This window comes from Oncorhynchus clarkii, chromosome 2 (assembly GCF_045791955.1).
Source record: "Oncorhynchus clarkii lewisi isolate Uvic-CL-2024 chromosome 2, UVic_Ocla_1.0, whole genome shotgun sequence".
NCBI classification, from domain to species: domain Eukaryota; kingdom Metazoa; phylum Chordata; class Actinopteri; order Salmoniformes; family Salmonidae; genus Oncorhynchus; species Oncorhynchus clarkii.
Window position 1 is genome coordinate 50,536,989 of NC_092148.1, and position 219,509 is coordinate 50,756,497.

General features: G+C 42.7%; 11 protein-coding genes across 20 annotated transcripts; all 11 read left to right on the forward strand.

The window, feature by feature from the left end:
• The first annotated feature begins 2,135 nt into the window (after positions 1-2,135).
• LOC139369215 (switch-associated protein 70-like) lies at positions 2,136-26,191 on the forward strand. Of its 2 annotated transcripts, XM_071108626.1 has the most exons (12): positions 2,136-2,439; positions 6,479-6,619; positions 10,523-10,696; positions 13,080-13,307; positions 13,687-13,833; positions 13,987-14,095; positions 14,536-14,717; positions 20,793-20,900; positions 21,758-21,924; positions 22,438-22,636; positions 23,010-23,106; positions 23,322-26,191. In XM_071108626.1, the coding sequence occupies exons 1-12, from the start codon at positions 2,344-2,346 to the stop codon at positions 23,438-23,440; spliced, it is 1,767 nt and encodes a 588-aa protein (XP_070964727.1). In that variant the 5' UTR covers positions 2,136-2,343; the 3' UTR covers positions 23,441-26,191. The 2 variants fall into 2 exon arrangements, with proteins under 2 accessions (XP_070964727.1, XP_070964728.1); XM_071108627.1 differs by lacking the exon at positions 20,793-20,900 and having other exon boundaries at positions 2,329-2,439; positions 23,322-24,307.
• Positions 26,192-61,840: 35,649 nt separating this feature from the next.
• On the forward strand, positions 61,841-62,754 carry LOC139377494 (pro-adrenomedullin-like). The gene is made up of 3 exons (XM_071120530.1): positions 61,841-61,944; positions 62,092-62,214; positions 62,385-62,754. Exons 1-3 carry the CDS (start codon positions 61,841-61,843, stop codon positions 62,752-62,754), a joined length of 597 nt encoding a protein of 198 aa, XP_070976631.1.
• Positions 62,755-71,589: 8,835 nt separating this feature from the next.
• On the forward strand, positions 71,590-80,017 carry LOC139369241 (palmitoyltransferase ZDHHC7-like). Of its 6 annotated transcripts, none has more exons than XM_071108629.1 (9): positions 71,590-71,723; positions 72,592-72,701; positions 72,856-73,156; positions 73,477-73,601; positions 73,872-73,968; positions 74,475-74,556; positions 77,160-77,290; positions 77,510-77,533; positions 77,965-80,017. In XM_071108629.1, exons 2-9 carry the CDS (start codon positions 72,640-72,642, stop codon positions 78,142-78,144), a joined length of 1,002 nt encoding a protein of 333 aa, XP_070964730.1. In that variant the 5' UTR covers positions 71,590-71,723; positions 72,592-72,639; the 3' UTR covers positions 78,145-80,017. The 6 variants fall into 6 exon arrangements, with proteins under 6 accessions (XP_070964730.1, XP_070964732.1, XP_070964734.1 ...); XM_071108632.1 differs by having other exon boundaries at positions 71,606-71,723; positions 72,851-73,156; XM_071108630.1 differs by having other exon boundaries at positions 71,615-71,723; positions 72,596-72,701.
• A 627-nt stretch (positions 80,018-80,644) lies between these two features.
• Positions 80,645-84,785, forward strand: LOC139381435 (transmembrane emp24 domain-containing protein 6-like). The gene is made up of 4 exons (XM_071124954.1): positions 80,645-80,839; positions 81,115-81,241; positions 81,357-81,523; positions 84,149-84,785. The coding sequence occupies exons 1-4, from the start codon at positions 80,645-80,647 to the stop codon at positions 84,383-84,385; spliced, it is 726 nt and encodes a 241-aa protein (XP_070981055.1). The 3' UTR covers positions 84,386-84,785.
• A 361-nt stretch (positions 84,786-85,146) lies between these two features.
• LOC139381443 (transmembrane emp24 domain-containing protein 6-like) lies at positions 85,147-87,006 on the forward strand. The gene is made up of 4 exons (XM_071124968.1): positions 85,147-85,368; positions 86,121-86,247; positions 86,339-86,493; positions 86,785-87,006. Exons 1-4 carry the CDS (start codon positions 85,147-85,149, stop codon positions 87,004-87,006), a joined length of 726 nt encoding a protein of 241 aa, XP_070981069.1.
• A 6,972-nt stretch (positions 87,007-93,978) lies between these two features.
• Positions 93,979-152,032, forward strand: LOC139369307 (DENN domain-containing protein 5B-like). 2 transcript variants are annotated; one of them, XM_071108635.1, is made up of 21 exons: positions 93,979-94,277; positions 112,968-113,077; positions 114,233-114,941; positions 115,071-115,258; positions 120,970-121,470; positions 121,649-121,880; positions 123,597-123,747; positions 123,890-123,977; positions 124,239-124,358; positions 124,850-125,002; positions 125,104-125,188; positions 125,441-125,516; positions 125,626-125,754; positions 129,416-129,537; positions 130,428-130,573; positions 130,840-130,958; positions 131,313-131,500; positions 131,792-131,874; positions 143,489-143,615; positions 144,018-144,180; positions 148,241-152,032. In XM_071108635.1, the coding sequence occupies exons 1-21, from the start codon at positions 94,166-94,168 to the stop codon at positions 148,422-148,424; spliced, it is 3,786 nt and encodes a 1,261-aa protein (XP_070964736.1). In that variant the 5' UTR covers positions 93,979-94,165; the 3' UTR covers positions 148,425-152,032. The 2 variants fall into 2 exon arrangements, with proteins under 2 accessions (XP_070964736.1, XP_070964737.1); XM_071108636.1 differs by having other exon boundaries at positions 124,242-124,358.
• A 10,100-nt stretch (positions 152,033-162,132) lies between these two features.
• On the forward strand, positions 162,133-169,610 carry LOC139369333 (SIN3-HDAC complex-associated factor-like). Its single transcript, XM_071108637.1, has 6 exons — positions 162,133-162,380; positions 164,692-164,819; positions 165,267-165,366; positions 165,510-165,633; positions 165,956-166,106; positions 166,380-169,610. Exons 2-6 carry the CDS (start codon positions 164,692-164,694, stop codon positions 166,669-166,671), a joined length of 795 nt encoding a protein of 264 aa, XP_070964738.1. The 5' UTR covers positions 162,133-162,380; the 3' UTR covers positions 166,672-169,610.
• Positions 169,611-174,226: 4,616 nt separating this feature from the next.
• Positions 174,227-179,286, forward strand: LOC139369364 (kxDL motif-containing protein 1-like). 2 transcript variants are annotated; one of them, XR_011627043.1, is made up of 6 exons: positions 174,240-174,434; positions 175,973-176,071; positions 176,602-176,754; positions 177,295-177,341; positions 177,729-178,545; positions 178,835-179,286. XR_011627043.1 is itself a non-coding variant. In XM_071108650.1 (5 exons), exons 2-5 carry the CDS (start codon positions 175,977-175,979, stop codon positions 177,989-177,991), a joined length of 558 nt encoding a protein of 185 aa, XP_070964751.1. In that variant the 5' UTR covers positions 174,227-174,434; positions 175,973-175,976; the 3' UTR covers positions 177,992-178,686. The 2 variants fall into 2 exon arrangements, 1 of the variants encoding a protein (XP_070964751.1); XM_071108650.1 differs by lacking the exon at positions 178,835-179,286 and having other exon boundaries at positions 174,227-174,434; positions 177,729-178,686.
• A 133-nt stretch (positions 179,287-179,419) lies between these two features.
• Positions 179,420-184,102, forward strand: LOC139369348 (tripartite motif-containing protein 16-like). 2 transcript variants are annotated; one of them, XM_071108640.1, is made up of 6 exons: positions 179,420-180,966; positions 181,738-181,833; positions 181,942-182,175; positions 182,293-182,440; positions 182,620-182,679; positions 183,167-184,102. In XM_071108640.1, exons 1-6 carry the CDS (start codon positions 180,385-180,387, stop codon positions 183,715-183,717), a joined length of 1,671 nt encoding a protein of 556 aa, XP_070964741.1. In that variant the 5' UTR covers positions 179,420-180,384; the 3' UTR covers positions 183,718-184,102. The 2 variants fall into 2 exon arrangements, with proteins under 2 accessions (XP_070964741.1, XP_070964748.1); XM_071108647.1 differs by lacking the exon at positions 181,738-181,833 and having other exon boundaries at positions 180,333-180,966.
• A 15,777-nt stretch (positions 184,103-199,879) lies between these two features.
• Positions 199,880-205,406, forward strand: LOC139369378 (coiled-coil domain-containing protein 34-like). The gene is made up of 7 exons (XM_071108662.1): positions 199,880-199,961; positions 202,331-202,595; positions 202,874-203,015; positions 203,201-203,308; positions 203,450-203,608; positions 203,992-204,118; positions 204,307-205,406. The coding sequence occupies exons 2-7, from the start codon at positions 202,339-202,341 to the stop codon at positions 204,513-204,515; spliced, it is 1,002 nt and encodes a 333-aa protein (XP_070964763.1). The 5' UTR covers positions 199,880-199,961; positions 202,331-202,338; the 3' UTR covers positions 204,516-205,406.
• A 329-nt stretch (positions 205,407-205,735) lies between these two features.
• Positions 205,736-209,610, forward strand: LOC139369387 (ras-related protein Rab-19-like). Its single transcript, XM_071108669.1, has 5 exons — positions 205,736-205,937; positions 206,339-206,425; positions 207,195-207,383; positions 208,102-208,285; positions 208,516-209,610. Exons 1-5 carry the CDS (start codon positions 205,926-205,928, stop codon positions 208,779-208,781), a joined length of 738 nt encoding a protein of 245 aa, XP_070964770.1. The 5' UTR covers positions 205,736-205,925; the 3' UTR covers positions 208,782-209,610.
• Positions 209,611-219,509: the final 9,899 nt, after the last annotated feature.

The following is a 219,509-nucleotide window of genomic DNA, read 5'->3' on the forward strand; positions in this document are numbered from 1 at the left end:
GTGGTATATTGGCCCTATACCATAAACGACTGAGGTGCCTTATTGCTATTATAAACTGGTTACCAACGCAATTAGAAGATTACAAATACATGTTTTATCATAACTTTAGTCAGTGGTGAAAGTAAGGAATGGTATGGTCTGGTACAGATTCCTGGCAAAATAAGTAGTGGGGGTATGCGGTACCGGTGTTGTGTGTCCCCCCCCCCCCGTAGCGTTAACGCGCACGTGCTCAATTCTTCATAGCTGCGACTTGCTTGCTAATTGAGATTTCTGATCACGTTAGGCTGTGTTTCATTTTCTTTTTTGTTGGTTTGACTCCGGGGGAGGCACTAGTAATGTCTGCAGTTTATGGTTTGGCTATTTGTTTAAAGTGTATTAGACTATAAATAAATCGCTGCCATAATTCGTCATCTCCCATGTCTTATTCGACTAGTAGTTCTGAAATGTTTATTGCTTGCCTACATTTTACTCCCTCCCCTATATTTAATATAACACAAATACATTAAATATAAATTTTGGTTGCCTGACGTGACGTTTGTTCTATAGAAAGTATAGAAAGAACACTGGCATTTTGCCAAGGCTGAGATGAGCGGCTGAAACAGACGCGAGCAGGCAGCAGTGGATGCATTAATTCTGGCCTAATGACAATCGCCAAATGTCTTTACACTTTTTTGGTGTTTTGTGTAACAGATGTCTGTTTTCTTTCACCACTTTGTTTGGAGGCTTGCAGTGCAGTATGTTGTGAATGGATGAACGTGTGCGGGTAGCCTAGTAAAGGAGCCCTCTGAAGTGATTGTTTGACAATCAGATGAAAACATGGAGTGTTAAAGGACAAATATTTATGATTAGGCCCAATGAGATACTATTGAATTAATAGGGATTCTAAATATAATTATATGATTAGGGCCATTAGGCAGGATTGGGCAGCCTGCTAGAGTGGCAGTTTGACGAGGGCGGCATTTCCCGAGCTAAACTGTCCAAGACGCATCTCCAACAAAACCCAGTGGCATTAGGACTATAGATGAGCGCTGATGCGGCCCTATGATAAGCAGTGCACAAAATATTTTGCTTGTCCATGGCCAGCGTGCCTCTCCAATTGGTATTTTGGAGAGACCCAACGCTGCGGCTCGCCATCAACGCTCCATCCAATTAATTTAATATAAATGATGTAGCCTACGGTAATAAGAGTAATGCCTTATGTGTGCCCATAGACCAAATATATTACAATGTCAAAGAGACATACACTTTTTTTAAAGCATTATCTTATTAATTGGGCGGCAGGTAGCCTAGCGGTTAGAGCGTTGGGTCAGTAACCGAAAGCTGCTAGATCGACTCCCCGAGCTGACAAGGTGAACATCTGTCCTTCTGCCCCTGAACAAGGCAGTTAACCCACTGTTCCTTGGCCGTCATTGAAAATAAGAATGTGTTCGTAACTGACTTGCCTAGTTAAATAAAGATTCAATAAAATTAATGTGGAGAGAGAGTGCAAGAGAAACTCGACTGAAAAGGCCAACGGGCAGACACCAGCTTTGGAACGGCTGCGGCGTAATCAAAATGGCCCTGAAAGTAATTCATTTCAACAATTGTCTTAATTATTATTTGACTTCACTAACAAGAGGGAGCGTATTTCTTCATGTGAAAAAAAAGAGGTAGGCATACCTGTTTAACAGACGCAATTATGTTATCCATATAGATTTAATTGTCAGCATAGCCAGTATATGTCAGTATAGCCAAATCCTCCAATACTGTCACCATGCAGTCTTTATAGCTTGGTTAAAACCAGGGCTCAAATTGAGTGAGGGTATGCCATACCCTTTCTTAAATAAAAGGAAAAATGGTTAGCATTACTTTTTAATAATTAAGTATCCAGATAATATGAAGCGTTTTATAACAATTAATCCTTAACTCCGTGATGCCTAATACTAGAAACAAACTTTAAAATGCCCGCAAAAGACCCGACTCTGATACATATGCTGGGCTGGGCTGGATAGGGTTATTAAAGTAGTGAAGTAAGGTGTTGCGATTTAATGAGAGTCGGGTTAATTCGTTATATATTAAAATGTTTCCTGTTTCCCCTTTCCCATGTTGTATCACAAAGTGTAATGGATTTATACTATATTTCAGTTTGGGTCGGTAATGTTACATATTGGATGCCAGCCGCGGTGAAAACTCACGGAAGAAGAAGAAACGTTTGCGCTCTCCCTCGGCGCTGAGCGGTGCTACAAGCAAGCATTTTCATGACATTGCTGTGGAGCTTGTCAGGTGACTGACTGTCTCGTTGTGTCCCAGTATGATCAACTTTCCCATATACTAACTGCTGCAGTCAACCAAGTAGCAAGCGCAATGGCACTACGGGACGAACTTTTAAAGTCAATATGGCATGCTTTCACAGCGTTGGACGTGGACAAAAGCGGGAAAGTGTCCAAGTCGCAGTTAAAGGTATGAAAGTATATTTATATACTGTGTTTTTGTCAAACAAACCCAGGCACGTCGTTTTCTTTATTTGACTAAACAATGTTGACATGCTCAAGCAGGAAACTCGTCCTGAACAGAGAAGTTGGCATCAAAGTGAAGGCCATCTGATTTTGGACGGACCCTTTTACTAGTCGTAGAGGATGAGTTTGGGATTATTTAATTTTCGCCCAAATCATTTGCCAGTCTGTTACAGCTCAGATCCGGTGGTAGTCTGATTAATCAGGCTGTAATACACAATTAATTGGTAGCCTATATACAGCCTGAAACGAATGCCTGCCAAATCGTGTAAAAGTTCCTTACAAGCTAGAATGTAGAATGAAGTTAAATTTAAATGTACTCTTATCGGTTGTCTGTGTGGTTTGTCCTTCAGCTAGCTGGTCGAAATACTTTGAGACAAAATAAACACAGGAAAGCAGTGTTGTACTACTGGAAACCGGCCAAATATACACACTCCTTTCTTGAAACATTAATACAGTATCTTAATTAACAGCCTTTATATATATTGTAGACATGTTTGCGCAGTGGCGAACCTTTCGGGCTTCAGTGTGTGACAGCAACCGTAATAGCGTCGTACTCGTGAAGGAGAGTGCACCTTTTGTATAACACAAAGGGACAGTGGTGTAGTCGAGGGTATATGCAGGTATAAACCCTATACCCACTTTGTAATACCTACTGATGTGTATCAAAGTAAAGTAGTGGGGGTATACGATGAATCAATTATGTAGTACAATAGAGAAGTCATGCACAAAGTAGTTTGCGATTGTAATTATCATGCGCGCTGCGCACACTGCCTAGTTTTAACAGAAAATCATTAGCAGGCAGCTCAACTGGTTTTGGCATGGAGCAGCTCACAGAATAATAACATTGGTAGCTGGTAGGATAGGAAATACGTTTCAACTTATATCTACCAGTAAATGCTAACTAAGGCAATAATGGGTATACAAACTAGGTATTATAAAAGTTTTTAGTCCAAAGTGTTGGTTAGTAGGCTATTTGTGATGCGCAATTGTCATCATGGGATGTATGCATGAGGGGCGTAGACATGGATGGGCCTGGGTGGATAGATGCCCACCCACTGGGGAGCCAGGCCCTGACAGGCCCACCCAATCAGATTGATGTGGTTTAAGCATTGTTGTACACTTAGACCGTCACATTTTGGTATTTTTTCTATTTTAAAAAGTGTGATTTTGAGAGTGAAAATTTGAATAATCTATTAGAAAACTTGTAAACCATTGGAAAACATTTTCCACACAGGGTGCCTTTCCTTCGCTGGGTGGGCTGTTTGGGAACTTTTTGGCATATCCACTTCTCCAGGCACCAATACGCCACTGCGTAGGGCCGATGGAAAGACGGCAGTCACACTGCGTGATGTTAAAGGATAAGCAGTCCGTAAACTCAGACATAATAATAATGCAAAAACACAACAATTAAGCATTTCCCAATTGAAATGTACAACTATTACTTCCTATTGCAGTGTTTTTTCTTCATGTTTAAGCACACAAAGTAACCGGTGACCTAATTAAAGTGGAACTGACAGTGTTTTAATTACGTAGCAGATATGAAACAGTCATATCAGTCATAAATATCAAATTCCCAATTTATGCTACAAAACAAACTTTATTAGAGGTTTTAAAAATAGGTTTTATTTTACTCAACGTTCCATGACGTACACTAAGGCATTGTTGGCACAATAGATGGATACAGTTCAATGCATGATTAATATAATTCACCAATACATTTCTTGGTAGTCCAAAAAATATTGCTGTCAGGTTGTAAATCACAGCTGGCCTGGTACATTTTTGCTGGCTCCATTTGGGATGCACTGTTTCACTTTCAATGACTCAATATTCTGGACAAAAACAGACAAAAAAAAAACATCCATTTATGTAGCAAGCTAAAAACCCGGAGCCTAACATTAGCTACATAGCTAGCTAGCTGCTAGGAGGATGTCATGCCACTAAATGAGTGGGTGAGGGACTGACTATTTCCCCTCATATCATTTTTTGGTGGCTATACACAGGTAGAGATGCAGGTGTTATTTGGTCAACTAGCAAGAACTGGAATTACTTTTATCCAGTTAGCATATCTCTCTTACTAATGTGCAACACCCTTGAATATGACCAGTGTCAGTAAATGTAGGCAAAAAAAAGTAAATCATCAAGAACGCTCTAGATAACATGTATACAGCCTAACCAGCTCTGCTACGACGAGTAAAATGGTCAGAGTGAGGTGTTCTCTCATTTGTTTCTGGGAGGAGCTAGCTAGTAAACTAGCCAACTTTAGCTAGTTAGCTTGGGTGCTTGGTTGGGACAAGCATGCATTGGCAGACAAGCTGCAGAAGGACGAGGAGGCAACAATTCCCCATCATTTATCAGTGTAATTTTGATGGCCAACTAGCTGAAAAAGTTTGAGAGGGTTTATCTAATGTTCCTTCGTTAGATTTTAGCTAATCTTGCTCTAGCATTAGTTGTTGATGTGCATTATTTATGTATTTGCAGAAATCCATTCAGATGTATTTTGTGCCATTTGGTGAATGCGTTCTAATGATCTAAAGTCACACTGTTGTAACTAACTGCCTGTAAACACACAGTCCCGTTCAAAGTGAATGATGGCAGGCCCGTGTGGCAAATGGCTTGTTTGTATAAAGGCCTACTGTAGCTCTGATTGGCTAAAGTGCATCGGTCTGTGTAGACTCCGGTCCTGGACAAGACAGATGTTTTTATTAGGTTGAATTTACTGAAGTGTCTATTAATTGGCCAAACGCAAGGCTGCTTTCCCACTGTATATTACTATATAATTTTCACACTCCTTAGTATACGTTATTCCCAAACATTCTAAGAATTTCTGAAAATGTAAAAATGAAATCGAAGTGGTTGCTGGTCAGAAAATATTAAATAAAAAAAATGTCATTCTTCCTGGGGGTGTATATAACCAGATTTGAATAAGATTTAATGTTGCTAAAATTCTTTCAGTTCCACTTTAAATGCAACAATGTTTAACACACAAGTTGTTTTCAAAGAGATGGCTAACCACAAGCGCGCTGCAATTTACACTGGTGACAACGTACGCCAGAGAGAGGGAGCGGGAGTAGATGTAACAACTAACTTTTAAAATGCTCCGTAATTAAAGAGCCACTGAATACGCCGATTGCCACGTTTTGTTCTTCTGCTGCTAATTAGAAAAATGAGATTTTAGTCTTGGAGGTGTGTTTCCTGACAGATTCCACGTTTGGTTAATGTTTGTGCCGCATGAGACAATGTAGACATGGAAGCCTTTTTGACTTCCTCAAAAAATCCTCACAATTAATCTGTGACGCAAGAAATTTGTAAGTCATTTAGATGTTTTTGTCATCGAATTAAGGTGTTTGGTACAGTATATCTTAAGTTTTTTTTTAAATGGCATAATGCATAGTACAGAACATTCGAAGTCAAGGACTATTTTTGTGAGAAGGGCACTTAAAGGTATTTGTATCCTAGTGCTGAAATCATTCAGGGCACTGTCACAGACTCTGATGGGATAAATCAATAGTTTCCTTTTCTACTCAGGCCATCAGTGTCTCAAGTGAGGTCAGGTGTAGTTGACTAGAACCCTTCCAGTGACCGACGTGTTCAACTGACTCACTACGTAGAGAGAGAGGGATGTTAATTGAGCGTTGTTGCTGGATTGAACATATATTTATCAGCTCTTAGATGTTAATAAGTAGTGACAAATAAACTTGACTCTGTAAAGAATAATCTCAGCCCAACACATACAAACAATCTATAAAGCGTAATACATGCATACAAATGTCTTTGCTTTCAGGCCCACGGGGAAGGAATTGTATGGGGAGTTTTTCTTTCTCTGGTTGCCTGGGGGATGTGATGGGAAGTTTGGGGTGGAGACTCACTACTTCATGTTTATAATAGTTGTATATGGTACCTGTAACCCCCCCCCCCCCCCCCCCCCAACAAAACAATGACAAAATGAATTTAAAAATAATAATAATAATTTTCACCCATTGCAGGTGCTCTCTCATAACTTGTGCACTGTGATGAGGATCCCCCATGACCCAGTGGCCCTTGAGGAGCACTTCAAAGATGACGACGAAGGCCCCGTCTCTACACAGGGCTATATGCCCTACTTGAACAAGTTCATTTTGGACAAGGTGAGCCCCACATATAGTAGTTTTATTAGGATCCTCATCACCAATTGCACATGCAGCAGCTACTCTTCCTGGGGTCTACATAAAACATACAAATACATGACAAAGTAAAGAACAGTTTTTAAACAAGAACAACAAGATATTACATTCAAATATACTGAACAAATATAAATGCAACATGCAACAATTTCTAAGAGTTACAGTTCATATAAGGAATTCAGTGAATTGAAATACACTAATTAGGCCCTAATCTATGGATTTCACATGACTGGTCAAGGGGAGGGTCTGGGAGGGCATAGACCCACCCACTTGGGAGCCATGCCCCCCCACTTGGGAGCCAGGTCCACCAACTGGAGAGCCAGGCCCAGCCAATCAGAATGAGTTTTTCCCCACATGGCTTTATTATAGAAGGAAATACTCCTCAGCACCACCGCGGACGATCCCGCAGGTGAATCAGCTGGATGTGGAGGGGCTGGCAGTCAGCATGCCAATTGCACTCTCCCTCAAAACTTGAGACATCTTTGGCATTGTGTTGTGACACAATCACATATTTTAGTGGCCTCTTATTGTCCCCAGAACAAGGTGCATCTGTGTAATGCTCATGCTGTTTAATCAGCTTCACTGGCAAAGGAGAAATGCTCATTAACAGGGATGTAAACATATTTGTGCAGAAAATTTGAGCAAAATAAGCTTTTTGTGCTGATGGGAATTTTCTGTGATCTTTTATTTTAGCTCATGAAACATGGAACCAACACCTTTTACATTTTGTGTTTATATTTGTGTTCAAATCTGTTTTTGTATTTGTTTTTTAAAGCTAAACTACATTTTTGCCTGAGTTACCTCTTGATTAGATATGTATTCAACCCCATGAGACATGTTAGAATCACCTTTGGCAGCGATTACAAATAAGTCTCTCTGGGAAACGTTGTAACAGCTTTCCACACCTGGATTTGCCCATTTATTCTTTTCAGAATTCTTCAAGCTCTGTCAAATTAGTTGTTGATCATTGTTAGACATCCATTTTCAAGTCTTGACATAGTTTTGAATTAAATCTGCTTCAAAATCTATATCTGCCACTCAGGAACATTCATTGTCTTCTTAGTAAGCAACTCCAGTGTAGATTTGTCCTTGGGTTTTAGGTTATTGTTCTGCTGAAAGGTGAATTCATCTCCCGGTATCTGGTGGAAAGCAGTTTTATGTTTTTATCCTGGAAAAACACCCTAGTCCTTAACGATTACAAGTATTCCCATAACATGATTCAGCCACCACTAATCTGGACGCTTTTAAGAAGTCCTCAGACGAACCATCAAACAGGCAAAGCGTCGATACAGGACTAAGATTAAGATTGAATCCTACTACTCTGGCTTTGATGCTCGTTGGGTGTGGCAGGGCTTGAAAAATATTACGGACTACGAAGGGAAGCCCTGCCTCTCGAGCCTACCAGACGAGCTAAATTCCTTTTATGCTCGCTTCGAGGCAAGCAACATTGAAGCATGCATGAGAGCACCACCTGTTCCAGATGACTGTGTGATCATGTTCTCCGTAGTGGATGTGAGCAAGACCTTTAAACAGGTCAACATTCACAAAGTCGCGGGGCCAGAAGGATTACCAGGACGTGTACTCAAAGCATACGCGGAACAACTGGCATGTATCTTCACTGACATTTTCAACCTCCCCCTGACCGAGTCTGTAATACCTACATGTTTCAAACAGACCACCATAGTTACCTGCCTAAATGATTTCTGCCCCGTAGCGCTCACGTCGGTAGCCATGAAGTACTTTGAAAAGCTGGTCATGGCTCACATCAACGCCATCATGCCGGAAACCCTAGACCCACTCCAATTCGCATAATGACACAATTTCAATTGCACTCCACACTGCCCTTTCCCACCTGGACAAAAGGAACACCTATGTAATCATTTATCATCTGCAAGCCCTGCCACATACAATGAGCATCGTATCTACGTCGTATCCGATGTAGCACTATATTCTCTTCTGTCACTTCCTCAAGTTCTCATTGCTCAAGTACTTAGACAAGGTATGACATAGACAAATGTCAAGAGCCCCCCCCCCCCCCCCCAAGTGGCTATGACCCTACCACACAGGTTGGGGGCACTGCCCCCACTCCCCAGGGATACTCCACCCTAAAGGTTGTGTGTGTGTGACTCTCTTCCTCACTGACTCACTCCACTTGTCAGACAATGACCATGACTCAGCCGGAGAGACAATCAAGTCCATCGCTGACTGTTCCACAGAATTCCCCATTCTCCCATGTGGACCTCTGCAGTCGCTCACTATGTGGAGCACAGCATTCCTTCTAGTCGACTAACCCTGTAGAAACCTGGAATGCAATTGTTCATTGGGCGCTCTGATGTCAGAAGGGGAATGAAAGAAAGCAAGGCTACACAAACATCAAGAGCACCAAAATAGTTCAAGGCTTTTATTCAACATTTTAAGGCTGCTGTGGCAGAATTATTTCCTAATTTCATGTCTTGCTTCTGTATAATTCTGTATTTATAGTATGCTGACAACGTTTTTCACCGTGTCATTCTGCTTTGTTTGCGAAGTTAGTATGATGATTCAACTTCTGTCCCATTATCAGTCATAGGCATAGCCTTTGCCTAGACCTCAACATATTTCGATCCAGCTTTCATGATCGAGTAATCCATTGGCGCTATCATATTTTTGATAATGTACTTTTTTTTGTCATTTAATTTCACAATTACATTTGTTCCCTCTCTCTTTTTTTTCCTTTTGACTTCAGTATATAAACGGGCATCTCTGTGTGGTGTGATCATTTAATGATAGGATGTTTCAGCCTCCTGGAGGACCCAAGGACAGTGATAAGACTGTTTGTAAACCACTTAGGATGTTCCACTGCAGAGAATACTAATGAACACGTGTATCGGCAGTGGAGAGGCAGCGCTGGGTGCTGGAGGGGCCGTGACAAAGCCCCCCATTGTTGATGTGCAGAGAGTGGGAGAATGGCAGGGATTGAGGTAGAGGGAAAGGGAGCCACTGCCTCAGTCTGGACCGGCTAGTACGGCGCGAGAACGAGTCGAGCAATGACATGACATTGTGAGGACAAAGAGCGAGAGCTGCTAGTTCATACCAATCCAACTTTCACAACTTTTCTACTGCTCCTCCCTCCGCCTCTATCTGCTAACCTCACTGGTGTTACTGTGAAACACTCCATCAGATTACTCAACAATGATAGAAATGTATGAATGTATGCCATTGTTGTGGATATATGTCCATCTATTCATTAAGGAGGATGTTTTAAACACTCCTTAAGATGTCCAGGCTCCTGATGATGATGATGATGATGAGACACATGCAGCTTGCATTTCGATAGTATCTCTGTTTGTTTATCTGCTGGTTATCTCTTGCTATTTTTAGATGGCTGATTGTCAATATCAGGCCCATCTCTCTGTTGTGTTTTAGCATGACTGCTCCGTTTATGCAGAGGAGTCCTACATCTGCATAAACGGCTAAGTGAGCTGAGGTTAATGCGAATGTGGTGTCAGGATGTCCTGTGTTAGAACAGTCTTCTAGTCCAGTGCCACTGTGGGTGCTCCTAATCTACATGATTCTGCAGAACGCTTGCCAAGAGTTCCCATGGAAACGCCAGTGTATGTTCATTCACTGCTGGAAGAAAACATTTCCCCTCTACAGCACTGATTGTACTGTTTTCAAGGGTTTTCCTCCCTTTCTGTTGTCGAATTTGAGTTAAAGGGGCAACCCGAGATCCATTTTTGGACTTTTAAATTAATGATAGTGTGGCATAAAGAGAACATTGAAGATGTCCTGAGTACAGGACCAGCCTATTGTCTAATTTGTGTTTTTCCTCATATGAAAAATGTCTGTCTCCAGCCAAGTGAACTGAGAAATGTTGCCTGATTTCAGGTCCAGGACAACTTTAATCGGCAGGACTTTAACAGAATGTGCTGGACCCTGTGTGCTCGGAAGAACCTCAACAGGACACACCTCCTCATCTCGGATGAAGACGCCTTCAAGATCTGGTGCATCTTCAACTTCCTGTCCGAAGACAAATACCCACTGGCCATAGTCACTGAGGAGGTAAGATTGAACAGGGGTCGTGTTCATTAGGCACCCAATGGAAGAAAAAGGACTGAAACGGCCAGGCACTGTCCAATAAACGCTCATTTCTGATTTCTTTTGCAAAATGTTTTAAAACATTTTCGGCGTGTGTCCTAATGAACATGACCAGGGCTCTGATGCTGGCACAATTAGCCCTGACACAAACCTCACTTTGTGCAACATCTGGGTTGATCATTACCAGCTACATCAGTCATCAGTTGTAAAGCTAATTAGTCAAACTCATGATACAACATTATTTTCGTGCTCCGTAGTGCACATCAATGAAACCTCTACCTCCTGTCACAGTGGACTACAGAAGAAGGGAGTGGGTTGTGGGTAAAGAAGTATTGTTCTGATCCACTGTTGCATTTTACATACCGTTTTGGAGAAACACCCTCGCCACTCCCAATCCGCTCTCACAGAAAAGGAAGTTAGCAACTTCCTGTTTTTTTTATTTATTAATTTAATTTAACTAGGCCGGTCAGTTGAGAACAAATTATTATTTACAATGACGGCCTACCAAACGTCCTCCTGCGGGGGCTGGGATAAGAAAAATATATATTAATTAATATAGGACAATACACACATCACGACAGGCGAGACACCATAACACTACACTACATAAAGACAGACCTAAGACGACAACATAGGATGGCGACAACAGCATGGTTGCAACACAACATGACAACAACATGGTAGCAACACAACATGGTACGAACACTATTGGGCACCGACAACAGCACAAAGGGCAAGAAGGTAGAGACGTGATTTGAGTCTTTGAATGAAGAGATTGAGATAAAACTGTCCAGTTTGAGTGTTTGTTGCCACTCGTTCGTCGCTAGCTGCAGCAAAATGAAAAGAGGAGCGACCCAGGGATGTGTGTGCTTTGGGGACCTGGCAGAACGGGTGTTGTATGTGGAGGATGAGGGCTGCAGTAGATATGTCAGATAGGAGGGAGTGAGGCCTAAGAGGGTTTTATAACTAAGCAACAACCAGTGGGTCTTGCGACGGGTATACAGAGATAACCAGTTTACAGAAGAGTATAGAGTGCAGTGATGTGTCCTATAAGGACCATTGGTGGCAAATCTGATGGCTGAATGGGAAAGAACATCTAGCCGCTCGAGAGCACCCTTACCTGCCAATCTATACATTTCGTATGGTTAGGATTGTCATCTGAATCAGGGTTAGTTTGGCAGCTGAGGTGAAATGGGGCCGATTACAATAGAGGAAACCAAATCTATATTTAACTTTAGCCTGCAGGTTTGATATGTGCTGAGAGAAGGACAGTGTACCGTCTAGCCATACTCCCAAGTACTTGTATGAGGTGACTACCTCAAGCTCTAAATCCTCAGAGGTAGTAATCACACCTGTGGGAAGAGGGGCATTCTTCTTACCAAACCACATGACCTTTTGTTTTGGAGTTGTTCAGAACAAGGCTAAAGGTAGAGAAAGCTTGTTGGACACTAAGAAAGCTTTGTTGTAGAGAATTTAACACAAAATCCGAGGAGGGGCCAGCTGAGTATACGACTGTATCACCTGCATATAAATGGATGAGAGAGCTTCCTACTGTCTATGTTGTTGATGTAAATTTAGAAGAGCGTGGGGCTTCTCGACAATGCAACAACAATAAGAAATCATAAAAGATAAGAATACGAACATGAAGTAAATGGCTGACTATAGTAAACATTTTAGCATAAGTATAACACAGGAAGGCACAATTTCTTTGCATGTGTTTTGGGTAAGGGGGAATTGGGGGAGCAAGTGTTTTTAAATTGTGCACTATTTAGAAAATCCCAATAATAGTATGGTAGCAGCAGTTGTGATGTGTGCGCGCTTGTGTGCTAAGGTGTGGAGAACCAGAGCAGGTGGTCAGTCCAGTTCAAGTGTTCAGCAGTCTGATGGCTTGTAGGTAGAGCCTGTTGGTATCAGTCCTCATCCTCCGACACCGTCTGCCTGACGGTAAGGGAGTAAGCGGCTCGTGGCCGGTGGTGTGTTGGTCCCTTGATGATGCTGCGGGGCTTCCTCAAGATGTCCTGGATGGGTGGGAGCGCCGTCCTATTAATGTACTGGGCCATCTTCACCACCCACTGGAGGGCCTTGCGGTCGGGAACGTAGCAATTCTGGGACGCTCTCGATGGTGCAGCTGTAGTATTTGGAGAGGGCCTGAAGTAGTAGTGGTGGTGGTGGTAGTAGTAGTATTTATTGGGATCCATGCCGCTGCTCCTGTCCTATGAGCCGCACCGGCTCGCATAAGCCAAGGATTCGTGCAAGTCCACCCACCTACGTAACACAATAAGCGTGCCCGTGCGTGCTGACGTATGTCTGTGTACTCACCTGTGTCTCTTCCCAACCCTCCCCTCAGATCGAGTACTTCCTGCGCAAGCTGACGGAGGCCATGGGTGGCAGCTGGGTGGAGGAGCGCTTCGAGGACTACAAGCTTGAGCTTTGCACCAAGCAGCAGTGCCTGAGTGCCTGGGAGATAATCACCCTGGTGGGCACTGGCACGTTCAGCAAGGGCATGGACCGCCAGACCCTCTCTATGGGCATCACCGAGGTCTTCCACGAGCTCATCCTTGACGTATTCAAACAGGTCGGCCTCAGAGCCATTTAGATCTCCATGCCTTGGCAAATGTTGATATCAACCAAACTACCGTCATGTGACGTGTCCATGGTCGGTGGATAGCGTTGACCAGTGTTATGTTCCAGCAATACTGTAGCATGGATTGAGCTTTTAAACACCACACACCAAAACAATGTCTGGCTGAGTGTAATGTTGCTTTTTTTTATAGGGACCACATGAATATTGACGATTTTAGAATCTCAAATGCAACACCACAAACTCATCATGGTGGCTGTGCGGCGGTCAACTAAGCAATTATACTGCTAGTTTTTCAACACCGATATTAACACAAACCGACAAAAGACAGAAACACAACTGTCTGAGCATTGCTGTTTTTCGCTTGCTGCAGGGCTACATGATGAAAAAGGGTCACAAGAGAAAGAACTGGACAGAGCGCTGGTTCCTCCTGAAGCCCAACTCCATATCCTACTACGTGAGCGAGGACCTGGCAGAGAAGAAGGGTGACATCCTGCTGGATGGAAACTGCTGTGTGGAGGCAAGGAACACTAAACGACATCAACAAACACAAAGGACAACAGTAAACGACAACGACCAATGCTCATTCATTCATTTGAACCCTTAACCAAACTATAAAATGCATGTTGTTGGAAGAGTGTCAATTTTTTTTTTTATGAAATTGTCTTTACAGTCGTTACCGGATAAGGAAGGGAAGAAGTGCCTGTTCTACGTCAAATGCTCCGACAAAAGCTATGAGATCAGCGCGTCGGATAAGAAGAGGAAACAGGAATGGATACAAGGTAGGAAGAGGACGCATTTCATTTGGATTTAATCATCAGAAATGAAAGCACTTGTACATTGCTCATACCGTATTCATAGATTACAAATGTATATAGTTTTTCTGTTTTTCGAATCCTGTTGTGTAATGTAACTCTAGTTCGCAATTCTCTCACCATGCATTTGATCTCCTGTTGTTATTATGGAAAGTATAGGACTGGACATCTAGACTTTATTCATGGGTATAAGTACAGGGGCACGTTCAGCAGAGCTCAACATTGTGGAACATTCAGATAGAAATATGTTACGTAGAATAGTCACGCGCCTCTGTCACGATTAATAAGTAGTCATATCAGCGTTACTCATCGCATTTCTACCTGCAACATTCCACAACCTTTTCCTATACTGAACATGGCCCAGCCTTGGACCTGACCCCTGTCTTGGTGTCTCTTCTCCATTTCAGCCATCCAGACGTGTATCAGTCTGCTGAAGCTGGGCCGGCCGGCGCCGCACCGCGAGTCCCGCCAGAAGCGGAGGGAGCTCAGGCAGAAACAGCAAGCGGAGCAGGAGGAGCTGGAGCTCAGGATGAAGGAGCTGCAGACGGCCAACGAGGACAAGCAGCAGGAACTGGAGGCCATGAGGAAGGTGAGCTCACTCACACCGGTCAACGTCCTCCCTTTTCAAACTACTGAGTTGAGCTGCCCTGTGCTGGCCTAGTTATGCATCCACAATGTGAAAAGAAAACCTCGAAGTCAGCACAGTAAGGTAGTGTGAAAATGGGAGGTGAACACTTTACTTGACACTCAGCGTCGTAACACATTATGACACGTTCATAACCATGTCATACGTCATAACAGCTGACATAACCTGTTTATAATATGGTCCTAACACTGTCATGACACATATATTTAGACCTGTTGCGACACGTATTGCGTTATTTTATGGCTGGTTATGACGCCTACATAACAGTGTCAAAACCCGCAAAACGTTCCATTACACAACAGCCTACTATGTATATACACATATATATATATATATATATACACATATATATACACATATATATATATATATATATATATATATATATATATATATATATATATATATATATATATATACATAGTAGGCTGTTGTGTAATGGAACGTTTTGTGTGTATGTATATATATCATCAGCAACAGTGCATTGGGGTAGGTGCATGTCTGATATCATTGTGTGAGCAATTACAATGATAATTTTACAGGGTCTATATACAGTGGGGCAAAAAAAGTATTTAGTCAGCCACCAATTGTGCAAGTTCTCCCACTTAAAAAGATGAGAGAGGCCTGTAATTTTCATCATAGGTACACTTCAACTATGACAGACAAAATGAGAAAAAAAATTCAGAAAATCACATTTTTAATGAATTTATTTGCAAATTATGGTGGAAAATAAGTATTTGGTCAATAACAAAAGTTTATCTCAATACTTTGTTATATACCCTTTGTTGGCAATGACAGAGGTCAAACGTTTTCTGTAAGTCTTCACAAGGTTTTCACACACTGTTGCTGGTATTTTGGCCCATTCCTCCATGCAGATCTCCTCTAGAGCAGTGATGTTTTGGGGCTGTTGCTGGGCAACACAGACTTTCAACTCCCTCCAAAGATTTTCTATGGGGTTGAGATCTGGAGACTGGCTAGGCCACTCCAGGACCTTGAAATGCTTCTTATGAAGCCACTCCTTCGTTGCCCGGGCAGTGTATTTGGGATCATTGTCATGCTGAAAGACCCAGCCACGTTTTGTATTCAATGCCCTTGCTGATGGAAGGAGGTTTTCACTCAAAATCTCACGATACATGGCCCCATTCATTCTTACTTTTACACGGATCAGTCGTCCTGGTCCCTTTGCAGAAAAACAGCCCCAAGCATGATGTTTCCACCCCCATGCTTCACAGTAGGTATGGTGTTCTGTGGATGCAACTCAGCATTCTTTGTCCTCCAAACACGACGAGTTGAGTTTTTACCAAAAAGTTCTATTTTGGTTTCATCTGACCATATGACATTCTCCCAATCTTCTTCTGGATCATCCAAATGCTCTCTAGCAAACTTCAGACAGGCCTGGACATGTACTGGCTTAAGCAGGGGGAGACGTCTGGCACTGCAGGATTTGAGTCCCTGGCGGTGTAGTGTGTTACTGATGGTAGGCTTTGTTACTTTGGTCCCAGCTCTCTGCAGGTCATTCACTAGGTCCCCCCGTGTGGTTCTGGGATTTTTGCTCACCGTTCTTGTGATAATTTTGACCCCACGCGGTGAGATCTTGCGTGGAGCCCCAGATTGAGGGAGATTATCAGTGGTCTTGTATGTCTTCCATTTCCTAATAATTGCTCCCACAGTTGATTTCTTCAAACCAAGCTGCTCACCTATTGCAGATTCAGTCTTCCCAGCCTGGTGCAGGTCTACAATTTTGTTTCTGGTGTCATTTGACAGCTCTTTGGTCTTGGCCATAGTGGAGTTTGGAGTGTGACTGTTTGAGGTTGTGGACAGGTGTCTTTTATACTGCTAACAAGTTCAAACAGGTGCCATTAATACAGGTAACGAGTGGAGGACAGAGGAGCCTCTTAAAAAAGAAGTTACAGGTCTGTGAGAGCCAGAAATCTTGCTTGTTTGTAGGTGACCAAATACTCATTTTCCACCATAATTTGCAAATAAATTCATAAAAAATCCTACAATGTGATTTTCTGGATTTTTTTGTTCTCATTTTGTCTATCATAGTTGAAGTGTACCTACGATGAAAATTACAGGCCTCTCTCATCTTTTTAAGTGGGAGAACTTGCACAATTGGTGGCTGACTAAATACTTTTTTTGCCCCACTGTATATATGCAACAACATGGACAGTTAAAATCAAATACATGATGGCAATATTCTCCTATACATGCGGTGAAGAGGTTAATGGAATGCAGGCCATTCGCGACCATTCAATCGGATCTAAGAAAGTGGATATTCGTCATAATTTGTGTTCTAACAGGCCCACAATGTGGTAGATTGTATTTGGTTGTTTTCGCTGCATAATATTTAGAAGTTGTTCTTTTCGGGTTCAGACAAAATGTCTGCAAAATGCTAACTCCCATTCGTATAAGCTGGTTGCATAGCTAGCCATATAGAAATTGGTGGGTATTTGAAGCCGTTTTTTAAAAGTGTAATGCCGTTGATTTGCGACGACATCCATACTAGTATTATACTTTTTACCCTAACATTATGTGAAATACACCGGGACTATTGTTTAAATTGTAGGCTGATTTTGATGGGCGGCAATGAGGAGATTCTGAATCTTTCCCCCTCGTGGCGTTTCCATTGTTTTGGTTGAATTCCATTGATCTCTTTAACACGTATTGAGCAGATTTTTATATTCACAAAGCAGTTCGGGTTATGAGTGAAAAAAACATTCGGAAATGTTATTTCACTGGTCGGTGTTATTGTACTAACAACATTTCATATTCAATATGTTCACGCCCTCTATTTTCTGTAGAGATTGGCTCTAAGTTCCAGTACATACCAGTGCTTCTCTTCAATACCCATTGTAGCAGAGCTCTTATAGATGAGACCCATGACTAGTCATCTGGACAAGCTCAAATGAGCCATACGACAATACCATAAAACTTTATTGTCCGATGTAACACATGCAGTGTAGCTGTGGACAATCATTGGATTTATTGGGGCAACAATGTCCCTGTGTCTGAACGTTCATTGTGCCCCTAGTACTCAATGCATAATGAATGAACAACAATCTCCCATTGAGGTGCAACAAGTTCCCGTCTCTCAAGCTCCCCAGTCCAGGACAGGTCTGTGGTACACACAGGACTGGAGGGTGAGGGGTCGGCGCCCTTTATTAACCCTTTAACCCTGGGTTCACTTGTACACGGTAGCCATTCTGTGATCGGTTGGTCACTTCACACTAACCTGCGGTAGGTAGTGAGTGAGTAATGAACGAGTTAGGTCAATTGACAAGTCACGGCTGCACAGAAAGAGTCAAATTAGGATTAATCGCCAGTTTTGAAGATGCCACTGTCGTGGATAGCAGCTGTTTTACAGGGTCCTGAACAATTCTGCTGCTGTTTCTTATGTTGATTTCAACTTATTTTGTACGTCATGTCTCTGCCATTCATTTCCTACGACCAAAAACGGCTTCTGGAGGTCAGAACAGCGATCACTAATCTTGATTTCTACTTCAACAGGTCGGCAGCTCTAGACGTTCGGCTTACTCCGGATTCAATTAACAACCAAGTTTGATTTAAAATAACGTAGTTGTTGGAAGGGACGATGCAGTTCAAACAATTTTAAAAAAGTGTCCTTGCTGCCATTGTGTTGAACAGCTGAAGGATGGGGTTGTAGAAATGAACTCAAATTCATAGACCGAGCTATGGATGCAAGGACAGCACTTCCATGAGATCAAAATGAACGCTTGAACCATGTTTTGAGGCTACACAGTGTTGGTTTACATGTTCATTGTTTACAAACAAGGCTGTGTTTTGGGTACCTGATTGGGTATGACAGTTGAACTAAGCGCATGAGGCATTTTATAAGTTAAGTGCCATCAGAAAGTATTCATACCCCTTGACTTATTGCACAGTTTGTTGTTGCAGCCTGAATTAAAAATGGCTTCAATAGATGTTTTCTCTCACCCATCTACACATAACACCTCATGACAAAGTGATGGGAATGTTTGCAAATGTATTTGAAAATGAAATGGAGAAATATCTCATTTACATAAAGGTTTAGACACACCTACTCAATCCAGGGTTTTTCTATAAAAAAGTACTATTTTCTACATTGTAGAATAATAGTGAAGACATCAAAACTAGGAAATAACACATGGAATTATGTAGTAACCAAAAAGGTGTTAAACAAATCAATCTATTTTATATTTGAGATTCTTCAAAGTAGCCACCCTTTGACTTGATGACAGCTTTGCTCACTCTTGGTATTTTCTCAACCAGCTTAATGAGGAATGCTTTTCCAACAGTCTTGAAGGAGTTCCCACATATGCTGAGCACTTTTGGGCTGCTTTTCCTTCACTCTGCAGTCCAACTCATCCCAAACATCTCAATAGGGTTGAGGTCGGGTGATTGTGGAGGCCAGGTCATGTGATGCAGCACTCATCACTCTCCTTCTTGGTCAAATAGACCTTACACAGCATAGAGGTGTGTTGGGTCATTGTCCTGCTGAAAAACAAATTATAGTCCCACTAAGCCCAAACCAGATGGGATGGCGTATTGCTGCAGAATGCTGTGGTAGCCATGCTGGTTAAGTGTGCATTGAATTCTAAATAAATCACAGACAGTGTCACCAGTGGGAATCACACATGCGGAGATCATCCGTTCACCTACTCTGCGTCTCACAAAGACACAGCGGTTGGAACCAAAAGTCTCAAATTTGGACTCATCAGACCAAAGGACAGATTTCCACCGGTCTAATGTCCATTGTTCATGTTTCTTGACCCAAGCAAGTCTCTTCTTCTTATTGGTGTCCTTTAGTAATGGTTTCTTTGCAGCAATTTGACCATGAATGCCTGATTCATGCAGTCTCCACTGAACAGTTGATATTGATGTCTCTGTTACTTAAATTCTGTGAAGCATTTATTTGGTCTGCAATATCTGAGGCTGGTAACTCTAATGAACTTATCCTCTGCAGCAGAGGTAACTCTGGGTCTTCCTTTCCTGTGGTGATCCTCATGAGAGTCAGTTTCATCATAGCGCTTGATGGTTTTTGTGACTGCACTTGAAGTAACATTCAAAGTTATTGAATTTTTCCAGATTGACTGACCTTCATGTCTTATGATGAATAAGATGGACTGTCGTTTCTCTTTACTTATTTGAGATGTTCTTGCCATAACCCTATTTGGTAAATATTATCTTCTGAATACCACCCCTACCTGTCACATAACAACTGATTGGCTCAAATGCATTAAGAAGGAAAGAAATTCTACAAATTAACTTTTAATAAGGCACACCTGTTAATTGAAATGCATTCCAGGTGACTACCTCATGAAGCTGGTTGAGAGAATGCCAAGCGTGTGCAAAGCTGTCGTCAAGGCAAAGGGTGGCTACTATATGCTATGTTTTACATATTGAAACCATTAAATTGTTTTTTTTACCTTTATTTAACTAGAACAAATTCTTATTTACATTGACATCCTAGGAACAGTGAGTTAACTGCCTTGTTCAGGGGCAGAACTGCCTTCTCAGCTCCGGGATTCGATCTCGCAACCATTCTGTTACTGGCCCAACGGCTCTAACCACTAGGCTACCTGCCGCAATAACTTAGAACAATGTGGAATGCAAACATGTTCAACGTATTTAACAAAGATGGGATATGGCCTACATTTTGTTTCTGTAGGCTATTTAACAAACTAGGCTATAATGGACTAACATTCAGATTGGAGTTGATGACATAAGACCGTAAATACACAATTTGAAGCAACCACATATTTAGCCATGGAGCACGTTTTGATTGGCCAGTGAGGAGCAAGCCTCTAACTTTTATTCATCAAAACCCAGCCCTTTCGCGCTACCATCAGCTGCAGTCCCATAATTCATGCAGTGAAAATGATTAAAATATATATTTCTGACACAACCCTGGACCTATAGCGCTTCCGCCAGTGCAAAGATTTACCATTGCGTCAGGTGTATCTGTCGTCAATTATGCTCAATTATGTAATGACTGTTCCCTCCGCTATTGGTCAGAAACTGGAGGAGGCGGCGGCCAACGCGGCAGAGGAGGAGAGGAGACTCTTGCAGACGCAGACTGAACAACAGGATCGCTACAGGGTGGACCTTGAGAGGGAGAAAATGGTACCTACCTACACACAATTTAGTGACCAAAAGAGATTGTTTAGACTGTAAGCTACACCAACAGCTGACTACTAGCCCCTATGTGGCCAGCTAATTAATTGACTTCAACAAATTGGGCCGCACCCCTTTAGTTGGCTACTATTTCATTACGCTGGCTTTTCAGCGACCCACTGCACCCTGTGAGACTTCCAAGGGGTAGGTAGGTACAAGTTGTCCCTAACCAGTGATACAGCTTTATCAGCTGTTTCTCTTCATTTATTCAGTCAATTCTTGGGTCCATGAAAAAGGATTTAAACTTTCTAGTTATTTTGTCCCCCTGTTTATGCTCTTAAGCTCATAACCTTTGACATTTAGTCCAAACATCCTACTGGCAGACTTTATAAATGACATCTGTTTATAGGACCATCTATGAATGAGGTTTTCAATTTATTTTATTCTCTCAAGTCTATGTCTGCTCTGTTACAGGATGTACCCACAAGGGTTGCGTCCTTTTTCTTTCTTCCTGTTATTAAAAAAAGAAGAAAATGAACGTCATTTTTACAGATTGGCATTCGCAATGGCAAGTGTTTCCAATCATTAACTGTCATAGCCTGAATGGTAGGGCTGAATGATAGGAAGTTAGTGGGCTTAAGATAGAAAAGGAAGCGAGTGGTACACAATGGGTTAAATGAGTGATTTTAAAGGGATAGTTCGCCCAAAGTAGAGTTTAATGCATTTTAAGTAAGTTAAATGAGTGCTACAGCCTACTAAGCGCTGACTCCTAGTGAATGGGTCGTCCGGTCCATGAGCACCACTAGATTTAGTCTTGGATACCTGTAGTGCTCTTTTTATACAATTGTCTTCTCGCCGGTCCTCAGGTGCGACAGGAGATGGAGGAGCAGGTGGCTCAGAAGTCCACTGAGCTGGAGCAGTACCTACAGCGCGTCCGCGAGCTGGAGGACATGTACCACCGCCTGGAGGACGCCCTGGAGGAGGAGAGAAGCGCCAGGCAGGACGAGGAGACGGTTCGCAGGCTCCAGGCCCGGTCAGTGCTCCACACACAGAAAAGCAGGCATATACGCATGCACTCTTGAGATGAATGTACGGTCATTGTCTCTCTGGCTGAGTCACTGTAATTGTCTGACAAGTGGAGTTTGTCAGTGAGGAAGAGGGAAACGCGTGCACACACACACACACACACACACACACACACACACACACACACACACACACACACAAAGCCCCCATCAATGGATTCACGTGGGGGCTACATACACGCGGGCAACAGTCCCTCCAGTACAGAAACACTTCCTTCCTTCCTCTCTGCTGACACTTGTGCTTCTCTGGGCTCCAGCAATTTCTCACATTGTGTTCTGAGTAGGGAATTTGTGCGGGTGCGCGTGCGCGTGTATACGCTACGGGTGGATTTATGTTTGCAGCATAATTGTGTTTTTGATCAACGCATCTCTTTGTTTTTTCTTTTTTTTTTCTTCCCCTGTTTTGAATGTGACACACGCATCTGTTCCCTGGACTTCCTCTGTCCGCGTCCTCTCTCCAGGTTACTGGAGGAGGAGGCCACCAAGAGGGCTGAGCTGGAGCAGATCCACCTCCACCAGCAGAGGGCCATCTCTGAGACGGAGGCGGAGAAGCAGGAGCTGGAGAAGGAGGGAACGGCCAAGGAGAATGCCCTGCAGGCCGCCATGCTGCAGCTGGAGCAGCTAGAGAGTGAGAGGCAGGGGGCACTGGAGCAATACCAGGTGAGGCATGCATTAGGGGTCGGTTTCCAGGATTGAAGATTCACGGCCTGCTTCTGGACTAAAATGTACTTTCGACAGAGGTTCTTCATTGAGCCTGCTTTTCAGTTCAGGAGTAGGGACTAAATTTGGGTCTGTTAGAACTAGGGTGCTTGAGTTGTGGTGCTAGAACGATGCCTAATTAGATGTTTAGGGGGTGCTAGAGCGGTGTCTTGGCAACTACTACCAGGCGGCAATTGTAGGGGGCACCAGAGTTCTACAGGTGAGCCGTGGGTTGTCCTGTTTCAGTATTAAAAACCAACTTCCACTTAATTTGAAAATGGGATGACTTACTTGTACAAATCGACTGAGATCGTCTCTTCTTTGTTTGTCACAGGACGTAATGCAGAAACTGGAGGACGCAGCGAACAACACCAGGACCTGGAAACATAAAGTGGCCCACCATGAGGGATTGGTCCGCCTCATTCAACCAGGTAACACAACACTATATTACTGCACACTTTCCCTCTCTCCTCCTTTTTTATCAATACTCTCTTCATTTAGTTATCTTCCCTCTCTGTCTGTTCTGGTATTTTGCTTTCTCACCGTCTGTGGCCTGGGCACATCTCAATAATCTAAAGTGGCTTCCTCATTTCCTTTCCTTTGTCTGCAGTGATGTGAAAGACCTTTATGATTTTTGTTTTCTCAGGTTCAAAGGGGCCTCAGAAGATCACTAACTGGGGCCCAGCAGCCTTCACTGATGCAGAACTAAGCCTGAGGAAGAAAGATTGGCAGGAGAGGAAGAACCGACCCGCCCAGACCCAGTAGAGCCCCCATTCAACACACTCATGGTTGCTGAATCATTGATGGAACATTGATGCAACTTTGCCCTCAGTGTGCAATGTTGCGTCTTCAGCATTTATTAACTCAAAAGGGAACAGGGAAGGCAGGCTCACTTTTACAGATACCAGGGTTGTGTTCATTAGGCCCCAAATGGAAGTCAACAAACTGAAACAGAGAAGGCCTACCTAGGCTTTTTGTCCAATAGGAAAGGCAAATTTTATTTTTCCGTTGCAAATCGATTTGAAACGTTTTCTGTTTCGTGCCCTAATGAACTCGACCCAGGTGCTGCACAGATCTTGATACTACCTGCATAGCCTGAGAGTAAAATGAACAGCCAGATTCAAATTGCTTTCATATGATGGACTGAAGGAGCTGCGCACTTGACACTAGTAATTCAATGTCTGAGGAAGGTGGAGTGTGGTCCGAAACGTTAGATTCCTTTTATCAAAACGTTTTTGACCGTGTTTTGATTATACATTTTCTTCCTAAGGGATTTCACAATTGTTTGTGTCTTTTGTAAATGTAAAACTACAGCTTGCATAATTTTATCCGTTTGTGGGTTACCGTTTTTGGTTCCATTGCCAAAGTGATAGCACTTAATAACCCATAAAGTAGTATGAACAAAACTCCACGTTAACATCATCAAATTTCATTACTTATGAAAATAATAATAAAATAACTAGCCATCATACTGTACTACTCCCATTTTATTAAATGTAATTTTTGCGTACACATACTGTGAGAAATGGGACATTTGCGGTGTTACACTTGAAACATTGCTGCTACACTGTAATGAAAAACTGTACAGTAATCGGAGGTATTATCAACATTAAAATAAACGATTTACGGCAACATTGTGGGAGAATGTTATGGGCTAGGAAAGAATTGCTGTATTTCAAATGTTACTGTAATTTCACCACATAGAATACAGTACCCTACCATATCTTTGGCACACCAAAACCCCTTTATTTTTTTTAACCTTTAACTAGGCAAGTCAGTTAAGAACAAATTCTTATTTACCATGACGGCCTACCCCGGCCAAGCCTGACCCGGACGACGCTGGGCCAATTGTGCGCCGCCCTATGGGACTCCCAATCAGGTTGTGATACAGCCTGGAATTGAACCAGGGTCTGTAGTGACGCCTCTAGCACTGACATTCAGTGCCTTAGCCCACTGCGCCACTCGGCAGCCCTCGGCCACTAGTGGATGCATGGTATCGTTGTTTCTGGCTCATTCAAATATTTTGAGGAATGCCTTGTAAAGGCTGTATTTGTTGCACCTGGTGAGTAAGAGTGCCCTATCACTTTAACTCCTACGTGGTTATAGTTCCCCATCAATAGAACTCCCCATGTTGTAGTCCTAAAAACTGAAAATTATTTACTGCCATCCCTATGGGGGAAATTAATGGGGTTTTGGGATAAAGTCTGACGTTAACACAGGCTTCGGAGATCTTATATGTTTTAATCTATGAGATATCAGTCAGGTACCATAACCTATGTGCTTTCATGCTTGTTTTGATTACAGAAATGCTTCAAAATTCACAGCGATGTTTCCTGATGAAGAATATCTCATAGAACAAAACGTGTAAGGTCGTAAACCTGTGTTTACCACAGACTTTATTTTCAGCGTTTATCCAAAACCCCTACAAAAACCTGATTTCATTTCCCGAAAGACTTTGGCCAACGAGCCATGGCGGTGTTGGCGCCTACTAAAAGACACCATTACTATTGCTCTCTATTTAAATTCTATAGGGGACAGATTGGAGTGGAACAAAAATGGTTAAGCGTTGTATCTTCATGTGCTTTTGGTCTGTTTTGCCCTGTAGTTCCGGCCAGTTTAAAAGCCTTTGTTGGCCCCTAGAAGTATGCGTGATATAAGACACTCAAATATTCATTAATATGCTGTAATGTGTAAACTTCACCTAGCAACCACCCGCTTGCACCAATCCTTTGTAATTACCGAAAAGTAAATTCAAACCCCTCCCTTCAATCATCCATTCATTCCGATTACAGTAGCATTTAATTTATTTTATAATAGTACATTTTAAGGTATTGTACTCTGTCATTACACAGTACTTGATACCGTATTTATATTACTGTAGGTGTACTGGAAAATGAAATGCAGAATTTCTTTACCTGCCACTGAATTGCCTGTAACTGTCAAATTCACAGCAACCCCTTTACAGTGTAGCAAATTACAGGGCTTTGTAGCACGGTGCCAGAACCACGCTCATGGTGGGGGATGGAATTGTCATTTGTGAAATTGTCAGTATACAACTTTTTGTGTTTTGTAGTCGTTAATGTGTTTAAATAGCTGAAGACTGGTGTCATGTTTTATTACAGGGTTCAGTCTTAAACAATAATTGTATGCAGTTGTTGCAAGGATGCACACGTAAGTAGAGAACTGATTGTTGATATATCATGTAACAATATTCACAATAGAACATAATAGACACAAGACCCCAGTCTCTAATTGATATGATGCTGCCATTGAAACAAGAGGAATGGTATGGTACTTTCAAATTATGTACTCCAGGGGGCACTATAGATTTAGAAAACGCAGGTTATCCTTCATTTGGTCATCTCCTAAACATAATTTACTTATGCAATGGATAATACAACATGTTATGCTGTTAAAATTAACAGTGTGTGTTTGGGGTCCCTATTTCCATTACTTCACTGCATAAAACCTCCACTTTCTAAAATAAAATATAATCTACAGTGAGATGTAAACCAAGATTATCTGCATTGTTTTGTATTTATCTGCCGAACTTTCGTTCATATTGAAATAAATAGTTTTTATAGCTTTTTTGGCCAAATCCAGTGGTGAAAAAGTACTTAAGTAAAAAATACTTTAAAGTACTAAATTATTTTTTGTGTATATCTGTACTTTACTTATTATATTTTTGACAACTTGTACTTTTACTTATCTACATTCCTTAAAAAAATAATGTTATTTTTACCCAAAAGTACTCGTTACATTTTGAGTGCTTAGCAGGACAGGAAACTGGTTTAATTCATGCACTTATCAAGAGAACAAACCTGATCATGCCAACTGTTTTTGATCTGGCGGACTCACTTAACACAAATTGTTCCTTTATAATTAATGTCGGAGTGTCCTCTAGCTTGCTTTATATGAGGAATTTGAATTAATTTATACTTTTACTTTTGATACTTAAGTATATTTTAACAATGACATTTACTTTCGATACTTAAGAATATTTTAAACCAAATACTTTTAGACTTTTACTCAAGTAGTATTTTCCTGGGTGATTTCACTTTTACTCGGGTCATTTTCTATTAAGGTGTCTTACTTATACTCAAATATGAAAATTGGGTACTTTTTCCACCAGGAGCCAAATCTCTGAACTAGAAGTTTATCTTTTCTAGTCTGTAGCTAGGTTTCCATCCAATTGGCAACATATTTTCATCGCAATATCAACAAGTCCGAATTAAAAACAATATTCGCTTTGTCCCACCAGCGACATGTTTATCAAATTGACCTGTTGTGGATAAAATGCTGTGCCGTTATGATGTAGTGCACGTAAAAATACATTTTGCGGTTAAATTCCCATGTGCTAAATAAAAAAATGCAAGTTAAATGGGTTTCCATCACATTTTCAACTCTACTGATGATATGTTATACAGCGAGTGTTCCCACCCTAGTATTGGCACATGCGAACTAGCCAACAGATCGCAGATATGACCTGAGACTATTATGGACAAAAGAGCGGCAGCCAAGCATCGATAAAGTCACCAGAATAAGACCCTCGATATTTATTTGGAAAGGTGCATCAAGCTCATCCCTTTGAACTTGCACCACTCTATGAGATTCATCGTCATTTATTTCATCTGTAGCCTAATAAACTGCACGCTTTCCCCACGAGCCATAGTGAGAGGACCACACGTCATTGCGTGACTAGAACTTTACTTCGTTCGATATTATGGTTATCAGTGGTGGGAAAAGTACCCAATTGTCACATTTGAGTAAAAGTAAAGACACCTTAATTAACAGAAAACGAAACTCCCAGGTATTGCAAATACCTGCAAATGTAAAAACGAAGGAATTTCAGGTATTTGCTGTGAAGGGGTACTCCAAGTTAAGGAGCCTTAAGTGTCTCTGGACATGCTGTTTGTTTTGAGTTTATAATACTCAACTAAAGGGGCTACGCCATAGTGTCCTTGGAGACAATGAACCTCTCAGGCATTGTTGGTTTAGTAAAAGTTGAGTGACCTTAACCAAGCATCTGGCGAGACACACAGTTTATCAGAGTATCTGTATAGTATCTGTATTAGTCTCGAAGGTAGGTTTAGGTTAAAAGGTCTGCAGAGAATTTTTGTTCAGGTCAATGATTCATATGTCCTTGCTCAGCTCATAAACGGAGATGAGGATCAATACATCAAAATGTATCTTGGTACAAAATGTAAAATACCCTAAATGTACCAAAATATACCAAATGCAGTGCGTTACTGTTATCGTATTACGGTCATTGTAATGAAGGAATTAATAAATGACATTCATTGAGGGGAGATGGGGTTTGTATTTTACCATACATCCATGGGATTGGTGCAAGCAGGTAGACTGCTAGGTAATGTGTTTATATATTACAGCATATCATTAACTTTGTTTTGGTTACTACATGATTTCATGTGTTATTTCATAGTTTTGATGTCTTCACTATTATTCTACAATTTAGAAATTTTTTAAAAAATAAAGAAAAACCCTTGAATGAGTAGGTGTGTCCAAACTTTTGTCTGGTAATACACAGTATTACACTGGTATTGTGCTGGAGAATTGGAAATGAGGTTGAAAAGTGGTGGAATTGTACTTTAAGGGTAAAAAATGTTTTGAGCAAAATATATATATTTTTTTAGACAAGTTAAAACTGCATGGAGTAGGCCATTCAAGGAGTTGACCTAATGGTGCCCTCTGATGTCATCGGCCTCCCCCTTCCTTGAGGAATAAAGAAGCAAAAGAGAACAAAAGAGGAAAGCCCCTCCCCCAACTTGCGCCATGTCAAAGGACACCTGGATCATCTATTGAGATGAGCCTTTTCAAGTTTATTTGTCACATGCACCAAATACAACAGGTTTAGGTAGACCTTACAGTGAAATGCTTACTTACAGACTCTAACCAACAGTGCAATTTTAAGTAAAAAATAGGTGTTCGGTGAACAATGGATGAGTAAGGAAATAAAAAAACAACAGTAAAAAGACAGTGAATAATAATATACAGTAGCAAGGCTATAACAGTAGCGAGGCTATATACAGTAGCGAGGCTATATACAGTAGCGAGGCTATATACAGTGGCAAGGCTATATACAGTAGCAAGGCTATATACAGTAGCGAGGCTATATACAGTAGCGAGGCTATAACAGTAGCGAGGCTATATACAGTGGCAAGGCTATATACAGTAGCAAGGCTATAACAGTAGCAAGGCTATATACAGTAGCAAGGCTATAACAGTAGCGAGGTTATATACAGTAGCAAGGCTATAACAGTAGCGAGGCTATATACAGTAGCGAGGCTATAACAGTAGCGAGGCTATATACAGTGGCAAGGCTATATACAGTAGCGAGGCTATATACAGTAGCGAGGCTATATACAGTAGCAAGGCTATATACAGTAGCAAGGCTATAACAGTAGCGAGGCTATATACAGTGGCAAGGCTATATACAGTAGCGAGGCTATATACAGTAGCAAGGCTATATACAGTAGCGAGGCTATATACAGTAGCGAGGCTATAACAGTAGCGAGGCTATATACAGTAGCGAGGCTATATACAGTAGCAATGCTATAACAGTAGCAAGGCTATATACAGTAGCAAGGCTATAACAGTAGCAAGGCTATAACAGTAGCAAGGCTATATACAGTAGCAAGGCTATAACAGTAGCGAGGCTAAATACAGTAGCAAGGCTATAACAGTAGCGAGGCTATATACAGTAGCAAGGCTATAACAGTAGCGAGGCTATATACAGTAGCAAGGCTATAACAGTAGTGAGGCTATATACAGTAGCGAGGCTATAACAGTAGTGAGGCTATATACAGTAGCGAGGCTATAACAGTAGCAAGGCTATATACAGTAGCAAGGCTATAACAGTAGCGAGGCTATATACAGTAGCAAGGCTATAACAGTAGCAAGGCTATAACAGTAGTGAGGCTATATACAGGCACCGGTTAGTCAGGCTAATTGAGGTATGGTTAAAGTGACTGCATATATGATAAACCGAGATTAGAAGTAGCGTAAAAGAGGGGTTGGCGGGTGGCAGGATACAATGCAGATAGTCCGGGTAGCCACTGTGCGGGGCACCGGTTAGTCGGGCTAATTGAGGTATGGTTAAAGTGACTGCATATATGATAAACCGAGAGTAGAAGTAGCGTAAAAGAGGGGTTGGCGGGTGGCAGGACACAATGCAGATAGCCCGGGTAGCCACTGTGCGGGGGCACCGGTTAGTCAGGCTAATTGAGGTAGTATGTGCAGGAATGTGTAGTTAAAGTGACTATGCATATTTGGTAGACAGAGAGCAGCAGCAGTGTAAAGAGTGGTTGGGGGGGCACACAATGCAAATAGTCCGGGTAGCCATTTGATTACCTGATGACGGGCCTCCCGGGTGGAGTCTTATGTCCTGGCGGTAAACACTTTTGAGAAGCCTTTTGGTCCTAGACTTGGCGCTCCGGTACTGCTTGCCATGCGGTAGTAGAGAGAACAGTCTATGACTGGGGTGAGTGGGGTCTTTGACAATTTTTAGGGCCTTCCTCTGACACCGCCTGGTGTAGAGGTCATGGATGGCAGGCAGTGATGTACTGGGCCATACGCACTACCCTCTGTCGTGCCTTGTGGTCGGACGCCCTACAGTTACCGTACCAGGCAGTGATGCATTCTATACTACCCACCACTGCGACCTGTACTCTCTCGTTGGCTGGCCCTCGCTTCAAACTCGTCGCCAAACCCACTGGTTCCAGGTCATCTACAAGTCTCTGCTAGGTAAAGCCCCGCCTTATCTCAGCTCACTGGTCACCATAGCAGCACCCACCCGTAGCACGCACTCCAGCAGGTATATCTCACTGGTCACCCCCAAAGCCAATTCCTCCTTTGGCTGCCTTCCCTTCCAGTTCTCTGCTGCCAATGACTGGAACAAACTGCAAAAAACACTGAGGTTGGAGACTCCCTCACTAGCTTTAAGCACCAGCTGTCAGAGAAGCTCACAGATCACTGCACCTGTACATAGCCCATCTGTAAATAGCCCATCTGTAAATAGCCCATCCAACTACCTCATCCCAAAACTGTATTCATTTATTTATCTTGCTCCTTTGCACCCCGGTATCTCTACTTGCACATTCATCTTCTGCACATCTACCATTCCAGTGTTTAATTATTATATTGTAATTACTTCGCCACCATGGCCTATTTATTGCCTTACTTCCCTTATCCTACCTCATTTGCACATACTGTATATAGACTCTTTCTACTGTATTATTGACTGTATGTTTGTTTATTTCATGTGTAACTCTGTTGTTGTATGTGTCAAACTGCTTTGCTTTATCTTGGCCAGGTCGCAGTTGCAAATGAGAACTTGTTCTCAACCAGCCTACCTGTTTAAATAAAGGTGAAATTATTATTATTTTTTTTTAAATGAATTGGAATTTGTGAGGAGGCAAAGATTCAACGTTTGGGACAAAGGAATCTGGCTTCAATCAGAGTTTCTAACTTCAGTCTACCCTGCTCTCTTACAGGAAGGTCATGCCAAAGGCCTTTGCAGGAAAATGAAACCCATCTTTTTCAATTGAGCCAAGTAAAAGGTGAGTGGTGTGCCATCCCCCCTTCTACAGCAGGATTTCTATTAGGTTTATGGCTAGAGGTTACACATGCACACACAGGTACAGGTAAGTGTGCAGCCTGAAGTGGACATGGAATGGGGGGCTACTCTGTTTGCTGTGTATCTGTGTGTGGAATGTTGTATACGTGACAAGACACAGAGCTTTAAAAGCGAGACTCTCTCTCCTCATCCTCCCCCAAGAACACTGAGGAATGTGTGCAAATGTGTCTCAGCAAAAAGGACCTGCACCAACACCCCCCATGGACCGTACCATGGACAGTACTGCACTCTAGCCAGCCAGCACATCAGTTTATGCTTCTGTAACAGGGTTGGTTATCTTTCCACTTGCCTCTAAAGAGAGGTGTATTTAATGTTCGAGCATTCTTGTTGGTTGGTTCAACTCTGATGACAATAAGGCGTGTTGTGATTGGCCCCGCTTGCAGATAGGGGGAGATCACGAGCGTCAGGTCTTCCCAGTATGAAAATGTGATGCAAGGGGTAGGTCACGTTCTGAATTCTGTTTTCTATTTTACAATGTGCACAAGTTTTCTGTACATTACTGATTTATACATGTGTGTGCATATGGCACCTGATAGGGATTGAGGGGCTTTCTGGGATGTGCTTTGGCATATGATTGCTGTAAATAAGTGTGTTAGCTAGCGTACACTGATGTAATGGTCACATAAGCCCACTGCTAACACAGTTGTCTTGATGCTACAGATTTTGCCATCGACAGCCATCAATACAGTTAAGCCCTGCACAACTAGCGTGCTGTTTCCTATTTAACAACAGCAACAGAAATAAATGATGCTCAACTGGGACCACTGGCTGATGTGATTTACTTGGACAAAACACCACGCAGGTAGAGTACGATATACATCTGTTACACTTCTCTCTTGATTTCCTCTGGCTGGGGCTGAGTAAGCCGAAGTTGAGTTGACCAACACATTCTATACCAGCATCCTTTTAAAAAAGTAGACTCTAAAAATACCTGAATATCTGTCTTAAAAATACCTGAAAGCAGTATAAGGGAGAAGAGGAAGAAGTTAAGTTTCAGAAAGCACTCTTTTAGTGGGTGAAAGTCTGTGAGCTTGATGTGGCAGTGCCTATAGGTACAATTACCTGTGTGCCACTGTTTCATCATTAGTTTCCTAGCACATATGTATTGTGCCCTGTGGGAGTAGTGTGTCACACAGGTAGAGCAGCAGTTGCTATTTACGAATTAAGACATTGACTGCTTTGTTCTTGTGCCAGAGAAGGGAATTACACGTAACCTTGACCGCAATGTCCCCCGATTCCCCCTTCTATCGACGGACTCTGGCCCAGTGTTTAACAATGTCAAATTAACAGGATTTATCTGTTACTGCTCTGTCATTCCTTAATTGCCATTCCTTAATGGTGCCGGGACAGAAGTTAGACGTTTAACCTGCCCCCAACCGATTTGTGTTTTTTTAATTTGTTTATCTGCGTTGTTTGTAACTTTTTTTTTACACAATGTTTTTTTTACACACCGTCTCTTATGACCGAAAATAACTTCTAGACATCAGGACTGCGATTACTCTGACTAGCAGAATCCTTTTTCTTCTTTCACGACTCTGACGAGCCCGAGGTGGAGGATATATGGCTCTCTAGGGAACAGGCCGCGACCGCAGTGATCTGCGTGATGGGGAGGCGGAGAAAGAGAGACCAGAGGGCAGGCTGCCTTCTGAGGAGTAGGAGGCGGTCGGAAAAAAAAACACTCCCCTCAATTCAGCTCGCAAACATGCAATCTTTGGACAATAAAATAGTCAAGTTATTGGGAAGATTAAACTACCAACGGGACATTCAAAACTAACATCTTATGCTTCACGGAGTCATGGCTGAACGACGACAATATCAACATACAGCTGGCTGGTTATACGATGTACCGGCAGGATAGAACAGCGGCGTCTGGTAAGAGAAGTGGCGGAGGTCTATGTATTTTTGTAAACAACAGCTGGTGCACCATATCTAAGGAATTCTTGAGCCATTGCTCGCCTGAGGTAGAGTTTCTCATGATAAGCTGCAGACCACATTACCTACGAGAGAGTTTTTGTCTATATTCTTTGTAGCTGTTTTACATACCACCACAGTCAGAGGCTGGCACTAAGATAGAATTGAATGAACCGTATTCCGCTACAAGCAAATAAGAAAACGCTCACCCAGAGGCGGTGCTCCTAGTAGCTGGGGACTTTAATGCAGGGAAACTTAAATCCGTTTTACCAAATTTCTATAAACATGTTAAACGTACAACCAGAGGGAAAATAACTCTGGACCACCTATACTCCACACACAGAGATGCATACAAAGCTCTCCCTCGCCATCCATTTGGCAAATCTAACCATTATTCTATCCTCCTGATTCCTGCTTACAAGCAAAAATTAAAGCAGGAAGCACCAGTGACTAGATCAATAACAAAGTGGTCAGATGAAGCAGATGCTAAGCTACAGGACTGTTTTTCTAGCACAGACTGGAATATGTTCCGGGATTCCTCCAATGGCATTGAGGAGTACACCACATCTGTCATTGGCTTCATCAATAAGTGCATCGATGACGTCGTCCCCACAGTGACTGTACATACTGTACATACCCCATCCAGAAACCATTGATTACAGGCAGCATCCACACTGAGCTAAAGGCTAGAGCTGCCTCTTTCAAGGAGCGGGACTCTAACCCGGAAGCTTATAAGAAATCCCACTATGCCCTCCGACGAACCATCAAACAGGCAAAGCATCAATACAGGACTAAGATTGAGTCGTACTACATCAGCTCTGACGCTCGTCAGATGTGGCAGGGCCTGCAAACCATTAGATAATACAAAGGGAAGCACAGCCGAGAGCTGCCCTGTGACACGAGCCTACCGGACGAGCTAAACTACTATGCTCGCTTCGAGGCAAATAACACTGAAACATGCATGAGAGCACCAGCTGTACCGGAAGACTGTGTGATCACTTTCTCCACAGGCGATGTGAGTAAGACCTTTAGACAGGTCAACATTCACAAGGCTGCAGGGCCAGACGGATCACCAGGATGTGTACTGCAAGCATGCGCTGACCAACTAGCAAGTGTCTTCACTTATTTTCAACCTCTCCCTGTCCGAGTTTGTAATACCTACATGTTTTAAGCAGACCACCATAGTGCCTGTGCCCAAGAACACTAAGGTAACCTGCCTAAATGACTACAGACCCGTAGCACTCACATCCGTAGCCTTGAAGTGTTTTGAAAGGCTGGTAATGGCTCATATCAACACCATTATCCCAGAAACCCTAGACCCACTCCAATTTGCATACCACCCCAACAGATCCACAGACGATGCAGTCTCTGTTGCACTCCACACTGCCCTCTCCCACTTGGACAAAAGGAACACCTATGTGAGAATGCTATTTATTGACTACAGCTCAGCGTTCAACACCATAGTATCCTCAAAGCTCATCACTAAGCTTAGGACCCTGGGACTAAACTCTTCCCTCTGCAACTGGATCCTGGACTTCCTGACGAGCTGCCCCCAGGTGGTAAGGGTAGGTAACAACACATCCGCCACGCTGATCCTCAATACAGGGGCCCCTCAGGGCCGTGTGCTCAGCCCCTTCCTGGCTTAAATAGCCCAACTAAAACCTAAACAAGAAACAGGTGTAACCAATAAGACAAAACCAACAGAAAAGGGAAAAGGGATCGGTGGCAGCTAGTAGACCGGTGACGACGACCGCCGAGCGCCGCCCGAACAGGAAGAGGAGCCACCTTCGGTGGGAGTCGTGACAGCACTTTAAATGGAAGATTTGTTTTTTTGGCTTTCCTTTAACTCACACATTTTGACAACCCTCCAGCACTCCAACAAATGCTAGGTTAAAAACAACCCAGCACTGGGTAAATAGTGGACAGAACACACGTTGGGTTATTTTGACCCAGCCAGTTGGTCACATAGTTTATTTGTATTTTTAAGACTGGTGGCATGACTTAGTAGGGGTGTGGCTTTCAGATAGTTCCTTTTGGCCAACCGTGAGAGTAAATGTCATTCAGTTTCATCTGTTGTATTGTTATCACATGTCAAGTTTTAGCACTGACTAGGGCTGTTGTGGTGACCGTATTACTGCCACAACGGCAGTGATGAGTCATGGTCGCAGTAAAATTACAGCTGACCGGTGGTACGGTAATCTCCTTTTATGCACTATGGACAGGCTCTGGTAGTACCCAACTTGCTAACTACCATCAGATCTTAATGGCCTGGTATTCAGGTTGCTGTTGTCCCTCTAACCACTGACTTCAATGCAATTGAAAATCACATCAAACACTTACCATCAAGACAGTAGGCCTATCATACTTTTACCTCACTGTGATAATCAATTTGAAGAAAGAAGTTCAACCGCAGGGTTAAAACATGGTTGTTGTGGATGTTGTTTCAAAGCCTTAACGAAATGGGCAGCGCTATCTAAGGTGATGATTAATTCAAAACATCCAAATTCATATTAGAGCTGATGTATAAAGTTATGAGCCCAAGCCCCGGGGGGGAAGAAACCGTGAATTAAAATGATGATTGTGCTGTTATACAATACATAGCCTACCGCACGTTATGCATTGCAGAAAAACATAAAACTGATTTAAGATATCTGTGGTGCATAATTGGTCTAGCCTATAACTCCAAATGGTAAACAAATTTGACTAATCGCCTTTGAATGTAGACTGTATTATTATGCTTACTGGATGGACTGGTTACCTTATGCTACACTTCAAAATGTATATGCATGAGTGGGAGAGAATGTATAACCCTAGGCAAGGCTGTTTACTCATTAGTTGTGCAGAGCAGGTTACAGTTAGCCTAAAAATATTGAATTTGTATTTGATTTTTAATGGCCTAGTAAATAGAGAATCCTTGAATTCTTGATCGCGCAGACGGGCTGTCAACAGTTTAGTGCACTATAACTTGTTGCCAAAACATGTTACTGTTGATGTTCCCGAACAGATTTCACATGGTTTCCCAAATTAAGCACTGGGTAGCTGCAGGAACAAGGTTTGAGAGCCCATGCATGGTATACAGAGTTTGGGCGGAATATCCAACAGATGACAATACTTTTTTTCCCCTGCCCCTGTTCCTGCCCATTTTGATAATGGGTCATTCTAAATGGTAAATACAAGATTAAATTGAGAATAGTCTGATGGGTGAAAATATGATCAGCTGTGCAGCCTGTAGCCTGAGGCAAGGAACTCAAGCTTTCTTTTACTACTCTTTCAAATCATCAATAGCCTATAGTCACACCATGCAACTAAAGTTGCCAAATAACTCTAAATCTAGCCTATAGGACCTTTTGCAAATGATCACTTTTACGCTCCACATAGCCACTTCATATGCACACTTGATGTGTTACCTCTCGCAAGGCTGCCGGCCCAGACGGCATACGCAGACCAGCTGGCTGGTGTGTTAATATTCAATCTCTCCTATCCCAGTCTGCTGTCCCCACATGCTTCAAGGTGGCCACCATTGTTCCTGTACCCAAGAATACAAAGGTAACCGAACTAAATTACTATCGCCCCGTAGCACTCACTTCTGTCATCATGAAGTGCTTTGAGAGACTAGTCAAGGATCATATCACCTCACCTCCCCCTCCACCTTACCTGTCACCCTAGACCCACTTCAATTTGCTTACAGCCTTCTCTTATTGGGCAGGTACATTTTGAAAAGATGAATATATTACCAAAATTCTTGTACCTTTTTCAAACCTTGCCCTTTCATATTCCCAAATTTTTTTTGCAAACAACTTAATAGGAAGGTCTCTTAATTTCTATGGAAAGGAAAAAAACCCCAGAGTGAAACTCACAACTTTATACAAACCATACTAATAAGGAGGGCTTACTCTACCTGACTTCCAGGTGTATTACTGGGCATCTCAGTTAAAGGCTGTGTGAGTATGGCAAAAAATGGCAAAAAATACATCGAGTTCACCCTCTTGGAGACAGACAGAGGAAGAGTGTCTTTCCCCTGTTTCATTAGCATCTAAACCTTGTATTAGCCCACCTAAAGCTTTGCTAGGTCTCACAAACAACCCTTTCATTAAAAACACTTTAAATATATTGATTTAAAATCTGTAAACAAACAGAAGGGCATAGATCTATATATAAACAAACACTTTTCTATAATAACCCCATCTTACCCAAAGCCCTGAGAGATTGTATTACATTTTCTTGGTTCAACAAAGGAATTAAAACATTTGGTAATCTCTATAGAGAAGGTGAACAACTATCCTTTCAACAACTGGCATCTAATTTTCAGTTACCTCAATTTCTTCAAGTACCAACAGGTTAGGCATTGTATTGCCAATCAACAGGGAGGTAGGATTCAGTCTACGAGTAAATCTACAACTGATTAACTGTGGTTCGAGAGGAAAGAGGTAAAAGGTTTAATTTCTTACATGTATTCTAGTCTTCAAGCTCTGAAGGCTTGCATGAAGTGGCAGGATGACCGTGGTCTCCTTTTTGAGGATGAGAATGGCGAAAGCTCTTTTTAGATGGTCAGCGTCTTTCATTTAACACAAGGCACAAGTTGATGCAATTCAGTATTTTTTACATAGGGTCTACTTTACACCAGAGAGACTGTATAAGATCAATTCTAAATATTTAAAATCTTGCCCAAGGCGTGAAACCGGCGTGGGCACACTTATGCATTTGTTTTTGTCCTGCCCTGAACTAGGCAATTATTGGGAAGACATTATTCAGATCTTATCACAGGTCACGAATATGACTTTACCACTAGATCCATAATTTTCTTGACGATAACTCCGTTCTACCAGTTAATATTGGTTGCAGCCAATAAATGCACAGCTTTTATATGGAAGAGTGACACTCTGCCAAACACGCAGATGTGGCTAAAGAACTAACTTCCTATTCCATCTGAAAAACAATGTACAATTTACATAATAAACCCTTTGAATTTACTGACGTCTAGGGTGACTTTCAGCAGTTTCTAGAGTTACCTTAGCTGCCTCATGATTCTTTTCTTCATTCATGTATTTTTTTGTTGTTTTTGCGTTGAATAATTAATAATCATTTATTTTCTAGCTTTGGATGTGAAGGTCATTCTGTTTCATTTGTTTGTTGTTAATCATTGAAGCTAATACTGGGTGAGGGGAGGGAGGGGGTGTTCATGGGTTGGGGAGGGTTTTGCATGATGTGCTCCCATGTAGCCTGCTGTTTTGTGTAGGTGGGGGGGATAACGTGACCTGTGTCATATTTTTCTGATGATTGTTAAATTGTAAAAAATGCAAATACATTTTGTGTTGGGGATAATAAATGGCCACTCTAAAATGTACAGTTTTGTCACACAACACCACAGATGTCAAAAATGTTGAGGGAGCATGCAACTGGCAAGCTGACTGCAGGAATGTCCACCAGAACTGTTGCCTGATAATTGAATGTTAATTTCTCTACCATAAACCGCCTCCAACTTTGTTTTAGAGATTTTGGCAGTATGTCCAACCTGCATCACAACCGCAGACCACCTGTAACCATGCCAGCTTAGACTGCAATTGTGTTCGTTGTCCATAGCTTATGCCTGCCCATACCATAACTCCACCGCCACCATGGGGCAGTCTGTTCAGAACGTTGACATCGGAAAACCGCTCACCCACACAACGCCACACAACGCCATGAAACCGAGATTCATCCGTGAAGAGCACCCTTCTCTAGTGTGCCAGTGGCCATTGAAGGTGAGCATTTGCCCACTGAAGTCAGATACAGCATTGAATTCTACCTAGTGTTAACTACACACCAGCACGACTGAGTGAATATCCAGCATGGTCAGTAAAGTAAACAATGGCTCATCTCATCATATTAAATCATGCTGGATTGAGAGCATGGCCAATGTTGAATGTTTATCCTTTTAAGCTCAGGAAAGAGACCCTTAAACCCAGACACCCACTCCACTGAATCTAATCTGTTATCAGTTAAACTTGTTCCAGTTTACATGGTTAAGGTAGTCTCATTGATAAATTTTTCCTACCTTGGCAGTCATCCTAAGTGGATTGCGGGAGATAAAAAAAGTCACATTTTGCTGGATTACAATAGGAATTACATGTCACTTTGCAAGCCAGCATAATGTGACTTGCCCGATGTGGCCTGCAAACCAGGAGTTTCAGACCACTGGGATAGGGTAAAACTAGGCTGGCAAAGTATGGCCTTATGTAATGTATTGTCATAAAGAGTTTATTTTATGAGGGTGCAGGGAGATACCCGATGAGTTGAACAATATTTGTCTCTTCAATTGCCTTGAAAAAACATATACTTCAAAACTGGAAATCAACCAATCCTCCATCGTTAACACAATGGAAAGGTAAAATGCTTTACTATCTAAATGTTGAAAATGCGTGGGCGATGGAGAGAAACAAAATGGTGCAGTTTGAGCCCATGTGGCAGAGATGCGGGCGCTGGAGATGGGGGTGTGAACAGGTGTGATGTCATTGATGTTTGTGTGTGTCTGTATGCTGTCATTTGTATGTGTATGTTTTGTAAAACATATAAACAAAATAAAAAAATATGTATTTATTTTCAGTTATAAAATATTAACTTAAGCACTCACTTGGTGAAGGCTATGGGACTGGAAGTCACTGAATATCTCTGTCACTAGCAAACACAGTCATGTGTGGTACTGGTAACTGTAAAATTCACGCAAAAAGGCACCCTGGGAAATATGCAAATAAAGCTTTAAACCCTAAAGTGTTAAAACAACACCCCAAAACCTTTTTAGAGGTTCTTCTGAAACTCATCAGTCTATTTGTGTTCTGAGAAATGAAGGCTATTCCATGCGAGAAATTGCCAAGAAACTGAAGATCTCGTACAACGCTGTGTGCTACTCCCTTCACAGAACAAGAATAGAGAGTAGCACACAGGTTGTACGAGATCTTCAGTTTCTTGGCAATTTCTCGCATGGAATAGCCTTCATTTCTCAGAACAAGAATAGACTGACGAGTTTCAGAAGAAAGGTCTTTGTTTCTGGCCATTTTGAGCCTGTAATCGAACCCACAGATGCTGATGCTCCATATGTATTTCATGATATTTAGGCAAGTTAGCTAGCTAATTCCTTGATCCTGCTTTGTAGTGTACCCCTCGGAGTCAAGTCCTAAATATCTGGGAAATGTGATACGCATTTGTGCCGCTTATTGCCTTAGTGACAAATATTGTACCCAAATGGTGTTGTGATGGATTCCTCCATGACCCAATAGTTGGAAGATCATTTCAAAATACATTTTTTTATAAAAAAGTTGATTTGATTGATCTGTGGCTTCAAAGTTGACCATTTGCAATGTGGCTGTCACTTAAATTCACATGAGCTCCACGAGCCCGATGTAGTCCTCGAGCCACGAGTTTCACACATCTGAGTAGCAGTATCTCAAAAGAAATGGATTTGCTACTCAAAATGTTATAGATATGCTTTCCCAAGGCTGATGTTAATCTGTGCCATTGGGTCAGAGTCAGGAAAAATGTGCTCAGTGAAACCTACACAGAACTAGTATAAGAACATTTCAATTTTCTTCTTCACATGCTTTCCATGCTCTCAGTGAAACCTTTCCAGAAGACCACTGGAGAGCGTTTTGGCTCCATCCATTAATCAACATAAGATGGCATGGAAACCCATTTCATGAAGCTCCCATCGAACAGTTCTTGTGCTGATGTTGCTTCCAGAGGCAGTTTGGAACTCGGTAGTTCGTGTTGCAACCGAGGACAGACGCTTCCGCACTCTGCGGTCCTGTTCTGTGAGCTTGTGTGGTCTTCCACTTCCCGGCTGAGCCGTTGTTGCTCCTAGACATTTCCACTTCACAATAACAGAACTTACAATTGACCCAGGCAGCTCTAGTAGGGCAGCAATTTGATGAACTGACCTGTTGAAAATCATTGAGCTCTTCCGTAAGGCCATTCTACTGACAATGTTTTGTCTATGGAGATTGCATGGCTGTGTGCTCAATTGTATACACCTGTCAGCACCGGGTGTGGCTGAAATAGCCCAATCCACTAATTTGAAGGGGTGTCCCACATGCTTTTGTATATATAGTGTATGTTACTGTTCTAAAAAACAAATGTAATTCTGACCGACCAGTGTGTTGTAGATCGAAACCACCAATACAGAAATGAATCCACTATTTAGTTTTATTCCATTGGCCCTACTTACAGAGTCATAAACAGGATTATCCAGAAGCGAACCCTGTCCCCCAAACGTTCAGATCTGTATTTTTCCACGGAGCACATCCGACCCAGTGAATTTCCATTGTTTGGAGTGTATCCAGGTGGAATGTTGGGGCCTTGACATTATTTTCTTAAATGCATGTAACAGAAAAGAGAAGGGAACAAGAAAGTATCACCTAAATCAGTTGGCCGTTGATGTGCGGTTCCTTAATATAGTGTATGGGCTGAGGTTTAATTAGCCCTTTTACCATGATACATCCCAAGGGAGGTTTCTGGGGGATCTGATTCAACACAAGACCCACGCATGCCTGGCCAATGCGGTCAGTTATGTAGAATCACATTATCCACTATGTCATTGTTGTTTAAAAAAATAATAACAGCTTCATCCAAAAACTCAATAAGTCACTGAAAGCCAGAGCCAAGAGTGTGAAGAGAACATCAACAGAAGCAGCAGGTGAATGAGGAAGAGAGAGGGGATTTTGTTTACCTTTATTTAACTAGGCAAGTCAGTTAAGAACAAATTCTTATTTACAATGACAGCCCAGGAACAGTGGGTTAACTGCCTTGTTCAGGGGCAGAACAACAGATTTTTTACCGTGTCAGCTCAGGGACTTGATCTAGCAACCTTTTGGTTACTAGCCCAACACTCTAACGACTAGGCTTCCTGCCACCCCATTGATGAATGGACCAAGAGGAAAGGAACACAGATTACATCGGCAGTATTGATTAAGAAAACATTTTTTTTGAATCAAGACACTGCACAGTCATGTTTGAACACACACCATTGAATCATGGTTTGGCTATTCCAAAGAACACATATTTTTTTTTACCATGACAGCATAGTGTGCCTACGTTTTGGCATGTGTCCAATCAATCACCCACGGCCTTGTCTCTGTATAGATTCTAGAGGACTTGACTTACTGTCAGGTCGTTCAAAATGCTATCAAAACACACTTGACATTTGTAGCATTACCTAATTCCGCCTTAAGCTCCTGTGCCAACAATGCACATGCCACACCTTCCCTGACAATTAATAATGATGATAGTCTTGTAGATAAGCAGAGAGCAGACACTACCTCCCCCAAAAATTGTCTCAGTTTTCATCAAGTCAATGCTGGTTAAACACAATGGAAATTATCCCTTGCATATGAAATAATTTTCTAAATTTAACCTTTATACCGTATCTTGACATACTGCACAGCAAATTCCACAGTGTACTTTTTTTGTGTTAAAACAACACTGAAAGTGTTGAGTCTATGGACCCATATAGACAATAGAACAATGTTAAATGAACACAATGCTTAGTCTAAAACCTTATTCAAATATTTCCCAGTGCCTTGCCTTTCAAGTAAATTGAAGAGTTACCAGCAATGATGTACACCATACAGTTGATGTCGGAATATACATACACCTTAGCCAAATACGTTTAAACTCAGTTTTTCACAATTCCTGACATTTAATCCTTGTAAAAATTCCCTGTCTTAGGTCAGTTAGGATCACCACTTTATTTTAAGAATATGAAATGTCAAAATAATAGTAGAGAGAATGATTTATTTCAGCTTGTATTTCTTTCATTACATTCCCAGTGGGTCAGAAGTTTACATACACTCAATTAGTATTTGGTTGCATTGCCTTTAAATTATTTAACTTGAGTCAAACATTTTGGGTAGCCTTCCACAAGCTTCCCACAATAAATTGGGTGAATTTTGGCCCATTCCTCCTGACAGAGCTGGTGTAACTGAGTGAGGTTTGTAGGCCACCTTTCTCGCACACACTTTTTAACCCCACAAATGTTCTATAGGATTGAGGTCAGCGCTTTGTGATGGCCACTCCAATACCTTGACTTTGTTGTCCTTAAGCCATTTTGCCACAACTTTGGAAGTATGCTTGGGGTCATTGTCCATTTGGAAGACCCATTTGCAACCAAGCTTCAACTTCTTGACTGATGTCATGAGATGTTGCTTCAAAATATCCACATAATTTTCCTCCCTCATGATGCCATCTATTCACATCTGGTGAAGTGCACCAGTGTCTCCTGCAGCAAAGCACCCCCACAACATGATGCTTCCACCCCCGTGCTTCATGGTTGGGATGGTGTTTTTCGGCTTGCAAGCCTCCCCCTTTTTCCTCCAAACATAACAATGGTCATTATGACCAAACAGGTCTATTTTTGTTTCATCAAACCAGAGGACATTTCTCCAAAAAGTATGATCTTTGTCTCCATGTGCAGTTGCAAACGTAGTTTGTCTTTTTTGTGGTGGTTTTGGAGCAGTGGCTTCTTCCTTGCTGAACGGCCTTTCAGGTTATGTCGATATAGGACTCGTTTTACTGTGGATATAGATACTTTAGTACCTGTTTCCTCCAGCATCTTCACAAAGGTCCTTTGCTGTGGTTCTGTGATTGATTTGCACTTTTCGCACCAAAGTACGTTAATCTCTAGGAGACAGAACGTATCTCCTTCCTGAGCGTATGACGGCTGCATGGTCCCATGGTGTTTATACTATTGTGTGCACAGATGAACGTGGTACCTTCAGGCATTTGGAAATTGCTCCCAAGGATGAACCAGACTTGTGGAGGTCTACAATTCATTTTATGAGGTCTTGACTGATTTTTTAAAAAAAATCCCATGATGTCAAGCAGAGAGGCACTGAGTTTGAAGGTAGGCCTTGAAATACATCCACAGGTACAACTCCAAGTGACTCAAATTATGTCAATTAGCCTATCAGAAGCTTCTAAAACATGACATAATTTTCTGGATTTTTTTAATGGCACAGTCAACTTAGTATACGTAAACTTCTGACCCACTGGAATTGTGATACAGTGAATTATAAGTGAAATAATCTGTCTGTAAACAATTGTTGGAAAAAATACTTGTGTCATGCACAAAGTAGATGTCCTAACCGACTTGCAAAACTATAGTTTGTTTAACAAGAAATTTGTGGAGTGGTTGAAAAACGAGTTTTAATGACTCCAACCTTGACTTCAACTGTATATTCAAAAGTACAGTACCAGTCAAAAGTTTGGACACACCTACTCATTCCAGGGTTTTTCTTTATTTTTACTATTTTTTTGCATTGTAGAATAATAGTGAAAACATCAAAACCATGAAATAACGCATATGGAATCATGTAGTAACCTTAAAAAGTGTTAAACAAATCAAAACATATTTTCTATTTGAGATTCTTCAAAGTAGACACCCTTTACCATAAAGACAGCTTTGCACACTCTTGGCATTCTCTCAACCAGCTTCATGAGATAGTCACCTGGAATGCATTTCAATTAACAGTTGTGCCTTGTTAAAAGTTCATTTGTGGAATTTCTTTCCTTCTAAATGCGTTTGAGCCAATCAGTTGTGTTGTGACAACGTAAGGGTGGTATACAGAAGATAGCCCTATGGCAAGAACAGCTCAAATAAGCAAAGAGAAATGACAGTCCATCATTACTTTAATACATGAAGGCCAGTCAATCCTGAACATTTCTAGAACTTTTAAAGTTTCTTCAAGTGCAGTCGCAAAAACCATCAAGCGCTATGATGAAACTGGCTCTCATGAGGACCGCCACAGGAAAGGAAGACCCAGAGTTACCCCTGCTGCAAAGGATAAGTTCATTAGAGTTACCATTAGAATTGCAGCCCAAATAAATGCTACCACAGCATTCTGCAGTGATACGCCATCCCATTTGGTTTACATTTAATGGGACTATCAGTTTTTTTTTCAACAGGACAATTACCCAACACACCTACAGGTGGTTTTAAGGGCTATTTGGACAAGAAGGAGAGTGATGGAGTGCTGCATCAGAGTGGTGAGCATATGTGGGAACTCCTTCAAGACTGTTGGAAAAGCATTCCAGGTGAACCTGGTTGAGAGAATGCCAAGAGGGTGCAAAGCTGGCATCAAGGCAAAGGATGGCTACTTTGAAGAATCTCAAACATAAAATATATTTTGATTTGTTTAACACTTTTTTGGTTACTACATGATTCCATATGTGTTATTTCATAGTTTTGTTGTCTTCACTATTATTCTGTATAAATATAGAAAAATAGTAGTAAAAAAATAAATAAAACTTGAAATAGTTGGTTTGTCCAAACGTTTGACTGATATTGTATGTGGACACGCCGCTTAAAATTAGTAGATTTGGCTATTTCAATCACACTGTTGCTGACAGGTATATAAAATTGAGCACACCGCCATGCAATCTCCATAGACAAACATTGGCAGTAGAATGGGCTAACTGAAGAGCTCAGTGACATTCAACGTGGCACCGTCATAGGATGCCACCTTTCCAACAAGTCAGTTCGTCAAATGTCTACCCTGCTAGAGCTGCCCCGGTCAACTGAAAGTGTTGTTATTGTGAAGTGGAAACATCTATGAGCAACAACGGCTCAGCCACAAAATAGTAGGCCACACAAGCTCACAGAACTGGAGCGCTGAGTGCTGAAGCACATAGTGGGTAAAAATTGTCTGTTCTCGGTTGCAACACTCATTACCAAGTTCCAAACTGCCTCTGGAAGCAACGTCAGCACTATTCATCTGGAGCTTCATGAAATGGGTTTCCATGGCAGAGTAACCGCACACAAGTCTAAGGTCACCATGTGCAATGCCAAGCGTTGGCTGGAGTGGTGTAAAGCTTGCCCACATTGGACTCTGGAGCAGTGGAAACACGTTCACTGGAGTGATTGAATGGCGCTTCCCCATCTGGCAGTCCAGCGGACGGTTCTGTGTTTGGAAGATGTCAGGAGAACGCTACCTGCCCGAATGCATAGTGCCAAGTGTAAAGTTTGATGGAGGAGGAAAAATGATCTTGGGCTGTTTTTCATGGTTCGGGCTAGGCTTCTTCCAGTGAAGGGAAATCTTAACGCTACAGCACACAATGACATTCTAGACGATTCTGTGCTTCCAACTTTGTGGCAACAGTTTGGGGAAGCCCCTTTCCTGTTTCAGCATGACAACACCCATGTGATATCTAAAGTGAGGTCCATACAGAAATGGTTTGTTGAGATCCGTGTGGAAGAACTTGAATGGCCTGCACAAGGCCCTGACCTTAACCCCATCGAACACCTTGGGAATGAATGGAAACGCCGACCGCAAGCCAGGCCTAATCGCCCAACATCAGTGCCCGACCTCACTAATGCTCTTGAGGCTGAAGCAAGTCCCCGAAGCAATGTTCCAACCTCTAGTGGAAAGCCTTCCCAGAAGAGTGGAGGCTGTTATAGCAGCAAAAGTGGGACTAACTCCATATTAATGTCTATCATTTTATAATGAGATGTTCAACGAGCAGGTGTCCACATACTTTTGGTCATGTAGTGTATACATGTGTGCTGATGCTATGTATTGGCCAATGAGAGGCTTTGAAGCCACAGGTCGGCCATATTGGCACTCCCCAGAAGGAGTCGTCCTCCATAGACGTTTCAAGGGAGTCCTCCATAGATGTTTGAGTCCCCCATTAATTCTTTCAAGGCCAAAATTACATGTATTTTAGTATTTTGTAGCTGTAGTGGGGACCATGACATTAGTACATTCTAAAAATGATACTTTAAGGAAAATGTTTTTATATATTTGTTTATTATTAATCTGTATGTTTAAATAACATAATACAATGTCAAAGTATGCATTAAGGTGTCTGAAATAGAATAACTGTTGCAAAAACAAATGTAGACATAAAACATTTCTATAGTTTCTAAAATATTTTTACAACGTTTAGGGATTGCGGAAGCGTGGTGGCTTCAAAATTGCGCCAACCTGTCAGTCATCTAGTGTATATATAAATAATTGGTTACTACCCATTACTGCATTAGTTAGTGACAGAGACATGGCTGTTGCACTCATCCATTTTCGGTGCTAAGAGAATATGTTATCATACATTATTTAAATGTTTTATCACAATGCTATATCTATTTCTTAGTTTTACCCTAATGCAGGGGCCTGAAACATTTTCACTTTTAACCAAAAACATTATCATATTTCCCAGCATGCTGTATTGCAGGTAGATTTTTTATTGTTTATTTTAATATCTATGTTTGTGCAATTGATTGATTGATTAATCTTATAATACGCAAAGAGAAATGACACATTTTTCAGTAACGCTTTACTTGACATAACAATGTCATAAAATGTCATGACAGCTGACATAACCTGTCATAATATGGTCATAACACTGTCATATTTACACCTGTTGTGACATATACAGTGCCTTCTGAAAGTATTCAGACCTCTTGACATTTTCTACATTTTGTGATGTCACTGCCTTATTCTAAAATGGAGCAGGAGTGGCTTCGGGACAAGTCTCTGAATGTCCTTGAGTGGCCCAGCCAGAGCCTGGAGAGACCTGAAAATAGCTGTGCAGCAACACTCCCCATCCAACCTGACAGAGGTTGAGATGATCTGCAGAAAGAATGTGAGTAACTCCCCAAATACAGGTGTGCCCAGCTTGTAGCGTCATACCCAGGAAGACTCGATTCTGTAACCGCTGCCAAAGGTGCTTCAAGAAAGTACTGAGTAACGGGGTCTGAATACTTATGTAAATGTGATATTTCGTTTTTTAATAAAAAAAAAGAAATTAGCAAACATTTCTAAAAACCTGTGCCTTCTGAAAGTATTCAGACCTCTTGACTTTTTCCACATTTTGTTACTTTACAGCCTTATTCTAAAATGTATTAAATAAACAAAATTCATAATTAACCTACACACAATACCCCATAATGACAAGTGAAAGCAGGTTTGTAGAAACTTTTGCTAATTTATAAAACATAAAAAACAGAAATACCTTATTTACATAAGTATTCAGACCCTTTGCTATGAGACTCGAAATTGAGCTCAGGTGCATCCTGTTTCCATTAATCACCCTTGAGATGTTTCTACAACTTGATTTGAGTCCAACTGTGGTAAATTCAATTGATTGAACATAATTTGAAAAAAGCACACACCGGTCTATATAAAGTCCCACAGTTGACAGTGCATGTCAGAACAAAAACCAAGCCATGAGGTCAAAGGAATTGCCGTAGAGCTCCGATACAGGATTGTGTCGAGGCACAGATCTGGGGAAGTATACCAAAAAACGTCTGCATTGAAGGTCCTCAAGAACACAGTGTCCCCCATCATTCTTAAATGGAAGAAGACTCTTCCTAGAGCTGGCCCGCCCGGCCAAACTGAGCAATCGGGGGAGAAAGGCCTTGGTCAAGGAGGTGACCAAGAACCTGATGGTCACTCTGACAGAGCTCTAGAGTTCCTCTGTGGAGATGGGAGAACCTTCCAGAAGGACAACCATCTCTGCAGCGCTCCACTAATCAGGCCTTTATGGTAGAGTGGGCAGACGGAAGCCACTCCTCAGTAAAAGGCACATGACAGCCTGTTTGAAGTTGGTCAAAAGGCACCTAAAGGACTCTCAGACCATGAGAAACAAGATTATCTGGTCTGATGAAACCAATATTGAACTCTTTGGTCTGAATGCCAAGCGTCATGTCTCGAGGAAAACTGCCCCATTTCTATGGTGAAGCATGGTGGTGGCAACATGCAGGAGTGGCTTCGGGACAAGTCTCTGAATGTCCTTGAGTGGCCCAGCCAGAGCCCGGACTTGAACCCGATTGAACATCTCTGGAGAGAACTGAAAATAGCTGTGCAGCAACACTCCCCATCCAATCTGAGAGCTTGAAAGGATCTGCAGAAACTCCCCAAATACAGGTATGCCAAGCTTGTAGCGTAATACCCAAAAAGACTCGAGGCTGAAATTGCTGCCAAAGGTGCTTCAACAAAGTAGTGAGTAAAGGGTCTGAATACTTATGTAAATGCGATATTTCAGTTTTTTATTTTTAATAAATTAGCAAACATTTCTAAATCCTGTTTTTGCTTTGTCATTATGGGGTATTGTGAGTAGCTGTCTGTATACAGTATGCATAGTACTGGTGAAAGAACACTGCCCTGGGGGGTTCCAACTGAAGTAGTGCACACCTCAAGAGAGTGTGTTGCCAACTCGTACCTGCTGAGACCTATCAGTTAGGAAGTTGGTGATCGTTGTGATAAGCATAGCATCAAGTCTAAAGTCTCCTCTCAGTCTGTCCGCGAGGACCAACGGATTGATTGTGTAAAATGCCGTGGAGAAATCTGCGAACATGATACGAGCGAGAGGATGGCATCATCTGTCCCTCTCTCTGACCGGTATGCAAATTGGAGGCGGTCAAGCAGGTGTCTGGTGGTGTTGATTATGTATGCCTTGATGATCTTTTCAAGAGATTTAATCAAGAGAGAGGTAAGAGCTTCAGGTCTGTAATCATTTGATGCAGATGGATGAGAGGTTTTTGGGACAGGTACAACAAACAGATTTTTTTCACAGAGATAGAATTTCCAAGGTATCCAGGGATCGCTGAAAGACAGAGCAGGAGACACTGCTCAGCTGAGTGGAACAGCGTTTCAAGACACGACCACTTATGTTATCAAGCCCCGGGCTCTTTCATGCTCCAGTGCTTTTGAACACTCGTTGTACGACTTCCTCATTGATGACAAGTGCGCTCTCGGTTGGCATGACATCCTCCTCCAGACAGTCCAGGGGAGCGGGGGCACCCCTGTTTCAAAACGGGCAAATAACCAATTTACTTCATTGGCTGTCTCGTCCAGGCAGGGATCAATACATTGCCTCCATTTTAAGGGGGCGTTTGCCATATTCTTAATGCCCAACCAGGCAGACCGAGAGTCTCGCTGTGTCTGTTGCACCTTATCCTTGTACCGGCATCTCGCCTTTTTTATCTCTTTGTTCACCTCTCTCTGTACCTCTTTTCTTTAGAGTGGATTCCCGGAGACAAACACTTGTTTCTTCTTGCTAAGCACCATTTTCAATTATTTGGTCACCCATGGTTTGTTGTTAGGAAATATCTTACATGTTTTTTTTGGGATCACTAAATCAACACAGAATTCAATATAGCCAGATATTACGTTAGTCAACTTTTTCAGGTCAGCTGATGATTCTTCAAATTCACTCCAGTAGTACAATCCAAGCATCCCTGCAATTGACTCGCCGATTGGACATTGGACATTAAGCGAGCAGTGTCAAGAAACAGTGCAGCTTGGCAGGGTTGTGTTCTCGGATGACGCATGGCTCTCGAACTTTCGCCTCTCCCAAATCTGTAGGGGAGTTGCAGCCATGAGACAAGACTGTAACTACCTACTGGATACCACGCAAAAGTTACATTTTGAGAAGCATAATATTAATTAATTCATCATATTGATGTACATGCACAATCAATGTACATGCACAAAGATATGCTTCTCAAAATCAACCTGCAATAGAGCATGTTGGGAAATATAATAATGTGGTGGGGTTGGGGTGTGGTTTTGGTTCTAAGTGATGTGTATGAGTTTGAGGCCACTGCATTAGGTTAAAGACTAGGCCATCAAATTAAGGCCTTATGAAGGGCCTTATGAAACAGGTAGGGTATTGTGTTAAAAGTCCCAAACAGTCAAATCAACTTTTTCATGAAATTGGATGATATTTGGAAGAAACCAGGACTACCAAAGTGTGAAAAATGGCTGTTGCTTCTACATTGATGGAGATTGAGCGTATTTGAGTAGTCTAAACTAGCTAGCTGCATTTGCTAGCTAAGTAAGTGAAAGTGAAAAGGGGGTGAGAACCACGAGCCTCCTAGGTTTTGTATAGAAGTCAATGTACCCAGAGGAGGACGGAAACTAGCTGTCCTGCTGAACGTTGAATTTGTCACCCAGTGTCTGTTGGAAAGCAGACTGAACCCGGTTTTTCTCTAGGATTTTGCCTATGCTTATGCTTAACTCGATTCTGTTTGTAACTCTTTTAAAGTCACCATTGGCGTCATAGTGAAATCCCTGAGTGGTTTCCTTCCTCTCCGGCCACTAAGTTAGGAAGGACTCCTTTATCTTTGTAGTTACTGGGTGTTATTAATAACTTCACCATACTCAAAGAGGTATTCAATGTCTGTTATTTTCACCCATCTACCAGTTGGTTCCCTTCTTCGCAAGACATTGGAAAATCTCCCTGGTCTTTGTGGTTGAATCTGTGTTTGAAATTCACTGCTCGACTGAGGGACCTTACAGATAATTGTAGGTGTGGGGTACAGAGATGAGGTAGTCATTCAAAAATCATGTTAAACACTATTATTGCACATAGAATGAGTCCTGCAAGTTTCTAATGTATGTGACTTGTTAACACAAAGATGGCAAGCGACATTCGCTGCAACATTGCAAATAGGCAGTTCATGTGTCTAGTTAATCTAGATTTTTTTTCTCCGGCTTCGAAACACGGATAGCTGTCTTCCGATATCAGATCATATTACCTGTTGGCAACCAGCTTCTTTGGTCATATTTCTCATTTGCAGAACTTTCAATTCCCCATAACTATCATAATCTATCATCCCAATGCATTTCAACAACTTTGGGCAACTTTCTAGTGAACACATTGGCTTGCTTTAAATGTACACTGCTCTGGTCAACAGAAGAGTTCTGGGATGGGTTGCTGAAGAGTACTTTGTGACGTCTGATGTACGAAGGTCTTTATAAATACATTTGATTGATTCATTAAGTGAGTTGACATTTTTCAATGCTACGAATCCTGACTAATACAATACGACCCAATGAAATAAGCCACAGTGGTTATCCTGCCCAAAGGTCCTTCATCTCCATTCCCTAGAAACACGGTGCATGCAATTTGGTTTCAAAGCACTTTTATTTAGTGAAAACTGTGCAGACTGGCAGTGCATCTCAATTGGCACGTTCACAGCTTCTTATCGCCTGTTTAAAACACATCCATAATACTTAATGGAGCATTTAAAGGGCCATTGTCATAACCACAGTTAATGAACTGCCTATTTGCAATGTTGCAGTGAATGTCGCTTGCCATCATTTGAACTAAATCGTTATGTTTCTGGGTATACATGGATGCAATTTCTTGGACAGAGCTTCAATTAAATCTGGACTAGGCCTAATTCTAATAAATTCAGAATAAATAAAAAAAATCTGAGACATTGACTACAGAGTACTAATTTCTGGGCTATGTAGTCCTTGACTAATTGGATTAAGGGCTCTATTCAATCAGACAAGCTTTAGCCAACATCCGCATAGTGGTTGTTTTGGCAGTGTCGGAGGTGGGACTGCGTTACAGCTGTCAAATCCACAAGCGGCTCCGGGCATTATACCTAAAGCTGACATTGCCATTGGCTGCACGGAATCACATTAAGATACATCCCATGCAGCTTTGTTTAGAAGTTCAAACACTGGAATGTGAGATGTCATCTACAGTGCCTTGCAAAAGTATTCGGCCCCCTTGAACTTTGAGACCTTTTGCCACATTTCAGGCTTCAAACATAAAGATATAAAACTGTATTTTTTTGTGAAGAATCAACAACAAATGGGACACAATCATGAAGTGGAACGACATTTATTGGATATTTCAAACTTTTTTAACAAATCAAAAACTGAAAAATTGGGCGTGCAAAATGATTCAGCCCCTTTACTTTCAGTGCAGCAAACTCTCTCCAGAAGTTCAGTGAGGATCTCTGAATGATCCAATGTTGACCTAAATGACTAATGATGATAAATACAATCCACCTGTGTGTAATCAAGTCTCCGTATAAATGCACCTACACTGTGATAGTCTCAGAGGTCCGTCAAAAGCGCAGAGAGCATCATGAAGAACAAGGAACACACCAGGCAGGTCCCAGATACTGTTGTGAAGAAGTTTAAAGCCGGATTTGGATACAAAAAGATTTCCCAAGCTTTAAACATCCCAAGGAGCACTGTGCAAGCGATAATATTGAAATGGAAGGAGTATCAGACCACTGCAAATCTACCAAGACCTGGCCGTCCCTCTAAACTTTCAGCTCAAACAAGGAGAAGACTGATCAGAGATGCAGCCAAGAGGCCCATGATCACTCTGGATGAACTGCAGAGATCTACAGCTGAGGTGGGAGACTCTGTCCATAGGACAACAATCAGTCGTATATTGCACAAATCTGGCCTTTATGGAAGAGTGGCAAGAAGAAAGACATTTCTTAAAGATATCAATAAAAAGTGTTGTTTAAAGTTTGCCACAAGCCACCTGGGAGACACACCAAACATGTGGAAGAAGGTGCTCTGGTCAGATGAAACCAAAATTGAACTTTTTGGCAACAATGCAAAACGTTATGTTTGGCGTAAAAGCAACACAGCTGAACACACCATCCCCACTGTCAAACATGGTGGTGGCAGCATCATGGTTTGGGCCTGCTTTTCTTCAGCAGGGACAGGGAAGATGGTTAAAATTGATGGGAAGATGGATGGAGCCAAATACAGGACCATTCTGGAAGAAAACCTGATGGAGTCTGCAAAAGACCTGAGACTGGGACGGAGATTTGTCTTCCAACAAGACAATGATCAAAAAACATAAAGCAAAATCTACAATGGAATGGTTGAAAAATAAACATATCCAGGTGTTAGAATGGCCAAGTCAAAGTCCAGACCTGAATCCAATCGAGAATCTGTGGAAAGAACTGAAAACTGCTGTTCACAAATGCTCTCCATCCAACCTCACTGAGCTCGAGCTGTTTTGCAAGGAGGAATGGGAAAAATTTTCAGTCTCTCGATATGCAAAACTGATAGAGACATACCCCAAGCGACTTACAGCTGTAATCGCAGCAAAAGGTGGCGCTACAAAGTATTAATTTAAGGGGGCTGAATAATTTTGCACGCCCAATTTTTCAGTTTTTGATTTGTTAAAAAAGTTTGAAATATCCAATAAATGTCGTTCCACTTCATGATTGTGTCCCACTTGTTGTTGATTCTTCACAAAAAAATACAGTTTTATATCTTTATGTTTGAAGCCTGAAATGTGGCAAAAGGTCGCAAAGTTCAAGGGGGCCGAATACTTTCGCAAGGCACTGTACATCTCGATTAGGCTGATAAAATTGTTCTATTTGAGCATCATTATTTCTATATCGCCTACACTTTCTCGCAGGGGTTCATGCACCCCAAACATCTGAGGGGGCACAAAGTACATGAAGATGTCTGGGGGTGGTCCAGATGGGTACTAGGCCTCCCGTTTTGTATCATTTTGCATTTTTCAAACACCTGAAACAACTTTTTTCCTGCAATCTAGAGCCATATTCATTATGCTGAATTCTATGCCAGAAATATGTCCATTTTTCTTCATATCTAAGCATACTTCATGGGCTGTCTGCATCTGTTTGACTTGTGATTATTATTATTTTTTCAACCATCAGCATCGCTGCTAAAAAAAACTGGGTAAAAGATTGAAAGGAATGTGTCTTATTCAGTACGTTTAGTTATTGCTTGCTTTTCTAAAGTCTACCAACCTTGCCAGCAGGAATGCCAACTAAAATAAAAGCCACTTTAATAAAAAAATAAATATATAATCACTTTTAAACAGGATAAATCTTAGGGGGCATGTGCCCCTGTGCCCCCGATGAAGCACTGGGCACGTGAGTGGGACGGGTGTGGCTTCGTGACAATGATCAAGAGCAGCTTCTCACTGATTTGATAGCTCCAATGCAGTTACACCTCCGACACCGCCAAAAGATCAGGGTCATGTTCAGTTGCCAAACATTCTCGAAATTTGCACAAAGAAATGCCATGAATAGAGCTGACATGATTCCTTATTTTACGTCAGAGTTGCATGTTTGTTCTACATAGCCTATTTCTATCTGAACGTTCCAAAACTTTGCTTTGTGCTGAACGAGCGGCAGCTATGCGGGTGTCAGCTATCGCCGGTTAACGCTTGATCTGATAGAATATTTAGTCATCTGACATCTGATTGGCCACCCCGGATGCCACCCCAACATTTCATTCGCTACTGGCAGTTTGATGCTGATTGACATCTCATTTTCACCTCTTGTTGAAAGAAGCATTTATTTTGACGTTTTCAAATCGACGTCGAGGAGGAGAGAATATTAATGTTGGTTGAGAGATACAAAATAATGAGAAGAAGAACAAGAACATACAGAAGAAGAAGAACAAGAACATACAGAAGAACAAGAACAAGAACATACAGAAGAAGAAGAACAAGAACATACAGAAGAAGAAGAAAAAATATTTCCACAGCTCCACGAGCTCTTTTCGCAATTGGCGAAAGCATCATATTTGAAGGAAGTTTTAAGGTTTAGCATAATTTTTAGGTTTTCTGAACAACTTTTTCGAGAGTTGAGTCGCTGTGTAAGTTAATGTTAGACCTTTGGCTCCATTAATTAACAGACAGTTAATCAGATAAGAGAGATCGTTTCCCAATTTAGCCTAACATTATGTTTACGTCTGTGCTAGTAACGTTAATACACGCATATACAGTGCATGGTTGTAAGTTAGAGTATATGAATGTTTAGCTAATGTGGGGTAACTAGTAGGCTACAGCTGTCAGTGTTCAGCAAGTTAACATCCAGCAATTTGAAATTCATTAACTCCGATAGACTCGTACTTGAACTCAAAACAAACAATTGTTATCATCAATCTGTTAACGCTACTCAAAAGATTACCACAATTTGCAGATGGCCTGTTTGCTATCGTAAAGGTGTAAGGAATTATAGCTAGCTAAGTTACTTACTGCAGAGTAGGGCTAGCCATGATCTAACTAGTAACTTTGGCTGGTAGTTTATTTTAAGGTACAGTTATGATAATGGAGATTTGTAATTAAGATTGAGATTGGACTAACATTTGGTTAATTGGATGCTTCGATGTAACCATAGACTGTCTTGTTTTTGCATAGGGTCAATTAAACACGAAAAGAAAGGGAGAGATATCAGACTTATTTTTAAAGAAGCACAAACAGGCAAATCAGGTGCAAACAGACCCCAGGCCTTGCATCACCACTGGACCCCAGAGCAGCTCCCTACCTGAGGCTAGTCAGAGTCAGTGTGGTCAGACTTCACAAGGACCCAGTCTACCACCACCAGGTCAGAGCATCTACCAGACAGTCAGTCACATGCCCAGTTCAGAATTTAAGTTTAGCTTCAGCTTGTAATAGATGATTTTGTCAAATTAAGACTCACTTTAAAAAGTTGGTTGTTGATTCATGTGTGTTCTTGTTTTGATGGCTGTGGAATTTTTACTTTGTTTATACACTAATGGTTCTTGTGTGATTTTAACGTAGTAGATGTATCAGGGGATGACACTGAGACCTCTGCCAGGAGGTGTCATCGAGCCCCTCCCAACTGCACCAAGCACCAGATATGCTGTTCCAGAAGGACCCAATGGTAGGCCAGGCCTATACTTTACTACACATTTTACTTAGCAGCTGTTAGTATCTAATATTGTGGAACCCCTAATTATACATTTCCATAGAGATATGACACATTATTTAACGTGCATTTCAGACATTTCAAGATCCAGAGAAGGAGGATCCCGTACAGCCGTGTTTGAAAACACTTCCCAGAACTCAGCATGGTACTAGGAAAAGGGCTTTCAACAGCTCCTGGTATAAGGACAATTCATGGCTTTACCATTCTGTAACTCAAGATTCGACTTATTGCCTGTAGGCATTTTCCCCTGCCCAATGCACCTGAATCTGCCTTCACATCACAGTCAGGTTTCTCTGCCCAATTCACCTGAATCTGCCTTCACATCACAGTCAGGTTTCTCTGCCCAATTCACCTGAATCTGCCTTCACATCACAGTCAGGTTTCTCTGCCCAATTCACCTGAATCTGCCTTCAAATCACAGTCAGGGTTTTTGTAACTGGAAAAAGACGCTGTTGAAAGATTCTGGGTTTAAGCTCCATTCGGAGCAGAGCATCATATCAATGCTATGTATGCTTGGAATCAGCATGTAAGGGCTATTGACAGCAACTCATCAATGTTAGATGTCATAAATGAGGTCCGGAAAAAGAAAGTGGAGGAAAACTGTACTTACATTAAAACAATTGCAGATGTGCTCCTATTAACTGCCACTCGAAATATAGCGCAGAGAGGTCACCGAGAGTCTGATGACTCTCACAACAAGGGTACATTTTTGACAATCTTAGAAGAAATAGCAAATCATGACCCTCTCGTAGAGAAAAGGAGGAATGCATGTGGCAATGCTAAGTACACAAGCCACCAAATCCAGAAGGAAGTTCTGAAAAACATGGTCTGGACTACAGAAATAATCTTGTGGGGCAAGGCTACGACGGTGAATACGCCACGAGCGGAAAGCATTCTGGTGTGTCTGCACGGATTAAAAACAGTGCAAGATTTGCATTTGACGTGCACTGTATTGCACATTGTTTAAATTTGGTTCTTGTTGATGCTTTAAAATCAGAACCCGAGGCAGTTAACTTTTATTGCTCTCCTGCAGAAGCTTCATAACTTTGTATCTGGCTCGTACATTCATCTCAAGTGGCTTGCAGTTCAGAAAGAGCTGTATCCACAGCAGCAGCCCAGGGAATGACAGAGACTTACGTAAGGAGGGCATGCAGAAACATGGCATGCTGTGAACTGAGGGACAGGCTTCCAGCAGTTCTGAGAGTGCTACAGAAAATCACACTTGAAAATAGTGGTGATAGATCAGTGGAGTCAAGGGGCCTTCTTTCTCAGATAGATTTTCACTTCATAGGGCTTTTGGTTACCTTTTGTAATGTGCTTGGGGATGCCAAATGTCTTTCTGACTTGCTTCAATCAAGCTCTCTTGATCTAGCAAGGGCTGTGGATCTAGTAGGTGCCCTTACAGACACACCACAGGACTACAGAAGTGAGGGTTACTATGGAGAACTATGGAAAGAGGTTGAAGAGATTGCAGAGCATTGCAAAATAAGTGTACAAACAGTGTGTAAAAGACAGCCTAAAACAAGCTTAAGATTTCACGACTCGAGGATAGAAAAATAGTGACCAAAGTGATGGTGAGAGCTTCCAAAGAGCTGTCTTTTATCAGGTGCTTGACAGTCTCACAGCTGAGCTGCAGAAGCGTTTTTCAAAGAAGAATTGCGAGATAATGCAGGGGGTCCTGTCTCTCAACAAAAAGTGTACAACATTCTTGAACGAAGAGCCTCTGTTTGCCGTTGCTCAGACCTTTAAGGCAGATTTAGAGGACCTCAAACATGAGGTTCATCAAACCAAGCAGCTTCTTGATAGGAGAGAGGGAAGTAGAAGGAACAGACCGTATACTCTCCTTGACGTTGTTGTGTTTCCAGAACCTTTATAAAGAGGTCTTCCATGAGCTATTTCAACTTTGTAAGGTTTCTGTTGTTACACCAGTCAGCAGTGCTTCTTGTGAGAGAAGCTTCTCAGCTTTAAAACTGATTTAAAACCCACCTTAGGACAACAATGGTTGATGACAAGTTAAGTCACCTCGGAATTCTCAGTGTTGAGTCAAGGCTGGCACACTCCCTCAACATGATTGAGTTTGTGAAACATTTTGCCAGTTCTCACCAGAACCGCATAATTATGCTGTTTTAAATCGACCTGGGATAATTTGGCACTTAGGCACTCCCTCTGGTCATGATTAAAAACCTGCACTGTGTACTAACTGGTACACTCACATTCTAAAAATATAAATCCAAAACGTGTCATGTCACACAGATTTAATTTGGTCTTGATTAGGCCAATTCCAAAACATAATATATATGAGCGTAAATATAATTCTGTTAGTTTGTAATATTGATGGGCACCAAAAAAAATACTTTGGATGCCCAACACCAGATTATATATTCAAGAATAGAGAGTGACCCGTGTGTGTGTGTGTGTGTGTGTGTGTGTGTGTGTGTGTGTGTGTGTGTGTGTGTGTGTGTGTGTGTGTGTGTGTGTGTGTGTGTGTGTGTGTGTGTGTGTGTGTGTGTGTGTGTGTGTGAGAGAGAGAGAGAGAGAGCTGCAGTTCCGAGGTAGACACTGACTATTCATAGTATGTTAAAGAATTCTAGTGAACCCTTTTGGACCACCCTATCTGTCACATTGAAGAACTCCGGGTTAAGTGAATTATCACTTCTACCTCTAATCAGCAATCATAGGATTAATTCATGCTCCTCAGATGCCAGGTTAGGGTTACACACAAATGTTCTGTCATGGTCTATGGACCCCATGAAGTAGCCTTGACCACCCCCTGGCCACCCCATGTAGAGAACTCTAGTTGCGCCACTGTATACAGTGCCTTCGGAAAGTATTCAGACCTCTTGACTTTTTCCACATTTTGTTACGTTACAACCTTATTCTAAAATTGATTACATCGTTTTTCATCCCTCATCAATCTACACAAAATACCCCATCAAGACAAAGCAAAAACAGGTTCTTATAAATGTTTGATAATTTATAAAAATGTATCAAATTAAAACTGAAATATCACATTTACATAAGTATTCAGACACTTTACTCAGTACTTTGTTGAAGCACCTTTGGCAGTGATTACAGCCTAGAGTCTTGGGTATGATGCTACAAGCTTGGCACAACTGTATTTGGGGAGTTTCTCCCATTCTTCTCTGCTGATCCTCTCAAGCTCTGTCAGGTTGGATGAGGAGCGTTGCTGCACAGCTATATTAAATTCTCTCCAGAGATGTTCGATCGGGTTCAAGCAGGTTTTCATCAAGGATCTCTCTGTACTTTGCTCCGTTCATCTTTGCATCCATCCTGACTAGTCTCCCAGTCCCTGCCGCTGAAAAACATCCCCACAGCATGATGCAGCCTCCGCCATGCTTCACCGTAGGGATGGTGCCAGGTTTCCTCCAGACGTGACGCTTGGCATTCAGGCCAAAGAGTTCAATCTTGGTTTCATCACATCATAGAATCCTGAGAGTGTTTAGGTGCCTTTTGGCAAACTCCACGTGGGCTGTCATGTGCCTTTTACTGAGGAGTGGCTTCCGTCTGGCCACTCTACCATAAAGGCCTGATTGGTGGAGTGCTGCATAGATGGTTTTCCTTCTGGAAGGTTCTCCCATCTCCACAGATTAACTTTGGAGCACTGTCAGAGTGATCATCGGGTTCTTGGTCGGGAGGGAGTCAGGGAGTCTGGAAGGGCATCAAGGAATCTTTGGGTCGTCCAACAATTTATAGCGCGGCTTTTGATCATCTTTGGTTGGAATCTAAGCAAATCATTTATTTTGCGATTGCAAATGTAATAAAATGGTGGTCCCATAGTCCAGGATTATAAGGAGAAACATTAACTGTAGATCGACAATATCTATTCCACGGGACAAAACTACACTGAACAAAAATATAAACTCAACATGTAAAGTGTTTGTTTCATGAGCTGAAATAAAAAATCTGAAAAAAAGATTCCATATGCACAAAAATGGAGATGCAAAACTTGATACGGCTAGCACCGCAGCGTTGTGCAATGTGACATGCACTGCAGAACAAAGAGGAGGAATGTTAGTTTGGTCAGGTTATTTTGGTCAAGTAGGGTAGCAGTGGTGATTAAGGAGAGTGAGGACAAGTGTGGAGTCTGATCAGCAATGAGTTACAGCTGATGCTTGGGCAAAAAAAACACTGGTTTGTATACCCTAGCCGGCAAGGTGAAAAGGCACTTAACCCTAATTTCCTACAGGGATTTAACAAGTAACATCAATAAGGGGTCATAGCTTTCACCTGGATTCACCTGGTCAGTCTATGTCACGGAAAGAGCAGGTGTCCTTAATGTTTTGTGCACTCAGTGTATAGCTGTGCCACATTACGTGGGCCTCACGAGCCAAACAATGGCTTATCCCGCTGTCTGCTGGAGAATGGGATGAGAGAACCTTTCACATACACAAGCCCCTCCCACATTGACTGTCACTCAGGTATAAGTCCCTCCCATCCCCCCTATAAAGCCTCTCATTTGGCTGTGTACACTCAGACTAATAGGTAACTCTATAGCCTTGAAAAAGACACCTAGCCAACTGGATAGATTGAATGTATGCAACTGGGAGCCATTGGGATACATACTACTCTTTTTCCTCACAACCTCCCGGTGAAGTAAAATTGTTTTGAGACTGAGGTAAGTCACCTCTGTCATTTGAACTTGTGAATGTATCTTTTGTTTCTGACTTGTATTAGGTAAAACATATATTTTTTGTTGTTGCTGATGTCACGGCAGGAATGTATAGACAGGGGTGCTGTCTTTGTTGTCCAAGATAAGCAGTTTTGTGTGTGTGTGTGTGTGTGTGTGTGTGTGTGTACAGAGGTGCAGCTTTCTTAATATATTGTTCTTACTGAAGGAAATAACCCAGTCTCATCCATTTAGAATGTATGGCATTCCTGAACACAGAGGAATTCTAGCTAATACAGTTTTTGTCCAGCTATTACATTAGGCAAAATGTAACCCTGCAATAAAGGAATGACCAGGGGCTGGAGGGAACCTGCCTTTTGGACCCTCTTATGTAAGCATGGTATAATCCAGGTATACTTTTGGAGCCAGGAGATTGTCTCAACTACTTGTGGGGAAAGGTGAGAATTGTACTGTTCTGGAAATCATGCTAATTCATTCCATTGTTATTCACAGGTTCTAGCCAATATGAAAGTGGCTCTTCAAACCACCATCTGCTTGTGTGTTCTAGCCACAATTTTACCTCTGGTGAAAGGCACCAAAGTTGGCCTCAACTCCAATTTGAAAAAGAGGTAAGCTGATTGACGAAAGACAAACAGTGGCCACCATCTAATTCAATAGAGTGTACAGGATTATTGGATAGGGTGTGTGCTCTGTCTTTGATATGTCTCGGGAGAACTGGGTTAGTTCTGCATTAACCATGCCTTCTCGTTTGGTAGATTTAGAGGCTGGCTACCGAGTCGCTTGAGAGCAGCTCTCCACAGCAGCTCTGCCTTAGACTCAAGGATCCTCAGTGGACCAGGGCAGAGAGAGGAGACAGACTCCTCTATATTTAATTCCAGGTAATCACATTATATTTAAACAATGGTCACTGTTGCTTGTTTTGGTTTTACTGCTATAAATGTCACATTCGACTGTTTTTTTTTTGGTCAAGTCCATTTACATTTCAGTCATCTTTAGAAATCTTCATAAATCTCTGATTTCTTGTCTCATCCCCTTTGATCTCTTTCAGGTCCAGAAGATCCATTGTGACCTCAGTGAAAAGACCTGGCTGTTCTCTGGGAACATGCACCCTGCAAAACCTGGTCCATCGGCTGCACATCCTCAACAACAGGTTAAAGGTCAACAGAGCCCCGGAGGATAAGATCAGCTCGCAGGGTTACGGTCGCCGCCGCCGCAGGTCTCCCACAGCTCTATGCTTTGCTAACTCTCCAAGCGGGGAGATTGAGATTGGGCTGGAGCAGCGAGAGCCGCTAAGGAATCCATCTACAGGCCACCCTGTTCAGACAAACTTGAGTCAGGCAGAGAAGAGGAGTGTCAATCTACTGAACGCCAGGTGCTTTTTTTGGCTGGCTGAGATACTGCTGAGGTCCTATTCCTGACCATTCCCTTCCTGTGTGGGGGAAAGGATGGACATAGTCAATGGAGTAGGAAATGAATTTCATGCCACTGTGGATGAAAGAAAGCAGTGAAAGAGGGAAGCGATAAGAAGTGTCTGGATTTTTTTCAGTCCAACATTTCTAGTGTTAATTCAGGCCATAAATTAACACTCTTTGGTGTAAAACACCAAGTGTTGATTTTAATAGCCAGAGTTAAATCAAAACGACGCCCATTATTATCATATTTCCTAGCATGCTCTATTGCAGGTTCATTTTTAATTGTTTCAATAGCTATGTTTTTGCATGTACATTAATTAATTAATCTTATGCTTCTCAAATATAAATAACATTTTTTCTAATCCAATCTGTTACTTGGTCTTATTGCACCTGTTACTGAAATGGTTGTTCCTTGTTTCATATGTTTATCTTCCCAACCCAGCTGTCATTTTTAATTCAGGTTGCAGGTGAATAAAAATTCCAAATGCTGGATATTCTCACTAGCTGGATTCCAATTGGAATTACATGGAACCCAAACTGGCTGTGCGCGTGCGAAATCGTGCATAAATGTATTTTGTCCCCCCACACCAAACGCGATCACGACATGCAGGTTAAAATATCAAAACAAACTCTGAACCAATTATATTAATTTGGGGACAGGTTGAAAAGCAGTAAACATTTATGGCAAGCTAGCTAGCTTGCACTTGCTAGCTAGTTTGTACTTTTTAGCTAGCTTGCTGTTGCTAGCTAATTTGTCCTGGGATATAAACATTGAGTTGTTATTTTACCTGAAATGCACAAGGTCCTCTACTCCGCCAATTAATCCACATAAACGGTCAACCGAATCGTTCCTAGTCATTTCTCCTCCTTCCAGGCTTTTTCTTCTCTTGACTTTATTTTGCGATTGGCAACTTTCATAAATTAGGTGCATTACCGCCACCGACTTTGTTTGTCTTTCAGTCACCCACGTGGGTATAACCAATGAGGAGATGGAACTGCAACAGAAATAGAACTGACTTCTATTTTTAGCCCTTGGCAACGCAGATGCTAGTTGGCACGCGCGAGCAGTGTGGGTGCAATAATTGAATAACAGATTTCTAAATGTATTTTGCAGCGCACGCGACGCGAGCGGTGTAGTTAGCTTGTTAATGTCAACTACTGTAAAAGAGTGACCTCTCTTACCTTGGGACTTGGGCTGGGACTGGAGCCTAACAGGAAAAGAGGACCTATATAAATGCTATTGACATAATGCAAATTCAACATATACCACCAATATCAGTTCAAAACTAAATCAATGGTGGTGAGAGAAGCGTTGTACCAGAAATACTGTATTTGGGACTACAAAGATCTACAATGTTTGGTTATCAAGGCCTTGGATTCTGTATTTTGTGCTCATTGATACTGTACTTGAGTTTGTGTACATATCGAGAGAAGTGCAATTTAAATACGAGTACATAGTGCATTCGGAAAGTTTTCAGACCCCTTAACTTTTTCCAAAATGTTTTAAGTTACAGCCTTATTCTGAAATTGTTTAAATTGTTTCCCCACAATCAATCTACACACAATACCCCTTAACGACAAAGCAAAAACTGGTTTTTAGAAATCTTTGCAAATGTATAAAAAAAAAAATGGAAATATTACATTTACATAATTATTCAAACCCTTTACTTTGTTGAAGCACCTTTGGCAGCAATTACAGCCTTGTCTTCTTGGGTATGACGCTACAAGGTTGGCACAGCTATTTTCAGGTCTCTCCAGAGATGTTCGATTGGATTCAAGTCTGGGCTCTGGCTGGGCCACTCAAGGACGTTCAGAGTATTGTCCCGAAGCCATTCCTGAATTGTCTTGGCTTGTGCTTAGGGTCATTGTCTCAGCACTCGAAAGCAGGTTTTCATCAAGGATCTCTGTACTTTGCTCCGTTCATCTTTCCCTCAATCCTGACTAATCTCCCAGTCCCTGCCGCTGAAAAACATTCCCACAGCATGATGTTGCTGCCACCACCATGATTCACCGTAGGGATGGTGCCAGGTTTCCTTCAGACATGACGCTTGGCATACAGGTTAAGAGATCAATCTTGGTTTCATCAGGCCAGATAATCTTGTTGCTCATGGTCTGAGTCCTTTAGGTGCGTTTTGGCAAACTCCAAGCGGGCTGTCATGTGCCTTTTACTAAGGAGTGGCTTCTGTCTGGCCACTCTAACTGAGTGCTGCAGAGATGGTTGTCCTTCTGGAAGGTTCTCCTATCTCCACAGAGGAACTCTGGAGCTCTGTTAGAGTGACCATCAGGTCCTTGGTCACCTCCCTGACCAATGCCCTTCTTCCCCGATTGCTCAATTTGGCTGGGCGGCCAGCTCTAGGAAGAGTCTTATTGGATCCACAGAATTGTTTTGGTACCCTTATCCACAGGTGGACTCCAGCCAGTCAAGTTGTAGAAACATCTCAAGGATGATCAATGGAAACAGAATGCACCTGAGCTCAACTTCGAGTCTCATAGCAAAGGGTCTGAATACTTATGTCAATAAGGCATTTCTGTCAGGTTTTTTTTAAACCTGTTTTCACTTTGTCATTATGGGGTATCATGTGTCGATTGATGAGGAGAAAAAATTATTTAGTACATTTTAGAATAAGGCTATAACGTAAGAAAATTTGGAAAAGGTCAAGGGATCTGAATATTTTCGGAATGCACTGTACATTACATATCTCATATGGAATTATTTTGAGGCCTAGATTTACCCTAGTACAGTGGCCTGACACTCCTTGTTTACAGGCTACATCAGGCCGCTAAACAACATTATTTTGGCTTGCAAAGTGATGTGCAATTTCAATCGGAATCCAGCTAGAGTTAAGCCATCCCAACCGATTTACCTGCAACCTGAATTTAGAATTACTATCAGAATTAAAAACATTGAGAAAGGAAACTACCTAACTGGAACAACCGTTTCAGTAACAGGTGTAATAAATCTAATTAACTGATTGTATTCGTTTCAGAAAAATGTATGTTATTTATCTGTGTATAGCATATGATTTATCATTAAACCACATGCAAAAAACTAAAATTAAATATATCCAAAAAATATAGCTACCTGAATGCTGGGAAATATGATAATGATGGGTGTGGTTTTGATGGGAACATTTTACTCCCCACAGAGTAAAACTGACAAAATCGCACTCTAACATTCAACTCTGTTAATTAATTTAACACTTACAGTGATAATTTAACACCTGAATTAACACTAGAAATGTTACACTGAAAAATCAACACTAGGTAACCCTGGCCAATTTTCTGTGTATGATATGAAATAGAGTATAACGGCTTTGTGTACGATTAGCAGTTGTGTAGTACTGCAGTTTAATGTGTCAATAGGTACTTGGTCATGTATCATGTTTATGTGAAGCTAAGCAACACGGTCAAACATTAAAATATCCATACACCTAAAGTTATATACATTTTTTCCCTTCGCTTCAGCGGTTTCATTCAGTGGCGTTATGAATATTTTAAGTCATGGTAAACAGACTGTGATGATCCTGCTCTTTGGAAAGTGGTGACATTTGTTTGGCTGACCAAATCTAAACATGGTTACTGAAAACGCAAGTGGAGAGAAGGGGTAAATTAGGCTGCCTTTACACAGGCAGCCCAATTCTGATATTTTTTTCACTAATTGGTATTTTGACCAATCAGATCAGCTCTAAAAAAAGATCTGATGTGAAAAGATCTGAACCAATCACATACCAGTCAATGAACCAATTAATGGAAAAAAACATTAGAATTGGGCTGCCTATGTAAATGCAGCCTTTTTGTTTGGCAGTTCTCAGAAGATTTGGGTTAGGAGCCAGTGGAATTGTGGTGCTACTTTGTTATGTAGCTATCTCACAGTAAAGCATGAGGGAAGGCTGCCATCTATCTTCCTCTGTGACTACTTACAGTAATGTAATTGTGCTTCTTCAGCCATCCTCATGTTCCTGTGTGCTTTGTGAAAAAAACCTTGACCCCCATCAATCCACCATCCATATTTGCTTTAAAAAAAAACAACAAGCTCTTGGAGACAATCACAACAAGTTCTATATACAAGATGGCATGTATTTACTTAATCTGCATTGATTGATTGTTAATATGGTTTAAAGGTCCCGCACAGTCATCCTGATTTCTATGTAAAATAGCCTTTTGAGTGACCAAAACATCCCCCGTAACATTTTTCCCAATACAAATTCTACGAATTTGAGAAAATTTACATTTTCCCTCATGTCTAACTATCAGGAAGTCTGAAAAGAGGCTGAGTGGGAGGGGAGCTAATAGCTGAGTGGGCAGGGAGCTCACCTTGACTGACAGTTCTTTGAAACACCTATGTCAACAAGTGACATGGACACATTGAGGTAATCTCAAGCACATTGAAATTAGAATGCAAAATCCACATCACATCATGGTTTCACAAATTATTTGTGTTGGTTTATGCAACTGTTTGGTTATTATAAAAGAATCAATATAGACAAAAATGTTGGCTGTTTAACATAGCTAGCTTGCCCAAATGGAAATGTCAGCCATGTTTAATCTGGGACTTTTTCAGTAAGAATTGGACAGGATGAGGTCTGGGTACTATATAGACTGCCAGACAATATTCATAAACAATGACTATCAATGATATCAAGAACTTTTATACTTCTTCCATTTGGCATCTCTTCATGTATTGACATAACTGTATCTGAGTTTTGAGCGACTCTTCCCCCTCTTTTGTTCCATGCTGGCTGAAGACCTAGCTAACCAGTAACTCACCAGACAAAGGGGAGACCTATAAGTATCCTTTCCTTAAATGCCTTAAATTACAGAAAAATCTGTAATTCTAATTGCTAATATTCTGAAGTACATTTTTGGAACCAGTAGACTAGCTACCTAGCTATGTAAACCGGGCCCCTTTGTGAACACAGTGTGGCAGGTAGCCTCGTGGTTCGAGCGTTGAGCCAGTAACTGAAAAGTTGCTGGATGGAATCCCCGAGCTGACAAGGTCAAAATCTGTCATCTTCCCCTGAGCAAGGCAGTTAACCCACTGTTCCCCGGGTGCTGAAGACATGGATGTAGCAGCCCCCCTCACCTCTTTGATTCAGAGGGGTTGGGTTAAATGCGGAAGAGACATTTCAGTTGTACAACTGACTAGGTTTTACCCTACAACACACCTTATGGTTGGTTACAAGATGGTACTTATTTAAATTATGTATGAGAATAAGACGTTACCATTTGTGAACTAAAATGAGAGGCTTTATGTGATGTTACATAAAGCCCCTATAATCCCGCCTCCTGAATTCAAGTTTTTAACAGGGGGAGGGGACCAGTAACTTTATGATCAAACTTTATCAATGTACCAGCAATAGTCGTTTTTCATACTTTGGTCATCCTACTTTGATCTGGTTTCATCCAAATATTATCCAATTTAAAGAAAAACATGATTTTGACTATGCAGGACTTTTACCAGTTTATTGGAATTTGGCTAAGTAGAACATTTTTTACTTTAAATCTTATTTTGGGACATTCAAATAGAGACAGATAGAGACTGTGATTTTAGTCAGTCAACATAGCTGGGCCTTTGACACAGAACAGCCATTGTGTTATGAAATGACTACCAGTTTATCAGGATTTTAATATTACCCATTGACAGTTCAGTGGAGGCTGCTGAGGGGAGGACGGCTCATAATAACGGATGGAATGATGCAAATTGAATGTATTTGATACCATTCTACCCATTCCGCTCCAGCCATTACCATGAGCCCATCCTCCCCAATTAAGGTGCCACCAACCTCCTGTGATTGACATACTCCCTTCTATTTATTTTTAACAGATCTGGGTTGAAATATGTTCAATACAAATGTTCTAATACTTTAAGCGATTGCCTAACTAAGCCTGCCTGGAGTCCCAGATGGGAAGACTATTCTATTGGTTCCATTGCACCAGGCAAGCTCAAACTATCCCAGCTAAATTATTTGAAATGATTTCAAATAGTATTTGAACCCAGGTCTGATTCTTTCAAACCAAGTTAGCACATTAGTTGAGAAGGATGTAATTACAGACTGCAATTAGGGGCATTTTCTGATATCGGCATTTCTTAATATAAAGTTACACCCATTGATGCTGGCCATTGGTCCGTGGTCATTGCTTTCGCATCGGGGACAACTGTATCGTTGTAGCTAAGCCTAACCCTTTTCCTAACCTTAACCTCATTCTCCTAACCCGCCATCCTAATTCACCTAACCTGCAACGTTAATTATCCTAACCTGCCACATTAATTATCCTAACCTGCGATGTACAAAAATCATCAGTGTTGAGAAACCATCACCCTCAAAACACCGGAACTGACCAATGGCAAGCACCAATGGGTGTTTCCTAATACCAAGGGACGACCACATCAAGAAATGCCCTGAATTGCAGTCTGTAATTACACCATATTGCATTAGTTTGGGATGACACTAATTTGGGAAAACAATAATTAGCACATTTCAGACAGGAAATGCCACATATTTGTTTAACAATTTATAAGAAAGTTAGGCTACAATACATGCAGTACATAGGTCTTGTCGTTAGGACATTAATCTTGTCCTTCGAGCTAGCTCACTGCCAGAGCACACATCATGTAAGATAATAATTACAGGCAGTGAAAAATGTATGCTATACCAATGCCCCTGACCGAACAAAAGTAGATCCCAAGCAGGTTTCGACACACAATCAGATTCAGTGATAACGGATCTACTGACTAGAAAAATACATACACAGAGTCAAGGTATTGGCCTAAAACTGAAGTTTCCACACAATATCATCACTTCATGTTTTTAGAACTAGGTTTCCATAACCAAGGAATGATTGAATTAAATTCCCACATGTTGTAATTAAATTATGTGAACATACAGTGCCTTGCGAAAGTATTCGGCCCCCTTGAACTTTGCGACCTTTTGCCACATTTCAGGCTTCAAACATAAAGATATAAAACTGTATTTTTTTGTGAAGAATCAACAACAAGTGGGACACAATCATGAAGTGGAATGACATTTATTGGATATTTCAAACTTTTTTAACAAATCAAAAACTGAAAAATTGGGCGTGCAAAATTATTCAGCCTCTTTACTTTCAGTGCAGCAAACTCTCTCCAGAAGTTCAGTGAGGATCTCTGAATGATCCAATGTTGACCTAAATGACTAATGATGACAAATACAATCCACCTGTGTGTAATCAAGTCTCCGTATAAATGCACCTGCACTGTGATAGTCTCAGAGGTCCGTTAAAAGCGCAGAGAGCATCATGAAGAACAAGGAACACACCAGGCAGGTCCGAGATACTGTTGTGAAGAAGTTTAAAGCCGGATTTGGATACAAAAAGATTTCCCAAGCTTTAAACATCCCAAGGAGCACTGTGCAAGCGATAATATTGAAATGGAAGGAGTATCAGACCACTGCAAATCTACCAAGACCTGGCCGTCCCTCTAAACTTTCAGCTCATACAAGGAGAAGACTGACCAGAGATGCAGCCAAGAGGCCCATGATCACTCTGGATGAACTGCAGAGATCTACAGCTGAGGTGGGAGACTCTGTCCATAGGACAACAATCAGTCGTATATTGCACAAATCTGGCCTTTATGGAAGAGTGGCAAGAAGAAAGCCATTTCTTAAAGATATCCATAAAAAGTGTTGTTTAAAGTTTGCCACAAGCCACCTGGGAGACACACCAAACATGTGGAAGAAGGTGCTCTGGTCAGATGAAACCAAAATTGAACTTTTTGGCAACAATGCAAAACGTTATGTTTGGCGTAAAAGCAACACAGCTCATCACCCTGAACACACCATCCCCACTGTCAAACATGGTGGTGGCAGCATCATGGTTTGGGCCTGCTTTTCTTCAGCAGGGACAGGGAAGATGGTTAAAATTGATGGGAAGATGGATGGAGCCAAATACAGGACCATTCTGGAAGAACACCTGATGGAGTCTGCAAAAGACCTGAGACTGGGACGGAGATTTGTCTTCCAACAAGACAATGATCCAAAACATAAAGCAAAATCTACAATGGAATGGTTCAAAAATAAACATATCCAGGTGTTAGAATGGCCAAGTCAAAGTCCAGACCTGAATCCAATCGAGAATCTGTGGAAAGAACTGAAAACTGCTGTTCACAAATGCTCTCCATCCAACCTCACTGAGCTCGAGCTGTTCTGCAAGGAGGAATGGGAAAAAATCTCAGTCTCTCGATGTGCAAAACTGATAGACACCCCAAGCGACTTACAGCTGCAATCGCAGCAAAAGGTGGCGCTACAAAGTATTAACTTAAGGGGGCCGAATAATTTTGCACGCCCATTTTTTCAGTTTTTGATTTGTTAAAAAAGTTTGAAATATCCAATAAATGTCGTTCCACTTCATGATTGTGTCCCACTTGTTGTTGATTCTTCACAAAAAAAATACAGTTTTATATCTTTATGTTTGAAGCCTGAAATGTGGCAAAAGGTTGCAAAGTTCAAGGGGGCCGACTACTTTCGCAAGGCACTGTATGTTCCAACTTTTTCAGGGCCTGTTTCAAAACTTGTTATTGCTTTATGCATTCTCACATTCTTACAGGAATGATCCTCCAAAATGACAAATGTTCTTTATTCAAGATTGTATGGCACCTTATTTAGTACTGCCTGCAGTAACATAGGTAACATAAATATGGGAGGGGCCCAGTGGCTAAACCCTACAGTACACAGGTAGGTTTATGTTTGCCTGTTGCACAAAAACTTCTGATTTAATTAAGTAAATAAGTAGCTAAATGATTAAAACATTTTAAAACATATAGAAATCTGATCATAACAAAATTGGACAGTTCTCAAAATATTCTACCATACCGGAAATGCACCTTCCCAAACATTGTTGTGTAGCTAGCGTTAGCCTAGCTACTTGCCTTGAGTGGGGCTCTGTCATGAATGAAGTCGAAGCCTTATTCCATCAGAAGGAAACTTGTAAACTGTCTGAGGGTAAGAATTGAGTTACTTAATATTTAACGTTAATAATGCTAGCGCAAATACCTACAGCTGCTCACTAATGTTAGACAGGTGTAAATGTTAGCACTTCTAGCCAGCTGTCGGCTAACGTTATCTAGCTAACGTTTATCAGTCAAAGAGAAGTTTGACGACACCACTAGCTTACTACTGTCGGATGTCAATCGTTTGTTTAGTAAGTAGTTGAGTGAACTTTGCTACTGCACAACCTATTAACGTCAACCACCACGGAGGGCTAGACATGCTAATAGCTAGCTGTCTTTATATGTGTTTACGACGTCGTTAGCAAGCTGCACAATGCCATATTCTCAAAGGTGTTTGTTTAAAAGGGATGTGCAAATGGTATTCCATCTGCTGTGCACACAACATTTGTTACTGGATCAGATGTTGACCTCTGATTTATAGATATGGATTGTTGAACTGTCACCGTAATCATTACACAAAACAGTTGCCAATCGAACCAAAATGTCCGTTTCTATTGGACAGGTTCCGCAAACAGGCTGGTACCTACCCGAATCTGTCTAATAGAAACGCTAGTTTTGCAATTGTTTGGAGAAATGATTACAAATGGAAACGCAATCGATAGTTTATATTGGACAAATTTAGGGTCGTATTCATTCCGCTTAAACAGAAGCAACCGAAACTGGGCGGGACCTACCTGAATGTGTCCAATAGAAACTCTATTTTTGCTGTTTGTTTCCGTATGGTTCTTAAACGGTCAACAGTTTCTGTAATGAATACACCCCAGGTAGGGCACTCGCCCTTTTGATCCATTTTCTCTGTTTGCTACCTTTTGACTCTTAAACTGTAAATGGTTTCTGTAATGAATACACCCCTGTTACAGCAAGGCTGTTTCACTTTCAACTATGTGGCCTGAGAAGTCAGGCCCTGGATGCTCTCATCAGTAGTGCTGAAGATTGGACACAATGGCACTCTAAAGGACACTAACAAAAAGTGAGTACAAAGCATGCCTAATTAGTCAATGGGCACGAAGTAGGGCTTAATAACCTATGTCCACAATTAGACCAACGCGTTTTATTTGAACAAATACTACATTTTTCTTTCTGTGCTTTCATATTCCCATTTTCTGTCTCTCCCTGCAGGGCAGCATGTCTTCAGGTCATCGGCTGCGAGATGTAGAGCAACAGCACCCCCTGCTGGACAGGGAGGAGGCTGCAGCGGGTTCCGCAGTAGTGGAGGCGGAACGGGTGTGGTTCATCCAGGACGGCTGTGGCATGGTCTGTGCCTTCATCACCTGGTTCCTGGTGCTCTACGCCGACTTTGTGGTCACCTTTGTCATGCTGCTGCCCTCCAAGAGCTTCTGGTACGCTGTGGTCAACGGCGTGGTCTTCAACTGCCTGGCCGTGCTGGCACTCAGCTCGCACCTGCGTACCATGCTCACCGACCCGGTGAGTGAACTGACCACTGCAGGGCCGTGCTCATTAGGGCCCACCGTAACAAAGAAGCGAGGATGCGTTGTAATGTTGGGTGACTTGAAAAAGGGAGTGACTTTGAATGGAGGGCAAGACGGACCATGCGAGCAGTAAAATAAGCAGTCAGGAAAGAATGTCATATGAGAGCACCCTGATGCCCATGGGCACATTATAGGAACCATGCGTGTTGTCCTATTAGCAATGAGAGAACTGACTTACGAGGAGTTTCCTTGAGGTTTTGAATGAGTCTGTCCAAATATGTCAGTCTGCCTGTGTCCATTCTTGTCTGTTTTTAGGGAGCTGTGCCCAAAGGCAACGCCACCAAGAAATACATGGAGAGCCTGAAGCTGAAACCAGGAGAAGTCATCTATAAGTGTCCCAAATGCTGCAGCATCAAACCTGAGAGAGCCCACCACTGCAGGTGAGAAAGAAATGCGTTGTGTGCTTTGTGTATTATGCTTTATGGTATCTAGGGCCAGATTTTTTTCCTGGTCGAGTAACTAGGCAAAATTCCCTATTTAGGCCAATATGCTGGGTCCTGTTCATTAGTCCACACCGTAGTAAAACTTTTGCAATGGAAAACAAAAAGGAACATTTCATATTGGAGCAGTCCAAGTAGTCCCTGTCAGTTTCAGTCAATTTTCTTCCGTTTGGTGCCTAATGACCATGGTTTTGTTCCCTTCTCCTGTAGTATTTGCAAGCGCTGCATCCGTAAGATGGATCACCACTGTCCATGGGTAAACAACTGTGTCGGAGAGAACAACCAGCGCTTCTTTGTCCTCTTCACTGTGAGTTCCATCTCAGATCCACATTGTTTAAGTCCAGGTGCACAATGGAAATTGCGAAATGCATTTCTAGCACATCAGTCCAATTAATCAACTAATAGGGCAAAATTATGAATATATTTTTTTTTTCGCGACTGACATCCCTATTTTATGCTATTGTGTAGTTTTGCATGGAAACAATGGGTTTGATAAAACGATTAGGCTAACTGTCATCTTTATTTGTGGCATCGTCTCACCTTGCTTATCATAAAAGCCCGTAAACCAAACAGTCCCTGTTAACTGATTGCTACAAGCAAACATTGGTGTTGCTGTGCTTTTTAACTCTCGCCAGAAAGGAGAAATCCAATTTATTATAAGGATAGGCTGTGATCATGTAGGCTGTGGTCGTCAGGTGGCTTTTTGTTATATCTTTATGCCTATGGGTATTGTCAATGCACAATGAATTGAAATAAATGTTTTACCATCAATACTAGAGTTAAGTCATAATACCTTCTCTTTTTTCCCCCCAGATGTATATAGCGATGATCTCCACCCACGCTCTCACTCTGAGTGGGTACCAGTTTGTAACCTGTGTCAAAGTCCAGTGGAGTGGTGAGTGTCATTATATGAGTCGTTGTCTAAATATACTGTTCCTTTTTTAAATACAGCTACATTGACTTCAATGTGCCCTGTTTAAAGACACAATCTGGGATTTTCCTTGCCAAAATACTGTACCCATCATAAGTATTTTGTTGCATAACAAAGTGGGATTGAAATTGATTTAATTGTGATTATTTTGTCACTGATCTATATAAAATACACCATAATGTCAAGGTTAAAAGAAAATGTATATAAATGTTTACAAATGTATAAAAAAATAACTCGAATGTCATGGGTGTACAAGTATTCAACCCCTTTCTTATGGCAACCCTAAATATATTTAGGAGCACAAATTTGCTTAACAAATCACACAATGGGCCTTCCGAGTGGTGCAGCGGTCTGAGGCGTCACTACAGACCCTGGTTCGATCCCAGGCTGTGTCACAACCGACCGTGACCGGGAGTCCCATAAGGCGGTGCAAAATTGGCCCAGTGTCGTCTGTGTTAGGGGACGGTTTGGCCAGTGGGGGGGCTTTACTTGGCTCATCGTGCTCTAGCGACTCCTTGTGGTGGGGACATTGGTGCAGCTGGCTTCCGCGTTAAGCGGGCGGGTGTTAAGAAGCGTCGCATGACTCGACCTTCACCTCTCCCGAGCCCGTTGGGGAGTTGCAGCGATGAGAGAAGTTCATAATTAAAACATTTTAAAATAATGATCAAACAATAAGTTGCATTGACTCACTCTGTGTGCAATAATAGGGTTTAACGTGATTTTTGAATGACTACTTCATCTCTGTATACCACACACACAATTAAATGTAAGGTCCCTCAGTCGAGTAGTGAATTTCAAGCACAGATTCAACCACAAAGAACAGGGAGCCTTTCCAATGCTTCGCAAAGAAGGGCAAAATAAAAAGCACACACTGAATATCCCTTTGAACATGAAGATACTCATTAGGCTTTGGATGTTGTATCAACACACCGAGTCACTACAAAGATACAGGCGTCCTTCCTAACTGAGTTGCCGGAGAGGAAGGAAATTTCACTGTCACCTAAGAGGATTTTAAAACTGTTAGCGTTTAATGGCTGTGATAGGAGAAAACTGAGGAGGGCTCAACCACCAGTATAAACACCATGGGACCACGCAGCTGTTATACCGCTCAGGAAGGAGATGCGTTCTGTCTCCTAGAGATTAACGTACTTTGGTGCGAAAAGTGCAAATCAATCGCAGAACAACAGCAAAGGACCTTGTGAAGATGCTGGAGGAAACAGGTACAAAAGTATCTATATCCCCAGTAAAACAAGTCCTATATCGATATACCCTGAAAGGCCGCTCAGCAAGGAAGAAGCCACTGTTCCAAAACCACCATAAAAAAGCCAAACTACGGTTTGCTACTGCACATGGGGGCAAAGATCATACTTTTTTGGAGAAAAGACCTCTGGTCTGATGAAACAAAAATAGAACCGTTTGGCCATAATGACCATCGTTATGTTTGGAGGAAAAAGGGGGTGACTTGCAAGCCGAAGAACACCATCCCAAACATGAAGCACGGGGGTGGCAGCATCGTGTGGGGGTGCTTTGCTGCAGGAGGGACTGGTGCACTTCACAAAATGGATAGTATCATGAGGAATTAAAAATGATGTGGATATATTGAAGCAACATCTCATCTCAACGTCACAAATGGGTCTCCAAATGGACAATGACCCCAAGCATACTTCCAAAGTTGTGGCAAAATGGCTTAAGGACAACAAAGTCAAGGTATTGGAGTGGCCATCATAAAGCCCTGACCTCAATCCTATAGAACATTTGTGGGCAGAACTGAAAAAGTGTGTGCGAGCAAGGATGCTTACAAACCTGACTCAGTTACATTAGCTCTGTCAGGAGGAATGGGCCAAAATTCACACATTCTTTTGTTGGAAGCTTGTGGAAGGCTACCTGAAACATTTGACTCAAGTTAAACAATTTAAAGGCAATGCTACCAAATACTAATTGAGTGTATGTAAACTTCTGACCCACTGGGAATGTGATGAGAGAGAGATTATTCTGACATTTCACATTATTAAAATAAAGTGGTGATCCTAACTGACCTAAAACAGGACATTTTTACTAGGATTAAATGTCAAGAATTGTGAAAAACTTTGTTTAAATGTATTTGGCTAAGGTGTATGTAAACTTCCGACCTCAACTGTATGTATAATTTAAAACAAATGTAATAATATAACATTACATAGTATTTTGTGTAGATCGTTGACAAAAAATTGCAATTACATCCATTTTAATCCCACTTTAACAGAATAAAATGTGAAGAAATCCAAGGGGTTGACTGACTATGATAAGCATTTGTAAGATTGCTTGTAAATAAAGTCTTTGTTCAGAAAATGTTACAGCTTCAAAATGACCATTTTTAATTTTGTGGACAATCATACTTTGCATCCATAGCTCCATCTATGAATTTGATAGGGGTTATTTTTCTTTTGCCCCATCCCTCAGCTTTATAGCAAACCAAGTGGCGGGGCAGCCGTTTTTTGGTTTTCAAATTCAGGATTGCAGCTTCAAATATAACTACATTGAGGTCAGTGTTGATGTCATTATGCTGGATGATGTTTCTGCCCCTCCAGAGTGCAGTGACTTTTCCCCTCCGGTGACGGTGATGCTGATGATCTTCCTCTGCCTTGAGGGCCTCCTTTTCCTCAGCTTCACAGCTATCATGTTTGGCACTCAGGTCCACTCCATCTGCAATGATGAGACAGTGAGGAGATTAACAGTATATGCCACTTAGCAGACATTTTTTAAATCTTAAAAAAAAAAATCCTAAGTAAGTTTCTGCACGGTGATTGCCTACATTTTCAATTTGTGTTATGTGATTCTTGTGGGAATTGAACACACAACCTCAGATATACAATGTAGATTAGATGGAGTCTTGTGCATGATTTAAGAATTGTTTCCATGTTATACATTACATTCTCAGGTCCACTCCATCTGCAACAAGACGGTGAGGAGCCAAACCACATAGACAAACCATAGATAGACATGCAGGGCTTATTCAGTAGGGCAAAGGCATTACAGAACGCCATTCTACATTGACCATTTCTATCAACAATAAGATTCTCTATTCTGCATGATTGGGATTTGTTTCCAAGTGTCCTGCCCCTCTGAACAAGCACATGGTCATGGTAGTGAAGTCCCATTTGTCAATAGAATCAGGAGGGAAATGGGGCCTATTTACAAATGAGACATCAGCCTCCTTCAGAAAACTGTTAGTAATGTAAGAAAGTAGAAACTTAGTGGTGGTGATTTTGAGACTCGTGACCTATGACAGGCTTTTTTACCATTGTGGTTATTTGACCATTAGCTCATCTTTTATTGAATTCTCACTGTGCGTTGCCCGTTTACCCCTCTCTCTGTGTGTGTGTGTGTTACTAGGAGATTGAGCGTCTGAAGAATGAGAAACCCACTTGGGAGAGGCAAGTTCGCTGGGAGGGCATGAGGAGCGTGTTTGGTGGCCAGCCGTCACTGCTGTGGATCAACCCGTTTGCCGGTCTCCGACTGCGCCGGCTACTCACCACTAGCTCCAGGAAAGCCGGCGCCGAGTTCTCAGTCTGACCTCTCACATTATGAGCAGCTTCGTTAAGAAACTGTCTGGAACAATCTTTGGAACCGGTCTCTGACACCAGGGTCCTGTTCATTTAGGCATCAAACGGAAGAAAACTGATTGAAACAGGAAAGGGACTATGCGGACTTGTCCAATAAGAAACGTACATTCTTGTTTTATTTTTGCTAAATATTTTCCATTGCGTGCCCTAATGAACACGAGCCCGGCTACCAGGAAGACTCAAGTTCTATACAACCGCATGGACAATGGTGCTTCTGAACGTCTCCCCGTAGCTGACATGGATAAGGAATCAAAAGATCAAGAGACCCATCGAAAACTGTTTAAAGATCAAATGAAAGTGCGCTGTCGTCCTAAAACGGACTGAAACACAACATACTACACAGTAAACATTTCCTAAATTGCCGCCTAAAGGGAGGATCCACTAGTATCTCAGAGGACTGTTCTGTTGTTTAGTTATTGACTTCCTTTTAAAGACACTAGTTGTTTTCTGCTCTTCCTCACTCCTGGAGGGGGGGCGTGAGTAAAGCCTAATTTATACCTCACGATACATACAAGAACTCAATTAGCTATTCAAAATGACAATCTTGTACTTGTATCGAGTTACAAATTGCTGGACCTGCACACGTCTGCGTATTTTGGCTACGGAACTATGTAGGGTCGCCGTTTTACGTAGCTAATTGGAGATCTTGCATCCTGTATGTAGGGTATAAATTAGGTTTAAGTGTCCTTCCCTGGCCATAGATAGCTGCACCTCTGGAAAAACAATGCGCTGGAATTGGTGTTAACCACTACTATAACCATATCATACTTTTTTTTTTAATGAAAACAGTATATTGCTGGATATATTGCTGGTGAATCCTGTTGTTTTTGCATACAAAAAAAAAGGTGTTTTTTACCACTTGTAGGAGTTCGATGAGTTGGGTGGGGAATGAGGCATATGAAATATGATTAATTAATGCCAGCAAGATGGTAGAGAACTACTATAATCAGCAGTTTGGATTCTGCATGAGGCAATCACGTCAACTTTTACTAATGTGTCTGACAAATTTGCTGTGAAGTTGACCATTTTTAAAGGCATAGGAACTGGATTCATTAGCCAAAAGTTAGCATCATGGTTCTTTTTAATAGGTAGTAAGAATGCTATGATAATTTAACTGTACTCTAATTTAAAGGTAAACTCAGTGTTGCACGACGTTAACAGCAATATTGGGCCCATTTCCGCAACAACTAAGAGCGTTGAAGCGCGGGGCTAAACTTTTCTGCTGTTGTGGTGCCGTCGTAGCTACCACTTTAGCAGCGCGAAGCACACCCGTGCCTATTGGCAGATACTCTGTGTGTCTCTGAGAGCCAAGTCTTTCATCTCAGTGTCTTCGGTGCTGGTCGTGGAAACGTCATAACGCTGAGTCTACCTTTTTTTTTTTTTTAAATGGTCATTTGTGTGTAATGGACTATATGACTCCAGCAGAGTCTATGATTATCTCAAACAGTCAAATGCTTACATGGCACTGTATGGTATTTACTTTATCAAGTCGAAATACAGTACTGTACACAACCTTATGAGCTTTCACACAAAAGTATGTGCATGTGCTTCCCTCAAGTACTCCATGCTATACACTCCTATGTTATACTCTCCTATGTATACAGGAAGTTCCTATCATACTGATCTTAAAATAATTCTGATTAACCGTTATGATTTTTTTCATTTGACATTTGATGGACTGGATAAAGTAATGTAGGAGGACTCGGCTGTTTTTTTAAAAATGCTCTTTTTATGAGATTATACAGTATGTTATGTACTTCTGTTTTGAAGCCTTTCATGCTAACTTTTTCCCTGGCTCCCGTTTAAATGAACTTAATTTCTACCTCTCAAATCCTGATTTCTTTATCAACATTACTGACTGTATAGAAGATAGCAGCACTTCAAAAAGCCCAGTTGGAACTGGTGAATGATTTGCTGTGCTCAGAAAGCCGTATGTGAAGCACTGGTCCCAATTCGCTCCCTTCCCCTTCCTGTAGCCCTTTGATGTTGGCAGATCTCTAAGGTGGAAGCTTCACCTTTTACACTGCTTATGCCTGTCCAGGCCCTTCAGATCCGCAAACGCTAAAGGGTTATGGCTGAGGGAAAAGGCTAGGGAGGGAACTGGGACCAGCTTAGTCAACGCCATATGTGAAGGGACCTGTATTTTCCCATACCACACAACTCCACCCATCATAGGGAGTAGGATGAAGTTGCCCCTAGACGCTGACCTTGGGCCAGTTTTGCAGTTCCCCCACTATTGGTTAGGTGTATAAAGGGGGGGGGGGGGGGGCTGATCCTAGATCTATACCTTGGGGAAGCTTCACCCCGGAGCCCCACCTTTTTAGTGAAGCAGACATACGGGTTGTAGTTAATCATTTCTTGTCCCACAAGCCACGACACATCCACACTGGCAGACAGTAGCAACCTGCACCTCATTGCTATAAAAACGTATCCATTCAAGAGGACCAGACATGTTATTTGGGGTATCCTTCATTGTGCTCCTGGCTCTATTGGGTTTGGTGGACCCCCGTCCAGACCTACCAGCGGACAAGGACTTGTTCTGGGGAGCGGACCAGTATGACTTTGCAGTTGTGCTGCGTGCCTCCGGACTGGAGTGCTTCTGGCACTTTGCACACCAAGGGGAGCGCTTCTACTTGACTTTTATGGTAAGATGTTGTTCTAGTTTAGTAGTACAATAACAGGATATGTTTTTATTGTGCAACATATTTATCTTGGAAAGTTATGCCTACTAATTATTGCCTGGCTTGGCCTGAACATTTTATTAAAAGGATTAAAATGTATAATATTCAGATAAAAAGTCACTGTTCAGGGCTTACTCCATTGTCATTTACTGAGGCAGTCTACAGCGCCCCCAACATATGGTTTGCAGCACATGGCCGTCCCATATGACAGTGAACGAGAGCCATCTGTCTGCGTTTAGGTCCAGTGGGTGACTGGTGTCGGCAACGACAGACACTTATCCGTCACTGTCAACTCTCCTAAAGGCTTGCTGTTGTCCAAAATTGACGAAGCTACGGGTCAAATCAACTTTGTAGCTGAGGAGACCGGTACATTGTTCCTCCTTTTGAACGTATACACACACACACACACACACAACAAAAAAACAGTACACCCTTTGAAATGTGGTGGAAGTATGTAACTCATTTTTATTTTGAATTCTAGGTTTCTATCAAATGTGCTTCAGCAACTTCCACAACCGATTTGGCAGCATGCAGGTCTTCCTCAACTTTGGGGTGTACTACGACAGTTCTGATGACCAACGGAAACAGAAGGAGGAGGAGGAGAAGAAAGTCCAAAAAGACCTGAACAACACTCTGTCCACCATCGAGGTAATGCTCTATTTGGGGTTTGACTGCATGTACGATCCAATATGTTACGATAACTTTTGTCCATTTTACATGGAAATGAATGAGGTCAGCATACACACAATATTATTGTCCAATATCACATATTGTGAGGTTTAAAGAAGAGCATGGGGAGCTCTGCCAAACATGCAGGTTCTTAAAGTGATGCTCCAGAACTTTTGTAGAATTGCAGCCAGTAGTTTTGAAAGTGGTGCTCACGAGCCAAAACACGTCTCCGCTTTTTGTGTACTACATCATCCAAGTCGTACAATATGTTACAAATGCTGTGCTTAAAAGTTTGGGTTAAGTGGCGAAATCAAGGTCAACAACAACTTGCAAGTTTACACATTGTATTTTCTCCTTCTCCACCAACCTCAGACTACTCGTTTTTGAGCCTGGTCGATGGACAAGGAACACACAGGAGAACGCCATGAAATATACAAACAAAAAACAGGTTTTAGTGCAGGTTTGAGAGAAGCACTACCTAAACATAAGTCAAATATATTCTCTCAACTTAGACAGCAACACCTCAAACAAAAAAAGATTTGTATTTAAAGAAACAGCCAATGAAATTACAGGATCAATCAAGAAGGCAGACGCATGCGTGATAAACAATGGAGGCTAATTGTCACACCTGTGACAAACTTGCCCAGAAAAATGTTTACGTTTCCACACACTTTTTTTGTAAATATAAATTTTGGGCAATTAAGTACAAAACAATTGGTTGAAGTTCTTACTCAAAGTCGCATTTAAATCAGTCAAGTTTCTTTCAAATGTCCACTTTTTAAAGTCGTTATGGTTCAATCAGTAACAGGCTCATTTTTTCACTCTCTCCCTTATGTGATTGGAAGCGCTGCAACACCCCTCCCTGTGCTGTCTGAGACCTTGGGTGCATGGCTTTAGCTCCATTTGCCCACTTTTCCTTGGCCTAGCCTCCAGGCCACTCCTCTTACAGACCCGACTCCAGAACACGATGGCTGCGTTTTTAACGTTACGGTGCTGTACTGAATAACCAGTTGAAATCGCGATTTTAGTATAATCACATATTGTTGACCTATTATGTGGTCTGAACGTGGTAATGCTTTCACTGATTGTGTACAAAGGAAGATATTTCTTACTTTGCTTGCTTTGTTATCGGGGCGGCAGGGTAGCCTAGTGGTTAGAGCGTTGGACTAGTAACCGGTACAAATCTGTCGTTCTGCCCCTGAACAGGCAGTTAACCCATTGTTCCTAGGCCGTCATTGAAAATAAGAATTTGTTCTTAACTGACTTGCCTAGTTAAATAAAGGTAAAATAAAAAATAAATAAAATCCAACTGATCTTGTGTCCTTTTTCATCCTGTGAACCCTGTTAATTCCTGCTGCTGTTTGGGATGTCAGTTCTTGCAACTGGGGTGGGGGCAGAAATAAATAAGGAAATGGGTCAGGCCATAGGTTAGATTTAAATTAGAAAGTCAATCTCAATGTGACATGGATTTAAAAGGAATAGTGCCAAGGCTGGTTAGTGCCAAGGCTGGCGCAACAAAAATATGGAGGAAAACTCACCCATGTTTACACCAAACGGATGCTTTTTAACTTTAGTAGTACAGGTACGAAGAATCAAGTTGGTTACCTAGACAAATTTTCCCCGCTAGTTATTGATTGACAAGCCATCTCCTGAATCCTTGCCATATCCTGGCCGCATTTACCCGGCAGATTAACTCCCCAAAAGCTTTGCTACATTTATTTGGTAATCTTTTCAGTTTAGTAAATAGTTTCCATGATTTGTTGTAGCTTACCATAATAACTTGCCCATAGGGCCCCTGTTTATGCTCAGAGTGGTTGCAAAGGGAAGAGGGAGCAACCGATTCCACCATCCTGAGGCCTCAACAACCTGTAGGGCGACAACATGCAGTAGACTACCCAGGGTTTATATAGTACATGGCCAGCACAGTTTAATGTTATGCCGCTCATTGAGAATGTGACACCCTGGCCGAGAGGGCTGTGACAACTCAGTTCAGTACCATAGATCCGCCTACACCACAAGGCAGGTAACAGTTCACTCCCCCTCCGAGTTTCGGCTTCCATAAACCAAGATGACTTTAGTTTTGCAAACAAAATGGAGGGAGGATATAACACAAAACAATCAAATCAAACAAAAACCTGTTTCAGTGCAGGGAAAGCATAACACAACTTTAGTCATCATTCCATCAACATAATACTAATTTTAGAAAACCCAACACCACCTCAGCCAGTAAGCCCTGCACCTGGGCGACCACACCTCGAACGACGGAAAAAAGGGTTCTAAAGAGAGACAATCACATAGAGAACCAGTCACATTGCTCTCAATTAAGCGCATATGGGCATGGACAGTAATAAGGGCATTCGTCACACCTGTGACAATATCATACGCTACTAAAATGTGAACATGCCCAAACAAACTACTTGTAACTACTTGCTAAAATGTAATTTAAAAAAAAACATTTACACTATTTTTCGACTCAGTCAATGACGGTAATATATGTCTGGATATATTACTCAATGAATGTATTTGGCCTATCTCCAGCATTAACCATGTCAGTTGGTGTTAAATAATAATAACGTTTTAACACTACTCTCCAAACCACTTTAGGAGACTTCCCATCGCGTGGAGGGCTACGTCTTCCACATGTTTCGACATTACAACTTTGGCCGCATGCGGAAAGGCGCCGACTACTACCTCCTCCTCTCCAACTCTAAATACATCACCTGGTGGTCTGCGGTCCAGAGTGTGGTCATCGTCATGGCGGGCTACCTGCAACTCTTCTTCCTCAAGAGGCTCTTCAACACCAGGCCCACTACAGAAGCACCAGAGAGAACTCGCTGCTGAGTCCCTGGGTGCTTTTAGTATTCAGTGCCCTGGTTGGGATGAATTCCATTTGAATTCAGTCAACTAGTAACGACGCCCTCAACAATTTAAGGCCGGGATTCAATCCGATCGCCCCTTTTGGGCTATGCACCTTTTAAAGGCAATGTTCCTGCATTTGTGGAGACTGCATTCACGGTAAATGCTGCATATGTTGGCTCAATCTCGAATGACCTTTGAATTTCACGTGCGCTGTTACACGGATCTACCACTGATCGGATAAAGTCGCAGCCTTAAATTCCATTACATTGATTGAATTAAAATCAAATTGACCCCGACCCTGTTGTTAATGTAAGTGTTACTAATGGGTTCTGCTCCCTATGTGTCTATGTTGGATTTGATTAAAGTCGCACACCTTTTGACAAATGTTGTCATTCCAGTGCATATATTTGGTGTGGATTTGAGTTTCTGTGTTCCGACTCAGTGATGGTTAGCAGCACGTTACCGTTGAGCACCTTTTTATTTTACACAATTAGGTCGTGTTCATTATGGGACAAGCTTAACATTACGCAATGGAAAATGAAAATAAGCCATTCTTATTTGGACTGGTCCAGGTAGTTCCTCCCTGTTTTACTCAGAAGAAAACTGTTTTGTGCCTAATGGACACAACTGTGGTTAATCATTCACCTGGGCATGATACAGTATTGTATAATTGGCTCAAACTAAAAAAAGTAGCTACCTCTAGTATACCACTCCCAAACAGTATGAGTTTTGTGAGTGTATGAATGCAGACCATGCATGTTGAGGTGCGGTACTCTGTTCTCGTCATACTCCTTATGGGGCATGGGGGCGGCGGACAAAAGACAGAGCCCCGCTTAGGCCTGAAGGACCACAACCTGTTCCGAGGGTCCGATCGATATGCCTTTGCCATTGTGGTGCCAGCCTCGGGGCTAGAGTGCTTTTGGCACTTTGCACACCAGAGTGGGAACTTCTACCTAACCTACATGGTAAGCACATTTTACCGTTTGTTATTTTATTTAATATTTATTTAACTAGGCAAGTCAGTTAAGAACAAATTACTTTTTACAATGCCGGCCAAACCCGGACGGCGCTGGGACAATTGTGCGCCACCCTATGGGACTCCCAATTATGGCCGGTTGTGATACAGCCAGGAATCGAACCAGGGTCTGTAGTGACTAAGATGCAGTGCCTTAGACCGCTGCGCCACTCGGGAGCCCAAAGGTACATACTGTCTTAACCCAACATCTAGCGACTTCATCAAGAGGTTGGGGGAACAGCTGGTGTTGGGTTGACAATTACAAGGTCCCAAGTTCAAACCCCTTTTTCGGGACTACTCCCTGCCTTTGCTAAATGATCTGCGCAGTATTGTGCCAATAAAATGTGCTACAATAATATTGTTTGAAGATAACTTTTAGTTGAGGAAGAGTATAGGAACAAGCTTTCATATAATAATACCCCAGTAACTTTATGGAACCTGGCTTGTATTGTATTGCATGACCTTGGACTTATCAGCTAGCTAGACATTTTTACTCCTTATCTTCTTATCTTTGCTTAGCTTCAACGTAGAACTAAGATAACTGAATGGAAGACTAAAAATACATTTTGTGATAAAATGGTAGCTGTGTGTGTTTTTAACAGTAGCTTTACCAAGATCAAGTAGTGCATAAATAACACATTTTATCAAGGGACATCAGGTAATTATGGCTGTGCAATGTTCCGTGTGTGTGTGTGTGTGCAGGTCCAGTGGGTGACAGGACTAGCCAGTGACAACCATCTTTACGTGACCGTCATTTCCCCAGAAGGGGCCCTCATGGCCTCAACAGACGACACCATTGGAGAAATCAACTTCCAAACTGAAGTGACCGGTAAAGTCCACAGACATCTGCTCTTTCATTTGTGTTATGTTCATAAGTTGAATTGTCGTGTTGATGAGAATCAACCATTTGCTATCTGTAGGTTTTTATCAGATGTGCTTGGGGAACTATAAGAACCACTTTGGTGGCGTCCGAGTCTTTCTCAACTTCGGTGTGTACTACGAGGGTGCTGAGGAGATGCAGCGAGAGACAAAGGAAGGAGAAAAAGTCCTCAACAACACTCTGTCCAACATTGAGGTACATGATGTCCCTGCACTAGAGGGTTCTGGACTTTCACAATTAATCTGAAGGATATTTCTGAGGTTGCCTGCACAAAAATATTTACACTCCTCGTGTGGTGTCTCCACAGTGCTTGTGTAAACAAGTTCCTGAAAAACATAACGCATCACAACCATTGTATCCAATGCATTTTACATCGGTTGTACAACCGGAGGGTCCACGGAGCCTTTTATGGCTTATAGTTGATCATGTCAATTTGAACAGATTAGAAAACATGTCATCAATTATGCCTAACCTTTTTTTTTCTAGGAGAGTACCAACAAGATACAAGGTCACATTTTACACATGTGGCGGCACTACAACTACGCTCGCATGAGGAGAGGTGCTGACCATTACCTTCTCCTCTTCAACCACAACTACGTCACCTGGTGGTCTGCGGTACAGAGTGTGGTCATCATCATGGTGGGCTACCTGCAGCTCTTCTTCCTCAAGAGGCTTTTCCACACAGACACCCATAGACCCCGCTGTTGATGAAGGATGGCTCGTAAAATGTCACTCACTGCTTGTGTTGCTTTGTGGATCGTGTTTGTTCAACGTTAAAGGGATAGTTCATCCAAATTACAAAACGTACATGTTTTTTTTTTGCTTCCCCGGGTAAGCAGGCTTTGGACAAGGAGAGATGGCAAGCTATGCGTTGGTTTTGTTGATCTGGCTTTTCTGTCCCAAAAAAATCCCATGCAAGTCATTATCACCCAAGTTAGCATGTTTTACATTTCCTGCACAAATCCCCCCCCCCCCCCCAAAAAAATCCAATGAGCTATGATTTCAAACACTATGAGGTGATGAATAGCCATAATATACCTGTGCAAAGGCCATGTTCACAACCTCTCTTTTCAAGATGGCAGCAGGAGCAATTTAGTATCCAAGGCGCATATATAAAAAATGCACACATGGAAAGACAACTACTCAAGGTCAGTTGTCTTTTCAATTGTGTAGTTTTTCATAGGTCTTGGAGCCAGTCTTGTCAAGACAGGAACCTCTAATCCAAGGAACCAATCCTTAAAACCATTTTAAACTAAAATGCTTTACTTTGACCTTTCTTTTTAAAGCAAAGTTGATGTCGATTTAACACTAAAGGCCTCGAGGGGGAAAAAACATACAGCTACGTCGGGAGCATTTTCACTAAACCGAACCCTTTTCCTAACCTTAACCGAATTCTCTTAACATGCCAGGTTAATTATCCCCACCTGCTATGAAAAAGTCACTTCACTTCAGTTTTTTTTGGGGGGGGGGATCTCAGCCTCGAGGGACCCCACTTCGAGCCAATGACGAGTCTTTTGGATGTCAAGATTTTAAATCAAATAAATGTCATATTTGCTAGTGGAAAAAATGTGGTTGTTTATGGTCTTAGGTAACATTAGAATAGTATATATTTTTTAAGAACATAATAGCATTATTATTAGTTTGTTACTGTGGGCAATGGTTAAGTCACCCTGACAGGTATACCGTGATTGAAGCTAGATCTACTTAGGGTTTTCTAATGCTATCCAGCTTCAGTTCGCTGGCAATTCCAGCTCAGGCTTCATCCTTACTATGACCGGGGATGTTGCTTCTCCGCCTGCCGCTAACTCCAGTAGGCTCGAAACCGCGTGTGAGTGTCGCACGTGGCTAGTTGAACGGCGGACTGTTCATATTGAGACAATGCTGAAACAACAAATGGGGGAGCCACATGGTTAGAGTGGTTAGAGCGTTGGACTAGTAACCGGAAGGTTTCAAGTTCAAACCCCCGAGCTGACAAGGTACAAATCTGTGGTTCTGCCCCTGAACAGGCAGTTAACCCACTGTTCCTAGGCAGTCATTGAAAATAAGAATTTGTTCTTAACTGACTTGCCTAGTTAAATAAAGGTTTAAAAAAAATTCATTTGTGCCGAAATCTAAGAAAAGTTATCTTGCAAATTCAGCAGCCTGTGGTGTGAAATATGCTTGTTGAATTGACGTCTTTAGTTTATTATTTATCGTTAATGGCTTCTTTGGTGTGATATCTCGTACTGCTAGTGAAGTTGCTAGCTAGCAAGTTATCGTAAACTAGCGCAACATGTCTCAATCAAAATTGTACAGAAAAGAGTGGGAGTCTGTCCCTGAACAAATGTTAAATCATATGTTGGCCAGTCAATTTGAGTAACGTTATTTAAAAAAAAAAAAAGTGTTTTATTGAGTAACGTTATTGTGTGTTCTACGTTATCACGCAATGACATCAGAACGTAATTTAGCAACAAATCAACCTGCCTCTTACCCTGAAAATTAGTTGGCAACACTGAATGCATGACCAGCATAAGTTGCTCAGTTTGGTACCTGCAGGACTTTAGGAATGTGGGCTATATGTAAAAAAAAAATAAAAATAAAAAACGCAACAATTCAAGAGTTGAATTCATCAAAGAAATCCATTAAAATGTCATTTTACAAAGAAACATTATGTAAAGAAACATTTCAAAAGAACAGAATAGCCAATTTTTTTAATGTTACTAAGCTTTGCTAGCCTGAACAATGATGCTGCGAGAGATCACATGGACGCATGGAACAGAGGTTATTCTTGGAAAAAGTGATATTTTGAAAAATAGCTCACCTCTTGAATTTGAGTTATTTAAAAGGTGTTTTAGAAACTACAGAATCAGCCCTTAATGATACTATATAGAAATCAAAATGCTCTGTTTTTAATTATTTATTTACCTTTATTTAACTAGGCAAGTCAGTTAAGAACAAATTCTTATTTTCGATGACGGCCAAGGAGCAGTGGGTTAACTGTTGGATAGGTGAAAGCAAGGTTACCACACTCTTTGAAAAAAGGTTCAATGGCTGCATTTACACAGGCAGCCCTATTCGGATCTTTTTTTCACGAATTGGTCTTTTTACCAATCAGATCAGCTCTAAAAAAGGGCTGATGTGAAAAAAATCGGATGTGATTTGTCAAATGACGAAATTTGTATAGCACCCCTAAAGGATCTATATAGAAGCCTTTTGTAGAGATCATTGGCTACGTTTTCACAGGCAGTCCAATTCTGATTTTTTTTGCCAAATTATTGGCAAAAGATCTGATCTGATTGGTCATAACACCAACTAGTGGCAAACTATCAGAATTGGGCTGCCTGTATAAATCTTTGATTAGATGGATGAAATTGTATATGACCTACATCATTGTCCGTTTTGGTCTGTCAAAAGTACAACTCAACTATTGTCAGACAATTTGAATATGTAAAAAGACGGACCATTTGAAATGGATGACTCTTATTGAAAAGCATTGGTTTCATCAAATTCTCGGACACAAAATTCCACTCAGCGCCTATGTTTACACAGGCAGCGCAATACTGATATTTTGCCCAATTATTGGCAAAAGAGCATGATTTGTTTGGTCAAAAGACCAATTACTAGAAACATATCCGAATTGGGCTGCCTATGCAAATGCAGCCTTAAAGAAGCACTCTCGAACCTTTGTAAAAGTAGTTTTGAAAGTGGTACTCACGAGCCAAAAGTGGTCCCCATTTGTGTATTAGGTCATCAAATTGTGTACTTTAATTTTTTTGCAATTTGCTAGGAATCCAATTTGTACTATATGTTATGAATTTGTTGTGCTTAAGATCCTGGAGTGCATCTTTAAGCACATCATACATTACACGATTTTAAGATGTTATTTTGCAACGATTTGGGATCCATGACAAATTTCTGGGATTGCAGGTAAATCGTATAGTTGTAGGCTCCAGCCAAGATGCCCCACCTGTTTTGAGCCACACACTTTTTGCATTAAAAAAAGTGTATACATTGGGGCAAAAAAGTATTTAGTCAGCCACCAGTTGTGCAGGTTCTCCCACTTAAAAAGATGAGGCCTGCAATTTTCATCATAGGTACACTTCAACTATGACAGACAAAATGAGAAGAAAAGAAATCCAGAAAATCACATTGTAGGATTTTTAATGAATTTATTTGCAAATTATGGTGGAAAATAAGTATTTGGTCAATAACAAAAGTTTGTCAATACTTTGTCATTGCCAACAAAGGGTATATAACAGAGGTCAAACGTTTTCTGTAAGTCTTCACAAGGTTTTCACACACTGTTGCTGGTATTTTGGCCCATTCCTCCATGCAGATATTCTCTAGAGCAGTGATGTTTTGGGGCTGTTGCTGGGCAACACGGACTTTCAACTCCCTCCAAAGATTTTCTATGGGGTTTAGATCTGGAGACTGGCTAGGCCAATCCAGGACCTTGAAGTGCTTTTTACGAAGCCACTCCTTCGTTGCCCAGGCGGTGTGTTTGGGATCATTGTCATGCTGAAAGACCCAGCCACGTTTCATCTTCAATGCCCTTGCTGATGGAAGGAGGTTTTCACTCAAAATCTCACGATACATGGCCCCATTCATTCTTTCCTTTACACGGATCAGTCGTCCTAGTCTCTTTGCAGAAAAACAGCCCCAAAGCATGATGTTTCCACCCCCATGCTTCACAGTAGGTATGGTGTTCTTTGGGTGCAACTCAGCATTCTTTGTCCTCCAAACACGACCAGTTTTTGAGTTTTTACCAAAACGTTCTATTTTGGTTTCATCTGACCATATGACATTCTCCCAATCTTCTTCTGGATCACCCAAATGCTCTCTAGCAAACTTCAGACGGGCCTGGACATGTACTGGCTTAAGCAGGGGGACACGTCTGGCACTGCAGGATTTGAGTCCCTGGCGGCGTAGTGTGTTACTGATGGTAGGCTTTGTTACTTTGGTCCCAGCTCTCTGCAGGTCATTCACTAGGTCCCCCCGTGTGGTTCTGGGATTTTTTCTCACCGTTCTTGTGATCATTTTGACCCCACGTGGTGAGATATTGCGTGGAGCCCCAGATTGAAGGAGATTCAGTGGTCTTTTTTGTCTTCCATTTCCTAATAATTGCTCCCACAGTTGATTTCTTCAAACCAAGCTGCTTACCTATTGCAGATTCAGTCTTCCCAGCCTGGTGCAGGTCTACAATTCTGTTTCTGGTGTCCTTTGACAGCTCTTTGGTCTTGGCCATAGTGGAGTTTGGAATGTGACTGTTTGAGGTTGTGGACAGGTAAGTTCAAACAGGTGCCATTAATACAGGTAACGAGTGGAGGACAGAGGAGCCTCTTAAAGAAGAAGTTACAGGTCTGTGAGAGCCAGAAATCTTGCTTGTTTGTAGGTGACCAAATACTTATTTTCCACCATAATTTGCAAATAAATTCATTAAAAAATCCTACAATGTGATTTTCTGTTTTTTTTTTCTGTGTTTCTAATTCTGTCATAGTTGAAGTGTACCTATGATGAAAATTACAGGCCTCTCTCATCTTTTTAAGTGGGAGAACTTGCACAATTGATGGCTGACTAAATACTGTTTTGCCCCACTGTATATGTGTAAGAAAATATATATCATTGAGTTAATAAAGCCGCATACAAACAGGCATCTCCAAAATGGTGTTTCAGCCTAGCTCAGTGCTTTCTGTGGTGGTGGGGCCGGCCAGCAGAAAATAGGAGCATTGCACTGTGATTGGCTCAGCATTTCACATTGATTGGCTCAGTGTTCTGTCACTCATGGGGACACTACGTCAACCACCTTTAGTAAGGGTAGACATCAAGAATGTGAGCCCTTTGGGCCCTACCATAGACTTAGATTAGAAGTGCCCTTCCAAGAAGGCTCAAGATTGTTGGCCACAGATAAAATGACATCAAATATTGTTATCTACAGTAGCTTTGATTGGACTGATCATGTAAACATCTTACTTTCAAAATCTTAGCTAGCAATCTTAGCTAGCAATTGTGTGGTGCACAATTGGTCCAGCGTTGTCTGGGTTTGGCCGGTTTAAGCCGCCATTGTAAATAAGAATTTGTTCTTAACTGACTTGCCTTGTTAAATAAAGGTTACAAGAGAAATAATGAAGATAAATTATAGATAAAATGTATTGGTGCTCATCGGACATTGGACATAAACATTACAAAATTACAAGTTGTTTGGAAGAAATCGGTGACAGTGGCTAACCGCAAGCATTGCAACTGGGAAGTCAGACTGGAAAAATACATTTTGAACGGTCACCTAACTCGGAATTGTAAATCTTTCACTTTGATGACAAAATTTGCCAATGATGGACAGCCACGCACAAGGTGACTTCAAAAATGTCTTAGGCTGCTTCATAAATGATGTAATATGGAGAAATGGTCAGCCATATCAGCTATGGTTTTTAAAAAGGCAGTAAATGAGGCTGAATTAACTGTTTCACTGCCAGACAAGGCTCCACTGCTAGCCCGGTGTAGCGGTGGTAAGGATTCACTCCATTGTGCTGGAAAGAAAGCTCTGCTGTTGGGACAGCTTTATGTAGGCCCTAACAGTTTGTGGGCACCGCTTGTTGCTGTTATAGTGGAATTAATGTATTGTTTAGTGTTGTGTAGTGGCTTTGCTGGCATGCTTCTAAACAAATTGGGGGGGGGGGGGTTTGCCCCACCAAGATTTACATGCTAAAATAGCCACTGTGTAGGTCACATAAAATGAGCAGGTCAAAGACATGCGATTATGGGTCTTGCGCTCATAATGGGGGTGCCACCATGAGACTTGTGCAACTTGTATGCAGTCACTCAGTTACAGCCACAGAGAAGAAGGGGTAATGATTACACTTAGCGCTACGACACATCTGGAAACCGCAAGACCAGAGAGGGGTCTGGACAGGTTCGAAATTGGAGCGAACTTGTGTAATATGAGCACACAGGTTGCAGACTTCAGGATTCCCAGATTATGCAGACACTTTGCATAATGTAAGTGCTCCCAAGATGTCAAGATTTTAGTCCTAGTGTAACGGATGTGAAACGGCTAGCTTAGTTAGCGGTGGTGCGCGCTAAATAGCGTTTCAATCGGTGACGTCACTTGCTCTGACACCTTGAAGTAGTGGTTCCCCTTGCTTTGCAAGGGCCGAGGCTTTTGTGGAGCGATGGGTAATGATGCTTTGTGGGTGACTGTTGTTGATGTGTGCAGAGGGTCCCTGGTTCGCGCCCGGGTATGGGCGAGGGGACGGTCTAAAGTTATACTGTTACACTAGTCTAGTGTATGCCTAGCTTTAGGGTTCCATATAGAACTCAACCAACACCAATCCAACTTCAAGGAAGGAAGGATGTATGTCTGTCGCATTCGAACAAGGCCCTTTAATGAGCACTAATCACCACCCAGCACTGACGATGACTGTGCTCCTGTTTTTGCACAGCACAATTACCTATTTTAATTGTATGGGATTTTAACTAGCTTCATTGTCATAATTAGATCACATCAAACATTAGTCATCATCTGGCCATCTTAAATGTGAATCTGAATAAACCTGCTGAGAACATTTTATGAGATTTACTCTCTCTATCTCTCTCTCTCTCTCTCTCTCTCTCTCTCTCTCTCTCACACACACACACACACACAATGAGGTAGGCTGCCTCCTACACAACACAGTCATTTCGGGATGACACTAGGCTGACTGCCGACCGTGGACGGAGAACATACAGAAAGGACAATTTCATCCCGAAAAGAATACAAGGTGTTCGTTTGATTTTAAACGGAAATTAGCCCACTGTCTAGACTACAGCGTGTCATAATTTGCCCTGCGTATAGGCTACAGGATGGAGGTCCAGAGTATGAAATAGAGACTAACCGAGTAGCATATCTAAACCGATGATGAGCGGGGTTACTTCGGGCACAGGGTCGGCTTCGTGCCGCTTCGCCCACTACTTCGTGGTGTGTGGATTGGACACGGAGACTGGTCTAGAACCCGAAGAATTAGCAGGTAAATATTCTGTTGTTGATTGATATTTGCCTAATTAATAGAATAAAAAATGTATCTTAAACTTAAGAATTAGCTTACGCAATTAAAGGCGAAAACCCCGAGAGATCTTAAATTGATTGATTGATCAATTTATTTATCAAAGTGATTGGGTGACTGTTCGAGAGGTTTTTATTTGTGTCTGGCAGCAAGTCCAGTGTCATGTGAGAAGTGATGTTCCGTGGCGTGAGACAACGTCGGGAAAACAGATGAGACTGGGAGCGGTGTTTATTGTTGTCACAGCTGAGTGCATATGAAGCCCCTAGTTGGGTACTATGGGGTAACCAGCCCCCCCTAAGAAGAATGTCTAATTGCTGACACAAAAAAGCAATGTTTGGAAGAAAATTGGTATGTGGACGAAGGTCATGCTTAGATTAATAAACTATAAATGAAAACAAATGGCTACAGTTTTTTTGTTATTTTATGAAATGTTTTTTAGAAAAGGGGTGTTTTTTAAAGTACCCGGGTAACCCCGGTAGACGATTATGGCATAGGGTTTCACAGAAGTGTCTTTAAATCAATTTAATGAGTTTTATTTAGAAATTATTTTGTAAGTAATAATGAAAAGAATAGTCTAGTTATCTTATTTTAATTATTGAAATAAAATATGGAGGGGGGGATTGTGTTGCACATGTCACCATTAATATTCACACTATGAGGGGATTTGATGTTAAGTCCCTCCTTCTAACTCACCTGAACATACATTTTCTTTGGTCTTCCTTTGTTGTTCCTTTTCCTTACAATCCATCATGTACAATTGCACTAAATATTTTTTGAATAATACAAGATTTTATATTTATCCCTTTTTCGTGGTATCCAATTGGTAGTTACAGTCTTGTCCCATCGCTGCAACTCCCGTACGGACATGGGAGAGGTGAAGGTTGAGAGCCCATTCATCCTCCGAAACACAACCCAGCCAAGCCACACTGCTTCTTGACACAATACCTGCTTAGCCTGGAAGCTAGCCGCACCAATGTGTCAGAGGAAACACTGTGCACCTGGCGACCGTGTCAGCATGCATTGCGCCCAGCCCGCCACAGGAGTCGCTTGTGCGCAATAAACATCCCTGCCGGCCAAACCCTCCCCTAACCCGGACGACTCTGGGCCAATTGTGCACCGCCCCATGGGTCTCCCAGTCGCGGCCGGCTGCGACAGAGCCAGGACTCAAATCAGGATCTCTAGTGGCACCGCTAGCACTGCGATGCAGTGCCTTAGACCACTGCATCACTCGGGAGGCCGTAATGCAAGATTTTAAATCCTAACAGTCTTTAAAATGACATTCTGGAGCAAAAGGTTTTCAATAGTTGTCTTTAATTCATTAAAAAAAGATGATTTGGAATGGAATATAACTAATAACATTAAATATAACATTTTAATAATAATAGCTTAACTAATTAACCCAGTGTAAAATTGATGTGGCAACTCGCTTATGCTCTGCAACTGCACGGTTCTAATTTGTACATTGGTCACAAATAAAGCTATCCCCAGGAAAATTGGAGCACAACTCATGAGCCCACCTCCTTCACTGCTCACACCTAATCCAGTCCCCACCTGTGACTGAAAACAGGGGGAGAGATGCCAATTGAAAAGCTCACTTAAAAACATAGCTAGCTATCTAGCTATATGACATAAAATGCTGTGTAAAATAGCTAAAAGGCTATAAAGTAACATTAACTGTAAAGCTATCAGTGACTAGTGGAAACATTTACAACTGCAACCAAGTTGCGTTATTTTGTTAATGTATTTTACCTCAGACGATCAGGCAGTAAGGTTGCTAGCTAGCACTCCTAGCAGCTTATGCTAACTAGCTAGCTGGCTAGCATTTACTGCTAGTGAAGTTGCTAGCTAGCAAGTTAGCATAAACTAGCACTAACTGGGTTAGTCATTGTCTAAATGACAGTTTGCTTCCATTTGGTTCTTAAATGGTTTCCGTTGCCGGACGTAATGAATACACCCCTGGTTTATCACAGTCAAGGTAGAGGTAAGGGTTAAGGTTAGCACTGACCCAGCCAACCCACAGTTTCTTCTTCGCTGTGGTTTTATGGCGAACTACACTCAAAAAGGTGTATTGCCGCCACCAACCGAACGGTGGTGAAAAAACTCACAAAAAAAGTATTTGCGTTACAGGGTAGGGAAAATGAACATTAGACAAACTACAAAAAATAATTAACACAATTTGTATAAATAACATATATTCCCATTACTTCAGTCATTTGAAAACTCAAATACCCTACACAGCCTGAGAGGGTGGGACCGCACGATACAGTATTCCATGTAGTTCCTCTGATGTTAAATATTTTCGACCCAGAAATAGTTCAGCTGCAAAAACAATGACGTCCATCAATTCTTGACTTCTTTTCAACTTGTGTAGTGCCGTTTACCACCATCGCTATAAAAGACACAAAGTCTTTATTAGCGGAGGAAGGCGGATCCCAACCATGTATATTATTCCACTCCCACTCACTCTTGTTGATGCTGCTGCAGAGTAGCCCACACACAGGGATAAACAAGGGAATTAACATCTCGGACATGTTTATTCTGATCTGCACTCTTCTGTAGCTGGAACAGGGTGGATGCACACTCAACCAGATTAACAAAAGCCATCTTGCTGGACTGTGCTTGGTACCAAATTAGACATGGCACTGTCAGGTGTGTGTGGTATCTCGTCTGCCGGGAATAGACCTCCTTGTGAGGTCAAAGGTGGTGCATGGCGGTTCTCCAAGGATAATCTCCTCCACTGATGAGTCCTGTTTTATCACAGACAACCATCTCCCTGTCCTATCCTCTGGTGTAATGGGTGTGGTGGGTCTTGTTCATTGATTATGGCACAAAATGTTTACAAAATGTTGTGCAACTCGACACAAAAAAACAAGCCTTTCTTAAAAGGGCCTACTGTTTCGTGCCCTGTAGTGAACACGGCCTGTTTCTTCTGTAGCCAACTCCGTTGTGGTTGTCGTAGCCTACCTAGGGGCTAGAGCCTTTCCTGGTCAGGTCACTTGGATGCAGTGGATGGCGTGCTTCACGTTGCCACGGCAACCGCGACAGTCAGCCACGGTGATGCTGTCTTGCCTGAAACCCGAGGGGGAGTGGCCACTTCCAGAGAGTCCCTGGCCTATGGTGTGTAAATGGTATATTGCAGGCTCTTGTATATTGGATTCTCCATAATAAGTCCCTGGTGAGGAGGAGGCAAGGAAGTATGTGTGCGGGCGAGTGCACACATGCATGTGTCCGTGTGTGGGTTCTATTTAGAATAAAACAATTTGAACCTCTCCCCACTGCCTCTCTGTCATTGTTAAATCACAGAAAACACACACACACACACACAGTCACACCCTGTATCCTGTTTTCCTTGTGGAGTTGGGGGAGAACGACAGGGGAGGGAGTATCAAAGGCAGAATATTCTCTGTAGAATGTAGAATACGTCCACAGGGAACATTGCGGGGTGGTAACCGGACACATTTATCCCTCTGTGACTGTCGTCATGCAGCCTAGCTAGCCTAGTGCTTTGTCTCAGGCTATGAAAATGAAAAAAAAACATCCTTACCCCCCTTCACATTCACAACAGCCCCCCTACTCACTGAGGATCACGTTATCCAGACCATGCAGGGAAAGGAAAGGACAGGACTCAGTATTACTGTTATTAGTTATAGTGTGTGTTTGTGTGTTTCGATAAATGGATGTGTGGGCATACATGTGTTCTAGATTATATATATTCTTTAATTAATGCATGCTCGTGTTTTTTCGAGGTAAGCGCGGGTGTGTGTGTCTTGGTGTAGCGTTTCCAAGTAAGGACAGTAGTGATAGCAGGTTCCCTGCTGGGTGGGACATGGTTCTGCTCCCTGCTGGGTGGGACAGGGTTCTACTCCCTGCTGGGTGAGACATGGTTCTGTTCCCTGCTGGGTGGGACAGGGTTCTGCTCCCTGCTGGGTGGGACAGGGTTCTGTTCCCTGCTGGGTGGGACATGGTTCTGTTCCCTGCTGGGTGAGACAGGGTTCTGTTCCCTGCTGGGTGAGACATGGTTCTGTTCCCTGCTGGGTGAGACATGGTTCTGTTCCCTGCTGGGTGAGACAGGGTTCTGCTCCCTGCTGGGTGGGACAGGGTTCTGTTCCCTGCTGGGTGGGACATGGTTCTGTTCCCTGCTGGGTGAGACAGGGTTCTACTCCCTGCTGGGTGAGACATGGTTCTGTTCCCTGCTGGGTGGGACAGGGTTCTACTCCCTGCTGGGTGGGACATGGTTCTGTTCCCTGCTGGGTGGGACATGGTTCTGTTCCCTGCTGGGTGGGACAGGGTTCTACTCCCTGCTGGGCGAGACATGGTTCTGTTCCCTGCTGGGTGAGACAGGGTTCTGTTCCCTGCTGGGTGAGACAGGGTTCTGTTCCCTGCTGGGTGGGACAGGGTTCTACTCCCTGCTGGGTGAGACATGGTTCTGTTCCCTGCTGGGTGAGACAGGGTTCTGTTCCCTGCTGGGTGGGACAGGGTTCTACTCCCTGCTGGGTGAGACAGGGTTCTACTCCCTGCTGGGTGGGACATGGTTCTGTTCCCTGCTGGGTGGGACAGGGTTCTACTCCCTGCTGGGTGAGACAGGGTTCTGCTCCCTGCTGGGTGAGACAGGGTTCTGTTCCCTGCTGGGTGGGACAGGGTTCTGTTCCCTGCTGGGTGGGACATGGTTCTGCTCCCTGCTGGGTGGGACAGGGTTCTGTTCCCTGCTGGGTGAGACATGGTTCTGTTCCCTGCTGGGTGAGACAGGGTTCTGTTCCCTGCTGGGTGGGACAGGGTTCTACTCCCTGCTGGGTGAGACAGGGTTCTACTCCCTGCTGGGTGGGACATGGTTCTGTTCCCTGCTGGGTGGGACAGGGTTCTACTCCCTGCTGGGTGAGACAGGGTTCTGCTCCCTGCTGGGTGGGACAGGGTTCTGCTCCCTGCTGGGTGAGACAGGGTTCTGTTCCCTGCTGGGTGGGACAGGGTTCTGCAATCTGGCCTTCACCAATCTGCTTATGTAACAGCAGGCCATCCTCGTGTGTGTGTGTGTGTGTGTGTGTGTCTGTCTGTCTGTCTGTCTGTCTGTCTGTCTGTCTGTCTGGATGGTGTTTTCTGAGAGGTGTGTTTGTGTTGGTGAACAAATGTGTGTTCCTTTGAGGGGTGTGTGTGTCTGTCGATGGTGAATGTGTTTTTTGAGAGATGTCGTTTGTGTAATTGGAGAGTGACTGCAGAGAGACAATCTGCTCTTGTTGGCCTCTCAATAGATGCCCCTTGTGTGTTTCTGCAGCCCTAATCAAATGTCACATGACGTTCCCGGCTGGAATGCCGGATCGCCGTGGTTTCATCTACCGGCTGCTCCCGGCCGGCTGACTGTCACACGGAAGGACATTAGTGTCGGAGAGGGAACCCCCACAGTGGGCTGTTCAGGGACGCCGAACTGTCGTACGGGTGGGAACGTGTGATATTGCTGGATTGGAAAATGCTTTTTTAAGAATAGACATTGAACAGGTGTCAAGGGAAGTTTTGATTTTTAGAGCCTACTACAACCTTGCTTAAAGGGATCATGAACGCAGCCTGTGATTAGTTTGTGTGAAGGAAGACAAGGATGGACTTAGCTCCTGTTGGCTGTATTGTAAAAAGACCTATTGAACTCCTATTAGGCTATATTCAGTCACATTGAAAAGCTGGTGGTTATACTTGTACAGTCGGTTTTGACCTCACATGACCTCTTGCTTTCTTCTGTAACCAATCAATGATCAAACCCGAGTCGTCCATTCCCGTGAATGCGTTATCCCTCTGAGCTAAAGCCTTCATGCTAGTTCTCCAGTGTGGGAGCAGTGTTGCATATCATTTCAGCAAGCATAGTTCAGCAAACCACTACATTTATTCAGGAGACGAAGACCACTTGGAGATTCTTATAATTGAGACGGAGTGTCTGCTCCTTGAATGAAAGCCCGTTGTCATTCTGTCTTTTTATCGGTCTGCCCACCTCCGTCTCCCTCCTTCTCCTCTTGCCCATCCGAGGGTGTGATGAATTGAACGTGGTGGGGCAATTGAGTTGGGCGAAGATGAAATTACATCGCTCTTTATATAGTCAGTCATCCCTGTCTCAATCTGTCCGTTTTGAAGGATGGGACGCTGCGTACGACTGTTAATCACACATTTAAATATCTATCAGCCGTGAAATGTCAGCTGCTTTATCATAGGCCTCTTTGTCTTTTAGGTTTCGGATCACACCTCTGTTCGTCTGCGTATCTACTGCATGGGAAAATTGGGTGATTTTTACAGAATGCCTACTAGCATCCAATGAAATTGTATGCATTTGTAATCTTATTTAACATCACCAACACTATAGACCAATGAAAACCAGATGTCATCCTGTGATCCAATCAGCAATGTTCATTAGGGCACCCCATAGCAACATGTTTTGAAATGTTTCGCAACAGTTAACCAAGTCAAGAGTTTCTTATTGGACAAGGTCTGGTAGTGCCTCCCCACTTGGATTGTTTTCCTTCCGTAAGTGGGCCTACTGAACCAGACTCAGGTTCGACAACGAAAGGGTTATATGTGGCATAAAAATGGCTCTTCCTGTCCTGAGAACTGATGTGACTGACTGAACTCCCCTTGATAAATCTAGCCATGCTTGAAGAGGGATCCTGTGACGTTGAGATTTGCAGCAGTGTCTCGGAGACGTTTCAGTCCCTGGAGTGGAACCGTGAGACTAAAGGCCCGTTCCAATGTGAAGGAACTGCCGTCTTAATTCTTTCTACTGTTCCTCCTTCCTTCCTCTGAGTAGTCACTGATCCGTCATGGCAGAATTGGTGTTAGCATACATGTACATCGTAGAATCGTGCTTTCACCTATTCGATGGTTTTACTTCTAAGTAGGATAAATGCATTTTCGTAGTGTTTTAACACTCTGGAGTGAGCTGAGCTGATTTCACAGTGCTGTGTGGGAGATGTCTAGCTAGGGCAATGATGATTATGAGAGTCGCACAGCCTAACCGAGGCCCCATTTTTAATCTTTCATCCGCAGAACCAAAACAAGCCACCCTCCCCTCCCCCTCCCTGCTTCACCATCTCTCCTGTTAGCTCCCTCTTCTTCCCCCTCTGCTTCCATATCTCCCTATCCCTCTTCTCTTTCTGTCTCTTGAACCCTTTTATCTCCTACGATTATCTCTCTCTCTCTCTCTCTCTCTCTCTACCTTTTGTCTTTAATGTGGTCAGCAACTTCCTAATATTTGACTTCCATCTCTGCCACTAAACACCTTAAAAACAACAGTGTACCATTCATTCACCAGTGGACTGTTCATTTCAAGTGCTTATGTTTAAAATGCGTCCTCGTGAGACCTTCAAAGAACAGGTTCAGTGAATGGACAGCAGTGAAACCCATTCCCAGGCACGGAGTGAATAGAGATTTGATCACAGGTGGCTTGCAGCACCTTAATTGGGTAGAATTGTGTGAACCTAACTATCTGGGTCAGCTAATGAAACGTAGCGACTGACTTCCTCTCCAAGGCCCCGGCAAACTTAATGCCGGCGGAAATGGTGACCATGGCAGCCAGACGTCCCTCTCTTCTCGACGGCTAGGCTCAAGGCTCTTCTGATTTCTCCCTCCCTTTGCTTTTTTTTGTTGCCCTGAGGAAGATCAAGGCTTGGTAGATAACGCGTCACAGTGTGGTCTTAGTGTTTGTCACATCTCTTGAGCTACACTGTTGGTTAAGGGCTTGTAAGTAGGCATTTCACAGTAAGGTCTACACTTGTTGTATTCGGCGCGTGTGACAAATACCATTTGATTTTGATTTGATCTCTGCGTGTCATGTCCCTTGATTATAATACAAATAGAGGACCAGAATGGTAGAACGCTCAGCAAAATAGTGTCACTGTTGAGTTTTTTTGATACCAGCTCTGATTCACTTCCTTATCACACCGATATCCAACATTGGCTGCCCTGTTCTCATAACATCGCATTCGTACAATGGCTCCCACCCAACAGGGTCGTTTTCAATAGTGCACACCATAGCAAAACGTAAATGAGGGTTTCCCCCGCAGGAGGCTGAAAAGATTTGGCATGTGACTGGCTGCATCACCGCTTGGTTTGGCAATTGCACCGCCCTTGACCGCACAGCTCTGCAAAGGATGGTGCGGACAGCCCAGTACATAACTGGGGCCGAGATAGTAAGCTATATGGAATTGTTTTAAGGTCATACCAAGGATCATTTTGCTATTTGATTTGGAATGTTAAGACCCCTTGAAGTGTATATATATATATATATATATATCTAAAAAATGATTTGGCCTTACTGCTATTAGCCCAATAACATATTCATTACATGGAACAACAGATAGTCCCCCCTCAAACAAATCTAAAGGAAGTTTGTTCTGAAGTGTCTGTCCTATATCTGAGAGATATAAGAATGATCAGGATTTTTAAGTGAATAGGACCCAGCCTGCTTTCATACTACCCACCCACCAGCCTGCTTTCATACTACCCACCCACCAGCCTGCTTTCATACTACCCACCCACCAGCCTGCTTTCATACTACCCACCCACCAGCCTGCATTCATACTACCCACCCACCAGCCTGCTTTCATACTACCCACCCACCAGCCTGCTTTCATACTACCCACCCACCAGCCTGCATTTATACTACCCACCCACCAGCCTGCATTCATACTACCCACCCACCAGCCTGCATTCATACTACCCACCCACCAGCCTGCTGTCATACTACCCACCCACCAGCCTGCATTCATACTACCCACCCACCAGCCTGCATTCATACTACCCACCCACCAGCCTGCATTCATACTACCCACCCACCAGCCTGCATTCATACTACCCACCCACCAGCCTGCATTCATACTACCCACCCACCAGCCTGCTTTCATACTACCCACCCACCAGCCTGCATTCATACTACCCACCCACCAGCCTGCTTTCATACTACCCACCCACCAGCCTGCTTTCATACTACCCAGCCACCAGCCTGCATTCATACTACCCACCCACCAGCCTGCATTCATACTACCCACCCACCAGCCTGCATTCATACTACCCACCCACCAGCCTGCTGTCATACTACCCACCCACCAGCCTGCATTCATACTACCCACCCACCAGCCTGCATTCATACTACCCACCCACCAGCCTGAATTCATACTACCCACCCACCAGCCTGCATTCATACTACCCACCCACCAGCCTGCACTCATACTACACACCCACCAGCCTGTTTCAAAGCAAAGCAACCCTCTAAGTTCGGGTGATCCATTTCTTGTCTTCAGCATCCTTTCTGTTGTCGGCTTTCCATGCGTCATCGGAGAAGTAGGTAGAATAATATAATCTGGGTGGATAGTGGATATGCGTCAAAGCAAGCGTTAGATTGTAAGACGTGTTGTTTTAATTAATTATTTAAAATGTAAAAAATTACCTATTTTCTCCCCAATTTCGTGGTATCCAATTGTTAGTAGTTACTATCTTGTCTCATCGCTACAACTCCCGTACGGGCTAGGGAGAGACGAAGGTCGAAAGCCATGAGACGCGTTGTTTTTAAGCAAGAGTGTTGCTCTTCCTGCTTTATCACCATGTTATTGCCCATGGGTGTTTTGACAGTGCATGGATCAAATCAAATCAAACCAAATGTATTTATATAGCCCTTTGTACATCAGCTGATATCTCAAAGTGCTGTACAGAAACCCAGCCTAAAACCTCAAACAGCAAGCAATGCAGGTATAGAAGCACGGTGGCTAGGAAAAACTCCCTAGAAAGGCCAAAACCTAGGAAGAAACCCAGAGAGGAACCAGGCTATGAGGGGTGGCCAGTCCTCTTCTGGCTGTGCCGGGTGGAGATTATAACAGAACATGGCCAAGATGTTCAAATGTTAATAAATGACCAGCATGGTCAAATAATAATAATCACAGTATTTGTCGAGGGTTCAGCAAGTCAGCACCTCAGGAGTAAATGCCAGTTGGCTTTTCATAGCCGATCATTAAGAGTGTCTCTACCACTCCTGCTGTCTCTAGAGAGTTGAAAACAGAAGGTCTGGGACAGGTAGCACGTCCGGTGAACAGGTCAGGATTCCATAGCCCCAGGCAGAACAGTTGAAACTGGAGCAGCAGCATGGCCAGGTGGACTGGGGACAGCAAGGAGTCATCATGCCAGGTAGTCCTGAGGCATGGTCCTAGGGCTCAGGTCCTCCGAGAGAGAAAGAAAGAGAGAAAGAGAAAATTAGGGAGAGCATATTTAAATTCACACAGGACACCGGATAAGACAGGAGAAGTACTCCAGATATAACAAACTGACCCTAGCCCACCGACACATAAACTACTGCAGCATAAATACTGGAGGCTGAGACAGGAGGGGTCAGGAGACACTGTGGCCCCATCCGATGATACACCCAGACAGGGCCAAACAGGAAGGATATAACCCCACCCACTTTGCCAAAGCATAGCCCCCACACCATTAGAGGGATATCTTCAACCACCAACTTACCATCCTGAGACAAGGCCGAGTATAGCCCACAAAGATCTCCGCCACGGCACAACCCAAGGGGGAGCGCCAACCCAGACAGGAAGATCACATCAGTGACTCAACCCACTCAAGTGACGCACCCTTCCTAGGGACGGCATGAAAGAGCACCAGTAAGCCAGTGACTCAGACCCTGTAATAGGGTTAGAGGCAGAGAATCCCAGTGGAAAGAGGGGAACCGGCCAGGCAGAGACAGCAAGGTCTGTTCGTTGCTCCAGAGCCTTTCCATTCACCTTCACACTCCTGGGCCAGACTACACTCAATCATATGACCCACTGAAGAGATGAGTCATCAGGAAAGACTTAAAGGTTGAGACCGAGTTTGCGTCTCTGACATTGTTAGGCAGACCATTCCATAAAAATGGAGCTCTATAGGAGAAAGCCCTGCCTCCAGCTGTTTGCTTAGAAATTCTAGGGATAATTAGGAGGCCTGCATCTTGTGACCATAGCGTACGTGTAGGTATGTACGGCAGGACCAAATCAGAGAGATAGGTAGGAGCAAGCCCATGTAATGCTTTGTAGATTAGCAGTAAAACCTTGAAATCAGCCCTTGCCTTGACAGGAAGCCAGTGTAGGAAAAGGCTAGCACTGGAGTAATATGATCAAAGTCTTTGGTTCTAGTCAGGATTCTAGCAGCCGTATTTAGCACTAACTGAAGTTTATTTAGTGCTTTATCCGGGTAGCCGGAAAGTAGAGCATTGCAGTAGTCTAACCTAGAAGTAACAAAAGCATGGATTAATTTTTCAGAATAATTTTTGGACAGAAAGTTTCTGATTTTTGCAATGTTACGTAGATGGAAAAAAGCTGTCCTTGAAACAGTCTTGATATGTTCGTCAAAAGAGAGATCAGGGTCCAGAGTAACGCCGAGGTCCTTCACAGTTTTATTTGAGACGACTGTACAACCATTAAGATTAATTGTCAGATTCAACAGAAGATCTCTTTGTTTCTTGGGACCTAGAACAAGCATCTCTCTTTTGTCTGAATTTATAAGTAGAAAGTTTGCAGCCATCCACTTCCTTATGTCTGAAACACAGGCTTCAAGCGAGGGCAATTTTGGGGCTTCTCCATGTTTCATTGAAATGTACAGCTGTGTGTCATCCGCATAGCAGTGAAAGTTAACATTATGTTTTCGAATGACATCCCCAAGAGGTAAAATATTTAGTGAAAACAATAGTGGTCCTAAAACGGAACCTTGAGGAACACCGAAATTTACAGTTGATTTGTCAGAGGACAAACCATTCACAGAGACAAACTGATATCTTTCCGACAGATAAGATCTAAACCAGGCCAAAACGTGTCCGTGTAGACCAATTAGGGTTTCCAATCTCTCCAAAAGTATGTGGGGATCGATGGTATCAAAAGCAGCACTAAGGTCTAGGAGCACGAGGACAGATGCAGAGCCTCGGTCTGATGCCATTAAAAGATAATTTACCACCTTCACAAGTGCAGTCTCAGTGCTATGATGGGGTCTAACACCAAACTGAAGCATTTCGTATACATTGTTTGTCTTCAGGAAGGCAGTGAGTTGCTGCGCAACAGCTTTTTCATATTTTTTTGAGAGGAATGGAAGATTCGATATAGGCCGATAGTTTTTTATATTTTCTAGGTCAAGGTTTGGCTTTTTCAAGAGAGGCTTTATTACTGCCACTTTTAGTGAGTTTGGTACATATCCGGTGGATAGAGAGCCGTTTATTATGTTCAACATAGGAGGGCCACGCACAGGAAGCAGCTCTTTCAGTAGTTTAGTTGGACTAGGGTCCAATATGCAGCTTGAAGGTTTAGAGGCCATGATTATTTTTATCATTGTGTCAAGAGATATAGTACTAAAACACTTGAGTGTCTCTCTTGATCCTAGGTCCTGGCAGAGTTGTGCAGACTCAGGACAACTGAGCTTTGAAGGAATACGCAGATTTAAAGAGGAGTCCGTAATTTGCTTTCTAATAATCATGATCTTTTCCTCAAAGTTCATGAATTTATTACTGCTGAAGTGAAAGCCATCCTCACTTGGGAATGCTGCTTTTTAGTTAGCTTTGCGACAGTATCAAAAATCAATTTCGGATTGTTCTTATTTTCCTCAATTAAGTTGGAAAAATAGGATGATCCAGCAGCAGTAAGGGGTCTTCGATACTGCACGGCACTGTCTTTCCAAGCTAGTCGGAAGACTTCCAGTTTGGTGTGGCGCCGTTTCTGTTCATATTTTCTGGAAGCTTGCTTCAGAGCTTGGGTATTTTTTGTATACCAGGGAACTAGTTTCTTATGAGAAATTTGTTTCGTTTTTAGGGGTGCAACTGCATCTAGGGTATTGCGCAAGGTTAAATTGAGTTCCTCAGTTTGGTGGTTAACTGATTTTTGTCCTCTAACATCCTTGGGTAGGCAGAGGGAGTCTGGAAGGGTATCAAGGAATCTTTGTGTTGTCTGTGATTTATAGCACAATTTTTGATGCTCCTTGGTTGGGGTCTGAGCAGATTATTTGTTGCAATTGCAAACGTAATAAAATGGTGGTCCGATTGTCCAGGATTATGAGGAAAAACATTAAGATCCACAACATTTATTCCATGGGACAAAACTAGGTCCAGAGTATGACTGTGACAGTGAGTAGGTCCAGAGACATGTTGGACAAAACCCACTGAGTCTATGATGGCGCCGAAAGCCTTTTGGAGTGGGTCTGTGGACTTTTCCATGTGAATATTAAAGTCAACAAAAATTTGAATATTATCTGCTATGACTACAAGGTCCGATAGGAATTCAAGGAACTCAATGAGGAACGCTGTATATGGCCCAGGAGGCCTGTAAACAGTAGCTATAAAAAGTGATTGAGTAGGCTGCATAGATTTCATGACTAGAAGCTCAAAAGATGAAAACGTCTTTTTTTTGTCAATTGAAATTTGCTATCGTAAATGTTAGCAACACCTCCACCTTTGCGGGATGCATGGGGGATATGGTCACTAGTGTAACCAGGAGGTGAGGCCTCAATTAACACAGTAAATTCATCAGGCTTCAGCCATGTTTCAGTCAGGCCAATCACATCAAGATTATGATCAGTGATTAGTTAATTGACTGTAACTGCCTTTGAAGTAAGGGATCTAACATTAAGTAGCCCTATTTTGAGATGTGAGGTATCATGATCTCTTTCAATAATGGCAGGAATGGAGGAGGTCTTTATCCTAGTGAGATTGCTAAGGCGAACACCGCCATGTTTAGTTTTGCCCAACCCAGGTCGAGGCAAATGTAATTGTATTTTTTATCAATGGGGATAGCTGAGCTGACTACACTGACTGTGCTAGTGGCAGACTAACAGACTGCTGCCTGGCATGCACCCAATTTCATTGTGTAGCTAGAGGAGTTAGAGCCCTGTCTATGTTGGTAGATAAGATGAGAGCACCCCTCCGGCTAGGATGGAGTCTGTCACTCCTCAGCAGGCCAGGCTTGGTCCTGTTTGTGGGTGAGTCCCAGAAAGAGGGCCAATTATCTACAAATTCTATCTTTTGGGAGGGGCAGAAAACAGTTTTCAACCAGCGATTGAGTCGTGAGAGTCTGCTGTAGAGCTCATCACTCCCCCTAACTGGGAGGGGGCCAGAGACAATTACTAGATGCCGACACATCTTTCTAGCTGATTTACACGCTGAAGCTATGTTGCGCTTGGTGACCTCTGACTGTTTCATCCTAACATCGTTGGTGCTGACGTGGATAACAATATCTCTATACTCTCTACACTCGCCAGTTTTAGCTTTAGCCAGCACCATCTTCAGATTAGCCTTAACGTCGGTAGCCCTGCCCCCTGGTAAACAGTGTATGATCGCTGGATGATTTCGTTCTCCTGTATATTATGAGTACAGCGACTGCAATTAGAAGACATCATGTTAATGTTACTGCTTAGCTTCGGCTGTTGGAGGTCCTGACGAACCACGTCCAGATAAAGCGTCCGGAGTGAAAAAGTTGAATGAAAAAAAGTTGAGTGAGGGAAAAACCAAAAATATAAACGGTAATTAAAAAGTAAAAACTGTAAAGTTGTCAGGTAGCAAAGTAAGGTTGGCAACCAAATGCCCTAAACGCACAGCAACACGTAAACAAGTCTGCAAGTTGTGACCGGAAATGGCGTCACAGATTTCTTGAATGTGTGGATGTGTGTGTGTGCATGTGCGCATCCACATCCCAGGCAGGGTAGTAATGGGAAGAGTGATGCACTCTAGGGAATGATGGAGTTCCTTCAAAAATTTGGTATTTTGAGTGTACATATTAGGGTTCTGCTCAATTCTGAATTGAATTGAGAATGCCTCATTAATTCCAATTGAATTTGAATTGAAGTAGTAAACAGGATGCAGAATTGCAATTAGAATTTGAATGAAAGGGAATTGAATTCAGTCAAATTCAATCAAATGTAAATGACTGTTCTATATTAGGTCTAGTCTTTACAATTATACATATACAAATGCATGTATATTGTTGAAACAATTGATTTTCAGGACAAACTCTTAATGGATGATCAATGAAAACAACCTCCATGCAAATATTCCAAGTTGTTATATTTAATTAATATTTAATTATTTCATTAATCAAAATAAAACATTTCCCAGAATGCATTAGTTTAACCCTCAAGTTGACCCTAAAGCCTTCAAAGAGAAAACCACAAATATCATGGTCGGTGGAAATATAATTGGCTATTCTAAGCACATGGGTTAAAAGAGTATATGAACATTGTTCACAGAGAAAAGTGATGTATTCTTTGATATCTGGAAGTGCGACCTGTCAGACTCAATGAAACCTCATGTTCTATGACTGAGTGGAATTTCTTTGAATTGCACTGAATTAAATTCGACTTCCTGTCACTCAAATTCTACATCATGTATGGTGTGGCCAATTGGAATTTCAACTCATGAGTTGAATGGGAGTCAATTCCAAAATCCTGGATGGAGCACAACGCTGGTACACACCAGTGGCTTGCATGAGACACACACACACACACACACACACACACACACACACAAGAAGAAAGCTAAGGTAACTGAGCTAAACGATTACCGCCCCGTAGCACTCACTTCCGTCATCATGAAGTGCTTTGAGAGACTAGTCAAGGACCATATCACCTCCACCCTACCTGACACCCTAGACCCACTCCAATTTGCTTACCGCCCAAATAGGTCCACAGACGATGCAATCTCAACCACACTGCACACTGCCCTAACCCATCTGGACAAGAGGAATACCTATGTGAGAATGCTGTTCATCGACTACAGCTCGGCATTCAACACCATAGTACCCTCCAAGCTCGTCATCAAGCTCGAGACCCTGGGTCTCGACCCCGCCCTGTGCAACTGGGTACTGGACTTCCTGACGGGCCGCCCCCAGGTGGTGAGGGTAGGCAACAACATCTCCACCCCGCTGATCCTCAACACTGGGGCCCCACAAGGGTGCGTTCTGAGCCCTCTCCTGTACTCCCTGTTCACCCACGACTGCGTGGCCACGCACGCCTCCAACTCAATCATCAAGTTTGCGGACGACACAACAGTGGTAGGCTTGATTACCAACAACGACGAGACAGCCTACAGGGAGGAGGTGAGGGCCCTCGGAGTGTGGTGTCAGGAAAATAACCTCACACTCAACGTCAACAAAACTAAGGAGATGATTGTGGACTTCAGGAAACAGCAGAGGGAACACCCCCCTATCCACATCGATGGAACAGTAGTGGAGAGGGTAGTAAGTTTTAAGTTCCTCGGCATACACATCACAGACAAACTGAAATGGTCCACTCACACAGACAGCATCGTGAAGAAGGCGCAGCAGCGCCTCTTCAACCTCAGGAGGCTGAAGAAATTCGGCTTGTCACCAATAGCACTCACAAACTTCTACAGATGCACAATCGAGAGCATCCTGGCGGGCTGTATGACCGACTGGTACGGCAACTGCTCCGCCCACAACCGTAAGGCTCTCCAGAGGGTAGTGAGGTCTGCACAACGCATCACCGGGGGCAAACTACCTGCCCTCCAGGACACCTACACCACCCGATGTTATAGGAAGGCCATAAAGATCATCAAGGACAACAACCACCCGAGCCACTGCCTGTTCACCCCGCTATCATCCAGAAGGCGAGGTCAGTACAGGTGCATCAAAGCTGGGACCGAGAGACTGAAAAACAGCTTATATCTCAAGGCCATCAGACTGTTAAACAGCCATCACTAACATTGAGTGGCTGCTGCCAACACACTGACTCAACTCCAGCCACTTTAATAATGGGAATTGATGGGAAATGAAGTAAAATATATCACTAGCCACTTTAAACAATGCTACCTAATATAATGTTTACATACCCTACATTATTCATCTCATATGTATACGTATATACTGTACTCTATGTCATCTACTGCATCCTTATGTAATACATGTATCACTAGCCACTTTAACTATGCCACTTTGTTTACATACTCATCTCATATGTATATACTGTACTCGATACCATCTACTGTATCTTGCCTATGCTGCTCTGTACCATCACTCATCCATATATCTTTATGTACATATTCTTTATCCCCTTACACTGTGTATAAGACAGTAGTTTTGGAATTGTTAGTTAGTTTACTTGTTGGTTATTACTGCATTGTCGGAACTAGAAGCACAAGCATTTCGCTACACTTGCATTAACATCTGCTAACCATGTGTATGTGACAAATAAAATTTGATTTGATTTGATTTGACACAGCTATCTGTATGTAATTGGAGCAGGCAGTTGACACAGGGGACAGTGTGAGAGGCAGGAGATGCATCAGGCAGACAAGGTTATACATCAAGGTCAGGGGAAGTGTGTGTCACTGAATTCTCTCCTTCCCTTCAGTTCATGTACACATACCATACGTGTGTCAGAAAATGTAGTACGTTTTTTCATTTGATAGTCTGCTACACAAACAAAAAAACACTTTCACTTTGCTGAAACTATGACATGGATGGTGCGATGTAGTGTGTTTTCTTATTTCCAGCCAAACCAAAGATCCTCTTTGCTATCAAGACCCAGTTTCAGCTTGTATCCGCGTACTGTAAACAGTCAGGTTCACCCTGCAGAGCGTTGGGATGCGTTCTGTGCATTGCTCCTGCTTCTACAACATCTTGAATCAAATCCCCCCCTCATCTCCTCTAACCCTTCCTCACTTATCTCCCTCTCCAAATCAACCCTCCTATCCCCTAGGGTTGTCACGATACCAATATTGCAATACCACGACAATACTGGATTTTCATGAAGCAGACTGAACTTTATGGTCTTTTACAAACCAGCTCTATGTGAAATACTGTGTGATATAGCTTTAAAAAATAAACAAACGTGACTCTGGGTGACAACAGAAAGTCAGATTAATGTTTTGTCTCCTTGACACGATACTTCAGAGTATGCCTGGGATCATGACAACCCTACCTGTCCCCCTGTTCTCTCTCCTCCTCTATCTGACTTTCTGACGATGGTGCAGTGTGAGGGGATGTGGGCACTGTAGCTGCTTTGAAGGCACCTCAGGGTTGGTCGTTATATAAGTCTGGACTTGGCAGGGCTTCCCCCCTTCACTGCAGAACCACCCCTATTGCCTCACTTCTCTGTTGTCTCACTAACGGTCTCACCTCTCTACTGCCTTACCCTTCTACTGCCTTACCGCTCTACTGTCCCAGTAATGTCACAAATCTATTGTATCACTTCTCTCTCACCTCTACTGTCTCACTGATATCTCACCCCTCTACTATCTCTTCTCTCTGCTGTTGCCCAACTCTGTCTCACCTCTCTACATTTTCTACTAGCCCGGTCTGAAAATTACTAGCCTCGGGCAAGCGGGTTAACTTAATTTCCATCTCTAGTCTCACCCCTCTACCATCTCACTCACGGCTCATTAAAGGTATTCAACACACACAGAGTTTTTAGCTGATATCAGATGATGGGCCAAAAGCTTTGCTGTCTCAGATATTAAATCCTGACCCTGTCTGGTAACCACAGTGTTGCTCTCCGCCCTGTCCCCTTATTAAGAATTCAGTGCGGGAAATGAAGGTCACTTGTCCCTCTGAATTTGTCTGTGCCAGTATTGCAATGCTGACATACTTGTTCTCTCCATCTGTCTGTCTCTACCCTCTCTCTCTCTCTCTCCCCCGCCACTCGTTTTCAACCCCTTTCTCTCTTTCCTAGGTGAGAGCTTTGAGCAGAGCCCCCTACGGAGGTCCTTCAAATCCAAGGTTCTGGCCCACTACCCTGAGAGCACAGACAGGAGTCCCTTCAACAGAGATGCAGTCAACATGGTAAGACAGTGGGGCTAGGATACATTCATTTTGGCTGTTTTAGCCCTTTATGGAAAGGTGGTTGTTTTGAAAATGGCCTCATTTCATGCATTCATTACAAGAAAGTATAGCTTCTGTTGTGCACATATTTTACACAGAATAGAGGACTTTACATTTGTTGTTTGTGCACTATTGTTTTGTTAATGGGATCCTTCCCCAGAGTCAGATGAACTGGTGGAGACCATTTTTATGTCTCTGCGTGCAGTTTTGAAGGAAGTGGCTAACTAGCGTTAGCGCAATGCTAACTAGCTTTAATTGAACCATTTGAAAGTGGTTGGGCAGATGTTTGATTGTTTGGCACTGCAAGAGCCTTAAATGCTGTGCCGTCACGTCTTTGTTTTGTTCTCCGGTACCATAATGCATTTATCTTTCATGCGAATGAGAGAATATTTTCCGTTTTTAAGTGTTTCTTTTTGTGGCACACTCTTGTATAAACAAGTCTGGATGATAAAAGCGTTAGGGCAGGAACTCAACACAATCTACTAACATAGATGAACCAATTTAAAAAAAACTTGAGTTGTTTTTGGTGAAAAGTTCAAACTTGTTGTGAGCAGTCTCCCTACAGACCCTGAGGTACTTTGTAGCAGATAGAGCGCCTTTTCATGGAGCCACACTCTGGTTCTTTCCACAAATAAGGGCCCTTTTAACCGCTAGTCTTTAATGTTGTTTGTCAGAATGAAAGCTCTTCAGAATGGTTTGACCCCTCTCATCCCTGTCCATAATCACTTGCGTTTGATTTAAGAGCAGGCTATTGAAGGCAGTTGAGATTGTTTGCCTCTCTTTCTGTACCTTCCCCTACCTCGTCTTCCTCTCCTATCTCTCTCTCTCTCTCTCTCCCCTTTATTTACTTTTTCCTCTGCTATGTCCTCTAAAACATCGCAACTCGCTCTTCCTTCGACATCTCTCCCACCTCTATTCCATTCACCATCCTCTCACTCCTCTCTCTCGCTCTTTTTCTCCCCACCTCACCTCATTCCTCTTCCCATGTCTCTCTTCCTCCCTTCATATTTCTCTCCTCACCCTCTCTCTCCTTTCTTCATCTCTCGTTCTCCATCTTCCTCCTTCATCTCTTTCTCTCTCTCTCTCTCTCTCTCTCTCTCTCTCTCTCATCCCCAGCTCTGCATGCCGCACGGCCTGTCGTTCCGTAGTCAGGCGGACGGCCGCGAGCACCACTTCCACTCCTTCACGGTCGCCCAGGACGACGGCACGCGCTCCTACGGCTTCGTGCACACGTACTACGAAGCGGTGACGAATGCCCAGATCACCACGGCGATGCAGACCCTTCATCAGATGCACCATGTGGAGCACTATTCCACCTCCTCTTCGTCATCTTCCTCCGCCTCCTCCCCCTCCACATCCAGCATGGATTCTCTGGTGAGCAGCCTGGATGAGTTGGATGCCGACTCCCTGGCAGCGCGCCCAATGTCGGCTTGTTTGGGCTGCGCAGCGGGCTCCTTCCAGCCGGCCCGGGACACCCTGTATGCCTCCAAGGCCCTCTGCCTCCTCACGCCCCTCCCCTTCCTGCACGCCGCCCGCCACTTCCTGTCCCAGCTGCACCAGGCGGTGACATCGCACGCGGCCCCGCCACTGCCGCTGGAGAGCTACATCCACAACATCCTGTACGAGGTACCCGTGCCGCCGCCCGGTCGTTCGCTCCGGTTCCACGGGGTCCAGGGGCCTATCGTGTGCCAGCAGCCCGGCCCTGAGGAGCTCCCGCTCGGGGACTACCCACTAGGAGAGGCCTTCTCACTGCTGGGGGTGGAGAATATGGTGAGGCTGCTCACCTCTGTGCTGCTGGAGACCCAGGTCCTGCTCTACTCACAGGGTAAGCACCAAAAGATCAGGCAGCATTTTCTGAAAGATCACCAGCCTAGGTTGTGTTTTGATCATTTTTCAAATGTAACCCAAAAGTGTGCACTTGTTAATTTCCCATCATGCGCCTCTCTGTCTCCAGACTACCAGCGGTTGATGACGGTGGCAGAGGGCATCACCAACCTACTGTTTCCATTCCAGTGGCAGCACGTCTACCTGCCCATCTTGCCCGTGCCCCTGCACCATCTCCTGGATGCCCCCGTGCCCTTCTTGATGGGCATCCAACGGAAGGATTGCTCCCAATGCTCCACTTTGGATCTGTCCCATGAGGTATTGAATGTACTTAGTACCAGGGCCATAAACAGACCGTTGAAAATTATACTTTCATACTTCCTAACATACCAAATTCCTCTGTAGTGAACATTTACAAAAAAAATGAAGCATAGGCCTATTTATTTCTGCAAGAACACACTCATCGTCACAAATTGTAAGCAAGCTAGTTACAGTGCCTCCTAAAGAGATGATTGACATCGGAGAAAAGGGGTGGGCCATCAGCTGATCATTGATGTTGATGGTTGATGTAAACCCGCTAGTCAGCTAGCTCCATTTCTTTGACTGGTTAAGATTGACCTCTGTGTCTGTCTCTCTGCTGCGCGTATCCGCCAACCAGACCTAATATTGGCGATGATGTAGGCCGTGTTGATCAAATGTTACACCGCTGTGGCAGTACTGTTGATATTTAAACTTGGTAGCTACACACACACTTAACCGGTGACCGCATCTCTCGAGCCATGCATGTTTGGATACCGGGCATGTGCAACCTCAGTACAGGGCAGACTGGGAGCGGAGAAACTGCGCCACGGGGCGTGCGAGAGCTCCGTACAGGGCAGATCAACATGCGCAGCCAACGGACACGGGATGGGGGGGGGATGGGGGGATTATACCACCACCCAAAAGGGCACTTTGGAGACTGGAAGGGCAAAGGGTAGAGGTAGAGTCCTATCTGTGTATGTGCCTGCTTAGTGCTTTGTGTTTGGAACTGTAGGCATGTAACGGTGGCTTAAAAAAAAAAACAGTTTTACCCTCAAAATGCCTTTATTTAACCAGTCAAGTTATTGAGAACACATTTCTTCTTTAAATACGACCTGACCAAGAGGGAGCAACCATTTTTAAATCTTTTGAAGTTGACCAGAACTGGGAGGTGCAGTAGGACAAACGATGTTCTCATGTAGTCCAAAGTTCATATTTCTTTAATAAGAGTGGGAGGTTGCTGAGTCCACACACCTAGTTAGTTTTAAATCCACTCTTCAATTACAATTCAACTGGCCAAACCAACTGGCTATACCATAGACTTTGAAGCATTCTATACTGAACAAAAATATAAACACAACATGCAACTATTCCAAAGATTTTACTGAGATACAGTTCATATAAGGAAATCAGTCCATTTGAAATGAATTCAGTAGGCCCTAATCTATGGATTTCACATGACTGGGAATACAGATATGGATTTCACATGACTGGGAATACAGATATGCATCTGTTGGTCACAGATACCTTTATAAAAAATTTTGTAAATAATGTAATACAAAAAAGGTAGGGGCGTAAATCAGAAAACCAGTCGGTATCTGGTGTGACAACCATTTGCCTCATGCAGCGCGACACGTCTCCTTTGCATAGTGTTGATCAAACCGCATGCCCACACAACGCCATACACATGGTCTGCGGTTGTGAGGGTGGTTGGACGTACTGCCAAATTCTCTAAAACGATGCTGGAGGTGGCTTATGGTAGAGAAATTAACATTAAATTATCTGGCAACAGCTCTGGTGGACATCCTTGCTGTCGGCATGCCAATTGCACTCTCCCTCAAGACTTTATACATCTGTGGCATTGTGTTACGTGAAAACTGCACATTTTAGAGTTGTCCCCAGCACGAGGTGCACCTGTGTAATGATCCTGCTGTTTAATCATCTTCTTGATATGCCACACCTGTCAGGCGGATGGAGAAATGCTCACTAACAGGGATGTAAACAAATTTGTGCACAACATTTTTGAGAAATAAGCTTTATTGTGCGTATGGAACATTTCTGGGATCTTTTATTTCAGCTCATGAAACATGGGCGGTCCCCACATTTTAGCGTTTATATTTTTGTTCAGTATAGTTCATTCTCTGTAGCATTCTACTAGGCATTTTGATACACCTTCTGACTGGCATTCTAGCAGGCATTCACTGACCTTGCAAAAAACATTCCAACAAGCATTCGAACACAATGTACCGTTCACTGTAACGTGCATTCTAATAACAGGCATTCCATTACGCAATGTAACAGGCAGTGAAAAGAGCTTTGTAACATTTGCTGCATTCTTGCAGTGCCTGCACTAATCCATCCTATTCTAGTTGCATTATAACACCCCCCCCCCCCCCCCCCCCCCCCCCCCCCCCCCGAGCTCTCTGGTGTTGGAGAACATAGAAATTCACATAGCTCCTCTGGCGAGCGCCTCCGCTTCTCCCTTCTCTCCCCAAATCAAATTCTCCATCCCTCTACGAAAGATCGAGTCGTTTCGCACAAGCATTTCGCTAGGCATGCGTCCCAAATGGCACCCTATTCCCTGTGTAAAGGTGCCATTTGGGACACCGATTTTAGGAGTTTTCTTTGAAGTGCTAGAGCTGGCCCAGAGAGAGGGAGCAGGAGACATCAGTAGAGAGAGAGAGGTGGGAGGAGGAAGGCACTGAGCAACACATATCTAAAGATATCAGACAACGTGAATAATTAAGGTTTAAGAATTCCACAGTTTATTTCTGGATGTATGTGAGAGGGTAGGGGGGCCACAGGAGGCAGCAATAGAATGCACACTTAGCAGATTGTGGAACGCATCCCGACCCTATCCTGTGTATTAAATATCTATCTGTCTTACAACCCCTTTTTTCCAGCAGGATTAAGTGCGTTTTATCTGTATCCTTTTCTGAAAAAGCACATAGCTTTTGATGGCATTTAGCTGATTTGTCACAGTACAGTGGGATGTCAACATATTTTGTCATGGTAAATTGGGTCAACATACTCTGAGGGGGAAGGCGAGGGCGTGGTTTATGTTGCAAGCTTTCCCATGAGAAGTGGAGCGACAAGGCTTCAATCCTATGAACTTTTAAAGGCACATTCTTTGATATTTACAGACATGTTTGATCATTTAAATGAATGATACCCACTGTTCATGATGAATATCACTGTCTTGTCTTAAGTTGAGGAGTGGGCCTTTAAACTAGAACTGTAAACAAATGGTGGTCTGTGTGAATCTGTCTCATCACATGCAGTTAAGAAGAAAACTGGACCATGGCATAACGTCAGTGCTGAATTTGGACCAACAGAGTGTCACTTAAGCAGAGCACACTGTTGATGCTGTTATGGGATTTCATGGTGTCGGTCTCTGACATAGTCTGTGTCAGGCCAGTGCCTGCTAAGCTTCTCTCCAGAGGTCGACTCGTTTCTCTGACTGTTTTCCGCATTGACAAACATTTTGTCAGTGAATGAGGGGATGTGCAATGAAACAGTTTCACCTCATTTCCATCAGCGTGTAAAAAATGTGCAACCAGAGGGGGAAAAACATTCTAGACCACCTTTACTCCACACAGAGAGATGCGTACAAAGCTCTCTCTCGCCCTCTATTTGGCAAATCTGACCATAACTCTATCCTCCTGATTCCTGCTTACAAGCAAAAATTTAAGCAGGAAGCACCAGTGACTCTGTCTATAAGTGGTCAGATGAAGTAGATGCTAAACTACAGGACTGTTTTGCTAGCACAGACTGGAACATGTTAAGGGATTCTTCCGATGGTATTGAGGAGTACACCACATCAGTCACTGGCTTCATCAATAAGTGCATCGAGGACGTTGTCCCCACAGTGACTGTGCGTACATACCCTAACCAGAAACCATGGATTACAGGCATCATCCGCACTGAGCTAACGGCTAGAGCTGCCGTTTTCAAGGAGCCGGGACTCTAACCCGGAAGCTTATAAGAAATCCCGCTATGCCCTCCGACGAACCATCAAACAGGCAAAGCGTCAATACGGGACTAAGACCTATCAGACTAGCTAAACTACTTCAATGCTCGCTTCGAGGCAAATAACACTGAAACATGCATGAGAGCACCAGCTGTTCCGGAAGACTTTGTGATCACGCCCTCCACAGCCGATGTGAGTAAGACCTTTAAACAGTTCAACATTCACCAGGCCACAGGGCCAGACGGATTACCAGGAAGTGTACTGCGAGCATGCGCTGACCGACTGGCAAGTGTCTTCACTGACATTTTCAACCTCTCCTTGTCCGAGTGTTTTGAGCAGGCCACCATAGTCCCTGTGCCCAAGAACACGTCTGTAGCCATGAAATGCTTTGAAAGTCTTGTCATTGCTCACATCAACACTATTTTCCCAGAAACCCTAGTCCCACTCCAATTTGCATACCGCACCAACAGATCCACAGATGATGTAATCTCTATTGCACTCCACACTGCCCTTTCCCACCTGGACAACAGGAACACCTATGCGAGAAAGCAATTCATTGACTACAGCTCAGCGTTCAATACCGTAGTGCCCTCAATGCTCATCACTAAGCTAAGGACCCTGGGACTAAACACCTCCTTTTGCAGCTGGATCCTGGACTTCCTGATGGGCCGCCCCCAGGTGGTGAGGGTAGGTAACAACACATCCGCCACGCTGATCCTCAACATGGGGGCCACTCATGACGGCACGGTCAGGCACGACTCCAACTCCATCATTAAGTTATCCGATGTCACAACAGTGGTAGGCCTGATCACTGACGAGACAGCCTATAGGGAGTTCAGAGACCTGACCGTGTGGTGCCAGGACAACAACCTCTCCCTCAACGTGATCAAGACAAAGCGGATGATTGTGGACTACATGAAAAGGAGGACCGAGCACGCCCCCATTCTCATCGACAGGGCTGTAGTGGAGCAGGTTGAGAGCTTCAAGTTCCTTTGGCGTCCACATCACCAACAAACTAACATGGTCCAAGCACACCAAGATAGTTGTGAAGAGGGCACGACAAAACCTATTCCCCCTCAGGAGACTGAAAAGATTTGGCATGGGTCCTCAGATCCTCAAAAGGTTTTACAGCTGCACCATTAAGAGCATCCTGGTTGCATCAAGGCACTACAGAGGGTAGTGCGTACAGACCAGTACATCACCGGTGCCAAGCTCCCTGCCATCCAGGACTTCTATCCCAGGCGGTGTCAGAGGATGGCCCTAAAAATTGTCAAAGACTCCAGCCACCCTAGTCATAGACTGCTCTCTCTGCTACCGCACGGCAAGCGGTACCGGAGCGCCAAGTCCAGTTCCAAGAGGCTTCTAAACAGCTAAGACTCCTGAACAGCTAATCAAATTGCTACCTAGACTATTTGCTACCTAGACACCCCCCCCCCACTCCCCTATGCTGCTGCTACTCTCTGTTATTATCTATTCGTAGTCACTTTAATAACTCTACCTACATCGACACCAGTGCCCCCGCACATTGACACATTGACTCTGAACCGGTACCCCTGTATATAGCCCCGCTATTGTTATTTACTGCTGCTCTTTAATTATTTGTTATTCTTATCTCTTACTTTTTAGGGATTTTCTTAAAACTAAATGGTTGGTTAAGGGCTTGTAAGTAAGCATTTTACTGTAGGGTCTACACCGGTTGTATTCGGCGCATGTGACAAATAAAATTTGATTTGATTTGAACTTGGCCTGGTCCCAGATCTTTGGCTGTTTAGCCAACTCCAATTGTTCTGGTTGACTATACAGCGGAAAGAGATCTGGGACCAGGCTACGTGAAACTAGTATGCCAAGAGAGACAGGGTTTTTAGAGAAGAAAGGGAGAGAGGAGGTGAAAGGAGAGATGAGACGTAGGTGAAATGAGGAAAAGAGAGGGTGATCTGGGGAAGAGAGGGATTTGAAACGAGCATTTCGCTGCACCTTTTTATACCCGCTGTAAACTATGTACACGACGAGTAACATGTTTTTTGATCTGTCCCCCTTCCAGGCCAACCTGTGCTTTGTGGACATAGACAACCACCGCGTGGATCCACCCGAGGACCTGCCCCTCTTCCCAGACCAGCCCGAGCTCATCCTCGAGCTGAACGAGGTGCTGCTGCGTTTCGGCCTCCAGCCACATGGTGGCGCCACCACCACCAACCCCGCCCCTGCCGCTCCCCTCTGCCTCAGCAGCCTCGTCCTGGAGGACCTGATGGAAGACAGGCGCAATGGGAACCTGGGAGGGGAGGAGTTGGCCGTGCTGGAACGACTGCAGGCACTGGCCAGGAGGTGTGGAGAAGGAGGGGTGGAGGGGGGAAAGACCCTTGGACGGGCGTTCCAGGAGGAGGAGGAGGAACTGAATGCGGCCAAAATGAACGTGCAGCTGAGGGAGGTGTTCGCAGGGCGTTTTGCCGTCATTTTCGGGAGGTACGAAGAGTTTGTGATCCACAGCGCTCCCGACCTGGAGTCCTGGCTAGGCAACCGTGACGGAACGAGCAACTTTGATAAGGTAATGGTGAAGATTGATCGACAGTCACTCACTGAAGGAATACCATAGACACGCATTACATCCATAGGCTACTCCTTCACAGTCAGTAATCATACATACATTCACAAGAAGCTCTCATTCAGGATAGAAGCAATGTTCGCCCGCTGTTACTGCTTTAACTGGTTAGTGGTATCACCAGGGCTCCTTCCTGTCGGCGCAGCCTGCCCCGCACCTGCACTTCCTGTCCTGGTTCCTGGAGACGGCCATGTTCTCATCATTCTTGGACAGCAAGGTGTTGTCTCGCTGGGCCGACCAGGAGCCGCTGCAGCGTGTGTTCGACGGCCGCCTGGAGAGGGAGCACCTCTACGACACGTTCGAGGATGACCCCGGCAACCGTCGCTACAGGAAGTGCAGCGTGCTCCACAAGTCAGGTGGGTGGGTGACTGCAGGGTGTGGAAATTGGATCCAGGGGTGCTACAGTAGTACTCACATTTCCATTATTATGATTATTATAATTATTGTTATTATTGCTAACTGCATCCGGTGGGCAAGCCCCCCAGTCCTCCTATCTCTGGGTCATGTTCATTAGAAAATATTTTAAAATCTTTTGCAACAGTAAACGAAAATGAGTTCAGATAGTCCCTCACTCTTGTAGTCTGCTGGTGCCTGATGAACACGGTCCGTTTGTCCAATGCACAGAGTATATTGAGAGGCAGAGATTAGGTAAAGATCCTAGAGTCGCCAAAACCCGGAATGTGACTTTCAAACCATTATGTAACCACCACACATCTCGCATTGTATGGGTTAGCGGATTCGTCTTGGCCTTTTTTTCTTTCTCCTCCCTATATTCCCTCTGTTCCACTAAACGAAGAGGGAAACAAAAGAGGGAAGATTTAGGCGGGGCGGCTGCGACATAGAATCAAAGATGAGTGGGGTATTTGTTCTGGTGAAATTAGAGGGGAAATTAAGTTAGCTTCTGAGAGAAGACCAAATTGTAAAAAAGGGAGAGTGGAGGGTAAAAGAGGTAGAAAATGATATATGGGGGGGGAGAAAGGGAGGTAGACTGAGAAGGGGATACTTTAGAGCGGTGGAGGATGGGGGGGGGGGGGGGATAAGTAGCATATGATGAGAGGAGGAGGGAGAAAACAGTACATTTTTTCCCTATAATGAGAGCCCCAAAACTCTCGGCTTTGAAGTACTGCCAAGTGCTCTGCCAAGCTCTCTCTCTCTTTCTGTTTCTGTTTCTCTCTCTCTCTCTCTGTTTCTCTCTCTCTCTCTCTGTTTCTCTCTCTCTCTTTCTGTTTCTCTCTCTTTCTGTTTCTCTCTCTCTCTCTCTCTTTCTGTTTCTCTCTCTCTCTCTTTCTGTTTCTCTCTCTCTCTCTTTCTGTTTCTCTCTCTCTCTCTTTCTGTTTCTCTCTCTTTCTCTTTCTGTTTCTCTTTCTCTCTCTCTTTTTCTGTTTCTCTCTCTCTTTCGCTCTCCCTCTCTCTCTCGCTCTCTCTCTCTCTTTCTGTTTCTTTCTCTCTCTCTCTCTCTTTCTGTTTCTCTCTCTCTCTCTGTTTGTTTCTCCCTTTATCTCTCCCTTGGGTTTCCCAGAAATGTGTCTTTCAAAGGGAACCAGATAGGGTTCACTTCCATATCGTGACAACAACACATGACCGAGGTTATGTACAAAGAGCTTTACAGATCATAGACTTACATACAGTATGACACTGATCAGAAATTCTCTATTCAGAAACAGGCTTATACAATGGTCATTCAATGTAAGACTTCTATGTAGAGGAATAAAAAGCTAGAAATGAGGAAGTGATAACGCTGCCCTGTGTGGCTCAGTTGGTAGAGCATGGCACTTGCAATGCTAGGATTGTGGGTTCGATTCCTGCTGCGACCGTCCATACAAAAACGATGCACGCATGTCTGTAAGTCACTTTGAAATGGCATATATTCATATTATTTTACTGCCCTAGCCTGGTTACACATCTACCATAGTTTCTGGAAATGACCGTGTGGAAGGATAATACCAGAGACAGCACAGTACGGTTTGGGTCAGCACTATAATGTGAAAAGGTTAATTGGCACTGCCTTTCCTACAGCATTCTCCAGTAGGCCCCACTCACATCGCCCACCTCTATTTTGCTCTGATCCCTAGCCCAGGCCATGGAACGCAGGCTGCTGAAGGTTGACCACACGGCCATCCACCCCCACCTGTTGGACATGAGGATCGGCCAGGGTCGACACCAACAGGGCTGCTTCCCCAGGCTGCAGGCTGATGTACTGGCACAGGGACATAACACCAATAAGTAAGTGACATACACCCATATATACACACTGACACACACACACACAAGAATGACCTAAACACACACACATGCACACAAATCACCTGCATGCACACAAACACACAATGTACATTGAGTCTGATGCAGTTGCCCCTGTGTGCAGGTGGTCAAGCCGTAACACTCGCAGGAGCGACATTAAGAGACCAGTGACCAATGACACGACATCAGGACTGGGCAATGACCAGAGAGAGGTAAACACCTGCTTTATGGCCCTGTCCAAAATCAACCACTAGCCCTTTCCCTTAACTGGTGTAAGCAATATGGTGATGCCTTCACATTTCTTTGCATGAAAAAAGTGGAAAAAATGAAATGAGCCAGGTAGTCCCTTTCTGTTTTAGTCCGATCTACAAACCCAGGATGGGTAGGGGCTAGGAAAGGAGTTATTGGTTGTTTTCAGAATTAACATTATTTTTGTGTCTGATTGGCTCGTGCTCTCTGGGTTTATCCGTTAGAAGTATTCCCCGGGGAGGAGGAGCCTACACCAGTCCAAGCTTCTTGACCCCTCCCCCTCAGCTGTCACTCAAATCCAGCGGGGGTTCGTGGAGGGGCTCCTGAGTGAATGTCGCCTGAAGGTAAGGGGTCTCCTGACCCACCACAGCAGGGGCACATCATATTTCAGTTGGGCATCGACTCTAAACAATCACACAGCATATTAGAGGTAGATATACAGAGTGATTGTCCAAAATGGAACCATATTCCCTATATTGTTCTCCACTTTTGGAGAAATGCAGTGTGAGTGTGCAGTGCATCTGTAGCTGAAAAATGTCAGTTTTGTGACCTCTGATTCTTGAAATGATAACATAAATCAAGACTACATTCAATGAGGGCCAAGTCCTCCTAACTTGAGTTGCGGGTGCTTAATTCTGACCCTTGCATGAATCATGTATTGACATGTGTCCAAATTCTCCACACTTCTCCTAAAGTGTGCCCCGTCATGGACCTAAAATCCTTAAATCAAGTCCACACTTCGGTAGAAGGGTGTAGAATTGGGACGCAGGCTAAGAGTAAGAAGTCAGGATTTAGGCCCGATTTAGTGTTTGTTGTGTGTCTCTGTGTGGTGCAGACCAGGCGTATGTTGATGGAGAGGATGGGGAAGGAGAGTGTGGAGCTGGGTCAGGGTGAGGCCAGCATCACAGGCCTGCAGGATAACACACTGATCCACAGCCTCTGTGACCTGCTGGAGAGGACCTGGGGCCACGGGCTGCTGCTCAAACAGGTTCGTAACAAACATACACAAACACACGTTCAAACATACTGTAATCACACACTGCTGTTTTGCCGTGGTTGAGTGTGTGATTGAGTGTTTGTACCGTCCAGGGAAGGTCGGCTCTGTGGTCCCACCTGCTCCACTGCCAGGCCAATGGAGAGAAGATGGAGCCACCATCACCTGCCGAGTCACCAGGTCAGAGCAGATACCTTCTAGCCTGTTTGTGCTGCCAATGACAATGATCATTGGAATTTAATATACAGCACAAACAGATCTGGGACCAGGCTAGACACATACAAGGAATGTAGTATAGTAATCTATCTAATCATGCCTCAATCATTCTATGTTCTGGTCTGTTAGCATCACCTGTCATTAACAAGATAATAGTTAGGTGTACTCTGTCAAGTCTGATCACATCTGCCAATCACTCTCTCTTCCTGGTTACAGTGTCCAATGGGCTGGACAGCATGAGGCTAGAGGAGGGGCTTGCACCCCCGAAGGGCTCCTTTGTACAGGATATGAGGTAATAAAGCGCAACATAACCCAAATGGACAGTGCAACACAACCCAAAACAGTGCTATCTTTGAAAACCGTTGAATTTCTGATAGCGTTTTTAAACATGTTTGTTTTAGGTTTGTCCAGACTATGAGTGAGGGTCTCAGTGAGGTGGGTCGGGCGCGGGCCTGGATCCATCTTTCCCTGGAGAAGAAAGTGCTCTCGCAACACCTCAAACTGCTGCTGGCCAACCAGAACCTAATCAGGTATACACACATATCACATATACCCTCTTCACACTACTGACCGCCATCATTCCTGTTCCTACGAACTTCATGCTACAATGACTACCGCCCTGTGGCACTCACTTCTGTAATCATGAAGTGCTTTGAGAGTTATGGCACACTATCAACTCCGCCATCCCAGCCCCCTCTAGACCCATTCCAATATGAATACTGCCCCAACAGATCCATAGACGATGCAATCGCAATTGCCCTCCACACTGCCCTCACCCACCTGGATAAGAGGAATACCTACGTGAGAAATGCTGTTCAGTGACTAAAGCTCAGCATTCAACACCATTGTCCCCTTTAAACTCGTCACCAAGCTTAGGACTCTGGGTCTGAACACCTCCCTCTGCAAATGGATCCTGGATTTCCTGACGGGCAGACCCCAGGTGGTGAGGGTAGGCAACATCACATCTGCCACCCTTAACACGGGGGCCCCACAGGGGTGTGTGCTTCGTCCCCTCCTGTACTTCCTGTTCTTTCCACGACTGCATGGCCACGCACGACTCCAGCACCATCAAGTTCGCTGACGACATGACGGTGGCAGGCCTGATCACCGGCGACGATGAGACAGCATACAGGGAGGAGGTCAGTGACCTGGCAGTGTGGTGCCGGAGCAACAACCTGTCCCTCGACATCAGCAAGACCAAGGAGATGATCGTGGACTACAGGAAACGGGGGGGCGAGCACGCCCCCATCCATATCGACAGGGCAGGAGTGTGGCAGGTAGACAGCTTCAAGTTACTCAGTGTCCAAACCACTGGTCCAAACACACACGCACGGTCGTGAAGAAGACGCGACAGTATCTCTTCCCCCTCAGGAGGTTGAAAAAGTTTGGCAGGGGCCCTCAAATCCTGGAAAGGTTCTACAGCTGTAGCACTGAGAGCATATCGACTAGGTGCATCACTGCTTGGTATTGCAATAACACCGCCTTTGACCGCATGGCGCTACAGAGGATTGTGCTGAAAGCCTAGTACATCACTGGGGCCGAGCTACCTGCCAACCAGGACCTGTATATTAAGCGGTCTGAAAAGAAGACCCGGAAAATTGTTCAAGACTCCAGCCACCCAAGCCATAGACTGTTTTCTCTGCTGCCGCACGGCATGAGGTCCAGGTGCATCAAGTCTGACACCAACAGGCTCTTGAACAGCTTCTATCCCCAAGCAATACGACTGATAAATAGCTAACAAAATAGCTACGCAGACGGTCTGCGTTAACCTTGTATCTTTATTGACCCTTTATTTGTGCACTGTCTCTATGCACACTCACAGGGCCCTATACACACTCACTCCAACACACACACACAATCCCTCACTCCATCATTTTCCCACTCACACAGAATACGCACATACATTTATGCTGACTCTACACACCCGCACAGCCACTCACATACAGTGCCTTGCGAAAGTATTCGGCCCCCTTGAACTTTGCGACCTTTTGCCACATTTCAGGCTTCAAACATAAAGATATAAAACTGTATTTTTTTGTGAAGAATCAACAACAAGTGGGACACAATCATGAAGTGGAACGACATTTATTGGATATTTCAAACTTTTTTAACAAATCAAAAACTGAAAAATTGGGCGTGCAAAATTATTCAGCCCCCTTAAATTAATACTTTGTAGCGCCACCTTTTGCTGCGATTACAGCTGTAAGTCGCTTGGGGTATGTCTCTATCAGTTTTGCATATCGAGAGACTGAAATTTTTTCCCATTCCTCCTTGCAAAACAGCTCGAGCTCAGTGAGGTTGGATGGAGAGCATTTGTGAACAGCAGTTTTCAGTTCTTTCCACAGATTCTCGATTGGATTCAGGTCTGGACTTTGACTTGGCCATTCTAACACCTGGATATGTTTATTTTTCAACCATTCCATTGTAGATTTTGCTTTATGTTTTGGATCATTGTCTTGTTGGAAGACAAATCTCCGTCCCAGTCTCAGGTCTTTTGCAGACTCCATCAGGTGTTCTTCCAGAATGGTCCTGTATTTGGCTCCATCCATCTTCCCATCAATTTTAACCATCTTCCCTGTCCCTGCTGAAGAAAAGCAGGCCCAAACCATGATGCTGCCACCACCATGTTTGACAGTGGGGATGGTGTGTTCAGCTGTGTTGCTTTTACGCCAAACATAACGTTTTGCATTGTTTCCAAAAAGTTCAATTTTGGTTTCATCTGACCAGAGCACCTTCTTCCACATGTTTGGTGTGTCTCCCAGGTGGCTTGTGGCAAACTTTAAACAACACTTTTTATTGATATCTTTAAGAAATGGCTTTCTTCTTGCCACTCTTCCATAAAGGCCAGATTTGTGCAATATACGACTGATTGTTGTCCTATGGACAGAGTCTCCCACCTCAGCTGTAGATCTCTGCAGTTCATCCAGAGTGATCATGGGCCTCTTGGCTGCATCTCTGATCAGTCTTCTCCTTGTTTGAGCTGAAAGTTTAGAGGGACGGCCAGGTCTTGGTAGATTTGCAGTGGTCTGATACTCCTTCCATTTCAATATTATCGCTTGCACAGTGCTCCTTGGGATGTTTAAAGCTTGGGAAATCTTTTTGTATCCACATCCGGCTTTAAACTTCTTCACAACAGTATCTGGGACCTGCCTGGTGTGTTCCTTGTTCTTCATGATGCTCTCTGCGCTTTTAACGGACCTCTGAGACTATCACAGTGCAGGTGCATTTATACGGAGACTTGATTACACACAGGTGGATTGTATTTATCATCATTAGTCATTTAGGTCAACATTGGATCATTCAGAGATCCTCACTAAACTTCTGGAGAGAGTTTGCTGCACTGAAAGTAAAGGGGCTGAATAATTTTGCACGCCCAATTTTTCAGTTTTTGATTTGTTAAAAAAGTTTGAAATATCCAATAAATGTCGTTCCACTTCATGATTGTGTCCCACTTGTTGTTGATTCTTCACAAAAAAATACAGTTTTATATCTTTATGTTTGAAGCCTGAAATGTGGCAAAAGGTCGCAAAGTTCAAGGGGGCCGAATACTTTCGCAAGGCACTGTACAAGCTGCTGCTACCGTTTATCATATATCCTGATGCCTCGTCACCTTACCCCTCCACATATCTACCTCAATCACTCCAGTAGTCCTGCACATTGTAAATATTGTATTGGAACTGACTTAATAATTGTTTTCCTGTATATAGTATGCTTACTTTATTGCGCATTTTTTATTCAATTGTTATTGATTAGTGCATTGTTGGGTTTTGAGTTTGCAAGAAAGGCATTTCACTGTAGTTGTGCATGTGCCATTAAAACTTGAAACTTGAGCTGAGCAGAGCTGAGCCACTAAGAAGTCAGTGGTGGTCAAATGAAGTTATACCGAAGACATCCTTACTCGCAAAGTCAGAATTGTTTACAATGAAAATGCCATATGGAAACAATTGATCATAAAACAGTTTGGGAAGCCGCACTGAGCTGGCTTGGTTGCACCTCCACGATAGTTGCTAGGACCGTGCTGGAAAGGACCATGTGAAAAAGAAAATATTTGAGCATCCACGTTTCGGGTCGTCACCATGACGTGAAAAGGGCAATGACAGATGAATCTTCAGACGTATGCTTCGTTTCCTTCTCTCTGTGAGGTGTGTGTGTGTGTGTGTGTGTGTTCACTTTTCGGTCCCCTCCCTACAGGCAGCTGTACAAGCCCCACGCGTTCCTACTGTGTGAGGAGGAGAGGGAGCAGTTCCTGTTCCACCTGCTGTCCCTCAACACTGTGGACTACCTCTGCTTCACACGCACATTCCTCTCCATCAGTAAGTGTAGCAGGGCTGTGTTCAATGAGAAGCGTTCCTTTTTAGCTTTTTGCTAAATGTGTTCATTTGTTGCGGGTCCTAATGAACACGTCCCAGCTTCCAAGATACTGAAACCAGAAACGTTCCTGGAACATATCGGGGGGGGGGGGGGGGGGGTGTTCTCGTTGGGTTCCTTGTTCCTATTTGGTTGTATGACAACAGTATGAGACTGTTTTCCTAATGTTATTAGAGCGTTACAGTTATTAGATTGATTTTGCAGAAACATTACATTCATATCATAAGTCAACATCTACCTGCAGTTCTGAAAACAGTTCTTAAGACAGTCCCTGAAACGTTTTAAGAAGGAATGTTTTTAGAACACTGGCATCTTGGATAGTGGAACGTTACCACTAGCGTACTAGGGAACCGAACTTTGTTAGCTGGTTTAAACTAGAGCAGGGATCATCAACTAGATTCAGCCGCGGGCCGATTACATTTTTTTTTTAAATGTCTTGAGTAAATGAAGGGGCCATGAACTTAATTATAAATAATGTGTAGACTGCAAATTGACCGCGAGAAGCCAAAACAGACATTATGTTTGAGTAAAATATAATCATTTCAGACCTTGTTTATATTTGTAGACGATCCCGTGGCTCTATTATGCGTGAGAATACTTGGGAACAGATTTCTTAAATTAAAATCACTTTTTATGTCCAATTTGGGGGGGGGGGGGCAAATAAAACCACCCGCGGGACAAATTCTGTGAGGTTGGGGAACCCTGAACTAGAAGTAAGGCATCTAACATTGCAGTAAGGTAAGGCATCTAACATTGCACTGAAATGTGTTCACCGCCTCGCCTTAAGAGCATCTGCTAAATGACCAAAATGTAAAAGTCTCTTGTGTCCCTTCAGGCATTCCATACCGTGTTGTCATAACGCCCATGAAGAAGCTGAGCATTGCCATGACAATGTCCAACCCCTGGGTGTGTGTGTCTGGAGAGCTGGGTGACTCTGGGGTCAGGCAGATCCCCAAGAACACACAGGAGATCGTCTTCCAGGTGAGATGCTCCGTTCCTCTGGACTGGGTGGCGTGGATGGAAGCTACTGGTTTGGGAATTCTCCATCAAACACACATGTGCAAACACATGCATGTACACACACACACACACACACACACACACACACACACACACACACACACACACACACACACACACACACACACACACACACACCTACATGTACATGTACACGCATTCTCACAAATCACTGTCTCACACACACACACACAGTTCTCACTTTGGTCTCTCTGTCTCTGTGTCAGTGCCAGAACCTGGGCAGGCTGAGCACCCTGCAGTTGGGGCAGGAGAACTCTGGCCTACTGGCTAAGTGTCTGGTGGACTGTGTGATTGTGCACAACGAGATCACTGGACACACCTACAGGTAACGCACACATACTGTATGGACACACTGTTTTGGCTGCGTGTCAAACCTGCATTGAACTTCACATCTTTTGGACCACGTTAGTCGGAAAAGTGTTGCTCTAATTTCTGCACTCACCTAGGTCATGTTCATTAGGGCACGCAACGGAAAACGTTTGAAAACGTTCTGCAACAGGAAAATTTGTGTTTATTATTAGACAAGTTCAGGTCGTCCCTCCCTTTTTGTTTGGTGCCCAATGAATGTGACTCTCCTTCAAAATTCTGAATTGCCAGATCCCAAATGACTTCTCGCTTGCCCTATTTCACATATATCCTCTGACCCCATTATCTATCTACATCCACGCTCTCCTCCCAGGTTCCCGTGTGGGCGCTGGCTGGGGAAGGGTGTGGGTGACGGCAGCCTGGAGAGGGTGCTGATTGGTCAGCTGGTGTCTCCCAGAGGAGAGGAGGAGTCTGGGAGGTGGACGGGGACGCCCCCGGAGCAGGGTTCACCCCCTCAGAGTGGACACATGGGGTCACTGGGGCGCAGCAACAGTAACAACAGTATGTATGGGGGACAGACACACACGCAGTTTGCACCTGTAATTAAAACGACAGTCAAAAACAGATATTTCACTTTTTATTGAAACAGTCAACCATAATATTTTCTTTCTATTGTCATGAGTAAAATGTGCAAAACATTTTTCTTAAGTCACTCATTGCTATACCTTACTTTTAATGCTCTCCTTATCTCCTTATTTCCTCCACGCCATTGTCCATCTTCACGTCTCTTCCTCCTCTCAATCCCTCCATCTCTTTTCTATGATCCTCACTCTCCCTCTCTCCTTCATTCAGGACTGTCTTCTGTCCAGGTGCAGGAGGAAATGAGGGAGGCAGTAAACAACCTCGTCAAGCACTTCCACAAAGCAGAGCAGGAGGTATGGGTGGGTGTGTGTAGGTGTGTAGGTGTGCGTGTGTGAGAGAGAGAGAGATTCCAAAAACAGAAATAGAGAGAGAGCACAGCAGAGAGGTCTAATCTCTGATGAGAAGAGTGTGTGTGTGTGTGCTGGTCTGTGCAGGCCGATGTGTGTGCGCTAGGCTTGGGGAATTTAGAAGTACCACCTATAGTATGATTTTCAATACCGTACTCTGTGGTGGAAATTCTACCTTTTAACTAATAACGAGGAGAGGCAAAGTCAATAATCAATCAAAAAGTATTCCTTTTATTAAAAACGTATTATCGTAAGGTGGCATGGTCGCACCACCCACGCAGGTGAGATGGAGTGAGTGCCTGCACACAAAGAGCACAAAAGCCTTCTATAGTCGAGCTCTCTCATGCAAACACCTGCAAAAACACGTGACCCGATCTATGTGTGTGTGGGGGAGACAACTGGGTGAAAAGGTTGCCTCGGTCTGTCGCAACTGAGTGAGGATGGGGGCCAAAGTGACAGGAAGTCACTCCAGACATACTTCCTCTAACAGCAGCTCAACGGTTCCCCCAAGTTGGGAAAGCAAGCGCCTTTGACTCTCGGCCCAAATGACGTATGTCCTACCGCTAAACACGCACAAAACATGAACCTTTCGCCCAGAAACAGGCTCCAAACAGAACAACAGCTCTATCACTGGTGTGTAGAATATAACACTTCACTCTGTCTCCAGTTAGGCTGAGAGGAAGCAGTCAGTTTCTGTCATTCTTGGCTGAGCGCCCAGACATCACAGGGTCCTTCTACACACACACACAACACAATCAGAACAGGCCTCTATTAATGCGCACTTTTCTACCTTGTGAGTTTGTTGAGTTTGTTAAAGAAACATTCTCAAGCCCAATGCCTAGGCTTAAAGGATATTTTCGTACACAAGCATTAGTAAGGTTTAACAGAAAATGCCCTTGCAACTCCCCTTCCCCCCCTCCAAATAAACGGCTATGTGCCAGTGTGAAACCCCCTGGATTAGTGGAGGCTGGTGGGAAGAGCTATAGGAGGACAGGCTCATTGTAATGTCTGGAATGGATTCATCTTTTTGGCCTTCCTGTGAGTGCTGTAGGTGTCCTGGAAGGCAGGTAGTTTGCCCCCGGTTTGCCCCCTCTGGAGAGCCTTGCGGTTTTGGGCGGAGCAATTGCCATACCAGGCGGTGATACAGCCCGACAAGACGCTCTCGATTGTGCAGCTGTAACAGTTTGTGAGTGTTTTAGGTGACAAGCCAAATTCCTTCAGCCTCCTGAAGAGGTGACAGCGCCTTCTTCACCACGTTGTCTGTGTGGGTGGACCATTTCAGTTTGTCCGTGATGTGTACGCTGAGGAACTTAACTTTCCACCTTCTCCACTACTGTCCCGTCGATGTGGATGGGGGGGTGCTCCCTCTGCTGTTTTCTGAAGTCCACGATCATCTCCTTTGTTTTGTTGACGTTGAGTGAGAGGTTATTTTCCTGACACCACACTCTGAGGGCCCTCACCTCCTCCCTGTAGACTGTCTCGTCGTTGTTGGTAATCAAGCCTACCACTGTAGTGTCGTCTGCAAACTTGCTGATTGAGTTGGAGGCATGCATGGCCACACAGGCATAGTTGAACAGGGAGTATAGGAGGGGGCTGTGAATTCACCCTTGTGGGAACCCAGTGTGGAGGATCAGTGGGGTGGAGATGTTGTTCCCTACCCTCACCACCTGGGGGGCGGCCCGTCAGAAAGTCCAGGACCCAGTTGCATAGGGCAGGGTCGAGACCCAGGGTCTCAAGCTTAATGACGAGTTTGGAGGTTACTATGGTGTTAAATGCTGAGCTGTAGTCAATGAACAGCATTCTTACATAGGTATTCCTCTTTTCCAGATGGGTTAGGGCAGTGTGATGGCAATTGTGTCGTATGTGGACCTATTGGGGTGGTAAGCAAATTGGAGTGGGTCTAGGGTATCAGATAGGGTGGAGGTGATATGATCCTTGACTAGTCCCTCAAAGAACTTCATGATGACAGAAGTGAGTGCTACAGGACGATAGTCATTTAGTTTCAGTTACCTTAGCTTTCTTGGGAACAGGTACAATGGTGGCCATCTTGAAGCATGTGGGGACAGCAGACAGGGATAAGGATTGCCTTGCGAGGGTTAACACATTTAAATGTTTTACTCACGTTGGCCACGGTTAAGGAGAGCTCAAAGGCTTTGGTAGCGGGCTGTGTCAGTGGCACTGTAAAGTCCTTAAAGCGAGCAAATAACTTGTTTAATTTGTCTGGGAGCAAGATGTCGATGTCTGTGACGGGGCTGGTTTTCTTTTTGTAATCCGTGATTGACTGTAGACCCTGCCACATACGTCTCGTGTTTCAGCCGTTGAATTGCGACTCTACTTTGTCTCTATACTGACGCTTTGCTTGTATGATTGCCTTACGGAGGGAATAGCTACACTGTTTGTATTCGGTCATGTTTCCAGTCGCCTTGCCATGATTAAAAGTGGTGGTTTGCGCTTTCAGTTTTGCTGACGAATGCTGCCATCAATCCATGGTTTCTGGTTAGAGAAGGTTTTAATAGTCACTGTGTACAACATCATTGATGCACTTGCTAATAAACTTGCTCACAGAGTCAGTGTATACGTCAATGTTGTTGTCTGAGGCACACCGGAACATAATCAAGTCCACGTGATTGAAGCAGTTTTGAAGCGTTGAATCTGATTGGTCAGACCAGCGTTGGATAGACATGAGCATGGGCGTTTCCTGTTTTAGTTTCTGTCTATAAGCTGGGAGCAACAAAATGGAGTCATGGTCAGATTTGTCGAAGGGAGGGTGGGGAGGGCTTTGTATGCATCGCGGATGTTAGAGTAGCAATGGTCCAGAATGCTACCAGCGCGTGTCGCGCATTTGATATGCTGATAGAATTTAGGAAGCCTTGTTCTCAGATTAGCTTTGTTAAAATCCTCAGCTACAATAAATGCAGCCTCAGGATATTTGGTTTTTAGTTTACATAGAGTCCAGTAAAGTTATTTCAGCAGGGTCGTCGAGGTGTCTGCTTGGTAGATAATTTGGTCGGCATTTGATTGCAAGGAATTCTAGGTTAGGTGAACAAAGGGACTTGAGTTCCTGTATGTTGTTATGATTACACCATGAGTCGTTAATCATAAGGCATACACCCCCGCCCTTCTTCTTACCAGAGAGATTTTTGTTTCTGTAGCGTTAAGATTTTCCTTCACTTGGAACTAAGGAACTAAGGGGCCTAGCCCGAACTATGAAAAATCGCCCCAGACCATTATTCCTCCTCCACCAAACTTTACAGTTGGCACTATGCATTGGGGCAGGTAGCGTTCTCCTGGCTTCCGCATACCCAGAATCATCTGTCGGACTGCCAGATGGTGAAGTGTGATTCATCCCTCCAGAGAACACGTTTCCACTATTAGAGTCCAATGGCGGCGAGCTTTACACCACTCCAGCCGACACTTGGCATTGCGCATGGTGATCTTAGGCTTGTGTGGAGCTGCTCAGCCATGGAAACCCATTTCATGAAGATCCTGACAAACAGTTATTGTGCTGACGGTCCCTCCAGAGACAGTTTGGAACTCTGTAGTGAGTGTTGCAACCGAGGACAGACAATGTTTATGCACTACAAAATGGTATATCATAACCTGCAGTTTTGGAACAATGGGAAAGTAGTTCTGCTTTGAAAGTTGATTAATTTGAAACTCCACTTTTGAGAAAATGGCACTTGAATATTTTGGTACACCTACTGGAGAGCTCTCCTTTGTCGACACCTATTCAGCATCGTTCACACCCTCTGAAGCCTTAGCCCCACCCATCTCTTTAACTTCTTGCTCCTACTTGAGACGCAGATGTCTCAAGTAGGCACCTGGAAATGCAAATGCACTACGCTAAATGCTAAATGTACTCGTTAAAACTCAAACGTTCATCAAAATACACATGCAGGGTATTGAATTAAAGCTACACTCGTTGTGAATCTAGCCAACAAGTCAGATTTTTAAAATGCTTTTCGGCGAAAGCATGAGAAGCTATTATCTGATAGCATGCAACACCCCAAAATGCCTGAATGCGACGTAAACAAAGATTTAGCGTAGCCGGCGCTACACAAAACGCAGAAATAAAATATAAAACATTCATTACCTTTGACGAGCTTCTTTCTTGGCACTCCTATATGCCTAATAAACATCACTATTGGGTCTTTTTTTTCGATTAAATCGGTCCATATATACCCAAAATAGCCATTTATGGAAGCTGTGAAATTCAGAAAAAAACATTGTTTTAAAACGCAGCGTCATTTTTTAAAATTAAAAAAGTTGACGATAAACTTTCACAAAACACTTCGAAATACTTTTGTAATCCAACTTTAGGTATTAGTAAACGTTTATAATCTATCAAAATGATTATAGGGCGATGTGTATTCAATAGCTCCTTTTCTTCAAATCAATGGCTGAAAATGTGCACTTCAAAACATCCTGGCGGAGACCGGAAGAAATGGAATCCAGTTAGTTGGATTTACCAACAAAAAACTCCCCGGAAAATGACGACAATGGCGACATCGTGTGGAATCTGTAGGAATTGCTTGCAGGTCCATAATTAATTTTGTGCCCTTTTAACAACCCATGAAAGTGACGCATTGATATTATTTTTAGCTTTCAGTGAGCAGTTTTTCTTGCGCTTTTTGATGAAACACACGATCTGTTATAGTCACAGCCGTGATTTAACCAGTTTTAGAAACTTCAGAGTGTTTTCTATCCACACATACTAATCATATGCATATACTATATTCCTGGCATGAGTAGCAGGACGCTGAAAAGTTGCGCGATTTTTAACAGAATGTTCGAAAAAGGAGGGGGTAGGATGAAGAGTTAAGGATTCACATGTGCTAAACAGAGTGAGTAAGGTAGTGTAGTTAACAACCAAAGATTTCAAGACTGAAAGTAGTAGCCTACAATAACGAATAACTCCAGGTAAAAATACACTTTATCTAGTCCTTGGCCTATATCCTAATCTGACTTTGTACATTTGCATAGTAGCGATATCAAAAATAGAAAGTGTCCAGATAAAAAACATTTGATCATTATTAGATGACGCTTACCCAGACACACTTGTCTAAATTGATGGGTCATGTGAAAGAAATGCTATAACCACCCCCCAGCCACATCTACCTAAGAAGATGGGTCACTTTTGTCTAGACATTTACACATGTTCATGAAATACAATAGATGGCCGTAATCAACCCCAGACACACCTGGCTAACATGGGTCATGTAATCATCTGGTGAAGTGGAGTCTTTTTTGTTTAGACATGTAGCTAGCTAGCTAAAGAAGGAACCATAATCTCAACCCATACTACAAGCAATACAAACTGATTTTCATAGCTAGCCACTGTGCATGAAATGCTGTAGTATGAATCTGCAGGTACCTAAAGCTAACCAACTACGTTCAATGTTAAGTAGCTAGCTAACATTAGGATATAACTAGCAATGCATATTGATTTTTGAGATACTAATAATATTATTACACAGATCATACATGTAACGCTAGCTAGCGAACCAGCAAGCTAACATTCCCTAGCTAGCTAACAGTACGCTTTAACTTGCAATGAAAACGACTTTGGCAAAATTAGAAACGTATAATAACTGAAAATGTAGCTAGACTCTTACCCGTATACATGGATGATCGCTTTACGGCAGACTGGAACCCCTGTTACTAAGTAAGGCATTCTGTGTCGTGTCCGTTTTTGTTTGTACAGCTTGTTTGGCCCGCGTTGTGTCAAATCACTCCAGTTCACACTGATCGTGTGCAGAAAGTAGTCCATCACAACTTTTCCCCACTGATCTTTGTCGATAGCGCCTGCTAAATTCAGGGCAGCAATGTTGTTGAGTGTAGTAGCAACACTTTTGTAGTTCTCCATGGCTAATGTTAGACCTTTAAAAAAATGCCACATGTAGTATCTACACATACTGAGCAGCTCATGTTATAGACAGAAGCATGCTACATGGCAGACCATTCCGAACTCATCTCTTGGCATGTCCAGCCTATCCATTATCTCAGCCAATCGTGGCTAGAGGGAAAGTTCCTTTATTTTTCTGTGGCTAAACCAACTAGGCTTGTAATTTAACAATTGTATCAGTATTTACAGATTGCATACAAGTCTGTTATTAAGGCACATGAAAGTTCACATGTTCCAAAAGGCATTTCTGCCAAAGAACACATTGAGTTCAATTTCAAAGGCCTCTCCTGTGAAGTAGTGACGTGTGACATACGCCTAGCTTTCTGAAACGGGTCACATTTGTGCTTGACTAGAGAGCATTTAAGTCTGGCAAAGACTATATATATATTTTATTTCTATTGCATAGATACATAGCCACTGACCAATCTGCATTAAGGGGAATCACCAATAAGGTCGCACTCTCAACTGTGCAACAGTGTAGGACAGATTCATGCTGGAAGAATCTACTGCCATACTGTTCGATCTTGTCTAGCCATCCTGTCTCAAGAGGACCACAATGGAAATAAGTCCCAGACTTTATTGTGTGATATCCTCGATGGTTTTATTCATGTGCATGTATGGCTTTTTCAAGTTTTATGTGTGCTTGTTTCTTTTTAAATGGTCGAATTAATCAACTAAATAAACTAAAGGGGAAAGGAGAGGGATTTATGGTTCTATTTGTATGTCTTTTTTTGTGGGAGGGGTATTGGAGGACAACTGGAGGTCTACTTAGAGTTAGTATGGATACGCATTTCAAAATGGTGGTAAGGACAGTGATAAGTATCTCAAAATGTAACCCATCATGGTAATCGGTGAATTAAGTATAGCTAGCTATAACTCCAATGGTTTGGCTGATAATAAGAAAGGAAGAGCAGTTTTTACATGGCTAAAGGATAAAGATAACCATATTTATTGTCTTCAGGAAACTAATTGAATATCTTCCCGAAGAAGTGGCCTGGGAAAAATACAAATAAATCTATTTCGGTCAGGCGTAAAGAAATTCCAAGGTGTTATGATCCTGTTAAGAAACAATTTGGACCTCGAGGTGCAATCCGTTAAAATAGATCCTCGAGGACGATGGATTGCCTTCTACTTGATGATAAACAAATGTATTTGAACCAAATAATTACGATCCAAACTTCTTTGAAAACAACACATAACACCCAGTCGCAACTGAATTGCGGTTGCATTTGGCTGCTTGCTAGGAGGTTGGTAGTTATCAGGCTTGGGGCTTGGGTCAGTTAGGATCACCACTTTATTTTAAGAATGTGAAATGTCAGAATAATAGTAGAGACAATGATTTATTTCAGCTTTTATTTATTTCATCACATTCCCAGTGGGTCAGAAGTTTACAAACACTCAATTAGAATTTGGTAGCATTGCCTATAAATTGTTTAACTTGGGTCAAACATTTTGGGTAGCCTTCCACAAGCTTCCCACAATAAGTTGGCTGAATTTTGGCCCATTCCTCCTGACAGAGCTGGTGTAAAGGTTTGTAAGGCCTCCTTGCTCGCACAAGCTTTTTCAGTTCTGCCCACAAATGTTCTATAGGATTGAGGTCAGGGCTTTGTGATGGCCACTCCAATACCTTGACTTTGTTGTCCTTAAGCCAATTTGCCACAACTTTGGAAGTATGCTTGGTGTCATTGTCCATTTGTCATTGTCCATTTGTGACCAAGCTTCAACTTCCTGACTGATGTCTTCAATATATCGACATCATTTTCCTTCCTCGTGGTGCCATCTATTTTGTGAAGTTCATCAGTCCCTCCTGCAGCAAAGCACCCCCACAACATGATGCTGCCACTCCCGTGCTTCACGGTTGCGATGGTGTTCTTCGGCTTGCAAGCCTCCCCCTTTTTCCACAAAAAATAAAGATGGTCATTATGGCCAAACAGTTCTATTTTTGTTTCATCAGACCAGAGGACATTTCTCCAAAAAGTACAATCTTTGTCCCCATGTGCATTTGCAAACCGGAGTCTTGCTTTTTTATGGCGGTTTTGAAGCAGTGGCTTCTTCCTTGCTGAGCGGCCTTTCAGGTTATGTCAATATAGGACTCGTTTTTGTACCTGTTTCCTCCAGCATCTTCACAAGATCCTTTGTTGTTGTTCTGGGATTTATTTGCACTTTTTGCACCAAAGTACGTTCGTAAACAATTGTTGGAAAAAGTACTTGTGTCATGCAAAAAGTACCTGTCCTAACTGACTTGCCAAAACTATAGTTTGTTAACAAGATATTTGTGGAGTGGTTGAAAAATGAGTTTTAATGACTCAAACCTAAGTGTATGTAAACTTCTGACTTCAACTGTATTTAGCTTATATATAGTCTGTTGCCCACACTGCTGTTCATCCGGATGAACAAGTCGTGACTTGAACCGGGCCAATGAACTGGGCCAATGGTCAACAACATTGGTGAGTGCCATTTGTCGATCACAAATCACTTGCACATTGATGGAGTGGAAGTTTTTCCAGTTCACATACACAAACTTGTTCTCACTGTTGCCCTTATTGCAACACTAGGGCAGTCGATCGCCCCGATCACGATTTGGAAAACCTTCCATTGCTACAAATTGCAATTGTTTTTTTGCCTGTTCACTGGCTGTGTAGGGGAACCGTATGTACCTCAGACACAGACGAATGATGCCATCCAACACATGGCATTACGCGGCTGAGGGAGGGCTGTGAAATGCCCGATCTGTCACACTATTCCCTCTGAAAGTCCCTGTGGCTAGGAACCCAACAGTGGTCAAAACCTGTACATGGACAGGTATAGCCTGATTGCGGCGTGTAGGCCGTGCAGGCATTTACCCTAATTCAGAACATCGGTCCAACAGAATGGCTCTGGGGAACCTGTATTGTCTCATAAGCCAGTCATCATCGTGGGCCCAAGAAAATCTGCTCGTCTCAAAAGACGCTCGCGGAGAATAATCATGCCAAGATTGCCAACGCAGCCCTGGTCTTTGGATGAGGCTAGTCTAGAACAGACATGCATATATTTATATTAACAGAGACAATTTTTAGTAATTGCTTGCACCAGTGCAGTGAAATGCATCAATATTAAATGTTAATTTATTTTACCAGGTAAGTTGACTGAGAACACGTTCTCTTTTGCAGCAACGACCTGGGGAATAGTTACAGGGGAGAGGAGGGGGATGTAAATTGGGGATTATTAGGTGACCGTGATGGTTTGAGGGCCAGATTGGGAATTTAGCCAGAACACCGGGGTTAACACCCCTACTCTTACGATAAGTGCCATGGGATCTTTAATGACCTCAGAGAGTCAGGACACCCGTTTAACGTCCCATCCGAAAGACAGCACCCTACACAGGGCAGTGTCCCCAATTACTGCCCTGGGGTATTGGGATATTTTTTTAGACCAGAGGAAAGAGTGCCTGCTACTGGCCCTCCAACACCACTTCCAGCAGCACCTGGTCTCCCATCCAGGAACTGACCAGGACCAACCCTGCTTAGCTTCAGAAGCAAGATAGCAGTGGTATGCAGGGTGGTATGCTGCTGGCAAATGGTTAAGGAGTGAGAATTGATTAGCCTATAAGGAATAGCCATAGGCCCAAGTGACAAATTATATTTAACCTATAATGTAAAAATATCTAAAATAATAAGTGACAATAAGAATAATACAAAAATAATTATGCCTTTATTTGTATAGCACTATTTTAACAACAGAATGTGCAGGCTATATGCAGGCTTAAGCCTAACAGGCTAAAGTTTAATGTGTATTTTTAGCTTCTTGGCTGTGCGTACGCATGGTCTAAAGTTATCGGGGAGAAAAGCACATTCTCACGTTCCGTTCCTTATAAATTACAACTTTTTTTGTGAAAACTGGCATACACATGTTTGGGACATATGTTGTACGTATGCAACGTCTATAAATGAGCCCCCAGAGCTCCAGCCTATGCATTTTGTTTGATAACTTGCTCAATAAGTGGCTCTTTTGCGAGATCAAGCTTCTTGGTTACAACAGAGACAACCAACCTCCTCCTGGATCAAGATCCCTGCTGCCTAAATTGTTCTGTGTGTTTTTTTTTTTACGTTTGGAAAGAAATCCCTTGCTGGTCCCCTGCTGGTAGTACAGTATACCCCGGTATGGTACAGGAACTCTATGAACATCTGGACACCTCCCAACCCTAGTGTGTTCGTGTTTCTTGTACACGATTCATGACCTTCACTCTGCAAGGCAGAACCTCTCACAGTTAAAAGGCAGACTGGCTTTTTTTTTCTCTCTCTCTCTAGTCTACGGCCTGCTCTGACCTCCCCCTTTTAAAAGCCTGCCCTGGAGCCGTATCCACAGTGACTCAGGGTAGAGAATTGGTCATAAGTCTGAGAGTAGACGTTTTACTCCTACTCTTATGGCAAAAAAAATAAAAGCTGTTCATGAAGCCCTTTTAGTCGTAAGAGTCCTGCCTAGTCGACAGATATTTAGGAGAGCTCGAGCTGTCCTAACCAGTTATGTTACCAGCAGGTGTCTTGGTGATTGGCAGAGAGTCAGTGGGTCCTGCACCATAGACAGGCAATACTGTAGGATTCAGTGCAATAGGCCAATCACATTTATAAAAAATAAAAAAAAGAGTAGGCAAAGTGTTCGTGTCAGGTGTAAATTATAGGCCGTTAAATGTTTTTCCATTGTAACATTTGGTTCACCTTGGTTTTCTGTAGCATGCTACAGAGTTCACAGCTGGCAATGTCTCCTCGCGATTGGTTATTCCCCATGATTTGCAACAACGTCACCACAATCTTTCCTTTACGTACCTCCATCTGTCCTGATTGCGAGTTAAACTTTTATGGGCTGATTCTTACTCCTGGATCAGATTTTCTCTGAGCAGCGTTTTAATATCATCCTAAAACGTACTCTGAGCGAAGAGTTTTTTTGTTGTCCTAAAACGGGTTTTAACAGGATTCCTAGGACCTTTTCTGAGACGCTTAGTGGATACGGGCCCTGACCTCCCCTTTAAACACCAAGCCCTGTCGAGACTGTTGGTGAATCACGGTAGTATTGCTACTATGGGGCCTGTGGCGCACCTTAATAACATTTTAATTGGAAGCCACTTAGCCCCTGCCACCAGGACAACGCCTCTATCAATCAGCTTGAATAAATGACCCTTTCCTCGGCACAGCAGAAGCTGAGGAGCCTTGCAGATTTACACAGCCCCTCTGTGAATTGTAAATTACAGAAAATTGGAAAGAAAGTGCCTTTAAAATCCATTCAATTATAATGTATAAAAACACACCGCTTTGGGTGATTGTGACAGCAAGTGCTTTGGATTTGGTTGTTTTAGGAACCTGAAGGGAAAGCTGAAGCTTTCCCCTCTGGAAATGAAGTGTACTAAATACTTTCGCCCTGTGTTGGGGTTTGTCACCGTGGCAACCATAATTCAACTCCTCCACACTGCAGCCCGGCAATTGTACAACACCATAGGCAAGACAGTAGTGCCTCATTTGCAAGGATACTTTATGGGACGTGAAAATTGGCTACTCTCATACCATTGAACTCGTGTATCAAATGTCATCATTGTGGTGGACTCCTGGCTTACTAAACCTGCGTTCCAATTTCCGTGATGATATGCCCAAACATTTCTGAATGCAAGACCTCTCCTCTCCTCAGAGGGGGAACCTGACTGCTCTGCTGTGTGGAGAGGAGGGGCTGGTGCACTCCCTGGAACAGTTCCTCCTACATGGCTTCAAGTCCTCCCGCTTATTCCAAAGGAGTGTGTTCATATGGGACTTTGTGGGTAAGTGGGTGTGGGTGTGTGTGTGCACACGGACAGACTATGTGGAGTACAGTACTCTAAGTCCATATAACTTGTCTCAATCTAGTGGCTGATTTAGTGTAAGTTCACTTTTACATTATTCATTGTTAGTGCAGCACAGCATGACTCATCCAGTACAGTAAACAGCCTCATCTTTGCCTTCAAACAGTTATTTTTCTAGAACAGTACATACACCTACTGAAATCATAGAACGACTTCTCAATTTGGCCGACTCCTTAGCTCAGATCTTTATTCCATAGTTATCCAAGGGTCATCCTTGCCATAGAAATAAAATTACTAGAAGTCTAGTGTAGGAATAGTCATTATTTATCTATGGACCCTGTCCTTCTAATGTGTTACCTGCTCCGCACCTCTCCCCCACAGAGAAGGTGGTGGTTTCCATGGAGACGGCGGATCAAATGGGTGACTTGCGGGGGTCAACGGAACTGTGTGACTCTCTGTGTCACTATGCCAACGCCATCAACGCCTCGCCGCGGAACATCGGCAAGGAGGGCAAGTTCCAGCTGCTGGTCTGCTTGGGAGTCAGGTGAGAGGTCAAAGTTGAAAGTTCAAACGGCAATGGAGATGGTAGGGGCCAGGAGGATGTAACGTCACATCACAAAACATTCAGATATACTGTAAATATATTTCGTATGTTAGGTTCTAATTTTCAGAGTTCAAACTCAACGGACGCTATGAAAGCTTAACCAAGTTTATTCTTCCCAGAGGATCAATAAAGCTGCATTAGACAAAAACCTTTTCACACAAGCACAAGGCTGAGTGTCCACTTACACATCTGTACAAATATTGTCTTTACTGCTAGGCAGGACACTAAGTGATACGGATCAAAAACTTTTCTTTCTCCCTTAAAACTTCTCTGGGATATGTGGGACGGTAGCGTCCCACCTCGCCAACAGCCAGTGAAATTGCATGGCGCCAAATTCAAAACAACAGAAATCCCATAATTAAAATTCCTCAAACATACAAGTATTTTACACCATTTTAAAGATAAACTTCTTGTAAATCCAGCCACAGTGTCCAATTTCAAATAGGCTTTTCAGCGAAAGCACACCACACGATTATGTTAGGTCAGCACCTAGTCACAGAAAACCATACAGCCATTTTCCAGCCAAGGAGAGGGCTCACAAAAATCAGAAATAGCGATTAAATTAATCACTAACCTTTGATGATCTTCATCAGATGGCACTCACAGGACTTCATGTTACACAATAAATGTGTGTTTTGTTCGATAAAGTTAATCTTTATGTCCTAAAACCCCATTTGAAATTGGTGTGTTATGATCACAAATGCGTTGTCTCAAACAAACATTCGGTGAAAGTGCAGAGAGCCACATCAAATTACAGAAATACTCATAATAAACATTGATAAAATATACAAGTGTTATACATGGATATATAGATAAACTTCTCCTTAACCTGTTGCGACGAGCAATCCCGTATCCGGGAGCGTAATTATAGCTTCAAGCTCATTAGCATAATGCAACGTTAACTATTCAGGAAAATCGCAAATGAAATGAAATAAATATATTGGATCACAAGCTTAGCCTTTTGTTAACAACACTGTCATCTCAGATTTTTAAAATATGCTTTTCAACCATAGCTACACAAGCATTTGTGTAAGAGTATTGATAGCTAGCATAGCATTAAGCCTAGCATTCAGCAGGCAACATTTTCACAAAAACCAGAAAAGCATTCAAATAAAATAATTTACCTTTGAAGAACTTCGGATGTTTTCAATGAGGAGACTCTCAGTTAGATAGCAAATGTTCAGTTTTTCCAAAAATATTATTTGTGTAGGAAAAATCGCTCCGTTTTGTTCATCACGTTTGGCTAAGAAAAAAAAATGAAAATTCAGTCATTACAACGCCAAACTTTTTTCCAAATTAACTCCATTATATCGACAGAAACATGGCAAATGTTGTTTAGAATCAATCCTCAAGGTGTTTTTCACATATCTATTCGACGATAAGTCATTCCTGGCAGTTGGGTTTCTCCTCTGAAGAAAATGGAAAAATACACGCAGGTGGAGATTACGCAATAATTGCAATGGAGGACACCAAGCGAGCACCTGGTAAATGTAGTCTCTTATGGTCAATCTTCCAATGATATGCCTACAAATACGTCACAACGCTGCAGACACCTTGGGGAAACGACAGAAAGTGTAAGCTCATTCCTGGCGCATTCACAGCCATATAAGGAGACATTGGAAAACAGCGCCTTCAAAATCTGGGGCATTTCAGGTTTGAAATTTCATCTTGGTTTTGCCTGTAGCATCAGTTCTGTGGCACTCACAGATAATATCTTTGCAGATTTGGAAACGGCAGAGTGTTTTCTTTCCAAAGCTGTCAATTATATGCATAGTCGAGCATATTTTCGTGGCAAAATATTGTGCTTAAAACGGGAACGTTTTTTTATCCAAAAATTAAAAGAGCGCCCCCTATATCAAAGAAGTTAACATAAATCTTCAATTATGTTCCAACCGGAGAATTCCTTTGTCTTTAGAAATGCAATGGAAAGCAGCTAACTCTCACGGGGGCGCGCGTGATCAGCTCATGGCACTCTGCCAGACACCATATGAGTTATGTTATACTCACAGACATCATTCAAACAGTTTTAGAAACTTCAGAGTGTTTTCTATCCAAATCTACTAATTATATGCATATTCTACCTTTTGGGCCTGAGTAGCAGGGAGTTTACTCTGGGCACCTTTTTATCCAAGCTACTCAATACTGCCCCCCAGTCCCAAAGAAGTTAACGTGACCTAAGCTCATCTCGACCCCCCTTCATCACTAATCCATGGCTCTCTCCCCTTATCAATGCCTGCCACATGTGATCGCTTTCCCTGTACTCAGCACATTCCAAGCTTAATTGCACACACCACATACCTTCCTCCTACAGATAACCATTAACTTCTGGTGTAGACCCTCTAAACCTAAGCACTCAATATTTCAATAGGATACCTGATATCAAGTAAACGTTATACATTACCCTCTCTCCCTCCGTGACATGAATAAGTATATTTCATATTCTCAGAATCCAACAAGTAGAACAGATATGACTGTCATGCAGAATAGGGAATCATTTCAGCTCTGGTCATCATATTTCTATCTATTCAGAACGCTGCATCCTTCAGAATAAACCCCAGTTGAGACCCCACTTGTGCAGGTGTGACTTGGATAGATGCATTTGAACAGGGCTTTCTAATGAAAATCGGAACGTCACCCCTGCCCTCTGGTGGTTGTGTTAATTGTGTCAGTCAGAGTTACACACTTTCACTCCCCCTGAAGCCCCTGAGCGCTGCTCCCGCAGAGTGGCTGGCAACAGGAATGGGCCCGTAACCACACAAAGTAGAAGATTGGTCGTAAGTGCTGAGAATAAACATTTTACTCTTATGAGTAAAAATAAAAGCTATGCATGAAGCCTCTTTAATAATAAGAGCCCCCCCTAGTGGACAGATATTTAGGACACCTCATGAGCTGTCCTAACCATTTAAGAGTTACCAGCACGTGTCTTGATAATAGAGAAATGCAGCGAGTCAGTGGTTCCTGCACCACATGTAATTGCTTTGGAGTTGTTAAAAATTATGTTTTGATAATTCTATATGGTAGGCCTTCATTGTAAATAAGAATTACCGACTTGCCTAGTGAAATAAAGGTTAAATTAATACAACATTTTTAAAACGTCAACATTTTAAATACATCAATAATCTAGATGTGTATGGTACCTTTGACAATGATTTCACATGCTATACCTAAATACAAATAGGCTAATAAATCAACATTTTGATTATTTAATTGGTCTACAAGGCCCAGGGGCGGCACTATACATTTTTCACTGGGGGTAGGTAAGGAGTAGCTTGGTCCATGCATACGAGTGCTTGCAATATATGGTACATGCGTGTATGTGCCAGGGCTATTCTAGAGGGGGCTTCAGCACAGTCTTGCCCCTTCCTGGAGCCGCCAAGGCCTCACAGTCACCGACCTGACTCGTTTACATCACACTCTGTTATTTCGGCGAGGATTTTGGGTAGTAAGTGGTCTGAGGTGCTTTGTTTGGACATAGTACTCTTCTGTATATTGTATCTACATTTTCCTGAGACGGACCACCTAGCTAGTAACTGACCACTATATTGGAAGAAGCATCAAATAAAACCCATATTGAATGAGCTCACTTAATTGATGTTGTTGAATTTTAAATAAAATGCCTAACTTGAATCTGAGGATGTAGTCAACAGCTCCAGGTAGAAGTTGCCCCTATAAGCACATATTTAGGATCAGCTCCCTCTCGCCAATTCCAATCCTTAACCATTCTAGCATAAATGCAAAACTTTGCTTAGATCAGTTGCCTTAGGGCAACTTCGTCCTAATCAGAGTAATCATAGGGTGTATTTAGAGAGGTGGAACATTCAGAACATTGCAGATAGAAATGTAATGAATAGAGCTGACATGATCCCTCTATTTCACATGGTAGGCAATCAGATTTGTTTTACACAATGTATTTCTGTCTGAACGTTAGGTAGCATTGCGCCTTCCTGAATAGGTCTCTGGAGAAAGTTATGATTTGACCTTTGACCCTTTGTGTTGGCAGGGACCAGCTGCTGCCCCAGTGGCTCCCCTTGTTGGCCGAGTCCCACCTGACAGCACGTCTCTATGAGGAGTCGGCTTTGGTCCAGGACCACGCAGCCGTCAACTCCCTCTCTCGCATTCTTCATACCCTCCACGAGTTCCCCATCACCCTGGAGACGGCCCTCATTAAGGGGGTTGACCTCTAACCCCACCGCCGCTGAGGACACTGGGATATGGAGTTTTACCCCTATTCACATAATGCACAACGTACACAGGGTAGCAGGACCTCAACAGAGTCGAGCGACTGCTAGGGCTGGCACAATTACCGTATAACCGCTTAACTGACGGTTATGGATGAAGACTATCATGAAAATAAAATCACCTTCATAGCCATTGAAATTATGATCATGTTTTTTTGGGGGGGAGGTGGAATGAACAGCTGACCACTATATTGGATGCTGGGCATTTGTGCGGTTGCGTCGGTTTCTGCTGTAACACGGACTCTACAACGGATGAAACTTTGTTGCTCCTTGGTGAAACAGGCAGGATGTTGTAGCAAACTAGTATTCGGTTGCCTAGGCAACGCCCCCCCCCCCCCCTGCAGCAGCAGTCAGTAGAGAGAAAATGTGCGTCTTTAAAGCGGCAATCTGCGGTTGAAACAATAAAGCCCCCTGCTCTTTGTAAAGCTGAGGGACGGGGCAGGAGAAATGTAACCACTCTCAAATTCATAAACAGAGCTATGGATGCAAAGACTGACCATCCATGATGTCAGAGTTATAGTATTAACCATGTTTTAGGGTAAAGTGTTAGTTTTAGATTTACTTTGTTTACAAACATTGTAGTAAAAACAAGCTTATATTTTAGGTTCTGATGGCGTATAACATTTGTACTAAATGAGGCATTTGTAAGTTATATTCTTCAAGAATCAATGGGTACATATCACTCAGTCACAAGTCCCAAAATGAATGTAGCAACTGCAGATTGCCCCTTAAAAAAAATATATATATATATATATATATACAATTTGTTTTGCTATTCACATGGTTATATAACGATGACCGCGGTCATTTGGCTGACTAATTACCGTCATCCAAAATTACATGACCGTCACAGCCCTAATGACTGCCTCTCACGGTGTCCTCTCTCCTTCCTTTCCGCACCCATCTGCGTAGATTTGGCAGTTGTAAGTAAGCAGTGTGGCACAAAGCTCGTCATTGGATCATCATCTCTTCAATCCCGTCCGATCCAGTGTAGAGGAAGGAAAGGAGACAATGACAGGAAGTTACTTTAAGCCGAAGTCACACGAAGCAATCTGAATGCAATTTTTTAAATGCTTGCAACAAAGTTGCATCTGGGTTGCTCTGTGTGTCAACCCACAAAAATGGCCAGCAACTTAGTTGCATTGCATCGCAAGTGCTAGAGATTGATCCTATTTCACCAACTGACTGTATGCAATGTCCAATCAGTGAGCTACAAGACTTGTCATATCGTTCTGTTCGGGACTCAGATGTCACTTGCAACCAGGGTTGGGTAGGTTTCTTTCGAAATGTAATCCGTTAGTTACTAGTTACCTGTCCAAAATGTAAGGGTAAAATAACCTTTGGATTACCAAAATGTCATAATGTAATCCGATTACTTTCTCGCTGATTAAAGTTACATGTATTTTATTTTTTTATCCGATTACATGTGACTGATTACATGTAACAAATTATTCCCCATGCAACCCTGTTTGCAACTTACGTCTACAACAGAAATTGCGTCCAAATTGCTTTGTGCGACACAGGCTTTAGACTATTGAGACACAACCACCAGGGCTGGTCAGAACTAGACAGCTGAACTCTCATGAAAAGAGGAAGTTATTTGTGGGTGGTGTCTGGGAGGGGAAGGAACCCAGAAACAAGCCACTGCCAAACGGCAGCTTCTGCAGGCCTCTATTGCCACAGCACAGCAGGCTTATTGCCTTGTCCACTAAATCAGTCAATGTCATACATACTGTACATACACACAGAAGAAAACATGTTTTTTCTTTCTTCTCCTCTTATGCTTATCTACACTGTGATCTGTCTGTAGGAGGAGTGAGGCGGAGTGATTCCCTTTTACCCAATCAGCTTTGATGTCTCACATCGTGAAGAACAAGGGAGGAGAAAAGAGTTGCGGTGGTAGTGATGGTCATGAACTTTGACCTGCCCACCAGGCCTACTTTGAATCCTATTGCTGTTATGCTTTCCTTGGGAATATAAACCTGACAAATGCATGCATGGCCATATCAGGGGCGTATTCACTAGGAACCAAACGGGCCGAAACGAGGAGGGACAAACTTGTCCAATGAGAAACACTAATATTTGCTAATGTTTTCAATGGTATGCACTAATGAATACACCCCTGTTTTTCTCTCTCTGTGGTGTATTCTCTCGACACAGTTTTTCTGCTCGCCAATCATGTGTATTTTTATGGTATGGGCATTGTGAATGGATTAATTTAGGATAGTTACTCTGCTCAAAAGCTGGTGTACATGTTTGTCCTCCAAACCTTGGTAACACTTTGTAATATCTTTCATGAAGAAAAACATCAAGTGCTTTATAAACTATAAATGTTATAAAATATTATGCTTATAAAGGCTTACAAATAACACTTAAGTTTATAAATGGTTTATTAATGGCCTGCCGAGTGGCGCAGTGCTAGCTGTGCCACTAGAGATCCTGGTTTGAGTCCAGGCTCTGTCCCAGCCGGCCGTGACCGGGAGACCCATGGGGCGGCGCACAATTGGCCCAGCATTGGCCGGGTTAGGGGAGGGTTTGGCCGGCAGGGATGTTCTTGTCCCATTGCACTCTAGTGACTCCTATGGCGAGCTGGGTGCAATGCACGCTGACACAGTCGCTTTCCAGCTGGCTTCCGAGTTAAGCAGGCATTGTGTCAAGAAGCGGTGCTGTTCAGCTCGGTTATGTTTCGGAGGACGCACGGGTCTCCACCTTCGCCTCTCCCAAGTCTGTACGGGAGTTGCAGCGATGGGATAAGACTGTAACTACCAATTGGATACCACGACATTGGGGAGAAAAAGGGGGTAATTTTTAAAATAAATATGTTTATGAATGCCCATTCATGAAAGTTGATTTAAAGTGTTACCAAAATCTCGTGTAATTTTCTCTTGAAATTGTCTCTGTGCAACAGTTGCCTAGTCCTGTACATTGGAGGTTTTATTTGACCTACTGAAGCCATAAGAGGCACGACTCTTAATGTTCCCTGACTTATTGATCTGTGTTGTTCGATTCACTGTTTGCCTCCGGGGTCATTCTGGTTTTGCTGACAAATATAGATTAGTGAAATATTGAAAATGGTCTTGTGTTAAATGAACATTTTGTTCACACAGCTTCTTTTTTTTTTTTTACTGTGAATGTTTGTTTATTTGAACGTCGCCTAGTAAGAAGTCGTCCTTCAGTCATCCAATGTCACAATATACAATGTTACTTACAGTAGACTTGTGAAAACAATCTGTCAACGAGTAGAAAAGTGTTTTCTGCATTTTCTGATCGTAATATCGTGATGCTTATTTAATTGTAATTGCTAGGTCGAAACACTGAGTACAGAAATAAGCTTCATATTATATTGATATTACATGTGCTTTCTTTGTTGACAAGGTCCCAAGATACTGTCTCGTGCGTTGTCCTGCAAGCACTGTCCTTAGTCAAAGCCACAATGACCAAGTCTCTACTAATATTACCTGAACATAGATATGAGGGTAAGCAATAATGTATTATTGTTCCTTTGAATATTTATGAAACGTGTCGTTAAAGATTAAAGTCTAAGATAAACTGTTTGCTTTGTTTGCCGGGTGATATGATTCTCACGACTCATGTACTGAAAGCAATGAGCCCATCAGCCCGATAGCTGAGTTACAGTAACAGGCCATTAAGAAATGTCTGAGAATGGAATTACATTGTAAAATGAAAGGATTCACATACAGGGCATAAAGCTTCAGTTACAAGGCATTAGAGAGAGAGAGAGAGAGAGAGAGAGAGAGAGAGAGAGAGAGAGAGAGAGAGAGAGAGAGAGAACAATGAATCTAAAACCCTTTTTATAAGCATCTCAGTTGTTGACCAATAGTTTTACTGTAAAGTTCATCTCTAATTAGATATCAGATATACATGATGTAATTACAAAATAACCTCTGCTTCTCAGAGGTGTGACAATGGGGGATCGGGAGATCAACACAGAAAAGGCTGAATTCCTGAAAAGACAAAACCTTTTGCACAGAGTGTAGATAAATGTAAGAGTCACTTCGGGGGCTGCCCTACAACAGCCCAGATGCAAACTGGTGAAAACAGTGTGCAGGTGAGTTGGAATCCCAAAAGGGCTTATATGAAAACCCCACCGCAAAAATACAATATAAGTACAAGAAAGGTATGCTCAATCAGATAAGCAAAGCATACACATTTTTATTTGTGCATGATATACTCGGTAAACACCAAAATATTTGTTCGTGCTGGCGATAGTTAGATGACATGGAGGGGGTTAAATCAAATAAAATGTGTCACATGCTTCGTGAACAACATGTGTAGAGTAACAGTGAAATGCTTACTTCAACAATGCAAAAACTTTTTTTAAAATAATAATAAGGAATAAATACACAATGAGTAAGATAGCTTGGCTATATACAAGGGGTACCAGTACCGAGTCGACGTGCAGGGGTACGAGGTACAGTTGAAGTCGGAAGTTTACATACACCTTAGCCAAATACATTTATACTCAGTTTTTCACAATTCCTGACATTTAATCCAAGTAAAAATTCCCTGTTTTAGGTCAGTTTGGATCACCACTTTATTTTAAGAATGTGAAATGTCAGAATAATAGTAGAGAGAATGATTTATTTCAGCTTTTATTTCTTGCATCACATTCCCAGTGGGTCAGAAGTTTACATACACTCAATTAGTATTTGGCAGCATTGCCTTTAAATGGTTTATCTTGCGTCAAACATTTCGGGTAGCCTTCCACCAGCTTTCAACAATAAGTTGAGTGAACTTTGGCCCATTCCTCCTGACAGAGCTGGTGTAACAGAGTCTGGTTTGTAGGCCTCCTTGCTCGCACACGCGTTTGCAGTTCTGCCCACACATTTTCTATGGGATTGAGGTTAGTGCTTTGTGATGGCCACTCCTTGACTTTGACTTTGTTGTCCTTAAGCCATTTTGCCACAACTTTGGACTTCCTGACTGATGTTTTGCTTTAATATATCCACATAATTTTCCTTCCTCATGGTGCCATCTATTTTGTGAAGTGCACCAGTACCTCTTGCAGTAAAGCATCCCCACAACATGATGCTGCCACCCCCATGCTTCATGGTTGGGATGGTGTTCTTCGGCTGCAATCCTCCTCCTTTTACCTCCAAACATAACGATGGTCATTATGACCAAACAGTTCTATTTTTATTTCATCAGACCGGAGGACATTTCTCCAAAAAGTACGATCTTTGTCCCCGTGTGCAGTTGCAAACATCCACAGGTACACCTCCAATTGACTCAAATTATGTCAATTAGCCTATCAGAAGCCTCTAAAGCCATGACATCGTTTTCTGGAATTCTCCAAGCTGTTTAAAGGCACAGTCAACTTAGTGTATGTAAACTTCTGACCCACTGGAATTGTGATACAGTGAATTATAAGTGAAATAATCTGTCTGTAAACAATTGTTGGAAAAATGACTTGTGTCATGCACAAAGTAGATGTCCTAACTGACTTGCCAAAACTATAGTTTGTTAACAAGACATTTTTGGAATGGTTGAAAAACGATTTTTAATGACTCCAACCTAAGTGTATGTAAACGTCCGACTTCAACTTTAATTAAGGTAGATATGATCATATAGGTAGGCATAAAGTGAATAGGCAACAGGATAGATAAACAGAAGCAGCAGCAGATGTGATGAGTCAAAAGAGATGTGTGCAAGAAGGGTCAATGCAGATACAGTGCATTCCGAAAGTATTCAGACCCCTTGACTTTTTCCACATTTTGTTACGTTACAGCCTTATTCTAAAATGGATTAAATTGATTGTTTTCCCCTCATCAATCTACACACAATAACCCATAATGACAAAGCATATAGTTTGTTAGGAATTTCTGCAAATGTATTTTAAATAATAAACTGAAATATTACATTGATATAAGTGGGCTCCAGAGTGGCACAGAGGTCTAAGGCACTGCATATCAGTGCTAGCAGCATCACTACAGACCCTGGTTTGATTCCAGGCTGTATAACAACCGGCTTTGATTGGAAGTCCCATATGGACCGGTGAACGCTGTCATTGTAAATAAGAATTTGTTCTTACTGACTTTCCTAGTTAAATAAAGGTTTTCAGGGTCTTTACTCAGTACTTTGATGAAGCACCCTTGGCAGTGATTACAGCCTTGAGTATGATGCTACAAGCTTGGCACACCTGTATTTGGGGAGTTTCTCCCATTCTTCTCTGCAGATCCTCTCAAGCTCTGTCAGGTCTCAGCTATTTTCAGGTCTCTCCAGAGATGCTAGATTGGTTTCAAGTCCAGGGTCTGTCTGGGCCACTCAAGGACATTCCGAGACTTGTCCTGAAGCCACTCCTGCGTTGTCTTGGCTGTGTGCTTAGGGTCGTTGTCCAGTTGGAAGGTGAACCTTTGCCCCAGTCTGAGGCCCTGAGCTCTCTGGAGCAGGTTTTCATAAAGGATCTCTCTGTACTTTGCTCCGTTCATCTTTCCGTCAATCCTGACTAGTCTCCCAGTCCCTGACGCTGAAAAACATCCCCACAGCATGATGCTGTCACGGATCCCCCGGTACTGCTGCTCATTCCGTTCACCAGCTCCGGCCTTCTAGGCATCACGGAACTGGATTCATTACCACCAACCCCAAACTGTCTTGTCTCATTACGCACATCTGGTTCCCATTCCCCCTGATTAGTATGTTAAATTTGTACCCTCTGTTCTCCATTGTCCTTGTCGGCTATTGTTACCATGTCCGTTGGTCCTGTGTGTACCTGTGCTGTTGGATCAGCTTCCATGTATTTGTGCACTTGTTTTACGGGCCTCGCCCCGTGTATTATTTAGAGGTTTACACCTCGCTCTTTTGTTTGGGTGGAGAAAATAAAAAACCCTATTACGTATTCCTGCGCCTGTCTCCGATCATTAGACAATGTGACATTTATCTGTGAATTCTGAAAAACTATCCAAGGATTGTTCCATAGGGTGGTGTTTTTAGGGAGTGATATTGGTTATTTTAGAATACGTTTAATATTCTTCCATATTGTTATAGTGTTCATAACTATGAAGTTGTTAATGTTCTTAGCTTTTTCCTTTGAAAAAAGACATGTGAAAAGATTCTGGGGATGAGCATTACATCTTCAATGTGTACCCATTGTTCCACTTTAGTGCATTTAACTATATGTCACGAGTAAAAGCCTTGGGTGGTGAGTTGATACAATTCCAAGTCTGGAAGGTTAAAACCACCCTCAGACTTAGGAAGATGTAAAACTTTCCTTTTTATTCTATGAGTTTTATTTGCCCTTATAAAGTCTGTTATGACAGTGTATACTTTTTTAATGAATATTTTTGGTGGGGTAAACAGTATTACCGAGAATTCATATAAAAACTTTGTGAGCCATGCTATTCTGAAGAGGTTTATTCTACTTGTAAGATTAATGGGAAGATTGTTCCATTTAATTAGATCTGCTTTCATATTGTTGAGTAATGGCATGAAGTTATCTTTATATATTTGTTGTTTGTTGTAACTTATATAGCATCCAAAGTATTTGATATTTTTTGTGGTTCACTTATAGGATTTCTGCAGATCAAGAGTTATTGTTTTTCTTTTTCCTATTGCCAATATTTAGTTTTTTTCCACTTTAATTTTATATCCTGAGATGTTCAGATATTGAGTTTTCAATATTGGTCAGGTATATTAGGAGATCATCTGCAAATGAGTTTAGTTTATACTTATGTTTACCAATACTTATACATATTACGTTTGGTTCCTGAAGTTATGCAAGTGGTTCAATTGCCAGTGAAAACAGCAGGGGGGAGAGAGGACATCCCTGTCCCTTTCTAAAGCAATTTCATCAGATAATATTATTTGTGTGTATTTTTGCTTTAGGACATTTATATATTTAGTTTTTCTAAGGACACAGAAAATAGAGTCAGTGGGAGAACCTATTCAAGTAAGTAAATATATTTTGAAAATTATTTTTCTTAAAGTTTACTTGCTAGCTTGCTACAGTAACCTAGTGTGCAGATTAACTCACATCAATCAAATCAATCAAATGTATTTATAAAGCCCTGATGTCACAAAGTGCTGTACAAAAACCCCAAACAGCAAGCAATGCAAGTGTATAAGCACGGTGGCTAGGAAAAACTCCCTAGAAAGGCCAGAACCTAGGAAGAAACCTAGAGAGGAACCAGGCTATGGGGGGTGGCTAGTCCTCTTCTGGCTGTACCGGGTGGAGATTATAACAGAACATTGCCAAGATGTTCAAATATTCACAGATGACCAGCAGGGTCAAATAATAATAATCACAGTGGTTGTTGAGGGTGCAACAGGTCAGCAACTCAGGAGTAAATTTCAGTTGGCTTTTCATAGCCGATCAGTCAGAGTATCTCTACTGCTCCTGCTGTCTCTAGAGAGTTGAAAAGAGAAGGTCTGGGACAGGTAGCACATCCGGTGAACAGGTCACTGTTCCATAGCCGCAGGCAGAACAGTTGAAACTGGAGCAGCAGCACAGCCAGGTGGACTGGGGACAGCAAGGCGTCATCAGGCCAGGTAGTGCTGAGGCATGGTCTCCGAGAGAAAGAAAGAAAGAATTAGAGAGCCCATACTTAAATTCACACAGGACACTGGATAAGACAGGAGACATACTCCAGATATAACAGACTGACCCTAGCCCCCCGACACATAAACTACTGCAGCATAAACTGGAGGCTGAGACAGGAGGGGTAGAGAGACACTGTGGCCCCATCTGACGATACCCCCGGACAGGGCCAAACAGGCAGGATATAACCCCACCCACTTTGCCAAAGCATAGGCCCCACACCACTAGAGGGATATCTTCAACCACCAACTTACCATCCTGAGACAAGCACACAAAGATCTCCGCCACGGCACAACCCAAGGGGGGGGGCGCCTACCTGGACAGGAAGATCATGTCAGTGACTCAACCCACTCAAGTGATGCACCCCTCCTAGGGACGGCATGGAAGAGCACCAGTAAGCCAGTGACTCAGCCCCTGCAATAGGGTTAGAGGCAGAGAATCCCAGTGGAGAGTGGGGAACCAGCCAGGCAGAGACAGCAAGGGCGGTTCGTTGCTCCAGAGCCTTTCTGTTCACCTTCACACTCCTGGGCTAGACTACACTCAATCATAGGACCTACTGAAGAGATGAGTCTTCAATAAAGACTTAAAGGTAGAGAACGAGTGTGCATCTCTCACATGGGTAGGCAGACCATTCCATAAAAATGGAGCTCTACAAGAGAAAGCCCTGCCTCCAGCTGTTTGCTTAGAAATTCTAGGGACAATAAGGAGGCCTGCGTCTTGTGACCGTAGCGAACATGTAGGTATGTACGGCAGGACCAAATCGGAAAGATAGGTAGGAGCAAGCCCATGTAATGCTTTGTAGGTTAGCAGTAAAACCTAGAAATCAGCCCTTGCCTTAACAGGAAGCCAGTGTATAGAGGCTAGCACTGGAGTTATATGATAACATTTTTGACAGGCGCTGCTAACGTAATTGACATACTGTATAGCTAGCTAAGTGAATTAAATATCACCAGCTAGCTAACTTCATATTAGCTATAGCTAGCTATCCTAATGTGTTTATCATTAGAAATTAAAAACGCAAACTCGAAATGCATTTGTAGCTAGGCAGCTAGCTAGCTAACAGCCATGGAAGAGGGTGAAAGAATTAGAAGCTCCAGCTGTCAGAGAAGGGAGAGAGTAGGCTACTCTGGAAAGAGCAGGTACCTTTGTGGGAGGAATAATGAAAATATTCTCCAATTCAGGTCCCTAGCGAGAAAAAAACTGAGGACAGAGATATAGCAACATAACATTCAGTGCTGTCTAATTAAAGTACAATGAAGCCTGTTTCATTGTGATTTTTTCTGTGAAACCCTGTCTGCAGATGAAGAGGTCCCAATGACTGTCTCAAGAGAATAAGGGTACATCCTTGTTTACCATGGTTTATATGTGTATTTATGTTAGCAAATGTTGTGAACAAAAATAGGGTTTAAAAGTCACAAACAATGTATAAACCTTTTAAAACTGGAGCAGGCCAACCGCGCTGGGTGTACAGGCTTCTGTTCCAGCCCAGCACTAACACACCTTATCACACATAATTAGTTGATAATCAACTGTGCTATTGCCGGGCTGGATCAGGGTAGCAAGGTTGGCCACCTCTGGAATTTACTTTTTTTTTATTACCTGAAATTATACTTGAGGAATAATAGCCTACGTGTTTTTTTAATGTTTATTTTTTATTTTTAATTAACCCATCCACCTCTTTGGAGGACAAAACAATAGCTATTTTGTTTCTACAGCTTTTTTGTTACATATACAGTACCAGTCAAAGGTTTTGACACACCTACTCATTGAAGGTTTTTTCTTTATTTTTACTATTTTCTAGATTGTATAATAATAGAGAAGACATCAAAACTATGAAATAACACATATGGAATCATTTAGTAACCAAAAAAGTGTTAGATAAATCAAAACATATGTTATATTTGAGATTCTTCAAAGTAGCCACCCTTTGCCTTGATGACAGCTTTACACACTTGGCATTCTCTCAACCAGCTTCACCTGGAATACTTTTCTAACAGTCTTGAAGGAGTTCCCACAAATGCTAAACACTTGTTGGCTGCTTTTCCTTCACTCTGCGGTCCAACTCATCCCAAAACCATCTCATTTGGGTTGAGGTCAGGTGATTGTGGAGGCCAGGTTATGTGATGCAGCACTCCATCACTAGCACTCCATCCCTCTCCTTCTTATAGCCCTTACACAAATAACCCTTACACTGCCTGGAGGTGTGTTGGGTCATTGTCTTGTTGAAAAACAAATGATAGTCCCGCTGAGTGCAAACCAGTTGGGATGGCATATTGTTGCAGAATGCTGTGGTAGCCATTATGGTTAAGGGTGCCTTGAATTGTAAATAAATCACTGACACGGTCACCAGCCAAGCACCCTCACACCTCATCCTCCATGCTTCACAAAGATCATCCGTTCACCTACTCTGCGTCTCACAAAGACACGGCGGTTGGAACCAAAAATCTCAAATTTGGACTCATCAGACCAAAGGATATAAAAAAAATTATACTGGGGAATGAGTTCAGTGAGTTCAAGACAACTGGGAACTTGTTAAAAAAAAACTCAGACTGGGAAAATATATTTTGAATGGTCATCCAACTCGGAATTCCAAGTCAGGAACTCTGGCCTCTTTCTAGAGCTTCAACCTGAATCATGTTGTCAGTGATCCTCATGATTCAACCTGGTTTCCCCCCCCCCCCCCAGAGTTCCCAGTTATCTTGAAAGCTCCATAAATCCAGAGACTGCCCGATTTTGATGACAAATTTTCATGACAAAATCTGCTCACGAAAGCCCTCCTCACCACTGTCCTGTTCAAGTGAGCACAGTACAAGGTATCATGACACAAGGCTAGACTCAGATGCAGACACAGGAGGCAGATGGTTGGAGTCTTACAATATTTATTAATCCAATAGGGGAAGGCAAGAGAATGGTCGTGGACAGGCAAAAGGGTCAAAACCAGTCCAAAAGGTACAGGCAGGCAGAATCAAGGTGAGGCCAGGCAGGATGATTAGGCAGGCGGGAAAGAGGTTCAGAGTTGGGCAGGCATCAAAACCAGGAGGACAATCCAAAGAGAATAGAAAAGGGAGTATGGGGAAAAACATGCAGGTTTACTCAACTAACATACGAGACAAACTGGCACAGAGAGACAGGAAACACAGGGATAAATACACTGGGGAAAACAAGCGACACCTGGAAGGGGTGGAGACAATAACGAGGACAGGTGAAACTGATCAGGGTGTGACACAAGGTGAGTCCAAAAATGCTAGACTTTGATGACAAAATTTGCCCACCAGGACTGCTGCGGCACATTCCTGTTCAAGTGAGCACAGCACAACAAGGTGAGTCCAAAAATGTATTGTATGCTGCTGCATAAATTATGTAATATGCCAGGGAGATATGTATACTGTAGCTAAGAAAGAAATACTAATGTTGTGTAGTAAGGTGTTAGTAGCCCCTGTTCCTCACCATAATAATTTGGTCCCATTTCCCCTCATAACTTAGCCTACTGTTCTGACTTGGTGGTGCACATGTAGCCTATAGCCTGTTTTAGAGAAATGTCATCATCAAATATTATAAGAGCTTTCATTGTCTGCTTATATGCGCCCAATTATTTATCATATCATTCTGACTTGGTGTACAGGGAGAATACTGTAAGAACGGCCCATGTTCTGAATTCTGTCACTGTACATTTCAAAAATGCCGAAAAAATATTTATATTGACTACGTCCGTCGTAGCCCGCTCATTAATGTCTTCATCGAAATTAAGGATTTCCTCTCATCCACTCTTCGTCCCCTTATGACACAGTTTGTCCATCTCAATTATCAGTAGAAACCAAATTTGTTTAAGCAAGTCAGCCATATCAGCGATGTTCTTTTAAAAGGCAGTAAATTAGGCTGAATGAACTGTTTAACTGCCAGACAAGGCTCTATTGATAGCCAGGAGTAGCAGTGGTAAGGTGTTGGGACTGCTGTTTGGACTCTGCTGTTGGGACAGCTTTATGTAGGCTCTAACACTTTGTGGGTACCGTTTGTCACCGTTATAGTACAATTAATGTATTGTTTAGTGTTGTGTTGTGGCTTTTCTGGCATGCATCAAAAAAATGTACAGTTGAAGTTGGAAGTTTACATACACCTTAGCCAACTCCATTTATACTCAGTTTTTCACAAATCCTGACCTTATCTGATATTGGCAGAAAGCTTAAATTCTTGTTAATCTATCTGCACTGTCTAATTTACAGTAGCTATTACAGTGAAAGAATACCATGCTATTGTTTGAGGAGAGTCCACAGTTATGAACTTGAAAAGTTATTAATAAACCAATTAGGCACATTTGGGCAGTCTTGATACATTTTGAACAGAAATGCAATGGTTCATTGTATCCGTCTAAAACTTTGTACATACACTGCTGCCATCTAGTGGCCAAAATCTAAATTGCGCCTGGGCTGAAATAATGTATTATGTATGGCCGTTCTCTTGCATTTACAAGATGATGGTACAAAAAAATACAAAAAAACTAGTTTTTTTATTTGTATTATCTTTTACCAGATCTAATGTGTTATATTCTCCTACATTCATTTCGCATTTCCACAAACTTCAAAGTGTTTCCATTCTAATGGTATCAATAATATGCATATCCTTGCTTCAGGTCCTGAGCTACAGGCAGTCAGAGTTGGGTATGTCATTTAGGTGAACATTTTTTGAAAGGGGGGGATCCTTAAGCGGTTTTTAAATAGCTGGAGTCAAAAAAAGTTGTGTATTTTTTTTTAATTACTGCACTTTTGGAGCTAGGAACACAACGTTTCGCTACACCCTCATACCAATACAATTTGATTTGATAAAAAGTCAGATGTCAGTGAGTGGTTCTCACTTTTAAATAAATGTATGTTGGAGTTACCCAGCTACACGAGTCCTTGTCCACTAAACGAGACCTAAGTCCAGTTACTAATGTTTTGTTATAACGGCCATTACTCAAGCGAATACATTTTAACAAGCCATCTGGCGTTCCATAGTAAAAGACTGTCTCCGCCTCTTTGCTTACATTCTTCAACGTGCCATAGCAACGAAAGACGAGCCCCCTGTTCCCGCGCAATGCTCCCATCCTCATAACGCCAGCAAAGTGCAAACGCGATGAAACGTCAGCCGTTTATGCAAATCAGGTTGATTGAAGAAAGTCAGAAAATGGAGGCGTGGATGGGCGCACGCGCACTGAGTCCACAACTACCAAGTCCCATACACAGCGAGCTAGACATCAACAAGAGAGAACGGTATCTCGATGCTGTGGAATTGTGAGAGTAGTTCGGCAACATTGTAACGACGCGTGTTCAAGGTTATTCATTTGTATCAGCTACGTTCGACTTGCATTTAAGGTAAGAATTGTGTTGGCTAATGTTCAGGTCTAGGCTTCTCAAAATGTGCAACATTTTTGTGTCAGTTTGCTTGGCTATTGTAGGCTTCGAAACAAGCAAGCTCCGAGTTGTTTTGGCCACTTGAGAAGGCGAACAATTAACATCGATTTTCACAGTTCGAAAAACAGAATTAATTGGCTTATAAGCCTAGCCTATTTATTCGTTTTTAACTTTTTTTTATATACCGGATTTAATAGGCTAGTTTAAATGGGAATGAAACGATTGCAGTAATATGCCTGTTTGTTGACTTCTGGAGGTGAACTAAATAAACCCAGTCTGCAACATATAAAAAATGGGTGAACAGCAGATTTAGGCCTAGGCATTTTATCCCCATTATTTCGAGTTATATAGTGCGTTGTATGGTGTCTTCCCGATTAATTCGTTTTTAGTTGTGATTCTTAATAGGTGGATTCCTAGCCTCCGAGCACTTCGTTTGCAATGTTGAAATGTGCATGTTCCGCAATTTATTCGACTGCTTACCGACGTAAGTAATACCCAAGTTCGAGACCCCATCATGCCTGCCATTCCTACCCGAGATGGTGCGCTTTGAACACGCGGGCGATTGCTCTGTGTCAACACGGATGCATCTATCACAAAACAAGTAGTAGCCTAACCAAATGATAGCGACGAACTAAAAATGATAGCAAGATTAAACCACAATTTAAAATAATTGATGTAGACCTACGTTGTCACTGTTAAAAACCGAAGCTTTGAACTTCGTGCGCATTTGGTGTTTGGAGTTGCACTGGCCAGTGACGCGACGTCACCTGAATAACAATGTGTAGCCTAAAGATCACATTACACGACTATTCCAAAGCTAAAAATGTCTCGTTTTAGAGAGGACTGTGTTGTTTTTATGTAAAAAGTTTGATAATGCGGTTGTGTCAATGACATAATCGAGTTTATGGACTCAGACGGTGGGTTGAAAGGTTCAGTTAAAATGGGTGCGCATGAGGCTGCTCTTGTGGCATGCTTCCTCGTGTAAGTGGGCGGGGAACGTATCGATTTACAGTAGTCTGTCTTCGGTGCTAAGGTTATTTTTCATCACGACCGTCTCGTTTCGTTTTTAAACATAGGCCGTTTTTAATGAAACGATGTTAGTCGGTTTTACAACTTTAAAATTCTAAATATCACAAGCTCCATTCCTCCCTCAAACACCCCCTTTCCCCCTCCTCCACACACACCCCCTGGCCTCCTCCTCCACACACACACCCCCGGGCCTCCTCCTCCACATACACACACCCTGTCCCCCTCCTCCACATACACACACCCTGTCCCCCTCCTCCACATACACACACCCTGTCCCCCTCCTCCACATACACACACCCTGTCCCCCTCCTCCACATACACACACCCTGTCCCCCTCCTCCACATACACACCCCCTGTCCCCCTCCTCCACATACACACCCCCTCTCCGCCTTTGAAGTCTGTTGCCATGTAGAGTTACGTCACGTACTGTATTATCCTGCTACTGTCTGGTTGTGCCACTGCACTGTCAAGAGACCCGAAGGACTGCCACTTATATGGCAAAACAAGTAGACTGTAGGGGGCGCGGCTCACGGTTTTGCCGCATGATTATTTTGAAGGATTCCAAGCATCGTGATAGGTTTTGCATGGCAACGTAATATATACTTCTCCTTTAAATGCAAATGAGAAATAACCCGTTCTTCCAAATTTTCTTCACATTTCTTGCACCACGAGGTATTCACACAAGCAGCAGGTCAGATAAACTTAGCTTATGCCTTGGTTATTTAATTTACTGCGTCGGTGCGTCTATGTCTTCTAGCATCAAACTAGAGTTTACAATTTTGTCTTAACTAAGGATATTTGGCCATAACGCTGCGGCAACTATGCAATGCAAATCTCCGAAGACGATATGAGCGCGGCAGCAGGGTGACATTATCTGTATGACAGGCATACAGACAGCTGACCTATATTCGCTCCTTTTGGGTCAGGGCATGGCAAGATGCTCACTTTCATCTGCTGCGCGTTATTTTTTTAATTTCAAATGTATTTAACGCGCGAGACTTCTGAAAATTATTGAATGTCTATCAACCATTATTACAATAGTTAGCCTATATGGAGGGGAAAAAATATTGAAGTTGTAACCTGTTGTTCCGCTGGTTGGTACAAATTTGCAAATAACTTTTGAACAAAATTGACCATAAAATTGACCATCTTATTATAGGCCATTTTCTTTCATAATGATTTGTACCATTTTTATTTTATTAAACTGCAAATGCCTTTGCTGTTTTGTGTTTTTGAAAACAGATGTTTGGCTTTCACAAGCCAAAGATGTACCGGAGTTTAGACGGCTGTTGCATCTGCCGCGCCAAGTCCTCCAGCTCACGCTTCACCGACAGCAAGCGGTACGAGAATGACTTCACGAGCTGTTTCGGGTAAGCAAAGATTTCTGACAGTTGCCGCGCCCTTATAGCAGATTTCAACATCTATGCATTCTTGCAAAAGTAGAATGACTGCAGGCGTTGTAAAACATAAAATAAAATAACTAAAGCAGTCAACAAAAAAAATACAAAAAAATAAGCAGTCAATAAAATATCACACATCACACATTGAGTTCTGTTTCCATAGCACTCAGTGCATAATTATGCATGGGGCCTGTGCAGGAAATCGGTGGACTGCTGCCTCCCAAACACACTCTGAAAATTAACAAAATATTATTATCCCCAATGAGTGGACAGCTACATGTGAAATACTGTAAAATGGTCAGAAATGGTGTTCCTCCTGGTAAAGCTAAATGTAATGTCATTATGAACATCCGTAATATTTCCATTGTTCACATGGTCCTGCTTAACCCATATTTTACATGTTTTCCCCACATGTAGATTATGTGAAACTCGGTCTGGAGAAATCTGCAATGCCTGTGTACTCCTGGTGAAACGATGTAAGAAACTCCCAGTGGGGTCTAAGAAAAACTGGAATCACGTAAGCTCCACATTTTTTGTCCATATCTGCTCCTCACAACTCACCTGCCTGTTGGAAATGGTTAAGAAGGGGGAAATAAGTGATGGGAGTGCCTCTCTTCACTTCTCCTCTCTTAAATGTTCTTTTCTTCTATCCTATCCTAGGTGGTTGATGCCCGAGGAGGCCCCAGCCTAAAGATTTCCTCCAGGCCAAAGAAACGGAAGTCCCTCTCCAAGAGAGCCATGCCAATCCAGATCAGCCGACTGCAGAAAGAGCTAAAGAGGAACAGTAAGTCCTGTTCACAGTGCCCCATAAACATATTAAGGTTTGACCACTTTTAGGTCCGTTTTGCTAATTCAGTAATAGATCAATGCAACCGTAACACCCAATCTCAGTGCTTTTCAGAGGTTGAGGCACTGAGTCAGACAATATTTATTTTCATTTCACAAGTATCTTCATAACGTAGCCTAAATATCCACATAATCCGGAAGGTTGAGATTCAAACATTTTGCGACATTTTACCAATCTGAACATACTCCTTCTTCAGTCTACCCAATGATGTACACTACAGCATAGCCTTCTTCTATGGTTCTACCCCTCCCTCCTCCAGACTCTGATGCCCACAGCACCACGTCCAGTGCCTCCCCGGCCCAGTCTCCCAGCTACAGCCACCCTTCAGATGAGGGCTCCGACACAGAGCTCTCCCCAGGCTCCAGCCGCTCTCCTGTCTTCTCCTTCCTGGACCTCACCTACTGGAAGAGGTAAGGCTGCAGTCCCCTCCAGTCAAAACACTGTGTCTGTAATATCCAGCCTGGAAGTGTCCTTGTTCATCTTCACCAGATGCTTTGGTACTCAGATAAGAGAGAAATAGGGAAAAAAAGGAAACATGAACAATCTAAGACTTAATTTATTTTATATGCACATATGCATTCGTCGCTGTAACAATAATTGACCATATCTTGTATGGCAGTATGGCTGCATAAACTGTATCAGTATTACATGAATAATCTCATGTTCCTTTGCTTCTCCTCCAGGCAGAAGGTGTGTTGTGGGATCATCTACAAGGGCCGCTTTGGGGAGGTGCTCATCGACCCTCACCTCTTCAAGCCCTGCTGTCGCAAGAAACGGCAACAGCAGCGGCAGGATGAGGAGGTTGTGGAAGAGGTAGAAGTGGCGGAAGAGGTGGTGGTGAGGAAGGAAGACGAGGTGGTGAGGTCAAACAGCCAGGGGAGCTCAGAGAGTCCTCAGCTACAGGTCATCATGACAACATCTCAGGCCAAAGTGGAGGTTGAGGAGGAAGACTGGCGATATTGCACCACAGTGTGAGCATCTTTGAGGAAGCCTACGGAATGCTTCTGGTTTACAAGCTCTTACAAGAAGAAGTTACCGCTGATTGCCTTTAGTCAGCGAGTAGCTGAATCCTGTTGTTTTGATTGTTTGTTAACTTATAGACTGACTGAGGCATATGGACTAATTTTTCCCCAATTCATCTGGTCTTGTTGTACTTAGTATTGTCCTGGGTTCGTCTTCATTAGGCTTGGGAATGCAACTGAAAATGTTTGAAAAAGTTCTGCAACGGAAAATGAGCATTTATTATTGGGCAAGTCCATGTAGTCCACTCCGTGTTGCAAATCCATTTTCTTCCGTTTGGTGCCTTATGAACACAACCCAGATGTTCGGACACCTCTCTTGGTGTTTTTCTCCTTGACATAAAATGCTGTAGTTTTGACTGATCGGCAGAATACCTTAATTAACAGGTAACAGCCGTACAGTAGCACTTGTATTATCGTGAAACAAATTCACATTCACACTATTTATCTATTCTGTATATATGGGCCTGTATGTATTTCTATATGGGCCACGGTCGAGAGCCTGTTCACAGCACCAACAGCCAATACACCAGCCTTAATTTTGTGAGGGAAGACAGTGCTAGTGTTTTGTCAGTGTTGGTACTTAGGGATGATATTAAGGGAAAATGTTCAAATTGAAACTTCATATTCATCATCTACAGCACCACACCAACATCGGTGTGTAAACTGTGTTTTTTGTGTTGTGTAATCAAAAAGATGCACACCAGAAAATATATTATTCTAGATGATGTCATCTGGTGTGCATCATGTCATTTTAACCAATTATGAGTTAGTAATTTTGACCAGGTGATGCTCCTGCTCAGACGTTGCATGCATCAACCAATGGTTGCGTGCCATTATAGCAACTGTGACATGGACTGGCAGATTGCTATAACATAGGTGGTCCTGTGTGGCTCAATTGGTAGAGCAAGTTGTTTACAATACCAAATATCATGGGTTCCATTCCCACTGAGGCCACCCGCATATAAAAGTGTCTGCTAAATGGCATATGTTTATTATTATTATTATTATTATTATTATGTGGTTAGCTGATACGTAAAATACCTATCCAGGTGTTGTAAGATTTGTCTGGTGTCAACAATGCTGAGGAACGCTACCAATTTCTAAAGTGTTTCCCGAATGATGTCCTCATCTTTTGTTACTACAAAATATAGAAATGGGCTGTTTTTATATATAGTATGTTGATGTTTGGGTGGTGGAGATGATGAATATGAAGTTGAAAATGGTGAAATGTCTCCTTTTTTTAAGGCAATAGTTAGTGCTAGATAGGTAGTTTGCGTTTTCTCCAGCTTATTATGTTAACGTTTGCAACGGAGGCCTAAGGTTTTGAAAATGAAGTAAAGCAACACTAGTGTGCTTTGCATAAATGCCGAAGAAATAACCCCTCTCATCCAGAAGATCTGTAGATCAGATGCATGAGTCAAATATGCTATTTCATGGCCTTAAAAGCATATTACTTTTATTTAAAATCTTGCTCTTATTTTCCAGACCCAATGCCCCAAAGTATTTTTTATTTAAATATTACATATAAAAAATGTCTTCACCATATTATAAATCAGCAAATGCAATAGTAACCTGTTCAGATCGTGAAATATTCCTCCTGGAGGCCTGGCTGGATACCTTTTTGGTTATTACTGTCAATAATGGGACGTGATTGTCATTACCACACACACAGTGGATTTACTGCAACAACTTAGACCTACAATGCAATGAAATAACCCACATGAGCACAACTCTCTCTATCTGTCCCCCCCTGTTGTCAAAAACGTTGTTTTTTTTATTCTGGGGAATTGTTCTTTTCTATTTGTCTTTTGTCTGCAGGACTTCCGTATAATTTAAACTTCATGATACATATGTCAATTCTATTGATCGTTATTTAGGCATTTTATACTTTTGAGGACTTACTATCATGTTCAAACTTTGAATTCATCATTCCTTGGTTAGTTAAGCAACTGCTATATACTAGCCTACATTATCAAACCAAAACCAAAGCACACTTAAATTCATTCCATTTCAAATGCAAAACAGGTTATTTAGTCATTTATTTGTAACTTGAGTGGTATAAAAAGGACACTAAAATCAGTTTTTAATTATCCATATTATAGGGAAGATTGTATGTATATGGACATATTTCAATGGGGGGTTGAGGGCTTTCTAATTAAATGTTTATTTATTTCATATTGACTCGGTACTGGTACTTCCTGTATACTGTTATAGCTGTGTTATTTTCTACTCCATATATACAGCCATGTTTATTTTATTTGTTATTCACTGTATTTATTCCTCCACTATTTATTTTTTTCTTATTTTATCTCTGCATTGTTGGAAAAGGACCCATAAATAAGCATTTCACTGTTCGTTTGTCTGCGAAGTATGTGACTAATAAACTTTGATTTGTATTTGTGCATTTTCCCCATGTGACTATTCTGATGCTGGTTTCTCACTATGTAATAACTTAGATTTCACATTTAAAGTTCTGTGATATGGTTAGCATTTAATGTAGTTCTTAAGCAATCAGTCTAGTCTGAAATTCACAATGAACAGTATTTGTGAATTATTGGGAACAATCTTATCAACATTAATGTGTAGTAATTTATTATGTAATATACTGTACAATAATTTGTTTGGACCTGTATCTTTGTATCAGGTATCCAGCCTGTTGAACTATGAATTTCAATGATTTGAGGTAGCCTATATTCCAATTTTACTTTCCTCTCATCTTTGCCCTGTAATGTTGCATATGTCGAGTCGAATCTTTGCTTTAGTGCTTCATGCATGTATTGTAGCTATGCAATTGCATTTATTTACCAAGTTAGATCTAGACAAAGCAATGTTTTGTGTTTTATACATGATGTACTTTTTTTGTACTAGTCTTTCAATAAAAATAATTTGTGATTTTTGAGTCAGAATTTTCTGTTTTGCTAAAAACCTTGGACTTTTATCCTGTTTTGGGGTAGTTTATAACCACTCCCAAGCTCATCACAATGCACTTTCACCATCCTGTGAAGTTCATAACTTATTTCATCAGTAGCCTAATAAACTTCAAACTTGCTTTCCCGAGTTGTAGCAATATATACAGTTGAAGTCGGAAGTTTACATACACTTAGGTTGGAGTCATTAAAACTCATTTTTCAACCACTCCCCAAATTTCTTGTTAACTATAGTTTTGGCAAGTCGGTTAGGACATCTACTGTGTGCATGACACAAGTCATTTTTCCAAAAATTGTTTACAGCTTATTTCACTTATAATTCATTGTATCACAATTCCAGTGGGCTTCTGGTGGATGTATTTCAAGGCCTACCTTCAAACTCAGTGCCTCTTTGCTTGACATCATTTGAAAATCTAAAGAAATCAGCCAAAACATCAGAAAAAAATGTGTAGACCACAAGTCTGGTTCATCCTTAGGAACAATTTCCAAACACCTGAAGGGACCCTGGTCATCTGTACAAGCAATAGTATGCAAGTATAAATACCATGGGACTACGCAGCCGTCATACCGCGTTCTGTCTCCTAGAGGTGAATGTACTTTGATGCGAATAGTGCAAATCAATCCCAGAACAACAGCAAAGGACCTTGTGAAGATGCTGGAGGACACAGGTACAGAAATATCTATATCCACAGTAAAACGAGTACAATATCGACATAACCCGGAAGGCCGCCCAGCAAGGAAGAAGCCACTGCTCCAAAACCGTCATAAAAAAGCCAGACTACGTTTTGCAGTTGCACATGGGGACAAAGATCATACTTTTTGGAGAAATGTCCTCTGGTCTGATGAAACAAAAATAGAACTGTTTGGCCATAATGACCATTGTTATGTTTGGAGGAAAAAGGAGGAGGCTTGCAAGCTGAAGAACACCATCCCAACCGTGAAGCACGGTGGTGGCAGCATCATGTTGTGGGGGTGCTTTGCTGCAGGAGGGACTGGTGCACTTCACAAAATTAATGGCATGAGGAAGGACAATTAGGTGGATATATTGAAGCAACATCTCAAGACATCAGTCACGAAGTTAAAGCATGGTTGCAAATGGGTCTTCCAAATGGACAAGCATTATTCTACAGTTGTGGCAAAATGGCTTAAGGACAACAAAGTCAAGGTATGGGAGTGGCCATCACAAAGCCCTGACCTCCATCCTATAGAAAATCTGTAGGCAGAACTGAAAAAGAGTGTGCGAGCAAGGAGGCCTACAAACCTGACTCAGTTACACCAGCTCTGTCAGGAGGAATGGGCCAAAATTCCCCCAATTTATTGTGGGAAGCTTGTGGAAGGCTACCCAAAACATTTGACCCAAGTTAAACAATTTAAAGGCAATGCTACCAAGTACTAATTGAGTATATGTAGCCGGGTTCCCCCTCATAGCCTGGTTCCTCTCTAGGTTTCTTCTTAGTTTCTGGCCTTTCTAGGGAGTTTTTCCTAGCCACCGTGCTTCTACACCTGCATTGCTTGCTTGCTGTTTGGAGTTTTAGGCTGGGTTTCTGTACAGCACTTTGTGACACCAGCTGATGTAAGAAGGGCTTTATAAATAAATGTGATTGATGTAAACTTTGAAAGAAATAAAAGCTGAAATAAATCATTCTCTCTACTATTATTCTGACATTTCACATTCTTAAAATAAAGTGGTTATCCTAACTGACCTAAAACAGGGATTTTTTATGAGGATTAAATGTCAGGAATTGTGAAAAACTGAGTTTACATGTATTTGGCTAAGGTGTATGTAAACTTCCGACTTCAACTGTAGATATGATGGGCATAACTTTCACTGAGGACGGGGGTCATGTCCCACACACATTGAGAAATTGCCCCCCCTACTATTTAGTTGACAAGGTAACTGCTGTTTAACATAACATTAAAAAAAACATAACTATGTTTATTCGCAGTGCTGAGCGAGTATTGTAACTGACATGTAACTTTATCTAATGTTTTATCCCCTCTTGACTGAGGTGAATGAATAACACAGCCAGGTCAGCTCTAGCCTCTAGTTATCTGTCAGAAAGTGATATTTGTAGCCTTTGTTTTGTTCCGTTTCAGGAAGTAAATTAACTTGGCTAGCTTTTGCCAGTTTATGTACAGTTATAGAGAGACCTTGCCAAAAGTAATAAACAGCTCAGAATTGATCTCAATCAGGTTCACGGCAATATGTGTTTAGATCTTCTTGAATTAGTGAATTTGAAAAGATTGTGTTAACAGACTATTAGCCTTTTTTTGTTATTTCTGTCAATCAAAGCATATATTCTGCCGAGAGGGGTGCTCTGTTGAGTTTTGACGCATGAGAAAATACATGTGATTAGCCTATTCAGCTTCAGCTACTAACCATCCTAAAATCTAATTAGAAATGAGGTGTTTTTGGTGTAGCAGTAATGTTATAGCCCTACAATTGTATGTTATTATATTTGGTTATGTAACATGCAAATGAATCATTTCAATCTTGCGAGACGTTGATTCTTTGATCTAACTTTACTAAACAAGCAACATTGTTAGAACAGATCATCTATTTGTAATAATACTAATAATAAGTGATGAGTATGACTATTAAAGGCATAGGCAACAGATCTGGATGAAATTGCATTGTAAGCGAAAGGACTGAAAGAACGTTTTAACCCGAAAGTATATACTAAACAGGGCTACAGCAACTTCCAGAGAGGGTCAGGCTCCTTGGGCTTTGCAGTGGCCACTCTGGTTTGGGTGTCCTCTGCTAAACGGCATTGCCTTAAGCAAGTGGTCACACATCGTTCTGGGTTCCACATATCGTTCTGGGTTCCACTGCACAAGAGGGGTCCATGCAGTTTTAGGCAGACACAGTGATTTGTTTTTGTATTGATTTTTTTTAGTTGCCTGTCCAAAATTGTAATCAGTCATGTAATTGTGGGATTACCCAAACTCAGTAATGTAATCTTATTACATTCGGTTACTTTTAGATTACTTTCCCTTCAAGAGGCATTAGACGAAGAGAAAAATTTATGTTACCAATTGAACAACATCTATTGCAGGATAAATCAATGTTAAAGTTTACAAAGCTGGCCATATATGGATGTTAAATTTTACTTTATGGGTTGGTTATGTAGGCTTCTTCTAACCCATCGCCTTCTACTACATATAATATAATACGATAAAATGATATCTTTACATTAAAAAACAAAGTCTATCAGAATTCCAGTCATTACAATAAATTCTTGGTCTTCAAGAATAGGACTTGGAAATATGGAAATTGTTTTAAAATAAATGCTGCACTCATGGAATGGCATGCTTTGAGCTCTACTGAAAAGTGCTATTTACATGTGAAAAATGAATGCCATATCCTGCATTTGTTATAGGACTATTGTTAACCTTTTTGTTGGTGACACTTTGAAATCTTAATAACATTCAGCTGTTTAAAGGGCAAATCCACAGATGAAACAATAACCACTCTCAGATTAATAGACAGAGCTATGGATGCAAGGACTGACCATCCATGATATAAAAATGATTGATAAGTCCAAAAACGGATGTAGCAACTACAGATTGCCGCTTTAAGTCTATCAAAAGTGTGCAAGTGTGAGCATGTGTCCCTTAGGGCTATTCTTTTTTATCAGCATGAATTAAATTGAGCAATAAAAGCCCCACTTTTATTCCATGGGTTTGGATCCGCACTATGCAGATGTGGCAAGAGCGCATTTTTCACTGGCTGTCCATTGGTTTCCAAAACAATGATTGATAGGCAGTTTAAACATCTTGAATTCAACCATTATTGGGTTCAAATACACATTTAGATTTGTGAACAGCCATCCACAACAACCACAATCGGTAAGGCGCAAATAGCTAAATGAGAGAGTGTGTGATCAGTGTGATTCACATCAATGCGCTATGTAGATATCAATAATAAGTGATATCCGTATCGCCGTAGACTACACAACTGCTGTCACCCTTACATCCAAGCGTTTATTCAAATTGATCATCTTTGGATGCCGACAGCAGTCCCACCATTGGAAGACATTGCTTGGACTGTAGCCTACCAAAGCCTAATCCTGCTCTTTTCCCGCGATCCATCAAACACATTTGGTGTGACATCACAAGTCAGAGATCATAAAAAAATATTTCACACTTCTCTGTTTTCTTAATGACATTCAAATCAGCATTGAAAAAAGGCGCAAATTTAAGTTTGTTCCACATGTGGTCAGATTTGCTCAAGTGGAACAAACTTAAACTTGCGCCTTTTTTCAAAACAGAGAAGTGTGAAATATTTTTTTTCGCAAACATCCTTTCTGAATTTAAAAGTAATCCTCGAAGTAATATAGTTTTTCAAAAGTATCTGTAATTTGATTAGAATATTTTTGCAAGTAATGTAAAGACTACAGTTACCGTTAACGGATTATATGCAAAAATAAAACACAAAAAACGGTAATCACATGTAATCCGTTACCCCCTAACCCGTCCTAAAGTTCTAAAAAAGCTAAAAACAATTATAATAACTACCTTTGGTTTGCTGTGATTGCCATAAAGCCACCGGAAATGACAGATATTCCTTTCCTATGTCACATGATCAACATTTCCACAACACGGAAGTGCGGTGCAGCGTATCGTTCTGTTTCTCCAGAAATAAATGTTTCTCTTTGCCACAGACTGCTAAATTACATCTAGCTCCAGTTATGAAAGTGAATGTTAGTAGCTTAATGTAAGAGTGTATATTGCCATTCAAGTGTTAAAGAAAACTCACGAATATAACGAGTTTGGGACATATCTAATCGTAAGTATGTTAGGCTAGCCTGCTTATCGTTACCACATATTTGTATAACTAAGTTCGTTCTGTGTGACGTTACGTGTACTGTCTGTCTATAGTCTAGTCCATCATAGTTAGGTAACGTTAGTATGCTGGCCAGCTAGCTTTAGCACACTGAACAATAATATAAACGCAACGTAAAGTGTTGGTTTCATGAGCTGATATAAAAGATCCCACACATTTTCCATACGCACAAAAACGTCTCTCTCAAATTGTGAACAACTTTGTCACTCAAAAATGTGCAATTTTGTCACACAGCACATGCCACAGCTAACTCACGTTTTGAGGGTGCGTGCAATTAGCATGCAGACTGCAGGAATGTCCACCAGGGCTGTTGCCAGATAATTGAATGTTAATTTCCCTACCATTATCAAACGTTGTTTGGAAGTACGTCCAACCAGCCTTAAACTTGTAACCATGCCAGCCAAGGACCTCCACATCCGGCTTCTTCACCTGTGGGATCGTCTGAGACCAGCCACCTGAACAGCTGATGGAACTGTGGGTTTGCACAACCTAAGAATTTTGGCACAAAAGGAGGGGAGCTCATCTGTGTGCTCATCGTTCCTCACCAGGGTTTTGACCTGACTGCAGTTTGGCGTCGTAACCAACTTCAGTGGGCAAATGCTCACCTTCAATGGCCACTGGCACGTTGGAGAAGTGTGCTCTTCACGGATGAATCTCGGTTTCGACTGTACCAGGCAGTGGTTTGCTGATGTCAACTTTGAACAGAGTGCCCTATGGTGGTGGTGGGGTTATGGTATGGGCAGCTATAAGCTATGGACAACAAACACCATTGCATTTTATCGATGGAAATTTGCACAGACATTGTGACGAGATAACGCACTGCCCCATGTTGCAAGTATCTCTACACAATTCCTGGAAGATGAAAATGTCCCACTTCTTCAGTGGCCCATTGAGCATGTTTGGATGTTCTGGATCGATGTGTACGACAGTGTGTTCCAGTTCCCGGCAATATCCATCAACTTTGCACAGCCATTGAAGAGGAGTGGGACAACATTCCACTGGCCACAATCAACACCCTGATCAACTCTATGTGAAGGAGATGTGTCACACTGCATGAGACATGGTGGCCACACCAGATACTGACTGGTTTTCTGATCCACACCCATACCTTTTTTTAAGACATCTGTGACCAACCGATGCATATCTGTATTCCCAGTCATGTGAAATCCATAGCCTGATTTTATTTTATTTTGAGTGATTTCCTTATATGAAATGTAACTCAGTAAAATCTTTTACATTGTTGCATTTATATTTTTGTTCAGTGTTAAGCAAACTAACAGAACGCATAATAAGCCTTGTATCTTGCCAGTGCTAACAATGTAACTGCTTCATAGCATTTCTTGACTACGATAGGCCTGCTCCCTAGCAGACTCATATTTGTGTTAGCTAGCTATTTGTTATAATTTGTCATGCAAACGCCTAGCTGTTTGACATTCATGTATTCACAGTGTTGATGGTAAATGCTTTCCATTAATCATCAGCGCCATGGAACCCACAGCTTCTGGAATGTTCTGTAACAGAATGCTTAGCATGGTAAACTCTGAGGATGTCAACGCCATCATCCAAGCCCAGAGGCACATGTGAGTAACAGTCCGGACTGCTGCACAGAGCACATCCTATATCTGCTGGGAGCATTGATATTTCTCACCCAGAGCAATGTTGCCCAACTCCAGCGTACATTTTTGTTATTGCTCCGAACAAACATACCTCATTCAACTTGTGTGCTTGTCCAGGGCTACAATAAAAAGTTGTACTGTTGGGGGTATTTGAGGACTGGAGTTGGGAAACACTAACATGGAGAGCAGACTAGCTGGCTGCATGGGGTATTGATAGATGGCCTTGCACTCACTGTGATATGTTACAATAGTAAAATACAGCACAACATTGGTTCATTTTGGGTCAATCAGATCTGATGTGATTTTATTACACCAACAAAACAGTTTAGACCTACTCATTTCCTTGACACTCAAGCCTGTTACAGTCAGCTTGTGCAGACTGGCAAAACAGGCACAGCTTTGCCAAAGACTAACACAAATAGGACACCATTCATTTAATATTATCGATATAATAGAGCCTATTTTATCTTGCTTGTCATTGGCTCCTCTCCAAGGCTGGACCGCTTTGAGAAGACCAATGAGATGCTGATCAACTTCAATGGACTTTCCAACGTGCGGCTGCAGCAGATGAACGAACACTTCCTGCTTCACACGCGCACCCTGGTGGAGATGAAGAAGGACTTGGACAGTATCTTTAGGAGAATCAGGTGATGGACCCATCCTAATTCCACCCCCATTGTCTTCTGACAGATGGCGTCATTCTGACATGTCACGCCGTTGCCGTCCCGCTATCTGACGTAAGACAATGAGGCTACCCTTAGACCCGGCCTCTAGACTCCTTATACCCTACATACAAAAACATCCCCAAGCCTTACCCCGAAATCCTTTCTGTAGATCTGACACAGGTTGGATAAGTGTAAACAATATGGTAATGTCTCCACCCAGCCTATCGGGACAAGATGGGAACTACTTTCATGCCTATCAAATTTTCAGATCTACAGGAAGTGTTTAGGGGAAGTGGCAAGGGGTTGTTTAACAACCATTTTCTTGGTGGATTGTATACTTCCTCCAAGTACATATTATACTAACTACGAATTTAAACTTTCATCTGACTGTGACGGTCAGTCACATACTGTCTCTTGTCCAATTTTCACTCTAGCTCGTGGGAGTAGTCACAAAATTATAGCTCTAACCTTGGTTTCTTTCTTTCATAATCCACATATTCATGGTTTTATCTGTCCACGCAGGACTTTAAAGGGCAAGATCGCCAAGCAGTACCCAGAGGCCTTCAGCAGTGAGTTTGACATTTTACAGTCATGACGGCAACATTGGCAGACAGACAAGTTGTTTACTGTAAATAGTTGCACATTCAGGCATTTTTCACAGTACAGTAGTTTACTCGTCTTGTTAATTAGATCTACACATATCCGACACTTTCGAAAGTATTTGACGTAACGTAATTCAATGTTTTGATTCCATATTCATTAAGTCTTTCTCCTCAGTGCCTCTGAGGGGGCATCTTAATATTATTAAGTGCTGTACTTTCTTCATCCATATGCACAATGGGGAAAGAAATTGGTGGTGAATTGCTTTCACCTGTGATGTTTTTTCTCTCTCCAATTAATGTAGAATGGTGGCTACTTTAGACTATCGAGAGTCACCCTGAGTCTCTCCCTCACAGACGCCCACAAGTCGCCGGTCCTGGAGGACGACGAGTTTGATCCCATCCCGCCCAGCGTCGCCACGATGATCACCGCCACCATGTCGGGGCAGAGCACCGAGTCATGTGACACGAGCCCCGACGTAATTTCCCCGAATGTAAGCCGGTGTTCCGAAGACCTCTCCCAGGAGCAGGCCGACACGCCCACCTCTGACCAAGGCCTGCCTAGCCCTGAAACGGACATTCTGAGGGACGAGGGCCCGGACTCAGTACCTGCAGAGTAGAGCCTTCATAACCCAGGCCTAGAGCCCTACTCAGTACCTGCAGAGTAGAGCCTCCGTAACCCAGGCCTAGAGCGCTACTCAGTACCTGCAGAGTAGAGCCTCCGTAACCCAGGCCTAGAGCTCTACTCAGTACCTGCAGAGTAGCGCCTTCATAACCCAGGCCTAGAGTTCTACTCAGTACCCATAGATTAGATAGAAGCAGCAGGAGGTCAATGTGATTGATTTGGCTTTTAGAGTTTTGGCCAGTTATCTGGTTTGTCGGGTTTGAATCAGTAGCTGATTTGATGGTCAGGATTTAAACCAGCACACTGACTGCTGTTCACTTGTAAACGCCAAGATTGTGTCCAAAGATCCCTTTCGTTAGACACGCTTGTCCATCACTCGCCACTAACAATGAAGAAGATACTTGAATGTGTGTTGTGGTTGTGAAGAACTGAATCCTTCATTACTAACCACAGGAGGACTGCACCCAGCAAGTCATTTGTTTGTGTGCACAGGAGTGGCTCTCTTTAATAATGGTTGAGCTTGGAAATATGCACTCATTTAAAGAGGTAGTGAGCTTTGTTGGTCATGGGTAAGCCTATTGGAAGCCAGCTAATGGCAATAGTACAGCCTACCAAAATATGTTTCAATTGTTTTAGTGACACACCTCCGTGTTATTTACCCTATTAAAACTATAAAACTAGAGCCTGACCGATATGGTTATTTGGGTCCGATTTTTGTGGGGACAAAACTTACCGATACAGATATCTGCTGTTATACTGTTTTACAGCAGGGAAATGAAAGTGTCATTTTCCACACTGAATTCTCCTAAATTGCCATTCAGAAGAGCAGTTGTCCCAGAAATATGCTGCTAATGTTGATTTCTTACATTGTGACATAATGAATGGCCGCAAACATTCAGATCAGCTTGAGATACCCATCCCCATCCTATTTATTGAATATTAGTTATCGTGGAATTATCGGCTGATACCGATAAAGCGTTAAAATGCCAATATCAGCAGATCATTTCGGCGACGCAATATATCGGTCAGCTTCTAATTGAAACCTCACCACCACAGACTTTTTTTCTTATTTTTTTTTGAACATACAAAATGTGTGAGTTGCTGCATGGAAGAGTTCAGTATTATTGTTTTCCGTTGTTTCTCGGATATGCATTTTATTTTGTTGGGATGACTTAAGCTCGAGTACTAGGCTACATTGTAAATTACCCCTCGGTGAAGTGGCTTAAGCATTCTAAGTCTTTATCTGTATCATGATTACGATAAATGTTACGCAACAACTTGAATGCTAAATTATGTTATTTGGTTTGTTTAACAATTAAAAATACTTGAAATATGACCCCCTACCAACAACAACAACAAACAAAAAACCTCCAGCTTTTAATGTAACTTTAGAAGAGGCGGAGCATCAGACGGGTTGCCTCCCACAGTGGACCAATGTTCCAGCCATAGATATGGGATTTCCGAAACTAGCTTAGCGTTGTTCCGTAGCACATGCTCAGAAGTTATGGGGTTTTAGCTATTGGAGAGATGTGTCCAGAACAGAATAAACCGTGCACACTTGCCACATTGAAAAGGGTTAGATTAATAGCCCCAGGTGATCATTCTGAGAAGACAATTATCTCTGGTTGTAATGAAAAGAAACTTCAGCACGCTGATCTTAATGCGACACAGATGAAGGATTTTACACCAATTTGACCCTTCATCAGAATTTATTTTCTGGTTGTGAGTCGATGTTGATTTCTTACATTGTGACAAGAATGACGCGAGAAGGGCCACAAGCCGTTCAGATCAGCTATTTATTGAATATCAGTTATTGGTGGAATTATCGATTGATATAGCGTTAACAATGCCGATATAGGCCCGATTGTCGGTGATGCGACGTATTGGTCAGGTTCTAATTGAAACTTCTGACAGACCTCATATCATGGGGATTAAGATACTTTGTATTTGAGTCGAACACAGCACCTTGCCATCAATAACCTGCAGTATACTGCGTTTGCACTACATGCACTGTATATATTTGTTAAGGCAGCATCCTTTCCTCTGCATATCCCCTCTGTAAATTGTATATCCTCACTGTAACTCATCTTCTACTCCAGAATGTTATGTTTATGGTAAGTATGTTGACTGTGTCTGTATTCTGTTAGTACACTGTCTATTGCTGGCAGCGCCTACTCACCAAGTCAATGTACTGTACTTGACGAATAGGGATTCTGATGCCCTCTGCTGGCCAGACACTGATTTTATGGGATCACTCACAGACCCAGGCCAAAAGCCAAGTTTCGAATTCAGTGGAAGCCACACCTACTGCTCAGAACAAACCATTAAACCGGGAAACAAGTATCTCTCTCTGACTCTGCTGCTTAGTCTGATAGGGTGTGTTTCACCATGGCAGAAGCTGTTTTTGATAAGGATTTGATTACCTGTTCAATCTGTCTGGATCCACTGAAGGATCCAGTGACTACTGCCTGTGGACACAGTTACTGTATGGGCTGCATTAAAGAAAGCTGGGATCAGGATGATGGGAAAGGTGTCTACAGCTGTCCCCAGTGCAGGCAGACCTTCACCCCAAGACCTGTTCTGGGGAAAAATACTCTACTGAACGAATTGGTGGAGAAACTGATGATGACAGGACTCCAAGCTGCTCCTCCTGCTTACTGTTGTGCTGGACCTTTAGATGTGGGGTGTGACATCTGCGCTGGGAGAAAACTCAAAGCTGTCAAGTCCTGTCTGCTGTGTCTTGCCTCTTACTGTGCGACTCACCTAAAACTTCACAATGACCTCAACCAAGGAAAAAAACACAAGTTGATTGATGCCACTAGACTACAGGAGAAGATTTGCACTCGCCATGACAAACTGCTGGAGGTTTACTGTCGTACCGATCAGCAGTGTATCTGTCTGCTGTGTGTGATTGATGATCATAAAGGACATGATATAGTCGCCGCTGCAGAAGAAAGGACTGAAAAACAGGTAAAGATGAGAACAGTCAAATCACACAATACATTTGTTCATCTCTTAGCCTGGCATCCAGACCAGCGAGTGAGAATGTGCGTAAGAAGCAGAGTAGAGACATTTTAACTCGCAAAAATAATTTGGACATAACCTGTTTTTAACATGCTTCATCTGGTAGGTCGATGTCCCTGGTTCCTCATACAAAACAGAATGATGAGGTTCAATTTGGAAAGGGATCATCCAATCAGTGCGAAGCCCAACCCATTTGAGCGGACAATAGTTTTCAGACCGTTAAACTAGTGGATGCACGCTTGATGAGTCAAGATGTTTGAGAGCGAGATGCAGCTCAAATTTCAAGGGGGTGAGAGAGCCAGAGAGGTGTGGACACGAAAGGGGCTTGGCTTGAAGCGCTGAACATCATGACGTGAATAGAAATGTGCTTTTGCCATTACTAGCATCATACATTTCACTGAATTACAGCATTATATACTAGACATTAGAAACAAAAAAATAACATTATGCTGCTCTCAAGATTTGAAAATAACGGTTCCACTTCGGGAACACGAGAGATCACTTTGGCCCGGTTCTGTTTCGATTCCTTGAAAAATATCGGTATTTTCAGGTTCCGTTCCTTGAACCGGTTCCTTCAGAACTAAAAGTGTAGATGGCTTCAACGTCAGACAAAAACGCCTTTTCAACCTTTTGTTTTCTGGGTACCTTGTCAGATGCACAGTGGCCTACCTTGATAGTAAACTATTTGTTTTATGCATATGATAATATTCTCTGCAGAAGCAGTTGGGGGGAAATAATCTGAAATCCCAGCAGAGAATCCAGGAGAGAGAGAAGGAGATGCAGAAGCTGAGACAGGCTGTGGACTCTCTGAAGGTGAGCGTTGGGAACATTTTAATTACACTCGCGGCAGTCTGGGGTCCCGGTGAAAGCTAAGTGAATAGGGTGGTTGAAATGGATCCCCTCTTCTCTGTGTCCTAACAGCGCTCTGCACAAGCGGAATTGTTTGATAGCGAGAGGACCTTGACTGAGCTCATCCACTCCGTTGAGAAAAGGCGCTCTGAGGTGAAGGAGCTGATCAGTGCCCAAGAGAAGGCTCAAGTGAGTCGAGCTAAAAGGCATCTGAAGCAACTGGAGCAAGAGGTCGCTGAACTGAGGAGGAGAGATGCTGAGCTAAAGCACCTGTCACACACAGAAGATCACATCCATTTCCTCCAGGTGACATCTCTAACTTAAATGTCACTCACAAATTACTTTTCAATGACTAGGTCTAGAACTCTTTCACAAGTGAAATGTGCTGAAATAAAGTAACCGTAGCCTTTCTCAATGTCGTAGCATTTCCAGTCTCTCTGTGTCCCTCTTGGATCTGAGGGCACACCCAGCATCATTGTCACCTTTAAGCACGTGAATAAATTTGTCACTGAACTGAAAGAGCGACTACAAGACATCTGCAAGGAGGAAATGGACAGAATATACGGGAAAGGTTGGTAGAAGGCATATTTCGAGCTCTTATATGTTTGCTATTGTGTCTTCTGTAGAGATGCATGCAGTATGATTTGCGGTGTTTGTACCGTTGATGGCTAGGTTAGCATCGCTGAGTGACGTTGCCCTCCTGAAACTTGTTGCATACCTCCTAATGATGGTTGTGCCTGTGTCCTATAGTGACTAAAGTTCCAAACATTTGCCCTTCTGAGCCCAAGACCAGAGAGGAGTTCTTAGAATGTAAGTAAAGCACACGCGCACAATGCATGTTCACTCACTTTGTAAAATAAGCAGCTAGCTGGAACCATTCTGAGTGATCAGCTTCTGAGACCTCACTTGCTATATACTCATACAACACTGACTGCTATACAACACTGACTGTTAGGGATCTGACCCACCACAGGTGGTCCAATAGGAACCAAACAGATGCTTAAAATGTTTCTCTCCAACCAGACCTGGGCAGAAAATAGTTTTATTTTGTAGTTTATTTGAAGATAACCAACTTTACAAATACTTGAGGTAGTTGAATATGGTTTATATAGAGCATGCTGGGAAATATGATAATGATGGATGTGGATTTGGTTCAATTTGATGTGGATTGTATGAGTTTCTAGCCCTTGTATTAGGGTAAAACGAGGCCCATACATGCATGCATGCATACATGCATTCACAGGGTCTTTAAATAAAAAATAAAAAATAAAATGTACATTATTTTTCCTCTTCGTAGACTGCTGCCCGCTGACATTGGATCCCAACACAGCAAATCAACTCCTGTGTCTGTCTGAGGGGAACAGAAAGGTGACCAGGAGTCATAAGATCCAGACCTATCCCAACCATGAACATAGATTTAGCCACTGGAAACAGGTGTTGTGTAAAGAGGGTGTCTGGAGTGTGTCTGAACCCTGCTACTGGGAGGTAGAGTGGACCGGGGTGGAGGTTGATGTAGCCGTCTCATATAAAGGGATCAGCAGGAGAGGAATTGGTCATGAGTGTTGGTTTGGTGCTAATGACCAGTCCTGGAGGTTGTACTGCTCTGCATCTAGATGCTGTTTCTACCATAATGGTAGAGAGACTTCTATCCCCGCCATCCGCTCAGACTCCAGAGTCGGAGTGTACCTGGACCACAGGGGAGGAACTCTGTCCTTTTACAGCGTGACTGTCTCAGACACCATGACCCTCCTCCACGGAGTCAAGACCACGTTCACTCGGCCCCTCTACCCTGGGTTTGGGGTTGGTTCATCTGTGAGGATACTGACACCATTTATGAGTAGTAACTAACTTAATATGTACGGTGTAAAATATGAACCTAGATTACAGTACTTCCCTATGGAACTACTGTGCAAATAGAAAAGTATCAGGAACACATTGTAAAGTGGGACGGTTATTTGTGTACTTTTTGGAAACTTTGAAAAAGCCCTGTTGATTGTCATCAATCATACTCCCTGTGTGTACAGCGAACAATAAGTTCAGCTGCTGTTCACCCTATTCAATGCCAACCATAAGACCATGTGTTTAGACTTTGCGATGTAAGTAGGGTAGTATACCGGTCACTTTGTACTTTTCTAACCATAACTAGCCATAACTCTGCCTTACCATATAGTAATGAATGTATACTATGCACTACTCTACTATATTAGTTCATTAAAAGTGAGAGTGATTTGTTGGGAGTTGTCTGTCTCTATTCTGTCCAGTGACATCACTTCTGCCCTCTTCTGACCAGACCTGGTACCTCATACCTCAGCACAAACAGGAAAAGGAGAAGGAAACTCTTCTCTTTTACTGTCCAATTAAGTTCATAGAACCAAGGCTTTGTTTCTAGACAGATCATTTGTTTTCCAATATGATTATCCATTATTACACTGTAGCTTTATAGAAGGCTCCTCCATACAAGGGCCATTAAATCATACTCCACTGATACAGAAATCGCACTAATAGTGGAAGGCGCCATCAACAGAACCCTGGGAAATATGTTAATGAGCCCCTGTTACTAAAGTTTTTTTTTTTTTTTTACAGGTCTAAATTGCCCCTGAGCCTTATACCAAAGATGAGTTTGGCTTATATCCGTAAATGTTTATTTATCCATAATAACAATGCAACATGAATGTAATGAACTTTCACTTTTATGGTCACAAAATCACTGAATCTTGATTGAAAGAACTCTCGTCATCTCCTTTGCAATGACTAGATCGATAGCCATTTAAATTAGATGTTACACGGGGTCAAAGGAATTCTCAAATTTGACAGACTGCTGAAGAGAGGTTCTCATATTGTAACTGTAAGATATCCACCAGAACACCAGAGTATTTATGGCCATGAATGTGAAGAAGAAATGCTCCAGATTCCCTTAATGCAGTGTGTTTGGGCAGAAGTTACCTGAAGTTGGACAGGAAACAGTGCTTTCATTGGCTATAGAAATGAATCACCTTAATGTAGACAGACCCCCTATCAACATCGGCAACGGTTGTCAAAATGGATAAAAAAGGTCCAAAATACAGTTTTGATCATTGTAACAGCTGCATAAAGGAGTAAGATACTTAACAATTTTTAATGAAAAAAAAAAATCTGTCAAATATGGTCTGTATTATAGCAAATAATTCTATGAGAGACAGAAAATCAGTGGAATTCAGACATTGGTGGGACTGAATGTCAAATATCAAAAATACATGCCAAGGTTTTTAAACCACATATGGCCCTTTTATACGTTCTGTCATATTGATAGAATAATAACGTTTGAAAATAACTAATTTGCATATACATATGGGCATAATTTAATAAATTAGCATGAAATTACTCTCTATCCAACCAGTTCTTTTTCAGGTACCCCCCACAATCTCCCATCAACTTTCACCATGGGCTAATTTGAGTGGTAATGCGAAGGCAACCGAGTATATACGGTCGAGGAGTGAAGTCAGAAGCGGTGCATCTGAGACAGCCGAAAGTTGGACACTGATGTGGTTTTCCAACATCAAGGCTCAGTGCAACATGACAGTGTTGCTATTGTTTATAAAAGTGTCTGCAACCCCCATGTCTCCAACCCCCATATCACACACTCACAAATGGTATTCACAGGCCTTGACTTTTTCCACAGTTTGTTGTGTAACAGACTGAATTTAAAAATGATTACATTTATATTTTGTGTCACTGATCTACACACAAAACTTCCCCATAATGTGTGGAATTATGTTTGAAAAAATGTAGAAGAAAAAAAAGAATAGCCTTGAGTCAATGAGTATTCAACACTTTTGTTATGGCAAGTCTAAATAAGTTCAGGAATATAAATGTGCATAACAAGTCACATATGTTGCATGGGCTTATTCTGTATGAAATAATAATGTTTAACTGCCCAATCTACCCCACACATACAATTATCCCTCAGTCGAGCAGTGAATTTCAAGCACAGATTCAACCACAAAGACCAGGGAGGTTTTCCAATGGTTCGCAAAGAAGGGCACCTATTGGTAGATAAAAAAATTAAAAAATGAATAACCCTTTGAGCATGGTGAAGTTATTAACTACACTTTGGATTACACGCAGTCACTACAAAGATATACAGGTGTCCATCCTAACTCAGTTGCCGGAGAGGAAGGAAACCGCTCAGGAATACCTTTTAAAGGGTTAATAAATTGTGTTATGATGAACTGTAAGGTCTCCTCTCAGAAGACCTCTGTGTGTGTGTTAAAACCTGACTTGAGTGATATGCCCTGCAGACACTATCAGATGGCGGAAACCGCCTAAGCTCATACTCCTCCTGTCTGGGTCCCACCGTGACTGTCTGACGTTCTGAGAATCCGACTGGTTTTCTGAGAACACAAGGCCACCGCAGGCCTGATTGAAACCGCCACTTGGCAGAAGATGCTTAGACTTCTCTGTTGTGAAATGTCACCTTGTTATGAACCTATAACTATATAAGTTGCAGGAGGTCTTAGACGCCTCGCAGAACCTGGGGAGAGCTATCATATGCCGTACTCTACCAACTTCTGCCATACAATTGTACTACTAAAGGAGAATCCTAATAGTTAAACAAGGAGTCTGTGTTTCCTTTCTACTACCAATATATACGTTTGATAATTGTATAGACCTGATTGTCCTTTGAAGAAATTGATCAAGATTACTCCACAATACTAGCATAAATGACAAGAGTGAAAAGAAGGAAGCCGGTACAGAATAAAAATATTCCAAAACGTGGAAAGAAGGGTGCCTTTTAGTGACTTTGCAATAAGGCACTAAAAATGTTTTTGATCATATTACTCCAGTGCTAGCCTCCCTACACTGGCTTCCTGTCAAAGCAAGGGCTGATTTCAAGGTTTTACTGCTAACCTACAAAGCATTACATGGGCTTGCTCCTACCTATCTCTCTGATTTGGTCCTGCCGTACATACCTACACGTACGCTACGGTCACAAGACGTAGGCCTCCTAATTGTCCCTAGATTTTCTAAACAAACAGCTGGAGGCAGGGCTTTCTCCTATAGAGCTCCATTTTTATGGAAAGGTCTGCCTACCCATGTCAGAGACGCAAACTCGGTCTCAACCTTTAAGTCTTTACTGAAGACTCATCTCTTCAGTGGGTCATATGATTGAGTGTAGTCTGGCCCAGGAGTGTGAAGGTGAACGGAAAGGCTCTGGAGCAACCTTGCTGTCTCTGCCTGGCCGGTTCCCCTCTTTCCACTGGGATTCTCTGCCTCTAACCCTATTACAGGGGCTGAGTCACTGGCTTACTGGGACTCTCTCATACCGTCCCTGGGAGGGGTGCGTCACCTGAGTGGGTTGAGTCACTGATGTGATCATCCTGTCTGGGTTGCCCCCCCCCCCCCCCCCTGGGTTGTGCCGTGGCTGAGATCTTTGTGGGCTATACTCAGCCTTGTCTCAGGATGGTAAGTTGGTGGTTGAAGATATTCCTCTAGTGGTGTGTGGGCTGTGCTTTGGCAAAGTGGGTGGGGTTATATCCTTCCTGTTTGGCCCTGTCCGGGGGTATCCTCGGATGGGGCCACAGTGTCTCCTGACCCCTCCTGTCTCAGCCTCCAGTATTTATGCTGCAGTAGTTTATGTGTCGGGGGGCTAGGGTCAGTTTGTTATATCTGGAGTACTTCTCCTGTCCTATTCGGTGTCCTGTGTGAATTTAAATGTGCTCTCTCAAATTCTCTCTTTCTCTCTTTCTTTCTCTCTCTCGGAGGACCTGAGCCCTAGGACCATGCCTCAAGACTACCTGACATGATGACTCCTTGCTGTCCCCAGTCCACCTGGCCGTGCTGCTGCTCCAGTTTCAACTGTTCTGCCTTATTATTATTTGACCATGCTGGTCATTTATGAACATTTGAACATCTTGGCCATGTTCTGTTATAATCTCCACCCGGCACAGCCAGAAGAGGACTGGCCACCCCACATAGCCTGGTTCCTCTCTAGGTTTCTTCCTAGGTTTTGGCCTTTCTAGGGAGTTTTTCCTAGCCACTGTGCTTCTACACCTGCATTGCTTGCTGTTTGGGGTTTTAGGCTGGGTTTCTGTACAGCACTTTGAGATATCAGCTGATGTACGAAGGGCTATATAAATACATTTTATTTGATTTGATTTAAATTAATACTGCAAAAAATGTGTCAAAGAAAATCACTTTTTGTCCTGAATACAAAGCGTATGGGCGGCAGGTAGCCTAGTGGTTTATAGCATTGGGCCAGTAACTGAAAGGTCGCTGAATCTAATTACCAGCCGGCAAGGTGACAAAACTCCCATTTTGCCCATAAGCAAGGTAGTTAAACCCCAACAACTACTCCTTGGGCGCCATGGACGTTGATTAAGGCAGCCCCCGCACCTCTCTGATTTAGAGGGGTTGGTTTAAATGCAGAAGACACATTTCGGTTGAATGCATTCAGTTGTGCAACTGACAAGGTATCCTAATGTTTGTGGCAAATCAAAAACTGAGTACCATTCTGCATATTTTCAAGCATGTTGGTGGATACATCATGTTATGGATATGCTAATCATCAATAAGGACTAGGAAGTTTTTTTTAGGAGAAAAATAAACAGAATAGAGTAAAGCACATGCAGAATCCTAGAGGAAAACATGGTTCAGTCGGCTTTCCAACAGACACTTTGAGACAAATTCACAATTCAGAAGGACAATTACACAATTACACAAGGACAAATATACATAGGCTATAGACTAAAATATGGGTTTATGATAACTGATTAAACTTTGCTTAATTAGAATCTTAGCTAGATGCAGGTAGCCTATAGCCCCTGATAGGCCTACATCTAATTTCAGATAGCCTATAGTAGCCTAGGCAAGATGTAGGCAAGATGTAAACTGAACGATTTAGCAGTTTGCTTAGTTTAAATTGACAGACTAATTTATTAACATGAATAGTGAGGAGGTAAGAAGTACTTGTGTTTCCCTGTTTCCCTGTACCATGGTATTAGTCATAATACCCATTAAACCTAGCGGTCTAACAGGGAAATGGTTCCAATAATTTTTCCACCATTAATTTTTCCCAGAGGGGATTTTAGAAACACTTAAAATAAGGCTGTGTTTGGTGTAGGCTTAACCCTGGCGTGAGCTTTTGATAACCGTGTAAATCTCTCTCGGACCTGGTTGGGAATCAGGCCTACTGCTGTTGTGTCATCTGAAAACTTGATGATTGAGTTGGAGGCGTGCGTGGCCACGCAGTCATGGGTGAACAGGGAGTACAGGAGGGGGCTGAGCACGCACCCTTGTGGGGTCCCTATGTTGAGGATCAGCAAAGTGGAAGTGTTGTTTCCTTCCTTCACCACCTGTGGGCGGCCCGTCAGAAAGTCCAGGACCCAGTTGCACAGGGCAGCATTCTTACATAGGTATTCCTCTTGTCCAGGTGGGATAGGGCAGTGTGCAGTGTAATGGCGATTGCATCGTCTGTGGATCTATTGGGGCGGTAAGCAAATTGAACAGGGTCTAGGGCAGGGGTGGACAATTCCAGTCCTCGAGGGCCTGATTGGTCTCACAGTTTTGCCCCAGCTAACACACCTGACTCCAATAATCATCTAATCATAATCTTCAGTTTAGAATGCAATTTGATGAATCAGCTGTGTTTGCTCGGGATGGATGATGATCCTTAACTTGCCTCTCAAAGCACTTCATAATGACAGAAGGGAGTGCTATGTGGCGATAGTAATTTAATTCAGTTACCTTTGCTTTCTTGGGTCCAGGAACAATGGTGGACATCTTGAAGCAAGTGCGGACAGCAGACTGGGATAGGGAGTGTGACAATAATGCTAGTACCAACTCGAACCCAGGCGCAGAGAAACACAGCAGGCAGAGGTAAGGGTAAATCCATAACTTTACTTAGTCATAACAAAGCAACCGCACCAAGGGCACACTAAGAAAAACACGAGACCTAAGCAAGGATCCAGGCCAACAGAGGAACCTGGAACCAAAATGGAGTCTTGATCAGATTTGCCAAAGGGAGGGCCTATGCATTTAGAAAAGTTGAGTAGCAGTTGTCCAATGTTTTACCAGGGCGATTACTACAGTCAATGTAGTACTTCGGTAGTATTTTCCTCAAATTTACTTTGTTTCAACCCCCAGCTACAATAAATGCAGCCTCAGGATATGTGGTTTCCAGTTTGCATAAAGGCCAGTGTAGTTCTTTGAGGGTCGTCGCGTTATCGGCTTGAGGGGGAAAATACAGGGCTGTGACTATAACCGTAGAGAATTCTCTTGGGAGGTAATACGGTTGGCATTTGTTTGAGGTATTCTCGGTCGGTGAAGAAAATGACTTGAGTTTCTGTATGTTATCACAATCACACCATGAGTAGTTAATCATGAAACATACACCCCTGGCTTTCTTCTTCCCTGAGAGTTATTTATTCCTTTCTGTGCGATGTACTGAGAACCCAGATGTCTGTATGGACGGGGACAGTATATCCCGAGAGAGCCATGTTTCCGGGAAACAGAGTATGTTGCAATCCCCGATGTCTCTCTGGAAGGAGATCCTCGCCCAGAGCTTGTCTACTTTATTATCCAGAGACTGAACATTAGCGAGTAATATACTCAGAAGTGGTGGATGGTGTGCACGCCTCCTGAGTAGGACTAGGAGTCCACTCCGAATACCTCTTCTCCGCCAGCAGTGTTTTGGAGCAGCCTCTGGAATAAGTTAAATTGCTCTGAGTGGTACGAACAAAGGATCCAACTCGGGAAAGTTATATTCTTGGATGTAATACTGTTGAGTCACCGCCGCTCTGAATACCAAAAGTTATTTCCGGTTGTATGTAATAACACAACTTCTTCAGGAGGTTAATAGTGTAAGAAAAAACACACAAAAAAACAAATAACTGCAAATTTTCAGCATATCTGTCGGCACCATTTTACATGGACATGGCTTGTGTATTCAAGTAGAGCTGATGCCGCTTTTTTCTTTTTGTTGTCGCATTTTTGGAAAAAGATACTCTCATTTGAGCAGTGATGTTGTTAGTTTCTGGAATAATATCAGGACCAATTTGAAAGCACGTGAGCATTGTACTGAGCATTTACCAAGCACGGAGAGTTTGAGCCACCTTGCGGAAAGATTGAAAACAGGCACAACCATTGACGCAATCAACCGAACTGGCAGCGAGCTGGATCACATCCTGACAAAGCCCCTGGGAAGAAGTGCTGGCTTGGTTGCTCTGTGTGTTTTCTACTTCAAAGGTACTAGAAGGCTGGGGATCAAGCCCTTTTTTAGTTTTCTGAAGTTGTTTTCACCTTTCAGCTCGTGAGTGAGTGTGAGAGACTGAACTGAGTAATCTATCCACAAAGTAGATGGATGGAGGACTTACAGCTAGATAGGGAGGCGCTTACCCACATTGCCATGATGACCCAGGACCATTACCCAGTGAAATTGGCTATTACCCCCAGGCTGCAAAATAAGTACACAGTTAATTTCTTCTCACAGTCTGGTATAAAACGTTTCTTATTGTTCATAATCATATTTTCCAATTGATCTGATCTCTCCCCTTCTCCATTTTTTTGTCCCTGCCTCTTTCTCCCTCCTTCCCTTCCTCTCTCTATGCAGATTGTCCAAATGCAGGATGATGTCAGTACGGACACGTTTGTCCAGGACCTCTCCATGACCCTGCAGCCTGTGAAGGTGGCCCTCACACTGCCTTCCTAGAGTTCAGCTGCCTCTGCTCACTGACCAGGGTGAGTACTCATTCATCCCACCTCATCCTGTCTTTGAATGCTTGTCTCCTTCCTCCACCTTTAGGACCAATACATCTTCAAACTTTTGGAGTAAAGTAATAAAAATAAAAAATACAATTTGTTGATTATCTGCTCCATCTTCAAATCAAATCAAAATCAAATGTATTTATATAGCCCTTCGTACATCAGCTGATATCTCAAAGTGCTGTACAGAAACCCAGCCTAAACCCCAAACAGCAAGCAATGCAGGTGTAGAAGCACGGTGGCTAGGAAAAACTCCCTAGAAAGGCCAAAATCTTCTACGACAGGTGTGCATTTATCTCTCTCTTTGTATTTTACAAGGACTTTCCCCATCCCTCTTTATCTATCTCCTTCCCTCGGTCTCTCTCAACCTTCCCCTTTCTACCTCTCTCTCTTCTCTCTCTTGCTCTCTTTCCCTCCTCACATCTTTCTCTCATTCACATACACGCTGCACTGGCCCAGTATCTTCTACAACCTCTTTCACAGACTCCTGCAGTCCTAGCATGGATGTGGATCCCAACACAGCATGTGCAACCCTCTCTCTGTCCAGCATTTAAGTATTGAAAAGGTGTGGGGCTACGAAGAAAAATAGAACAGTGCAATTTGAAGTCAGATATGGAGTGCTACAAGCACTGGAATGTTCCAGGGCATGAAGGATGAGGGGTAGTGTGGTTGTGAGACATGTATGGTTGCGGTGGGAACATGTGGGTCTGAGAAGGTGTGATGTCATTTTGTTGAAATTTGTGTGTCTGTTTATTGTATTTTGTTTATGTTGGGTTGTTATTGTTTGAGTAATAAATCAAATAAAATCATATAAAAAAAGAAACAAGGAGATAACATGGAGTGACAAGGTTCACCTACTATCACCAGGATCTGTGCAAAGTGGCTCTGTCTGAAACCTGCTACTGGGAGGAAGAGTGGAATGGGGGCATGTTGATGTGGCTGTCTCGTACCAAAATCACTACCCCACGCTCGCAGGTTAGTGTTTTCTGTCATGAATCTTGTTCTGGAGGTAGCTTTGCAGAGTTAAAGAAGGATTTTTAAGCCTTGATACAATTGAGACATGGATTGTGTATGTGTGCTATTCAGAGGGTGAATGGGCAAGATAAGTGCCTTTGAAAGGGGTAGTAGGTGCCAGATGCACTAGTTTGTGTCAGGAACTACAACGCTGCTGGGTTTTTCACGCTCAACAGTTTCCTGTGTGTTTCAAGCATGGTCCACCACCCAAGGAACATACTGTCAACTTGACACAACTTTGGGAAGCATTGGTGTCAACATGGGCCAGCATCCCTGTGGAACACTTGTCACCTTGTAGAGTCTATGCCCCGACGAATTGAGGGTGTTCTGAGGGGAGAGGGTGCAAGACTGCAAAGCTGTCATCAAGGCAAAGGGTGGCTACTTTGAAGAATCTCAAATACAAAACATATTCTGATTTGTTTAACACTTTTTTGATTACTACATGATTCCATATGTGTTATTTCATAGTTTTGATGTCTTCACTATTATTCTACAATGTAGAAAATAGTAAAAATAAAGAAAAACCCTTGAATGAGTAGGTGTTCTAAAACAACTTATAAATGCCCCATGAGCTTAGTTCAACTGTCACACTCCGGGAGAACCCAATATATAACCGTGTTTTTCCCCAATGTTTTTAAACATTGTAAAAGTAAACAAACACTGTATAGCCTCATAACATGGTTAAAACAACCATTTTGATATCATGGATGGTCAGTCCATAGCTCTGTCTATTAATCTGAGAGTGGTCACATTTCTCCAGGTCCATCCCTCAGTTTTCTTTTTACCAAAACAGAGACGGGGTGACCGTTTTATTATTGTTTAGTCTGTGGATTTGCCCTTTAAACAGCTGCATATTATCAACATGTCAAAGTGTCACCAACTAAAGGTCAACAATAGGCTTATAGCAAATGCAGCATATGCCATTCATTTTTCACATGTAAATAGTACTTTTCAGTAGTGATCAAAGCATGCCATTCCATGAGCGCAGCAATTAATTTTCAACTCAAATCAATGAGCCCAATCAGTCCTCCATGAACAACAGAGTAGGGCTGGATAATAAGTCCTTAGTATTGAGGTCATGCTCAGGTAAAACAATTTGTCGAATCTATACTTCCATTTTTCCAAGTCCTATTCTTGAAGACCAAGAATTTATTGGAATGACTGGAATTCTGATAGACTTTGGTTTTAAATGTAAAGATATAATTTAATCATATTATATGTAGCAGAAAGCGATGGGTTAGAAGAAGCCTACATAACCAACCCATAAAGTAAAATTTAGCATCCATACAGTGGGGCAAAAAAGTATTTAGTCAGCCACCAATTGTGCAAGTTCTCCCACTTAAAAATATGAGAGAGGCCTGTCATTTTCATCATAAGTACACTTCAACTATGACAGACAAAATGAGAAAAAAAATCCAGAAAATCACATTGTAGGATTTTTTATGAATTTATTTGCTAAATATGGTGGAAAATAAGTATTTGGTCGCCTACAAACAAGCAAGATTTCTGGCTCTCAAAGATCTGTAACTTCTTCTTTAAAAGGCTCCTCTGTCCTCCACTCGTTACCTGTATTAATGGCACCTGTTTGAACTTGTTATCAGTATAAAAGACACCTGTCCACAACCTCAAACAGTCACACTCCAAACTCCACGATGGCCAAGACCAAAGAGCTGTCAAAGGACACCAGAAACAAAATTGTAGACCTGCACCAGGCTGGGAAGACTGAATCTGCAATAGGTAAGCAGCTTGGTTTGAAGAAATCAACTGTGGGAGCAATTATTAGGAAATGGAAGACATACAAGACCACTGATAATCTCCCTCGATCTGGGGCTCCACACAAGATCTCACCCCGTGGGGTCAAAATTATCACAAGAATGGTGAGCAAAAATCCCAGAACCACACGGGGGGACCTAGTGAATGACCTGCAGAGAGCTGGGACCAAAGTAACAAAGCCTACCATCAGTAACACACTACGCCGCCAGGGACTCAAATCCTGCAGTGCCAGACATGTCCCACTGCTTAAGCCAGTACATGTCCAATCCCGTCTGAAGTTTGCTAGAGAGCATTTGGATGATCCAGAAGAAGATTGGGAGAATGTCATATGGTCAGATGAAACCAAAATATAACTTTTTGGTAAAAACTCAAAAACTTGTTGTGTTTAGAGGACAAAGAATGCTGAGTGCATCCAAAGAACACCATACCTACTGTGAAGCATGGGGGTGGAAACATCATGCTTTGGGGCTGTTTTTCTGCAAAGGGACCAGGACGACTGATCCGTGTAAAGGAAAGAATGAATGGGGCCGTGTATCGTGAGATTTTGAGTGAAAACCTTCCATCAGCAAGGGCATTGAAGATGAAACGTGGCTGGGTCTTTCAGCATGACAATGATCCCAAACACACCGCCCGGGCAACGAAGGAGTGGCTTCGTAAGAAGCATTTCAAGGTCCTGGAGTGGCCTAGCCAGTCTCCAGATCTCAACCCCATAGAAAATCTTTGGAGGTAGTTGAAAGTCAGTGTTGCCCAGCAACAGCCCCAAATCACCACTGCTCTAGAGGAGATCTGCATGGAGGAATGGGCCAAAATACCAGCAACAGTGTGTGAAAACCTTGTGAAGACTTACAGAAAATGTTTGACCTCTGTCATTGCCAACAAAGGGTATTTAACAAAGTATTGAGATAAACTTTTGTTATTGACCAAATACATATTTTCCACCATAATTTGCAAATAAATTCATTAAAAATCCTACAATGTGATTTTCTGGATTTTTTTCTTCTTATTTTGTCTGTCATAGTTGAAGTGTACCTATGATGAACATTGCAGGCCTCTCTCATCTTTTTAAGTGGGAGAACTTGCACAATTGGTGGCTGACTAAATACTTTTTTGCCCCACTGTATATGGCCAGCTGTGTAAACTTTAACATTCATTTATCCTGCAATAGATGTTGTTCAATTGGTAACCTACATTTTTGTCTTCTAATGCCTCTTAAGGGGAAAGTAATCAGATTACGTTACTGAGTTTGGGTAATTCAAAAGTTGTTTCTGATTACAATTTTGGACAGGTAACTAGTAACTGTAATGGCTTACATTTAGAAAGTAATTTACCCAACCCTGCCCGTTGCCATGAAAACAGGGCAACCAGTGGAGCACAAACAACATTGTAAATACAACCAATATTAATCTGTTTACTTGTCTTCCCCTACTATTCGTACTACAACTATTTGCACAATATAACACTTGAAATGTCTTTACTTTAAACCTTTTTGAGTGCAATGCTTACTGATAATTTAGAATTGTTATTTTGTTGTTTTTTGTTGTTTATTTCACTTGCTTTGGCAATGTAAACAATGTTGCCCATACATACATTTAAGCCCCTTTGAATTTAACTATATAGTTATGACAGTCATGGCAAGATGTGATCCGGCTTAAAAAAAAATTAAATTAGATATTTGTTTTGTATTTTAGATAGACCTAACCCTTAACCTAATCATCCTAAAATGCAAATTAGTTAATTATCCTAGCTTGCGGCGGAAGTTCTAACCTACTACAAGTCAAATCTTATCCTTATCTTATCCTTATCCAACCTATTAGTTCCACCACCCACACATGCAATGACATCTCCTGGTTTCAATGATGTTTCTAGAGACAATATCTCTCTCTTCATCACTCAATACATAGGTTTACCTCCACTGTATTCACATCCTACCTTACCTTTGTCTGTACATTATACCTTGATGCTATTTTATCGCCCCCAGAAACCTCCTTTTACTCTCTGTTCCAGACGTTCTAGACGACCAATTCTTATTGCTTTTAGCCGCACCCTTATTCTACTCCTCCTATGTTCCTCTGGCGATGTAGAGGTGAATCCAGGCCCTGCAGTGCCTAGCTCCACTCCTATTCCCCAGGCGCTCTCTTTTGACGACTTCTGTAACCGTAATAGCCTTGGTTTCATGCATGTTAACATTAGAAGCCTCCTCCCTAAGTTTGTTCTATTCACTGCTTTAGCACACTCTGCCAACCCGGATGTTCTAGCTGTGTCTGAATCCTGGCTTAGGAAGACCACCAAAAATTCAGACATTTTAATTCCAAACTACAACATTTTCAGACAAGATAGAACTGCCAAAGGGGGCGGTGTTGCAATCTACTGCAAAGATAGCCTGCAGAGTTCTGTCCTACTATCCAGGTCTGTACCCAAACAATTTGAACTTCTACTTTTAAAAATCCACCTCTCTAAAAACAAGTCTCTCACCGTTGCCGCCTGCTATAGACCACCCTCTGCCCCCAGCTGTGCTCTGGACACCATATGTGAACTGATTGCCTCCCATCTATCTTCAGAGCTCGTGCTGCTAGGCGACCTAAACTGGAACATGCTTAACACCCTAGCCATCCTACAATCTAAACTTGATGCCCTCAATCTCACACAAATTATCAATGAACCTACCAGGTACCTCCCCAAAGCCTTAAACACGGGCACCCTCATAGATATCATCCTAACCAACTTCCCCTCTAAATACACCTCTGCTGTCTTCAACCAAGATCTCAGCGATCACTGCCTCATTGCCTGCATCCGTAATGGGTCAGCGGTCAAACGACCTCCTCTCATCACTGTAAAACGCTCCCTGAAACACTTCAGCGAGCAGGCCTTTCTAATCGACCTGGCCGGGGTATCCTGGAAGGATATTGACCTCATCCCGTCAGTAGAGGATGCCTGGATATTTTTTAAAAATGCCTTCCTAACCATCTTAAATAAACATGCCCCATTCAAGAAATTTAGAACCAGGAACAGATATAGCCCTTGGTTCTCCCCAGACCTGACTGCCCTTAACCAACACAAAAACATCCTATGGCGTTCTGCATTAGCATCGAACAGCCCCCGTGATATGCAGCTGTTCAGGGAAGCTAGAAACCATTATACACAGGCAGTTAGAAAAGCCAAGGCTAGCTTTTTCAAGCAGAAATTTGCTTCTTGCAACACTAACTCAAAAAAGTTCTGGGACACTGTAAAGTCCATGGAGAATAAGAACACCTCCTCCCAGCTGCCCACTGCACTGAAGATAGGAAACACTGTCACCACTGATAAATCCACCATAATTGAAAATTTCAATAAGCATTTTTCTACTGCTGGCCATGCTTTCCACCTGGCTACTCCTACCCCTGTCAACAGCACTGCACCCCCAACAGCAACTCGCCCAAGCCTTCCCCATTTCTCCTTCTCCCAAATCCATTCAGCTGATGTTCTGAAAGAGCTGCAAAATCTGGACCCCTACAAATCAGCCGGGCTAGACAATCTGGACCCTTTCTTTCTAAAATTATCTGCCGAAATTACTATTACTAGCCTGTTCAACCTCTCTTTCGTGTCGTCTGAGATTCCCAAAGATTGGAAAGCAGCTGCGGTCATCCCCCTCTTCAAAGGGGGACACACTCTTGACCCAAACTGCTACAGACCTATATCTATCCTACCATGCCTTTCTAAGGTCTTCGAAAGCCAAGTCAACAAACAGATTACCGACCATTTTGAATCTCACCATACCTTCTCTGCTATGCAATCTGGTTTCAGAGCTGGTCATGGGTGCACCTCAGCCACGCTCAAGGTCCTAAACGATATCTTAACCGCCATCGAAACATTACTGTGCAGCCGTATTCATTGATCTGGCCAAGGCTTTTGACTCTGTCAATCACCACATCCTCATCGGCAGACTCAACAGCCTTGGTTTCTCAAATGATTGCCTCGCCTGGTTCACCAACTACTTCTCTGATAGAGTTCAGTGTGTCAAATCGGAGGGTCTGTTGTCCGGACCTCTGGCAGTCTCTATGGGGGTGCCACAGGGTTCAATTCTTGGACCGACTCTCTTCTCTGTATACATCAATGAGGTCGCTCTTGCTGCTGGTGAGTCTCTGATCCACCTCTACGCAGACGACACCATTCTGTATACTTCCGGCCCTTCTTTGGACACTGTGTTAACAACCCTCCAGGCAAGCTTCAATGCCATACAACTCTCCTTCCGTGGCCTCCAATTGCTCTTAAATACAAGTAAAACTAAATGCATGCTCTTCAACCGATCGCTACCTGCACCTACCTGCCTGTCCAACATCACTACTCTGGACGGCTCTGACTTAGAATACGTGGACAACTACAAATACTTAGGTGTCTGGTTAGACTGTAAACTCTCCTTCCAGACCCATATCAAACATCTCCAATCCAAAGTTAAATCTAGAATTGGCTTCCTATTTCGCAACAAAGCATCCTTCACTCATGCTGCCAAACATACCCTTGTAAAACTGACCATCCTACCAATCCTCGACTTTGGCGATGTAATTTACAAAATAGCCTCCAATACCCTACTCAAGAAATTGGATGCAGTCTATCACAGTGCAATCCGTTTTGTCACCAAAGCCCCATATACTACCCACCATTGCGACCTGTACGCTCTCGTTGGCTGGCCCTCGCTTCATACTCGTCGCCAAACCCACTGGCTCCATGTCATCTACAAGACCCTGCTAGGTAAAGTCCCCCCTTATCTCAGCTCGCTGGTCACCATAGCATCTCCCACCTGTAGCACACGCTCCAGCAGGTATATCTCTCTAGTCACCCCCAAAACCAATTCTTTCTTTGGCCGCCTCTCTTTCCAGTTCTCTGCTGCCAATGACTGGAACGAACTACAAAAATCTCTGAAACTGGAAACACTCATCTCCCTCACTAGCTTTAAGCACCAACTGTCAGAGCAGCTCACAGATTACTGCACCTGTACATAGCCCACCTATGATTTAGCCCTATCAACTACCTCTTTCCCAACTGTATTTAATTTATTTATTTATTTTGCTCCTTTGCACCCCATTATTTTTATTTCTACTTTGCACATTCTTCCATTGCAAAACTACCATTCCAGTGTTTTACTTGCTATATTGTATTTACCTTGCCACCAAGGCCTTTTTTGCCTTTACCTCCCTTCTCACCTCATTTTCTCACATTGTATATAGACTTGTTCATACTTTATTATTGACTGTATGTTTGTTTTACTCCATGTGTAACTCTGTGTTGTTGTATCTGTCGAACTGCTTTGCTTTATCTTGGCCAGGTCGCAATTGTAAATGAGAACTTGTTCTCAACTTGCCTACCTGGTTAAATAAAGGTAAAATAAAAAAATAAAAAATAAAAATCTGACGTTCATGACGGTGACGACCCTCTTCTCCATGATGTCGCCATGGATACCGCTCAGCGTCTACTAGGAGCGTCGCGTTCCGCGTTGGTGATTGGTGAGAGATTGTGTGGTGTATCATGGGAAAATAAAGTTGTTTGCAATCACAACCAAGTAAACAGAAGGGAAGAGGTGCGTGAAGACCTAGGTAAAAAGATTAATATAAGCCAAATGTTTATTGTGTAGTCGAGCTAGATGCTATTGCATTGCTAATGACAAGCAAAATGGTATGATAATCTAACGTTAGCTAGCTGGAAAACAAGCTAGTAACTAGCTAATTTGCTAACTGTCTGTAGGTAAGTAGCTACTTCATACAGTGCTACGTTTCGCGTTAACTGGCCAGTGCCAAGGGAGGTTATTGCCAGAGGATTAGCTAGCTGTCTGGGCCTTTTAACATAATTGATCTGAGCTGCAATAACAGTCTGCTAGGGCTGATCGGGCCCTGCAAATATCTACGATAACTTTGAACCAGTATCTAACGCTCAGATCGCTCCGTTCAAACTCCCATTCACCAACTCTGCAAGCGTTATAATGTCAAAATACGTTCGTTTATTACGAAATATCGAGTTTCGCTTAGCAACTATCGTAATTTAGTCCCGTTACGGCTGGTATGTACTTCCCAAAAAGGTCTAAATACAACATTTACAAGCAATTGAACAATGTTTTATTCGGCACCTCCAACAATTCCAATGGAAATCAATAAATACTGCCACGCACAGGTCAGAAGTCTACAACAACTCAACACAGTACATTGGAGGTGCTGAAGAGGAATTTTCCGGTTACTTGTACATTTTTATTTAGACCTTTCTTGGAAGTACATACTGGGCGCTACGAGAGTAAATGAAGATAGTTGCTTAGCGGAACTCCATATATGGTGATCAGCGAACATATGTTGACGTTATAACGCTGGCAGAACTGGTGAATAGGGGTTCGAATCGGAGCTTCATGGGCGTTATATGCTGACCAGACCGGACACCTCGCGTGCGAGAGCGTCGCAAAATAAATTTAGAAATCCATGTTATTAAATTATTGCACCCACACTGCTCGCGCGCGCCAACGAGCGTCTGCGATGCCAAGGGCTAACACTGAACCCAAACCGGTTGCGCTCTTGCGCTATCGTGCATAAATGTATTTTGTCCCCCCACACCAAACGCGATCACGACATGCAGGTTAAAATATCAAAACAAACTCTGAACCAATGACATTAATTTGGGGACAGGTCGAAAAGCATTAAACATGTATGGCAATTTAGCTAGTTAGCGTGCACTTGCTAGCTAATTTGTCCTATTTAGATAGCTTGCTGTTGCTAGCTAATTTGTTCTGGGATATACACATTGAGTTGTTATTTTACCAGAACTGCACAAGGTTCTCTACTCTGACAAATTAATCCACACATAAAACGGTAAACCGAATCGTTTCTAGTCATCTCTCCTCCTTGCAGGCTTTTTCATTGTTGAACTTATATGGTGAACGCAACTAAACTATCATTGTATTACCACGACAACCGGCAACAAAATTTGTCTTTCAATCACCCACGTGGGTATAACCAATGAGGAGATGGCACGTGTGTACCTGCTTCTATAAACCAATGAGGAGATGGGAGAGGCAGGACTTTCAGCGTGATCTGCGTCAGAAATAGGAACGACTTCTATTTTAGCCCTTGGTGTCGTAGACGCTCGCGAGCAGTGTGGGTGCAATAATTGACTAACACGGATTTCTACATTTATTTTGCGCCGCTCGTGCACGCGACGTGTCCGGTCTGTTCAGCATGTAAAATAGAAGTAATTCCTATTTCTGAAGCAGATCGCGCTGAAAGTCCTGCCTCTCCCATCTCCTCATTGGTTTATAGAAGTAGGTACCCACGTGCCATCTCCTCATTGGTTATACCCACGTGGGTGATTGAAAGACTAACTTTGTTGCCGGTTGTCATGGTAACACTATGACAGTTTAGATGCGATCCCCATATAAATTCAAAGATGAAAAAGCCTGGAAGGAGGAGAGATGACTAGAAATGATTCGGGTGGCCGTTTTATGTGTGGATTAATTGTCAGAGTAGAGGTCCTTGTGCATTTCAGGTAAAATAACAACTCAATGTTTATATCCCAGGACAAATTAGCTAGCAACAGCAAGCTTGCTAAATAGGACAAATTAGCTAGCAAGTGCAAGCTAACTAGCGAAATTGCCATACATGTTTAATGCTTTTTGACCTGTCCCCAAATTAATGTCATTGGTTCAGAGTTTGTTTTGATATTTTAACCTGCATGTCGTGATCGCGTTTGGCGCACGCGCGCAGCCGGTTTGGGTTCCGTTTAGTAGCCATGCGTGTTTATTATAATGCTTGTTCATCACAATGATCGCTCGTCATAATGCTCGCTACATAGCTGCTCCTTTTTAACTCTGTCTCCATTCCTTATTTGTGACTGCTCAGTACATTAGAGTGAGTATCCACAAAATACATTTTAAAATGCTTTGTGCTTGTTTAAAAAAAAAAAAATTCACATGTTTGTATGATAACAGGGGGAAAGATGTCAAGCTTTCCTGCCTCCGCCTCCAAGAGTTTCAGCTCGACTCCTCTAAAGACTTACCAGGACAGCGGCAGGGAACTGCACCGATCCAAGAGTGTGGACTATGACTCAACAGGCGACTCCACCTACTCTCTGCTCTCCCCCATCTACCATGACAGCTATGAGAGTGATGAGGACCTGTCTGCAGCTCACCACGTACATCAGATAGACACCTCAGCCACACAGAGTGATGACGCCAGACCCCTCTCACCCATCAGGTATGGTTGGTGTACACGAGCAGTGTTACCCAACTGGATTCAGCAGACAGTCAGCAATATTTTTGTTCGCGCCACATGCTCTTTAGTTAGGGTCCCCTCATCAACAAGCAATTAAAAAGGGTTGATGACGCTAATCAATTTGATGAGACTGTTTCAATGGAAGTGCCACAGACCAAAATAAAATGTATGAATGAAGGGTACACAGAATTAGCTCTAGTAGGCTTAACTGTAGGGTTTGTGCACAAAGTTATGCTCAGAGTTGAGCGTGTGTGTTTCAGAGATGATCCACAACAGAAGCCCCCAGAGAGGAGAGCAGTAACTGAGGCGGAGGATCCAGAGGCATGTCTCTCTGCCTGGGAGAGGTGGCTGGTCTGCAAAGCCAAAGAGGAGAGACTCAGAATAGAAAAGAAAGCAGAAGAGGTGCGCAGTCGTATCTTTTTAGTTTCTTCTTCTGTTTGGCAACTCCTGTTAGCATTGGAGTCAGAACGTGATCATTTATGTTTTTCTAACATTTGATATTTTCCTTTCTGTAAATTAGGGTTGCAAATGTCTATACATGGAAGCAATTGAGTATGACTGTGGGGCTGACACGTGTTATTTGTTAGGAGCGCCTACTGAGGGAGAGGAATGAGGAACAGGAGAGAGAGCAGCAGAAGAAGAAGATGGTGGTGGAGGAGAAGATCCAGGAGTGGCTGCAGATGAAGAAAGAACAGGTTAAGAACCCCCCCTTCTTTTGACTCGGTTATTAACGAAGTTCCAGAGAGGAACAATGCAGTTGTATGCTTTCTCATGCATACGTTATATCTGCACCTAAAGGGGTAAGTCATGTTTTTGTGATTGTTTGGCATCCCCAGGAGAAGCAGGAGAAATTGCTGAAGGAGAGCAAAGAGCAGAAGGAGATGCAGAGGCAGCAGCAGAAGCAGAGGGAGATTGAACAGAAAGCAGGGGAGAAGTACAGAGAGTGGCTACGGAGGAAGAACCTGGAGAAAATGGAGAGCGAGAGGAGAGCGAAGGTAGGTTCTTTCACAGTAGCCTTGTGTATTCAGAGATGTATTCAGGACAGTAAACAAATTAAAATCTCTGAAATGTTTTGTTGGTTTGCTCTCTACATTAGAGTACAGTTGTTGGAAGAGATCGACATATTAGCCATTTGCTAAATATTCCTGTGCTCTCTCTCTTCTGTCGTTGCTAACTAATCTTCAGCAACACAGAACGAAACCATGTAATTGCATTATACAGTAGTTTGTTACTCTGAATGCAAGTTCATGTGGAAAATTCCTGGAAATGTCCGTTTCAACATGCGTTTCAATCTTTCTGACCACAACTGCTTTGGTTTCCCTGGAAATTAGTTGTGAGGTGCTCAGCTGCTGAGATTGGGGCAATTGTGTTGTAACAGGAGGAGGCAGCCAGCAGAGAGGCTCAGGAGAGGGAGCGCAGACAGAGAGCAGAGGAAAACTTTAAGGAATGGCTTCGTGCCCAGGACAAGAGCCGACCCAGTCCCAATGCACCCGGCTGCCCTCGAGGTAACATAACGGTCTTCACCCGGTTTAGGGTTGTTCAATCTCATATTCACCTTCTGGAAAATGTCATTTAAAAATATGTAACAATAAGATGTTTTATTGCCACACACATGTAGTTGTACAGTCGTGCATGTATATTTTAAAGCAAGTTTTGATTTTGTAAAGTAAGTGTATTTTGTGTCTTCTCCCAGGTGGCTATGACAATGTAACGTACCCATCTCCCAGCTTCTACAACCCAATCCCATGGAAGCCCATCCACGTCCCGCCACCAGAGAAAACACCAGTGAAGAAGACTTCCCACAGGAAACGGCCAAGTCAGCCCAAGTACCAGAACAGCCCCAGCATCCCATTCAGACTCAGAGACACTGTAAGCTCGGCAGCTCGCCTGCAGAGGAGATGACCGCTCCAGTAGAGGTTCACCTTGGAAACAGATCTAGAGTACTATCCTCAGATCTAACCTCCGGGGAAACCACAAAACTGACCTTAGATCAGTGTTTAGGCGCTTTATGGTACTGTGAGAGGACACAGGGGAGGTGACCATGCTAATGTACATACCAGGGATCATCAACTTTTTTGAGTGGATGATCAGGTGGCCGGAATATAATTACAAATCATTTGTAGACTGCAAATTGACCGCAAGAAGCCCAAACCGATAAAACATTTGACAAAAAAATCGGATAATTTCAAACCTTGCTTACATTTGAATTAGATCACAAACAGTATATCTCTCTTTTATGCATGTGAATCTTTTGAAACAGATTGCCAAAATTCAAATCACTTGGAGCTGATTTGCTGATGTTTTCAGTCTTTTATGGCCAACAATAATAAAATCACCTGCGGGCTGCTAGTTGGTGAACCATGGTATAGGTATTTTTTTTATTTAATACATTTGCAATAAATTCTAAAAACCTGTTTTCGCTTTGTCACTGTGTGGTATTGTGTGTAGATTGATGAGGAAAAATGCTATTTAGTCCAGTTTAAAATAAGGCTGTAACGTAACAAAATGTGGGGAAAGTCCAGATCTGAATACTTTCCGACTGCACTGTGTAGACTGTTGCACTAGTCCATTGACTGTGTTGTCATGTATTTCTTATCGAAAAGACACGTTGTGGTAGCGTATTTTTTTAATGCCAGATTTGTATAGGTTCTTAATTCTCAAAGAATATTTTATGATTCATGTGAAGCTAAATATTTCTACAAATTCTGTTACTTTCACTGACAAACAATTTTCTAATGACATGTACATTTTTTTGCATAGTTCGGGATGTCAATAAAAACTGTTTGTACTGTTTAGTTGTGGCTATTTATATTATGGCTATGGGCTGGATATTTTAATTCATTTTAGATTTATCAACCTAAATGGATAGCAGACAAAGAGGGAGACTGACAAGTGTAATTTCTTATGCTTGAACTATTTGTCAGACACAGTAAAAAAAGAACAATGCTAACATAACATGAGTTGATCAGTAGACAGCTGTAGATAAGGCAATAATAGGAGATATGGTGTCAGTGGGTGAAAGATAAACATTCCTCAGGCTGCAGGGCTTAATATGGAACCGTCATGTGACTACACACTCAGAGGAAGATCATGGTGGCTGGGGCCAGAGATAGGCCAGCCCTGGTGCACAGCGCCACTCACACTCGCACGCATTGTTCTGTGTCCAGCTGTGCCTTGTGCCTCTGTGGGCTGAGATGACGACAAACCCGTGTGTGGGTGGAGAGAGAGAAATGGAAAAAAAAGAGGGGGTCTCTGACTTCCAGAACAGGAGACTCTTCATCACTTCACTTTATCTCCTCGCGAGGTCAATGTATGGCGCCTGAGGTAAAATGGATTCATCACACAGTAAATTCAATTAACCCTCATTAACAAGATGTTTACTGAGAAACGCTTAAGCGTTGTCTTGTGTTCTTGCCTGCTCTATATTTAGCTGTTGAATGCACTGGAATGTGTTAGTTGACGGCAGTCAGGAGGTGGCGAATAGTGAGAGAGGGGAAGTCGCCTGTGTGTTTCTGAGTATTTGTATGCAGCTCTCTGGGGTCCGAAGGCCACTTGTCAAGACAAAATTATTGTGTTTACATTTCGCCACGAGCAGCTTAACTACAGGAGTGGCTCCCTCTATTGACTTAAGGATGTGTACCCAGTGAGCCTTGCAAGAACCTAGAGAAAAGTCTTAAATGTGACCGCTGCGACTGATCCCTCCTTCCTGCTTCCTGTCCTCACAGACCCTGGACCTTGCCCGGAAAACTACAATTCCCAAGATGCAGTGGTGCAGGTGGGCAGGCAACTGGAAATCACACCTGCCAGGAAAGGTAAGGGGTGTACCGTAGCTGTCTGTGAACGAATGAGAGCGGGGAGAACAACAGAGTAGAGAGAGAAATATGGTATAAAGGGCATAAGGTACACCAACTGTGCAGGGAAACAGTTGGAGGTCTGAGCACAAAGAATGGGAGTGATTTGATGTACACAACCTTTGAAAAAGGGCGAAGACTTGAAACGTGGACCTTTTGGAAGCCTTCCAGAACACCTTTAATTGTGATATTGTTTCGAATGTGACGTTTTATTTGTGTGTGGAATGAGCTCACTTTGGGAGATGGACACCTGAGGAAATACCCGAAGAGGGGCTGAGTAGAGAACACCTGTAGAAGTAGAGGATACAGCCTATTGAAGCCTTATCTTCAATACTTCTGACAAGAACTTCTGACAAGAAAAAATAATGAAGAAGAAACAGGCTATGGTTATAAACAGGGGACTAACAAGCCGTGATATTCTTGTTTTGGCCAACAATTTGTTTTCTGTATAGCAGCCAGTTTAAAAAGAAATATAAGACAATCTGCATAGAAGGGACACCGTTTTAGTAGGAAATGTTCGTGTACTTCTTTAGCTCCTCTTGAGGAAGGGTTCTCTTCGTGTTTTTGACTAGGATGTGACCATCTCTGTCAACAGTTTCAACTGTTATTGACGCAGCTAACAACTTACACAGTAGAGAACCAGTTCTATCGCTGCTGCAGGGCATCTCGACCTGGCCCTATTTTAGTTTTGTCTCTCAGACTCTCCTTGTGTCGACCCCTCACCATGCAGTCCTCTGGGCCGGAGCAGGACGACTCCTTCGACTTCCTCTTTAAGATCATCCTGGTGGGAGACTCGGACGTGGGGAAGACCTGCGTGGTCCAGAGCTTTAAGTCTGGTGTCTTCATGGAGAAACAACAAAACACTATCGGGGTGGACTTCACCGTACGCACCATGGACATTGATGGCAGGAAGGTCAAGGTAAGGAAATATGTGTAGATTTCTGGGACGATTGTTTATCACATTTTTCGATGTTAAGTACAGGAGATGTTGTCTTTGTTCCGTCCGGTATTTCGTTATTGTCGATAGGCCTAGCGAGCTTAATTGTGTCTTTACACAGTGTAAATGGTTCTGCCTCTGCTGTCCTCAAAAGCAAAGAAGTCTTCAGCACTTTTTTGTTTGTTTTAAGGAACGGGAGAGGTCAAACTGTAACTTTGGATCGCCCCGCTGTGAGTGTGTGTGTTTTCTGGGTGTGTATCAAGTGACTGTATATATATTGTATGGACAATATAAGTGTGTTTTCCTAGGTCTGTGTATTTGGAGGATGGGTTGGATGTTTTTGGACCACCCTGAAAAACATCTCATCCATAAATGAAATCAATGAAAACCTCCCTGTACCGGTCTCTCCTGCACAGGGATGCATAGACATCCAACCCACAGTCCTTTGCCCTTTAGTGTTTGCCGAAGCGACTGGATAGGTGTAAGCATGTGGTGCTGTGTCCAGCTAATCTTTCAATGTGCTTAGGGGAGCGCTCTCCATGTTTACACCTATCTTGTTCTACCAGAGGGTTGGGGAAAAGGCTATGGGTGGGTTTCAACTGACCCTTTGTTCCTTAACCTGGCCTGAGAGTGTGTGTATAAGAAATTGGTGTAGTGTGTGTTCTCCAGCTAAAGTGGGTGTTGTTTCTTGTCTCCTCAGCTGCAGGTGTGGGACACGGCTGGACAGGAGCGTTTCCGCACAATCACCCAGAGTTATTACCGCAGTGCCCACGGCGCTATAGTGGCCTATGACATCACACGGCGTCCAACGTTTGAATCTGTGACACACTGGATCCAGGAAGTGGAGCAGTACGGGGCTGCTAGCGTTGTTCTCATCCTCATTGGTGGGTGGGAGAGACACAGGCAACACGTGGCTTTAGTCAAACTCTGTTATAAAGCCTACTGAGCAGTTGTAATAATGACATAACAGATGTGGTGCTCATCGTTACCGGTGGGTGAGAGAAAATTGTCTGACACTTACCTTGAGCTTATAAATAGATTCTTCCAAGCAATCAACAGTCGTCTATTTCTCAAATAAAAATATCAATTTCCATTCTCTGCTCTTTTCTCCTAGGGAACAAGTCGGATCTGCAGTCGGAGAGACAAGTGCTGTTTGAGGATGCCTGTACTCTGGCTGAAGGGAAGGGTGCGCTGGCCGCCTTGGAAACCTCAGCCAAGGAGGCCCAGAATGTGGAGGCAGCCTTCGTGCTAATGGCCCGGGAGCTGATGGTTAGGAACGGCCTGACCATCACAGACGAACACTCACAGGCCTCCCCACACTTCCCAAACTCCCATCCTATCCATGGCTCCGATTCCACGGACAGGAAATCATGTTGTTGAGAGAATTGATGGGCAAGGTGGACAAGAGGTTGTTGGGCTGATGGTCCTGATAACTGTATAATTAACCTAGAGATAAACTATAATTGTCTGGAATCAACGTTGCCACAACACCTGCTAGTTTTAGACTGTCACATTTAAAGGTGCTGTCAAGAAGCGTGTTGGGATAGAGGCTAGGGGTTGGGGATGTGTGTGTCTACTATATTGTGCGTTGGTGGGGACGGAATAGATACAAGTACTGTAGTGATGATTGAGACTATCACTGCCACTGAAAAGTCCCACTCCAGCTGTATTTTTTACTTTTCCCATTGAAAAACAATATTTCAAGTATAAATACAGTACACACATTTAGGGGTAAAAAAAATTACATGTTTTGAGCAAAATAGTTTACATTTTTTTTTTTTTAACACAATTGCAAAATTCAAGAGTTTGCCAAAACAAGGAGTTGGTCTGATGGTGCACTCTGATGTCATCGGATTTTCCCTTTGCTTGCAGGAACAATAGAGGAGCAATGGACCACCTATTTTGTTAAGTGAATCAGGTGATAAATTAAGTTCTAGGGAGGCTGGAGTGGGTCTTTAACTGTAGTTTTAAACTTGGCTGCCAGTAGTCACATGCACCTGTCCTTATCGTACTTAACCTACTACTATTGTCTAAAACGTAACCAGTATTTAATAACCAAACGTGGTAAAAGTATCCTCTGGCCACCTGTGGTCTATTGTATGTGTCAGAATGACTGGTTTCAATGAACACTCCTATTGTTTGATCTTTTACCTTTAAAAAAAAAAAATTGTCCTCCAGTTTGTCAAATATACTGTTGCATTGACAATTCCACAGTCTCACACTTCTTTCCCTTAAAACCATGGGCCAAATTGTACAAATGCTGACATCCCCGCATAAAACATTCAATAACAAATTCCATAAAAATAATAATATACTTTAATAATCCTGGAAGTCACTGACCTATCAAAACCACCCCTAAGGCTGTTTCAAGTAAACTAAGAATAATTTTAGTCGCCAAAAACATAGTCATGATTACCATAACAGACATAATTACACTCTTTAGAACAGGACACGCAACAGAAATGGAAAAGTTACGGAAATCTCAATGGCAGAACCGTATGGTAAATGTGCACGGACATTCTAGACTTGTATAAGACAATACAAGAGTGAGGGGGTTAAGGAGGAAGCCTCCTTCATATGTTAACTTGTATTTTAGACATTTGTTGGTCACAGAGAGGTCTATGTGGACTCTCAGACTCTGTCCTAACCAAAGAGTAGCTGTTAGGGTAGGTTTACACAGGCAGCACAATTCTGATCTTTTACCCAATTGTTGGCAAAACATCTGATCTGACTGGTCAAAAGAGCAATTATTGGGCAAAAGATCAGAATTGGGCTGCCTGTGTAAAGGCAGCCTTTGAGACCCAGACCATGAGGGGCTGTTAACTAACTAGGCAGTGAAGTGAACAGTGTATTTGCCAGGAATAGACTTGACAGGACAGTATTGTCCTCGCCCCTAGTACACCCCTGACACCCATTCCATTTTGTCACGGATCATGTTGTGGTTGTCCTCCAGGCTCTGGGGCTCCCCACCGATCCGCTTGAGCTGCATCTGAACCCTGCAGTGGCGTCAGGCCTGTAAGTAGTGGTTGTAGAGGTTGGCACCATAAATGTCTGCTATAGGGTTGTCACTGTGATGGAGAGACGGGAGGGAAGGAAGAGAGTTAAGCGGGCTTGAGTTAAAATTTGATAGCCTGGCTGACGTGACCCACGTGACTACACAGCAAAGAGCTGTGACCCACTTGGTCTGGACAAGAGTCCGTGTAAAATTCAATATTTGCTCAGAATTTGAGCTAACATTTTGATTGGTTCTCATATGCACGCTATTTCCTCGTCAATTTCCTACTCCCCACTAGCGAGATAAACAAGCCAAGCTGTGGGGAGAAAAACTCAGGGGTGAAGCATTCTGAAAAGTAACGGCCAATCTAGGGACTGAATTAAGATAGGCGCAACTTGAAGCATTTCAAGCCTTTGTGCGAGGGGAGGATATATTGATGGTCTTGCCAATTGCATTTGGGGAAAAGCCTAATTTAACCAGCTAGCGAGTTCTAGTCTTCAAGAAGCTAGGAAAACAGCTTCCAATTCAGACAGTCGTGTCCACGCTAAAGGCTGTGGTGGACGGACTACCAAATCCACGAGGCAACAGCCCTGGCTCTCAGATCGGTGGTTGTGAAGCAAGACAAGAACGTTATATTGGAGGGTGCATGCGACCTTGTCTTCGGAAGTCCGGAGAGCTGGTTGGAGAAAACCAGGAAAGATGTTTTGGCCTCAGTCCTTTACATATCCAAAATCGTCCAAGTCATTGCGGATGAAGTCCACATGGCCTACAAATGGTATGTACAATGACCTAGAACTGTTCAGCAAGCCTACTCATCTTGTTGGCTGATGAAAAGTAAATGTGGACAGTTCTTCTAACATCCTCAATATGCACCTCGGACTTCAACAAGAAGGACACGCACAGTTGCGTCCCAGATGTGTCTGTCTTCACTCTTAGCCTACTTCAGAGCTGAGATGCCTGTGAGAAGGACCCGATCACATGAAGGGCATTGGCTGAAAATAATTTAGGTATCTGAGAGCCATGTGAGTGTGAGGTGCTTCAGAGCACGGTGATTGGCAGCCTGGAGAAGGGAATTATAATAATTATACTCAGCCCAAGGACACAATGGCCACTGGCCGCAAAAGGCATGGATTTTTTAGGGGACATTATGGCCACACAAGGAGGATGCCGCCGGGACATTAGAGGCCTAGTGAGAATATTATCAAGTGCTTGTCAAATTGTGAATGAGAGACTGATGTAGTGTGTGCATCCTGCGCAAGATACAGAGCTGAGCTCATGACTTTCATGCAACTTTTTTCAAATCATAATTAGTCGCATCATTCAGCCTAAAAATGTTTTAAAAATCAAAACATTTATTGTGAAGGTGTAGGCTATATTAAATGGATTTTTGAAATGCAGGCGTTCCAAAGGTCTGCATCAGTGGCTTGTAGGCTATGCGTGGAAGCCAAGAGAGGCTAAACATTTTTATGTTAATTAACGATCAATTACCGTGTGACCAGCAGATATTTGCTTGACAATCACTGGCTGACAAAATGACATGACAGCCCTAGTCTCAAGTTGGAAAAACTCATAGCTCACAGAGTGATTTCCAATGTTATGGTTGGACAACTGTTGATATTAAAAAGGTGCTTCCACTATTTAAAGGCGTTCAGCTTGTCATGTTCTGACCTTAGTTCCTTTGTTTTGTCTTTGTTTTAGTATGGTCAGGGTGTGAGTTGGGGTGGGCAGTCTATGTTCTTTTTTCTATGATTTGAGATTTCTGTGTTTGGCCTGGTATGGTTCTCAATCAGAGGTACCTGTCAATCGTTGTCCCTGATTGAGAACCATACTTAGGTAGCCTGTTTTCACCCTTGAGTTGTGGGTGATTATTTTTCTGTTCAGTGTTTTTCCAGCACCATTCAGGACTGTTCGTTTGTCGTTTTATTTATTGTTTCAGTGTTCAATTACTTTATTAAAGAATATGGACACTTACCACGCTGCGCATTGGTCCTCCTCTTCTTCCACCTACGACGAACGTTACAGAATCACCCACCACCAAAGGATCAAGCAGCGTGGTAAGGAGCAGCGCTATCTGGAGGAGGTGACAACATGGGACGAGATAGAAAGGTGGTCGGTTGACCCAGGGAGAGTGCCGGAGCCCGCCTGGGATTCTCTGGAACAGTGCGAGGAGGGATACCGGCGAATGGAGTTGGCAGCCCCAAAAAATGTATTGGGGGGAGGCACAAGGGGAGTGTGGCTAAGTCATGTAGGAGACCTGAGCCAACTCCCCGTGCTTACCGTGGAGAGAGGTGTACCGGGCAGGCACCGTGTTATGCCGTGAGGCGCACGGCATAGCCCTGTGCGTTACATAGCAACGCCTCGTATTGGCCGGGCTAGAGTGGGCATCGAGACAGGTGCCATGAAGCCGGATCAGCGCATCTGGTCTCCAGTGCGTCTCCTTGGGCCAGGGTACATGGCACCAGCCCTGCGCATGGTGTCCCCGGTTCGCCAGCACAGCCCAGTGCGGTCGATTCCACCTCGCCGCACTGTCCTGGCTACGGGGAGCATCCAGCCAGGTAGGGTTGGGCAGGCTCGGTGCTCGAGACTTCACGTGTGCCTCCACGGTCCGGTCTATCCGGTGCCTCCTCCACACACCAACCCTCCGGTGGCAGCCCCCCGCACCAGGCTGTCTCGCCGTCTCCTCCCTAAAGGTGCTCCCGTCTGTCCTGAGCTGCCAGAGTCTCCCGTCTGTCCTGAGCTGCCAGAGTCTCCCGTCTGTCCTGAGCTGCCAGAGTCTCCCGTCTGTCCTGAGCTGCCAGAGTCTCCCTTCTGTCCTGAGCTGCCAGAGTCTCCCGCCTGTCCTGAGCTGCCAGAGTCTCCTGTCTGTCCTGAGCTGCCAGAGCCGCTGGTCAGCCAGAGCCGCCCGGCCAGAGCAGTCCGTTACTCCGGTGCTGCCGGAATCGCCCTTCACTCCGGAGCTGCCAGAGTCTCCCGCCTGTCCGGTGCTGCCAGAATCTCCCGTCCATTCGGGACCCGTTGCTAGGGTCCCCAGTCCGAGGTCGGCGGCGAGGGTCGCCGCTCTAAAGAGGCCACGGAGGCGGGTTAAGAGGCGGACAAAGACTATGGTGGAGTGGGGTCCACGTCCCGCGCCAGAGCGACCACCGCGGACAGACGCCCACCCAGACCCACCCCTATAGGTTCAGGTTTTGTGGTACTGTCACGTTCTGACCTTAGTTCCTTTGTTTTGTCTTTGTTTTAGTATGGTCAGGGCGTGAGTTGGGGTGGGCAGTCTATGTTCTTTTTTCTATAATTTGGGATTTCTGTGTTTGGCCTGGTATGGTTCTCAATCAGAGGCAGCTGTCAATCGTTGTCCCTGATTGAGAACCATACTTAGGTAGCCTGTTTTCACTCCTGAGTTGTGGGTGATTCTTTTTTGTTTAGTGTTTTTCCAGCACCATTCAGGACTGTTCGTTTGTCGTTTTATTTATTGTTTCAGTGTTCAATTACTTTATTAAAGAATATGGACACTTACCACGCTGCGCATTGGTCCTCCTCTTCTTCCACCTACGACGAACGTTACACACCTATCCAGAATCAGAACCAGTCATGCTGCTCTGAGGCTGAAAGATAATTGTTCCACTGCACCTGGGTACAGAGAGGGTTAAAAGATACCTTCACTCTACATCTTCACCGGGTCTAAACCTTCACATTTCACAAAGTCATTCCACATTTGCTTCATGCCTTATATCACCCTCTAAAATAAAGTGAATTTTGTACATGCTCTCTGTTTTCTTTATATTTACATTAGTAAATGTTGCATTAGACATTTCTTCTTGACTTGATGAAAGATGATTCGTATCTATTTAGATTTTGTTGGTCATACTTGCTGTCGTCTGATCTTTGTGGGCCAGACTGTGATCTATTAATGTTTAGGTTACTACATGCATTGCCATAATGAGGGAGCAGGGAGGAAACATGCTACAGCAGTAGTAGATAGTACAATGTGAATCACTCATGTATTCCATGTAAACAGAGGACATCCAAGAAGGAAAATTAATACCTTCAGTGGGGTAATGTTTAGCCTGTAATTAGCTAACTAGTAAATGTATAACCAGAGACAATACAGTATGAAGATAGGCAGAAACTGCTTCTCTAATAGAAATTCCCGATCACACTTGTAGGCGATGTCAGGGTGACTTTGGCTAGCTAAGCTCATGCGGAAAAGCGCCTAACTGCGCATATGCAGGCCTTCAAATCAAAGTCACTTCTTCGCTATGAAGTTGTTATTAACTCTAATGAAAAGGTCTCAGTTTCGACTGCAGGCTGACTTCGGTCGTCAGTCGAATGGTGTTTCCTCCAACACATTGGTGCAGCTGGCTTTGGGCCATGTTTTGGAGGGCGCATGACTTGACCTTCGACTCTCCCGAGCCCGTTGGGGAGTTGCAGTAATCGCGAAATTGGGGAGATAAAGGGGGTAAAAAAATAATAATAAATAAAACCTGTCAGTTTTCACGAGGTTGGAGTAATAACTTAAGACATTGGCTCGATTGTAGTTTGTTCCTTTAGATTTAGAGAAAATAAGTAACTAAGGAAGAAGTTTTCACTTCACTAATTGACTTCTCAAACCCCAAACCTCGTCCTGATGTGCTTGTTCTGTTTCGCAAGCGTTCCCGGAAGTCGCACGATGTTGCGCCTCTGGGTTTATATACTCTGTGGTATGACTAAAACATACAGTTGAAGTCGGAAGTTTACATACACGTTAGCCAAATACATTTCAAGTTAGTTTTTCACAATTCCTGACATTAATTCATAGTGAAAATTCCCTGTCTTAGGTCAGTTAGGATCACCACTTTATTTTAAGAATGTGAAATGTCAGAATAATATTAGAGAGAATGATTAATTCCACCTTTTATTTCTTTCATCACATTCCCAGTGGGTAAGAAGTTTACATACACTCAATTAGTATTTGATAGCATTGCCTTTAAATTGTTTAACTTGGGTCAAACATTTCAGGCAGCCTTCCACAAGCTTCCCACAATAAGTTGGCTGAATTTTGGCCCATTCCTCCTGACAGAGCTGGTGTAACTGAGTCAGGTTTGAAGGCCTCCTTGCTCACACATGCTTTTCAGTTCTGCACACAAATGCTCTATAGGATTGAGGATTGTGATGGCCACTCCAATACCTTGACTTTGTTGTCCTTAAGCCATTTTGCCACAACTTTGGAGGTATGCTTGGGGTCATTGTTCATTTGGAAGACCCATTTGCGACAAAGCTTTAACTTCATGACTGATGTCTTGAGATGTTGCTTCAATATATCCACACAATTTTCCTCCTTCATGATGTCATCCATTTTGTGAAGTGCACCAGTTCATCCTGCAGCAAAGCACCCCACAACATGATGCTGCAACCCCCGTGCTTCATGGTTGGGATGGTGTTATTTGGCTTGCAATCCTCCCCCTTTTACCTCCAAACATAACAATTGTCATCATGGCCAACCAGTTCTATTTTTGTTTCATCAGACCAGTGGACATTTCTCCAAAAAGTACAATCTTTGTCCCCATGTGCAGTTGCAAACCGTAGTCTGGCTTTTTTATGGCGGTTTTGGAGCAGTGGCTTCTTCCTTGCTGAGTGGCCTTTCAGGTTATGTCGATATAGGACTCGTTTTACTGTGGATATAGATACTTTTGTACCTGTTTCCTCCAGCATCTTCACAAGGTCCTTTGTTGTTCTGGAATTGATTTGCACTTTTTGCACCGAAGTACGTTCATTTCTAAGAGACAGAACGCGTCTCCTTCCTGAGTGGTATGACGGCTGCATGGTCCCATGGTGTATGTACATGCGTACTATTGTTTGTACAGATGAACGTGGTACCTTCAGGAATTTGGAAATTGCTCCCAAGGGTGAACCAGACTTGTGGAGGTCTACAATTTTTATTCTGAGGTCTTGGCTGATTTCTTTTGATTTTTCAATGATGTCAAGCAAAGAGGTACTGAGTTTGAAGGTAGGCCTTGAAATACATCCACAGGTACACCTCCAATTGACTCAAATGATGTCAATAGCCTATCAGAAGCTTCTAAAGCCATGACATCATTTTTGGGAATTTTCCAAGCTGCTTAAAAGCACAGTCAATTGAGTATGTAATCTTCTGACCCACTGGAATTGTGACACACTGAATTATAAATTAAATAATCTGTCTTTAAACAATTGTTGGAAAAATTACTTGTGGCATGCACAAAGAAATTTGTGGAGTGGTTGAAAAACGAGATTTAATGACTCCAACTTAAGTGTATGTAAACTTCCGATTTCAACTGTACATTTGATTAGCTAATTGATTTCAAGTTAATAGCAAGCTAAAGTTATATCTGGCTGACTTTGGGATAAACATTGCTAGCTAGCTAGCTATGCTAGCTGACGTTAGTTGCTACTTGCTAGCAACAAGATTGCAACATGTTTCAGATTGCCTTTGTCTAATATGCCACTCATGTTTGTGTAAAAGGGTTGTTTTAACATTCAGAAAATATGTATATCTGTAGACCTTATATCTGTAGGCCTTATATCTGTAGGCCTTATATCTGTAGGCCTTATATCTGTAGGCCTTATATCTGTAGGCCTTATATCTGTAGACCTTATATCTGTAGACCTTATATCTGTAGGCCTTATATCTGTAGGCCTTATATCTGTAGGCCTTATATCTGTAGGCCTTATATCTGTAGGCCTTATATCTGTAGACCTTATATCTGTAGGCCTTATATCTGTAGGCCTTATATCTGTAGGCCTTATATCTGTAGGCCTTCATGCCAGACCACCCTTCTTTTCTTTGTGGTAGGCCGTTAAAGCTGGTGAAACTGCCATGTCCATTTGGGATAACACAACATCAAAGAAGATACTTCAAACAACAAACACCGTTTCCCCTAATGTCGATTCCATCATTAAGGTGCAGTAGGTAGTGGAATTAGTCTGCATTGATAATGACCTGACCAGTCACACAACTCAAACAGTCCATTCTGTGTGAGCAGAGGGGCTTGTCCAAGCCAAGGTACACACAGTGCATACAGTATCGTGGTGGTGTCTACTACATGCTCTATGTTCTGTCCCTGTCAATCATTATCAAACTACACCCACCCAGCTCTTTCAAGTTTCAGCCAGTGGGCATTGGTCATTTTAGTGCACAGCCTTGGCAGGGACTGTGTCTAAGTAATGATAGGCAAGTGTAAAGGTGACATCAAGGTTATTATAGTTTTGTGGTTGAATGTGAGTTTTTATTTCTGTTTGTTTTTACATATTAAATAATAATAATCAGTTTAGTTTAGTTTCAGTTTTCAGACTTGATTTTCTAGTTTAATTTATTTTCAGTTTGATAAAAACATTTATACTCAGTTTTTATATTATTTAGTTTCAGTTTTAGTTTTAGGGACAGAAAGTAGCCTATGCGTGGAAAGCCATTAACAGTGCCTTCAGATATTATTCGTACCCCTTGACCTATTGCACATTTTGTTGTGTTACAGCCTGAATTCAAAATGGATTAAATATTAGTTTTTTCTCACCCATTTACACACAATACCCCATAATGACAAAGTGAAAACATGTTTTTAAACATTTTAGCAAATTTATTGAAAATGAAATACAGAAATATCTAATTGACATAAGTATTCACACCCCTGAGTCAATACATGTTAGAATCTCCTTTGGCAGTGACTACATCTGTGATTCTTTCTGGATAAGTCTCTAAGTTTTGCACACCTGGATTGTACAATATTTGTACATTATTCTTAAAAATAATAATATTCAAGCTGTGTCAAGTGGTTTGCTGATCATTCATAGACAGGCATTTTCAAGTCTTGCCATAGATTTGAAGCCAATTTAAGTCAAAACTGTAATTAGGCCACTAAAGAACATTAAATGTCTTCTTGGTAAGCAACTCCAGTGTAAATTTGGCCTTGTCTTTTAGGTTATTGTCCTGCTGAAAGGTGAATTTGCCTCCCAGTGTCTGTTGGAAAGCAGACTGAAGCAGGTTTTCCTCTAGGATTTTGCCTGTGATTAGCTCTATTCCGTTTATTTTAATTTTAAAAAAAAACTCCCTACTTCTTGCCGATGACAAGCGTCATGTCACCATTACTCAACATGATGCAGCCACCAACAATGCATGAAGAGTGGGACTCAGTGATGTGTTGAGTTTGCGCCAAACATAACACTTTGTATTCAGGACATAAAATGTGTTTCTTTGCCACATTTTTTGCGGTTTTACTTGTTGCAAACAGGATGCATGTTTTGGAATATTTGTATTCTATACAGGCTTCTTTCTTTTCACTCTGTTTTCACTCTGACATTTAGATTACTATTGTGGAGTAACTACAATGTTGTTGAACCATCCTCAGTTTTCCCCTATCACAGGCATTGAACTCTGTAACTGTTTTAAAGTCCCCATTGACCTAATGGTGAAATCCCCGAGTGGTTTCCTTCCTCTCCGGCAACTGAGTTAGAAAGGACACCTGTATCTTTGTAGTGACTGGGTATATTGATACATCATCCAAAGTGTAATTAATAACTTCACCATGCTCAAAGGGATATTCAATGTGTGCTTTTTTATTTGTTTACCCATCTTGGTCCCTTATTTGTGAGGCATTGGAAAACCTCCCTGGTCTTTGTGGTTGAATCTGTGTTTGAAATTCACTGCTCCACTAAGGGACTTTACAGATTATTTTACTGTATGTGCCGGGTACAGAGTGGAGGTAGTCATTCAAAAATCATGTTAAATACTATTATTGCACACAGAGTGAGTCCATGCAATGTATTATGTGACTTGTTAAGCAGATGTCTACTCCTGAACTTATTTAGGCTTGCCATAACAAAGGCATTGAATACTTATTGACTCAAGACCTTTCAGCTTTGAACGTTTTTATTCATTTGCAAAAATGTCTAATAACAATTCCATTTTGGCATTATGGGCTATTGTGTGTAAGCCAGTGACACATTTCCATTTAATCTATTTTAAATTCAGGCTGTAACACAACAAAATGTGGAAAAATTCGAGGGGTGTAAATACTTTCTGAAGGCACTGTATGTGTTGAAGGCCTAGTTTATTTTGAGATGTCACTTCTTTCCACTAGGGGGCAGTAATACATAAGGTGATAGAC

Coding starts and splice junctions, on each gene's coding strand:
- LOC139369215 (XM_071108626.1), top strand. CDS start 2,344: ATGGCACTACGGGACGAACTTTTAAAGTCAATATGGCATGCTTTCACA. Junction 13,308..13,686: donor TCCTTGACGTATTCAAACAG/GTCGGCCTCAGA, acceptor CGCTTGCTGCAG/GGCTACATGATGAAAAAGGG. Junction 14,096..14,535: donor GAAACAGGAATGGATACAAG/GTAGGAAGAGGA, acceptor TCTCCATTTCAG/CCATCCAGACGTGTATCAGT.
- LOC139377494 (XM_071120530.1), top strand. CDS start 61,841: ATGAAAGTGGCTCTTCAAACCACCATCTGCTTGTGTGTTCTAGCCACA. Junction 61,945..62,091: donor AACTCCAATTTGAAAAAGAG/GTAAGCTGATTG, acceptor CTCGTTTGGTAG/ATTTAGAGGCTGGCTACCGA. Junction 62,215..62,384: donor TCCTCTATATTTAATTCCAG/GTAATCACATTA, acceptor GATCTCTTTCAG/GTCCAGAAGATCCATTGTGA.
- LOC139369241 (XM_071108629.1), top strand. CDS start 72,640: ATGCTCTCATCAGTAGTGCTGAAGATTGGACACAATGGCACTCTAAAG. Junction 73,969..74,474: donor GCTTCTTTGTCCTCTTCACT/GTGAGTTCCATC, acceptor TTTTCCCCCCAG/ATGTATATAGCGATGATCTC. Junction 77,291..77,509: donor CCATCTGCAATGATGAGACA/GTGAGGAGATTA, acceptor TTACATTCTCAG/GTCCACTCCATCTGCAACAA.
- LOC139381435 (XM_071124954.1), top strand. CDS start 80,645: ATGTTATTTGGGGTATCCTTCATTGTGCTCCTGGCTCTATTGGGTTTG. Junction 81,242..81,356: donor CTTTGTAGCTGAGGAGACCG/GTACATTGTTCC, acceptor TTTGAATTCTAG/GTTTCTATCAAATGTGCTTC. Junction 81,524..84,148: donor ACACTCTGTCCACCATCGAG/GTAATGCTCTAT, acceptor AAACCACTTTAG/GAGACTTCCCATCGCGTGGA.
- LOC139381443 (XM_071124968.1), top strand. CDS start 85,147: ATGCAGACCATGCATGTTGAGGTGCGGTACTCTGTTCTCGTCATACTC. Junction 86,248..86,338: donor CTTCCAAACTGAAGTGACCG/GTAAAGTCCACA, acceptor TGCTATCTGTAG/GTTTTTATCAGATGTGCTTG. Junction 86,494..86,784: donor ACACTCTGTCCAACATTGAG/GTACATGATGTC, acceptor TTTTTTTTCTAG/GAGAGTACCAACAAGATACA.
- LOC139369307 (XM_071108635.1), top strand. CDS start 94,166: ATGATGAGCGGGGTTACTTCGGGCACAGGGTCGGCTTCGTGCCGCTTC. Junction 94,278..112,967: donor AGAACCCGAAGAATTAGCAG/GTAAATATTCTG, acceptor TCTCTTTCCTAG/GTGAGAGCTTTGAGCAGAGC. Junction 115,259..120,969: donor CTTTGGATCTGTCCCATGAG/GTATTGAATGTA, acceptor TCCCCCTTCCAG/GCCAACCTGTGCTTTGTGGA.
- LOC139369333 (XM_071108637.1), top strand. CDS start 164,692: ATGTTTGGCTTTCACAAGCCAAAGATGTACCGGAGTTTAGACGGCTGT. Junction 165,367..165,509: donor CTAAGAAAAACTGGAATCAC/GTAAGCTCCACA, acceptor ATCCTATCCTAG/GTGGTTGATGCCCGAGGAGG. Junction 166,107..166,379: donor GACCTCACCTACTGGAAGAG/GTAAGGCTGCAG, acceptor CTTCTCCTCCAG/GCAGAAGGTGTGTTGTGGGA.
- LOC139369364 (XM_071108650.1), top strand. CDS start 175,977: ATGGAACCCACAGCTTCTGGAATGTTCTGTAACAGAATGCTTAGCATG. Junction 176,072..176,601: donor ATCCAAGCCCAGAGGCACAT/GTGAGTAACAGT, acceptor CTCCTCTCCAAG/GCTGGACCGCTTTGAGAAGA. Junction 177,342..177,728: donor GTACCCAGAGGCCTTCAGCA/GTGAGTTTGACA, acceptor TCTCCCTCACAG/ACGCCCACAAGTCGCCGGTC.
- LOC139369348 (XM_071108640.1), top strand. CDS start 180,385: ATGGCAGAAGCTGTTTTTGATAAGGATTTGATTACCTGTTCAATCTGT. Junction 180,967..181,737: donor AAGAAAGGACTGAAAAACAG/GTAAAGATGAGA, acceptor TATTCTCTGCAG/AAGCAGTTGGGGGGAAATAA. Junction 181,834..181,941: donor AGGCTGTGGACTCTCTGAAG/GTGAGCGTTGGG, acceptor GTGTCCTAACAG/CGCTCTGCACAAGCGGAATT.
- LOC139369378 (XM_071108662.1), top strand. CDS start 202,339: ATGTCAAGCTTTCCTGCCTCCGCCTCCAAGAGTTTCAGCTCGACTCCT. Junction 203,309..203,449: donor TGCAGATGAAGAAAGAACAG/GTTAAGAACCCC, acceptor TGGCATCCCCAG/GAGAAGCAGGAGAAATTGCT. Junction 204,119..204,306: donor TGCACCCGGCTGCCCTCGAG/GTAACATAACGG, acceptor GTCTTCTCCCAG/GTGGCTATGACAATGTAACG.
- LOC139369387 (XM_071108669.1), top strand. Junction 207,384..208,101: donor TTGATGGCAGGAAGGTCAAG/GTAAGGAAATAT, acceptor TTGTCTCCTCAG/CTGCAGGTGTGGGACACGGC. Junction 208,286..208,515: donor CGTTGTTCTCATCCTCATTG/GTGGGTGGGAGA, acceptor CTTTTCTCCTAG/GGAACAAGTCGGATCTGCAG.